The following is a 285,345-nucleotide window of genomic DNA, read 5'->3' as shown; positions in this document are numbered from 1 at the left end:
CTACGATATTCCACTTAATCCTCACACCAACCCTGTGAGGTGGGTATTATCCTCATTTTTGTCAGATGAGGAATACGAGGCTCAGAAAGGTTAGGTAGTTTGTCCAAGGTCATACAACTAGTAACTGATGGAGCTGGACTCAAAAATTCTCTGCTCTCTCTCCGACACTGCATCTCAGGAGGAAGACGGGAGCAAAAGCAGCAGCGACAGTCCACACACCTCCTATCCTGAGAACCAAAACAGTCACCAAGAAAAGGAGGCTGTACTTTTCCACAGACCCTCCTCTCTCTACTTGGGGAGGAGGCAGTCAGTTGAAGAGAGAAGACGTAAATATAAAAATAAATAGAAGGGACAAGTCCCCCAGCAGCCAGGGATGTGCAGTATCCATGCTGTGAGAAGGTCACTGTGCCATTCACCGCTGTTGTGGGAGGGAGCCTCGTGGGCCCGGTGGGGAAAACTGGGACAACGGCTGCCAAAGGCTCGAGTGGGTGGGCTAAACGGGCCCCTTCTGGGTCGCGCAGATTTGAGAACACAACGTCTGGAGAAGGCAGCGGCCGTGGGCACAGTCACCATCATCCTCCATCTGCTCATTTTACCGGTGTTTGTGATCCAAGAGGGATTCAAAATCGGGGGAACACACAAGTTTGTGATTTATATGTCCCAGGACTGTCATTTCACCTGTCCTACTGTCTCCAAGGCCCACAGACACCAGCTCCTGCAGGAAAGAGCAGGCGGTCCCCACGGTCACATCCAGAGTCACCTTGCCCAGGAGGAGCTGCACCTTCCCCGACCTGCGGATGAGCAACTTGCCAACCTGGCCCTCTGACAGGTCAGCCAGGGTACAAGCATTCTCCGCCAGCCTGGCTTCCCGGTCTTTCTCCTGCTTTATAACCACCGTCTGTCCATCCTCACTCTGCACCTCTGTCTTGATAGGCTTGATGTCCTGAGTAGGTGGCTGGCCAGGGAGCGTGTCCGGCAGCTGGAGGAACAGCAGCTCTTCCTCCTGGGCAAGGCTCAGCTCCCTGAGCAGCTCTGCCACAGAGACGTCCTTCGGGAGGCCCGGGGTCTTTCCGGCTGCTCTGGGAGGAGCCTTCACCTTGGCCTCCTCCTCCTCGGCTCATGGCTCCTCTTTCACCTTCAAAACAGGCACATCCACCTCCACGTCCTCTTTCTTGGGGCCAGCCAACAAAGGTTTAACATCCGGTTCTTCATTCTCTTTATTAAAAAGCCATCCTGAGTGAGCCAGCGGCAGCTGCACAGGCATGTTTCGAGTGTCATTCCTCAGCCCAGGGTCATCGATGAAATCATCCTTCTCCAGCATGCGCAAGATCTGTTTTGTTTCTTCATCTGTCTCCCTCTTCTCTTTTTTGCTGTTGATGATGTGAGAGGGCCCAATGTCCGAGACATCCACTGTCTTATCTCGGTTCCCCTTTTTCTTCATCATTTCAGCGGGGCCCTGCTCAAAGACGGAGTGGGACTGGATCACTTCTGGGCGACCCCAGCCCCGCCCATGCCCCTCTCGCTGTCGGTCTCTATCCCTTTCAGGCTTCTCCTTCTTGATGGTTACTTCTTCCTCGGGCTCTTCCTTGATCTTCCGACTGATGATGTTTGGGGTGAAGGTTTTCTTCTTGACTCCCCCGAGGGTGAGGTCCCTGGAGCGAATGGAGGGAAGGTGGCCCGGCATGAGGGGAGGCGCCGGCCGCCTCCGATGAGCCCCCGGGGCCCCGAGAGGAGAGGTCGGGGCCCTCCCGGAGTGCTGGGCTCGCCCGTGGAGTGAGGATGGACAGATGGTGGTTATGTCCTTCTGACATGTTGTCCAGCGCACCTGGGCTGCGGCCCGCACCACGCGTGCCCAGACTTCACCTCTCACGCGGCCCACAGCCTGCCCTCGGCCCTGGCGCCAGGCGAAAGTCTGCGTGGCAGGGCCCGGGCACCGCCACCTTGCCGCGGGGCGGAACTGTCAGTTTATTCTTAATCCCTTAATCCTAAATCCAATTGATGAGGACTAGACTGTGGAAGCGTTTTAAAGGAGTTTATATTTGTACAATTTGAAACAGACTTAAATGCCTGTTACGTAGACATCGGGGGTGTTGTGTTGTACACTCGCTTCTCAGTGGCCATGAGAACTATTTTTACAGAATTAAATGGCTCTAGTGGCTTGCATGAGGATGATGATGGCGATGATGGTAGCTGTTGGGATCTGCAGATGCCCCATTATAACTCCATTTATCCCTCCCACTCACAATCTGAATAAATTAATGAAACAAAGAAAAAGTAGCCGATAGAGCAACGTCTGAACCCTCTTGCTCATGGAGGTCAGATGGATGATGCAGCTCCAGCACTGTTGACCTCCCAAGCTGACAGTGTTGGCTAGATGTGCCCGCCCAGCTCAGGACTCCTCTTGCTGGACCCTAGGGGAGCAGAGGAGAACATGCGCTCTTCCAGGAGCATTCTAGGTTTCTTCTCCCCAAATTTACCAGTCAGGCAGGTCACTCATCTCCTTGCGGCAGAGGGGGCAGGGGTGGGGATGGAGATCCCTGTGTGTGGGAGGAAGCATCCTGGCAGAGGAGAGTTCATGGAGGCCAGTTATGAACCAAGGGCTGTGTTACAACTGTGTTCTGTCAAATCTTCGTAACAACCTAAGATTGGCATTATTAGTCCCACCTTAGAGATGGAGAGATTGATGTGGTCAGAGAGTTTGATGACTTTTTCCCAAGTCACACAGCTAGTTAGTTATAGGGCATAGACTTAAACTCAGGGTTTTAGAGCCTTGAGCCTTTTCAAAGCTTCAGTGTTTATACTGGAAAACAGTGCGGAGCCACGATCTCCAAAAATGGTCCAAGGTCTCCTGGGAACTCCCCAGACCTTGTGGAGTCCAAACTATTTTCACCAGGATACTATGATGCTCTTTTCCCTCTTCACTCTCATCTTCTCACAGGTGTACAGCGGAGTTTTCCAGAAGTTACACGATATGGTATCAGAATTCATTGAACAGAGAAGCAGATCTGAGAGCTCAGCTGTCTTCTATGAAGCCGCAGACTAAATAGATTTACAGAAGTTGTGAAATAACACTGCTTTTCTCTCTATTTTTTTGTTTTATAAAGTATATTTCTTTTTATAAAAATATTTACATTAATATGTAGTAGGCTTATTATTTTTATGAAATAATAAATATTTTAATTTTTTCTGTTGTAATTTCTAATAAGATAAACCTGAATAAATATAAATAAAAGCTCTTTTTGTCGATGTTGTTAGTGCTGTGGATTCTGACTCCTAGAGGCCCTGCGGACAGCAGAGCGGAGCCCTACCCGGTCTCTCTGCGCCATCCTCTCACTTTCCAGGGCTGTATCAGACACTGCTCTGCTGCTATTCACAGGGTTTTCATGATCAGTTTCTTCAGAAGTGGGTGGCCAGGTTCTTCTTCCTGGTCTGTCCTAGTCTGGAAGTTCCACTGAAACCCGTTCACCCAGGGCGACCCTGCTGGTATTGGAAATCCCGATGGCAGAGCTTTCAGCATCACAGCAACACGCAGCCACCACAGTGTGACAAGTGACAGATGGGTGGTGTGGTTCCCCAATGGGGAGACGGGCCCAGGCCATGGCAGTGAGAGTGTGAACCCTAACCACTGGAACCCCAGGGCTGGCAAAAACTCTTGGGGAGTCCTCAATATTTTTTAAGAACTTAAAGGGTTCCAGAGACCAAGAACTTTGAGAACCACTAGTGGAGGCGCTCATGCAACCAGACAATGTGTGTCCCATTTGGGCTGTCATTTCTGTTAAGAAATCCAAAGGGCTATTTAGGTACCAGCCAACCGAAAGCAAACTTTGACGCCTGGGGCCAGGGGAAAGAGAAGAGGGAAGTGTGGCGTTTCATTCAGCTTGTGTATGTATCTCCTGAGACCTCAGGAAAATCATAACAAATATCGACCTCTTCTTTTTTTCTCTTAAAAATTATCTGGAGCTCTTGTGAAGACATACCTAAGACCAGAAAATCCCACAGCAGAGTGGAAGCACGTGCTGGGAGATCTCACTCTGCTTTCTCTGCCTTTGGTCTTCTAAGTAGTTGGGGCTCCATATTTTCTCTGTTTATTTTGACCTGAAAGAATCAAGTTGTCAATTTGTGAGCTTCTGGCGAAAACCAGCACCTTTAGGGGCAAAGGCCACGTGTCCTGCAGAACTAAGGAGGAGCCTGGGTCATGACTAGACCTTGGCAAAGACCCAGCTAGGTGGCCCCTCTTTAAATTGCCAGCCACTCCGTTGCTTCTAAGGGGGTCTGTGAGGAGTAATGTAATTGTATTGGTGATGACATTTTAAGCGGTTCAGAAAAAACAAAATAAGACTCTGATCTGTGGCCAAGCCAATTGCCCTTTGAAGCATCTTAACACCACCAGCAGGTTAGAGCTCGCAGGGCCCTTGGATATCAGCATGTCCAAGCCCCTCATTTTACTGGGGAATAAACAGGGCCCACAGGAGCAGAGCCCCAACCCCAAGGTCACCACCCATTGCTGCTGAGGGTGGGTGCCTAGGAATACCAGGTCAGTGGTGGGTTCTCAGAGAGCCTTGAGGTTCCAAGCCTGCATGAGCAAGTGTCCTGTGACTGGGCCAGTGGAATCACCTGGATGAAGGGTCCCAGCAAAGCCCATTCTCTGCATTCATGCATCGTGTCCTCTGTCTGGTCAACTTTCCATCCCAGCATGTTAATCCTGCTTAAATCTAGCTTGCTTAATCACGAGTTCTCTTATTGGCCTGGGAGTTCTTAAAGTGTGTCTCTAACAATCTTTATTTTCCAACATCTGGCATGGATTTCTTAGCACACAGCTGATCCTTAATACACGTTTATTGAATACATGGATGGATGAACAGACAGGTAGCTTGATGATGGGTTAGGAGTTGTTCTTCATTTAGATGGGAGAGGACAGTGTGATGGAAATATTTGGCCTTTTTAATGAATACCAAAACAACTTCTGAGCCTCTCCGAGAGATATTTCCCCTTCCTTGTAGGGAGCATACTGCACAGTTTCATCAAATCTCGTCAAAACTCACAGAGCAGGGTAGATTGTTCTCAGGGGGTTAGATGTTTGCTGATCAAAGGTATGGGGAATTGGATCAACTAAAAGTTCTTTCAGGTTGTAAGTTCCAGGTTTTGTGTCCTGAATCCATTTCATTCAAAAATATTTATTGGCATCAACAGTTGGCCAGACACTCTGCCGATATGGGAATATAGCAATAAACCAGGTAAGGTCCCCGAGCTCAGAGCTCAGGGTCTTGTTGGGACAAAAGGACAGGCAATGGCAATTTAATGGGGTGAGTGCCATGAGGGGTTGATGGAAGCACGAAGGGGGAGCTGCTAACTCAGCCTTGGAGAGACGGTCTCCAGGCGGGGGCATCCAGCAGAGGCCTGGAGCGGGGGTCCAATTTAGCTAGAAGGAGACCGGGGAGGGAGGGAGGGGGATGGTGTTCTGGGGGGTGGGAACTGCCGAGAGGCTAAGCGGTAAGCGACGTCATGTTCAAGGACGCAGTTCGGCTGGAGGGTCGGGCTCTCCATCCAATTTGGCAGACGGCCACTTCAGCAGCCCTGCTGGCTGGCGTTTGTCTGATCTCTGAAACACTGCCACGTGATGGGGACTGGTGGGAAGGGACGAATTAGAATCCTTCCACCTCCACGAATGTTTCGACCGACCTCCTCCAGCCAGTCTCCTCCTGACTTCCCAAAATTAGGGAGAAGAACTGAGCAAGACATACCACAGTCACAGCCATGGCCAGGGTGGAGATTTGACCTTGTGGCTGTGACTTTAAGGAAGGGCGCTTTCCAGTCTGGCAAGTTGGCCCTCCCATTCCTTGCTGCACCAGCAGTTGGCCGGAAAGTTGCAGTTTCATGCGAGAGCCCCATATATCAAGGACAGGACAGTTCCGATGCTTATGAGAATATATGAAAGTGCTGTTTGGCTGATATTAAATGGAGCAAAGTAGGTCAATATTGTCTGGAATAATGAACTTGAGTTTAATCAACATATCGTAAGCAAAATTGTGTGGGAAAGCATAGCAAGTTATTGTTGCTGTATCTGTTATTTGAATATTTAATCTTCTAATATATGCACATAATAATAAAATAATTTTCCATGAGGATAGAACTAATTTCTCTAAAATCATGCCAGTGTATTTAACAAAATGCTAACGATGCATCATGCTCTGTCTGTGGGAAATGTTTCTAATGCCGTACTAGGGTCACATTGGGTCGCCCTCTGTCCTCACCCTACACGCAGCATGGTGGTCTTGACACATGGCAGGCATGTGCCTGTTTCCCAGATCGTCCACTGTGCCTGGACCAAGGAAGGGCTTTTTGTTGGTGTTGTGTGGTTTTTCCACGATACATAACCACTATCAAAAATTCAAAGACAGTTCTGCCAACCTTGGGAAAACAAAATGTGAATTTCGTGTTTTGAAGAGGATACTTTTTACCAAGCTGTTTCTTCATCTAGGTCCCTTGTAACTCTTGCAAACCTCGGAGGAAGAATCCGAGCAAGGCATGGGGGAACACAGAGAAAGACTTAGGGGCCTCCAGTGATTGAGTGTAATGAGTAGACTGGTGCCTGAATCCCAGAGCCATCCCTCCTGGCTGCATGACTTCAGGCAGGTCACTTACCCTGGGTAAGCTTTAGCACTTACCACTTCGGAAAGTGTGAGGGCCGAAACGAGTAATTCCTGTTGAGTAAGTACCTGGTACAAGTAAGTGCCTTCAACAAACATTGCTCCTCTTGATAATTATTGAGGTCATTGTCATCATTGCTATCATTGTCATTGTCATCATAATTGTCATTATCATCACCATCATCACTGTCATCATCATTGTTGTCGTCATTGCCATTGTCATCATCGTCGTCATCATCATCATCATTGTCATCAGCATCATCATTGTCATCATCGTCATCATCATCATTGTCATCAGCATCATCATCATTGTCATCATCATTGCCATCATTAAAGTCAGAGAGGAGGCGTCCCCACATGTAAGGTGCATTTGACTCGCTGAACTTGATGCATTTTCTTCGGCCAAAACAAAACAAATTGGCCCACCGATGTCTTAGGTAGACTCCAAGCTGCTGTTCCCTACCCACTGACATTTCAGATGCCCTTGGGTTTGTGACTTCTGAGAGCAGAGAAGGTAACAAGCTGACCCCTTTGGAGAAGTCGGGGTATTTGTTATCGCCCTGGGGATGGGCAGTTCAGGCAAAACCCTCTGCCTCTACTGATGCCCCGACCCCTGACTGTGGCCAGGATCTCCTGCCAGTGCCAGGGCAGAAGGAGGAAGGGGCTGAACCCAGTGGTTGCCCAGCCTTGTTCTCTGCTCTCCTTGTGAAAGCGACCTTCACAGTTTAATCAGTTGGTAGCAGAGAGCCAGATTGCCTCTTAGTAAAGCATAGTTTAAGATCAGTTTCAGGAAGTTTCTGGGTGCTTTTTATCTTTGCAGTGAAGCCATAACGGCCCTCGCGGCAGCTGGGCAGGCTGCAGAGTTGGTGCTTCTGAGTCGCTCATTAGGGTGTAATAGCATTACCGAGAGGAGACGCTCACGTGAGCGGCAGGCAGAAGCCTCACGCAGCGGCAGCTTGATGCGCAGTCCTCCTCCCCGGGGTTCTGGCTGACGCACGGGCAGCAGGGACGAACTCTACCCGCAGCTCCAGATTCTGAGAGGGTGCGGAGAGCGCTGTTTTCCAGGGTAGGGGATGGGGACAATTTTCCCACATTTGTGTAGGTGCAAATGGAGAAGCGGAAGGGGCTTGTGGGCACATTGGAGCTAGACGATGGTGATGGCGGGACGGGTTAAGGGGTGATCTAAGGCCCTTTCCCCAGTTTAGATTGAGCAGTAAATTCAGACGTTGATGTGGCTATCGTATTTGACAGGATTAGGGTTTGGGAGGAAGAGTGGTCTTTGAAGTCAGGCAAATTCCCGCTTCAATCTCCACCTAACCTTTTGATAATCTTGTGGCCTCAGATAAATTACTTAATCTCTTTGAGTCTCACTTTCTTTATTTGTACAACCAGTACAGCTGAGTATTCTCGTATCCTTTGCTTCATAGCAAACCAACCTAAAACTCAGCGATTTAACAACAATTTAATAATCCTTCTTGTGCTTTTCTGGGTTGACCGGGTTCAGCATGGTGGCTTTTATTTAGCATCTCCCATGGTTATATTCAGACTGTGGCTGCGTCTAGAGTCATCCAAAGGCTTGGCCAGGCTGGAAGGTCCAACTGGCCTTTTCACTTATGTTTGGGGCACCTAAGCGGGGATGGCTGGCAGGACCAGGGGCTGGCGGGGCAACTCTCTCTCCATGTGGCCTTTCCACATGGTTGCCTTAGGCATCCTCACAGCATGGCTCCCTCAGGATAGTTGACTTCATACTTGGCAAGTGGCTTTCCAAAGAGTGAGCATTGGAAGGTGGAGGAATTGGAAGCTGCCAGTCTCCGAAGGTCCTGGCTGAGACGCAGGCGCAGAACCAGGTCCTTGGTAGTGCACTAGGCAGGCACTCACTGAGCCCACTCAGATTTGCGTGGAGGGTGGAGGGCTCCATCTCTGCATGGGAGGAGTGGCAGTGAACCTTTGTGGCCATCTTGAATCCTCCTCCCCAGTGAGAAAATGTTATCTCCAAGTGTCACTGAAAGAAATAAATGAAGGAAAATTTGTAAAGCATCTTGCTGAGAGCCTGACACATACAGACATTCAACAAATACCTGTCTCCTTCTCTTTTGCTCTTTATCCTTCCTTAGACCTCTCGAAGGCCAGCCCTGGGGTCTAGTGGTCAAGATCCAGCCTTCTCACCAACACCGTCCAGATTCATTTCCTGCTCAGGGAACCACACGAATGTCGGTTGTCATGCTGTGGGGGCTGTGTGGTGCTGTGATGCTGAAAGCTCTGCCATCGGGATTTCCAATACCAGCAGGGTCACCCATGGTGGACAGTCTTCAGTGGAGCTTCCAGACTAAGACTGACTAAGAAAAAGGACCAGGCCACCCGCTTCTGAAAAATGTTGGCTAGAAAACTCTATGAATAGCCACAGAGCATTGTCTGTTAGTGTGCCAGAAAGTGAGAGGATGGCACAGAAAGACCGCAGGGTTCTGCTCTGCTGTCCACAGGGTCGCTAGGAGCTGGAATCCGCTCCAAGGCACTAACAACAAAGACCTTTTGAAACTGAGGTATTTCACCACCAGCTGGGCCAGGAGACCAGGGTGTCCTTTCCAGATGGCCAAGCTATGGGAACTCTGACGATCTCGGTTTTAGAATAAGGCAGGTGTTCGCAGCGCTGGATGCACGTTAGAAACACGTGGGAAAACTTTAAGAACACTAATTCTTGTCCTAACCCTGGAGTTTCCAACCTGGTTACTTGATATGGGACCCCTATGTTTCTAAGCCCCATCCCCAAGTCATTTTAACGTCTGCAATGAGAGGTTCTCTCACTGAGAGGGGAGGCTCTGAGGTTCCAGGGTCCCCACGTGCCCATGCTAACACGTTCCCAGGAGAGGTGACAGGGTGACCTATCCTGAAACCTTCCTGACTGGATGTGCAGGTCGGCCCCAGACAGCCACACAGGGCTCTGAGAGGTTAGGACTCTGCAAAATGCCTTTGATGGGCACTTGACACCCATTCCCACAAGGACCTGGACAGGGAACAGGAAACGGAGGAGGCAGACAGCAGAACCTCGTGGGGACAGTGACGGGGACCCCAAAGAGAATGTGAATTATGCACAAGCCAAATCCCAGCTGGGGCCCCTGTTTGTGATCCCTGGGTGACCTCCCTGCCACCCGGGCTCTCTGGTGCTCAAGAACATCGGGAGGATGTTGACAAAGTCATGCCAAGGTGGCCACCTCCCCATCACCCTGTCTCCTTCAGTGAGCACTGGATGAACTTTTCTTCTCTCGAGATTTAACAGCCATATTCATAAAAAGAAAGTGGTTACGCGAGACCCCTGCTGAAGAGAACCAACCACATTTGGTTCCCATCAAGCCAGGATGGCGGTGACGGATATGAATAGCTGGCTTTTACAAGGAAACTGCTGAGCAGGTACAAATATTACTCACACCTTGAAGGTATCTGCTGAGTCTTATTATTCTTGGGTAATTGGGGTTATGGGCAGTTGCTCTCTCTTATGGGTCAAAGTTTCGGTTCTGAAGGACCTGCCTCCAGGGTGAATTAGCACCCCCTTCGTAAGCAGCCATGAGCCAATTAACCCTTTCTCTCCCCAGGCAAGGAGAGTTTCTCCTAAGCTGCTCAGCTTTCCCTTCCCCACAATAACGGCCCTTCCCTGCCCTCTGCAGCCATCTAAGAGGGTAAAGACACTGGGCAGGACCTCAGGGCAAAGACGGATTAATTAGGTTGCAAGAAGCAGTGTAATTTTTAGGAGCAGGACAGCAAAAGAGATGGAACGCTGTCATGGGTTCCTGATGAGAAGCGGCGTGACTGGCCTGAAAGTTCTGACTCACCCACTTGCTTTGCAGGTGGGGGCAGGGTTTTGGAGAGCCAGCTCACCTAAACAAAATTGCTCACTCGTCTGCCCACGCCTCCATCATCGCATATGACTGAGCAGCTGATGTCTTAGGAAGACCCGGAAGCAGAGTCAGGGGGACTCTCCCCCACCTACAGCTCTCCTCTTCTGTGAGTTTCTCCTCTGCTTTCACCCTCTCTGTAATTAAAACAGTTCTATGAGACTCCATTCTGGTGGCCTCCAGGGTGGTGGGTGGAACCAGCTGTGGATGGGGGGATAACGAGGACCCCGGGGAAGAATTTAAGAAGGGGCCTTAAAAACACATAGCAAAGCACAGAGAGGAGAAACTTCTAACGTTTTTTGAAAGTTGATGGCAGTCTCTATGAAGGACTCTGATTTATACAAAATTTCATAAGGTATTTTTCTCCTTTTTAAATAACTCATTTTTGAAAATATGCTGTTTTATTAATTTTGACTGTCCATGCTGTGAGCAGCTAATTCGTAACCAGCTGTGCGACCTTCCATTGGCCTTGGCGGTGGACTGTGGACGGACCCGTAAACCATCTGCGTCAGTGTCCTGGGGCCGCCGTAACAAAGCACCACAGCCTGAGTGGCTTAAACAGCAGGCTTGCTTTCTCACAGTCCTGCAGGCTGGAAGTCCGGGATCAGGGTGTCCTGTGCGCGGGGCTGGTTTCTCCTGAGCCCTATCTCCTTGACATGCAGACGGCTGTCTTCTCTGTGCAGTCCCACGGTGGTCCTTCTGTGTCTGTGTCCTCATCTCCTCTTCTTAGAAGGACAATGGACATTTGGGACGAGGGCCCACCCGTAGGACCTCACTGTAACTTGATTATCTCTGTAAAGACCCATCTCCAAATACGGTCACACCGTGAGGTACCAGGGGTTAGGACTTCAACATATAAATTTGGAGGGACACAGGTCAGCCCATGACACCACCGAGGCCAGTCCAGCATCCTGCCTTGTGCCGCCACTTGGCACAGCCGCAGTGCGGGGAGAGAGGGGCTGGCCTGCAGAAAGGCCCTCCTCGCTGGCGCCGGCTGCTGTTTCTGTCCTGCCGCAGCTCTGTCCACTGCTGCTGCCCAGGTCGGGAGGGTCACCCACCTCACGATAGCGACCTTGGCCTCCTCACCGCCCGGTTATTTAATAATGGCAGCTTTCCCTTCCACCTCCCACGGCCATAAACGAAGACAGATTGCTCCTCTCACGTTTAAAGGCGTTCGAATACAGAACAGAATCGATTTTATATACGGGCAAGGTGGCATTCCGTGCATGCACCAGCGTGAGCCTGTGTTTGATGACAAAGCCCCTTGCTCAGCAGATCCCTCCTCCTGGGGAGATCACACATGAAGCTGCTTCCATATGGAGGTGAGAGGACAGCAGACGTTAACGCTTAACTATCACCCGATGGGTCTGAGTTAACATTTTGTGTCCCCAGGTCACTTACCAAGGATCTGCCGCCTCTCAAGGAAACACAGTTTTGCAAATCATATAAATCGGGTCTATCAGCAGTTTCAAAACTCATTTTCTTCATGGCTCTTCCGAGGTCATGAGTCCCGGTCTTGCTTGCCAAGCAACCTCCCTGTTCTAGAACCTTCAGTGGTTCCCCATTGCCTCTCTGGTCAGGTCCAAACTCCTGCCCCTCCCCAAGGACCCAGATTCTGTCTCCTACTTGCAAAATCGGACCTGTCTTCTTTGCACAGACAGCTACTCGCAGCCCACACTGTTCTCTCCACTAAGTGCCTCCCGCTACCCACCTCCCCCGACTCCTATTGCTCACCCAGCCTGACCAGGGAATTCAGAGCACAGGAAACACTGTCTCCAGGGTATTTGTTTCAAATATATGAACCTCGTTTCTCTGAAGTTGCAGAAAGTGGAGGAGAGTGAAGAAACCGCTCTAACGTTTCTGAGCAACTGCTTGGGGTTGGGCTTCGGAAGCTAGGGCGTTTTTTTCAGGCCAGGCCATTGTTTTCTACTTTAGCAATCATGGTGTTGAAATAAAGGCATTATTTATTTATTCGAATGCCCCAAATACCTTAATCTGCCGGCTTTCGCCTCCGTGTGACTCAGCTCAGTGCCCTGCAACAAAAGTGCACAGAGGCAATTATTGTCCTTTCTCTTCTGTCACCCTCAGGGCAGGGGTGGCTCGCACCTGCTGCAGAAAGGAGAGAGCCCCATCACCTGACTTGCTGAGTGACACCTCTGTCATTTCTAATTGAACTGTGCGATTTGTGGAAAGCTCACCTTTCTTTACAGATTTCTCTGCTTCTGTTTCTCTTGTATATTTCTCGGTCTTGTTTTTGCGAGCAACAGAAAAATGTAGGAATCAAGAGCATGGACTCTGGAGCCAGACAGCCAGGGCCCAAATCCTGGCTCTGCCCCTTGCTAGCTGTCTGGCTTTGGGCAATTCCTTAATGTCTCTGTGCTTTACTTTCTTCACTGGTAGAATGAGGGGAAATATTAGTACCAGTAATAGCATCTACCATAAAAGTTTGTTGAAATGCTTGAGACTTGCAGCTCCATAGCTGAATTATCAGCACCCCAACTAAAGCACCTGGCCGGCACAACCTTACTATTTGTCCCGGGAAATTCCGGCCCAGAAAGATAAGGCTGTAAATGAGTAAATTGCTGAATCGCTAGCTTCAGCAACAACCTGAAAATCTATTTAGCTGAACAGTGGTTTGCTCATTTGGGGCGAAAAACCCCATTCTCAGGACAATAGATTGCTCAAGTGGGCAAACCCACTTATTCATCAAACAACTGTTTATTCATCAAAATTTGGCCTGGCAGTGTCCGCCAGTTCTAAACTGTTATATTATGAACATCCCAGTGAGATCCACGCATTGAAAAACCCACGTGACATCACTCAAAGCCAGACCCCAAACCTTATAAGCGTTCAGCTTTCGCCCCCCTCTGCGGTCCGCCTTGGTGCCCTCTCCCTTCCTGCACGAAGCACCAAGCGGGGCTCTGCCTGACCAGCAGCCCAGCCTCCTGCTGTTCGGGGGGAAATGGCAGTTGATGGGACTCACCCAGCTGTCATTCACTCCTAATATCCAGGAAGCACTTAGAACAGCGCTCAGTGCTATATGGGCAACGGAGGTGTTAGTTACTCTTATTATGTCCCATTTTGAAGATGACTTTGGTGCATAAAGACATTTATTTTGCACTCTTTATGTCCAACTAATGCTCAGAAAGGACTCTAAGTGGACAAGTGAAGGAACGAAGGAAATGACGGCAGTGGAGGAGAAAATAACAGTGCTCGTCAGAATGGCAGGGCGACTGGGAGGGCACCAGGGGGACCTCGCCCAGGGATGGAAGAATCTGACAGCTGTTCTCGTCCCCATTTCTGCCCCCCAGCCATGAGCAGGATTCCCTCGGAGGAGTAACGACTGTTCTGAATTCTGCAGGGACTCTTCTGGCGCGACACAGGAGGCAGACTCTGCGAGAGGACACCTTGGGATTCGGGGTAGGAAGACCTTCACAGTGAACGTCCCCTGGCCACCTCTGGGAGGCTTTGGTACATGCTGCCCCACCCTGCTTGATAACCTTACACTGGAAAAGTCAATGGGAATGATGGCTTTTCCCTTTTCCCCCTCATTCCCTATTCTCTATGGGGTCTAGATCTTGCGAACTTCAGTTTTCCGACCCAGTGTACTTTTCTGGAGTGTGAACTCCATGCTAGCCAGAGGTGACAATAATCCGTGACACTGTCCACAGGACTAGATCACAGCATGGATCCACTTGAAAAGGCAGGCATGCAATACTTCCAGAATGTTCTCTTCTCCCACTTTCTCACCTTTTCCATTGGATGCCAATTCCTTTGGGTGAAGGGCATCACAAGGACATTTCATGGGAAATGGCAAGGTACAAAAAGAAAACATTGTGTATGTATGCACACCAAGCCTTCTGATACATGGACACTTTCCACATTTTGACCAACAACATCGATTTTTGTCTGTGCTGCTATGTGATGCTTTTAGATCTGAGCTGGCGCTGGAGAAAGTTCAAATGGGGAGCAGGATTGTGACAGAAGGGAAGTCATCTAGGGGAGCGGCTGATGACAGAGATGCCTCAGAGACTCACTCTGGCGAGGGCTAGTGTCTATGAACCACAATCATGTGGAGGGGGTCGCGCCAGACACCTCTTCCCAATGGGTGACCCCATTTCCATCTGGAGATGGTATATGGAACTGTGTTTCACATTTGTTGGGCTTAGTTTTCTTTCTTTTTTTTTTTTTAAGTGCACACAACTAAATTACTTCTTTTCCTCTGAAAGATATTTCACTGGAGAAATACAACTACTCCCTTTCTTTTACATGCTCTTCCCTAATATACAAGTCGTTGAACTTCTTTTGAAATTGTTTTCAAAAGTAGGACATACTGCCTTGTTCATAAACCACAGGGAGGGCAGAAATGTTGACGTTGGCTCCAGATGCCAAGCCCGTCAACCGTTTTAATTTAAAACTTTAGACCCTGAAGAACTGCTTCCACTCCTCCGCCCCCAGTCTGCCAGGAGAGGGCCCTTAGGAGCCCGAGGTGGGTGTGAAATGAGCCCACAGCTGCTCAGAAGCCATTCCCAGCTTGTTTTCCCAGAAAATTGGAAGCGAGGGAAAGATCTATTCAGATGTACACCACTAATCTGAAATGTATGATAATTCAGATAGAGAGGGGCTATGCTGAATGGGAGGTTTGGCCAAACAAATTTATAACGCAAACAAGATTGCAGATGGGAAGTTTAACTCCATCTAGTTGGCGGCCTGTTCGCACGGCCTCGAGGGGCGCTATGTTCATTTCATTGTAGGGGAGGAGGACATTTCCTCTCCTCAAATAGGGGTTCGTCTGGCCGGAGAACGAATTAAAGTCACATGAGACAGAATAGCAAGAGAAAATTAAACAAAGCTTTATGAGGAACCATGGCCCAGGGCCTTTGTTCCCGAAGGAAGAAAGGGCACCGAAGAAGTGGGGTGCACATAGTGGTTATATACCCCCAAACAGGGTGTTTCACATGTGATTGAAATGTCCCTCCCACAATAGTCACAAGATTGCCCTGTCAGCACAGTGCTTGATGGACACAGCAGGTAGTGATCTGCTATCTCAGTGGGCGTAGCAGGAGGCTAGTCGATTGTCTGGAGCTGTGTGGTCACAGGTGAGCGCAGCAATCAGTTCCTAGCCTAAGGAAAGATGCTTAATCTTTAAAGAAATGCCAACGTTGGGAGAGGGAGGGAAGTCAGTTACAGGAGGTTACCAGAGAAGCACAATAAAATGCAGATTTTAAGTCCTTGCTTTGATATTGATTAAGAGTTTTAGAGAGAAGGTCATCTCCTTTCTTCTTCCTGGTACAGAGAGGGAGGCACCTTTTACAGATAGAGATTTACCTTACAAATGTAAAGGTGTCCTAGCAAAGGGCAAGTTCCATTCCTCCTTCCCTGTCCCAGTTTATCAAAAGCAATCAGCCTCAAATAATCCTGATGCCAAAGAGACATATCTTGGGGTGGCCAATTTCAGGACCCCACATGATCTATAATTGATTTCCCTATTACCCACCTATCTTATCTGGGTTTTGACTGGACTGTGAGGCAGGGACCTGGTGCACGCTGGGGCTGACATGATGCTCAGTACTCAGCTATTTGCTGATTGAAGAAATGAATATTTTTTTTTTCAAAATAAGCACCCAAGGAAAAACACTTAGTTTTGGTGATTCGATACCTTGTTTGATTAATTCATCTCCATTTCTTTTAAATTCTCTATTCTAGAATCTTCACTAATCTAGATCAGTGGTTCTCAGCTGGGAGCAATTTTGCCCACTACAAGACATTTGGCAATATCCGGAGATGGCTCTGGTTGTTATAAATTGGGAGAGGGGTAAGCGTTACCGGCATCTAGCAGACAGAGGCCACCCCACACAGCAAAGTGTTGTCTGGCCCCCAGTGTCAAAAATGCTCAAGATGAGAAACTCTGACCTGGAGGGCTTTCTCCTCGTTCGTCTGGGCAAGCGAGGCTCTGAGGTAGGATTTCTGTGGTTTCCACCGCGGCACTTGAAGGATTTTGGCGTTTCTGCTTCCTGACCATCATCTCAGACTCAAAGAGACTCATAGATGGTGAACTCATCACTGTTATTTTATAGATGAATAGGCTTGAAAATGGGAGGGAAGGGACAACCCTCACCCTCAGTGAATTCGTGTGTCCAGTGAGAAACCTCATTTGTGCCACCAGGGGGTTTCCCTGGGGAAACGGGACCTGAGAACGATGGGCTTTGCTCAGAGCCATTGTCTCACTTCTGAACAATCCCTGGGGTGCAGCAGACTCTGAGCGAGAGTGATGTGGTGTAAGGATTAAAGCCCAAGTGAGGGAGAAGGTTCTGGAATGCCCCTTAATTAGTGGCATGAAGCAGACTCCTGTGGCTAATTGGCTGGTTTAATAAATTATCCCCTTGTGTAAGCTGGGGATTTCTGAAGTCTTGCCATCTTTTCCTGTCTGTTTGGCCAAGATTTTCATAAAATGCAATTTTGTGGCTGGGAAATATGTCCCATGGCCATGACTTGGAGTGCAGCACAAGGATGCAGAAGACAAAATGGAGCAGGGGTTTCACCTTCTCCAGGAAGCCCCAGTTTCCACTCCTGGGCAGGTAGAGCCTGATGCGGGAAGTCAGGTTCTGCATCGGGTTGGGGTTTTCCATTGGGTTCATCCAACCGCGGGGTCAAGAGCAGGGTCTAGAGTGAGGCAGAAGTGGAGTTCGACCCCAGCTCCATCACATGTTACGTCACACGGGGAGCCACTTCAACTTGGCACACCTCAGTCTCCTCATATTTAAACCTGGGATGGTGATGCCCAGCCTCTTGGGTTGTCATGGAGACGGAGATGATGCATGCATCTTGCGCAGCCCAGTGTTTGCCATGAGGATGCTCTCAGCAACGAAAGCTGCAAACCCTTGGAGGTAACATTTCCTAAAATGGGCGTTAATGAGAATAATGCAAAAATGGTGTCTTGTGTTCATAAAAGGCTGGGAAGTAGTAAGTGAAGGTGAAATAGGTTTCTTTTTCTGCTGTAGGACTTCTCAGAAACATTACTATGCTAATGTAGATTAGGGCTCTCCAAGAGAGATAAATAGTGGGCAGCGTTTTCCAAACTTATTTTATTCATTTCACACCTAATCACTATGTTCATTTGGATGGAAAACACCGTTTGAGCTGTTCAAGATCATGCAAGAATAAGACATAATGTGCTGTCCTGTAGGTTTCAGCCCAGTGAGCAGCGCTGGAGGAAGGAGAGGAGAGCAAGCGGGAGGAAGGGGGGAGAAATATCAGTGAGTGAGAAGTTCAGAGCAGAAAATGAAAATGACTGAGAGTGGCGGGTGGGCCACTTCGGAAGGGGAGACCAAGGCAGGACTCCAAAGAGATTTAAGTTGAGGGCTCAGTGATAAAGACACGACCAAGAAACAGTCATGGTAAAGAACATTCCAGCAAAGGAAGCAGCTGGTGCAAATGCCCTGCAGAAAGAAAGAGCATGATGTATGCAAGGAACAGAAAGAAACTCTGAACAGCGGCAATGGAGTCAGGGAAGGACAGAGCTGTGTGAAATGAGGTCAGAAAGGCAGGAGGGACCCAGTCGTGTAGCATTCGACTGAGGTTTTCAGAGGATCCATCTGGCTGCTCTGTTGTGAATAACACAGCAGGAGGTAAGGTGAGAAGCAGAGAATGTTAGGGGTCTATTACAGAAATCTATGTGGGGGATGACAGGGGCTTGGGACAGAAAGACAACTGAGGGGCTGATGAGGACGGGCGTATTCTAGATCCACGTTATTGTTCCCGTGAATAAACATTCTATACTTAAATGTTTATTCGTATAGAACAGTGCACAAACCGTAAGTACACAGCTTGATGAATTACCACAAAGCGAGCATGTCTGTGCATTAACCAGCTGATTCTGGAAGGTCTCCCCAGTGTATCCTCCCATCACCAACCCCGCCAGCCACTTCCCAAGGGTAACCAATATCCTGAGTTCTAAGGCCATGGAGTAGGGTTGTCTGTTTCTGAATTTATGCGATGGAATCACACACCCTGTATTCTCCTGCCTGCAGCTTCTTTTGGTCAACATCCTCAAAGATTCATCCTGTTGTTGATGACAGCAAGAATTCACTCAATTTGTTGCTGTGGAGAATTGTTCAAAGATCCCACAACACATTTATGCATTCTGAAGTTGATGGTCATTTGAGTTAATTCCTGTTTTGACCATTGTGAGTAATGTGTTAAAGCATTCGATCTATGCAATTCTGTTGTGTGTATACATAGGAGTGACATTTCCGGGTCGTAGGTTTTGCATCTACTCAACTTCAGTAGATACTATCTACCACTTTTCCAAAGTGACTGTACTCTTTTATTCCCCCACTACCGGGGTAAGAGGGTTTCACTTTCCCCCCACTTGGTATTTTGAGGCTTTTAAATTTCAGCTGTTGTGGTCTGTTTATAGTGATATCATCTTGTGACCTTAATTTTCATTCCCTTGATGATTAATGAGGTTGAGCATCTTCTCGTGTTTAATGGGCTGATTTGGATACCCTCTTTCGTAAAGTGCCTGTTTAAACCTTTGTCCGCTTTCCATCGCATTTGTCTGTTTAAGCATTTAATTTGTGGGTGTTTACTTTTATGTTCTAGAACTGCTTTTTGATTTATTTTTATAGTTTCCAGTTCAGTGCCAAAATTCTCTATCTTGTTCTTAAATTTCCTGAACATATTAATCATAGTTCCTTTAAGGTCAGCATCTGAAATTGCAACATCTATGAATCACAGTGAATTGGTTTCCATTGTCTGTTTTTCTCTCGGTTGTCACTGAATTCTTGCATTGTTTTAAGCAATAGGACATGGGAACCCAGATGTCTTTAGCAGGGCCTCTCATGGTTGGAGGATCCGAAGCTTTAGTTTCATCCCCTTATCACTGTGAAACTAGCAAAGATGATCCTTAGCGTCTCAGCTTCTTTCCCGCCACTTCCTTCCTGGCTTTTCAGCCTTGAGACCTCTGCTAATTGTCAGCAAACTCCTTCACCGGAAAAGCTGCACCGAACTGGGTCCTCTTCTCCCTGGAGTGTGGGAGGCCATCTAACCCAGTTTACAGGGAAGCTGTCGGAAGCTGTTTCGTGGTTTGTTGCTATGTCGTGTCTCCCTCCGTCTTTAATTTCTTTAGGCAGGGATGGGCTAGTCTATTTCTGGTCTGCTCTCATTCCCAGGTTACAGCCCTTCACGGGTCCTCCCTGGGTCCTCCCCTGATGCGTTTCCTGAAGCACGTTCTCCCTGACAGCGTGAGTGCTCTTCACAGGTCCAACTCTGTGAGTCTGGAAAAACCTCTGCTCGGCTTCTCATCTCCTCGGCCTCCTTTCACCAAACCAGCAGATGCTTCAAGTAGAATAGTCATGCCAAACTCTGCTGTCCTCCCTGAGCAGCCTTCTCTCTGGGATTGTGGCCCCACATTTCCCCGGTGCGTTGTGTGCACTCGGATGCCTTCAAACAGATGTTTTATTTAAAGATATTTTTCCTGAATTTTCTACATAACAGAAATTTTCTATACAAAAATTTTTAAGTTGTTCTATACAAAAGAGATCAACCCAAGCAAGCTTGTCTACCATATCCAGATATGGAATATCTGAATATATTTTGAAGGGAGAGCCGACAAGATAACCTGAGAGATTGTATGGGTGTGAGAGAAAGAGAGTCTTCTCCAAGGGTGTCTCCAAAGACTGCGGCTGGAGAAACTGGAAGGCAGGAGTTGACATCCTTTGGGGGAAGCTGGAGAGAGATTATGAGTTAAGTTTTGACATGCTGAATTTGAGATATTAGATATCCATGTAGAAATGTTGATTGAGCATTTGGATACATAAATCTGGAATTTTGGAGAAAGATTCTGGCTGAATGCGTAAATGACAGTCACTGAGCGGGCAGACTAACATAAGAATTTGGACTTTTGGAGGGGTTTTTTTCCTGAAGATGTATATATGGAGTCACTGGCATATAGATGTTATTTTAAACCATAAAGCTGATTACCTAGGGAGTGAATATACATGAGAAGACAAGAAGGTCTGAGCTCTTTGGCACTCCAACTTTAAGAAACTGTGGAGAAGAGGAGAAACCTCACAGGACATGAGAAGGAACAACCACTGGTCTAGGAGAAAAACCAAGAGCTGGAAGCCAGGGGAAGAAAACCACCACTGCGGAAAGTGATGGTCAATCTTTACAGAGGATGGCGTCAAATAGAAAGAATGTGCAGCTAATTTCTGGGACTTGCCAACACTTTTGGGTCAATCAAAGAGTGAGGAGCTGACAGAGACTGAGTAAGAACTTCCTGTGAAACCGGAGAACACCTAGAAGAGTGTAGGGTCACAAAAGTCAAGGGGAGATGGGTTTCCAGAAGGAGGCAGTGGGTGCCAGCCTGGTGGCTAAGTGGTTAAGTTCGTGCACTCCGCTTCAGTGGTCTGGGGTTCGCCAGTTTGGATGCTGGGTGCGGATCTACGCACCGCTCATCAAGCCATGCTGAGGCGGCATCCCACGTAAAGGAACCAGAAGGACCTACAACTAAGACATACAACTATGTACTGGGGCTTTGGGAAGAGAAAAGAAAGGGGGAAGATTGGCAACAGATGTCAGCTCAGGGCCAATCTCCCCAAAAAACAAATAAACAAAAAAGGAGACAGTGTCAAATGAATCAAATGCTGCTGAAAGTTCAAATGAGATAAAAGCATAGAACCCACCATTGTTTTTGGCAATATGGAGGGCGTTGGTGAAGTTAACAAGAGCAGACTCAGTTTAATGGTAAGGACGGATGCCCAAGGCTGAGGGTTAAAGAAGTGTTGGGAATTGTATCACTCAGGGTCCTTCACAGACACAGAACCAATAGGGTGTGTGTGTGTGTGTGTGTGTGTGTGTGTATGAGTGTGCGTAGAGAGAGAGAGGGAATGGAGAGAGAGAGAGAGATTTATTTTAAGGGATTGGCTCACATGATTGTGGGGCTGGCAAGTCCAAAATTTACAGGGCAGACCAGCAGCCTGGAGACCCAAGGAAGTAGCTCGAGTCCAAAACCGACTGGAGGCAGAATTCCCTCTCCCTTAGGGTGTTATGGAAAGTTTGGTCTCTGAACCTGAAGCCAACCCAAATGATGAGAGCAGAGTCTTGAGTGGAAAGAAAAGGCTTTACTGTCTTTGCCAGGCAGAGGGTGCAAAGCAACAGCCAGTGCCTCAAAAATTGCTAGCTCCCTGTTGGGAAGCAGGTAGGGGTTTTCAAAGGTTGGGAATGTGGCTGTTTGCGGGGCTGGGGCTGGCTGTGGCCTTGCCCATCAGTGTTTTCCCACAGGCCTGTGTCTGGGCCTGCTTCCCATGGAGGAGATAAAAGGATCTCACAGACGAGTGTCCTTGGCTGTTTATCCCCATGGTGGATGGGAGATTCTGGCGTCAGGAAGCCAAGTAGCTGGGCCTGGGAAGCTTCAGTATCTTGATATTCTCTGGACGTTAGGTTCCCGGTGATAGACGCCAAGGTCCTGGGATCAGCCACAGCTTTAAGGAGCCCAGCTTGAGGCCGTCTGGACTTTAACAATTTGTAACTTCTATCTGGTTGTGAACCTCAGGGGGCCAGAGGGTAAAGAAACAAACATTTACATAGGAGTGGAACCACAGAAGCAGGGAACTGGGATGTCTGCTTTTGGTTTTAACCCCATATATGCTGGGTTCAATGTAGGGGAACCCATATCAGGGCTGGTGTTAATTAAAAGCCCGTAACAAGGGGAACCTGAGTCTTTTTCCCAAAGCCTTCACCTGATTGGATGAGGCCCACGCACATTATAGAGGCCATCTGCTCTGCTCAACGTCTACTGTTGTAAATGTTAGCCCTCCAAAAAGTGCCTTCACAGAAACATCCAGAACAGCATTTGACCAGATATCTGGCAACCATGGCCTAGCAAGTTGACACGTATCGACACAAAATAACCAACAACCCTTCCATAGATAACAGAGATAAGGTGACCTTTACTTGAGCCAAGGTGAGAGCTATAACCCGCGAAGGCAGTTTCCACAAAGGAAGAAAGCATCCTGGAGAAGCATGGTTTTCAGTACAAATTTATTTCTTTTTAGAACAAAGAACATACGTTAAACGCATCCAGGATACATATTCATCTGAGTGTCAAACAGGTGTAAAGTTGCAAATTAGAAGGTCAACAGGGCCTGACGGCCGGGAAGGGGAACTTACCTTGAGGAGTACCAATACCGGCGTTTCCCATAGGGCGTCACTGACGCTGTGGGCATCGCAGGAGGGGAGTAGCATTCTCACCTTAAAAGAGTGTGTTCTTTCACTTTGAGATAATGTTTAATGCACTCTTTAATGGTTAAAGTGTGTTTAAAGATGTACAGTGTGTGTTTGATAGACCGTAAATCAGGCTACTTTAGTTCAAGCCAAATTAATGTTGAACCAGAATAGCTACTCCGTATACCCCAATATGTGAAAGTCTCTTGTCTCGCATATAATTAAGCATCACAGAGGTGAAAAGAGAAACGGGATCTGGATAATTCTTTAAGATGCTGCCCTGCTAGTGGGCTAGAGCTAGAGGGACAGGTGGAATCTGAGCATTGTTTTGTTTTCACAGAGGAGATATTTGATCACAGAGCCTTTATTTTTGGAATAATTATTAATATTTCCCTGATGTGTTCCATGCAAACCAGTTTCGGAAATTCTGGCTTAAATATTCAAAACTCAGTTTGTAGCTTTCTTTCTAATAATCAGCAAATCAATCAAACAAACAAACAGACCCCACACTGCTTTCCAGCGTTCTCCATGCTCCATCTGCGGGTACCATCTGATGAGTTTACCAACGTCTTCCTGCCAAGGAGTCGCTGCTAATCTCTTTAGTTCCCTACTCACATTTTGACAAGATTTCCTGGGAGGGAGCAACGCCTTTCTGTACTATATGTAGGGACCTAAAGGTCAAATGGTGTGTGCCCAGACAGTTGATGGGTTTGGTTCTTTGGGGAGATCAGCCACGTCACCGGTGTAAGAGACCACGTCAAGAGACCTCCACCACCTGGACGGAGGCAGCCTGGGTGGCTTCCCAGACACACGTAGAGCTTTAAGGTTTTCATTCACTTTCACTACCTACTTCAATAATATTGGCAGGTACTTACTGCCCAGAAAGAGTTTGAGAAAAAAATAAGGACAATTTGAGCATCAACCTCAAATCTGGATTCCTGGAAAGAAATACTAACTTTCGACCAGAAAAAAATGTACGGTGATTAGCTGATGTCTGACCCCGAGGTCCTCATTGCCGATTTCCTCATTAGTGACACAGATGCTCTTACTCTGCAGTTGTCACTAAGGAACCTAAGTTTCCGTTTGCATAATGGGATTCACCTGCTTCTCACCTCTGTGTTAGCCAGAGTTCTTAGTCCCAAGCAATAGAAACCAAGGTTGTGGCTGTTTGAGCAGAAAAGGAGTCTGCTTGAGAGCCTGGGCAGCTCTCCGAGTCTTTGAGAAGTGGGGACTCGGGCTCCATGCTTGAGAGCCAAGGACGGCACTCACATTCATGCTGCGGAACAGCCCTGAGTGGGCCCCCCGGCGCTGGCCCGTAGCTGTTGACTTGTGCTGCCAGCATCCGCTGGTGTGAGATACGGGACTCTAGAGCCACAGGACCTGCAGCCTCGGTGCCCCAGAAGGGGTCTGGCAAACCCCTCCTCCCACAGACAGTCCCCGGCCTGTACCCCTTCCCTGTGTCACCAACTCCTGACTCCAAGACTGAACAACTGCGTCTGGTTGGTAGACCCTTGGTTCTTTAATTGTGCCACAAGGACGGCCAGAAACGCTGCACAGCTGCCTTTTTCTGCTTCTGTATGAAAGACTGAAAATAAGGGAAAATTCCCACACGTAAGGAAGTTAGAAAGCTTAGTGGTAGGAAAAAAAGACAACATCTACTACAGCCCACCATTTGGCGCCTCAACATCAACACACACCCCTCATTCCATCCTTACTTCTAGAATAATAGACCCCTACAATAATAGGCCCCCATCTAACATGTTTCTCTGATTTAACTGGAAACTCATCCCCTTTAATAAACAAAAAAAAGATGACTCCAAGTCTTATTAATCGCCGCATCCACCTCCACGTTCAACCATGATTCAGTCTTGATATTCTGAAACTTGTGATCTAAACCACGAAAGCGACCACCATCGACATACTTGATAGATAATAGTGGCATCAATGGAAAGAAAAGAAGAGGAAAAAATGTAAAAAAACAAAAAAGCCAAAATATATATACGACTCAGGAAGCAAGAAGAGATGGGCAAATGCGAGCGTCCTCGTGTCCACAACTGGCACAGAGATTGCAGCTTCTATTGATGACTGCCCTCTTCCACTCGCCATTCCCTCAGCCTTCAGCCAGCATCTTGGCTGCCCAGGTTCTTTGCTGGTGGCATGTTTCAGTCCTTCATTACTGAGGGATCTGAGCCTTTGGTGGAGCGGCATGTAAACAGTATCCCTAATGTTTCATTAACCTTTGGGCTTGGCAGCCCTAGGAGAAGCTCAGGAGCTCCTCTGAACTCCATCCCTCCACTGTTTGTCAAGAACCTATTTCTCCTTTGTGATCAAGATCCATCACTTGAGCCAACGTCTTATCCTTTTTTTCTTAGGTTTTTCCCCTAGTGACTTGAGGATCACAAAACATCTTCATAGTTGCTTTGCTTCCACTTGACCCTTCCTACCGTAATAGCTCTTACTTCATGGATCAATAAGACTGTGAGGATTTTACCTCTTACTGATAGATTTCTTCCAATTAGACACTCAGAGACTGGATTGGTTCAAGGTTCCCCTGGGCGTATCACACTGGGGACCAGGTAACTCTCCATGTGTAACCTGATCCACATAATACTCTCCCCACACTTAGTGTGAGCTGGGCCCATTTCCAACAGTCCCTGAAGGTGGAGCATTTCCCTTTTCCCAATGCATAGTTGAGCTGTCAAAAGGCTGCTGGTCTTTCTTGGAAAGAATTAGGAGGAAAATTCATAGTTTTTATTTACAATTACTCCCAGATCCGTCCTCAAGCACGTGTAGCCAAATCTTCTCTCAGGAGCTCCTGGGTTTGTGGACTGACTCAGGTCGGAGGATTTGACGAGGTCTGAGGCTACATCAGCATGGCTCAGTTTAGGCTCTGTTCATCAGGCCTACACACATCAAATATGATCGTAGGCGCCGTCTGTCTATTTTGTTCCTAGGAAACACATCAATGAGCTACCTCCAATGATTTATGGACAGCAGACCATTCCAAAGACTATTTTTGGTGCCTAGGATGTAACCACATCCATTTTGCCTGGATGGTAAAGTCTTGCCATGTCCTCTGACACCCGGGATCCTGGAATTCCTATTTAAATCAGGGAGTTCACTTCAACAGAAGCATTTCCATATCTCCAGCCTAAAGACAACTGCCACTACAGTTCTCTTTAAAGTCTCAGGCCCTTCTGTCAACAAAGTATTTCTTAATCCTTTAGTAGAGGGAGTGCTCTGAGCTTTCTTGTAGAACATAATTAAGGAGTGGGAGCGGGTGATAAATCCACTCCAGCATTTTAACCTTCCTCATCTTGGATTCTTTCCTCAACGGTCATCAAAAGAAGGCTGGCATTCCCAACTCGATGAGCGCAAGCCTCTGGTGGAAAGTTGAGTCCTGGTTTCATTCAACCAACTCAACAAATAATCAGAAAAGTTTCCAGAGGTTTGACCTAGCATATTACAGTCAAAATCTCTGATACATGCCCCCATATTTGAGAAAAAAGTCAAGCTGTTTAATGCTGTGTTCTTTCTGCTTGGACTAGCCCCTTGAGATTTAGCGCCCCCTTCATCACCCTCAGACGTAATTCCTAGCCTTAATTTTGTGGTTATCAATTGCTTACTATTCTTTAGATGTTCGTCATGTTTTAAAATCTTCAAACAGTATATTGAATCTTGTATGCCTTGGCCCTGATACTTAATGGGGTCTATGTTTAATGTTTTTGTCTGGGCCTTGATTTTATTGGTCAAGATTAGAGTTGAAACATTTTTTTGATATAAATAAACAAAGTTTTGAAATTCTTTTGGTATTTTGGTTTACAATTGGTCCTGCCGTGGATGTGCTGGGTTGAAAGGTTTGAAGAAAAGGAGGATTCATGTAGGCACAGCTTCTACTCACAGAGGTCCTCGGGCAAGGTCATTAGGGCATCTTCAAGCAAGGGTGGGAACCACTCCATCAAAGGGTGAAGCGGAGCTGCTTCAGCTGGCAAGGAGCTTCAGCGGCCGGGGTCCTGTGGTTCATCAGACTCCTCCCACATGCCTCCACTCCAGTTCCTGGCTCCAGTGAGGATGCTGCTCCTGAAAACTAGATGCTGTAATTTTTACCATCAGTTATTGGTACTGGGTGTCACCAAGGGCTCTAGGAACTCAAGTTGACTATAGTCCCCACTGCCACAGAGAGTCCTCGCATCCTTCCCATGCCTCACTCGCTCCCGGTTCCAGGTCAGGCAAGAACACTGGATCGGTGGAGCCTGGTAATATGAATATCTGGCATTTTCAGCTTTTCTAATGCGAAATAATTCTGCTTCCCATCAAGACCCACAAAGGGAGAGAATTCCCCACACATAGGAAAGGGTTTCAGTTGCAAGGCAGCCAAAAAAGAATGACAAATGTTGATCACTTTCTAGCAAAATTAAGAATTGGATTCCCTTCTCTTGCTAGTGAAAATCAGATCTCAAATGTTATAAAAAACAAAGTAAAAATTAAATTTTAGTGGGAAGATCCTGATTTATTCGATCATGCTCATAACGAGGCCCTGAGAGAGGTAAAGTTTCGCGATCTTTCATCCATTCAAACCCTTCTTTATGGAGCACTAACCACAGGCAGGCATCCTGCCGTGCTGGGAGCACAGTAATAATTAACCCAGAAACAGTGCTAGTCTTCAGGGAGATTACTCTCTACCTGGGAAGACATGTAACAAATAAACAACACAAAGAACAAAGTAATTGATAATATCATAAGAACAATGAAGAAAAAGTGCACGGTGTTAAAAGACTCCCTAACAAGGATATCAACCTGTCTCGGGTTCATCACCTCCCTCTTCCCCACTCTTCGAGGCAATAATCATTGGTCTCCTGGAGGGGCTTGTGAGGGAAAGCTGGCGAGAGAAGGTAATGGTCCACGCAGAAGACAAAATGTGTCTCGATCCCTGTGGTAAAAAGGAGTTTGGCGAGCTCATGGGAATATTGGACTTGAGCATTTAACACAGAGTGAGCAGGGTGGAGACAGACACTTCACAGAGCTTGAGTGTTGGGGTCCTAGATCTCAGAGACAAAACAGAGGAAGCAAGAAGGAGCACGTGGGCTTTGCCTGGCTTCTTGGCAGCTTTGGAGTAAACCTGAAGTGAATCCAAGTTGCCGTCTCCTCATCCTCCAGCCAGGCCCGGATCTGTCGTAGCTCGGGCATGATTAGATTCACATTTCAGGAAAAAATTCTCCCAGCTGCGCATGGGGACAGAATTGTGCGGCGGCGAGTGAGAAGACCTCCCAGAACACAATGGCAGCAGCTATGGCAAGAGACGGGGGATGCAGCTTATACCAGGGTGGCAGAGTGGAGACAGTGGCAGGGCAACCTGAAGGTAGAATTGAGTGGATGATGCGCAATCATGACGTATTCTCAAATATCAGAGGAGCAGGAAAATGCTGAGACTGAACGACAAAAATAAATCATCTTTCAAACCAAAGGATTATTTTCTGGAACATACGAAGTACTCTAGTTTTGTTTTTTTGACCATCTCCCCCACCCCACTGTTTCCAGAGTCACTTCTTGGGACTTGTTTTAGTCAGGGCTCGCCAGACGAACAGAACCAACAGGATGTGTATATATAGAGAAAAAGACTTAAAGGGCTTGGCTCACGTAATTGTGGTGACTGGCAAGTCCGGAATCCTCGGGGGAGGCTGACAGCCTGGAGACTGGGGAGAGAGCTGCAGTTTGAGCCCAAAGGCGGTCGGCTGTGACCCAGGCAGAGCTCTGCTTACCAGGTCCTATGGCAGCCTGCGGGCAGGTTCCCTCTTGCTAGAAGGAAATCAGCCTTTGCTCCATGCAGGCCTTCAGCTGACTGGATGAGGTCCACACTGGAGAGGGAAACATGCTCAACTCAAGTCCACTGATCTAAATGTTACTTATCCCAAAACACTCTCACAGAAACATCCGGAATAATGTTTGACCACAGATCTGGGCTCCATGGCCCAAGCAAGTGGACCCATAGAGTTAACCTTCACAGGGCTGCATCTGAAACCCTAGCTGGGATCATCTCTGAGAGGCACCTCTGGGTCCTCGGCTCACTCCTAGGGTCCCCCGAGCTGATGCTTTTCTGTGACTCAGGAGCCATTTCCAGGAATTGAGCAGGAACTCTCTCTCTCCACCCAAATGATGTTCTCTGAATGCTATTACTCCCCACGAGCAGGAGCTCAACGCAAACAAATGTTTCTATAAACGGCAGCCAGCAATAGGTGGCCTGGAAAGATGTGACATCTGTCCCCAGGGACCTTCGACAAGAGAATGCAAACCATCCGTCCTACCGGGTTCAGCCTGGGCGCCCACAGGCTTGTGCAGGGGACGGGGCCAGATGTCCTCCTGACCTCTCATCTTACCAAAGACCTCGCAACACAGAGCCCTTCATTTCTTCTGAATCAACAGCTGCTGATTTCATTCAAATAATCCGATTTGAAATTCTGTTTCTGGAACACAGACAGCTTCTTCTGCCCAGGAAGGACAAAGAGAGTGGAACGGGGGCCTTAATGGGAGATATTTTGGGTGTTTTCAGACACAGAAGTCAACATGCTGTTCACTCGGGGGGCTCTGACCTCTTGCTTTGAAGGAAAACAGGAAAAAGGAGCTGGGTACAAAGAACACAAATATTTTACTTTCACCAATTCTCCAGTCTGGGCTCAAACAAATGTCTCTGCTGGACCCTCCCTCCCTCCCCCTCCCTGAACACATCTTTGAAAATCAACGTGAAGATCAGATGAGAGAAACAGATTTGAAAGGTAATTTGCCAGTTTTGAAGAAATACAGGTCGTACATGCATCTATGTGTTTCAAGGAGAAAGAGAGAGTTTTCTCAGAGGCGTATAGGAGCCCTTGGAGGAACAGACGATGTCCTTCCCACGCGGTGCTGGGCTTGACCAGGAGGGGAGGGCAGACAGGCCGGGTCCACTCCGTGTTAGGATCTGCAGTGTAAATGCATCGAGGGTAATAGGAGCTGAAGACTCCTGCACAGGGGACACGCCTAGCTGCAAACTGTGTCCGCGTCTGAGCCTGGATCCCTGCCGGGTCTCCTGCCCGTGGCGGCACATCTCGGAACTGCCCCTGCGTCTCAACCCCTGCGGTCCAGCCCAGCAAAGCGCTTTACCACAAAGGCCAGAGCCCTCATCGCCTTCCCCCTCTGCAGTCTGGGATCCCTCAGAGCAATTTCCAAAGGAAGACCCTGGCCAGATGAGGGGCAGCAATAGGGACAAGACGGAGGCTGGTCCTGGTTGAACCCCTGGATCAAGGCAAGGACGGGCTGTGTGAGCGGTTTACAGAAAGAGTGAAGTAACAGCACCTTTGCAAAAGGGTGCTGCAGCTGGCTTCACAGAGGAGTGAAATTAGGACTGGGGGTCCAGGAGTGGGAGGTGTCCGGGGTGGGGGCGGGCGTCCGGAAGACCTGCTGGGGAAGGTTCAGAGGGACAACGAGAGGATGCTATTGATGGAGGAGAGTGAGAGGCACCAGCCAGAGGTGAAGGGTGAAGAATAATTTGGAGGCAGAAGGTGAAAACCCTTGAGTGCTACCCTAAGATGTGAGACACCATCAGTGGCCCCCCGCAGCAAAGGAGCCTCGGAAGGGGGCGTACAACTTCGCTTATTCACTCACCCATTCATTAGCTCGTCATCAATGTGGTGGAGCCCATCAGACCTACGTTTATTGACCTTAGAGGGATTCGGCTAGATGTGCTCAGTGAAGGGTGGGAGAGAGACTGAGAGCAGAGAGACCCAGAGGGGTGCCTGTTGCCCCAGAAAGAAATGTGATTTAACCCACCAAAGGGCAAGGTCCAGTGGCGGGGGGCTCGGACCTGCTGCCCCCCAGCCACACCACCCACACCAGCGTCCACATCTCGCTGGGTTGGGAGAGACTCTCTTGTTCAAAGGTCCATATTTTTCTTGTGTCACAGTCCCTAAGTGCACGCCCACTACTCTGTGCAGATGCAAAACCACCTCTTTTCCAGGATGGTCTTGATAGTCCGGTAAGAAGTGGCCACGCCGTCTGTAGTGTGTGGCTGCCACAGTGTCAGACACAAACAGCCCAGTGAGGGCTCTGGCCACACCCACCGGACAATGCCATCCAAGAGGGCGGCTCTTGATCCTGCAGCTTAGAAGGAGGTAAGTACCGCCTGTGATGACCTAGGCTTTCCTTCCTGTTCCTCCCCTTGTCCTCTCTCATGTGTGGCTCCGGAGTGAGTTCTGACTCTTTGTTGAAGGTGCCAATCACCAGGGACTTAGGGTGACCCATGCCCAGATGGCGGGGGCTCAGCTCTATCCACTCCCCTCAGCACCTTAGCTTAGCTCAGAAGACAGCCTTTGTCAAGCCCCAGGCCGACGCTTGTGCCAGAATGGAGTGGCGGCACCAAGAAGTGCTTTAACGTCGGGAACAGACCCACGTCCCTTTCTGCTCTGAACCTCTGCCAGAGTGTCGCTCCAGCAGAGACGTCCTGGCCCCTCTGCTGTGGATGCATCTAGGACAGACCAAGCACGAGGGAGGTGCTCATTCCCAAACAGTATCTCCTGCATTTCTCAAGGTGGCGTCTCGGAGGATCTCGTGGCCCCTGAACCCAAGGGGCCTCCCTCCCCAGTGCCAGGCCTGCCGCTCTCGTTTCTCTGGACGAGTGGTCCCGGAGACGCATCTGTGGAAACCCTCACTCTGTCTTGGTTGGACAAGGTCGGTGGTTCCGCCATCCACAGGTGTCAAGCCGGCCTTGAGTAAATCCTCTTTAAAAAGAGAGTTGGGGTGGTGGGCGGGGGCAGTTCCACAAATGCCCTGAAATTGACTCACACCCTTAGAAAGCTTTAAGTCGGGGACCGTGTTTCTGCCACTCACCCCGTGCACTGGAAGGCCGCCGGGTCCTAGGCAGACGGTCAGGTCCTGAGTGTTGTACCGTCCCTGCTGAGGGGCTGCTCTGGAAGAGCTACCCTGACCCTCCTCCCCGTCTGTTGGGCTGTGAAAGCTGAGCTGGTCAGTTGCCTGGTCTGAAGGAAAGCCCGTGTCTTCACTCTCCCGCCAGGGCAGCTCCAGAGCTCCAAGCCCTGCGTGACCGAGAAATCCTCTTCTCTTCACTTTTCTCCTGGTGTTCCTGGAGCACTGGCTCTTCTCCCACCTCAGGGCCTTTGCACTGCTGTCCCCTCTACCCCCAGCATCTCTGTGGCTCATGTCCTCAGCTGCTCCCTGGGCCCTTTACTCAGAGGAGGCCTCCCCACCCCCCCCCCCCCCCGCATCACTGTGGGACTCTCCGGGCTCTGCCCCTCCATCCACACCCCTTACGCGTATTTTCTCTGGTTTCTTTGTCCACCCAGCACTTGGGACTCCCGGCTGACCTGCTCTACACTCACGTGGGGGTTTGCTTGTTTCTCGTCTGGCTCCCCCTCACTGGAATGTGAGCTCCAGGAGGACACAGTTTGGACATCCTCTTCCCACTGCTTCTCCAGGCACAGAGCACTGCCTGCAAGCGGCCGTCTCTCAAGAAACATCTGTTGGTGGAATGAACCTATTTCTGGTTTCTCCACCCATCACTCCTCTGCCGGGTCTCCCAGCCTCCAGCCACCCTTGCCCCCAAGCCCAGAGTCTACGTGCACAGGTAGGGAGGGGCGGTCAGCTTGGAGCCAACACATCCGCCCACCCCTTGGGCCTACCGTCCAAGAAGCTGACCTGAGAACTCCGCGTGGGAGAGCCTGGCCATTCCTTCATGGCTCAGCCGTCCTGGAAGAGCCACCTGTTGGCAGGTGTGGGTGTTTCCTCTAACTTAACTGAGGGTGACTGCTGCTTTTGAGGCCAGGGGTGACCCTGCGGTGGTAAGAGCTCTCTCCCGTCCTGGAGCCTGCCAGGAAGGCGGTGATACATTCCTCCAAGAACAGCTGATTCTCCTGTTGTCGCATCCCCCCAGGAGAGCCATGGGGCCACCCAATGACAGGGAGAGAAGATCCAATTTCTCTGTCAGACGCCAACACTCAGGCCTCCAGGAAAGAGGGACAAAGAGAAGGTGGGCTGCTGGCTGAGAGCGAAGGCCCCTCCCGCACCCTGCGGGTTTGCGCTGCGTTTCTCACTGCACTTTGCGCCCCGTGAGGCAACCAAGTTTAGAGCAGAGTCTGCAGGTTTTGTAGGGCAAAGGGTGTTTTGCCGTTCCAGCACGCGAGTGCAGCTACCCAGCCCAGGCCTCTGCCAGGAGCTCAGGACTGTCAGAGAGGCGGACAGGGACGCAGCAAGGGGGGAGTGCCGGGCACAGACTCAGAGCCAGGTGGGCAGCGGGGTGGCATGGGGGGCTTCCTGGAGGAGGCGAACCTCAGCTAAGCTAGAAAGAAGGAGGGAGGTGGCCCCATGTCAGGTTCCTAGGCTGCTGTAACCAACCACCAAAATCATGACAGCTTAAAACTCCGTGGCTATTCCCTCGTGGTCTGGAGGGCAGGCGTCTGCCATCAGGGCCACGCTCCCTCCGAGCTCTAGGGGAGAATCTGTTCCCCGGCTCTTCCTCCTTCCTGAGCTGCACCCCTCTCATCCCCCTGCTCGTGGCCCCTTCCTCCATCTTCACACGAGCCGCACAGCGTCTTCTTCCTCTCAGTCTGTGTCAAACCTCCCTCTGCTTCTCCTTTATAAGGACACTTGTGATGGCATTTAGGGCCCACGCAGGGAGGACGGGACCATCTCCCGTCTCAGGTTCCCTAACTTCACCACATCTGGGGCCACCGGTTCTCCATACGAAGCTTCCGGGCCTAGGACGTGCAGACCTTGGGGACATTATTCAGCCTTCGGAGGAATCCACTCCTGATCCCTCCATCCCGATAGGAGCTCCTATTGTTTACCAAACCGGGGACAGAGTCTGCTCTGATCCTCCCCTGGAGGAGCTCTGAGAGTTTTAGGAGATGGTGTTTGGGGGCCCCTGGTGTCCACGTGTCGTGGGGGTGGGGGGCCCGGTCTGGGGCTGAATGTGCAGCCGCTCCCCAGCTCCAGGCACCAGAATCTGCCCGTCCTCTCTGTTGCTGCTCCCGCGCCCCCTCCCGCTCCCTCCCAGCCCCAGCCAGACAAAAGCAGGCAGAGAGTTCCAGAAACAGCTCTGGGGGTTACTAGCAACCTCACATGTTTGAAGAAGGGAAAAGAAAAAGGATGAGGAAGTATTAAAGGAAGCCCTGAGGCGATGCGTTTGGAGGCTCCACTGAGCAGGGAAGCCGGGCGGGGCAGGGGGCGGGGTAGGGGGCTCCGAGGTGCCCCCACTCCTTTGGAAACAGGCTTGGGGCTCCCCTTGCTCAGTCCCAGTGGGGAGTGCAGCCGCGGAGGGCCAGGCCACATCATCGTCCTCCTGCTGGAGCTGGGGTGCACCTGCACACGGGCCTGCGCCTGAGCCCCCTAGTGGAAGTGCGGACGGCAGAGCCCGTAGCACTGGCCACACGCCTGCTCCCACGGGCTGCCCCTGAGCCTTGTCGGCCGACCCGGCCAGGTAGGGAGGGGAGGAGCCCACCCCCAGCGGCAGACAGAGCTCGGGCATCTCTGGGGTAAACCCAGCCCCCAAATCCCAGAACCCACATCTGGGCACCGACGCCCGAGTGTATCCCAGCCCAAGCGGCCACATTTCCTTGCGCCCGCAGCTCTCCTCTGGCCCTGACCCAGCCACAGCGGCTGAGGACACCTGAGGACACAGTCTCACTGGGTGGTGAGATGTTCATTGAGAATAAAACAAAGCAAAACAAAATAGAGAAATTCAACGAGCTGAGGCATAAGTGGTCATATATTTTGGAATTTGGAGAATAACAGGCAAAGGTCTTCACAATCAAATTTCAAGAAACATTTCTCACTTTATCCCAAAAGTAATCACCGACCTTCAGTGAAAGGCGTGGCAGTCGTACTGGAACGTGAGCCCCAGGAGGGGCTCAGCGTCTGTACACGTCGCCCACTGCTCTGTCCCAGCCCCCAGAAGAAGGTCTGGCTCATAGTAGGCCCTCAATACAAATGGTTTTAGAAAGAATGTTTCATGTGCTCCTGAGAAGCCCGCCGCCCTGCTGGAGCCTGTGTGGAAGGACATCCTGGAATCTGACCCTGGGAATCCCTGTGTGACCTCTTTCAAACCAATAGCTTCTCTGGCCTCGGCTTTCCTTTCTGCAAAATGGAGCTCACACTGGTGAATAGCCAAACGTTTGAGAAATTACCAGCGCTAAGTAAGAATTTCAGCTTAGGGCACAAAGTGAGCAGCAGCGACAGCCCTGCTCTCTCGGCACACGTTCTCCCAGCGTCTACAGCGCTGGCTACACAGAGACCAGCAAGGTGGGGCCTCTGTGCATGAGAACCTCACCAGCCCGGATGAGCTGGTGGAGGAGCCAGCCAGGCCCTTCTCTGCCGGGACTGAGTATGCTCCGTAAGGAACGTGGAGGCGGCTGTAGCCCATCCTTCGCTCCGTGTGACTTGCAAGGACACCAAATCCCAGGAGGGTTGGGGGCTGTGTTATAATCAGGGCCTGGGCCGCCATCACTGGTCTTGGGGACCCTCGTGGGTAGGATGGATTCTTCATCCATTTCTAAGGCACCCACCACCTGGGGCAGGGGTCCGGGGCTTCCTCCCGCCTCAATGCATGTGATGAATGATAGGTGTGGCCAGCCTGTCACCCCCACAACTGGACCTCTCAACTGTCCACTACAGGCTGAGCCAGGCCCGGCGGGCCATGGGGCGTGTGTCCTGGCCGGCGTCCCAGGCACAGAGGCTGTGGGTGAGGAGGCGTCCGTGAGACATGGTCATAGGAAAACCTTGAATCAGCCCAGATTTATATTAAAAAGATCACCTGGAGGTGTTAACTGACCTTGTTCTGGTAGTGGCTGCTCCCAGATCCATTCATCACAATGCCTCCCACGTCATCGCCGGCTCGGTTTCCTGACCTTCGGAATCCGCCCCTGGCCCAGAAGCCCCTCCGCCAGTCCTGCGTTTCCCTTCCCAGGACGTGAGGCTAAGTCCCAGGATAGGGAGTCAGTGGGTACCCGAGGGGCTCCCCTCTTCTCTTGGGGTATCAGAGCCCCACTCACCCCAATCCAGACAAGCCAGGTGGCCACATAGCTGGCTCGGGAGCATTGGAAGATGGAAGAGCCCTCAGCAGGAGGAACCACAACATGCCAATGTCGCTTGGCATCTCCCCAGCGGTTCACATGCGGCGTTCTCATTGGTTGCTCCTGGAGGAGAACTCCAGACGGGTGCTGAAATTGTGGATGTGAGTGAGTGTGAGTGAGCGTGTGTATGTGTGTGCACCTGCCTGAACATGGAGAGGCGGCCGATCCCGGGCGTCCCTTTTCCTTTGAGTCAGGTGGGCGTGACTCTCATGCGAGAAGCTGGCCACGCTCCAGATCAGTTTGGACCCGGGAGGATGAGCGGCAACACACACGGGAGAACCTCGCTTTAGCTAATGTAGTTCTGGGCTGCTTAATATAATCACAATGTTTGTAAATAAAACACATTTTAGTCGCCCCGGGAGACGTCCTATTTAGAGAAACTTCGCAGGATGTCTTTACCGATTCAGTAAGGACTTAAGTGTCTCCAGCTCTGTGTCAGGACACGGACGCAGAGATCAACAAAAGCCCCGTGCAAAGAGTTCACAAACCCGCAGACGGAGGGCATGAGTCCTCACAGCCGACCCCCAAGGGACTGATGTTTGGGTGGCGTGTGTCTTCCCATCGATTCCGCACCCACCAGCAGTCAGCTTTCATTCCAGAGTCATTTTTCACCAAGGAGTAAAGTTTTGATCATGTCGTCAGATTTTCTAGGTAATACTAGTAAATTACTAAGTATTTACTTACTTATTAACTACCTGCTATTTAGATACTAGGTATACCTATTTAAATACCTAGTATTTAAATCGTGCCCACCAGGTGTTTACCTACCTATTACCTAGTAAATTGCACCTTACCTGGCAAGTTACATGCTACCAGGTAAGATGCAAACAGCAACAAACATGTGGGTGCTTGGCAGTCTGCTAGGCTCACTTCTTAGCTAAGTGATTCACTTTCCCACGCTCCCCTCTTAACTTAAATCCATGACAAATCCAAATCCTAACAAAATTCCTGGGGTTGCTGTAAACCTTCAGTCGCCTGTGTTTTTGCCTGTATCTGCCATGGGTTGCTGTGCCAAGCCCTGAGGTGGCAGATCACTTAGCTGGGGAGGGGGGCTGTCAGGGACAGCTTTGGGACTAGAGACGTGCTCGGGCATTGCCGGATGGGCAGGGGTTCCGAGGGAGGGTGGAGAGTGTCCTGGCGGAGGGGGCATGCGGCCCGGCTGCAGGGGAGGAGAAAGTGGGGAGGTGTAGGCAGAGCTGGGGGCTAGGAGGAGGGCCTTGGAAACCAAGGGAAAGGGCTGGTCCTTCCCCGGAGGCCCCTTCAGAAAGGCCCACACGGGAGAAGCAGCAGGTCCAAGCTCTGGCAATGCGGCAGGCACCTGGCTGGAGTGTGGCTGGGCTGGGGAAGCAGGGACACTTGGCCTGGACAGACACGGGTTCCGCCCTGGACGTCATTTATAGCCCTATGTGTGCCCTGGACTATGGCTTAACCTCCATAAGCCTCCCCTTTTCCTTCTGTAAAAGGGGAACTGTAAAGGGGCAGAGCAGGCTTCCAGCCAGTGCCACTATCCCCTGTTATTAAGACACTTTCGCCACCGTCTAGGAAGGGCTCTAGTGCGATGGGGGCGCCAGGGCGGAGAGAGGACTCTGTGGTAACTCACATGTGTGGGGCACTCCAAAGTGTGCGGAGCTCCCTGCCACCTCATCTGGTTCTCCCAAGTGCCCTGGAAGGTCGCCGGCAGGTGCACCGTTCCTCTGGCACAGATGCACGAGTTGGGTGTGCAGAGCAATCTGACTTTTTCACACACGAAGTGTCACAAAGGGGAACGTGCTCATGAAGCGTCTGACCCAGAGCCCGCTCGTGCTCTTCCCTCTTCCTCTGCCCTCCCAGGCGAATGCCTGTGATCGCCTCCCTTCCTCCCTCTCTAGGAGCCTTTGGGGTTTCCAGCCTGACATGGGGCAGCTGAGTGCTCGTTGTCCGGGGTCAGGAGTCCGTGGCCCCTCGGAGGCTGGGATCTGTGACAGCCTTTCTCAGGACAGATGCATGAGGCGGGGGCCACAGCTTTGTTGACCAAATCCCACCCAGGATGGGCAAAGAAAAAAACCCTCCACTTTCACTGTTGCCCAGATCATCACTTTCATACACCAGCAAGAGAGCTGTGAGGCTCCCAAGTCACTTTGAAACTATGAAAAGAGGGGATGGTGAGAGACAAGGAGGAAACAGGCGTGAGCGGGGCACCCCGCAGATCCAGCGCCCCCCAACTCAACCCGGCATCTCCATCCCTGCGGCCTCCCTGCTGTTCTGGAGCTCAGGCCGTCTCTCCGGAGGCGGCTGTCCTGGAACCAGCACCCCTTTCCCTGCCTCTTCCTGTTTGTTCTGGAAGGGACAAAACCACACTCCGGTGCTTTCTGACCCCTGGTCCCCCAGTGCTCATGGGGCGATCTCCAGTGTGCTCCAGGTCACCCTGTCAGTCTCAGGGGAGGCGGCTGCTGATGGAAACATTGCCGTGGGGTGGATTCACCATCAACACCTAGAAAGACAAAGGAAATCAGGTGTCAGCCAGCTCTGGTTTGTGACCAGGAGCAAGAGAGGGGGTGGCAGCTGTTTGCAGGACAGGCTCACACACCTCTCCTCAATTCATCCTGGCGATTCCCGTGCGTGCAGGCTATGGGGCCCTCCCTGGGTCCTCTGCTGTCAGGACACTGCCCCCATTGGGGCTGCACCCCTGCCTGAATGAGGGAGGGGGCCACTCAGTCACAGCCTGACCTGGTCCTACCTTGAGACAAGAGCATTCTCAGCTCCCGGGACTCTGATGGGCACACACTATTCTTTCCCGGAGAGTTCTAGAATTCCCAGAATTGTCTCACCCACACTCTGAAAACAAGGGTTCCCAGATAGAAACAATAATAGCCCCAACAACAGGCATGCATTTCCATCTTAATCTTAATTCCCCCAAATAGTGGAATTTCTATGGGACAAAGAGGCTACGAAGATTGGCTACAAAAGGGCTGCCTTACAGCCAGCTCACGCGCCTCCCCCCACTCCCATCTTTCACAGCAAAAGCAAACCTAGTAGCAGGCAGCTCCCCGCCCCCCACAGCCTTTCAGCCTAACTAGGTCTCGTCCTGGATACGCCCCAGGCTGCTCAAAGAGCCCCCTGGGAGTGGCTGTCCTGCCCCAGGCAGACACATGAGCGGAGGCCCCAGGAGGGCCAGAGCCCAGCGCACAAAGGGGGGCCAGGTGTGCCGACTTCTCTCCGGCGCCACCCCAGCCTCACCTGGCTTGGGGACACTTTATCCTTCTGCCTGTGCGGTCTCTGCTTTATTTGTTTTCACACTTGTCAGCCTGGTAGGTTTCCAATTGTTCTCAGCAATCTTCTGTTTGAAAGGAAAGGGACGGCACCCAAAGGTGTCATAAAAACCAGCAGATCAGCTGGCAAAACACAATTCCTTTTAAAGCCTGAGAATTAAGATTTTCTGGATGGCTCACAGCAGAACCTTCACAGATACAAGCATGCAGACACAGCCAGCGAGAGAGAGAGACAGAGAGAGAGAGAGAGACTGGTATGATGAAAAGACTCCAAATGCGACGCGGGAAAGGAAGGGTGGTCGGAGCCGACCTTGTGGCGGCCTTTGCAGAGAAACTAAGACGAAAACTCGGGTGAAGGCACGCCTTCCTGTCAAAACTTTGGGGAAGAGCATCTCATGTTTGTTGGCACCTATGTTCTGACCAATGACTGAGTACTGAGCAGGCCAGATCGGTTCCATTGGCAAATTTTATTTTAAATAATTAGGCCATCTACGGGTGGTGGCCAAGGGCCTCTTGCTTGTCCTGACACAGCACTAGGAGCCCAAGGTGAAGGGGGGAGCCCCGTCCTTGCAGAGCACAGCTGGGGTGGAGCCACAAGCACCCTGGGAGAAGCCCCATCATCCTTCCACCAGAAAAAGGGAAAAAATAGTCAAGACCGCCTCTTGCATCAGACTCAGACTTGTCTCCAGAGAAAGGTGTTGGCAGGAAATCTCAGATTCCCACTTCTCGCCTTATTCTTCATGCCCGCGGTGCTCTGGGGGCTGGGTCCCTGCAGAGGCAGAGGATAGGAAGTGCCACGCTGTCCCAAGGCAAGACCACCGCCCAGAGCGTTTCATGTCAGGGGTCCCACCCCTGATTTCAGATTTATCTGTTCTCTGCTCCAGCGAAGGCAGGGGGACACCAGCTGGTTCAAGGCCTAACTGGCAGTATGATAGGAATCTCTCTTCGGAATGGAGCTCAGAGTGTGGGCCTAAGTCCAACAGGGGCAAGGAAGGGCTGCTGCTGGGGAAGGATCCCAGCCTTGCTCAGTGTCAGACGCGCCCACAAGACCCGGGGGCGTCCCCGGGTGAACAAAATTTGGCTGCAGGAAGAAGACACTCAGGCTTCACCAGGGGCAGCGCCCCATATTCCAAGTACCCACCAGGGGCCACGTTGGCACCGCCCTCTGGAGGGGTTTGTTTTCATGTTTTTGAAAGTTCCGTCATCTGCCGTAGACAGGAAAATGCCAGAATTTACTGTTCAATTCTAGCAGCATTTTGGGAAGATGTTCAGGTTTAGAAGAGTCACTTAACAGAAGATGAGGCAGCTTCGGGTTTGAATTTAGTTACTACATGTGAACAGAATTAGGAATCTGCAAATTAATATGTGTGTAATTAATTAACATAATGCATGTAGGTATCCTATCTGATAATTGTAATAAAGCGGGGGCTGAGAATGGATTCAGGCAGGTGCTCCACTGTCTAACCCTAATTTAACTACCCAGGAATGTCTTGTGAAAGAACTTAGGAAGCCAGGTTCCCACTCCCGGGCCGCAGTTTGCATACCTGATCTCCAGTGTCTAATGCAGCTAACGGGGGTGCGGGGGCAGCTCCAGCCATCCTGACATGTTTAGGGCATCTTTTTTATATACAGACTTTATTTTTTGGAGCAGTTTTCAGTTCACAGAAAAATTGAGCAGAAGGTACAGAGATTTCCCATACAACCCCTGCCCCTACGCATGCACAGCTGCCCCCACCATCAGCATCCCCGCCAGAGTGCTACATTTGTTACAAGTGACGAACCTACACTGACACGTCATCATCACCCAGAGCCCAGAGTTGACACTAGGGTTCACTCTCGGTGTTGGACAGTCTGTGGGTTTGGACAAATGTGTAATGACGTGTAGCCATCATTCTGGTATCATGCCAAGTATGTGCACTGCCCTGGATATCCTCTGTGCTCTGCCTGTTCATGTCTCTCCCCACCCGCCTCAGCCCCTGGAAACCACTGATCTTTTTGCTGTCTCCATAGTTTTGTCTTTTCCAAAATGTCATGTAGTTGGAATCATACAGCATGAGGCTTCTTTCACTCAGTAAAATGCATTTAAGGATCTTCCATGTCTTTTCATGGTTTGGTAGCTCATTTCTTTTTGGCACTGAATAGTACTCCATTATCTGGATGGACCACTGTTTATTTATCCATTCTCCTACTGAAGGGCATCTGGGATGCTTCCAAGTTTTGGCAATGATGAATAAAGTTGCTACAAACATCTGTGTGCAGAGTTTCGTGTGGACGAAAGTTTTCAACTAACTCGTTGTAAATACCAAGGAGCACCACTACCAGATAGTGTGGTAATAAGATGTTTAGTTTTCTAAGAAGCTGCCCAGCTGCCTTCCAAAGTGGCTGAGCCATCCTGCGTTCCCACCAGTTGTGGGTGAGTGCCTGCTGCTCCCCATCCTCGCCAGCATTTGGTGGTGTCAGTGTTCTGGATTTGGGCCATTCCAATAGGTGTGCAGTGCTGTCGTCGTTATTTTAATTTGCATTTCCCTGATGACCTTTGGTGTGGAGCATCTTTTCATATGCTTATTTCCCATCTGTATATCTTCTTTGATGAGATGTCTGTCCAGGTCCTTTGCCCATTTTTTAATTGGGTGGTTTGTTTTCTTATGGTTGAGTTTTAACAGTTTTTCACATATTTTGGAACACAGTCCTTTATCAGATGTGTCGTTTAGGGTTTCTTTACGACATGATGAAACCCCATGATTGAAAAACAATGACCTTGGTCATCAAAGCTCTTAAAAAGCCTTGCCCTGGGCCCAGGAGCTGAGCAGGCCTCTGGAAAGGAGGAAATACAGCGTTAATTATGTAGCTCGCTATGACCCAGTGAATTCACAGAGCGAGTCCCCAACAACTGCTGGGTAAAGTTGAGGACGTGCGCACTGGGGGAACAGGGCCTTGCACACACGCCATCGCTTCCATAGACTCCACGGCCAGCAGAACTCCCACGTGGCTTCGTAGTCTCTCACTCGGGGAGGTGGCCGATGTGACTGATGCTTTGCCAAGCGTTGGGTTAAGTGGCTTCCAGGAACTGTTTCTGCTTCTCGTCAGCAGCAACCTGTCTGGCACAGGGTCAAGTCCAGCCTCACCACTGAAAACTGACCCTCTCAAGGTTGCCTAGGACTCCCTTGTCGCTGCAGAGGACTCGTCTGCCTTCCAACAGCACCTAGCTCTCTGGACCCTTCCGCCCTCCCCCGGGCTGCTTCCTGCCCCACCATCCGCTCCCTCCCCATCTTCTCTGCTGTCCTGCTCCGGGTCCAGTCGCCAAAGGTCTCCGTCTTACCTCTCCTGGTCTCTGTCTCCACCCATCATTCATCACCCAGCCCCGCGGCTTTAAACGACCCTTCAGAGCTGATGACTCACAGGAGTCTCTGTCCCTTGGGTGCTCCAGGCCACACGTCCAGCTGCTTGCTTGACTTCTCCACTTGAAAATACACCAAGCCTCTCAGGCTCAGCATGCCCGCACGGGGCCCTGTGTCCTGCCTTGCCCCTAGCGTTGTCCTTCTGCTGGTCTTCCACGGGCCCTGGGTCTGTTCTCTGTAAGCCACCTCCATGGTGGGCTTTAACTTGCTTGTTTCTAATGTAAATCAGATCCCTCACTCTCCTCCTTAATCTTATCTTTTTCTTTTTTCTTTTTGAGGAAGATTAGCCCTGAGCTAACCTCCACTGCCAGTCCTCCTCTTTTTGCTGAGGAAGATTGGCCCGGAGCTAACATCCATGCCCATCTTCCTCTGCTTTATTTGTGGGACGCCTGCCACAGCATGGCTTGATGAGCAGTGTATAGGTCCGCACCCGGGATCCAAACCCTTGAACCCCAGGTTGCCAGAGCAGAATGTGTGAACTTAACTGCTACGCCACTGGGCCTGCCCCCCTCACTCTCCTCCTTAAAACACTCCACTAACGTCCTGAGTACTTAGAAGACAAGCTGAACTCCTTGGGCAGCCAATGTGACCGCTGTGGACTGGTCTCTGCTCCTTGCCCAGGGCACGATCCCTGGCCTCGGGCGTCTTAGGCTGGGTGTGGGCTTCATCTTTGCCTCTTCCTCTCCCTGGGAGGTTCTGCCTCGCCCTTTGCAGAGCTGCCTCCCTCCAACTCTAGGGAAACCCTCTCGAAGGCGGTGTTTGTGCTTCTGCCTGTGTGAGTCAGCTCGGGCACCACAGCAAGCACCCAGACCGGGGGCTTAAACAACAGGAACGCATTCTCTCCCCGTCTGAAGGCTGGAAGCCCACACTCTAGGTGCTGGAGGGCCCTGCTCCCTCTGAAGGCTCGGGGGGGATCGTTCCTGCCTCCTCCAGCTTTGGGGGGCTCCAGGCACTTCTTGTCTTGTTGTCACATCCCTCCCGTCTCTGCCTCAGTCTTCATGCAGCTTCCTCTCTACGTGCCTGGCTGAAAACTCCCTTGGCCTCTCTCTCAGGAAGAGACACACGATTGTGTTTATGGCCCACCTGGATAATTCAGGACAAGCTCCTCCTGGCAGGACCCTCTGCCATCGCAGGTCACATTGATACGTTCTGGGATTAGACGCAGTCGTATCTTTGGGGCACCGTTTGGCCTGCTACACTCAGATTTGTGAGTTTCTTAGATAAATAGGAGCCATGCCTGTGGGATAAAGGGAAGGGCCCCTGCGTGTCTTGCAGGCTGGTCCACCCCCCATCTTTGCGGCATGACATTTGAAGTTGCTTTTCTGCCATTGCAGGAATATTCTCAATATGAAAAGATAAGACCTTGGTGTTTGTCTAGAGAATAGCACTCCTGTCTTTCAGGGCAGGAGGCGGCCGCATACTCAGGAGGAGGGGAGGTGGCAGGTGCCTGGTGCATGCCTGGCTGCTGGACGGGTGGTCTTTCCCAGGACTGGGTGAGCTGGAAAGCTGCCAAGGACAGATTTGAAGAAGACAACCCTGGGGGCCAGCAAGCAGCAGCTGGATGGAAACCATACAGCGTTTTCCTGGGGAGGAAAGGCTGCCGGGTTCTTCATCTGCCTTCATCTGGAGCAGGGTGTACTCCACCCCTCCAAGAGGGTGCACTTCACCCCTCCAACAACAAATACCTGGGAAATGGCTGGGAATGAGGCAGGGGTGGTTGCCCTTGTCCGCTGTCCTGCCGGGTTGGCTCCCTGGCCATCCCCATGGCTCTCTTCCTGGCATGTATGTCAGCATGCGGCTCAGGTTTCCACTCTCTTGGGACTCAAAGGACCTTTTTTTCCCTCCTTACTGCCCCTTTTAGGTACAGCTGTGATGTGCATGGCTGGTCCAAAGGGAAAAGCCCAGATTATGGACTTTAAAAATAGAAGTCAGTTTGTCCTGCCTAGGAGTAAGAACCAGACCCCCAGCAATTCAAACAGACTTACATAGCGCTCCTGCTTGAAGCTCTGCTCCTCCGGAGGAGGCAGAAAAGGAACACTAGCTTCCTTTTTCTTGCTAGAAAAGCAAAATGCAAATAAGTCTTCTGAAAATTGCTTCCACATATTAAGAATTTTGTGTAACGTTTTAGAACAGACAGGGCAGACAGAGGGACAGACACATAGATGGGGAGCTGGGAGTTAACCAGGCGTGTCCTCGATTCTGTCTTCAGCTCTGCCCTGGACCTTCTGTGAGAACTTAGATTGGGCTGTAACCACACTGGGCCTCTTTTCCTTTAAAACCCATAGAGATGAAGCGTGATCTGGTTTAAAAAAAAAAAGAAAACATGAGTTTTAGAACCAGACAAAACTTCATTCAAACACTACCCAGCAGTGTGATCTTGGGAAAGTGATTTCACTATTCTAACTCTATTTCCTGAGCTGATATAAACAGGTCATATGTTCCTCATCAGGTTTTTATGTAAATTGAATCAGAAAATACACCTGAAAATGCACAGTCCAAACTCTTGCACATAAGCACTCAAAAACAGCGGTCTTTCCTCCTTTCCTGAGTGAAACCGAGAATTAAACCACAGAAGTGAGCAGTCGAGTCTGGCCCCATCCCACAGCTAAGAGCTGTGCTCATAGCTGCAGCAAGCTAAATAGTTTCTTCCCCACCAAGAGGAACTTGATTTTTATGAATTTGCTCAGAAATAATATCTTTTTCCCCAAACGGTTAATTCGAGGCGTTGAAATGTCTGATTTTAAATGTTACCCTCTGAATACTGCCTTCAATGATCAAATCAGCAAGAAAGGGTGAATTTCTGTAGTGAACTGTGTTTTAGTCATGTAGCTCGTGTCTTTCTCTTTCTCCTGCAGCATCGAGCTCTTTGGTCATCATTTGGGGACACCAGGGCCCCTGGGAAGGTGCCTGGGTCACGCTCGCTGTGTGGTTGGAGCACATGTCTTTCTGGGAAAACATGCTCGGGCCTCGCTCCCGCCCAGCCATACATGCCCCTTCCCTTACTTTGGAGACCGTGTCGGTCAGGAATTCTCTGCTCACAGATCTGCAGAGCCCACTGCAGACTGGCTGAAGCAAGGCAGGGCATTCACGAGCTCTCCTGACCTCGTGGTCCAGAGGTGGAAACACCCTCCACGGCCCCCAGCAGAGCAGCATCACTCTCAGATCAGGTCCCTAGGGCTGCTGTAACAGAGCGCTCAAGCTGGGGGCCTCAAAACAACCGAGAGTCCTTGTCTCACAGCGCTGGCAGCCAGCCGTCTGAGATCAAGGTGTCAGCAGGTGTGTGCTCTCTCTGGAAGCCCCAGGGGGGATCCTTCTGTGCCTCTCTCAGGCTCTGGGGGCTCTCGCAGTCCTTGGTGTTCCTCGGCTTACAGACACATTGCTCCCATCTCTGCCGCCTTCTTCCCTCGGTGTGTGTCTCTGTGTCTCCCCTCCTCTTCTCGTAAGGACTCCTGTCCTATTGGATTTAGGGCCCACTCTATTCTGGTATGACCTCGCTTAACTAAGCACATCTGCAAAGATCTCTCATTCTGAGGTTCCAGCTGGGCGTGAATTTGGGGGACAGGATTCAGCCCACCACGCCCTCCCATGCCTGATTTCTCCTGGTCTCTCCACACTGCTTTCAGGAGGTTCCTAAGGCTGATTCTCCCCTTGTCTTTGCAGAATGACTGCCAGGCCACCAGCCACTGGGACGGTAGCCTTCCTGTGCCCAACCTGTGGGAGAAAGTGGAGTTCCGTCTCCTCCTCACCCTTCCCAGAAGATGGCAGGAAGGTCGTCAGTCGGGGCTTCAGTCTTGTGCTGCTGACAATGACCCTTGATCCTGTGGTCAAGGTGATGGAAATCACTGACTGGCTGGAGCCAGGCAAGGCCCCACAGGAGCCCCTGAGAGAGCATGGCAGGACTTCCAAAGAAGTGTGGGTGCCCTTTCCTTAAAGAGGGAAGTGGATGGTGGGTGGCAGAAAACAGGCGCCCACTCGAGAGGGAGGGAGAGACACCATTAGAAACAGCAAGAATAGGGGCCAGCTTGTGGCCAAGCGGTTGAGTTCCTGCTCTCCACTTCTCTGGCCCAGGGTTTCTCTGGTTCGGATCCTGGTGCGGACATGGCACCGCTCATCAGGCCATGCGGAGGCGGCGTCCCACACAGCGCAACCAGAGGGACCTACACTAGGATATACGACTACGTAGTGGGGGGCTTTGGGGAGAAGGAGAAGAAGAAGAAGAAGAAAAAGAAGATTGGCAACAGATGTTAGCTCAGGGCCAATCTTCAAGAAGAAAAAAAGAAAAGAAATAGCAAAATAGCAAGAAGAGCAGTGAAAGGATGCGCTCCATCCAGCTGCCGCTGAGAGGAGGCCCCTTGGCTGAATTGCTCGGCCTGACAATACCCAAATCAAAAGGTGCTTAAACAAGCTCAATGATTTAAATGGCAATTCCTCTGGAGCCCTGCCAGTGGAGACGACAAAAGGACACTCCAGACCCACCAGCCACTCTCCTGCCACACCCCCAGGGGCTAATCAGGGCCCCAGCTTTGTCTTTCGATGGGTCTGAGGGGCTCTGGTATTATCAGCTCAGCTTTGTTCCCCATCAGGATCTGAAGTGGTTTCCTTCGTTTTCAAATAAATAAAACACAGCAGCGATGAACTGTCATTTCAGCGGCATTCACTTAGAAGAGAAAGCCGTGCTGGGGAGAGGAAGTTGGATAATTGTCGGCACAGAACTGGCAGAGGGCAGATTCCACATCAACACGTCCCTGCTCCCTGTGACCAGGATGGGTGGGTTAGAAACTGAAGGGGTCCCCAAGGCTGGCAGGCATAGCCCGCTAGAGTCAATAATGAGACATGAGACGTGGCGTCCAGGGGGTCTGCGGGCGGCCTGGCTTTGAAGTTCTTCTGGCCCCATAAACTGGCAGGCTGCTGGCCCCTCTGCTTCCCCTCCCCTCCTCCTGACCCACCTGCCCCCCATCTCTGCCCTAGATTCCCGCTCCCCTTGCTGTTAGTCTGTCTGTAGGATGAGCACACAGTCATAGCCGTTTCGACAACCAAGGCCAAAATCTTCCTGGGGCTCTGCACAGCCAGATCCAGGGCACTCCGGCCAGGGGACGGCTGTGTTTTGCCGAGGGACAGCCGGGGGGGGCGATCAGATTCCTGTCCAGAGCCCAGTTGCTCACAGTTGAAGGACACCCCCAAGAACGCTGCAGGGGGGCTCCTGAGCAGAGCAGATAACAAGGCTGTACCGAGGTCTCTCCCATTTCTGGATGGGGCGCCCACCCCCAGAAGCGACTTCACCATCGGGGGGGCCTACACGGTCCAGAGGATGGGGCCAGCAGGGAGCGATGCTAGGGTCATTCCTGAGAGGGCCTTTCCCGCTGGCCTCCTGCTCCGACCTGCCCCCTCCCCATCCCAGGGCGCTGTGGGTCTGCAGTACCCACATGGGTTCCCCTGGTCACCTGCAGGACGATAGAACATGGACCATTTCACATGTTAGTGACCTTCATTCTCGCTCCATGACGACTTCACCTCCAGAAGGTTCTCCTAGAAGTGAACAGAAAGATAGTGTTGAGTCTGGGCATGGGGAGGGTGGGAACGAAAATGGAAACACAAATTGTCAGGTGCCCAAGTGGGGGCAGTAAATTAACAGTTGCGCCGTAAATCAGGCTTACGCTTTGCACTTTTCATGTAATTGTTAGATTGCTCTAAAAATAAGTCACGGATAAAATGAATAATGATCTAGTTTGCCTCATCCCTGACTCGGTTTGAACCAAGAGCTGACACGGATGTGGTTGCTTTCATACTCGTCATTTGGCAGTGGCAGAGGAAAGGCTTTTATTCCCCTGGGTTTGGGATCCACTTCAATGAAGGAGAGCTGGGTTCAAAGCCAGCCGAGTTTCGGCGTGCAGGCCCGGCCCCTTGGCAAGGAGCGATGCCCTCCCTCCCCTGTGTCCTGAGTCTGCAGCCTGAGCACCTCTCTGCACGCCGAGGCTGCATTCTCAGGCCCGCTCTCCCTACTCCGGCCCCTAATTAACTATCCTTTGTACTGAACTTTCCCCGTTCACCGACCTCGTGGATTCTTGATCGGACCCTGATGGTTACACCAAATTATCTGGACCCAGAAGAAAAGCCGCAGGCGTGAAATCTCATTGACGAGCCTGAGAACATGCAGTCACCCCGGCCTCCCAGAGGGCTCAGCCTTCCGGCCCGCGTTGACCTCAGTCCCCTTCCTTGGCAATTCTATGCCTGGGCTTCTCATGGGGGCTTTTAGGGTGCTGCAGAGACAGCAGGGGGTCCCAGGGCCCCAAGAGACCTGGTCATATATGTGCCTGACACCACACACATCACGGCCCCCAGCTGTAGAAGCAGAGGACCCACAGCCACCCGCAGAGCCGTCCCTGGTGGGGATGAGGTCAGGCAAAGTGTGCCCAAGGCTGAGTAAGTTGAATCCATTTCACTGAGTTTGAATGAGACCTGACTCTTCGGACCAGCACGTGGCAGGATGACCTCGTACGTCCCGGGGGAGCTCAGAGGCTGCCTGTGGGGGGCATGCACCTATAAACATGACCTGCAGGTAGGCCTTGTGCCACGAGGTCAAAGGTGAAGAACGAGGTCACCAGCCTCACTTTGTGAGCATGTGAGCAACAACCCCGGGAGAGAAGAGCCCCCGCGGGGCACAAGGACAGAGACACGCACGTGTGTGTTCAACGCCCACACACCAGGGCGGAGTTTGCACCAGCCGTTGGACCGCTCAGGCGGAGTGCAGGGGGCAGGAGTGGGAAGGGCACCCTGCAGAAATCAGCCCCGGAGCGGGGTTTTCAAGAGTGACTAGACTGCAGGCAGGGAGGGGAGCACTGGAGGGCGGGCACAGAGACGGGGCAGCATGAGTGAAGGGATGCATGGTGACATGGCAGGAATTCACGTAGTAGAGCGTCAGGTTGGAAGCTGGGAGGCGGAGCACTGAGCTGGAGAGGCAGGGGTGGACACGACCCTGGAGGTCTCTGCGTGCTACAGAGGAGCGTAGCCTCCACCGTCCGGGTACTGGGGAGCCATAGCAGAGCTAGAGAGAGCAGCAGCACATTCAGACTGGACCCTGAGGAGGGGAACTTTGAATGATGGAAGGGACAGGAGGAGCCAACCTTTCGAGTGGTGAGAAGTGGTCTGGCATTGAGTTCGACTGTACTGCGTGGGAGGAGACCGAGCACCCTGGGGGGGATTCTCCTAGCAGCCTGGCCTCAGGTCCCTGGGGGCTCCCATGGCTAGGGTAGACATGGACTTGGGTCATCCCCTAGGTGTGGTGCAAACTGCCTGCGGCCCCTCTGGGTCAGCCTGCTATGCCCGGCTCTCCAGCGTCATGCCCAGGGGACATGGCTGCTGATGGAGAGGTCGTCTGCTTCAAGAAACAGAGCAGTCCCAAACCCCCTTCCCCCCGAGATCCTGCCTCAGGAATCAGGCGGAGAGCGGCCCATGGGGCCGTTCCCCCGAAGGAACCCCTCCTGCCAACCTGGCAGTGCAGAAAGCTGGCAGGAGCTGTTTTGATTGGCTCATTTCAGCGGGGCTCATTATTTTTACAGGGAACAATTTCTAACAATTTTCCTTGTCACTCAGGGCGCTTGCTGCTGGCTGAGCTGCTCAGGCCGTTATAAATACTTATCAGACACCTTCAACAAGCGCTCGCAGGTAAAAATAATCCCTTCTGCGTTTGCTCTGTGGGCGCAGCTGGGACTGAGTTCTGGTGAGGGAGACACCCTCGCTGCTCCGCATTGTGTCTCCCGCAGGGCGGGGGTTGGGGGATCGGAGCTGCACAGCCCCTAGGGCCCGGGTCCAGGGGGTGGGGGCTCAGAATGCCCAGAGGTGTGATGCCCCCTTCCCTAACCCTTCCTGGTGATGGGGGTTCCTGCAGCAGCTGAGGGTTAGCGATGCAAAGCCACTGAGATGCAGCTCAGAACGTGGAAGGGACCTGCAGGCTGGTGGGCCCTGCGCCCTTTGCACTAGCATCACCTGGGATCTTCGTAACAGGCAAACCCTAAGGCAGACCTGCTGGATCGGAGCCTCTGGGAACGGGGCCAGGAACACTCTGGGAGCACACCTAGGAGGTTTCGAAGTGAAGGCTGAGGCCCAGGCAGGACACGCACACCCATATTGCCAGCGGGCCTGGCAGGATGGAGCCAGGAGGCAGAGCCAGAAGAGCCAGCCTCGAAGTCCGCTTCCAGCACGTTCTAGCTGGGTGGTGTGGGGACCTGACTTCTCCGAGCCTCAGTTTTGTCTTCCGTAAAGTAGGCACAATACAGCTTACCATGTAGGAGTGTTTCACATTCAACTGTAACAGCCCTTCACAGGCGCTCACAATCACAGTAGTGTCATGAAGAGATCACGGTGAAGGAGAGACTGCCGGCTTCCAGCTGTGTGACCGAGAGCAACAAGCTCATCTCTCAGGCTCCCTCCTCTCACAGCTTTGGTCGTGTCCAGTGCTAGGCAGAGTGCCTGGAACACCGAGGACAGCACAAGCTGGGGGCATCGGGCTCGTCTTCACCGGGTAACTAGAGCCACATGTGCTACGGGCCCTGGGCAGTGGGTGGGCGTGAGGGACATGACTATGGGACACGGGGACATGGATCCCTCTTGGAGTCTGAAGGGAGAAGAGTTTTCAAGGAGACAGAACTCCGGGCAGTGGAGATGGTCATGAGTCTGTCTGAAGAAGGAAGGTTACAGGGAGCTTGGGCAGACAGACAGGACAGCTGGGACATAGGTAGGACACCTGGTACGTAGGTAGGACACCTGGCAGGCAAGTAAGACACCTGGTACATAGGTAGGACATCAGGTACACAAGTATGACAGCTGGCAGACAGGTAAGGCAGAACAGGACACCTTGATAGAATTGGCGGTGGAATTGGGGGTGACGGGACCCCATGGCTGGCGGGAGCCTGCTGTCCCCATCCTCAGTCTTGCCTGGCTGTGCTCACCTTTGCTGAGTGCCAACCTGAAGCCCAACTCTGAGCCAACACCTCAGCTACTCAAGGTGTCTCTGGCAGCCCCGGGGGCTCTGGGCTGTGGCTGCAGGGAGAGGGAACTGCTGTTGCCTCTCACAGCTGCTCCGCGCCTGAGCCAGCACTCAGACCCAGATCCTTCTGAGTTCAGATCAGAGAAGAATGGCTACCTAGGGAGATAGGGAATTAACTGCAAAGGGCACAAAAGAACTTTCTAGAGTGATGGAGATGTTCTTTGTCTTGGTTGGGTGTTGGTCACAGGGGTGTCCACATATGTCAAAGCTTATTCACTTGTATGTGTAAGGGTTTTGCATCTCACTGTGTTGCAAATTGTACCTCGATTACAAAAGCAACAACATAGGTCTTGGACTCCCTGTGTCGGGATGAAATAAGCCGCCAGGAGATCCTGAAGTTTGAAAACCTCCGCGTTCCGCGAACTTGGATGGCGTGTAGGCGGTCACTCAATCTGTCATTCAGACTGGGCCATGTTAAGAGTGAATGAGGGCACTAAAAATAATTATAGCTATATGCTTTGGAAGTATTTTTGACTGATAAGTGGGTTTTAATAGATTGGTAGACCCATTGGAATTTTTCTGAAGAATAAGTATTCTTCAATAGAATCTTAATGTTTTAAATTTTCCATGAAACTGCTCGTACCCTTCCTCAAAGATGCAGTTTTTTGTTAATACATTTGAAATTGTTGACACCTTAAACTGACTCCTCTCTGTTAGACCATAACATTTTTAATCCAGACCATTTTCTCTCTGCAGGTGCAGGGTCACCTGAGCAGCTCAGAGCAGATCCGCTCCACACAGAAGAGGTTCATGGTCATTTTCTTCCACGTTGAAATGTGGAATCTTTCACCCAAATGCGTTTTCAGAGGCTGGCTTCTTGCTTCCATTCTGAGAACCTTTCCTTGACAAACACTTTCACAAGATAAAGCTCATCAAATAAGTTGTCTATTTTGAAGTTGTTTTTGTATACGATTCTCTTGAACGTGCCTCCAAACTTAGATGCAGCAAACTTGTAGATCTTTTCACTTTGTTCCATCCTCGTTCTGGATATAAATTTGTTTCATTAAAAATAGGGCTTCATTAAATGATGCTTTCTCCTCATTGAGACACTCCAAAGCACAATTATATAATTTCTAAATTAAATCTTATATGCTGTCGGGACTTGCATTGTTCTGTTTGTTCCCTCCCTTCCTTGCTTGTATAGGGATAAATTTAACGTCTTCCTGTTTGCAAGCTTTGTTTCCAATAATTATAATTTTCTAAAAGCCTCAAAAGCTGGAGTGTTTTTGTTGTTGCAGCTCTAGTCATTGAGTTATTCGATGCAACCAAAATTCAGAGGATTTGTTCACAAAAGGTTCAAAGCCGTTACAGGACACAGGGATGGACTTACAAAGAGCCTCTTCAGAGCTCAAACGTTTCTGGAATCTTATTCATGGTGAGCAGCAGAGAGAAAGCACATATTGCCACATTGAAGAGTTTTCTAAAATCCAATGTTCGTTTGTCACAAAATGTTGCAATTCAGTTTCTCTAACTGTATACATATAAATATTTGTCAATATTTGGCACCGACAACTGCATGATTTGATTGTTAGATTGTCTCAACTTGTGGGACACAATTTTGAATTATGCGTGCCCCACAACCGACGACTCCTTCTTATCTGCTCCATACATTTCTTGCTATAAGAAGAACATCGCTTTTATCCTGAAACTTTTATCAAATATATATGCATATTATCATCACAATAGTACAAATAATTTTATCTTCAATGTAGAACTTTTCAAATGAATTTGCAAAAGCACTCACAATAGCCTGGTACATTTTGCCTCCAACAGAGTGACATTCTAAAAGCTGCATTTTTAGTTCATAAATTAGATTGAAAAATATTAACCATTCTTGGAATTCGTTGATTTCCTATCTGAGGTATCTTTGACCAGTGTGCAAAGTCTTTCTTCACTCGTGGCACTGACACATTAATAAGCTCACTGCGTTACCTTTCACAGGTGCACAAGAAAACTTAGAAATGCGCCACCTGCGTTTGGAGGAACAGCATTGGATCTAAAGGAAAAATCACGCCTTACAGGGTGACGTGCAAGAGACCTTCTCCAGCCACACGTAGCAAATGCCCGTCTTCAGTAAACATCTTCTTAAAATGACCACTAAGGTTGGAAGTAAACGCCTTGCATGGTCAGTGTCCTCGCTACGGCCCGGGGGGAGATGGACAGCTCAAGAGAGAGTTTTGTGCACGCTACAGCTTCAGGACAATTTCAACGACCAATGGGAGTTCAGCATTTGCTTTTTTATTGAACGTATATTTTCATTATTTTAGCTCGTTGCTGCCAAAAGGGTTTATTAGAAAATTTAAAAAGCATTAGCAAACAGTAAAATAAATACTCAGTTGTGTATTGAGCCCTACAGTAAAGAAAGGGTCATTGTCAGGACCACTCACCTCTCTGTTTTCCTTGGGCTGTTCATAGGTTTGGCTTACGATGTCCCACTGACCCCACCGACTGCCAGCTGGGCCTTTGATGTCTTGCAGGTGGTGCCAGGGACCACAGTGCAGCTGGATGTCCACAAGGATTGGCCTGGGTGGGACAGTAACATGGGACACTTCTCCCTTTGCCTGAGGCCAGAAGAGTTAATTCTTGCTGCCACTCACGTCCTAATCGTGCCCGTGGGTCATCTTCATGGAGGCAGGAGAGACAGACTTGGGGTCTGCAAAGAGTCAAGAATGAGGCTATCTGGTCCCCACTGGTGGTCTTTCAGCCTGAAGCACGTGTTAAATTAAAACTGCTCATGCGCGTGCCTCACACACCAGTGGACAAGACCATCGTGGAAGGCAGGGGTCAAAAGGCGGCGTCTGCCAGACCACACCTGCTTATCTTAATGCCAGTGTTCATGACAGCACTTGGGTAGAAAATGAAAAATCTGGCACAAATGCCAAACTGATGAGGTGCTGGGGCAACAGGTGTAGAGTGGGGTGAAGGTTATGGACTGAATGTTTGTGTCCCCCCAAAGCCGTGTGTTGAAATCCTATGTGATGGTGTTAGGAGGTGGGGCCTCTGGGAGGTGATCAGGTCATGAGGCTGCGGCCCTCATGAATGGGATTAGCGCCCCTATGAAAGGGACCCCACGGAGCTTCTTCACTCCTTCCGCCGTGTGAGGACACAGGAGAAGACACTATCCGTGAACGAGGAAGCAGGCCCTCACCAGACACAAAATCTTCCTGTGCCTTGATCTTGGACTTCCAGCCTCCAGAACTGTGAGAAGTAAACACCTGTTGTTTATAAGCCCCCAGGCTGTGGGGTTCTATTATGGCAGCCTGATGGACAGTCACCCTCCTGGGGACAACCAACTGCCACTGCCCAGGGGTGTCCATCTTCCACGAGCCCAGGAGCCAAGAGCTGATTTTCTTGTACCATCTCCTCATCTAGCCCCTCCAGATGGGGCAGCTATGCCTGTGCCTGCTGTCACCAGCCCCTGCTGCTGTGACGAGCAGAACGTCTGGTCTTCTCTCCATGCTCAGCCCACATGCACAGGGGAGCTCCAGCCGACTGACTTCATGACAAGTCTAGAGGCAGGGACCTGGGTCTGCATTTCAGCAGGAACCCCAGTGGTTCCAATCCAGGTGAGCACTTCCCCTCCAGGTGGTTCCCATGCAGGTGACGACTTTCCCTCCAGGTGGTTCCCGTGCAGGTGAGGACTTTCCCTCCAGGTGGTTCCCATGCAGGTGAGCACTTCCCCTCCAGGTGGTTCCCGTGCAGGTGAGCACTTTCCCTCCAGGTAGCCCTGTTGGGATGCGGGCAGGTGAGCCCAGTCCATTGCTTCCTCCCCACCTCTACTCCAGCCCACTTAGTTTAGGGGAGAGCATGGCTGCACACAGCTCCCTGGGACGCTGTGAGTGGACTCCTGGCCCACGTAACGTTTCAGAGAGCCTCTCGGCCCAGCCCTGGCAGAGAGACCCCTCCTGGGGCAACTTTGCCCGGAAGTCGGGCTGGACGCTCTGAGGGAGCACCTTCTGCCCCTCCATGTGCAGGACACTTGCTTTCTCGACCTGGAACCAGGCCCCAGAGGGAAGGAAGCTGCTCCTTCCAGGCCAGAGGGAAAAACATGAGGAGGGGGTGGACTTCCGTGAGAACCAATGACTCACAGTGCCGTGTGCTGTACATTCACCCTCAGATGAGTTCCCGTCACATCTCTGGGAGAAAACCAGCTCAAAGTCCTGGGAGCAACGGAGGGAACCCCCGTCCCCATGCCTGGGTGGGCTGGGGTGCAGCCAGCCCCTGATAGGCTGGTCCCTGAGCTCAAAGCTTCGTCCGGGGCTCCTCCGCTCCCTCTGTGTCTCTTCATGGAGCTTTGTCCTCGTGGCTCTTAGCAAAAGAGACCCAGGCTTGTTGGCAATGCTGACTTCCCCTCTATTTGACCCCAAATCTTCATGCAAACTGAAATCCAGAGGCTTTCCAGGCTCTGCCAGGGCCACATAGCTGCTTGGTTTTAGGGCTGACGTCTGAACCCAGGTGTGGCTGACGCCAGACCCCGAGCCCAGGTGGCCTGCTTTCCCTCGCTTGGCTCACCCAGAGGTCACCCCAGGCCCGGAACAGCTTCAGCTGCCTGAACCAGCCCTTGGTCCTCCCCGGTGCCTGGCATCTCTGTTCTCTGTTTCTTTGTCTCATTCCCCTGGGACCAGCTCCCCTTGCTCCTGAGGCCCCACCAGGGAACATGAGGAAAGTTCAGGTGCAGGTCCCTCTGGGCGCCACTGGCACAGTGAGGTAGGAGATGGCTGGCAGAGTGCTGGGGTCCCTTCTGGAGATGGGCCATCTTAGGACATCTGCTGCCCGGGGCAGGCTGCGTCCTCGCATCTCCAGGGAGCTGGTCTCACTTACAGCAGAAGGCAGATCAATGCCTCCCTGAGGCGCCTTGCATGCAGACGCACTGAGACAGGATACACGGCAATTTGTCCAAATTATAAACAGGAAGACTTTCAAACATCCACCCCGATGAATGGCAATGCTTTAATCCCACGTGCTTTTGTGACAGGAAGAATGGTAAATGCGAGCCAGCCTCAGCTCCCTTCCTGCGTGGTTGTCAGGTCTGTAAATGAACTAATAAACTGGGCTGTCTTATGGGAGCCGCCCTCCATCCATCCATGGATGATGCTCTTATTGAGCACCTATTATGTGCCTGGCAGAGCTAAACACGCAGTCAGTGTTTTCTGGGTCTGCCCAAGCGGTCCTGGGAAGGGAATGGAAGGACCAGAGCTGACATCAGTCGGGAGGTGACCAAGCCGCTTTGGGGTTTTCCTCCATGGAGCTCCTGCTGCATCCAAGCTTGTGTTTGTGGCCTGGGCCAGTGGCCATCCCCTCATTCAGCAGAGACTCACTATGCGCTTAAGCTCCCAGACCCCATGTTGCCTGGTGTCACAGAGACATGAGGAAGACCTAAGCCGAGACCCCCACGCAGAGGGAACAGGGCGGATAAGTATAAAATGACGTGCAGAGAACGTGCTGGGATCTACGCAGCGTTGGGAGGTCCTTAATCTGGCCAAGAGGTGGCTTCCTAAAGAAAGAGACCGACACGCCTGTGCTGCGCTGGCTGGAGCAGGACGGGACGGGAGCCCGGTTGGGCGAGGGGCCCACACTGGAAGGTGTGGAAGTGACAAACAGGAGGCTCTACGTGGCTGGGGCACAAAGGCCAAGGGGGAGTGGGTGAGGCGAGGGGAGGGAGTCTGGGGACAGCAGGCCTGGCATGTATCACCAACGTGGCCTGGCTTTGCTGCATGTCATGAGCCTGCAGAAGAGGTCGCCTGCCCTCCGGAGGCAGAGAGAATGAGCGTCAGCACAGTGGCCCCGCTCCTACACATGGGACTCGCTGTCGGAGCAGAGTGGTCGGGAGCGGCCGGCAGGGGCAGGCCCGTGAGAGCCAGCTGTCGGATACTCAGGTTACTGAGCAGGTTGTTCTGGGGCTGGTGGTGTGAATCGGGCCACTGGGAGCATTGACACCATGGGAATTGGCAAAGACCATAAAGTAAGACTTCTTTTTCTTTTTATCCCTGTGAGCTGGTTTGCCGGCTAGCCAGTGCGAGGAGGGGTAGGATGCGTGTGGAGAGCAGCAGCCAGAGGTGGCTCTGTCAGTGAGCCTGGCGGGGGATGGAAAGGAGAGGCCGACCTGGACACCAGGGGAGGAGCAGCAGCTCAGTGTCACCTTTCTCAGCAGCCGCGGGGCGGGGCCGGCGAGGGCGAGGGCAGCAGGTTTACAGGGCCTGCTGGTTCTGCCAGGACGCAGCTGGGAGCAGCTCCACCTGTGGCTTCCTGAGTGGGAATAGGAAGTGAGCAAGACAAGTCAGCGTCTTCACGGCCGTGCTGGGGGACAGCTCGGCTCAGAAGGCTGGACCTTCCCACCACCCACGAGGACACTGAAAACACTAAAAAAAAGCAGTTAGAGAAGATTTGAGATGTCCAGTGTGAGAAGTTGCAGGGGTGTGGGGTGGAGGGAGACTGGCCGACGGTCGCAGGTCGCGGCTCTCGGCAGGTCCTGCAGAAGCAGGTTCAGGTCAGCCCGAAGGGGCCTGCGCCCCAGACCGAGGCGGGGGCCTCCACCTGCTGAGCAGCCAGCTCCCGGGGCTGCCTCCCTGCAGGGCCTCCTCCCTGAGTTTGAAAGCACAGGGAAGGGTTTTCATGGTGCCACTTTGAATTAAAATCTCTCCATTTTGTGGAATTGTCAGCTGCTGGAGGAAATAAAACGTTTGGCGGCTTAGTCATTTAAATACGACATTTCAAGATGGGCGATGACATGCAGAGGAGTAGAAGTCGCCCCACTTTCAGCGCAGACAGATCACAGAAATGATTACTCCCCATAACTTTCCATTGGAGGGTTTAGTGTTACAGGCCTGCTCTGCGTCGATAAATAGCTCGGGCAGAGAACAAGGCCCGGGGCGCGGAGGCGAGGCTCCGGGAGGGGAGAGGGGCCTCTGCCGTGGGAGCCGGGCAGGGAGGCCGTGGGTCTCCCCAGCTCGGGCGCCGTGACAAAGGTGGAGGACTGGGGGCTCAAACAACAGACATTGTTGCTCACAGCTCTGGAGGTTGGAGGTCCGGGATCAAGGCACCAGCAGACTGGGGTCTGGAGAGGACCCGCCTCCTGGCTCACAGACGGCCGGGCCGCTGTCTCACTGTGTCCTGCCCAGCAGAGAGAGATCGTCTCTCGAGTCTCTTCTTCTAAGGGCACCGTTCACGAGGCCTCCACCCTCAGGACCTCCCAGAGGCCCCACCTCCTAATGCCTCACGTTTGGGGTAGGACTTCAAAACAGGCATTCGGGGGAGACGGCCCCTGGCAGGCAGTCACTGGGCCAACGTAGCAGGAATACTAAGTGGTTCTCTAACTCCCGACGGCCAGAGCCTGCTGTCTCACCAGACTCAGGCCTCCAGGCCTCCCGGGGCTGCCGCTCCAGGCCCACCTGCAGGCCGAGAGCAGGGCGACAGTTGCCGGCATGTCCATGTCCTCAAGCAGATTGCAAAGTAGAGGGGCAGAGCCTGGGCTCTGGAGTCAGATCTGGACTCCCAATTCCCGCTTGCTTGTCTGGTCCCCGCTGTGTGATACGGGACCCGCTGGGAATTGTGAAGTGGGATAAACCACAAATACATTTTGGTAGAAGTACAGCTCATGCAGAATTTGGGACATACTTATGAAACATGATTTACTGTTCATCTGAACTTCAGATTTAACTGGGTGTCCTGTATTTTATCTCGAAGTCCCAGGCCCAGGCTAGCCTTGGCTCCTCCGAGCCTCAGCTCCTCGTCCCAAGACGATGTCCACCCGATGTGACAGACTGATTCCAGGTAACACAGGCGCGGCCTTCTCTGTCTGGTGATGGGTAGGTCTTGGTGGTCCTCCTAGTGACCCAGGTGCACAGGAACACCCAGAAGTCCCTGCAAGGTGATGGTGCAGAGACAGGCTCAGGACCGGGGTGGAAGCGTCCATTCACTACTGACACAGGGCCAGGCTCAGGGCATGGCTTCAGGAAGAAGCGGGGCAGGGAGGGGGTGCTGGATATGAGCAACGCTGCGAAGACACAGCCTGTGCCCTGCCATGCCGGCACGCAGTCGGAACCCGTGACAGGCTTCCAGACCGTTGACTCTAGGTATGTCATTAAGGTACCCAGTCAGTTGATTCTGAGCTCATCCAAAGGGAGTTTATTCTAGATGGGCCTGATCTAATCAGGTAAAGGTCCTTACACAGGGGACTGGGGCCCTCCCCATGTCCAGGACTCTCTCTCCTGCTGGCCTTGAGGAAGTAAGCCACTACGATTCCCACAGCTGCAAGGAACTAAATTCTGCCAACAAACCAAGGAGTTTGGAAGAGGACCCCGAGCTCAGGAGAGACCCCAGCCCACACCAGTATCTTGACTGCAGCCTTGTGAGATCCACGTGGAGGACCCAGCCTGGACCCCTGACCCACGGCAATGGTGACATGAAGGACAGGTGTGTGTAAGCTGCTGAATGTGTGGGGACAGGCTTCGCACCGTGGACAGCTGTGCAGGCCCTGAGTGCCCTGTGCCTCTGTGTCATGGAGAGACTTCCTGTCGGGTGAAAGAGGGCACCAGACCATGCGCCCTCGGGACCTAGGCCCATTGTTCCAAGTCCCTGCAAAGACTAGAAGGTGGACATCATTCGTTCATTCATTCATTCACTTCAACACATTTTGTGCAAAGTGTGTATTCGAGCAAAACCCCAGGTGGCGCCTGCCCATGGGGCTCACACACGTGGAGACCAGATGTTGGCACAGAGACACGTGGCAGCTGGCTCATGGCACACAGCGAGGCCTGTGGGGCAGGGAGGGCACTGGGAAGGGGTTGACCAAGCCGGGGCTGGGGGCCTCCCGGAGGAAGGGACGGCTGGGGAAAATCAGGGACCTGGGTTTGCTGTGTTGACACAGAGAGGGTAGATCTTCCCTCAGGGCAACCGAAGGGGTGGGCCAGGTGGGCCTTGGGGACTCTGGCCTCCCTCACCTGGGCCAGGGCTCCTGCCATGTGGCACCCAGGCTTTCACTCAAGTCTCCTCTCTCACTTCGCTTCCATGTGGGGGTTGCAGGCCCTCCAACCACCAGGTCCTCACTTTGGGCTCAGAGGAGGAGGAGAATGAGGAGGAAAAGGGGAGCATGGAAGACACAAGAAGGTAAGGGAAGCAGATGAGGGTGTGGGCTCTGATTTAAAGGGGCTCTAGGCAGCTCTGGCTCCCGGTCTGTTGGGCCAGCCCGTTTTTGTAATATCGCAGACAAGCTGGTGCAGCGGGCCTCAGCGCACGTCGCTCAGCTCTGCTGTGGGCACCCCTTCTTCTGGCCCAATGAAGAAGCGAGTTTCCATTTGGGATCTGGAAAGGTCCTCCTGCAGCCAGAGCCTTCTTTCCAAACAAGGCGCTGTTCTTCACTGCTCTCTGCACAGCAGGAAATTTGCATTTTTAATGCTCAGTGCCGCCTGTGTTGATGGAAATTACACTGATTTGCATTTTCGAGGTGGTCAGCCACTGGAGCTGTTTTTCTAATTCACATTTCTTAGAGAAAAAACTCAGAGCCATAAGCCCTCATAATGAGCCGCAGAGGACCTGGAATGTGGAAGCAGCTGTTGGAGCCCCCCTTGGACGGGGAGTGCAGGGGGCTCCCAGGACAAGGGCCAGGAAAGGAGGCCGGCGCTTGGGGCCTGGTGTGAATGCTGGACAACCCTCCTGGGGCGTGGCTTTCCGCATTGGTGGGATTGGGGGCTGTACCCGGAGTTGGCCGGACTCCAAGGTCGGAGGACCCAGTCTCCATACAAGACCACTCTCACTTCTGACACCAACATCCTTGGGAGGGGTTCCCAAACCACCCTCAGGTTTGAAAATTTGCTGGAAAGACTCAGAGGACCCACTAAACCTGTTCACTCTCAGTTACTGTTTCTTACGGGCTGGGACACGGGTCAGAACCAGCCGAGGGCAGAGGCCAGTGGGGCAGAGTCTGGACAGGCTCCCAACAGGAAGCTTTCACTGTCCCCCTCGGGGTCAGGACGCACCCCTCCAGCATCAAGGAGTGACAACACATGCCGAGTGTCACCAACCAGACCAGCTCACCCGAGCCTGGCCCCCACAGCTTTATCGGGGCTCCAGTAGGTAGACACGATTGATTGATGATTGACTAATCGGTGATTGATTGATTGGCTGATTGATTGCCCATGAGGTTGACCTCAGTCACCAGGTTGGCTGAGACAGTCACATGATTGGTCTTTCTGCCTGGCCAGTGTCACCCCAGACAAAGGTCCTCCTGTCCAGATGACCTAGGCCACCTCCCAGAAGCCAAGGGCAAAGACCAAACTGCTTTTTGGGGAAGGCCAAATTCTTTACTACACAGGGGACTCCACCGGATCCCCCAAGGCCAGACCACGCCCGCAGCTCTCCCTGAAGGAGCCCCAGGCTCTGAGGGGCTCGGGACAGTCAGGGGCAGAGCCCGTGCGTTGATCCGGTGGCCTGGCTCGGGGCAGGGGTCATGGTGTGTCTGGAGCTGGACGGCAGGATGGAAGCCCCTGAGCCAGGCAGGGGGGTGGACACAGGCGCTCCAGCCATGACCTCCGGCCGTGTCACCATCCGCCGGCCGCACCGGCTCGGCTCTTGCTGTCTGCACAGGTGGTGCTCTGCTCTGTGACCGCGCCAGCGCTGGGCCGGCCCCTCCTCACCCATCTGGTCTCCCGTCCCAGGTCACCTCCTCAGGGGGGCTCTCCGGCTGCCCAGTTAAAGCAGCTGCGAGCCCACAGTCCTCCTCCAGCAGGTGATTTCGAGCCCGTGACTCTGGTTTATTTCATTCATAGACTGTTTTCAATTTCCTGTTGCTGCTCGAGCAAAATTCCGTTAAGCCTGGGGACTTGCAACATCACGAGTTTATTCTCCTACAGTTCTAGAGATGAGGAGTCCGGACATTGCGTGCTCGGCAGGGCTGCGTTCTTTGTGGAGGCTCTGAGGAGAACCCTGTCCTGCCTCTTCTGGCTTCTACAGGCCCCTGGCATTCCTTGGCTGGTGGTCCCGTCCTTCCTCCTGAAAGCCAGCAGGGCAGCATCTTCCAATCTCTGTCTCTGACTGTGACCTCCTGCCTCCCTCTTATAAGGAGCCTGTGACGACATTAGGCCACCAGACAATCCAGGACCACCTCCCATCTCAGGAGCCTGAATTTAATCCCATGTGCAAAGCGCCTTGGCCACGTCAGGTCGCACGGTCAGAGGCTCTGGGCGTGAGGATGGGGCATCTTTGGGGGCCGTATTCTGCCCTCCATGGGAGGGATTATCTATGTCTATGCAGCGTCTTCCCTCAATATCTGCCCCCACACACCAGGCTAGACGTCTCCTGGGGGCAGGACTTGTTCATTGCTGCACCCCCAGGGCCTACTAAGTGCCCAGCACACAGTCGGGGGTCCCTGTAGATGCGTGACGTGAAGGAACTCGTGAATTCAGTGGCCAGAGTTAATGGGCCCCTTCTCGAGAAGGTTCGGAGAGGACCCGGGCGAGGGCCGAGACCTTGCTGGCTGCAGTCGGGGGCTGCAGAGCGTCCTCCTGGGACACATGCCATGAGAGCTGGCGGCTCACAGCCCAGAGGCTGGACGTGCAGCCCTGCTTCTGAGAAATGTGGGCAAGTGGCCCCAGGGAGAGAAGAGCTGCAGGAGGTCACCCAGCCACCATGCAGGCTGGTTCTCCCTCCCTTGTCCCCACGATGGGGAGCACAGAGCTATGCCCTCTCTCTGGCTGCCCTCCTGCCCATGATGCTGTTCTAGCGGGGAATCTGTGGGCCACAAATAACAGCACTAAGGGCAGGTACCTGGAACCCTAGGAGGGCCTCAGGCTCTGGGGTGCCATGCCCTCCAGTCCCATCAGACTCCTCTCGGGTTCCAGAAGTTACCACCTCATTGCTCCTCCGTCGTCCACGTGGCCCTGAGCTGGGAGGGAAGTGTGGACAGCGGTGGTTGCAATCGTGTTAGTTCAAGATAACCAGCTGTCTCCGCCTGAGCCCCCACGACCCGTCCTCCCACTGGGATCCCCGTCGTCTCTCTGCAACCTTGGTCTCCCCTCTCCGGGAAGGGGGCCTACTTTGTTTCTGAGTGAGTCAGACATCCTGAGCTATTGTGCTTTGCTTTTCATTTGTTTTTTAAAAGTCTTCAGAGCCCAAAATAGCATAATCTTCCCTGGGCACGTAAAGGCAATTGATGAGGTTGTGCCCGTCTCTCCAGTACTGATGGCAGCAGGCAGAGCCGCGTGGAGAGCCTGTCTGCAAGCAGCCATATCCCGCTGCTCCTCCTGGTGAAACCGACGCCTCGTTCTCAGCCAGTTAATCCCAAAGTGCAGTCAAGAGCCTGGCGTTTAGCGAAATTCTTGGGTACAATGGGCTTCCAGAATGAATTGTCACTTAGGATATTTAACAACAATGGGAGGAGATGTCTGCTCTTTAAGGGCCTCTTAGAACGAACTTCCATCAGTTTGTCAGAGGGTTTTATGATGACACAAGGGGCCGAGTCTGCCAGGCGACTCAGGGAGCCCCCCCTGCAGGACAAAGAGGGTACAAGGAGCCTGCAATGACCCTCGTGGCCCACTGCACACCCATCCACTCATCTGCCCTCTCAACACGCAGCCACTTGGCACCCTCGGCCAGTCAGGCAGTGCGTGGCCCCTCTGTCATCTCTCTGTGACCCCTGAAAAGCCTGATGAGAGGGGAGGAGCTTGCCCAAGAGGCGTGGGCGTTGCCTCTGTTCACAAACACTGGACTCCACGTTGAGGTTCGTGCACTCCTGGCGGAGCTGGGAAGGGCGTCCCAGGGTGGTATCTGGCATTTGCCACGACGAGGCACTAAGGCAGCCAGTTCAAGTTCTGCCCCAGAGGAAATGGTGGTCCAGAAGATGAGGATGAAAGAAAGAGCAGATAGAAGAGGAGGACGGCGGGGAGGAGACCGGCCATGGGTTGTGGCGACAGAGAACACACGTGGGGTGCTGTGGACACACAGAAGAGAGACATCTAATCCAACAGGGAGAGTGGGAAAGCTTTCCAGAGGAGGTGACACTGAGCTGAGTCCTAAAGAGCTGGGGCGAGCTGGCCAGGAACACAAGAGCAATGAGGAGGAGTTTTCTAAGAGAGACCACTGGCCAGTACAGAGGCCTGAGGGCGAGTAAGGTGGTGCAGGGAGCCATGGTTGAAATTTAAGCCAGAGAGTGACATCACCACAGCCACCACCCACTTCACCATGATTTACTGAGTACTTGCCGTGCACCAAACACCATTCCAAGGCCTGGATCTCTGATGACTCACGTAATACTTAGAACCCCCAAGAGGTAGAAACTACTATTAACCTCATTTTACAGAAGCACAGAAGGGTTAAGCAACTTGCCCAAGGACACACAGCTGAAATATGTGATGCGAAGCCAAGCCATCTGGCCAGAGGCTGCACCTTACCTGTGCTCTTCTGTTGCAGCACAGATCCGATTTGCCTCCACCTTTGATTGAAGCCACCGCTCCTGGGAAGAGGGCGGCGTGAGGGTGACCCGGCTGGCTGTGGAGAATTTCAGTATCTTAGACACCCAAGGCCCCACTTCCTTCAGTTTTAGGGGACTTTTTGCCTCTGACATCAGTGCCTGGACCCCACTTAACAGACACATCCAGTCTCAGGACTTCCTTGTCCTATTAATCATACTGGGTAGAAATCAGAGATTTTTCCATCAAGAGTCTGAAAGCTTCATTTTCAAAGGGTGCCTCTCATTGTACGCACAGATAGCCGTCTCCTTATAAAGCATTCTGCTTTGAAACCCCAGGATGAAAGGGCTGGAGTCCCAGCGATCGGAGAGATGGGAGGAATGGTAACAGTAATCCTTGTCGTCATCCTGCACAGTGGTTGTATTTTTGAAGTTAGGGGAGGGCTCCTTAGTGCTCACGCCTTCACGCTCGGAGCCTGAGCCACGCCCTTCCTGAGAGCAGGAATGATGTCCGGCGAGGAAAGTGGCTCCAGCAGAGACAGGGCCTTGCCGAGGTACTGCTCCCAGCATGGGGGTTCTCCTCCCCACCCCGGGCCTTTTGAAGATCTGACAAAAATGCTTTAGTGCCACGCAGGAGCCCCCAGGGCCACCAGGACTTAAACGTGTAAGAGCCCAGGACGCATTTCACGGCAGCTCCCGGCCACGTGTCCATTCTGCGGTGCTGGCGTCAGGAGGTGGTGATTCTGCTCTGCCCCAAATACAAGGAAATCCCTCTCCTTGGACCAGGGCAGGAAGAGCCTCAGGCAGTGGCGTGTGCATAAAAAGACCCTGAAGATACTAACAGTCAGGAAGAGGGAACGGGGGCAGCGGGCCGCCACCCCCAGAGGAACTGTCAGGCTGGTCACACACACGATGCCCTTCTCGTCCACACCACCCTCCAGAAGGTCTTCCTCCGCTGCTCGCTGGAGCACAGGAGGCTGCCGGGCGGGCTGCGCCGGTGAGGGTGAGAGAAATCACAAGATGCTCACAGCCGCCAACCGTCCTTGTCGGGCTGCGGAAAAGCAAGGGCGATCTGGGCTGAGAGCAGGAACGGAGCCTGCAGAACTGGGATGTGATCTCCAGCCAGGAAACTCACTTAGGGATGCTCCCCACAGGGAAACACCTGGAGAGGACAGGCGTTTTAACCTTAAGTCCCCCGAGGGTCACCCCTCCCCATGCTGCACAAGATAAGGTGGGGAACGTCCCCCCAAACAATCTTTGGGGTTGCCCCAGATGCTCATGGGTCAGAGGTGCTGAGATGAGGCAAAAAAAGACGGAGTTCTCCAAGACGGTCAGGCAGATGCTGTACCAGGGTGCTGTCCAGGTCAAACTAGGGGAGTGTGTCCACTGGCTTTCTAGACCCTGGTGGGAGCAAAAACAGCAGGCAGAGTCTGCCTTGCTCTCCCAGCACTGGGGCGAGCACCCAGTGGTCACTCTGGCTGAGCAGGTGACCAGAGGCTGCAGGAGGGCGCGGCTTTGAGAATCTTCCAGTTAACAGAGGATGAGGTAAAAATCCCATCTTGATTCCTGACCTTGCAGAAAATCCTTCGGAAACACCTCGTCTGGCCCCCATTGCAAATCTCAATGTGGACGAGGGAACGGGCCCCTTATCTGTGGGCAGGGGCTCCTGTGGTCAGCGTTGCTCCTGTTGGGGCGGGAGCAGATGGAGAAGAACGGGGAACCGGAATGACCCCTGGGGGCTTGCTTTCTGGTTTCTCATTTATCTCCTTTTTGGAGCTCAGGTGCACAGAATCTGATTAACCCTGCGTCTCCCTTCAAGACCCACCACCGTGCGTGGCCCTCTTTTGTTGTTACTGTTGTCGTTTTTGGCTGTTTTTATTATTTCTTTATTTTTAATAATATAAGGAACTCCTGCGAATCCACCACAGGATTTTGTGTTCATCGTTCCTTCTTTAAAAATAGTTGTGTCCTAGCTATATGTACGCCTAACAAGATATTATTCATACTGTTTAATTCTGCTGCTTTGATTTTTATAAAGAATATCATGCTGTGTGTGGTCTTCTCATACTTGCTTTTCTCCGTAAAACCTAATTACCAATGAGGTTGGGTACTTCTTCAAATATTTATTGGCATGCCTATTTTCTCTTCTGTGAAGTTTCTTTTCCTCTATTTTCATCCATTTTCCCAATGCAAGTTTATCCTTGCGTTACTAGTGTGTAGTTTTACAAATTCATGTGTTATTGATATTAACGGTTTTTCAATTTTCTGTGTTGGAAACGTCTTCTCCCAGTTTGTAGCCTGCCTTTACTGTCTGTGAGGAAACTTGATAAACAGAAGTTCTAATTTTAATGAAGACGCATGTTTTAATCTTTTACGTAAGAGATTTTTTTTTTTTAAAGAAATTTGGCCATCCCCCAAGATAAAACTACAGTTTCTTTAAGTGTTGCAAAGTTTGCTTTTGGTTTGTAAGACTGTAGCAGCTGGAGGGGAGCTTCCGTATGGTTGTATGGTGTGAGGTAGGGGTCCAACTTCAAGCTTTCCTCCTGGGTCATGACTTTTCCAGCTTCAGTGGGTGAGGAGACCCCTTTCTTCAGCGCCCTGACAGACTGGGCCTGGATCTTTCATGTCTGTCTTCAGCCCCTGACTGGAAGTTGGTAGGTGTAAAACAGTTAATTCCCAATTCCTTGTAGAGGCCCCAGTTGATGGGGATCCAGGGTCCCTGAGTCACAGCAGCCTGGAGCAGTGACTTTGGACCCTTCGGGCTGCTGTCCCTGTGGCTGTATAGGGTTCCTACATGACCTGCCAGAGTCAACACATAATATGGGGTTTCATCTGAGTTGTGCATTCCCACCTGCTGTCTCATTTTAACTTCCCACTCAGTGAAACAGGAAAGCCCTAGGACACTGAGGTACGAGGGGGTGTGTGGAATCCTGGACACACACTCAGCCAGGAGTGGGTGGGGTTGGGACCTGACTGCTTCCTCTTGGTCAAGTCCACACTGACCACCTCCTCTTGACACTGTGGGAGGGAAATAGTATGGGGACAAGTGGCATCTGGATGAAGCTCCTTGCTAAATGAACTTGTAACCAGGAGTCACTCCCACGTGATTCATTCAGTCCAGAAGGAAACACAGGAAGGAAGCCTACCCTGCAGAATTGGGAGCTGTGGCCGCTCAGACGCTGGACGTGGTCTTGCCCTCTCCTTCCTTCCCCTTAGCCTGCTGTCCTGATGCCCGAGACTAGATCATCATAACTGGAGGCCGCCTTCCAGGGCTCTGTGCCTGAGCTGGAGGGGCCGGGAAGAACTGCGACCAAGACACTCTGGGGCTCTCCTCCCCATCAGCATAGCTTCTCACTCTGGTTCACGGCAGTGCTGGATGCATATCGCGGAATGAACAAACGAATGAATGAATGAATGACCAGCACTACAGAGATTCTGATCCAGACAGTGAAATCCAGCTGTGTTACTGTCCAGACTTGGTCCCACGTCTCACTCCCACTGGTCATGTCCCTCCACTGTGGGGGACTTTGTCCCCTCTCTCTCATCCTGGAAATATTGCCCTCATGCCCACCCTCTTTGACCTGCTTAACCCCCACTCATAGTTGAACAGGAATAGAAACTGTGGTCCTGTGGCAGCTGGAGGAACTCCTGGACACCCTTACTGTCTGCTGGGCTCTGTGTCAATGAGAGACAGTGGAAGGGGCAGTGAGCGCTTGTGGACGGTTGGCAGGTATGTGCCATGCGGTCCTGTTTCGGCCAACTCTGGCTGCCATAGCAAATATCACACCAGGCAGTTCAAGCAACAGATGTTTATCTCTCACAGTTCTGGAGGCTGGAAGTCCATGGCCTGTCCTGGGGAGGGCCCTCCGCCTGGCTTGCAGACAGCTGCCTTCTCACTGTGCCCTCACTTGGCAGAGAGAGGACTGTAGCCTCTTCGTCTTCTTAAAAGGGCACCAATCCCATCGTGGGAGCCCCACCTTCACGACCTCATCTAACCCTAATCACCTCCCAAAGGGCCCCTCCGAACCCATCACACTGGGGTCAGGGCTTCAACACGTGGACTTGACGGGACACAGACATTCAGTCCACAACACCTCCCAGCAGCCATAAGAGAGGCAGGACGATTATCCCAAGTTTACAGGTGAGGTGGAGAGAGGTGACGTCACTGGCCTGAGGCCACGCTTCTCCTAAGTCCAAGATCTAGACCTGATGATCCGGCTTGAAGGACTGTATTCCTAACCATTGAGATACCCTACCCTGCAGGCTGACCAGGAAGCCAGCAGGTGGGAACCCAATGCCGTCAGGATGTGGCTGAGGTAGATCCCAGCCTCATCCCCCAGAACTAAATCTGGAAGGATGGGGGAGAGGCTAATGTCACCCATGATGATCACAGCGAACATCCCCTGAGCGCCTTCCCCGTGTCCACTGAGGATGCTACAGCCACCGACACACGTGCCCACCGCGCCGAGCCCGCGGGGAGGATCTGCGCATCGGTGTTAACCACGGAAGGCCTGTGCCTCTTGTCCAGGTCCCCCAGCCGGCAAAAGGCCAGACAAGCCATGATGGGGCTCTGCTCCAGAACACGCACTGCCCGCCTGTCCCCAGGCTGCCTCCCAAGCAGCCGCCTGGGAAATGATGCTCCTTCACAGGGCTGCTGTGGGGGTTAAACGGCCCAGACTTCTAAAGCACTTGACGCATAGTAGGTCGTTTAGAACATTAGCTAGAGTTAATGTAATTATCATCATTCTCACCCAGGCACTGAGTGGGCGTTCAACGACTTTTTGAATGAATGAATGAATGAATGAACAGCTATGTAAGTTCAGTAACAATACTATGTCTATTTTATAGCCGAGGCCAGTAGCCGGCCACTGAGTCTTCAAACCCTCCCTCCTTTTAAAGAAATGATTGTCGTTAATGTAAAAAACATTTTTATTAAAATTAACATTTTCAAATAAAAAGAAACTGTATAAGACGTGGGTTCTCGTATCCGCGTCTTTATTCAGCGTGTTGCAATATGTCATTTTGGTTGAAGTATATGAAGAAAACGCCGGCTCAGACATACACATAGTCTGGAAAGAGATGAGGACTGAACAGCCCTTCCAGCTGACTGGGGGATCGTGTTTGAGCCCACGCTGGAATGGGACAAGTGGTAGTTTCTTAGAGCCTCGTGGCAGTGTGGAACCCATACCTGCGCCTCTTCTATTGTGTTACATTAAAACCCACTGGTTTATCTTACTTTGAATGGATCTTTTACCCATGCGTGGTTTTTTAATAGCTTTATTGAGATATAATTCACATTTTATACAATTCAGCCAGTTGAAGTGTACAATTCAATGGTCTTGGTATAGCCACACCTATGTGCAGCCATCACCGAAGTCAATTTTAGAACACTTCCATCACCTCCAAAAGAAGTTGCACCCTTTAGCTCTCTCTCTCCTATCTTCCTCCTCCCTCCACCCCCACCCCAGCCCTGAGCATCCTGTAATCTACTCCCAGTCTCCACAGATGTCCCGATTCTGCACATTTCACGTCAATCAGCAGCATGTGGCCTTTTGTCTGCCTCTCTCCCTCAGCACCACTACTGCAAGCTTCATCCATGCAGCAGCCTGTGTCAGTGCTCCACTCCTTTTCACGACTGAGTAATATTCCATTGTGTGGACGGACCTCTTTTGTTTATCTATTCTTCTGTCGATGGACATCTGCATTGTGTCCACCTTTTGGTGATTATGAACAGCCACGTGCAAGGTTCTGTGAGGACTTTCACTCGTTCGTGACGCTCTGGTGGCTTATATCCCCCAGGGGGGCTCTCTCGCACGCCTGATAGCTTTTGACGTGGGAGTACTTGACTGATCAGGTCAACATAAAGTTTATAGTCCAGACCAGGACCTTTTGAGAGCGAGATGAGGCGCTGTGAACAACGACTCCAGGAGGACGGTCCCAGGCAGACTGGAACCTATGGGCCCCTGCTTGCCTCCCTCTGGGACACCCACCTCCCCTAGAGTGGCAATCTCCGTCTTCAACACCATCCGGATGAGGCTGCCCGCCCCTCTCCCCATCGTCAAGCAAGTTTTAACAAGCCTGGTGCTCCAGTCACGGACAGTCACTAACTTTCCCAGCTGGGAGTGTGGGGCTTGGGGTCTGACCAGAGGAGTCTGGGCACGGAGACGCCCAATGTCACCAGCCCCTAACGCCAAGTCCAACTTCCAAAGGGATGTTTGTCAAGTCTGCATTTTCTGGAAGTCACTGGAATGAAACACCCTGAGAGGAAAGACCTCATTTGTCCGATTCGACAGTCACAGAATACATTCTGGCGAAATGAATGAGGGAATTGAAGAGTGACCCTGAACTGCTGGCCGCTCCGCCCGAAGAGAAGTTAGCCCGAACGTGCGGGCGTCAGGGTTCCCCGAGGGTTGCCCGAGCTCCTCAGAGGCAGGCAGCTTTCTCTCCCTCCAGCACTCAGCAGGTGCTCGCCTGCCGTAGGGACGCTCAGTTCCTGTTGAGTAAGTGATGGCTCAGCAACATGCGTGGACGGAGCACGGCTTTCCTACAGGGTCATCTGCGACCTCCCTTCTGAGACCCGGACACCGTCCTTCCACGGCAACTCACAGCGTCATTTGCTGCTGCGGGAAGGAAGGCTGGGGGCGGAGTTTGCAGGCTTCTGGCCCCTGAGAGCAGGAGAGAACTTAGGAGGGAGGTGGTGGTGCTGACTGTCACAGACAATAGCCGGCCAGTGACCTTCAGAAGGTTGGAGATGGATGGTTATGCATTTATAGCTTGTGCGTCTGTTTAGTATCTGAATTCTATGCTGAACCGTAAGTCCTGTGAGGGAGGGACCAGTGTGTTTAACTTACCACAGTATACCTGGTACGGAGGACCTGGCACAATAAATACTGGTGGCCCGAGGAGTAAGTTAGTAGACAGCTGGCACCTGTCCTCAGACGTCCCTCAGTCCTACTGATGGCAGCCTCTTCCTGAACGCGGCGGCTCTGGGAGCGCCCAGCGTGGCGGAGCACGGCACAGCCCGTCTAATGCAGTCCTCCTGAGGCTTGCTCCTTCCTCCCCCATTTTCAAGACGTGAGAACCGTGGTCAAGGAGATGTCGGAACTGGTCTGAGATCATCCAGCTGGTAAGAAGTGGAGGCAGGACTTGAAATTATTTGTTTGATTCGTAAAAAAAGAAAAAAAAACAAACAAATGCAAACCGTGTTTTTCCGACCACCACAAGCGTCCTTTTTTGGATGCGATTATCTGTACTGATTTTTCGCATCTCTGTCCTGGGTCGTGGGAGTCGGGGAGGGAGAGGTCTAGTGGTGTTGCTCCTCAGAAATATCCTGGATTGCTGTCGTCACTTTTTATAGCCTGGAGAACAGAAACTCCTTAAGCTCATTTGGGAAGCCGTGGGCCTGATTCAGCTTTTCGACACCTGCTCCAGACACTGCGGATGTGCGCTGCCTCCTCCTGAGCCTTTGTTGGCTTCTGCAACAAAGGAGAACTCCGGAGCACCAGCCATCACACCCAGAGCCGGGAGTCACTGTCTCCTGGGACACTTGGCATTTACCTTCTCGCTCAGTGAAATTTCTGGAGACACTGGAACAAAAGGGATAATGCATTCCTTAGCTTCACTGTCCCAAAGCCAGTGCAGAACTCAGCCAAAGGCGCGACATTGGGCCTTGATGAAAGAGGCATAAAGCAAGATGTGTAGTGGATAATGTGAAGGCTTGCCTTAAAACTCACGTGCTACGTTTCTATTTAGCCTTTGATTCCAGATTTATCTCAGTCGCCCTCTTCGATTACAACATTTAGCAGAGGTAAGTAAAATTCCTCCCCAGAAAATTGAAAACCTTGCAGAAATGAAGGCCTATGCCTGAGTTTTACCAGCCTTGCAGGTAAGCACTGACCTGCTCTGTCAAGTTAGGATTACATTTGTCCAAAAGTTATAGAAAGCTGGAGTAAGCTGTAGCTTGAACTAAAGAGAGATTCATTTTTCTTGTCTAACAGGAAGTCTGTAGGTAGCTTCAACTGGGGTTCACATGGATGTCCACAATGCCCTAACTACTTCTATCCATTTGCTCTGGCATTCTCCAGATGTAGCTTCTACCCTCACACCTGTCACCTCATGGTTACAACAGGGCTGCATGATCTCCTGCATCCCATTGCATTCCAGGTGGGAATAGTAATGAGAAAGAAAGCAAAAGGTGTGTTCTAAAGGGTCAGCCCCCTCCTGCAGAACTTTGCCAGAAGTTCCATCAAGCAATTTCTGTTCATATCTGGTTGGCCAGAACTGTGTCACAGGCCACTTTAGGTACAAGATAGGCTGAAATATGTAAACTTTGGGCCAGGCACATTTATCCTCTCACTACCACCACCAATTCTGTTAGTAAGGAAGAAGGGGAGAATGGACGTTGGGTGGTCAGCTGGCAGCCAGTGATTTCAGCCACGCTCCCTAGGAGACTAAACAAAAGAGAGCATTTTGGAGAAGCACAATGTCAACGGGGAAATGCAGGGCTAGCAGGGGTTGTGCGGCAACCAGCCACACGGTGTGGGAGGTAAGAAGAACCCAGGGCAGCAACAGGTAGAGTCTGGATGTCGCTGTCGTGAACACATGTTGCTCCCCAGGGTTCTGCTTTTTAACGTGCTCAGGAAGCGGGCAGTGAAGTGGCTTTCTTTGCAGCATCCTCCAGGTGCTGCCCTACAGAGAGCCTGCGTGTCGCATGGGCCCGGCTGGAGCACCAGCCAAGCGGTCCCTTCCCTGCTGAGTGATGTTGGCCAATGGCTTTGAACTCCTTATACGTATGCGTGTGATGAGGCCTGACATCCAGCCTGCGGGCCTGGAGCAGCCACACCAGATAGCACTATATTCAAATGCCTTCACACCAGTTGGAAACAGCCCCTGAACTTCCCCAGCACAACCCCGGATTGCCTCAGGTCCTCGCCCAGAGCTGCCCCCTGGCTTTGTGGCCATGGCCAGCCTCTATTCCAGGGCCCATGTTGCACAGCATTAAATATTTTAAATATTAGGCCCAGGTCTGATAATATTACCAATCTCTCCAGGTTGTTGCAGAAGTTAAGCTCAGAAATGTAAAATTCATCACAGCGGCTGAGGCTTACAGACTCGAGTGCATCTCAGGCCACACTGGGCAAACCATCTGCGTCTCTGCCCGACATCTGCGCTCTCAATAAGTGACATGTCTTCCTCTCTTCTTAACGTGTTCCGGAAGCCTCTTCAAGTTCGAGGATAACAGCTCGGACAAGGCATTGTTAGAGGCAAGTGGCTTTTTCGCTCAATTACTCTCCAGATTGGCTGGGAGCAGCCCAGATGCCACCTTGGGGAAGATGGGGTCTGACAATTACTGGATGAGGAAGGGGACCATAGATGAGTCTGCTGCTTTTTGGTGTATTGAGAATGAGTCTCTGAGTAGAGCCTGAGCTCCAACAAAATTTTTAAAAATGACGATAATTGTGACGATGATAGTGATAATGAAAATGGTGATGGTGATGATATTGGTGATGACAGTGATGACGGTGATGGTGATAATGATGGTGGTGATCATGATCATGGTGGTGATAACGGCAATGATTATGAGGATGGTGACGATTATGAGGAAGATGGCAATGATCTTTCTTGATGAATAACAGCGCTTCCCTCTAGACAGAAGCACAGCCCCCAAAGATGCATTATCTGACCCATGTTACAGTTAGAGGTGAACCAATCATTGTTGACAAGTGTCTGCCTCTCAGTTTCCAGCATTAGTCAGATGCCTGCCTCTTGGGCAGGTGATGAAGTCTAGTCTCGAATCTTCCCTGCCTTGAGATTCAACGATCTGTTCAGAGTGTGGAGGTAGAAAAAGGTATGCAAACTCAGCATGCTTGCCAGAAAACATGCTTTCTTCCTCTGAATAAATTCTGGCATCGTCAAGTTTAGGGGCTCAGTGAAAACAAGATATAAATTATCTCCTTTCATTGTTGATACCTGCTGCTAGGTGTAGAAGATTCTATGATTGTGTAAAGTGTTGCCTGCCCTCCCTGTGTGATGTCTATGCTTCCTCAGCCCACTGGCGTCAGTGTGGCCATGTCCCTTGCTTTGGCCAGTGAAATGTGCATAGAAGTGACATGCACCCCTTCCCAGTAGAACCGTTAAGGGCCGTGGCGAGGTTTTGCCACGAGCCCTGGCCCTGTGCTGTGACAGGGGATGTCCAGGTAAGAGCAGCTCCTTCTGGCTGGGTCCCAGAGTGAAGACAACATGCAGTGGGCTGATGGTAACTACTGGTGCTTGTGAGCGTGAGTAAGAAACCCCCCTTTGTTGGGCTTGGCCACCCAGCTCGGGGTTGTCTGTTGACACAATGTAATCTAGCCTGAGCTGACCCACGTGGTTTATGAATCCATTTAGAAGAGACATCAATAGCCCAGACTCATTGGTGTCCCGCTTTGCCTTTTCTGCCTGGAGCCAAGGAGCAGTGACCACCCCGGGGCAGACCTCCTTCCTGAGCACTTGCCCCGGATGAGGAGTTTCTCTTGCTGCCAGCGGTGCTCGTGCCCAGACAGTCACTGGAACTTTCTGCGCACCCTCAGGGCTCAGTCCGCAAGATGAGCACATCCCCTCACCTCTCCTACTAGCAGGAGTTGGAACTTCAGGGGCCAGGGAGAGACTCAGCGCCCAGCCCCTTCTCTTACTCCTAAGTGTAAACAAGTGACCCACTCCTTCATGTCCCCGATCTTCACCCCTTTACCCTAATATCTAAATAAACCTGTCCCAAGCACTGTGTGAAGTCCAGCATCTCTTCCTCCCCCACTCCCACCCAGGCCCAGAGCATTCTAGAATATAAGAGAGGAAGGGAATTTTGCTCACATTTCTTCCCAAGATAGTTACTGTGTCCCACTTCTTCCTCCTGGCTACGCCCTGGACCTGGTCATTGTTGTCTCCCCTGCCCCTGCCTGCCCCCAGTAGAGACCACCCCTTTCCTCACTCCTGACACATCCCTAACAGGAGCCCCACTGCCCTGGAGCGGAAACACAGCACAAAACACACGTCAGCCTGGGGTCTCAGCCACAGTTGTGAGAAAACACAAGGACTCAAGTGGGCACTGCGGCCCCTCCCCCTGGGGCCCCCGGCCTCTGACTGGCTTCCCCGTACGCGACTGCCCACTCGGAAGACCCTCTCCTCTTCTCTCCAGCTTCCCCTCCAAACCTCGTGGACCCACAATGCCAGGACTGCCTTTTGCAATGCGAATCAGTCCTTTTTCTAGTCCTCCTTGACCCTCAAATAGAAGAGGCCAAGCTGACATCACAGAGAATCCCCAAAAGGTTGGGAATGACGGTTTTCCTCCATCCCGGGCCAGACCTAATGTTTAGGCAGCCCTCCTTCCACCCGCGGAGAGAGTCCGTCGCTGGCTCAGAGTAAGCCCCAGGGTCGCCTTTTCCTCTTTCTGATACACACGTACATTTGAGCTGGGGTGGAGGCCTGCGCTCTCTCGCCAGCCCTGGGCTGAGGGATGTCGGCCTGTGAGTCAGCGTGTCTGGTGGTCTCAGCCTCCCTCTCCCTCCAGAATCTCACCCGGCGGCCTGGCCCCTTCACTCAGCTGGAGTTTGCAGCTGTGTGTGCAGCCTCACTGGGGAACAGCTCTGACGCCCCAGGAGGAACCCCAGGGTCTGGGCACTTAACCTCCCCGAGAAGTAGAAGTGACGTGGAGCACCCCCCCCACCATGTGCTCCCCCCACCACATTCAAGCTTTATTGGGTGGGGGGAGCTAGCGAGGCAGGAGGGTGGAGAAGATAATGCTGTGACTGCTTTAAAGAAACTTCTAATAATTTTAATCAGCATTTTCCCTTCCCTTTAAAATCACAAACTTAGCTACTTAATCAAATGTCATGCTTAAGACACATTTGCCTCCTTGGGAGAAAAATGAACAATGGCAGCTCTATTTGGCTTTGGATGGGTTTTAAAAATAGTCGAGTCTGTGAAGGCCATTAGGTAAATGGCCTAAGAGAGCTTCAAAGAGGGCCTCCTGCGGGCTCGGCCAGCTCCTTTGTTTGGAAAATAGGGCGAGGCAGGGCAGGGAGCTGAGAGCCCCAGGTGGTTCTGGGTTCCGGGGTGCAGACTTCTCCCGGGGAGGGGGAGCACGAGACTTTCCACAGCGGGCACATCTGAAAACTTCTCTTTTGCACTTGTTGAAGATGGTAGGCGTGTGTGTGTGTGTGACAGTGTGTGTGATAGTGTGTGTTGGGTGCGGGATGACATAACGCCTACCCTCTCAATTCCCAAGAAAGGAGAAAAATGAAATGGTCAGAACTGTGAGGTGCTGTCAACCTGCAGGAGACCAGTTGCATTGGTGGTGAAATATAAGTCCTGCTTTTATTGTTTTATGGCATGTAAAAGTGACAGTGTTTCCATCAGGAGAAAAAACGAAAGCAAAATAAAGGCACTGCTTTCTTTGGAGGGGGCTAGACTGGTGTCACCGGTGCCGCCGAGGGAAGAGAGAAGCTCCAGCGCTTGCTCCTAGACCCTGCTTTCCAGCCTGGGCAGGTGGGGCATCCTGCCTCCCCAAAGTCAAGAGGCCACACCCACCTGGCTTCTTTAGCCTCTGACCTGCCCTCGTGACTTCTGTTGCAGCTTATTCCCACCGCTGGGTCAGAAAACACTCCTTTTGAATTTCTTCTTAGCCTGGGGTTCAAACCTGGGGTCTGGGGACCCCTAGGGTATGTGGGTAGAATTCAAGGGGTGTTTACACTTGGATGGGGCAAAAATTACATCTTTACTTTTGCGAACTGCAGCTGAAATGCAGCATTTCCTTCCACTCTAGGTGTGGGCAGCAGATCGCAGCGCATGATGGGACCTCAGTGCCTCTGACCATCAGACAGAAACTGCGGGCGTTTCCAATCCCCTTCCTGTGATTACAGATTTCTCAAAAACTACTGCTGCGTATCTCAACACCCAAATTGTGGTATTTTTTTGGATCGGCCAAGTAATTACCTAATGTAGTAATAAAAAAGAGCATACATGGCTATATAAAAAATTTATTTTGTTAAAATTTTGACACTGTATTTCAGTATAATTGGTTTCCTAATAATCCTGTGCATTTTAGTGTATGCGCCTAAAAATACTCTGAGACAAGTTCCCGAGGGCTGCGTTCCCGGAGCAGAGCCGGTCGGGAGCCTCTGGAGAGCAGGCCCGGCTTCCTCCAGGGTCATTCTGGCTCCTGGAAGGGCCTCCCAGTGTAGCACCCCCACTTTGGGCCGCTAGGTGGCAGCAGTGCCAGCACCCCCTTCTCTCCTGGCCGTCCTGGGCCCAGCCTGTTGTTCTGGGACCTCCAGTCTCCTAATGGGATCTCTCCCCCAAACCCTTCAAGGAGAGGGCTCTAGGGGGAAGCCGGTGCATGAGCGGCCAGGCAGGGAACATGCTGGCTCAGCCTGGTGTGTCTCTGGACCACAACAGTTACACTGGGTATGAGGCCATCTCCTTTAACCACCACAAACATCTCTGTGTGGAAAGGAACATGAAACCCACTTTACAGATGAGGAAACTGAGGGTCAGCGAGGTTAGATAATGCACCCAGGACCCCACGATTAGTAAACAGCAGCGCCTGGTCTGCCCATGTCAAGACTTGGGTTCCTGCTGCCACCTTCCTAGCCCCAGTCTGTCTCCTCCGGGATCTTATGGAAGGCAGGTCACCCTACCCTCCTAAACCCTTTGGCTCTCAAAGACCTGGAGGCCCAAGGGGGAAGGGCCTGCCTGGAGGCCACAGTCCCAGCCATGCTAAGCCTGGCTCTGTCCCCCTCCCCAGCTGCCTCAGTGGCTCACTGGGGCCTGCGTGCTGGTTGCACGGGGCTAGGGTGACCCCAGAGCTTAGCTGGCAGAGGCACCTGCCTGGAGCAGGCACCATCAGTTAACTGGACTCCCGCCTCCACATCTGCAGCCTCAGAGCAGCACTGGCTTGATTTCTAGGCCGGGTTTGCACCTCCCCGGAGAGCCTTGAGAGATGAAAGCAGGGCTGTGTTGTGGTTTCCCAAGGAGTCAGCAGGTGTGGCTTTCAGTGGAGTGTCTTGTGTGTCACCTTTCCAGGGCAAGGGTCCCCATCAGTGCTTTTACTCCTCTAGTCACTGTCTTGCAAATAAAGCCTACCCAGGTAAGTGTGGGGGGTGGGGTGGGGGTGGGGTGGGGGTGGGGTGGGGAGTCCTAGGATGGGGAAGGGGCCAGAACGGAGGATCCAGGAGGCCGAGTCCTCCGGAGCCAGGAGCGGCCTGGCCCAGTAGCAGCTGCGGTGGGGCGAGCAGGGGCTGCCAGACGCTCCGCCCAGGACTGCTGGAGCGTCGGGATTCGGGACCGGGCTGGGATGGGGCAGAAGGTGCTGAAGCTCCGACCAGGCACAGAGACTTCTTCCCCAGGGGCCGGGCGGGGGCCGGGCAGCGGGAAGAGAGGAATCCCTGGGAGGGGCCCCTCTGTCTCCCACAGACTCCGCGCCCCTCTCCTGCAGCTCCGCCTGGAGGAAACTTTCCGCGCAGCCCCCCCCGCTCCGTGAGCCCCCGAGCGCTCCCTCAGGAACGCCCCCTCCCCAAATCAGCTCTCCGGGTCCGCCCTGCGCACCCGTAACCGGGTCGGAACCTCAAACTGCTTCGCAGGCCATCTGGTTACCGTGGCAACACCATCCGGCGGCGCCCGGCTGTCCAATCCGAGCCCGCGGCCTTTCTCTAGCCTTTCCCAAGGTGGGGACCGGACGAGGCCGGGATGGGGGAAGGGGCGGCCCGGGGCCCCGCCTGGGGTGTCGCCTGGGTCTGGCACAGCCCCCCGCGGCGAGGCGGACCACTGCGAGGCGGGGCGGCGAGCAGCAGCCGGGCAGGACAGGGGGCTAGGGCTCCAGTTTGAGGGGCGGGGAAGCGGGTGACGTGAGCCGGGCCGGGCGGGCGGAGTTGGGACCCGCTCGGGGAGGCGGGGGCGAGCTCGCAGAGAGGCAGACGCGCGGAGGGAGGAGGCTGAGCGGCGCGGGCGGCTCTGCGGCGGGCGCGGTGGGCGCGGGCGGCGGGGCCCCGGGATCCCCGCGCGCCTCCTCGGCGCGGCGCCGCCGCCGCGCGTCCCCACGCCCCGCGCTCCACGGCGCCCTCGCCCCGCGCGCCTCCCGTGCCCGCCTCCTGCCAGCCTCCGGTGCCGCGGCCGTCTGCAGGGCGAGCGCTCAGACGGAGCCCCCGGCCAACTTGAGCTGCGCCGACCGGTGGCCGAGCCCTGGGCACAGCCCCCTCACCTGGCGGCGCGCCGAGGGGACTCGCGTCCACCTGCATCGCCGCCGCCTGCGCCCCCAGACCGCGCCGCCCCCTAGGCGCGGGGGTCGGACTAGAGGCAAGAGCCACGCCGCGAGACACGCACCGTGCGCGGCGTCGCCCCCTGGCTTCCTTCCTCGCTGCCCCGGGAGGGCGAAGCCGCGGCTCCTCTGACCCTCGCCGCGCTGCCATAGCGCCGGAGCGCGCCCCTCCCAGGCCGGCCGCGGGCGCCCGCGCCTCGCCGCTGCCTTCCCTGGGTCGCCCCCGGAGGGGCCGCGAGCCCCGCGCCCCGGCCAGAAGATGTGCGCCCCCGCGGGCCGCCCCGCCTGAGCCATGCGCCCCAGCGGCGGTGGCGCGCCGGCCGGCATGGAGCCCCGCGCGGCCGCGCTCTGACTCGTTCTGCGCCCCGCGGCCGGCGGGTGGCGGGCGGCGGGCGGCGGGCGGCGGCGGACCGAGAGCCAGAGACCGGCGCCGCGGGACGGAAGCGAGCGGGCGCGGGCGCCGCGCAGATGGCCGGGGCGAGCAAGGTCTGAGGCTCCGCTCCCCGAAACGTGACCATGTGGATTCAACAGCTTTTAGGACTCAGGTGAGCGACCCGGCTGGCGCCCGGGGTGCGAGTGGGTGCGTGGGTGCGTGGGTGCCCGGCTGGGCTGAAGCAGTGCTTTGCTTAGTGTTGCAAATAAAGGCACCCCCTGACTGCTCCCCGCGGGCAGCCAACGGCGTGCGCTGGGAGCCGGGTCGGAGCGCCAGTCCGGAGCTCGGAGCCCCGCGGCCCCGCAGGGAGCGGCCGGCTCTCCCGGGCTCCGCGCCTCCGGGTCCGGGCAGGGGCGCCCTCCTCAGCTCCCCGGGCAAGCTACCGGCGCCAGCAGCGCAGTGTCCTGGCCGGCCGCCCCGGCGCGCCTCCTCCCCAGGGCCCGGGGCGAGGAGCGGGCCGCTGGGTGCGGCGGCCCGTGGACCCAGGGCGGGGGCCGAGGCTGCCGTGTAAAGCCAGGGCCCCCGGCTCCCGGCGGGAGCTTGGCAGGCGGAGTTGGAGGAAACCAAAACCCAACTGCCACTCTGCCCTCCCTTCCCTTTCCTCGGGGCTCCGGGGCCAGGCAGGGGCCTCCCGAGCTCCCAGCTGCCGATCCAGCTGTTTGCCGGTGACCTCCTGGCCCGACGGGCGCGCACAGCTGGCGGGCAGCTGGGGCGGGAGACACTGGGGCTCTGGGGGAGCGTGAGCGGGCACCCTCCCCTCCCCCAACACCCGCGGGAGCGTCCCAGCGTTTGTCTGTGTCCCGGACTCCGGGGCCAACTGGAACCGGGGCTTCGAGCCCGGAGCCCGCAGTAGGGGTACCTAGGAAGACCCTTTTCGGCAAACTTTGCCCGCGTGCCTGGCGCTCGGCCTCCAGACCCTGCCGTGGGCGGCCTAGGGCCCAGCAGGGCACCGTTGACCCCTTGGCGGGGCAGGCTGCTTCCGAGCCGTCTGTCGCCTCCTGGGGGGTTCCGCGGAGCTGGTGCGTTTGGGTCCCGGATTGCAACCGAGAGCCGGGAGGACACAGGCGGAGGCGGAGAAAGCCAGCGTGCGGTTCTCGAGTTTGTCCACTGGGATGCACTGCGCTCCCGCGTTGGGGAGGAAAGGGGCCGGGAGCTGCTGGAGAAGGCTGCCCGAGCCGCCCCCACCGCCGCCGATGAAAAGCTGGGGGGAGCGAGCCGAGGGGAGGATCAAGTGCGCGTCCTGGTTTTGAGAAATCGGAGGAGGATGGAGCACGCCAAGCGTTTCCTAGCTACCCTTGGTTTGTGAGACGATTCCCCACTCTGGGGATAAAGACTTTAAAACATCTAGTGAAAACTGTCAAATATATTCATGGCCTTTTTCTGGAAAGCCGCGTTGCTTCTCCTGGTGGCCACAGCCCCTTGCCGCGTGGGCTTTAAAACGTTAAGTATGAAGCGGATCACGTTGGGTATGGGCTCGGCCTGAGTTGATACCTTGTGCTTCGACTAGATAAGGTCTGGGCCTTTCTGGGACACAGACAAAATGGAGCGAGTGCAGCTTTGAGGGGTGACCCCATCCTGGTGCCCTGCTGTCTGCCTCTCAGTCTCAGCCAGACCCCGAGGGCCTTGGGAACATCAAAGGGGTCCCTGCCTGGCCATGGTGCACCTTCAGCTCTAGATGCTTCCTGAGCTGCTGTCTGGCGCTTGATGATGGCCTGACTGCCGGCAAGTTATTTGAATGGACATCTTTTTTTTTTATTACTAAGTTGTTAGATTGAAAGATTAGTACATTTGGATAAGGGGAGAGGAGAGTAAATAGCACAGAAAGAAACCTCTGTGTTGGTTCAAAATTCACTGAAATGGTTCCTCTCCAGCCTCTCCACATGAGAGCTGCCTGGGATTTTGCTTTAGGAAATAGTTCTCTTGGTGATTTTGAAGTTTGACCTTTTGTTTTTTTTTCCCTTCAGCGTTAGCACAAGAGATTTTCTGTAAGTGTGCCTCTAAGGACGAGCTGTCACCTGCTGGGGAGGCTGACAGGAGAGGGCTCTGTCACGTCTGTTAGAGCTGTCCCCTGGCCAGGAGAAGGGGCCCAAGCCGGGAGGGGCCGGCACTTCGCATCCCACCAGGCACACCATAGTGGTAACCGAAAGCCGGGCATTGCTTGCTTGAGACCTGGAAATGTGCTTTTTCCTTGAAGACAGCCCATCACCTTGGCTTACCAGCCCCTGCATGGCTCCCAGGTGAGCACTGGGCATCCTGCTGCCACGGTTCGAGCCTGGTGATGTCAGGCAGACACTGAGCCTGGAGCCTAGGTGACGGGGGCAGCTTGGGCATTGCCAGAGTGAGGGGCTGTCAGCTCTGGGCTTGGACTTTTGCTCCTGTGTTTGGAAGGAGCTGTGCCTGTAGCCTTTTCTTCTTGGGGGAGCACAGATTGAGTCTTAGTGAGCTGTTTATGCCTTTTTGGTGGTAGTTGTAGCGACGCTCCAAAGTGCCTTCCAGCAGCACAGCACGGAAAACGGTGTCTCTTAAAGGCGGCCCGCAGTGAGGCCAGCTGGGGGGACACTCACTCACAGCCAGGCTCGAGGGCCGCTTGCTGGGTGCGCTTACTCAGCAAGCGGTGGCCGGAGAGCTCCGAGTCCGGATGCCTGGTCCTGAGTGGCCTCTCAGGCCACAGCCCTCTGTGGATGCTGCAGCTCAGGGCTCGGAGCATACGAGGGATCTGCTTGGCATCCTCAAGAGCACAGTGGCTAGCCCACGGCACACCTTCTCCCCAGGCCGCGTCCCTTGGGGTCACTGTCTGTTCCTCCACCCTAGGTTTGGGAGGCCCTGGGAGACTGTGTGTGTGCAGTGGGGGTGGGCTGTGTGACAACATAATGTGACTCTCTTCTTCCGTGGGGCTCTTCACAGCTCCCAAGCCCTCGCCGTGCACGCTGTGGTACTTTCGGGCTCGCGCATGGACCCAGTGGGGGGGCTGTCACCGTCCCTGCCTGTGAAGTCCTCCATAGGCTGGGGCTGTGCAGCCTGGCTTTAGAGGACGGAAGCACACACTCTGTCCACAGACATCGACCTCCTGGTGAATCCTGGCTCATGCCCATTTCCAGCTGCTGCTACCGAATTGATTGCAACTGGGATCGTCGAGTGCCAGTGGCTGCGATACTCCTCGGGGACAATAATGCTGGCAGAAATGGCCATTTTAGGAGGCAGCTCAAATCTTTCCACCACGTGGGTGCCTCCCCCTTCCCTCACCACCCCCCCACCTCAGGGGATCCACTGTCTAAGCGGAGGCCTGGTGGCCTCCTCCCAGTCGGTCCTTTCTGTTGACTTATTTTAATCACCTGCTTCCTTTTCTTCTGCGCATCCAAAGGGACGATGAGCAGGGGGCAGGGCAGGAGAGCCCCGTGCCTTCCTGAGACGTGTGGCTCTGGTTCCCTGCAGAGGGAGCGGCTTGCTTCCCTACTGCATCCTGCATCCTCCTGACCTGGGGCACCGGCTGGGGTGGGAAGGGCCATGTCGCATCCCGGCCTTGGCCTCCAGCCCACTGACCTGGGCACCCTCGAGGTGTTTGGCAGAAGTGGGCTGTGTGTGCTTCCTGAGTCCTTCCTTTCTCCAGGCTTTTTGGGGGACAACCAGAGGGTGCCGGAGCAAGTGGATGGAAGCCCCCCCGGCTCATGATGGAGTGGCCAAACACAAAACCCCCGACCCCAGTGACCACCCCCGAGCCTCCCAGAGCCCAGGGGCTCTGGTCTGGGGTTACGTAAGAGTCATCTGCTTTCCATGCGTGGTTGCCAAATTTTCTTCAAAGGGTTACAAGTCAGTAGAGACCAAATTGATGTAAAGATTAGCTTGGAAAGCCAAATATATGCTTGATCTAGATTCTCATGTTTGAAGTCTGGCTCGAGAGGGTTTCTCCTGCCTGATGCCAATCAGGCACGAGGGGGAGGCAGGAGCAGGGGCTTGCTGGAGCCGGAGTGACAAACCGTGCGCACACTCGACTCTCTCCCTCTGAGACCCCCTTCCAGGAATGCAAAGGCGTCGGGAGCCATGAGGCTGCCAAGTGGGGAGTGGCGGTTACATAACTCAGATTAACTCTCAGTTAATAGAAAGTCAGAGGCTGCAGCAAGCCCCTGTCAGAGCTCCGGGGGCCCTGGCTTCCCCTACGTCCATGCACGTTGGGGCTGCATCAGGTCTGGGTGCCTGGTGGAGGCCTGTCTGCTCTGGCCCCCACCCCCAGGGGCAGCAGTCTGTACCCAGCATCAAGCAGGAAGAGTTAGGCTGCTTCTTGGGCACCAGGTCCCGGAAGGCCCTTCGGGAAGATGTGCAGGACTCATTCCCTGACTGCTCCCGGGGGCGGGTGAGCTGCCTGATGTCTCCCAGCAGCCTCTGGGCTTACCGTGGAGTTAATCGGGATGCCCCAGCGGGCACAGGGAAGTGGCTGTGCTGGGCTCCGGCTTCTCTCTTTACAAAGGGCCCAGGGATGGTGAGAGGTCAGACCCCCACCATTTGTCGGTGGGGATCTTCACGTGACCCAAAGAGAGCCCAGAGTGGAGGGTGGCATCAGAGCCGTGTGTCAGCTGGGGCCCGGTCCTGCTTCTGGACCAAGGGTGGATGCGGGTGGGGCGGTGACGTGGGCTTGTATTTGCGTTTCCATCTGATGAGGGCACTCTGCAATAGGGTGTTGCTTTATTTCTTGATCCTCTCCCACCCAAGAAAAGATTGGGGTGGCCATGCTGGGTCCATCTGTGCTTCCGCCTCCCCAGCCCGCCATTCACTGTGCTGCTTCTGTCCCCTCAGTGGGACTCGTGCCATTTATTGCACTTTCCTTCGGGTGGCTGGCCAAGGAGGGCTGGCTGGCAGGGCCTGCCGCCTCTCTGCCCTTCCCTGGTTTCCAGCCCCGTGTGGGCAGTGTCCTGGCCATGTGGCTGCTCAGGCCTTGCCACCTGCCCTCCTGGGGGAGTCGGTGTGTGGGCCTGCGTGTGACCTCGGAGGCTTCTGGAAAGGGCGGCACCAACAGCAGTGCCAGGACTGTGTAGCTGGCAGTGGAGACTAAGGGGCGTGTCCACCAGGGGACCTCGGGCACTGTGTGCAGGCTTCCTGTTTGGCACTGGAGAGGAGCCTTGCTCTCTGGACCGTGGGCCCGTGAGGGCAAGGGCTGTGACTCATTCTTTATCACCTCTTGAGCAGAGTGTCTGGCACGTAGTAGATGCTCAGGAGATGTCTGCGGATGAGTGACTGTATGCCTGGTACAGTGCCCTTGCTTTGTCAAGTCTTGCCCTTGTGGTTACTTGTCCATACCTCCACACTGAGACTCAGGAAAGGAGCGCCCAGCCAGGGCCAGCCTTAGATTTAGGCCCTGTCCTGCTGAAAATTGATACACCTCTTCTTCAACACGACTTACTGGCCCTCACAAATCCACCATTAGAGATTCATTCCTATGGCTTGAGGATGTAGTCACAATTGGAATGCAAGCGTGTTCAGGAAACACTATGCCTTTGAGCTCTTTCAGTCATTATTGGTTCAATAGGAGTGAAAGCATCCAGTTTCTAACTGTCTGGGAGGAAGGGTGGGTGTAGATGGGAAGAGAACATGAAGGCAGGTGGCACAGGTCTGGCAGTGGGATGAGGGGACAAAGGTAACACCCAGGGAGGACAGGAGACGGGGAGGGGCTTGTGGCAAAAGGGAAACTTACTGCCTTTACGATTGGGCTGAGGTCTCCCTTTCTCCTCGGCTTTTGAGGACTGGGGAGTTCATACACTTGCTAGGGACCCAGAAGGGTTAACTGGCGACAGAGCCAGTCCATTCGAAAGAGGAAGCTCTGGTCAGCGTATGAGCCCATGAACAGACGTGTGTACACCTAACACCTCTGCTTCTGTCCCAGATGTGAGCTACAGAATTTGCCCTGTGCTTGATAAAACATGTCTGCTTTTTTTGAGATACAATTGACATACAATATCTTACTAGTTTCAGGCGTACAACATGACAATGTGATATTTGTATACATTGTGAAATGATCACCACAATAAGTCAGTTAACATCCATCACCTTACACAATTACCCAATTTTTTTTTCTCGTGGTAAGAACTTTTTATGGTCCACTCTCTTAGCACCTTCCGAACATGTGGTACAGAGAGCAGGTTGGTGGTTGCCAGAGGCTGGGCGTGGGGGTGGGGTGGGTGGGCGGGCAACATGGGTGAGGGGGTCAAAAGGTGCAAACCCTTCAGTTGTAAAATGAAGAAATCATAGGGGCGTCATGCACGGCCTGGCGACTACAGTTAATAGAGCGTGTCCACGTTCGGTGTCTGTGAATGAGCAGCCAAAGCCCTCGTCTCTGTTTGCGTTCGTTTCGTTTACCTTTAATTCTTCCCCTGGCTCTTGAGCCCTGGGGGGTGGCCGGCCACAGCCAGACGCCACCCAGACCCTGAAATGAGTGGATTCCTGCCCTCAAGGACTCCGCAGTCCAATCATCAAGGGGAATATGTGTGAATAAAAATACTCTTATCAGAGTAGAGACCAGCACTGTCCGATAGAAATATGATACAGGCCACATTTGTATTTTGAAAATTTCCAGTAGCCATAATAAAAGAAAAAAGCAACAACAGGTAAAAATCAATTTATAATGAAATATTTAACTCAATATATGTAAAATATTATCATTTCAATGTGCAATCAATAAAAATAGTGTTAATTTGACATTCTTACCCTGTTCTAAGTCTTTGAAATCAGCAGCATCATTCGTTCTTACGACACATCGCGCTGTGGGCCGGCCACCCTTGGGCGCTCAGTGGCCTTGTGGGCTGATGGCCGCCGTATTGGACCCTTTCCTCTGGAAACTCAGAAGTGAGAAAAGTAAATGTTTAGAGCCTGCCACCTCCTCCGCCAGTGTCTGACTTTGGCACCGTTGCTCCCTTAGTTTGAGCTCTGGAGGACCAGCCTGGCCCGCAGCCCTCCTAACACAACAGTGGCCGTTTGCTGCGTGCCAGCTCTGTGCCCGGTCAGTGCCAATGATGGAGGCAGAACGATGGGCAGGTGGGGGCCGGCAGGCACTGCCTTGGGGGGCCGCGCTCTTGAGAGGGAGGCAGCCGGCCATGCGAGCAGGTCGTTCATACCTGCTGGGGCACTTCCCCCACCAGCTTGTCACAAAGAGCCTTTGGGGACCTGAGGAGGGAGTGACAGAGCCTGCTCACTTGTGACGGGGGTGTCAGAGGCCGGGTGGTCAGTTGGTGGAGAGGTAAGGCTAACAAGTGAAGGAGCAGAAGCAGGGTCACCTGCCAGAGGGAGAGCTGACCTCCTGGAGGGTCGTTTTCAGGGTTCTCCCCTGACGCACCCCAGAGCCAGTGGGAACCAAGTGGTCCAGACTGAAGATGCCCTGCAGTGGGTGGCATCCCACTGGCTCCTCCTGAGCTCCAGCAAAGCACAGTCACCAGACCTGACCTGCAGGCAGGCCTTCTCCCCTCACTGCAGCCCAGAGCCTATCCCGATGCCAGGAGTCCCTGCCACCTCGGGCCCTCTGGGACCGGGAGGGATGGCGAATTCAACGCCTGGCTTCACTGCAAACCTTCAGGAATGTTGTTCCAGAAGTAGCAGTAGGTGTGTGTATTTGCATGCTGTGTGGGGGGCAGTGGGTGCATCTGTTGGGCAGTATATGTGGGTCTGCATGTGTATGTGGGTGTGTGCGATGTGGGTGTGAGTGATTGTGTGTGTGTGCTATGTGTGGGTGTGTGTGGTGTGTGTTGGGGAGTTTGGGGGCCAGCAGGTATCAAAGCACTTATTATCAAGAGCTCCAACCCCAAGGGAAGAGACCAGTTTTTAAAACAAAACTCCTGAAGCAGGAAACTTGCTGTGTTCACGGGATGGAGAGTCTGAATGAGAAAGTGTGGAACCCCCTACATTAGAACCTGGCTGCTGACAAGTGTGCAGAGAGGCACCTGGTTCCAGCGCTGCACAGGCGCGAGGGGGGCACTGAGGGGGTTTTGAGGGTGTGCCCTCATGGACGAGCCCACCCGGAGACTTCACAGAACCCTGGTGGGGCGCCTACTAAGTGTGAGGCCCAGCACAGGCAGGGCTTCCGGGCAGCGGAGTGAGACCTGTGACAGGCGTGCCCTTTGCTGAGATGCCTGCATGATCATCTGTGGCCACTCTTCCTTGAGTATTAAAATAAAGAATTTGTCTTGCTGGACAGTTCCACAATTTGGGAGCTCTGTTTAAATTAAACGGTAACCTCTGAGCTGAGGCAGCTCCCACTGTGATTTCATGTGAGTTATTTTGAATGCACTAAATTGAAGGCACAGATTCATTCTAAGACCCCTACCTTCAAACTTGTGGAACTTTGGGGTGACTGAATAGCAGATCGAGTGCTTTCTTTTGGCGAAATCCAATGGTGCAAGCTCCTTAAATTGACGTGAGTGTTCTATTAGCTGTTGTGAAGATTCCAGCAAATGAAGGGTGGGGGGCAAATAAACAGCAGTGGCTCCAGGGGGGTGATCTCAGGAGTTCAGTGCTGACTGATGGGCCACAGGGCACCATGGCCCTGCAGGGCATTTTCATGCTGTTTCATGGAATCCCTGGCCCTGAAGAAAGAATGTTTAGGTTGGGAGAAGGGGAGACCTCAGTGGGGAAGGTCTGGCATCAGGAAAGTGCTGTTAAAGAACCTAACCTTCTCAATTCATTCTATGAACCCGATAACACAGCCAAACAAAGACAGGACAAAAGAAGAAAACTACAGCCCAATATCGCTTGTGAAAATAGAGCCCCCCCCCAAAAAAAAATCCTTAACAAAATATTAGCAAATAAGATTCAGCAATATATAAAAAGAAACATCTACTATGACCAAGTGGGGTTTATTCCAGGGGTGCAAGGATGGTTCAATATTTGAAAATCCATCAGTGCAATCCATCATGTGAAAAGGCTAACAAAGAAAAATCATATGATCATAGGCATTTGATAAATTCAACACCTATCGTGATAAGAACCCTCAGAAAACAGGAATCGAGGGCAACTCGGTAAAGAACATCTGCAAAGCCTCCCGCTACCTTCATACTTAATGGTGAGAAACCGGAAGCTTTTCCCCAGAGATCAGGAGCAAGTCAAGGATGTCCACTCTCACTACTCTTATTCCACATGGTGCTGGAGGTTCTAGCCAGCGTGATACAGGAAGAAAAGGAAATAAAAGACATACAGAAAGGAAGAAATGAAACTATCTGTACTTGCAGATGATATGATTGTCTACATGGAAGATCTCATGTAATCTATAAAAACTCCTAAAACTAGTAAGTGAGCTTAGGAAGGTTGCAGGATACAAGATAAATGTACAAAAGTGAGTTGTATTTCTATCTATTAGCAATAAACACATAGACACTGGAATTAAAAATGTGATATGATTTAGAATCGCTTAAAAATGAAATATTTCAGTGTAAATATGAAAAAAAATTATGCTGACAACTTATATGCTGAGAACTACACAATGCGGATGGAAGAAATCCAAGAAGTTCTAAGTAAACGGAGAGACGTACCATGTTCATGGAGGGGAAGACTCAACATGGTAAGGATATCACTTCTCCTCAAGTTGATATCGAGGTTTAATAAAATTCTTATAGAAATCCCAGCAAAATGTTTGCACATAAAGATTACTCTTAAGCCCATATGTGAAGGTAAAGGAACTAAAATAGTTTTGAAAAAGAATAATAAAATGAGAAGCATCGGTCTATCTGATGACAAGACTTCTTATACAGCTACCGCATTCAAGACTGTGTAGTATCAATGGGGGGGGGCAGAGACATAGATCAATGAAACGGAACAGAGACTCCAGAGATGGACTCCCACAAATATGCCCAGCTGGTTTCTGACAAAGGTGTAAGTTCGGTGGAGGAAAGTAGGCTTTCCAACAAATGGTACCAGAACAACAGGACATTCGTAGCCAAACCCCCCCCCCCCCAAAAAAAAAAACCTCGACATGAGTCTCACTCCTTGTACAAGATTAACTCAAGATGGGTCACAGAACTAAATGTAGCATGTAAAACTTTTAGGAAAAAAATAAGGAGAAAATCTTCAGGCTGTGGGGCTAGGCAAAGAGTTCTTAGACTTGACAACAAAAGCTCGATTCATAAAAGGAAAAACTGATAAAGAAGACCTCATCACAATTTTAAAATTTTCTTTGTGAAAGACTCTTTTAAGAGGATGAAAGATAAGCTATGGAGTGGGAGAGAATATTTGCAAACCACATATCTGACAAAGGATGAGTATCCAAGATACATAATGACCTCTCAAAACTCAACCATGAAAAAACTCAAACAATGAAATTAGAAACAGGTAAAAGGCCTGCAGGGCCATTTCATCAAAAAGGATATTTAGATGGTAAAAAAGCACATGGAAAGATGTTCAGCGTCATCAGCCACTACAGAAACGCAAATTAAAACCACAGTGAGACGTCACCATCCATCTATCAGAATGGCTAAAATAAAAAATATTGACAACAACAAATGCTGGCAAGGATGTGGCGAAACTGGATCCCTCCTCCACTGCAGGTGGGAAGGTAAAATGGCCCAGCTCCTCTGGAAAGCAGTCCGGCAGTTTCTCCTGAAATGGAACACACCATGCCCGTACAATGGGGCTTTTCACTCTTGGGCATTTATGCTGGGGAAATGAAGACTTATGTTCACACAAAAACCTGTACACGAATGTTTATAGCAGCTTGATTTATAATAGTCTCAAATTGGAAGCCACCCAGATGCCCTTCAGTGGGTGAATGGCGAAACAAACTGTGGTTCATTCACACCGTGGCATCGCGCCCAGCAGTAAAAGTGAAAGGACTATTGGTGCTCCCAGCAACCTGCCTGAGTCTCCAGGGAGTTATGCTGAGTGGACAAAGCCGGTCAAGGAGGTTGCGTACTGTGTGATGATTCCGCAATGTTCCTGAAATGACAACATCATGGAGGGATGTGCAGAACAGAGTGGTCATCACCAGGGGTTAGAGAGAGGGTGGGAGGTGGGAGGAAAGAGGGGGTGGCTGTCACAGGGCAACCTGACGGGTCCTAGTGGTGGTGCAGATGCTTGCTATCCTGATTGCGTCGAGTGTGTCAGTGTCAACATCCTGTTTCCATCAACATGCTGTCGAGTTGCTGCTGGGGGAATGGGGTGAGGGGTAGAGCGGGTCTCTCTGTTGCTTGTTACCGCACTCGTGAATCTACAGTTAACCTAAAATAAAAAGTTTAATTAAAAAGCTATTAGTCTCTACCTATCTGTCAAAGATTAGCACCTCATCGTTTGGGGAGTCCGTGTGTGACCTCTTTAGGGACCACGTATTTGGACTCAGTGACAGTCACGGGTGATGTGGAAATGAGGAAAGGGGTGAAAATTTTACTTTACGAAATTTGCTATGTTGTGATTCTGTCACATTTTTTAGAATGCAAAATACAGCAGCAAATGAATGTGCGGTGATGCTAATGTTATGAGATTCATCATCAGTGACAGTAATAAATGACCTGGTGCATAATTATTGGATAAGAAGAGCTGTCCAGATCCTACATAAATCAGGTCAGCTCCGAAAATAGAGCAGCGTTTTTGGGGACAGCCCCACTTCCCTGCCTGGCACATGGGGTGGCTTCAAGACCACGCTCCGAGGATTTTAAGTCAAATGGGAAAACAGTTGGTTTCTTGTTTCTCGATCAGTAAGACGTGAGCCTCAGGTTTGTGAAAGCAGAATGTTAGTTTGTGGCTTTGCTGTTTTCACTTCATTTTGGTCTTTATGATAAAAGAACTGGAGTGTGTGTCTGTGTGTGTGTGCATGTGCGTGCTTGCTCTACAAATGCTTGTTAAATGAAGTCGGTGGTGCATTGGGGAGCTCTGTGTTAGACTTGGCCATGAGCTTCTGAGATCTGAACTCAGCCCATTACTTCTCTGTTCCGTCCTTTTCCATCCAGCCAGGAGGCATGGTAACACACTAGTTCTATACCTTTCAATAACCCAGGCTTTGCACTAAGTGACTCAAGCAAAATACATCATCTCAGTCCATGCTCAAGATCCTCATGACCACCCTGCAATGCTGGTATGTTGCTCTCATTTTACAAGGAGGAAACTGAAGCTCAGAGAGGTGAAGTAATTTGCCCAAGATCACACCGCTAGCTAGTGGGAGAGCTGAGAGTTGAACCCAGGTTTCATGGACTTCAAGGTTCGTTCATGCTCTTCCCACTGTCTGCTATGGCCCCCACGTTTTGTTTTGTTTTTTTCTTAAAGATTTTATTTTTTCCCTTTTTCTCCCCAAAGTCCCCCAGTACATAGTTGTATATTCTTCGTTGTGGGTCCTTCTAGTTGTGGCATGTGGGATGCTGCCTCAGCGTGGTTTGATGAGCAGTGCCATGTCCGCACCCAGGATTCGAACCAACGAAACACTGGGCCGCCTGCAGCGGAGTGTGCAAACTTAACCACTGGGCCATGGGGCCGGCCCCTGGCCCCCATGTTTTATATAAAATCTACTTCTCTTTTGATTAAGTTACATGTTGCCCTTTTGAGAAAAACAAAACAAAATTAAAAAAAAAAAAGAACAAAACTAGAAGGACCCAGCTGCCGCGATGTCAGGTCAGCGCTTTGCGATGCAGCCCTCGAATCCAGCTGAGTCTGGAGTCCCAGGTGCTTCCGGCACCCACGATGCAGGGACAAGCTTTATGGTCCAGATGAGGGATTACTTTGTAGCTAAGGATTAATGAAATGTCCTAAAGGGAGGACAACGTGTCTGTGACACAGATCCTGTTAGTCGGTCTATTTAGTGATTTAAAATAAATATGGCCCTTAATCCGAGGAGGACCGTCTTGAGAGCTCTGGTGAAATTAAACTGTGGAAATGAGTGAATGGCCACGTGGAGAAAGTTGAGTTTAGCATAACTTAGGAGCCTGGGTGAAGAGGATTGCCCAGTGTGTGTGTGCACATGTGTGTGTGTGTTTACTGAGGTATGATTTATGTTCCATAACATTCACCCATGTTAGTGTACAAGTCGATGATTTTTAGTGAGTTCCCCGTGTGCAGCCCTCCCACAGCCGTTCTGGAACATTTCCTTCAGCCCCGCTAAAATGCCTCGAGTCTATAGTTTCTCTCCGTTCCTACGCGCAGCCTCAAGTGACCGCTAATCTGATTTTCATCTCCAGAGAGTTGCCTATTCTGGACATTTCCTGTAAATGGAATCATACGATATGTGTTTCTTTTGTCTGGTTTTCCTCAGTAGCACAATGTCCTTGAGGCCTGTCTACGTTGCAGCCTGTTCCTTCGCTCCTTTATTATTTCTGAGTCGATCCCAGGTTTGGACGTACCACAGTCAGTATCTCCGCTCACCTGCGGTGGCCATTTGGCTGGTTTCTACTTTGTGGCAAATCACGCTGCTGTGAACATTGTATCCACTTCTCTTGCCACCTCGTATACTTTGTAACCACGGCAGTGAAAGCTTGGGGTTGGGCTTGCAGAGAAGACCCCGTGCGTTGTCGGGTTGGTGGAAATGCTCCGGGCCAGGTGTCCAGGATTCCAGCTCCGGCTTCAGATTTGCTCCTTCCCTTCCCTCAAAGGAGAAGAGCTGACTGCAAACAAGCCATTGTCTATTTGTTCATTTTTCATTTGATAAACATCTATTGAGTGTCAGCTGTGTGTCGCCGTGGCGCTGTGTCTTGGCGAGATGGAGACGGGGACAGAGGTTTCCGCTGGCTTCGGCGTGGATCCTCTGAGAAGGAACATTTCCATTCATGGGAGGAGGGGCTCGCCACTGGCCTGGGCGCGGGTCCCGTGGCTGGAGGAAGGCAGTGCCTGGCTGGGGATGGGGGGGGTGGGGTGGAGGGGTTGGCAGGTGGTCCTGCGAGGAGCCCCCCCATGGAGCCTCCTCCCGCTGCGCCGGGGTGCTGTGTCCCTCGGCCCCAGGGAGCCTGAGGGAGGCGCCCTGCTGTCTCAGTGGATGGCGTGCTTCCTTCCAGAGGACAGTGTCGCTAGAAGTCCAGCCTCCTGGCAAAGGGCTGTGGGTATCCTTTTAGATGAAAGAGACAGTGCTGGGTCCTGTCCTCAGTCACACTGTGTGCGGTCCGAGAAGGAGATAGATCAGAGGAGCTGGGACCTTTGAAGAACGTGATCTTGTAGAAGGAAAACAGTGAAGCGAGTATTTACTGTCACGCAAATAGACAGCAGACCCACCTGTTATCCTGCCTTTCAGGCTGGGGGCGGGGTCCTGGCGTCCTTCCCAGGCTCAGCCGTGTGTGTGCACTGGACTCATGGCCCAGCGGGCCCTAGAGGGGTGCTGCTCTCAAATGCCAGCGCATTGGCCGATGTCAAGAGCAGGGACTCCAGACCCGGGCGTGGAGGAGAGAGCTCACCTCTGGTGACCAGTGCTGGTTGGTCGTAGTTGCTTCCTTGAGCTCTCTGTTGAGGATTCTGAGTTCCTGAGGCTCACAGATGGAAAGGTGCCCCCAGGCGCACTGACTGCAGCGCTCGCTAGTAGTCATGGGCTGAACACCTTTGTGGAGGCCCGTATGTGTCAGTGAACATGTGTGCTTACTGCGTCCCAGGCTGTGCTCTAAGCGCTTGACTTATCTTAACTCATCCTCGCAACAGGCTGTGATGTAGGTATTTAATTATCTCCTTTTTCCAGGGGAGGCACAGAGAGGTTGAGTGGCTTGCCCAAGATCACACAGCCAGTAAATGGCAGAGCTAAGACTCAAACTGAGGCGATTGGGCTCCAGCATCTGTCCTCTGAACCATACCGTGCGGCTCTTCCTAGCCTAGAAGACAACATATAAAATTTGGATGTATTGAAGGACTATGACATCGCCAGGCCTGGGCAGGCAGCATGGTGTGGGGTTGGAGCCCACGTCCAGGGTCTGCTTCCTTCCTGCCCACTCTCTGTGGGACACATGTGGACGCCCAGGATGTGGAGGTGAGAAGGACATGGCCCCACCTTCAGGTCCTCCGAGGCTGGTAGGAAAGATGATGGCCATGGAGTGCCCGTGTGGCGACAGAAGCCTGTCGCTGTGGTTGGGGCCAGGGCCCCAGGAGTTGGGCCGGCCTGGCGACCAGCTGGGGAGCCTCGAAGGCTGCTGCCCCTGGTAGGCTCTTCCCCACGACTGGCTGCAGAACCTCTGGACAGCACCCTGCTGCCGGGGTGGGTGGGGAACGCTGTCCCCACGCAGGTCGAGGACGGCCCTGGGAGGAGGTCGTGATTGAGAGACAGGGCAGGTCAAGTCCACAGCTGCTGCGTTTTCCTTCCGAGAAGCCTTGGGTGCGGCTACACTTGGCTCCGATGTGCTTTGGCTGGAGTGTCTGAACAGTGCGCCTCACCTTGGGCAGGAGCCCCGTAAGCACCCACCTGGACCCACAGCACTGTGATCAAAAGTCAGTGTTCCAGGGCCAGCCATGGGGGCCTAGTGGTTAAGTTCAGCGTTCTCTGCTTTGGCAGCCCGGGTTCAGTTCTGGGTGTGGACCCACACTGCTCTGTTAGTGGCCATGCTGTGCTGGTGGCCCACATACTAAAAAACAGAAGAAGATTGGTGTGGATGTTAGCTCAGGGCAAATCGTCCTCAGGAAAAAAAAAAAAAAAGGAAAAAAGTAAATGTTCCCTTGTATATTCAATCTCCCAAATTGTTGCAAAAATCCAGCTTGAGCGATGGTGCAGAATTGCCCAGGGACGGCTGATAGACTTCATTGGCATGCAACTACTATTTTTTAAAATTGACTTTTCTAAAAAAGAGTCTGTTACCAGGCAGGGGCATTATATCTCGCATACCGCGATGAAGCTCCCGAAACCACGAGGCCAGGCTTCTGACAAAAGCCTCAGCCTCCAGACCTGCTGACGACCGTGCTCCAGCCCTCAGCCAGGAGAAGGTTATAATGAGGAGGGAAAGAGCCCACCCAGGGGCCTGTTTTCCCTCGCCCTCCACCCCGTCTTCTTTGTAAGGAGAAAATTGAGGACCGTACCCAGATGCTGAGAAAGCTGTGCTCCCTGCTGAGGGACACAGTGGCTTTCAGAACGCGAGGGTTCTTTAGGGAGCCAATTATGCAAGACGAGCGTAAGCATGTTTATTTTTATGGCACCACATTTCAAACTCCCAGCGAATGTGGATGGAATGGCCCCATTAGGCGCGCGGGTCCCCCAATGCTGTGGGGTTACACTCGCGGGTTTGCAGGGGGCGTTCGCGGGCTCGCGATTCCGGCCGGCACTGGGCTGATTTACTGCCCTTACCACCCAGAGCTCTGTTTCAGCAATCCCAGCTCCAGCTTCCTTCCTCCCTCAGCATTTCTCAGGCTAATTCTGTTCCCTTTGCAGGAGCTGATGCTCCGGGACACCTGAGGTGCGGGCTCCCAGCTGCGTCTGTTTCTCACGTTCTCACGCCTAGGTCACGTGGGAGGTCAGGCTGTGGCTTTGTAGCATCGGCTGCCCAGGTGGTCCCTCCAGGGTCTGCTGCCCCAGGACCACCGCCCAGGCTGGCTCTGGGCCTAGTGGGGCCGAGAAGAGCCCCTCCTGATGCTTTCATCAGCAGATGAAGGTGGAGTGCCCACTGCGTGCAGGTGCAGTGCTGGGCAGGGCGTGGGGGACCCTCTCTGGCCCTGCAGGGACTTCCAAGCAGAGGTACAAATCCACCAGGAGCCAAGAGGGGGAAGCAGGGAGCTCTCCCTGGAGCCCTTGGGAAGGCTTCTTGGAGGAAGTGGCACTTGACCCCCATCTGGGAGGATGCTTGGAAGGAGCTAGGTGGGCCCAAGAAGGAAGGTGCATCCAGGCCGAGGGAGCGGGTGGCTGCCGGTTGCGGAGCACTTCGCGGTGCGCATGCTTCACTGGCAGGGACACAGAGGCACCTGGCAATTAAGGGACCTGCTGGGGTCCCCTCCCCAGGAGGAGCGCAGGTGGAGGAGGGGCGGAGCAGGTCCATTTGCTCGGTCTCCAGGTGCTGTGTTGCCTGGGAGGAAGATGCATGTGGGGCAGCATGGGGAGGAGCCTGGGTGGGCCAGCTGGGACCTAGTGTGGGGCCTTGAACGCCAGGCCTAGGACTCCGGTTTCTGTCCTGTAGGCTGGGGAGCCATGGAAAGTCCTGGGAGAGGTTCTCTTTCTGTGCCTGTGTGTGTTCAGGTGGAAGGGGAAAGAGACCCTGGGGGGTGAGCGGGAGGAGGGGGGCCCCTGAGAGTCTGGGGAGTGAGCAGACCTGGAGGAGCCCTGAGCGTGGTTGGGTGCTGGGTGCGTGGTTGGGTGCTGGGCCCAGAGGATGATCAGAATGGAGGCTGAGCGCCCTGGGGCAGAGGCCCCGAGGAGGCCCCGGTGGTGGGGAGGGGCTCGGGCGAGGGAAGACAGCCGGCCAGTCCTCAGGGTGTGCTTGCAGCCAGCTGCCCTGCGACTCTGGTCCGCGTTCACTCGGAGCTCATCCGAGGGAGAAGGCTGGCTGGAGACCAGGTGGGACAGCGTGCACCGTGCTGCGACCACCCCCCAGGGCTCTGAGTGGCCCTGTCCCCGCCACGCCCCTCAGAGAAACCATCCCCTCCCGGGCACGCTCGACTCGTCCTGCCACACTGCACGGGGGATTTGGGGCAGCGCCCCGGGAGGCGAGGTGACGACGCGGCAGCGGGTCGGTGTGGGATCCCGAGGAGGAAGGCGAAGACTGTAGGGAATTCTCCCCCCTAAATAGTCTCGTCAGGGGGCTGCTTCCTTTGTCCCCGTGGGTCCACACCCGTGTGGCAGTGCCCTCTTCTTAAAGTAGCTTAGGGAGAAAACTGGGGGGGGGGGGGTGTGTGTCTTTGTGGGGTGTGTGTATGCATGTGTGGGGTGCGTGTATACAGGTGTTATGTACGTGTCTGTATGTGTGTGAAGGTGTGTATGTGTGTTTGTGTGTGGGATGTGTGTAAATGTGTGTGCATGTAAGTGTTGTGTAGGTGTGTTTGTGTGTGCATATAGGTGGGTGTGTGGAGTATGTGCATATAGGTGCATACATGGAGGGTGTGTGTATATTGTGAGGGGTGTGTGTGTGTGTAGGAGTGTGTGTAGGTGTGTGCATGGAGTGTGTGTCTGTGTGCTGTGTGGGGGTGAGTAGAAGGCATCGGTGGACTTGAAAATCACCAATTAGTCAGTCTCTGCCCTTTGCACCCATCAGCGGCCAAGCAGCTCAAACACGTTAATTAACGGCATCTCTCAGCAGCCCTCCAAGGTCAGGAAATACCACCAGCCTTATTTCACAGATGGGTAAACTGAGGCAGAGCGGGGTGGAGCAGTTTTTCTAAGGCTATGCAAAGTCTTCAGGGTGGTGCCCGAGGGCTCCAAGAGGAACTTGCCCACACTCCGGCAGCCCCCGCCCGGCCCAGTCCCCGAGGGGATGCTGGGGAGAGGGCCATGTGTTCTTGTCTTGTTCGCTGTTGTGTGTGTCCAGGAGCCGGGAGCCCCTGTCTGGGAGGCAGAGCGCGTCCGGGGCTGATGGCCGTGGTGTGGAGCCCTCCCGGGCCGGCCTGCTTGCTGGGCCCACCTGCCTCTGATTCTCTGTTCGTTTTCGTGAGAGCCTGTGGGCTGTAGCAGCTCTTAGGGGATGGGAAGGGTGGGCTTACATGCCCCCACGTGATCTCCCTCAGCCCCTCGCATCGTGCTAAAACCCCCTTCCCTGCAGGAATTCCAGAGTCCTACCGAGTCACAAGCAGGCAGAATTATGTCCTTGGCCACAGGGCATATTTGGACTTCACAGGAGGGGCTCAGACTCAGCCAACACTTCTTTTTCTGTTACTTTTTTTTATTGAGGTGAAATTCACATGACATAACCATTCTAACCATTTTAAAGTGTACGCTTCAGTGGCATTTAATACATATGCAATATTCTGTGACCATCACTGCTACCTAGTTCCAAAATATTTTCATTTTCTAAAAGGAAACTTGGTTCCCATTAACTACCACTTACTTGCCTTTGGCCCTCCCCAGCCCCTGACAACCACCAGTCTGCTCTCTGTCTCTCGGATTTGCCTGCCTGTTCTGGACAGTTCATGGAAAGGGGACCCGACGATATGGGACCTTTTGTGTCTTTGTGGTTCATCCACGTTGTAGCCTGTGTCAGTGCCTCACTCCTTTGTATGGCTGAGTAATATTCTGCTGTGTGGGTGGAGCACATTTTGTTATCCGGTCATCCATTGACGCCATCTGGGTTGTTTTACCTTTTGGCTATTGTGAATGGTGCTGCTGTGAACATGGATGTACGAGTGTCTGTTTCGGTCCCTGTTTTTGATTCTATGGGGTGCTTGCCTGGGTGCCAACATTTCTTGAATGTGGGTTTTACCCATAGGAGCCTGGGTTGGAAACAGCTGCACCGCGTGTGTGATCTCGAGCAGTGCCCATGGTCCCTCCGAGCCTGGGTTTGCTCACCTGAAGGATGGGCACGTCACCCTGCGTGGGGCAGGGAGGATGGTGACTGTGCGTGAAAAGCACAGCCCAGCGCCTGGCGAGCACCGGTGGCTGCTCGGTGGCGGAGCCAGCCCAGGCCCCCCTGCCCCGTCTCAGAGCAGACGGTCCCCCGCTTTGCCTGTGGGCCGAACGTGGAGCCCTGGGCGTGGAGCAGCTGTTCCGTCTTTACTCCCAACACATCCCCAGGGAGGAGGCTCGGGCGAGAAGCAGCACTTTTTCTAAGCTCTCCACTAAAGAGGGATTAGGAGCCATTCTGGGAGTGGATTAAAGCAGTCGCCCTGGGATGAATCTTATTCTTGGTGACTTTTGCTTTCCCCTCTTCTGGACCTCAGCGCTGAGCCAAGTGGTCTATTGAAAAATACCTGAGCCAACATTTATCCTTTTAGTGAGATTCCAGCCCGGACCTCGCAGGAACGTGGGACCTCCGTGACCCAGCCATGTGCCGTGAACTTGCAGCTTCCCCGGTGATGACCCAGCTTGTTGAGACTGTCGCTTTGCATTGAGAGCTGCATCTTGCTGGCACCGAAACAGGATGCCCGTTCTGCCTCTGGCTCCCAGGAACCTGCCGCCCCTCCGCTCCAGCGCCCCGGTCGCTGAGCAGCAACGAGGCGGAGGTGTCACCGTCCGGCCTCACCCATCTGCGGTTTCCTATCCCAAGAATCCACTGGGCAACGTGTCCAGCAAAAACCCAAGTAACTGGAGCACGGTTTTCCAGAATGTTCTTTTGCCCTCTCCCTTTTGGAGGAGAGGAAAGAGCAAATGACAACAAGCTAAGTTGATGCTGGGGATTTTATTTTGGAAAACATCTTTTCAGGGATGTCCTGGCAGGCGCGTCGTCTGAGAAAATATCCTGAACCTTATCCATCATTACTCTCTGCAGAGATGATGGTGATAGTAACACTTGCTGGTATTTTGGTTTGCATCACACTTCCCCTGCATTGTTTCCGTTGTTCTTCACAGCAACGAGCAGAGTTGGGTGCTTGTGTTCATTTTATAGTAGAAGAAACTGAGGTCCAAAGCGTAATAATGCCGACATTGTGATGACAGTCTTTATAAAACTAACAACGGCGGCTGACTGTTAGGAGGAACTTAAAATGTGTCATGTAGCGTGCTTCCGTCGTCTGCCTTAATCCTCATGCTCCCGCCCCTCTGCTTTGGAACCCAGGCCATCCCGTCTAACAGGCGTGGGGTCCTGGGCTCAGGATGGCTCCGACTTTCCAGGGTGCCCCCCAGGATCCCTCCCAGGTCCTGCATCCTTCTCCAAACGCCCCTCCCAGTTCTCTGCCCTCGTCATATGCCCATTCATCAAAGGATTTTGGCATGGCGACATGGAAACCTCGTTAGCTGTGCTTCTAATCTAAAAGATATTGGCCCATTATTTTTCCTGTTTTCGTAAATCCAGAGACTGAACAAAATTGAAATCCCTGGGTAACCAGAAAATGTAGTTAATGGGAACATGAAGTTTCACAGGGAAGCTGGTTCGAGCCTGCTTTCATTGTACTGGTCTGACCGGGGACCCACGGCGCAGACCTCCCACCGGGCGCCTGGTGAGAGCAGAGACCGTGGAGAACGAGTGCTCTCGCGGGTGCTGGTCTTCCTGTTCGCCGGTGTCCTCGCGGGACCCCTCACCTGCCGCCCTTGGGATCCTGTTGGCTTGGGCCCAGCTGGTCTGAGGCTCTCCGAGCCGCTTGCGGATCACGTTGTGACGTGTACATGTAAGCCAAGCAGCCGGGCGTCTCCACGGGGTGTGGACGGTTCTGGGGGTTGTCATGGAGCGTGTGTGCAGCCGAGCCGAGTGGAAGGAGCAGTCAGGGGTCTCTTGGGCCTGCCACGGTTGGACCTCTGGCTGCCAAATGTCACCGAAGTTGCTGAACCTCAAATCGCTGAGACATGAACGAGCTCCAGGCATATCAGACAAAAATGAAACAGCCGAGCCACCAGGAGCCTTGCAGGGCCACACACAGGCGGGTGTTTTCATGTCGGGCGCACTGCGGTGGAAGACTCTGCTCCCGCATGAGCTCTGCCCACCTGACACTGGGATATAGTGTGCTTCTGCTCGGGACCCCGCATTGCGCTTCCAAACGATGATGAACCTCGAACCCTAAGGGTCGTTCTGGGAGCAGAATGTCTGACACAAACTCCTCATTAAGCCCCAAAGCAGCGGTTTGCTGGGCACCAGACCCAGGATGGAGGTGCTCCCACTGCAAATAACAGCTCTCTCCAATGTCATTTCCAGGGGTGGGGCCGTGTCTGTCCGGTGCACCAGTTTGTCCACAGTGGTGTGTGTCCCTGTCTCGTGGGTGATATATGGGGACCTGTGAACCTCAGGCAAGTCCTAACCCTAGTTCCCGGGCTATGACTGTGATGTGACCTCACGTCCTGAATGTCACCTGACATGCATCAGGGGCTTTGCAGAGGTAATTAAGGTCACTAATCAGTTGATCCTAAGATAGGGAGATTACCCCAGATTATCCAGGTGGGTCCAATACTTGCCCTTAAACACAGAGAAAAGAAGAAAGATGGAGAGATGCAGTAGGGGAGGGGTCAGAGAAAGATGCAACGTGGCTCGAAGATGGAGAGAGCCACGTGTGGAGGAGAGCGGGACCTCAGTCCTGCAACCATGGGGGACTGCATTCTGTCAACCACCTGAGGGAGCTTGGAAGCGGATCTTTCCTTGGGTCTCCAGAAAGGGACACAGCCTGGCAGTGCCTTGCTGTGAGCTTGTGTGACCCTGAGCAGAGAACCAGCTGCGCCACTCTGGCCTCTGACCCAGAGAACTAAGTGCTAATGAACGGGTGGTGTTTTGAGCTGCTGTCTTTGTGGTCATTTGTTAGGCAGCAATGGATAAGTGACACAAATAAATTAGCTGTGAGGTGCCCTTGATGGTCCAGTTTTCTAGTTTTCTCCCTCTCTCTTTCTTTTCCTCCTTCATTCCCCAGCCCCCCCTCCCCCTCACTCTTCTGTGCAGCTTGTACTCTGGATGTGGGGCAGGGTGGGGGGGTCCGTGAGTCCTCTTTTGCACCGAGGGCTGTGGACACATGGACGTAGCTGGCAGCCGTCGCCACAGCTGGGTTTGTGCAGTGACTTCCAGTCTCCGTGTGGACAGACTTGGGTGTGAGTCTTGGCTCTGCGTCACGTCTGGTCAGTGACTGAGTCAGTTCGCCATCGGCATTTTAGACGCACGCGTTTTCTTGCCTGCTCTAATCAAGGCTTTATCGGAATCACTGGTTCCTGGGAGGCGCTGGTCCTGAGCCAGGAGCCAAGAATTTGGGATCTCTGTGGAATGTGTTGAACCGCACCTCCCCGCCCCAGACAGGGGTGCTAGAGGAGACACAGGATGGCTGACTATGTGTCAATTTCAGACCAACAGCAAGTGCTTTTTTGGTCTAAGTATGTCCCGAGTTTTGTGTGGGATATCCTTATACTAAAAAAAAGCTGTGTATCTCTGAAATGCAAATGTAACTGGGCATCCTGTATTTTTTTTTGCTAAATCTGGCTGCCCTGGTCCCAGAGATTGCACACAGGCGGCGAGACTGAATTAGAGCCCAGGGCGTGGGTGGACAGAGGGCTTGGAGAGAAGATTTGGTGAAGCTTCAGGCGTTAGTAAGGATCCTGTAGGTCAGGGGTCAGCAAACTGCAGACCGAGGGCCAAATCCCTCAGCTGCATGATTTTAAATAAAGTTTTATTGGCACATGGCCACACCCACGAGTTTGCAGATTGTCGGTGGCTCCTTTTGTGCTACAAAGGACAGAACTGAGTGATTGTGATCGAGACCCCTGCCCAGCCCACAAAGCCTAAAACACTTGCTCCCTGGGCCTTTCTAGAAACAGTTTACTGATCCCTGCCGTGGGTTCAGAGGTCAACAGGAGATCAGAAGCGCTGGGAGTGGGGTGAAGGACTGAACTCAGACACAAGGGAGACTTTCTGATGAGAGGGCTGCTGGCCAGGCCTCTGGGTGCGGTGGGCAGCAGCTATAGCTGCTGGTCCTGGGACCCCCGCTCCTGGGGCCCTGGTTCCGGGAGAAGCTTTGAGCGCTCTAGTTCTTGTCCCATGGGGTACAGGGCGGGTGAGCAGGCTGCATCCTGCTCTGCCTCCCCGGCTCCATATTTCGAGGTCTCTGGCAGAAAGTTCTGTGCAAACAAAAGCCTCGTTTCCTCTGCATCTGCCTATTTCTGTCTCATTGCCTACTTCTGCTCTTCTTGACATTCAGCATTTTCAAACACAGTTTCTGCACAGAGCATGAATCATGTTGCCATGTGGCAATGGAGAAGATGTCTTGGGCGCTGGCTCTCCATATTCCTGCAGGCTGGAGACTGCTGTCCCTTCGCCTTGAGGCCCAGGCGTCAGAGCGTCAGGACTGGAAGGAGGGGGCAGGACCCGGAGCACACCCCGTGCCCTTCTCTCCTGGCCCCCTTCCCCTTTCAAACCCCTCAAGGGCCAGCCGTGGACGCATGCTTAAGCAAAATGGGAGGGAGCTGTCCCCAGGACCACTCTCACTTCTAATGTTGCCTCCAGCATTTGGGCGTCCCAGGGCCACCCTTATATCTAACAACAACTGTAGTGTTTGGGGGTCCCCAGGTCCACTCCCACTTCTGACACCAACTGTAGCGTTTGGGATCCCCAGGACCACGTCCACTTCTGACATCAGCTGCAGCATTTGGGGGTCCTCATTACTACCCTCAGCTTCAGTAATTCACTAGAAGGACTCCCAGAACTCAGAAAAGCCCTATATTCACAGTTGAGGTTTCCCTCAGGGACGGGATATGGATTGAAATCAGCCAAGGGAAGAGATGCATGGGGCAGAGTCCAGGAAGGAGCCAAACACAGACTGCCCACTGTCCTCTCTCCATGGAGTCAGGACACCTTACTTTTCGGGTGACAGTGGGTGACAGTTCACATGCAGTGTTGCCCGCCAGGGAAGCTCACCTGTGTCTTGGTGTCCAGAGTTTTTACCGGGGCTCAGTCACATGACCTGGTTGACAGCCCACCTGGCTGATGTCAGTCTTCAGCCCCTTGAGAGGGCAAGCAGATCCCCAAAGCCCCCAGCCTAAATCATACTGTTAGACTGTTTCGTGGCCAAGATGCCCAGGAAAACACAGACACTCTCATTAGGCAGGACATTCCCAGGGCCTGGAGACACCTCCCAGTAGCTAAGGGCAAAGGCTGGACTTCTAATTGGGCAAGATTAAATTCTTTACTACACGATGTGCCTTACACCAGGGTCTGGTAGTCTCACATAATCCCACCATTGGTGACCGTGTAGCCAAAGCCAGTTAAACACTGCCCTGAAGGAAAGCCTTCTGGGCAGAAAAGCCAAGGAGCGGATGGAGAGTGGTTTCTCCATTAACCAGCAAGACATCCTGGCATGTACAGTAAAGTTGCTGCAAGAAGCATCTTTGGAGCCATCACATTTCCCGCGAGGACGCAGACGCCCACGCAGGAGAGGAAGGCTGCCCCGTGGGCTCCCAGCTCGGTGTCCTTGCACGGGGACAGCCAGCCCTGCCGGTGGCTCGCTGTGCCTCCTCCGAAGTGGCTTTTGGACACTCGGTGTATTTCAGGAGAGGAGCCTTTGCTCGTTGCTGCAGAGATCAGTGGGCACCGAGGGTTTGCCTCCTCGTTTCATTTTTGTGCCTGTGTATTAGTCACGCTCCTCTGATTTCCTCATCGCCCATGCACTTGCTCGTGTGCTTTTTTTTTTTAACCAGTTCCAAAAAAAGATGATTTGTGTGAAGGAAGTGAAAATTGAGTTTATTTACGACAAATCTAAACTTTGGTGAAGAAATCCAGGAGAGGCCACTGGCTTCTGAAATGTGTCTGGTTGCATCATCATGTGAAGTTTTCAGTCCAGCTGGCCGGGTTAGACTCTGACCCTCGCTCCTGTCCTCCTGGGGTCCCCAGTATCTACTTCTACACCAGCCCTTCTCAGAAACGGTAAGACCAGCGCTGTCTGAGGGACTCTGGGAAGTCAGCTTTCAAATAACGCACACTATGGAAGAGAGAAGAAAGGCTGTTCTTTGGGAACTCCAGCCCACAAAACACCTGGACGTCGATCTGGGGGCGAGAGCAGACGGGACTGAGCAAGGGAGCCCTAGGAGCGTTGGGTCCCCCACTCGTCTGCCATTTGGGGACGACACAGCTCTCAAACAGGTCGTCTCTCCCAGGGTCTGCCCCAAGGAGCCAGGCGACAAACATGGTCACTGGAGGGTTTCAGCCTCTCGATGCCAAGAGGTGTATTATTGTGTTACTGAATTTGCTAAAAGTGGGGAAAATAAATGCAATGGTGCTGGCTCCCACAGTTAAAAAAATTACAAAAATATCACTGATGCACTGCTGTCAGCTGGATTTGAGTAGAAGGTTCGGGAAGGGGTGGAAGGATGTGAGGTGGAGTAAAGGTCTCCAGCCACCCGCAGAACAAGCTCACATTTGTCTTCTTCAGTCATCCCGGCCTCTTCGGGCTGACCCTGTGCTCTCTCTTCCCTCCTGGTCCTTCCTGGAGAAGATGGCTCTGCCTCCACCCAGTGAAGAGGCAGCCATGGGGGCTGTCTTGCCCACACCCAGGAAATGATGAGCCTGAGGAAGACCAAGCAGCAGGTCCAAAGATGACTGTGGAGATCCTGACCCTCGCCCACCATACGCCTTCCTGTTTCCCAGAGATAAGCAGGCCAAGCCAGTCCCACCAGGAGCCATGGGGAGAACATACTGGAAGCAGGAATGACTGCCTGGAGTGCCGCAGTGCCCAGCATTTTCCTTGGCTTGTTTGTTCTCACCCCCACAGGTCTCTGTGTCAGTGTATGTCCCTGGCCGTCCTTCTCAAAGGGCCTCCCAAGACTTCATCACACCCCTCTTTGTGTGTATGGCATCTGAGACTGTCTAGAATGGCCTTGTTGAAACGGTTGCTTCCACTGGGACAGATGCTCCAGGAGAGTGAGAGTTCTGTCCATCTTGCTCCTCCTGGGTCCCAGCGTGGAGCGCAGGCCTGGTGCGTCCCCAGTGGGTGCCTTGACAGTGTTTGTTGACCCCATGGATGGATGGGGGGGTGATAGATGGACTGAATGTATGGACACCTTGGGGCTGTTTGTTCATCTGGGGGGAGAGAAGGCTTGGGAGAGATGGGAAAGGATCAAGGCCGTGAGAGCTGAGCTCACAAGCCAGGAGGGAAGTCTGGTGGCGTGTGTGGGCCCTGTGATAGAAGGGGAAGCCATGGGCAGGAGTTGCAGGGTGGCTGGGATTAGTTCAAGGTAAACAGTGATGTCGTCATTGCAGATATCCAGTGATAAAATGAGCCACCCATGGTGAGAGTGAGTTCCCCACCGGGAGAAGTGTGTAAGCCTGGGTTGAGTGACAGGTGGCAGGGATGTTGGGGGGGACACCATGGCAGACATTCAGAGTGGGCCGTAATTTCAGGCACGTTCCAGCTTGTAGGGCTCCCGAAGGTTGAGTGCTCTGACCTCAGACGCCCCTGCTTCCACCGGTGGAGAGGCGGCACGTGTGTGCAGCCGCCCCGCAGAGCATGCTGTGAGGATTAATTGCTTTTATTTGTGGTAAATGAACTGTTCAAATAGAGGAGGGCCTCGACGGGAACTGGCCAGCAGCTTTTCTCTACTTTTCCCAGAGGGTAGCCCACCCTCTCTGCTGTGCCACGCAGAGGACAGAGAAGGGATTAAGGAGGGAGCGGGGGGATTAAGAAGAAAACTAACATCTGAAACCAAAGCTGCCAAAGAGTGGGCGTGAAGCTGTGGTTTGCAGGAGGAACTCTTTTAAAGTCAGTCACGGATATTCACATGGGGTGGAAGAGATTTGCCTCATAAGAAGGAACCAGCTAATGCTCTGAATGAAAATGACTTGAAATTCCAAAAGAAAAAAGAAAGTGCATATGTGAGTGTGAGTTCAGGTCAATAAGAGCCAATAGCTAAATATATCCTACAAATGATAAAAATGAAACTTCTTTTCTCCATCCATAATGGTCCTGGAGCTAACCATTGGTTCAAATCAGAATGCCACTTTATTAATTTTAAGAAGAAACATAAATAACACATGGAGCGGGATACTTGTTTGCACAAATAGTGCATTTTCTCCCTGCAGGTGCTTTGCTGAGCCCGGATGAGCCTGAGTCGGGGGTAGGTGGTGGGTACAGCAGCCCCCATGGGGCAGACTGAGACGTCTCCCACTCACGTAGGGATGGCCGTGCCAGCAAACCTAACAGGGATGGCCCTTTCTCAAGCGCGAGGGGCCATGTGGAGTTACCAGCTCCCTTATGAGTCTTCCTTGTGACCTGAAATTCCTAGGATTCTTCCAGGTCCGGTTGAGGAAGAGCGTGCATTTGTGAGTCACTTGGAGCAGCATCTGGTACAGAAAGTGTGTGTATCACAGACGTCAGTGAATCTGGCCCAGAATCTGTACTGCAGGGCCAGGCCTGTTTCTAAAGATGAGCAGTGTTTGTGTTAGTTATCACTTGCTGTGTAACAAATTAACACAAGCTCACTGGCTCAAAACAATACCCACTTATCATCTCACACTTTCTGTGGGGCAGGAGCCTGGAGCAGGCTTAGCTGGGCGCTGTGCACGTCAGGATGTCAGCTGGGCTGCAGGGGAAGGGTCCACTGCCAGGCTCGTGGTGGGTGCAGCAGGCAGTCCTTGAAGGCTGCCTGACCAGGGGCCTCCATTTCTCGCTGCCTGTCAGCTCCTCACGCTGGGGCCCTCGCCCAGTGGTAGCTCACAACCTAGCAACCTTGCTTCTTCAAAGCCAGCCAAGGAGCGAGTACCCTAGCAAGATGGAAGTTAGGATCTTATATAGTGCTATCCCGGAAGTGACATCGCCACCTTTGCTGTTTTCTGTCAGTTGGAAAAGAGTCACAGGTCCTGCCCACACTCAGGAGTGGGTTATGTAAGGCCTGAACCCCAGGAGGTGGGGACTGCACCCCACTGGAGTCTGTCTACCATCGTGGTAAATTGCTCTGTCTGGGGACCCCAAATAATTGCTAGCATTTATGAACTCAACAGAACCAGGACCAGGGGCACCTACCTTGAATCATCTCATCTCATCCTCATAACAATCCAGTGAGCTCGACCATGACATTATCCCCATCTGACAGCTGAGAAAATTGATTCACAGAGAGGTTCAGTAACTTGCCCAAGGCCACACAGCAGGTGTTGAACTACACAGTCAGGTGTGCATGCCCTTACCTGTTTCACCCCTGAAGGTCAAAGACAAATTGCTGACTAGGACCTGGGCTCTGAGGGACAGCTCTATGCCACGCACCCTCTGCTTCCCCCAGTCTTAAAGGTACCATCTTATTTCTAACAGCACCCCCTCCTTAACGCTCTGTATCCCACTTCCTGATGTGCCCATTTCACTCGCTCCTCACTGTCTGGTCCACTGTACATTTGCCTGAGCTGTGTCTGGCCTGTCTCCCCTCCTAGAACGTCAGGTCCATGAGGGCAGCGAGCTGCAGGCTGTGTCCCCACAACCTAGAACAGAGACCCTCAGAGAGTAGACACTCAGTGCACTCAGTAAGTATTTGGTGGATCAATGAATGAGCAAACGGATGAGTGAGGCTCACATGCTGGACTCTTCGGTAGGGGCCTCGGCTCATAAGTGCCCCCACTGGGTTAGTGTCCCAGGGCTGTCACAACAAAGGACCACACGCTGAGGGGCTTAAAACAGCAGGAATTGATTCTCTCACGGTTCTGGAGGCCAGAGGTCAAAGGTCAAGGTGTGGGCAGGGCCGTGCTCCCTCTGAAGGCTCTTGGGGAGTGTGTCCTTGCCTCTTCCAGCTTCTGGTGGCTGCAGGCCATCCGTGGCTTGTGGCTGTGTCACCCCAACCTCTGCCTCTGTCTCAGTGTGGGCTTCTTCCCCCCGTGTGTCTGTGTGCCCTCTCTGCTTATAAAGACACCAGTTGTATTAGTCAGGGTTCTCCAGAGAAGCAGAAAAGCAGAACCAATGGAAATCATGTCTGTGTATATATATCTAAACACACAGGTATATATGCACACACACGTATATATAAACACACACGCGTGTATTCACACAAATACGCACACATATATGCACACACATGTATACACACACAAACACACGTGTGAACACGTGTACGCATGCACACACGTATAAACAGTCACACGTCAGTTAATGACAGGGATAGGTTCTGAGAAATGGGTTGTTGGCAATTCTGTTGTTACGTGAGCAGCAGCATAGAGTGTGCTTACTCAAGCCCAGATGGTATAGCCTGCCACACACCTGGGCTGTACGGTACTAAGCTTATGGACCATCATTGTAGAAACGGTTCATCATTGACTGACACGTTGTCATGCAGCACATGACTGCATGTGTGTGTGTGTGTAACCAGCCCTGGGGGTCTAGTGGTTCAGATTCGGCGCTCTCACCACGGCAGCCCGGGTTCGTTTCCTGGTCAGGGAACCACACCACCGTCTGTTGTTTGTCACACTGTGGCGGCTGCGTGTTGCTGTGATGCTGAGAGCTCTGCCACCAGGATTTCCAATACCAGCAGGGTCACCCATGGTGGACAGGCTTCACTGGAGCTTCCAGACTAGACAGACGAGGAAGAAGGACCTGGCCACCCACTTCCGAAAACACTGGCCACGAAAACCCTGTGAATAGAAGTGGAGTGTTGTCTGATACAGTACTGGAAGGTGAGAGGGTGGCGCAGAAAGACCGGGCAGGGCTCCGCTCTGCTGTGCACAGGGTCGCTAGGACTCAGAATCCACTCAACAGCACTAACAACAAAAAATATGTGTGTATATGTGTGTGTGTGTGTATAAATGTATATACGTAGTATTGGGTATATATTTGTATATGCAGAAATAAGAAGAGACTAATTATAAGGAATTGGATCTTGTGATTATGGAGGCTGACAAGTTCCAAGCCTGTGGTTTACAGGCTAGAGACCCAGGCGAGCCGACGGTGGTAAGTTCCAGTCAAAGATCAGTAGACTTGAGACCCAAAGAAGGGCCAAGACTTCAGCGTGAGTCTGAAGGTGGGAGAAGATCGCTGTCGTAGCTCAAAGCAGGCATAGAACGAGCCGCCTCTCGCTCAGCCATTTTGGTTCTATTCAGATCTCTAACTGATGCGGTGAGGCCCACCACAGCGGGGAGGGCCATCTGCTTTCCTCAGTCTGCTCATTCCAATGTGGCTCTCGTCCAGAAACACCCTCCCAGACACACCCAGGACAACCTTTGACCAAAGTCTGGGCACCCCTTCTCGCACCCCTTGGCCGATCAAGTTGACGCATAAAACTACCCCTCACGCTAGATGTTAGACTTAGGGTCCACCATAATCCAAGATGACGTCATCTTAACTTAATTACATCTTCAAAAACCCTCTGTCCAAATAAGGGTTCCAGGCAGACATGAATTTTGGGGGGACTCTGTTCACCCCACTCTACCCTCCTACGGGAGGCAGAAGCCGGGAAGGAGCTGGCTTGTGGGTCAGCAGGCTCTGCCTCCCTCCATCCCACAGACACTTGCGAACGAATGACCATCATGGGGCTGCTCACAGTGCCTCCTGCTGGCCCCGCCTCTGGCCACCATCCAGGCCGCGGCTGTCCATTTCACTCCCTTGCAAAGCTGCTCTCGAGTCTGGCACAAATGTCAGGCAACGATGTCTCTCGGGAAGGAGGATTACAGTGTGTTTTCAGGTGCCCTGGAGTTGTTCTCTATAGTCATTTAAAATGTGCTTCCACCCGGTAAGAATGGTGACGTTCAGCGTGGCATTGCCGCTCAGGAGCTTTGAGTCCGGCACGAGCATCCTTCTGGAGCTGTTTTTATATGGGCTTTTGGCTGAAGGGGAGTATAAATGGACCATTTCTCTGCAGGATTAGTTTAGTGTCTTATAACCTATACGATATATGAGCTAAATAATAGGACTTTGGCATTGGAATTCAGGTGGATTTGGAAATATTGCAAAGATAAACTTCTGAGCAAGTTCTGTTTGAAATGGAGTGTTTTCCAGCACCCGTTATTGGCTTAAAATCCTGAGGGGAAGAGTTAAATAAATCAAAGAGACAGGTGCAGTTTTTAGATTAAACAGCCAAACTCATACAAAATCCCTTTGTCTAGACTGGACAAACATCAAGTGTTATTTGAGACAGTTTGATGAAATGCCCCACTGTTAGCCGCAGCCCGCTAAATGCCCGCAGTGTTTGGTAAAGCCCTTCGGAAGCCCGTGTTTTCAGCAGCACGGACAGTGTGCAAAATTGCCACAGACTGGAACGGAGAGGGGTGTCAACCAGGTCATGCTGTGGCCAGCCACAGGCGGAGGAAAGGAGGCCAAGCGCCCGCCAGAGCAGGGCTGGAGCACCGGCCACACCCTGCTCAGGGACGGGCTCTGGGGGATGGCCTCTGTCTGGTCCAGGAGTCCGGCCTGAGGCAGGGCCGCGTTCTGTCTGTTCCAGGCACGGCTGCTCACCTCACCAGACAAGGCTGGAAGGGTGGACAAGGGGCAGAGGGGACACGTGTAGACAGAGGCCACTCCTGGGGCAGAGGAGTTCCCCTTTTCGCCTGACCAAGCCCTGCCCTCCATTGTGGTGTAGAAGTGAGGCCTCTCTAGAAATGGCGCATCCTGCAGGTGCAGCTCCCGCGGGGTCTCCCGGAGGAGGGGCGGGCCAGGTGCGGGAAGCCCACACACTTGGGGTCTGACAGACTCAAGTGGGGAACCTCAGTCAGCCCTGTGACCTTGGGCAGGTTAGTCAGGTTTTCTGCCTCAGTCTCCACATCTGCGAAATGAAGCTGATGACAAAAGCTGCGGCCACAGCTTCTCTTGAGCCTGCCGGTTCCAGGTACTGCTCTGAGCACTGGCCACAGTGCCGTGGTCCATCCTCAGCATCCCTGCCATGTCCCCATTTGACAGATGAGGAAACTGAGGCACAGAGAGGAGAAGTAAGTTCATAAGGCCATGCAGCTAGGAGGTACCAGGGCGGGAATCAGTCTAGGGAGTCTGGCTCGGAGTCCACTGATAACACGGTAGTCAGTGCTACCTACGATGCCGTGGACTGGCAACGCATCCGCATCGCCCAACTTTGGAGATGCTGAATGGGCAGGCAGCATGTGACTCAGAATCCACAGGATACAGAGGTGCTGGCGTTGCAGGGCTTGGTGCTTGTTGATGAGGTTCTCCGTGAACAGTGAACGGTTGTCACCATGTGGTTGTCATCACTGAAGTAGCCTCTCCCTGCTCAGGGGTGCTTCCTCTCCTCCCCAGTCCAGTCCGGCCACCCCTCTGGCTTCTGCCTTCCTCCGTGTGGCTGTCTCCCTCCAGCCCCACCCAGGCCTGCCCCCACCTGTGCCTCCACCTGCACCGCCTTTTCTCTGATCTCCAGCCATGAGACCACATCAGCCCTTCGAGGCCAGCTCGCATCTCCACTGCCCATGGGTTCTGGGGCCCCTTCCCTGAGCTCTGTCTCCCACGTGGCTCCATGGCGCCTGCATGGAGTCGGCTTGGTTTCATGTGGTCTCAGACCCAAGGCTGCCTTGTGTGCTTCCTGTCTCCCCACCCCCACAGCACCAGAGCCATGCTGAGCCTTCATGGGTTTTGGACCTGGGTGTGGTGATGATGATGACAGTCTGTGAGGAGTAAGGCAGCCTCGTTGTGAAGCCCCCTATGTCGGCTCAGACCCCCAGTGCTGTCTCTGTCCCTCAGTATGCAGGCTCCAGCTGTACCACCTGCCAGAGTCCCAGCTCTGAAACAAGCTAGGCCTCGAATCTGGACTCTTATCTGCTGTGTGGCCTTGGGTGCATTATTCACCCTCTCTGTGCCTCCTTCCCATTATCTGTAGAGTGAGCTTAATCACAGTGTCTGTCCTCAGGGGTGCAGGAGGATTAAGTTGGTGGAGACCGTGTAGAGCCTTGCACAGAGCCCGCCGGGAGCATGTGCTCAGGGAAGGTCGGTGGAGAGTCCCACTCACCTGCAGAGCGTGGAGACACTGCCGGCCGTGTGAGAAGGCAGATTCTCTGACTTGGTGGGTCTGGGTGGGGCCTAAGAGTTTGCATGTCTCACCAGCTCCCAGGCGATTCTGGTGCCACTGGCCCCGAGACCCTCTCAGAACCTCTAAGCCAGTCCCTTCCGTTTCAGTGGATCTTCTGCGACCTTGATGTGGGCGAAAGGCGAAGGGGACCCACACACTCAGGACAGCAGAGAGCAGGAAACGCCGACGTGGTGCGTTTTAGGGTTGCCGCTTCCTGTGCTGGGTGCCCGCCTTCCTGGCTCCCCGTGGGGACTCTGGCACATGTTCTGGCCTCAGAGCTTAGAAAACCTCCAGGAGACTCACAGGCCGAGAAGAAGTTGTCCCAAGCCCTTTCTGTCATTCAGTCCGCAGCCATTGGAGGGCACTGCTTGTGTTCCAGCTCCGAGCGGGTTCCAGGGGCTGCGGAGGCGGGAAGGATAGGCCGTCACTGCCTCAGAAAGCCGGGGCTGGACCCCGACAGGTGCAGACAGGTGCAGCGTGAGAAGTGACAGGAGAGCTTGATGCAAGGGGCTAGGGGCACGAGGAAGGGGGGCAGGCAGGGCCAGGAGGAGGAGGAAGAAGGTGGAGCGAGGAGGGGGTAGGGCGGAAGGCCTAGGGGAGCAGCCCGGAAAGGCCAGGAAGGGCAGGGCCCTTGGGTGTGCAAGGGCTCCTTCCACTGCATTTAGTTTCCTGCATCTGTAAAGCTCCAGAGATCACAAAATGTTGCTGCTCTCTGCATGTGCAGGGTAGAATGCATCCCCACCTGCTTGGGGGGCAGCTGTTAAGGAGCTGATAATTTTCCTCTGTGGACACCGTGCTCCATTCCGTTTGCTCTGGGCTCAGCACATCTTGCAGGTTTAAGAGTTCACAGGGCAGGCAGGAAGGAGGAGGCCATGAGACTCCCCAACGGCCGGGCTGAGGGAGCTACATGGCCACGTTTATGAGGCCACATTTATGAGCGGCAGCTTTCGCAGCCATCAGCTTAATGAACTGCAGGAGGGAGAGTTCAGGGAACGAGACCCAGGGCGGCTCAGAGGCCTGCCTGGCTGCCTGGTGGAGGCAACAGGGTGGGGACGGAGCGGGTAAGCAGCTGGGGAGGGGAGAGGAGAAGAGGTGGGGGCAGCAACATGAGCAAATTACCCACACGTCCTGGTCCCAAGGAGCTCTTTCTCTCCTGCTTCTTAGCCATTCCAAATCCGCTGCCTTTCTTGGGTAGACTCTGGGATGGGGAGATTTTTCAGGCACCTCTGGCTCATCGCTTGCTACCAAATACAGCTGCGTATTAACCATCGGAGACAGATGGGCATCTCTCCACTTCACAGATGGGAATGCTGAGGCACAGGGATGTGACTTGTCCGAGGGCATCTGATAAGCGCAGAGCAGGCACAGCGATTGAGCAGAGGCAGGGTCAGACGCTCTAGTGTGCTTACCTCCCCAGGCTCCTGGCTTCCCGGGGAGACCCCCGAGTTCTCACTGTGGACAGCAGGCCTCAGAGAATGGAGTCAGACCTGGTCCCAAGCAATTGTCTTCTGCCTTTTGTTATCATAAGTCATCATGGCAGGAGGAAAAAGGACAAGATGACAAAGGCAACCTCCTGTGGCTGGAGTTTCCCTCTCAGCAGGGTTTCTCTGGGGCTTGTGATAATGGCCTGGATCCCATCCGGCAGCCATCCCGCGGCAGTGTGACAGCCAGCCAGCCTTCCTGGGCACCAAAGGCACGCGTTAGCATGATCGTGTCCAGAACCAGGAGCTGTGAAATGCTCCAGGCCCGTAAATCATGGAAAACAAGGACATAACCTTGGTTCTTTCTGCACCATCAATACATTACCTAATTCAATCATAAAATGGAAGAGCAGTTCCATTTGTATAATTCCGTATGAAAAATCAGCAGATCTCTGCATTTTAAATGCTGCCTGCATAGCCTCTCCACGGGGACGAGTGAGCCTCCCTTTGATGGAACAAGTGTCAAGCAGAAAGGATATAAACAAGCCTCGTGTCACCACCTTCTGCGAGGACACTGATTTAGGGGATCTTTGAATGCCTTGCTGTGATGGTTTATTTGCAAATGGTCTGCAAGCTGCTAACCGTTTGTATTTCACAATTTGTGGGAGCCCAGTGGCAGCCACTGTCCTTACTAATAACACTGACGGGCCACCAAACCTGGCATCTTTGCCTCCAGGCTGCTGCTGGCAGGATCTCCTTCCAGGGACCAGGGCCCTGACCCCACTCCAGGGCTGCCTGCCCCACCCACCCAAGCAACGGACACACAGGCTCCATGAAGACCACTCCTTGTGCCATCTTAACGTGCGCAATGGGGACCTCTGCTCTGCCTCCACGGTGCACACCTGACTGGGGGCAGGTGCAGCTGGTGGCCTGTGGTCAGCCATCTGGTCAACCTGAGGCCATGAGGTTGAAGGTCTGCTTGCTTGGTCATCACAGCCTCTGCCAGTTTGGGGATGGCTGGAAGCATCAAGTAACAGAGGGACGCAGGTGGCCACTGAGGCCCGCACCAAATTTGGCAGGACCCCTTCCTTCAGGAGTTGCCCTCCGTTTTCCCCGGGTAAGCCAAGACGGGAGCCAGGATGGCAGGGCCTTTTCTTCTCCTGTGGGGTCTTCCACAGAAAGCACATGCAGGCACAGGCGGCTGGTGGTTGATAGTTGCCGAACTGAGGGTTTAGCCTCATTTTTGCTCCTTCCTTATAGCCAGTACGATCCCCTTTACTCAGCGACCCTTTATCAAATGGACACAACTGTGTTAGTGTCCTGGGGTTGCTGTAAGAAAGTACCACCGACTGAGGGCTCGAAACCACAGGAATATATCCTCCCACAGCTCTGGAGGCCAGAACTCCGAGATCAAGGTGTTGGCTGGGCCCTGCTTCCTCCAGAGGCCCTAGGGGAGAGTCCTTCCTGTCCTTCCAGCTCCTGGGGCTCCAGGGGCTCCTTGGCTTGTGGCCGCATCGCTCCCGTCTCTGCCTCCATCTTCACGTGGCTGTCTTCTCTGTCTCTCAAATCTCCCTTTGTCTTTCTCTTAGAAGGGCACTTGTCCTCCTGTTTTGGGCCCACCCGGATAATCCAGGATGACCTCATCGCCAGAACTTTAACTTAATCATGTCTGCAAAGACCCTTTTTCCAGATAAGGCCACATTCTGAAGTTCAGGGCGTTGGGACATGGACATATCTTTTTGGGGGCTGCCATTCAACCCATACAACCACATTGTCACATTGAGTGTCTACTGTGTGCCAGGGACCTTGTGTCCATCGTCCCTGTTCTTTCTAAAAACCCCACCAGGAGCTTCTGTCATTCATAATTTACAGAGGAAGAAACCGAGGCTCCCAAGGAGGCAGTCACACCGACGGAAGGCTGCATGGAGCAGCCAGGGAGCGAGCGGCTGAGCCCGATCTCACCCCGGGACTGCTGGGCTTCAAGGTTCAGATTCCTACCTTGATGACCCCGTCTCCTTCCTCCGATGGGAACTTCAAGGGGCGCTGGGTTCAAGCCCTTTCTTCGTTGAGAGTGGTGTGTAAGTCCCTAATTCGTTTGTGCCCCCAGAATAACCCCATCTCCAAAAGAGCACCCCACACACATGTTGGCTTTGGTAAGTCGATGGAACGGTAAACCCCAGTCGTTCTGGATACCTCCCCAGCTCTGAGGGGCAGGTAAGCCCGTGGCAGGCCCCCACTGAGCCTTCTTGTCGTGTGGCACCAGTAGGAATTTATTTCCTCATTGCCATCTACCAGTCTCAATGCCTACAGATAAAAAAGGAGATTAGCTTGGACGCCGGTGTGGAAAGACCATTGTTCCAGAATGTTTCACTGCTCTGCTGGCTGTGGTCAGGATGCCAGCCTGGGGCACGATGAGCCCTTGGTCTTTGTCCCCTTCAGCCTTCCAGAAGTCACCAGTTCCTCCGTTCCCTCAGTGAGACTCACTGGCTTGTATCAACCCTGCTTTTGGGATTCCAACTCCAGGTGCAGGGCAGTCTCCACTTCTGCAGAGGGATCAGAGCAGGCAGAGTCTGACCAGCACCATTGCTTCCTGCTGCCTGGCCCTGAGCTGACCGGCCCGCCACCTGTCAGCTGTCAGCCACGTCCCCCACGAGGGAGCCCTCCCATAAGTTCCAGGACTGAGAAAATGGATGGTGACAGCAGCCAGGAGCCCTGGTCCCTCCCTCAGACCCTTTAATTGGTATCTTCCTCCTAAAAGATGGCTGAGTGTCTGTCTGTCTGTCTCCCTTCTCTCTCTATGGAATCAATTCAATGAACATAGAAAAGTATTTAATTAGTTTTGCGAGGAAGATTGGCCCTGAGCTCACATCTGTGTCAGTCTTCGTCTATTTTATGTGGGATGCCACCACAGCATGGCTTGATGAGCGGTGTCTAAGTCTGCGCCCGGGATCTGAACCTGTGAAGCCCCGGCTGCCGAAGCGGAGTGTGTGAGCTTAACCACTACGCCACCTGGCCAGCCCTGAAGAGTATTTAACTTTTAAAACCCTAATCATAGTGAGAGTGTAGGATTGAGGGCTTGAAAAGCTCATGAAATCCACCATGGGCCCTCACCATGTAGCGGAATCCTGGGGAATTTATTTAGGGAAGCCAGGGATCATTGTTGCATTCTCCCACAATTATCTGTTGTCTCAGCTGAAATTCGGAGCTAGGTTCCCCTTAAGCCCAGCAAGGAAAAGGACAGAAATGCCACAGACCTTCTGTGGCCTCCACGTACCAATGGATGCAGCTGTACCACACCATGACCTGCGTGAGGTCAAGCCCGGGTAGGGCAGCCTGGTGGGCAGCCTCGGGGCTGGGGCTGGAACCCCTGGGGTTTGTGTGCTGGACCAGCTTCCCTGAGGTCTGAGTTTCCTGTTTGAATGGAAATAAAAGACCTAATACCTTTTCTGCGCTCCTCACGGTGGGGGACAGGGGTTCAGTGGTGCCAGGCGAGGTGAGCGTGTCTTACCTGAGGGCCTGGAGGGATCCGACACGGAGCAGGCCCAACGAAGGTGTGTTAGCCAGGGGGTGGACTGACTGATCCACAAAGAAAGGAGGGAAAACGGAGAGAAGAGAGGGAGGGACACAGAGAGAGACAGAGACAGAGACAGAGACAGGGAGAGAGAGATGGAAGCCCTGAGATGAAATGCAACATGGGAGAAATTTAAATACACTGATCGACATTCAAACATTGACTTGTTTAGTGAAAACACTCAAGGTGTAGCTTCTCACTTAAAAACAAACAAGTGATTAACTTGAAAATAGAATTCTGAAAAAAAAAAGGCCCTGATTCCATGTTTTTTCTCGTCATTTTCCTTGGCTGTGGAGATTCTCCACGTACTCGAATTGTATCAACTCACGAATTCAGGGGACGTTCCTAAGAACATCACTGCCCTTCCAAAGATGGGGAAACTGAGGCAAGGAGGCATGGGCCGGCCGCCCAGTCCTGTGGGTGCCTGGGCTCCCCTCGCAGGCCCCCGTCAGCCCACACCCATCGCAAGAGAGGCTCGTCTGGATGGGAGACTCTCCTGAGGCCGAGAGGCTCTCCTGGCACCTGGGGGAGGAAGGCAAGCATCCCCTGCCCCCATCACTCCCTTTAGGGGCGGCGAGGGCTCCTGGCCAATGCCGACATAGCAGCTCTGGTCTGGAACACTCTCTATTCTCTGTGGAATGTTCCCGATCATGTAGAGGGAGCAGAGCATCCAGAACAGCTCCTGGCAGAGTAAAGAGAGAGAGAGACACCGACATCCTTCTGCCCCAAAAGAGGTTTCAAAGACGATTACCGATAAATCAGAACATCGTGCCCAGTATGAATTCAACTGATTAAGGTGGTTAAATTGTTTTCCCTTGCCTAAGGGTTGCCCGATTAACAACCGAACAAGCAATTTGTTATACCTAAAATACCTATTTTCTGATCTAATGGCAAGATGAGTGGAGTCTGGCAGAGCCCACCCAGGGGCGGGCGGCGGCTGGGCCACCGAGGCCCAGGCCTGCTCTCCATGCGGAAGGTAGAAGGCATTCCTGGTGGAGTTTTGCACACAGCAGGATGACTACCAGACCCTCCACTACCCAGGCCCCTGGGGCGGCCCAGAGGATGGCACCCAGCTCTCTGTCCTGTGGATTCTGCCGGACGTGGTCGCCGTGCGAAGCTGGAACAAGATGCAGGATGAGGACGGGGGCCCGGGAGACCCGGGGCTTGGTTTCAGCTCCTTTGTGGGGGTGCACCTGGGTGGCTCCCTGGACTTCGAGCACTGGTGTCCTTAGCCGTGGACCACGATTGGGCCGTGAGCATCCAGCGCGAGCATGAAGGAGATGGTGCTTTCCACGCTGTCAGGTGCTCGCCACGCGTGAAGGACGGCTGTGAGGACCGTGGAGAGGCAGGGAAGCAGGACCGGTGGGAAGCACAGCTGCCGGGCGGGGGCAAGTCAGGAAAGGGGTTTGTTCTTTCTTGCTCTGGAAAGAGAAAAGGGGTTCCCGCCCCCGTCTGAGCTGCCGGGGCAGGACAGCGTCCGGATTTCATGGCTGCCCCCCATTGTAACATAGAACCTCTCCAGCTCCGGGCATGTGGGCCACCTGGTCACCCCGGGAGAATTGATGGATGTGTTTCCTGTTCTCCGACAAAGACAACCAGACTCGGCCCTTCCCTGCAGGAGCACAGAGTCAAGGGTGGGGCTCACCCCTGCCCATGGCTGGACCATGTTCCCGACTTCCTCCAGGAGGCCTGTAGGGGCTGCACCCAGCCAGACCAGCAGGAGGATTTCTGGGCTCTGAAATCGGCCCCTTCGTTGTCCCAAAGGCCAGTCCCCCAGGCAGGGATGGTCTCTACCCTGCCACCACCTCAGGGTCTGGGATGCTGAGCTGGGGCTGCAAAGCGAACCCTAATGTTCCCACCTTTACGACTTGCATGACCTCTGGTTTTAAGGACGGGAGCCCAGAGGAGCAGCAATTGGCAGCCCCCATGCCCACTGCCTCTCATCGCTGTGGATCCGCAACCAGGGCCCCATGTGCTGGAGCAGGCCCCTGGGAGAGGGGACGCTGTTCCTTCTGTGTGCGTCTCTGGGCCTGGTGGGCACTGGATGCAGTGCTGGTCTCAGAGAAACATGCTCGTCCCTTGTTAGTTGAGCATCTGCCAGGGGCCGGGTCCTGGACTGACCTCACTCTGTTTAATCCTCACCACAACTCCAGAGACAGGCATTTCAGTCCATTCTACAGATGGGGGCGCCGAGAGCTTAAGCAGCTGCCCAAGGCTGCACGGTCCACAAGGAGGAATGGAACTTTCCCGAGTTCTCCCGACACTCTAGGTCCTCGAACCATTTCTGGTAAAAGAGAAGTCTCCACTCTGCATGACTCAATTCCTCCTCAGGGGGCACGCCTGGGGCTGGGGACTCCCCGCCACTCTGGGCAGCCCTCCCTGCCTCCCTGCAGCTTTCTCAAACAAGGCTGGGGCTGGGTGGTGGGCTCAGGCAGGGCCCAATGACCGCCTCCCTGGGTCCACCTGTGGGCAGTAGGGCTTGGCCTCCAGAGGCTGTGGACAGAGTGCCCTGGGCTGCCAGTCCGTTAGCAGGGGCCAGCTGCCTGCTTGCTCTGAGAGTGCCGGGCACAAAGCAGATCTCAGGGGAGTGTACACGTGTCTTACTGGACACATGTCCTGGGCTGGCCACGGTGGGATCCAGAGAGGACAGTCGGGCGCCGGCTCTTGCACCCCATCTTGACCGCGAGCCCAAGAGGTATTGCAGGAGAATCCAAGAGTTAGCTGGCCTTCCGAGACGCCCTGGCTGATGGGAGCACCTGCTGGGTGCTAAAAGCAGGTGACCAGCTAACTGTGGTCTGGGGTCATGAGGGGACAAGGAAGGAGGGGAGAGGCCAGGGGGATGCGGAGGAGACGGGCAGGCGATCCCAACTGGGAGAAAGCCACAGGCAAGGGTTTCGAGGCCGGAGTGTGAAAATGCATTTGGGGAGAGTCTCGTAGAGGGGCCCCCTGTGGCCCCCAGATCCAAGCCTGCCCCTGCTTCCTCCTCTCAGGAGCCTGTGGAAAAGCCCAGCCCAGCCCTGTCCTGAGTCAGGCTTGGGGGGCATTGCGCGTGGGCCTGGTCCTGGCTGGCCTGAGCTTGGCAGGGTGGCCGGTGGGCAGAGGGAGTGAGAACAGCCTTGCCCCATGGGCTGTCTCCCTCTGCCTCCCTGCTGAGGCCGGACACAGCCCAGGGCTTCCTTCCAAGGAGGCCTTGCCCCTCCTTGTCAAGGACAACAGGAGGCCTGTGGGCAACAGCGGCGGTCCTCGGAGCTGGGCTCCAGCCCTGCACTCCTGTTACCTTCTCCTCCCGCTGCCTTCCTGGGGCTCGAGTGTGCTCCTGGTTTACGGGTGAGGAAACTGAGGCTCCGAGAGGGCCCTCCCCCTGCCCCGGTGCCTCTGCAGGGTCTGGCAGAAAAAGGGTCTTCTCTCCTGTGTGCCTGCTGCCCTCTCCTATCCTCCGCCTCCCTTGCTCAGCTCTTACCTTCCCACCGGCCCCAAACCTCCACCTCCACCTGGGAGGCACAGGGGCAGGTTCCCCAGGGGGAACTGGCGTCAGTGACTCAAGATTAGGGGGACTTTTAACGGCTTTGCTGGCCGGTGCCGAGGAAGCGCCTGCCTGTCTTGAAGGAAAACAGAGCACGAGAGGGGCTTTCTGGTCCAGAGAAAAGCCGTGGGCACTGAGGACCCCCAGGGGACCCGGGGCCGCCACTGCGTGTGGTCACCAGGATTGCACCCTTCGACATCTCTCCCCCAAATCTTCCTCTGGGAATCGTCCGCCAAGTGCATCTCTTCACCCTCTGCTCCACAAGGCAAAACAGCAGAGCCGTGGTGCCCAGGCCTTCGGGCCCAGAGCTGGGCCTGAACCCCGGGTGTGCAGATCACCTCTCCCTGTCTTATTGATGAGGAAACTGAGGCACAGGGAGGCGGGTGTCCTCCATCATCGTGTCATCATGGGACTCGCTGGGCTCAGGACAGTGAGAGCCCAGCCCTGCTCCTGCCCAGGCAGAGTGCTCAGTGACTGTTGGGGGGGTTCCTAATGTCCCAGCAAAAAGGGTGCCAAGAGTTCCCCTGCCCACCTTCCTCGCAGCCCTCCTGACCGCTGTTGGGTCTCCCCGAGTGGACTCCACAAACCAAACCACGGCATTCCTTCTGCTCGCCCCACCTCCTCTCCCCCGTAAACTTTGATGGGCATTCCAGACCCATCACCTCCTCCGAGCAGGCCCCCAGGCTCACCCAGACAGAGCTGAATCCACCCCAGCATGCTGACTGCCCTGCCTCTGGCTCATTTGTCGACTAAAATGCCTGTTTCCCCGAGTGGGCTGCGAGCTCCTGACTCGTCCGTTCGTTCACTCATTCACTCCGTAGATGATCGTCGAGTGCACGTTTGTGAGGAAGCCCGTGAGGCGTGCGCTGAATCCAGGAAGGCGGGGACGTTCTCTCCTCATTTCCACATCCCCTGCGCCCATCCTAGTAGTTGCTTAATCAATGGTTGTAGAATAATTGGATAAAAATAAAAATCAGGAAGCATAGTTAGCTTTAGTATTAAAGCGTAATTAATATTAAATAACAATCAAGCTTAATAAACGCCCACCTCAGCCTGCAATTTAGTTCTCCTTGCGCCGTCCCTCCTCCTCCACTGCCTTCGGAGGTCGGCCGGGCCAGGCTCCTCTCCCATTTTATGGGGAGAAACCTTCTGCGGAAACCCCAGCGAAGCCCCCGGGATGCTGCCAGGATGCAAAGACCCGCCGAATGGAAGCGAACGGGGGTGCCCCAGTGGTCACGGGGTACACAGGCAGGCGCTGGTGGAGGTGGACTCGGCTTCAGGGGAAGTCCTGTGGGGACCAGAAGAGAGGAAGGTAGAGGGAGGGGGTAGTCATGGAGGGCTTCTTGGAGGTGGTGTGAGGAGGGGCTAGGGATTAGAGGATGCCCAAGGATGGGCAAGGAGGGCTTCTTGTGGGTGGAGGGAAGGGAACGGGGCTAGAGGACGCCCTCCTTGGAAGGTCCAGACCCCCAACTCCTACTGGCTGCAAAGTGGCCCTTCCTCCCCCAAGTAAGGCTGGGCGCACGTGCATTGGGCACCAAGGGACTGAGAGAGGGAGAGAGAGTTGCCAGGTCGTGTCAGGAATGGTTAGTGCCAGAGGAAAATGAGCCCCCTGCCCTGAATCGGGGACAAGTGGAGGAGAGCGGACAGTCTCGGGGAGGAGATCCCCCGTGGGGCCCACAGGGTGCCCCTCCCTGGAGCTGCTCCTTTTGTCTCCAATGACTCTTTGGCCCCTGCAGCTGGGAGGAGCGGGCTGAGGTCCGTGTGCTGCATCTCCTTATGGTCCTCCCAGACCCAGTGGGCACCAGCCCCATCCTCACAGAGTGCACGCCCTTGCACAGTGTCCTCCGCTCATGGTGGGGAGGCTCCGAACCCATCCGGGAACCTTCATGGTCAGGGCCCCCTCCAGGGATGGTGGTCATGTGACCGTCCCAGAGCTGGCACCATTTCCTCTCTCCGGCAGGTGCAGGAAACTGAGGCTTAGAGAGGTCAAGTGACTTAAGTACTCATTCGTTCCTTCACTCACCATCCGTCCATTCCCTACACGAATCTCTGTGGGGTGCCTGCTCTGCCCGGGGGTCTGCGTGCTCATTGGAGAGACCCCGGTGAGGAAGGTGGCGCAGTGCCTGTTCTCCTGGCGGGTCAACTCCAGAGAAAATGAATAAGCAAACTAAGGAGGAGATGAGCTCGTGGGTTGCACAAGGGGGTTTCCTTTGGATTTGTGGAAACTCGGGTCATCTCCCTGGAAGGATGCTGAGAGGGAGGAGTGGTGCACCGTTCATGTAGGTTTTAGCGTTGTTTTGGTAGCTGGATGGAAAATGGATGGTGGGGAGCCAGCGTGAAGTGGGAGACGGCATGGAGTCAGGCAAGATGGCGACCTGGAGGAAGTGAGGGTGGAGACAGGGCTGGATTCAAGGCATGTGTTACAGCAGTGATTCTCAACTGGGGCAGCTGCGCCCCCCAGGGCCTGTGTGGCAATCTCTGGAGACCTTTTTAGTTGTCACAACTTGGGGGTTGCTATTGGCATCTTCTGGGGGGAGGCCAGGGGTGCTGCTGACCATCCCACAATGCACAGGACAGCCCCCCAACAAAGAATGATCCAGTCACATGTCCATGCGCAGAAGCTGAGAAGCCCTGCATGGCAGGGAGGAATGGACAGGTTCCACTGAGCACGTGTTGGGGGAGCCGGGAAGGAAAGGGTGGGATTTGATGGCCTTTAGATTTTCGACTGTGGTACCTGGTAAATTGTAGTGCCATCTGGGCATGCAAATGGGTGTGCCATTTTGAAGCAGGCAGGGCTTTTGCAGGGGCTGTGTTGAGTTCTGCTGTGAGCTGGCCATGAGGCTTGTTAAGCCTGGTCCAGATCTGTGAGGCAGGGTCATGTTTGGGAGTGACCCTTGCATGTACAGCATCTGGAGCCTTGGTCCTTGATCCCCTAGGGACAGAGTGAAGATGGAGATGAGCCCAAGGAACTGAGCCCTGGACACCTCCAGGTGGGAGCTGAGACAAGAGTAGCAGAAGGGGGAGGGGCCTCAGTCAGCTTGGCAGCCATCACAAAGCACCTCAGACGGGACCCACTCAGGGTTAGGGACGGGCTGGAGGTCCAAGACCAAGGCGTCTGCAGGGCTGGTTTCTCCTGAGGCCTCTCTCCTTGACTTGCACATGGCTGTCTTCTCCCTGTGTCCTCACGTGGTCCTCCCTCTGTGCATGTCTGTGTCCAAACCTCCTCTTCTTGTAGGAATGCCAGTCATGTTGGATTAGGGCCACCATATGACCTCATTTTACCACAGTCACACTGAGGTCCCGGGGGTCAGGACTTTAGCATATGAATTTGGGGAGGACTCAGTTCAGTCCATGACAGAGCCTCCGGGAGGTGGGAGGTCGACCCTGAGGGAAGACCCCACTTGGTGAGAACAGAGGGCAGCTGTTCTTGGTGCTGCCGACAGGTCCTGCCTGGTGACAGCCACGGCCTGCCTGCTGGTTTGCATCTGATGGTTGGAGGCGATCCTGACGGGTCTGTGGAACAGGGAGCTGGAAGCCAGGCCAGAGCATGCTGCGGTGGCGAGAGGGCGCCAGGGCAGCCCCTTTGCGGAAGAAACTGCCCTAAGGCCCACAAGCACAGGGTATTCTCGGCCCCGGGGGGCTTTCTTCACACCAGGGCAATGTTCCCACGAGGGGCAGCTCAGTGCCCAGACTCATGCCTAGAAGGATCGCAGCTTCTGTGGACAGCCCTTTCTCTCCATGCTCTTCCTGCCTTGAAACTCAGCCTGGCCAGTGGTCCCTAGGAGGCCATGACCTCTGCCCCCGCTCCAGCCTAAGGGCCAGCTTTGGAGCAGTGAGCTTTTGCCATGTGACTGTCTCATAGTTCTTAGTTAATGATGTTTAATGACACAACAAAAGGCCGTTGATTTCTGCAGAGAGGAGCCGTCCCAGCCCCTGGTAAGGGTGATGACCTGTGATGATAGAAGGTGGTGTGGTGACAGGTGGAGGTTGGACACATTTAGCTCTTGGCTCTGTCCCCAATCACCCCCCCACTTAACCGCTTGCCACCTTGGGCCTCAGTGTCCCCATGTTCACAGTGGGAATGGCCGTTCCTGCCCTGCCCGTATCTGACATCGTCTTTGGAGCATGGAGCTCAGATGCAAGATGGAGCTGAGATGTAAAGTCAGACCCGCTTGTCACAGACGCTGCAAGATAGAGCTGCCAATTCCAGGGAGCTTGTCAATACCCCATTGCCATGCGTCCTGGGGGACGAGAGGTGGAGAACTTTCCAGAGAATCATATGAAACCCACTCTTGAGTAGGGAATGCAGATCTACAACCCAGCCTCTCTTGGAAGTACCCAGAAGCTGGTCAGAGACTTCCACACAAAGCCAACCAGAGCTTGAAGCCAGGCGTCCTGGGATGGGGTGAGGGGTGGCCTCCTCCGCCCCTGGTCCCTCAGAGCCCGGCATTTGGGGACTTGGCTTGCCCAGGAAACAGAGGCCTTCTTCTCCCTTCAAGGCACAGCTGCTGCCCAGAAGCTCTGGGCTTCCTGGAAGTGCTATTACGCACCCTAGACGTTCCAGGAAGAACCCCCAGGACACCCACTCCCCAGGACGTCATCAGGATGGGTGATCTTGTCAGGAGTGCGAGTCCTGGCCCCTGGGAACCCCTTCCTGGTCCGCACGCAGGCCTGCCTCCCCTGGGTTCTTCTGGGAAGAATTTTCCCAGTTTTCTGTCCCCATACCAGTGGCAGCCGTTGTGTAAGGTTGATGCCATGCGTGTTTGTGGCCAAGCTCTGGACACTGCACTCGGAGACTCAGGCGAGATGGTGTGTGCCCGGCGGGGGCAGCAAGGACACTGGGTCTCCCAGCCGTCCCGCAAGACGAGGTGATGGGGGACCGGACAGGGGGCAGGGGGGACTAGTGTCTGTGTGCATGTGTGTTGCTGTGTGTGCACATGTGTGTGTGCCTCTGTGTGTCCATGTGTGTCTGTGTGGAGGCATGTGTATGAATGTGTGCATGTGTCTGTGTGTGCGAAGTGTCTGTGTATGTATATACCTGTGTGTCTGTGATTGTGTGTGTCTGTATGTCCCTATGTGTGTCTGTGTGTATATCCATGTGTGTCTCTGTGTCTGGGTGTGTGCAGCCATGTGTGTCTGTGTCCATGTGTGTATGTGTGTACCTGTGTGTGCATCTCCATGTGTGACTGTGTGTATCTCTGTGTGTGTCCATGTGCATCCACAGTGTGTCCATGTGTGTCTGTGTGGGTGTCTATGTGTGTCTGAGTATCTCTATGTGTGTTCGTGTGTGCCTGTATCTGTGTCTGTGTGGGTCTATGTTGCGTCCCTGTGTCCATGTGTGTCTGTGTGTGTCCATGTGTGTCTCTCTGTGTGTGTCCGTGCCTCTCTGTGTATCCATGTGTGTCCGTGTGTCCATGTGTGTCCATCGGTGTGTGTCTTTGTCCATGTGTGCCTGTGTGTGTGTATATCTGTATGTGTCTATGTCTATGTTGTGTCCCTGGGTCCGTGTGTGTCTGTGTGTGTGTCCATGTGTGTCTCTATGTGTCTCTATGTGTGTCCATGTGTGTCTCTTCGTGTGTGTCTGTGCCTCTCTGTGTATCCATGTGTGTCTGTGTGTGTCTGTGTCCATGTGTGTCCATCCGTGTGTGTCTTTGTCCATGTGTGCCTGTGTGTGTATCTCTGTATGTGTCTGTGTGTGTCTATGTCTATGTTGTGACCCTGGGTCCATGTGTGTCTGTGTGTGTGTCCATGTGTGTCTCTCTGTGTATCCACGAGTGTCCATGTGTGTCCATCCATGTGTGTCTTTGTCCATGTGTCCCTGTGTGTGTATATCTGTATGTGTCTGTGTGTGTGTCCATGCGTGTCTGTGTGTGTGTGCATCAGGGCACATGGAAGCTGCGTGTGGGAGTGCAGCTCAGAGATTAGATGGGAGCTGAGTCCCCTGCAGGACAGAGCTGGGAGGGGAGGTAGAAAGCCCATGGAAACCATCCGTGGTTCACACAGGAAGGCTTTTCTAGCTGAGATGCTGCCCCACATTTTCTCAGTGTACTTTTGAGGTAGTGAGTTCCCCATCACTGTTTGTGTTCAAACAGAGGCTGGGAAACCACTGACGGAGGTGGTTAGAGTGGAGATGTCTGCATCAGGCCAACCTTACCCCGGCTCCCTCTGACTCTGCACAGTGGACTGGAAACTTGCCGCCGAGTCGCTCTGCACCCAAGCCCCTGGGGGGAGGCAGGGCCGGGTAGCTACAAGGTGCATTCTGAGTACTGCAGGCCAGGGCTGGGTCCCTGAGGCACCACCGACTACCTGGTGACCTTGGGCAGGTGCGCTGACACCTCTGAAATGTCCATGCCCTCGTTGGTGACAGGGGGAGTGAGGTTGCCTCTCTCAGAGGGTGTGGACGGGGCAGATGGGACCAAACGAGGACCTAGGAGGGAGCTGGCTGGGGCGAGCACGCAGCACAAGGCCGTCGTAGCAGCCACTGCTGCTGCCCGGTGAGCCCGTCACACCCAGGGCGCTTCCCCAGGGCAGCGTGTCCACGGCCTCACCCACAGCCCTTTGGGACCTGCGTCCGGTGCTCTCCTGTCGGCTGGGGTTGGGCTCAGGTGGGGCGTCCAGGTAGGGGAGGAGCAGAGCCTCTCTTCTCCTGATGGGGACTTGGGAACTTCTGTAGCTGGAGACCAGACAGCCGTGCCCTACATTGTGGGATTTGCATAGATGACTTCGTGTCCTCTTGGCAATTCTAGTTTGTTTCCAGGTTACCATTTTCTTTCTTCCTTCCATGGATGAGGGGGTGTTAGCTAGATCATGGAGGAGCCCCTGACTGCCCCTGGATCCCCAGTCCCTCCACTCAGGTCCCCTGTGCCCCGTACAGGCCGCCAAGAGTCCCTTGATCCCCTGCAAAGGCCCCATTTCATCTCAGCCTCATTTACACTCAGGTCTAAAGGACTGAGGGGAGTGAATCATTTGCAGCAGGGTGTGGAGAAGGCTGGCTGAGGGCTTCTGGGCTCCCCAAGCCCCCTTAGGTAGATGGGTCTATTTTTGACTGTGTAGGGCTGGACCCGCCTTCTCCCTCCTTGTGCTACCCAGAATCGGCCAGTCACAGACTCAGAAGGACCTTCAAGGTCATCTCGCCTCTCTTCACCCCCAGCAAGCTTCCGAGTCTTTCCAGGTTCTTCGGCGGTTTCAGCTCCTTCACAGCGCCCACTCTGAGCTCTTAAACTGCCGATTTCATCTTCTTCCCGGTTTATCTTCTGGTGTGGGAGGGCCACGGTGCTCTAACTACACTGAGCCCCCCTGAGCAATCACCCTCAGGAAGGTGGGCCTGGAGACCAGTGGAGAGAACTGAGAGGTCCCAGCCTTAGCTGGTCCTGGGGGCTCCTTTGGCTGTCCCCGCTCTCTGTCACTGGACACACAGCTGCTGTGTCTTAACCTCCTGTGGCCAGAGTCCAGACTTCCTTTTCATTGCTAACAAGCATAGCCGGCCCTTTGCTAAGAGCTCTGCCAGCATCTTGTCATTGTTGCTCCCCTCGCACAAGGTGGGCGCATGACACCTCAGGAGACGGTGCCCAGGGGAGGTGAAGGGAGCTGCCCCAGGCCATGCGATTGGTGAGCTGGTTAGTGATGGAGCTGGACCTCGGGCGCGCATCCACCTGACCACAAAGCTTTCCCTAGGCCAGGTTGCTCGTCCTTCCTGGTGCCTCGGCCTCCCCACCTCCATCAAGGTCATTCTTTCCCCGTCTTTACAAACCCCAGGAGCCCGTGGAGCCCACCGCTGCCCTGCTCTTTTCACTCCGAGAGGAGGCAGCTCCTTGGCCGTTCTCCTCCATCTTCCTGGTTGGCTTAAAGAGTCCCTGGTGTGCGTACTGAGCTTCGTAAATACCGACATAAGAGTGGAAACAAAACCAAAATAGATCTTCCCCGTGAGGAAAGAGGGATGTCACTGGGCGTTTTGGAAGCCGGCGACATTTATTCTTCCGAGTCCACTTTTCAGGGACAAGACTATCAGTAATGAGCTGTGTGTCTCCAGGAGAGCGTCTCAGATGCTCGGAATGCATATTTCTCAACCTAAGAGGGACGGTGGGACAGTTTTCAAAACCGGGAACCTTGGAAAAACACAACCTTCCTAGAACCAGCTTCTCCCAGCGGCTGGGTATCTACCTCCTTCAGCATCCCCTGCTTCCGGTTGCATTTTTAAGAGACTTCCTCCCAGAGAACACAGCCGCTATCTTGGTAGTTTCCTCTCTTCTGCAAGATGAGAGTAACAGCAGCTCTTCTCTGAGGGTTGCCGTGTGAACGGCATGAGACGATGCCTGAGAAACACTTCGCCCAGCACCTGGCGCGGCTGTCGCGCAGTCCACGTGGCTTCCCGCTTTCATGTTCCACTCCATCCTTTCTCTCCTTGCTCAGTAGTCCTCCATTTAGTTTTCATAAATACGCTCTTGTGCAAAACTCCTGTCTTTTCACATGAGTGGGTCAGAACTTTCTCATGAGCATCTTCCGGCCTGACAATGCTGGCTGAGGCAGCTGGGCTCCGGAAGGAGAAGCGACGTGTGTGTTTATGCCCTGCCCGGACCCCTGTTCTGAAGGGTCACTGGGCATCAGGCTGCCTGCAGCCTCCCTGCTCTCTCCACCACCCCCATCCTCTATCTTGAGTTAAAAAATGGACATAAGGCAGGATTAAATCTGGTCCCAGTGAGGAACGGGTGATGTTCAGCTCTCAAGCTTGAATGCCCCAGGGAGCTCCCGAAAACTACTGTTGCTGGGTCTGGTCCCTTGAGATGCTGACCGGTGGGTCTGTGGAGGGGCCCGGCTCTCAGTGTTTTGAAATCTTGCTCTCCCAAAACCAGGTGGTTCTCACGTGAGGCCCAGACTCAGAATGTCTGCTGAGGGTTTGCAGAATCGTCTGTGCCTCTCCAGGGCCTTCTGAGATTCTTTGTTCTGAGTCGACTTTAGTTGGGGGGGGGTGGGTACTAGACAGTAGGATTCTAGTCCAGCTGCTATTAATGCCCAGCTTTGCCAAGTCTGTTCCTGTGCCCAGGGGAAGATGGAGAGGACACAGGCTTTACTGTAAGATGGGCTCGCTCGTGCTGGGGTCTCACATCCTCGTCCCCACCTGCAGAGGAAGCATGTGAGGGGGAGACCTGGGTACCTGGCGGACCTGGGCAGGCCAGCCAGCCACTGGGGTAGCTGCTGGTCACATCGTGGGTGCTGCCCAGAGAGGGCACAGACGCCATGTAGGAGGGACAGCTGAGCTGGGGGGACATGCTAGGCTGGAGACACTTCATGGGGCAGCTGGTCCTGGATGGCCTGCCCGCTGTCCCACTGCAGAATGGCTGCAGGAGGGCATCAGGGACCAGGCTGAAGCAGCAGGGGCTGTAGTGTCAGACACGCAGAAGCCCTGCTCCCCACTCCCGGGAGAGAACATTCCCACCCACAGTGTTACCCACCCACTGCTTGTCACCACTTCACTCCTCCGGAACGCTCGCGGGCACGTTGCCCAGGCAACCAGAACGCCAGCGTTGCTATCCTTCAGTCTCCTCAAGCACCTGCGAAGGCTGTCGAGTGACATCCCCCGTGCCTCTGAGTTCTGCAGACACCCTGCTCCAGAGCTCTCAGGGAGAGGAGGCGGGCCCCTCGGCACCGTCCATGGCCACGAGCGAGTGCAGAGATCACAGCTAACATTTGTGAGCACTTACAAGGAGCAGAGCCTAAAGTGTTCACCATAGAGTCCCTGTGATGCCCTGGTGTGGGTACCCATGCTCACCTTGTTGTACAGGTAGGGAAACTGAGGCACAGAGAGGTTATTTGGATTGCCCAAGCTCATGCAGCTAGCAGGTTGCAGTCCAAGACTGGAAGTCAGGCAGCCAACCGTGAGCCCCTCGTGTCACCACCACACCAGGCCCCTCTGGGGCACATGTGAGTCAGTCATCACTGAGTCTCTTTGCTCTTGGGGATACAGATGGTCATTCCCACCTTGCCAGGCCCTGGGAGGAGCAACCACACGTGTGCAAGAGGGTTTCTCGGCCTCAGCCCTGTGGACCCTCGGGGCCGGGTGAGTCTGGCGGCGGCGTCCTGTGCACCATAGGATGTTTTGAAGCATCCTTGGCCTCCCCCACTAGATGCCAGCAGCAATGCCCTTCAGCAGCCCGAAACCAGAAATGTCTCCAGACATTGCTGAACGTCCCCTGGAGGCACAGTCACCCCAGATGAGGAGCATCAATGTATATAAACACGCCGTGTAAACCCTCAGGACCACGGAGATGGTACGGCTTATTATCTTCTGCAGAAGCGTGCAAAGCAATTCCCTGGGCCCCACAGGGCCCTGATGCTGTGTAAGGTTGGGAGGGGGCCGTGCAGTAACACCTGCCGAGGTCCAGTGCCCACCCCACATCTCCCTGGGCAGAGCCACCGTCCAGGCTGTGGAGTCACCACCATTATGAGTACAGAGGTTCTGGTTTGGCTCTATTTTCTGTGTCCAGTATGTTCCTGGTCCCACAGGCCTAGGATTGTTGGGACCTAGTTCCTGAGCACAGAGGTTTTAAGTCCCTGAGTTCTGGGCTCTGGGTCCAGGTCCGGTGCTGGCTTGCTGTGACTCCAGCCCAGCCCCTTCAGTGGTGGGTCTCACATTGGCGCCCTTAGGGTGTGAGGGTTTGGGTTGGCAACACCCACCTCAGATGCTCCACGAGAGAAGGGTCAGTCAAGGGGCCACTCTCCCTTTGCCTCGCCCACTGCTTCTCACACAGCTTGACCGTGGAGCCTGAGCTGCTCGCCCCGCTCGGGTCCCAAGCACCAGCGGGTGGAGGACCTGGCTTCGGGGTGGGCTGCACCAAAGACTGTGGCTCTTCCTTCCAGCCAGGACATCCTGCGATTCCCGGGGAGGCCAGTGGATGCCAGCAGGGCAGTTAGGTGGGTGCACGTTTGGTGTGGGCTGTGATGTGATGACACACTCCTTGGGCTGACCCTCGCCCTGGGGGCCATGTTACAGCCTCTCTGCAAGGTGCTGGCCCTCGGCCGCCCTGGAGTGGGCGGGAGGCATCACCCCTGGTTCACTCAGGCTTGAGCGCCTCCTGGGCTGGGACCCTGGAGTGAGGCTTGCTCTCGTGAGGGAGGGTGCTAAGAGGACCCTGGAAGCCCGTGGCTGAACCCCATGCTCCAGGAAAGAGAGTAGCCAGAGACTTCTTGTCCTTCTGGAGATTTCTGTCAGGCACTGCTCCTTCTCTGTGGGTCAGATATCACCTGTGCACCTGACATCCACCGGGGCTGTGGAAGATGGAGCCTTCTAGATCACCGAAGTGCCTTCCCTGAGAGGGAGGAGCTGTTAGTCACGTAAGTCACGAGGGGGAGCGTGGAGCGGCTCTGACGGGACACTCGGCGACATCAGGCTGCGAGCACCGTTCAGGAGAGTCCCGGCCCCATGGTTTTTCATTAGGAAAATGGCACCTGTGACTGCTTTCCAGAAGAGAGTGTGTGTTCCATACCAGTGCTGGGGACAGAGACGGCGAGACTGTGGGACTCTGAGTAGGGAGGGTAGGTCTCTGCTACCTCTTGGGGGACACGCTTGAAAGGAGGCACCTGAGTGTGTGTGGGCGCCAGGGATCCCCGTGTGGAGGGCAGAGACAGACGTCTGCAGCCTTGGGAGATGGTATCGCTCTCTCCTGGGCAGGGGTGCCAGAGAGCTCGGAGTGGCATGGGGTCAGGGGGACAATCTGGGGGTGACAGGCCTTTTCTGCACCAGGCACTAAGATCTCCTTTCCCCCAGAAAAGCAAAACCCTCTTGCTGATGGAATGTTCATTTCAGAGGAGGACAAGGGATGAGAGGAAGGCCCCCACCTGGAGCTTTACTCTGCCCAAAGGTGAGGGGCTGAGCGTGGCCTCCACTGGCCCCTCTGTCACAGCCTCGGGTCTGGGATTCGTTCTCAGCAGGCTCACTGCCAGCTCCATCAGTCCAGGACACAGAGCCTGCCACCCCTTGGTCGCATCTTTGCAAGGAACAGAGTATCACGTCGTGTTCTAGGAGAAGGTGGCTCTGAACGTGCCCGAGAGCCAATCTCTGTGATGACTCCCTCCCAAGTGCCCCTCCAGCGCCCCGGGGAGAGAGTTCCAGGGCCGGACACGCCGCTCCCCACTGTCAACCGGCACCCTGGGAACAGAGCCCCAGGGCCAGACACGCCGCTCCCCACTGCCGGCCAGCGCCCCGGGGAGAGAACCCCACGGCTGGACACGCTGCTCCCCACTGCCAGCTGGCACCCCGGGAAGAGAGCCCCAGGGCCAGACACGCCGCTCCCCACTGCTGCCCAGCCCCCTGGGGAGAGAGCCCCAGGGCTGGACACGCTGCTCCCCACTGCCAGCCAGTGCCCCAGAAGCACTCGGAGCTCAGGTTTCAAGGAAAGAGAAAGTGGTGCCTGTCATCTACCCTCTGCTCCATGTGGGACCGTTACTTCCTCAGATCCGTCCCCTTCCATTTCCTCCGGCCTGTTCTGGCTGTCAAACAGGTGAGTTAAGAAGAGTTAAGAAAGAGTGGGTGCCCCCCACCCCACAAGAGTGTGCCCTGTACTTAGTGATCTGCATCCCAAGGTTAGCGTGTGGGAAGGGACACCTGGCGAACAGGACCTCAGCCAGGTGGCCACGGTCAACATCAACAGTGGCAAGTCGTGTTGATAGCAGGGACCCATGAAATGATGGGATGAGAAAAACCCGTTACCCCGTCTCACCACGAGAAAAGCAGCAGACGGATCACAATAGAGGGACAGTCAACAAAATCGTGGACCAGCGCTCCTCAACTGTCAAGGTCCCGCAAAACAAGGACAGTCGGAGCAGCTGTCACAGCCCAGAGGAGCCTAATGAGACATGACGACTGGATGTCACGTGGTGTCCTGGGTGGGCTCCTGGAAGAGGAGAGGGTATTAGGGAAAAAGTAGTAAAATCCGAATAAAGCACAGAATTTCATTAATGGTAGCAGACCTGTGTTTTCCCTTAGCTGCGACAAATACACCAAGTGGCGTAGGGTGTTATCTGCAGGGGGACCCGTGACAAGAGGACACAGGAACTCTCTGTGCTCTTTGCAGTTTTCTGGAAATCTAGAACTGTCCTGAGATGACAAGGTTATTTGAGCAAACAAACCAATGGAAGAGGAGTGGGATGGGGAAGTGTCTGGCCGTTTAGTCATGCCAAGGAGGGGCAGGGGGACTCCGCAGGATCCCTGGGCCCCAGGTGAGGGGGCGTCCATGTCTGCAGGCGCAGAGTGTCCACAAAGGATCACGGACTCACATGAGCAAACCGAGTGTGAGAAGCTCTCCGTGTCTCTTCTGCTTGCATCCGTGGTGTCATTTCCATCTGTCCCCTGTCGATTATTGATCACAGACACACACATGTTCGACGGCAAGAAGACCTCAGAGCTCACCTGCTCCAACTGTCTCATGTGAAGGATGGAAAAGCCGGGGCTTGCAGAGTGGAAGCAACAGGCCCACGCTCAGGCCGACTTTTCCATCAAACAGAATTGTTCTCCCGGTGGCTTGTTCCCCGAGCCAGCTGATGGCAAGCCCAAGAGCAGGCCCTCTGGGGGCGGGGGGTCTTCCTCAGCCATCTAGTGCTGGGGTTGCACGTGGGGTGCCCGTCACTGCCCGTGGCAGGGCTGGGACGGACTGGCTGTCTGTCGGACATCTCTGAGGTCCTGCCCCGTCCGGGCGATTCCGAATGGCCTCTGGGCCGTGCAGTCCCCAGGCTCCTGCGTGAGCTCCCGGCCTGGCCAGCCCAGGGCCTCATCGCCCCGGTGCTCTGGCAGCTGCTTGCAGGAAGCAGCCCTGCAAACCTCGCCCTTCAGGGAAAAGTGCAACCTTAAGTGGAAGCGATGTCTTTGTCTCCTTAAATTGACAGAGATTTTCTTCTGTGAAGGAAATATACAGAAGGTAGCGAGTTGAATCTCAATTCACTGAATCTTATTAAACTGTTCTTGGGAAAAAAAAAAGATTTCAATAAAAATTTAAAAGGAAGAGAAGCAAGAATGCTACAAACTAGGAAATAAAGTGAGATGGAGCGGTAGTTCTCAGTTTGGAAGCAATCCTGTGGGGAGGCGGGCGAGTCTGTTCTTCATTTGAAAGTCTGGGCCAGGATGCTGCCGAGTGGGAACCAGCCCCGCCCAGCCTGCTCAGGGTGTGGACATGGGCCCTTGGGCGCTCCAGCGAGGGGCGAGCCCCAGTGAGGATCATGTGGACGGATCCAGACGTCTCCGTGGCGCCATCATTGCAATGTGCCCGCAGCTCAGAGGCCCCTGTGGCCTTGGCATCCTTTCCTCCCTTCCCCCTGCAGGGCCAGGGCCCAGGTTAGGACTCTGTGCAACGCACCCCAAACTGGTCTCTCCACTACCCTCCACACATCCACTTCTTGAGATAGAACCTACCAACCCTAACATTCACCTTCAGTTCAGCAGTTTGCATGTATTCACAAGGATGTCCAGCCGTCATCAGTACTCATTCCAGAACACTTTCATCGCCCCCTGAAAGAAACCCTATCACCATGAGCAGTCACTCCCTGTTCCCCCCAGCCCCAGATCCTGGCACATACTGATCTATATTCTGTCTCTACGGATATCTCTGCTGCCTCTGGGCATTTCATGTAAATGGGTCATACGACAGGAAGCCTTATGTGTGTGGCCCCTTTGACTTCACACCACGTTTTCAAGGTTCACACACGTTTTAGCACCTGTCAGTTCTCTTCTTTTCATGGCTGTGGGGGTGGACCACATTTTCTTTATCCGTCCATCAGTACTGGACGCTGGGTTGTTTCCACTTTCTGCTATTATGACTGATGCTGCTGTGAACACTCATGTACCCAGTTTTGTGTGGACGTATATTTGTACCCAAGAGTGGGATTTCTGGGTCGGCGGTAACTCTAAATCTTTGAGAAACTATCAGGCTTTTCCACAGGGGCTGCACCATTTCGCGTTCCCACCAACAATGTCTGAGCGTTGTCGTCTGCCCACATCCTCACCAACACTCGGAATTGTCTTTTTGCTTGTAGCCGTCCTGGTGGGTGTGACGTGGGGACATGTGCTTAAGGGGTCTGTGGATGCCCCAGAGTTTTCGGGGAGCTGACACCGCCTCTGCCTGCACCGTGGCCTGGCCTCCTTGGTGTGTCACACGCCAGCTCTGATGGTTAGTGGTGTTGTCGACAGCCAAGGGGCCTCCCTCCTGTGGGTGTGTGGGGTCCTCTGCCATCTTAGGACATGGCTGATGGCACCACGATGCCTTCCTGGGGTGAGAGGACCTGGGAGTGGTCCTCCGAGAACCTCTTAATCAAGAAATGAGGGTAGAATTAGGGGCCTCCCAGGGCTGTGCTGAGCGGGGTCAGATGGAAGAGCGTTCCTGGGGTCCTGTGTGGTTTCCGGGTCAGCTGGAGGGATGAGGACAGAAGCCAGTTGTTGTCCCTCATGCGGTCCTTCCAGATGTGGCTGAATCTCCTTGTGCCAAGATGCAGCCTCACCAAGGAAGTCCCCACCTGAGGCTCAGGACGGGGAAGGTCCAGATCGCACATTTGGCCGATGGGCCTGGTGACAGAGCAGAGGGTGTGGGGCCTTTGACCCCTGTAAAGAGATCAATGGTGGGTCCCCTGCAGGCCGTGGAATTGGCCCCTGACCTCCCTGTGGGAGGGGCTCTCTCAGCCCACCCTCCACCCCTGGCAGGGCCTTTCCTGCCTGCTGCGGCTGGGGTGGAGCCTCTGTCCTGACTTGGCCACCTGCCCTCCTTATTTTCCCTCTCCGAACAAATCCATCACTTTAGAAAGGAAGAACCTGGACTTGAAGAGGAGACGCAAACCCAGCTCTCGCTGCCGTTGCCATCAGTGGGGTTTCTGCGTAACAGCTGAGTGGCGTGGAAATGAGGGGGTTTCTATGGTAACCAATTACAGCTCATGATTGGTGACAAATGACAGAAATATCCTGTGTGTGAAGTTATGCTGGGGCAGGCAGGACAGGCTCAGGTGCTGCGGTTTTAATTTCCTGGGGCGATGTTTCTCCAAGTTCTGACAGCAGGCGGGTTTGCACGCGGCTGTTCTTTATTCAGCCTGCCTGGGGGGGCCTGCTAGTACCCTGCGGGCCTGGGGGGATCTGAGGGGGTCTGGTGAGGCCTGGTGGTACCTGGTGTGGCCTAGTGAGGACTGGTGAGGCCAGATGGGGCCTGCTGAATCCTGGTGTTGCCCAGTGGTGGCCACTGGTCCCCTCTGGTCTTGGGCTCCACGGCCACTTGAGCAGCGTCTCGTTTCTCCGAGGCAGCGCTCTGTCCGGTGTGCAGAGCCGTGGGAGAAGCAGAGGCCTAAAGCATCCACCCTCGGTCTCTGCGGCCTCAGAGTTGCTGCCCTTAGCTGTGCAGGGCAATTTCACCCTGACCTAAATTTCTGTGTGCAGTGATGGGGCGGCCCCAGTCCCTGCCCCGAGCCTGCCTGGCTGTGCGGGGAAATTGCACCGCGACAGAAGCCTGCGGGGGCATTAGCATAATGAGCAATTCCTAATTTTTGCAGTAAAGCACTTTCATTCTGATTAAAACGCTGGGGCCTTGTTATTTGGGGATTAGTCCTTTTTGGTAATTAGCGCTCATTAATGCAAGTTTCTTCCTTTCCACATCCTGGTGGCCGGCGGGAGCGGCACAGACCTCAGTGTCAGCACGAGAGGGTCAGCCCCACAGGGCCTCAGTGCAGACTGCGGAGGGGAGCACACACACGGACACACCCACGCCAACACTCACACACATGCCAACACACTCACCTCACAGTCACACACTGACACACACTCAAGCGCCAACACACTCACTCACACGCTGATGCACTCACACCCACTGTACGCTCAGTCTGTCACACTGACACACGCTCATGCACTGACACACTCACACATGTACTGATGCACATGGACATACCCACACAGACTCACACTGACACACAGACACACACACCAATGTGCATTTCTGAGACACACCCCATGCGCACACTCACACAGTGACGCACACACACTCACTGATTTAGTCCCTTTTCAAGTCACATGACGCCTTATACGGAAAACCTGCCAAACTTCTTCTCGCGGGCCTGGGGGGAGGAGGAGCTCTTCTGCTGCGGTTCTGTGCACCAAACCCCTCGCCCACCCCACCCACAGCAGTCACCAAGGTTCTGGGCTTGTGTCAATTTTCAGACATGATGTTGGTGACAAGCACTGACTTTGAACGCGCCTGTAACCAGGCCTCGATCCTCTGAGCTGCTGGGAGGGGAGCATGGGCCGGCTGCTAGCCTTCCACAGGTCCGCCCCCCACACCCTGCATTCTCAGGTCGCTCCGAGATCCCAGGAGGCTGCACCCTCCCCTGCAGCCCGGCCCTCACCCTCACCAGGCTCTGCAGGGTCTGCCCTGTCTCCAGCCTTCCAGGGGCTGCGGAGGTACATGAGTGGGGTTCCAAGGGCGCCTGCACTGAAGATGAATGGGGTGCGGGACCTCAGTGGGACAGGGGTGGGACGTCAGCGGGACAGGGATGGGACATCAGCAGGACAGCCCTGGGCAGAGCGGGAGCATCCAGAGACTTTCAGCTTATCCACAGCAGGTCTCAGGTTCCTGAGCAAATCCAGAGGAGGCCGAAAATAAGAAGCTTGCCCCATGTACAGCGTTTGAAAACAAGCCTGCTTCAAAATATGCATATTCGACTGAGATGCCGGGGGAGGGGAGAGGGGGGCGCACAGAGCACAGAGCACATGCGTGGCAGGGGCTCCGGAGAAGCCTGGCCTGGGCGCCCACGGGATGTCTGGCACGGTGACCCTCTGCCTCTCCAAACATCAGGAGAGGTGGCGCCCTGCTCAGAGTCACCCGCCTGGGGCTGGGGAACTTCTGTGACCTAGAGGACAGCGCCGGCTTCTGGCCCGAGGTGTAGACTGCTTTCGGGCTCTGCTGTCCCCTCGCCTTGTGTCCTCTTGGTGCCTCGGTTTTATTCTGGGTGTAAGCAAAGCAGAGAACGGAAGCCCTTTGAAGCCATCCTGTCATCAGTGGGGGGTTTTGAGGCTCGGTGTCCCTCCCGTGCAGTAGACTGTGTGTTAGTGACCAGCCGTGGGGGCTGCAAGCTCCTGGGAGGAGCCTGAGCTGCAGGCCGGGCACTGGCTCTTGCGAACACACAGTCGGGACTGTTCTTTCAAGATGCTGGTTAATAGATCGCACTTAAGGAGCCTTTGAAATGAACTAATGAAGGGTTCAGTTCCCCTCTGAAGTCAGAGTTCAAGCTCCTTACAACAAGAGAGTTTCTTTGTCTCGGTGGGGGGTGGACAGACGCCCAGGCAGAGCCCGCCCTGCGCCCCACGCTGACTGACGCTGTCTCTCTCTTCCACGCAGTTCCATGTGCATCCGCTGGCCGGGCTGCTCCCTCGGAAGCCATGCTTGGATACTGATAGCCATGTTTCAGCTCGCCATGGATCTGCCCACGTGTGAGTCCCTGGGCCCCGGCCCCGAGTTCCGGCTCCTGCCGCGGCCGCCGCACCGGCCCCCCCGCCTGTGGAGTTTTAAAAGTGGACAGCCAGCCCGGGTCCCCGCGGCGGCGTGGAGCCCCCGGCCGCCCCGCGTGGAGCGCGGTCACGGGCAGCTGCAGAGCCCCCGCACCAAGCGGGCGCACAGACCCAGGGAACAGGTGGCCACCCTGGTGCCCAAAGGGGGGCTCACCAAGCCCCCAGCTGCTGCAAAATCCAGCCCTGCCCTCAGCTCCTCCTCCTCGTCGGCAGCGTCCCCGGCAGGCAGCGGGGCCACCACGGACCAGCAGGCCCTCCTGCGGAGGGGGAAGAGGCACCTGCAGGGGCCTGGGGTCAACAGCTTCGACTTCCGAGGCAGCAGGCCCACCACAGAGACGGAGTTCATTGCCTGGGGGCCCACGGGGGAGGAGGAGGCCCTAGAATCCAACACATTTCCGGGGTTTTACGGCCCCACCACCGTCTCCACCTTCCAAACACGGAAGACAACTGTGGCCACCACGACCACCACCACCACGGCCACCACGGCCACTTCCATGACACTGCAGACTAAGGGGGTCACCGAGCCCCTGGACCCCAGGAATAGGATCCCAGTTGGGTTTAGCACAACGGAGCCTTCCACCAGTCCCAGCAAAGACAAGCCCCCGCGGATTCTGGGGGAGACCTCAGGTACGGCCCTCTCTCTTTCGGTTGGGTTCACTTGTGGAGGGGAGGGATGCTGAGCTGTACCTGCATGATGCTACCTGGTGGGAATCTGCCTTTCCCATTGGCAGAAACTAAGACAACAACGAAGGGTGAGAGCTGGGTGTGGGACCTGGGGAAGCATGGGGCGTTGTGTGTCTGTGAACTTGCACATGGGTGCATACTGGCAAATATGGTTGTGCTCTAGGAGGAGGAAGCCAGGCTGCTCTGGCTGCTGGGAGAAAAAGGGAGAGCCTCTGTCCTTAGTCGGGGGCTGGAAGTGGATGTAGTGCCCGCCATGCCCATGTTGGGGGCATCTGAGCCCCACCAGACACACGGCCGCATCTTCCCAAATGGGGGAGCTTTGTCGTCTGGGCCGGCCTTGGGAATAAGATGTGGGCACATCTGCTGAGGGAGTTAGGGGCCATGTGGGGTCTTCAAAACCTTCAAGGGTGTGGCCCTAAGGAGGAGCAACTGCCAGATTGGTCCAGAACTAGGAATCAACTTGAGCAGCAGGAGAGAGTGAGGTCAGGGATGCGGAGGGACTTCCTGTGCTGTTAGCTGAGGCTTCGTGGACTGACTCAGGCTGGGGAGTGAGTGTCTTTCCCCAGAGGCCCGTTGGGAGGTGTTTGGAGGACGCAGATCAGAGGGAGTGGCTGTGGCTCTTCTGCCTCCGTTATTCCAGGTGCATGTGGATGACTTCTTGGCTTTGACATATCTACTGCCATGTAGATACTCATTTTCCTTTCTCCTCCTTTACCTTCTCCTCCAAGTGCTTCAGAAATGCTCCTTGAAATCTCCCAGGCCGAAACTTGTCCCTTCACCAGTAGCCACTGGCATGTACTGGCTTCGTGGCCGGCTGAGGGAGAGCGCGGAGTCCGGGACTCCTGTGTTCCACCCCGCCTCCATCCCCCTTGCCTCTGTGACCCGGCCGTGGCCCCACGCCCTGCCGTGACTCCAAAGTTCACAGATCGGATCCATGCAGGAACGTCCAGGACACACAGCGGTATTTGCTGACTGCGTAAAATGAGAGGCAAATTCTGGTCATCAGCACAAAGGGGTGGGGGCTTCTTCACACCCTCCGGGGTTTGGGCTGCTGGCCCCCTACACACGGGTCCTCTTCAGAGCCAGGGGCGGAAGAGAGTTGCTCCTCAAAGATGCCACCGTTCCCCTGCGCTCAGTGTCTGCACTAGAGTCTGCATCCTGGCCGGCAGGCAGGCACGGCCGGTAGTTGGACAGGTTTTCGTGGAGGGGGTGGCCTTTGTTCCATGACCTACTTCCTTCCTTCACCGGACGAGAGAACCACAGTTTTCATTCTGAGCTCTCTTCCCTAGAGAGCAACATATCTGTGAAAGCAAACCCAGCTCCATCTCCTTGCCGGCGGTCAGGGGCTGGGCCCCTGGGTGGACGCGGTGAGCGGGAGAGGACCAGGGGAAAGGCTCTGCGGGCTGCGCGTAGGCCACCTCCCTCCGAGCCTCCTTCCAGAATCTACAGACACACAAGTCCTGCGGTTCATCCGCTCTGTGCCAAGCTCCCTCGAGCAGTTCACAAAGCATTTGTTTTTACCTCAATAAACTCACAAGCCATCATCATAATAGAATTTAGTGCTGCATTCGCTTACTGTCCTCTCCTCTGCATACGTCACTTACTCTGTAGACACGGATGAGAAAACAGGTTCCCATTTATTCCAAATTACATTTGTTATGACTAAGTTAGACGCCCGGGACAGCATTATAAGGCTTAGCAAATTAATTCACAGTACATTGGATGTCGCTAATCCGACTCGACAGATGCTTATCTTGGAAAAGATTTATGGTTCTTCATAATATAATCTGGTGCTACATTAATTTGTTTAGCAAAACAAATTTAAAAGGGGGAAAATATGTGCATTTGCTTCTAATGCAGAGAAATGTTAATTCTGGGAAGTGATGCTGGATGCTGAGAAGGGACAGCCAGCAGTCCTTTGGCTTCCAGGCCAGGCAAAGGGGAGAGAGAAGACGTGGAGATGATTCTCCTAACCGGGTTCATCAGAGCACAGCTGGTCCTACATAAGGGCCCCGAGCCCGGTGCACAGAGAGCCCAAGCAGGATCCCCCCGAGTCCGCGTCGCCCCTGCAGCATCCGATGTAGACCTGGGCCCCTGAGTCTCTGTGAGCATGACCACTACCCACACTTCTCAGAGCAAATTTCAGGCAGTGAGCGTGGTCTTGGGGATCCCAGTGCTGCAGTCCGGGAGGCTGTGCATGCTGCAGTTAGCAGTGTGTGCTTCCAGCCTGCAGATCTGCATGTGAATCTGGGCTCTGCTGCATGTTGCCGTGTGACCCTGGGCAAGGTCTCTTCTCTATTGGCTTCATTTTCTTCATCAGCAAAGTAAAGCTTAGAAATGTCTCTCCTCTACGGTTGCTGTGAAGACTCAGTGAGTCAACACAGCGTACAAGCCATGGGGCCTGGCACCCAAGACTCCACCATACACGCCAGTTTTTATACCCAGCAAGAGTGACTCCAAGGAGAGGGTTGCAGGTGTCAAGGGCAAGTGTGCCCCCAGGGAATCTTGTCATCTTAGACACACCCAGCTTTGCCCACTCATTGCTGGGCCACATAAAGTCTGGAATTAGGGTTTTAGAAAGTGCTATGGAGAATTCATTGTCAGTTCTGCTGTCCAAGGAGGGATGTCTGGAATCAAAGCTTGGAAGTTGCGAGTTTTATTTTTGCTTCTGTAGAGAAATGTTTAGAAGGGGTGTGTTATGTCTTCTTGTCTGTCTGTAGCAAAGGCATTGCTGGGCATGGGAGGGCAGGTGGCTGGTGATTTGGGGCATTCTGAAATCCCTCAGGGGTCAACATTACGTGGAATACCTGCTGGAATTGTTAAAGGGCCCCTCTTGCAGGAATCACCCTGCAAGGGAAGTGACTGGGAAGTCCCTCTTGGTTTTAATGTAGTGCTTGAGAGTGCCCCTGCCTCCCTTCAGATTCCTGGCCTCACTTGTATTAGCCGGACTTAGGTCACTTGCTTGTCCTCTCTGTGCCTCAAAGGGAATTACAGAATTAACCGTCTCACAATGTTGTAAAGATTAAGTGAGATAGTGCATGCCAGGTGCTCAGTGCCTGACACATAAAAGCTGCTCAATACGTGTTTGCTGCTGTTAATATAATAATGATGATGATGGTGGTGATGATGAAAGTGATGAGGATGGCAGTGGTGATGTTGATGGTGATGATTTTGGCAATGAAGGTGATGATAATGATGGAGCAGACGATGATGGAGATAATGGTGATGATGGTGATGATAATGATGACAGTAATTATGATGATGGAGATGATGGTGGTGGTGATGGTGATGATGATGGTGGTGTACATGATGATGTTGATGGTGATGATGTTGGTGATTAAGGTGATGATGATGGAGCAGATGATGATGGAGATAATGGTGGTGGTGGTGATGATGGTGATGATGATGATGATGGTGATGGTGATAATGATGATTGTTGTCTTTGTAATGATCTGCTCCACCAGCTTGCAGCTCCATTTGCTGCTCCACTGTGTGGTCCTTTGATGAGGTCCCACGTCCTCATCCCTGACCTTGGTGCTCCATGCAGAGGTGTAGGTGGTGCTAGCCAGGAACCACTCAGAATGGAAAATCACCTGGCTCAGGTTGCCCGAGGCACTGAGCTCCAGCCTCGCCCAGTGCTGGCAGAGGGTGAGTGTCAGATGGGTCAGAAGTTCACTTAAGGTCGAGAGACGAGGGCTCCCCACAGCGAAGTGCCATCCTTCTGTGACAGCTCTCTTGCGGCTTGTGTTCTGAGTCTGGAATGACAAAGTCTCCTGGGAGAAAAACAGAAAGTCATTTCCTGGGCTTTAATCTTAAAACCCACAAAGGGAGCTGTGGGGAACGCAAGCCGGCTGGCTGGGTGGCTGCCTTTGCCTGCTGTGGGACCTGCTGGGCCGCGGGCACTCGCACACTGCCAGTGCTCTGTAAGCGTCTCCTGCACCTGACCTTCTTAGACCCTGCCCGCTGGCACCTCGGCCCCGACACTCTCCGGCCTGTAGACGCATCTGGCACTTTCTTCAACAGTTCATGTCCCTGACTCGGAAGGTGCCCCCCTCAGAAGGGGCCAAGAGGCCCTTTAGATCCCATTGTCATTCAGGATTGGTTCCCACTTGGATCAATCACGTATTAGTGACACCCAGCTGCTCAAGGATGCGAAGGCTCAGATGTCATCCCAGTCCTGGTAATTTTCACATTGAAATTCATTCATGCGTTTCCAAGGATGATTTCCAAGTTGCTTTGTCCTTGTCACCAGGAGGCCCTCAGTGTCCTTTAGGTGTGTCCCTCTGTAGGCACGAGGGATGGGCGGGGGTCGTCTCCTTGTGCTCTGTCGCTCGGCTGACCTGCGTAGCGCTGCAGCCTTGGGCGCAGGGCTCAGGGGATGCGCTGTTTTCTCTGTGCAGGATCAGATCTGAGTGGAGGGCGTGAGATGCCACCCGGTTGCGGGAAGGGGACATGCTCCTCCCCTCTGCTGGCAGCTGCGATGGTGGTTTCGATGCTGAGACCTTTTTAATTAACTGGCTGGCTGTTTGCTACCAGGGAAGTGAATCTGTCCTTAATTTAAAGATATTTGAAGCAAATGACTCATGAACTTCAAAAGTTTTGAGTGGCTTAATTGGGATAAAAGCGTCAAGGAACAAATGAGCGTTCGGAGCTCCGCTAAACGTTCGATGCTCTGTAGTGGGCAAGGCTGGCCCGTAGGGTCTTAAGTGGGGCCTTCTGAATGGATGTGGTCTCCATGTCCCGCCGGCTGTGGCCCATCCTGCCGGCTGCGGTTTCGGATGACGACCTGTCTGGGGATCGCGTGTGTCTGCCGACAGCTCTCTGGCCCCGTCCGGCCTCCCAGGGCGCTCCTCTGCCTTTGCTGAGCAAAGCTGTGTTCACACCCAGCGGGTAAATGAGCTCCGACTCATTAAGGCCAGCCTGGAGTTCTGGGGAGGGCGCATCGCGGCTGTCTCTGGTTCCCTTTCTCATGCTCCTCGCTCACACTTACCGCAGTCAGTGCTTCTTCAGCGCCTTTGTTTCCCCCAGGCCTCATTCTCCTTCTGAGAGCACGTCAGGGATCAGAAGGTTCTTGAATTCCTGCAGAACCTCGGCATCTCTCCCAGCGCACTTTCTACCTGGGAGCCTCGAGCTCGACTCACCTGCCTGGGCCCCGCAGAGCTGCAGGGAGGTCCGAGCTGGAAGTCAGTCTCCTCCGGGGGTGACGACTGGGGCCACGGCTATTCAGGTCTCAGGTGTCCGGGAGCTGCTGGGGCCACACACACCCCTGGAGAATGTGTCTTCCTTACGTCCGGCGCTTCAGTAAACGCTGGACTGATAACAGATCCGTTTGATAAACGGTGGATTGAATTTATGATTTTCATCCCCTCACAGGGAAATGCTTCTAAGTGTTGAGATTAAATATTAGACAGAACATCATTTTTAGAATTTTTATTTGGCTATGTTAAGAGGGCCGACTGTACAATTCCTGGCTGCTGATCAGTTGCACAGGGAACATCAACTCCGTACTTAGTTGAATTAAACACTGCATCTTGGTTGGAGGAGGGGGCGGGGGATGGAAAGCCCAGCCCCTTGCCCTCTTTTCAAGGAGTTTAAAATCTAGTGGGAAAGCCAGACAGGTAAGGACAGATGCTCGCACAGGAGAGAATTGACAGTTAAGGACAGAAGAGGAAATGTCACAGAGCCACAACTTAGGCAATGGCATAATTGTTATTCTGGAAACGTGGATCAGAGCAGGAGGGGCTGTTCCAGGTGGGAAGGGAAGGCTCAGCCAGGCTCGGTGAGCAAATGAGTCCCGAGGGTGAGGATGAGGTGCAGGGGAACAGAGGATCGGGGGGAGATACTGGGTGGGTGACAGGGCTGAGCGCCAAGCAGGAGGCCAGAGCTCCCACCCAGAGGCCTGGGCGGCAGAGGGAGCAAGCAGGCAGCCCCCCGAGACTCAGTCTCCTTGCCTCTAGAACAGACGCTGGATGAGAAAACCCTTGAGGGCCCTCCTCTAGTTCTGCACTGCCGTGGCCCTGCGTTCCTTCTGCCCGTAGCTAGAAAAATGGCTTTGGCGTGACTTCCCTCTTGGTTTTGTCATTAGTGACATTAGCTGGGAGCTTTGCCCCCACTCCCTTCCAGCATCAACAGTCTGAAGTCCTGGCTGGGGTGGGGGCAGGAGCCCAACGGGTCCTGTGCCCTGGCCAGCTCTGGGGGCAGCAGGGCAGACAGCTGCGGACTGGACGTCAGAGCTGCCTTTTTGGGGGAGGAGTCGCCCTTTCCCTGAGCTGGGTGAGCCCCTCCCTCGGCCCCTGCCCGCGAGCGGCCCCGCATCACAGGTGTCTAACTCGAAAGGGCCCCACTGAAGCTACCTGTAGGAGAAGCGGCGGCAGCACCCTTGCGGCAGGTGGGTTCCCCTGAAGCTCCAGCGCTCCCCGGCGGCAGCCGCCAGCTCCGGAGACTCAGCCAAGATCACGGGCAGATGCGTGATGGGCGTGCCATATGGTCAGACGGGAAGACGAGGCCTCGGGTCTTTGCTCTCGATGTGGTTCAGTGAATCTCCGCCTTGAAGTCTGTCGCTGGGAGGTAATGACCAAGCAATAATAGAGGAGTAAGTTTCCCTTTCTAGAAGTTTCTTCCGGCAGTGGAGATGCCGAGCATGTCACAGGAGTGGAGGCTCAGACTCTCCCCACATAGGTGACCGACATATGGGACCTGTGGGGGACGAAGCTGCCCCTGCCTTGACCCGGACCTGGCCCAGGCCCTGGTTGCCCACTGACGCTGGACAGGGAGGGTGCTTGGCTGTGCCATGTGACTTTAGGGAGTCCTGGCTTCTTTGCCTGAAGAACTGGGAAATAATTTCTACCTCGCGGGGTCGTTTGAGAATTGGCCATGTTAAGCCAGGGGGAAGCTGAGCAGACAGAGGGTGTCGGTCAGAAGGCCCAGTCCACGCACAGTCCACCTTGCTTTGCGGCTGCGTTGGGGGGATGGAATAGCACTTGTGCTGTCTCCCGCAGCACCCTCCTGAAAGGTATTAGGGTCAGGACATGCAGTTGCCCGGCCAGAGCTGTTCTAGTTGTTTTGTGGCTTTTCTCTGCCCTGGAAAGCTTCAGACAGTCACACCTACCCCAGGAAGCCATCAGCTGACACCGCCCCCCCCCCCCCCACCGTAATGTGCCAGATCAGCAGCAACCCCCCGCATGTGGTTTGTGAGAGCCCCGTCACAGGGGTCCATACCTGGGAGGGGATGGGGGGAGGCCTGGAGTGGTCAGTCTGCACGTCCTTTGCAAGGGGACAGCTTCCTCTCTCTAGGCCCTCCCCTGCACACACGCCCCTCCCTTTAAGTAGCCTGAACATCACTTTCCAAGTTGCCAAGCACAGGCTCCACTTGTCATCTTCTCAAAAGCTCCCATGGAAGGGACAGTGCTGACACTGGGGGAGGCTCATCACTGGTGAGTTGGGGGCAGGCGGGCCTGGACGCAGCTCTCCTCACCCCCGACCGGGGCCCTTTTCACGCAGGGCTGCCGGAAGCTTCAGGACATCTTGGGTGGGGGCCTAAATCCAAGAGGAGGCTGATTTCCTTATTCACTTGCAAGTTCTTGGTGTAAGTCCAGTATATGACACTTCTCTATCTTCTTGGGCCTTCTAGAAGCTCCAGGGGGCCTGTCTGTCAGCAGAGCCCATGCCAAGGTGGGTGGGAGAGTCAGATGCCCCACCGTGCGATTTCACATGCTATCCAGAAAGGCCGGCAGCTTGGGCCCCAGCCAGGACTCCATGGATGTGTCCTGGGACCCAAGGCAGAGCTGCTGAGAGATGCACATCTGGTCCCCATCACTATTCCCACCTCCGCAAGGAGAACTCCGTGTCATCGGGCGGGGTGGGTGGGGGCAGGAAGAAAGGCCACGAGGATAGAGGCCACTGGAGAATGCTGAGTTGGATGAAGACTGCCAGGGAGCAGGAGGAAGACAGGCCAGCCCAGCACCTGGAGCGGGCTTCCTGGCCATCCAGAGCCAGGGCCTGCGTGTTATTTATAATACATATTTGTGAGGCCCCTCTACTCACTCCCGAGGCACCTTTTCATAGAACATATAAGCTGCCTCAACCACTGGTTCTGGAAACTCATATCGTGCCCCAACTGTAATCCAGAGGACACAGGAAGGAGAGTAGCTTATGGCGAAGGCTGACCTGCGCTCGTCTTCCACAGACGGTGTGATGAGACAGTCACAGGCTCACCCCGCCGTGTGGCATGAGCAGGAGCTTGATGGCAACACCAGCTGAGATGGTGTATCATCTGGGCAACGAGGGCAGGTGACCTTCCAAAATGGTGAACAGCTCTTGGTGTTGTTTGGGACAAAAATAATAGCGCCTTCTTTTGATGTACATAGTGGTTGTGTTCTTGGAAACTTCGGTGCCTATTAAAACCTTGCAAATTGCCACAACTAGAAGGACCCACAACTACAATATACAACTATGTACTGGGGGAATTTGGGGAGAAAAAGCAGAAAGAAAGAAAAGGAACCTTGCAAAAAACACTCCGGGTTCATACGTGGAACGGGAGGAGGCTGTCCGGGCTCAGGGTGGTTGTGGCAGGAACGCGGGACACCACGCTCAGAAGTGGCACGGGACAGAGGGCCATCTGTGGGTGAGCACGTCCCTTCTCTGCTCTGCAGAGCAGGTCGCATCCTGGCCCTACTCAACGAATGTCAGTCACTGTGACAACCAAATATGTCCCCCACATTCCTAGATGTCCCTTGCCCCCGAGAATCCCTGCTCTAGTCCTGGACGTTCCAGGGGCAACCCTCCACCCAGGGTTAGTCCTGCCCCTTTCCTTTACCTGAATACTGTGCATGTAAGGCCAGCCTCCATCTGTGTATGAGTTTCCTGGGGCCAAGGTAACGAATCGCCACGAGCTGGGGGTCTTGAAACAACAGACGTTCATTCTCTCACAGTTCTGGAGACCAAAAGTCCAAAATCAAGATGTCGGCAGGGCTGCACTCTCTCCAAGAGCTCTAGGGAAAGATCTTTCCTGCCTTTTCCAGCTTCTGGTGGCTGCAGACATCTCTTGGCTTGTGGCCACATCACCCCAACCTCTGCCTCCATCTTCACATGGCATTTTCCCTCTGTGTCTGTGTCTCTCCTCTTCTTACAAGGACACCAGCCATTGGATTTAGGGCCCACCCAGATACTCCAGGAAGGTCTCATCTCAAGATCCTTATCTTAATTACATCTGCACAGATCCTTTTTCTAAGTAAGGTCACATTCACAGGTTCCAGGGGTAGGACATGGGCATATCTTTTGGGGGGGCTGCCATTCAACGCACTACAGTGGGAGGAGCTTTTGTCAGCCGTGGCTGGGGGTCTGGAGTGCCTGGGGTTTTCTCCGGCAGAGGCTGGGGGAATTGCAGGTCCTCATCCTACCCCCAGGGCCGCTAGTGCTGGAGAAAAAGCAGACCTGAGGACCGTCTGAGACTGACCCTCACTGTTGCTGGCCTCCCCACCGCCCACAAGTCCAGAGCTGCCCAGAGGCCTTGGGAGCCACTGGGGTTTGGAGAAAATGAAACCTTCCTTTGTATAAATTGAGCTTCACGAATAGGTCAGAGATCAAAATGCTTGGCCTCTCACTGGCCTCGCCCTCTATAGATCTATCAGTCATTCACTTGAAAGTGTTTATTGAGCGCCTATGATGTCCCAGGTGCTGTGGTTACATCAGAAGGTAATACACACCCAGTCCCTCTTCCCTCTGGGGGCAGCAGACAGACCCTCCCACCCCCGCATACAGATGTAAATAAGCCAACTCCAGGTACGGAGGTGTGGGAGGAGAAGGTACCCAGGCTGGGGCGGGTAAGTATGGCCGCGGGAGCCAGGGCCCCCGAGGAGCTGGCATTTGAGACCTGAATGATAAAGAAGAGGGAGGCAGGGAGCTGAGGTGGAAAGAACATGGCGGGATAAGGGACAGAAGGACCCTGGTGTGGCCTATCACTTGAATCGGAGTGGGCAAGGTCAGAGCGCTGGGCTGCGGCTAGGCCCCAAGGGTGGTCTGAGGGAGTCGTGAGGGCTCTGGGTTTATTCTGAGTGTGTTGGGATAAACAGAGTGATGTGGTCCCGTCGATGCTCCTGAGGGCTCTGGAGGACAGTCCATGGGAGGAGGACAAGAGGCAGTGGGCTGGGAGCAGGGGTGATGGTGGGAATCCAAGGGAGAGGTGGAAGTGAAGGAAAGAGAACAATCTAGAAGGCCTCCCAAGTCTTTGGTCTGAGCAACCTGTGTCTTCAACTGCAAGTGGTGCCTTTGACCGAGATGGGGAAGCTGGGGTGGGCGCAGATCAGAGAGCAGTCAGCAGCCCCTTTGGGCCACGTTGAGTTTAAGCTGCCGTGTTAGCTGCTCCAGAGGGGATGTCTGTGGAACTCCTGGGTTTGTGAGTCTGCAGCCGGGGAAGGGCCTGGCCTAGGGTGGAGATTCAAGAGCCATCCGGTGTCTAAGTGGTGTGGAAGGTCAAGTGGACCTGGAGGGGGTGTGGACGGCATGAGAGAGGGATGGAGGACAGGCCCTGGAGAGTTAGCTAAGCATGAGACAGGGTGCCCAGGGAGGGGAAGCAGAGGGCGGCCCCGTGGGAGCCTGGAGAAGGAAGGGTCTCTCCAAGGGGGAGGAGGAGGGAGGGGAGAAGCGGGGGTGGGGGGGGGAAAGGAGCAGGGGGAGGGGAGGAGGAAGGGATGAAGTGGGGGGCCGAGTGGTCCATGTCAGAGCTCCTGGGAGGCAAGAGGGATGAGCACGAGGTACCCATCACCTTCGTCCTTGTCAAGGTTAGGCAGTCGGACGCTGGATAAGAGAAAGCCCCCTGGAGGGGAGTGGAGGAAGAGGTGGGGCGAGCGAGTGGAGGCCGTGGGGGAGCCTGAGATTTTGAGGAGTTTGGTCTGAAGGAGATTGGGGATGCACAGGGTAGAGGACTACAGAGGGGAGAGAGTTTTTCCTGGGGTTTTCTTTTTTTTGAGGAAGATCAGCCCTAAACTAACATCAGTGCTCATCTTCCTCTACTTTATATGTGGGACCCCTGCTATAGCACAGCTTGACCAGTGGTGCGTAGGTCCGAACCCAGGATCCAAACCGGTGAACCCTGGGCCACCAAAGTGGAATCTGTGAAGTTAACCCCTGCACCACTGGGCCGGCCCCATTTGCTGTTTTGTTTTGTTTTGTTTTGCTTTGCTGGTTTTTAATGAGGGCGTGTTGAGGTGTGTTGGCCTGCCAATGAGAATGGTCCAGTAGAGAATGAAAATTGTTGATGGAGGGGAGAAGAGATATTGTGGAAGCAGAGTCCTTAAGGAGACAAAGAATTGGCCCTAAGTCTGTTGAAAGGCCGACATCATGCACAGTCAAGCTACGCAGGACAAGTGGGGCTTGTGGTCGAGAGAGCGAGAGGCATCCGTGAGGATGTGCGTCTGGAGCCCTGCCTGATCCCACGGCAGATGTTTCTCCTTCTCGCTGGTGAGGATCTAGCTCGAGCGGTCAGTGCCCATGAGGGACACGGAGGAGGTGCTGCCCTCGCAGGTGGGGACTGACAACAAGCAGGTAGATGGAGGGCGTTCCCGATGGCCATGGCACCTGCAGAGAGTCAGACCAAGTGATGGGGTTGGTGGGGTTGACTTCGGCGGGGTCGAGGAGGGCCCCTTGGAGGTAGGTGTGCAAGTGAGGCCTGACCGGAGGGAAGGAGGTTGCTGGGGAGGATGCGGGCCTGGGGCCTTCCTGGCAGGAGGGAGGCCAGATTCTGGAAGAGAAGGAAGGAGGTGGTAGGGCTGGAGCTCATGTCGGAGGGGGGTGCACGCGGTGGTCCTGGTCAGGAGCAGGAATTTGGTGTCTCCCTGAGTTCAAACAGGAGCTGTGGGAGGGCAGTCCGAAAACATGCAAGCTGCTTCTGCCCCACTGGCCTTGGCAATGCCCTGGGCCTCACCTGTGACCCCTCACCTGGTGAGGTGAGCTCGGTGTCCCCACCTGGTCACCTAACGGGTCAGTGGAATCTCAAGAATGCGTCCTAGACTGCACCCTGCACCAGTGCCTGCACCCCTCCTCCAGGCCTTGCAACCCCACCTGCCCGAGTCGGAACTGGTTCTTGGGCAAACCCCACCAGGTGCACTGAGCGTCCCAGGCGTTTTCCCCACCTTCTGTCAGCCCCTTCCCAGGTGTGGGGAGCGACCGTGGGAGCACACCCTTTAACAGCCTTCTCCAGCCACACCAGGACTGGCCTTGCTCCTGGCGGAGGTGCTGAGTCCCTCATTCTTCCCTCTGAGGCCCAGGCTTTATTGGCAGTGAACGTTCCGTGGGCCTCCATGGGGACGTGGGCCGACATTCAGGGTGTGCGGACCCCAGACCCAGGGCTGGCCCTGCATCCAGAACCCCCATCCGTGGTCTCTGCTTGTCCTCAGAAGACTGGGAGCCCCATCGGCTAGGTGGAGGGCCGCCCCACCATGGAGATTAGGCGGAGTGCCTGTTCCCAAAGGCTCGGGAGACACGTGTAGCAAGGCCACAACGTTCTGGCTGCCTTTGATGGCTCAGTGGGTGCTGGGGACCTGCTAGTGCCTCCCGGCCGTTATTAGGAAAATTGAAGCATCTGGGCTGGTCATGGGGGCTGCCACTTAATGGAGAACAGACACTCTCATCTTGCTTGGCGGTACCCAGCCTTCCATGAGGTGGGTGCCATGTAGGGCAGAGTGGAGACTGCGGCGAGGAGAGGGAGGCAGGAAGTTTTCACATTTCCTAAGCTACCCTGAAAACCCATGCCTGCCATCCTTCTGGCCCCTTCCCAGCTTTCCCTTCCCATCAGCAGTTTACCCTTGGGGCAGCCGGGCTGTTGGTCACTGTTGGGACACTTAAAATCCCCATCCACGCCCCACCGTGGCGAGGTGCCCCTCTGGCTCCTGTGTTAAGAATTTGGCAGCCTAGAAGGAGAGGAGGCCTCCTGGGATCCCTCAGCTGGAGCGGCCGCCTCCCCTCCCCGCCCCTCTTCCCATGGACTCCCATACCTCTAGACCCCTGGATTCTTTGTCCCCATCTCCTGGCCTCACCGTGACTCCCCTTGTTTTATAGTCACTTTTCTCAGATGTCTGGCCTCCCTGCCCCCAACCAGTGCCAATAACAGCGAATCTCAGCTTTGAGCCCAGCACTTTCTGTGGGTGACCACCCAGCCTCGGAGCTCCCTCAGGGACAGGAACAAACCTCTCACCCCAAGTCCCGCAACCCCTGTGCCCCCAGCATAGCGCCTGGCCCACAGCTCGCCCCACATCAGCTTTGTGAACAGTGTGAAAAAGGCAGCTTCTGGGCTTAGAGACAGCTGTGGGGCGGGGTCATCAGGCTGAAATGCCATGCAGGTCTTTAGGAGAGACAAAGGAAAAGAAAAGGAGAGACAGGGTAACGATGTTCCTGCTTTTCAAAGTCGCCAAAGCCCAGCCTGAGCAAGGGGGCTTCTGCTCCTGCTCGGACCCTCCACGCCCTGGTCTCCCCGCACACCAGGGCTGCATGTGCACGGCCAGCCCGTGCCGCACCTGCCATTGTCCACCACCACCCCACGTGGGCGACTGTGGGCAATTCCAGCTCGTGTCCAGAGTGAGCAAAGCAGTCGCGTCTTGGAGAAAAGAATGTAGCCACTGGCCTGCTGCCCTGCAGGCTCCAGGTAGCTGGGAAGCTTAGAGACACTCAGCTCAGCTGAGACTAACTGGTCCTGCAGGCGGGGTGCAGGCAGTGGCCTGCAGGAGGGGAGTCCCATCCAGGTGTGGAGAAGTCTCCTTTGGTAGGGCCCTGGGAACCCCGCGCGGCAGGGTCATCCACTGCCCAGCAGGCAGGGAGGAGGAAAGTCGCTGCTATGGCAAAGCTGATGGAAGAGCAGCAGGATGGGCGGTCCCCGATATAGGTGGGGGTGGGCAGCCCCTCACTCAGATGCTGTGCGGAACATCTCACGCCCCTTCCCTGCCCGTGCGCTGAGCATCCCTGTTCCTCTGGTCCTCTGGGACATGCCAGCCTAGGAGTTGAGTAAGCTCCCTGGGATGGGGCTGCATCCATCCTGTCCTTGAGTCCCCTGGTGCCTGGCCTACGGCCATGAGCATGACCAACGCTCAAGGATGGCCTGTGTCATGAACAAGGAAGCCTTCTGTTGGATACCTGCCTCCTCCCACCATGGGAATGAGGCTCGAAAAGAGCCTGTGCTGCCCGGGGCCCCACTGCCTGTTAGTAGCCAACCCAGGATTCACATCCAGGTCACCTGACCCATCTGTGGCCTGAGAGGTCACATTAGGGCAGCATTCCCCACTGAGCCGGCCCCAGGACATTCCTTCCAATGGGGGCTTTACTTTAAAACTTTTATGTTAGAACTGAAGTGTCTGGGGAGGACTCAGGCTGACAAAGGTAGGCGGGTTTTCCTAATACAGGACTCCTGGAGCAGCTGTGGTGGGAATGTACCTGTAGTAGGCTAGGGTGTCATTAGTAAAGTCAGCGGAAAAAGGAAACTGGCCAGTTGTTTTGCCTGCAGAATGAATTTATTCAGGAACAACCAAAAGAATTGCAATTTGGGACATGCAGGCTCTGGCAGACCACAGGCAAATCCAGAGAACAAAGCAGGGAAGCTGCTTTTATAGAGAAAGGGGGAGGTGGGAGGGGCCATAATAAACAAAGAGTGCATTGGAGGAAACTGGGAGTCTGAAGTGTAGAGGCTTCTCATTGGCTGGGCTGTGGCGTTTCTCATTGGCTGAGCTGTGGCATTTCTCATTGGCTGGGCTGCAGCATTTCTCATTGGCTGAGCTGCAGTTTCCTCATTGGCTGAGCTGCGCTTTTCTCATTGGCTGGGCTGTTGCTGGGTGGAGAGAGAAGGCTTCCCTCCTCCTGCTGGGTAGTGACGTAGAAAACACCTACCTTGGGAACATGCAAGCGTGTGCTTCCTGGTTAGTGTAATTGATGATGTGTGATAGGGCCTGAGAGCACCCCTACAGCCCTTCCAACTCCAATCGAGTTGAATTTTTTAACCATTTTCACAGAATGCCGATGTATATCACGCACGGCCTTGAGGGGGTGGGAGATGACAGTGTTTCTCAAACTTGTTTGACCACAGAACCCTGAGTGTGAGAATCTACCAGGGTGGTGTCACATGGGTCACTCCTTGGGAAGCACCTCTCCAGTGGCTCTGTGGTCCACAGATGCAGCCTTTGCTGTTGACCACACCATCAGTGAGTTAGTCAGCACAGATAGGTCATCAGGGGTCAAGACCAGCACTTCACAGGACTCAGTTAGAACAGGGTTGGCAAACTGGTCCATGGGCTGAACTTGGCCCTCCTCCTGCTTTTGTAAATAAAGTTTTATTGGAACACAACCACGCTCATTCATTTAGATGGTGTCTCTGGCAGATTTCTCACTTCAATGGCAAAGTTGAATAGTTGCAACACAGATCGTACAACCCACAACACTAAAATATGTCCTCCATGGCCCTTTATGGAAAACTCTTGCCATCCCCTGGAGTAGAGTCCCGCACCAAAGTGAACCCCCAATGAGAAAGGCGGAAGTGCTGGGCTTGCGTGCAGATGCTACTACACTACTTGCTTTCGTTTGGGGAGCTGTGATGGGGTGGGGATGGGTGAGGAAGAGAAGGAGTAAGAACATGATAGAAGGACGTGGGTGCATGCCAGGACACAACAGGACTGTAGGGGGTGCTGATCATGTATGGACCATTGACTGGGCTCTTTGAGGGGCGTGGAGGTCACAGCTGGAAGGTGCCAGGTGGTCTTTGTCTGAGAGATGGAAATGATTATTCCCACAGTGCAGCATGGTATGGGCGTCAGAACAGAGGCTGTAACTGGCCCCGTCCCACGCTGCTCAGACAGCCGAGCAAGGCTTCCCCTCTTCTCCCTCTCCCTCCCCCGAGGAATTACCCTGAAATTGAGGTTGGAGTAATTTGGGAGCATAATGAAGAACTCCCCTGCCTTCGTGAAGCTTCTGTCTAGGGCAGAGACAGGTCTCCAAAGTGTGCTCAAGCCAGTGTGACGTGGAAGCTTTCCGGGTTGTAGTGGAGACACACCTGGTTCTGAGAGCCCGGGATGGGGTGGGTGTGGGCTGAACTGCTCGGGGGGCTTGGCTGAGGAAGAGAATAGAATGATGAAAATGGGGGGAGTGTCCAGGATGGACCAAGAAGCCAGACTGTTCTGCTGCTGCCAGTGCATCCCAGGGGGAAAACTGGACCTGAGATGCCCATGGTCACTGCGGTGGAGGTGCTGACCCTGGAGCCCCAGTGAGTGCCTTGGGCTATGGGGATTCCTGTACTAGTCTGCTCGGGCTACTACAGCAAAGTGCCAAAGAGAGGGCGGCTTACACAACAGGATTTATGTCCTCACAGTCGTGGAGGCTCGAAGTCCAAGATTGAGGGGCGGCAGGGTTGGTTCTCCCGAGGCCTCTTCTGGGCTCCTGGACCACCACCTCCTCCCTGGGTCCTCATGTGGTCATCCCTCTGTGCAGGGGAGAGGGGGCTCTGGTGTCTCTTCCTTATAAGGACACAAGTCCTGTTGAAATAGGGCTCTGGCATCCGACCTCATTTAACCTTAATTACCTCCTTAAAGTCCCCATCTCCAGATACAGTCACATTTTGGGGTACTGGGGGACATAATTCAGGCCACAGTGCTGAGTAGGAAAGGAAATGGTGCTCCATTCCCCATGGGATGAAGAGACATGGATGTGGAGGGCATCCCATAGAACCCTTTGCAGAGGCTGTGTGTGTGTTTAGGGGGGCCTACTCTGGGGGGGCTGTATTGAAACTCACAGTGGCCAGGGGGTTGTGTGCACTCTGAGCGGACCTGTTCCATGTTCCACCCTCTTTCCGTATGTGGTGGGGGAGCCTCAGGAGTTGCCTGGCTTGGGAAGACTTTACCCAGGAGCCGGAGGGTCTGCTTCCTGCAGTGAGTGGGCTTCTCGGCGGGAGGCAGATGCTGGCTGGGGTGGCGAGCTGGGAGCCTGGGGGAGCTTTCTGGGGGAGGTCTGGGCAGGAGGACGTGGCCAGGTTTGGTGTATCCAGAGGCAGGTTTCGAAGTCTCCAGACACGCTGTTTGACCTCAGGGAGGGAGAATTGGCGTCTCGGGAAACAGGAAGGAAACAGAAGAGCCCGGGAGACAGAGGCATGCCATGCCACTGCACGGGCTGGCCTTCCTGCTCTCCTTTTCTTCACCAAGGCTTCTCCCGGTGGAGAGCCCCTACCGCACCGCCCGCCTGAGCCCAGCCCCTGGGGGCTGCCGCCGAAGTCGGCCCCTCTGCACAGCACCACCTGCGGGCTATCCCCATTGCCTCCATCTGGGTTGCATCTACTCTATCCCGAGTCCTCGCTCAGAGCTTGGGCCACATGGCCTGTGCACACCGGGGCCCTCCGGCAGCCGGTGTGTGGATGCCATGTGACGTCTCGCTCAGCACCCTTGCCGGTCGTTGGGCTGCGCATCGCATGGTCGCAGCTGGCAAGGCTTGGGCGGGAGCCTCAGGAACCTGGGAGGGAACCTGAGCCTGGGAACCTCAGAATGGGAGGGCCCTTGGTTCCCCTTTGTCACTCTGAGCCCAGAGCCAGGCTGTCCAGAGAGTTGATTGGCTCCAGGTCCCACGCCCTGTGTGTTCAGGGCTCCTGAGTCCGCCAGCCTGGCTACAATCCCTCTCCTTTGCTGAGGAAACTCACGGCTCCCCTAAACAGTATTTATTGCATGGCCCCATGGAGCAGACACTCTCCCGCCACTCCCTGCCCTGGCCTCGTCTGCCCCATGAGTGCCACCTCCTGGCAGTGGTGTCCCTTTGGGATCCCCTCCCTGGGAGCACGGTTTGGGCCTGCAACTTGCTCCTACCCACTGGAATGTGGTGGAGGTGACAGTGCCCTCGGCCTGGGATTACCTTACATTCACGCAGATCAGGCGCCTTGCCAGCGGACTCACCAGGGAGAGTCCCCAGGGCCAGCCTTGAAGAAGCAGTTGCCATGTGGTTGGACGGCCTTTGAGGGGCCATGGCGTAGTGACCACAGGCAGCCTCTAGGAGCTGAAGATGCCCCCCAACAGCCAGCAAGAAGCCGGGATGCTCAGTCCCATGACCATGAGGAAATGAATCCTGCTGACACCTGGAATGAGCTCGAAAGCTGGCCCGTCCCTAGTCAGGCCTCCAGATGAGAACGCAGCCCAGCCATGGGAGGTCCCAGGAGCCTAGAACAGTGGAGGTCTCTGGTCCCTGCTGGACACTTCTAGAGCCCAGAGAGAGGGTCCAGTGAAGCCACAGTGGGGCTCCCGACCCACGAAAGCTGACATAACAAATAGGTGGTGTTAAGCCACTTGTGGCCATTTGTTACACAGTGTAGATGACTAATACAGTCTGGAGTGCCAGTAAGTGGGTTTGAATGAGTGAATGCCTGAATAAATGGCGGTCATGGGTGATGGGTCCAGGTGGGCTGTCAGGCACTGTGGCCATCCTTCATTGGCTAATGTGACCACTGCCTCAGCTGCTCAGAGAGGAGCATCAAGGCTGCACCTGGTCTCCTTCTTGAGTTTTCCTCTCCACCTTGGGTCCAGGACCTGCTCATCCTCTGGCCCACCCTCCTGGTGGGCTCTCCATCACCAGCTCCCCACTGGAACCACCCTCACTGGGCCTGCCGCCCCAGACATGTGCAGCCCTTGGCCCTGGCTGCAGATACCCCATCGGTCTCCCCATTAGCTCCCGAGGTTCCTGGGGCCTGTGGACCCCAACGGTCCTTCCCCACCACCCCCCACCCCCAGCCCGCTCCTTCCAGCCCTGGTTGGCACAGAGTCCATTGTTCTGCTGTGTCCTGGGAAGAATCATTGAAATGAATTATACATCAACACTGAGAGATGGATCATTAATTAATAAACTCGGCATCTCAACTTCCTACCTGTAAACAGCACTACAGGGAATGAGTAAGCAGCCCGGCTTCTGGGACCGGATATCGACGACTTGCTCCCTTTTCTTGCGGTGGGGGAGCAGGTCAGAGCAGGAGAAACACTCGATGGGCCTGCGTCCCCATGGGTGTTGCCACACTAACTCAGTTGCTCTGGTGGTCCAGTTGGAGGGTGCAGAGCTGGGCGGCCGGGGTGGGAGAGCCGCTGCCCGCTCACCCGTGCTCAGGCTCCTTCTGGAGAGCTGCGTTTTTCCCTTCCTGGGCTCCATCGGGATGACCTGTCCACCCTGTCCACACGCCTGTTTGCCAGGTTCTGACTTGGTGCCAGTGCATCACTGCGACACGTCAGCTGGAGCCAAATCAAAGCTCCACACACAAGGCGGGGGTGGTCTCTCTGCCTCGGGCACCTCTGTGAGTTTGCCCGGCTGCCGCGGACCCGTGGGCTTAAACCACAGACATATATTGTCTCAGTTCTGGAGGCTGAAGTCCAAGATCAAGGTGTGGGCTGGGCCAGTCCTTCTGAGGCCGGAAGGGAGACCATTCCAGGCCTCTCCCCCTGCTTCCGGTGCTCTCAGGTGCTCCTTGGCGGGTGGAGGGTGTTGTCTCCCGTCTTCACATCGTCTTCCCTGAGTGCATGTCTGTCTCTGTGTCCAAATTTCCCCCTTTTATAAGGACATGGCTCGTACTGGATGGGGGCCCACCCCCCTGATCTCCCTGGAACTTCGTTCCCTCTGTAAAGACCCTGCTTCCCAATGAGGTCCCCTTCACAGGTCCTGGGGGTTAGGACTTCAGCATCTTTTGAGGGGACAAAGTTCAACCCTAAAAGTACGCTTCTTTCCCCACCCCGTTGCCAACCAAATAGCCCTCTCTCTCTTGTCTTCTGGTGTCAGCAGATGGCCCCTGTGTGGCCCCAGAAGAGGAGGGAAGCGGCTCTTGGCCCACATTACAGGTTTCTGGAAGTTTTCGCTGACCACACGTGGATTGTTTACCACTTGGGAGGAAGGTTAACACGCCTGCTGCTGCGTTCGTGGCAGTGTTCTTGTAAAGTTTGAAGTTATTGAGAGCTTCACTTCAGGGGAAAAGGAGCTCATGAGGCCTGAGAGCTCTCAGGGCAGAGCCCTGGGCACCGCTGTTCCGGAAGCAGGATCCCTCTCTGGCTCGCCCCGCCTGGCGCCTGAGGAGAAGCGGCAACGGGAAAGCACCACCTCCTCTTGGTCTTGTCTCGTCACGAATTTCAAAGAAAAGCAGAAACAGGAGCCGCTCCTTCTGCCGGATTGTCATTCGTGTGCATGATTCCTGGAAGGCAGGCAGTGTCTCCCACTAACCCAGATATCGGCTACATAGGGGGGCCTCTTGCTCTGCAGCGGGATGTGGCTCAGTGGACCCTGGGACCCACCTTTCAGGTCAGAGCCCGAGGGAAGGCTGTGTCTCCCTCAGGAGGAGAATACCAGCCGTTTCTGTCCTTCGGTACTGAGGCCACATCTGCTGGACCGTGGCAGCCCTGCTCCCCTTTGGAGATGAGCATTTCTTGAGCATCTGTTCAGGTGCAGTGTGGAGCTGGGCACCCAAAGGTGCACAAGAAAGGACAGACACTCTGAGCCCCCTCCTATGCTCGGTGCTTGAGCAGGTCTCATCCCCTGCCTGGCTGGATCAAACTTTACCCGCAATCCTCCTTTGCCCCCTGAGCAGAAAGTATGTCGCTTTCCTTAGGTATCTCCTCTTAATCTCACTCATGGATTGAGCTCCAAAAATTGAGAAAATTACAACGCTTTTACCATGAGGACATTTCGTTGTTGTTGTTGTTTTTTAAGTAACTGAAGAGCCGACATTTGCTCAGACTCTTGCAAGATGCTGTCCTCGCCCCCAAAGAATTAGGAAAAGAATGAACTCTCAAAGCATCTTGTTGTCCACTTTAGACATATTCAGTTTTATTTGTCGATTATGCCTCAATAAAGCTGGGGGAAAGAAAGCAAAAGAGAAATAGCAGATGAGGTAGGCAGACAGAGGGGCCGTGGGGCACTGTCAGTCGGCAAGGAAGACCCATCCCGTCATCATCTCGGGTCAGAGCTGCACGGACAGCTTGAGGAGGAGGAAGAGGCAGGTGGTTTAAGCAGCCGTGGCCCAAAAGCTTGGCAGGTGACACATGGAGGCCCCACAGGGCAAACTTCTTCCAACACGGGGTGCTGTTTGCATGGAGCCCCAGAAGGGCTGGTGCCGACGGGCTCCCGGCTGCCCGGGACAAGACACAGAGCGGCCTCTGCCAGGAAGTTTTAGAGAAATGCTGGAGCCGCACCCAGCTCCTGGGAGAATGCCTTCCTTCCCCATGACCTTGGTCCTGATCCATCCTCGGAGGCTGTGCTCCCCCCACCACCCATCCAGAGGGGCCGGGGGGGCCGGTACCAGCTGCGCTCCTCTCTGTGCTTCCTGTCCCCCAGGGCGCCTCCCTGGAGGTCAGGTGCCCCCTCCTCATCTTGGCTGTGACAGTGACAGAGAGGGAAGGGGTGCCTGTCACCCCCAGGAGGGGGCAGCTGTAAGCATGCCTCCCCCTCGGGGCCCATGGCTGTGTCCCCATCTGGTCCCCAGAGAGCCTGAGAAGGGAGCTGGGGGTGGCAGGAGAGCCTCAAGTTCTGAGCGTACTGAGGGGGCCCTGCAGGTCCAGGGGACCCAAATGCCATCTCTTTTAGGACCTTTCCTTGTTGGGTGTCACACAGGCCAACCCCAGCAAGGTCTGGCCTGCGGGAGCGGGGCAGGAAGAAATGGCCCATGGATGCTGGAGAGAAGCCTGCCCACTGCACTTCTCCCGGGTCCCGGGGCCAGGTCACTGTGCCAAGGCGAGGGCTCCAGGGGGCCCTCAGAATCGGGCCTGCAGACAGCTCTCAGGGCCAGCGCATACCAGAGACAAGAGCGTCACCCCATCCTGGGTGCCCCCAGTGCCAGCTGGTGCAGAGCAGCCTAGCAGAAGGAGCACAGGAGTGGGGTGGCACCCACCCTCTTTGAGACCTGAGGTGGGTACCTCTGTAAGTGGGGTGCCCCATGTGCCAGGCCCCCCTTGGCACTCGAGTGAGGAACGCTAGAGCTCCTGGCCAGTGCCAGCATGCCGTTGTCCCCTCTCCCCCGCCATCCTCAGGAGAGCCTGGGAGAGCTTCCTCCCCAAACAGCCATCCGCACCTGTGGCCTCTCCCGGTCCAGATTCCCCAAGGGTGAACTCAAATAGGATGCTGGCCTCCTCTCTGCCCCGCGGGGCATCTGGAGCCTGTTAGCTTGGGGAACAATTAAAAAGCTGCTAAAACACTCTTTTCACCTCGGGAACCTTCCCGGGATTTCCTGGCCCCTGGGCTGTGGTCCCCACCTGCCCCAGTCTTCTCCCTTTTGCTCTTGCAGAGTCGAGGGAGGGAGGCGGCAGGGCCCCTCCCAGTGGGCTTGGGTTAGGGTTTTCACTTGATTTGTTTTCTGTGGAAGGGCAATGCTCCTTCCCAACTGCTCATGTCCGGGAGCTCAGCTCTCTCGGGGGAAATGTGTGTCTGCACTTGCCCAGGGGCCCCAGGTACACCGAGAATCGTCACCTCCCAATCCTGGGTTGAGAAGCAGGCTGCGCAGTAGGGAGAAGCTGCTCAAGAGAATTCCATTTGCTCCTCCATTCCTTCAATCATTCATTCATTCAACCAGCCAAAATATGCCCAGTGCCCGGCTCTGTGCTGGGAGCTGGGGCCTTAGCAGTCAGCAGGATAGTCTGGCCCCAGTCCTCATGAAGCCGCAGGCCGGGGGACACCAAATACAACTGAGTGGCTGCCTTCCTTGTGCCGAGAGGCCCGTTATCATCCTTCTGGAAGAACGGATCCTGCTCCCAAGCATGGCACATCCCAACCGGCACGACTTGAGGGCAAGGTCCGGGCTGTCCTGACCCACTCGGGGTGGTCTGGGATGAGCCCGTCCCCCTCGGGTGGCCGGGGCAGGAGAAGGTCACTGTGACTTGTGCTATTTCCTAGAGACCAGAGAAAATTCTGGCGTTAGGATCTGCCCACACGCTGTCGTCTGTGTCAGAGCCAGAAATAGAACGCGGAAGATTGTTGCTCTGATTTCTGCGCTCATAATTCTAGGGCAAGATGCCCTTACGAAATGTGGATCAAAGGAGATGGAGGGGCAGAGAGCAGAACGGAGCAGTTCACGCGAGGTCTGTGCGGTGCCAGCAGGGCCTCGCCGAAGCTCCAATAAGCTGCCTGTGTGAGCTATCACATCCCAACTATTGACTCGGCTCAGCCCAGGAGAAAATGAGAGCGATTTGCAAAAGGCCCCTTCAATCATGACAATTAAGATCCAACTACAGACCCACCAATCTCCTGAACCCCAAGCGCTTGCTCTGGGTGGAGGAAGAAAGGCGCCAGCTCGGACGCTGCACCCTCTTAGAAGAAAGCATCACGTCAGGGGAGCCCGGAAAATGAAGGGGGGTCCAATTCGTATCGCCTGCCTTAATGTTAACAATTAGATCTACTGCTTACTCACGGCGAGCAGGTTCTACTGCTTGAACTAAATCTTGTATGCACGCGGCAGTCCTGAGAGGCGGACACTCCTCTGATCCTTATTCAGCAGAGGCAGAAATGGAAGTGCAGAGAGGTTACATGAAGTGCCCAAGGTCACACAGCATATAAGGGGTGGAGTCAGGATTTGAACCCAGTGGGATGTTATTGTAATGCACTGCACTACCCTTGGCCTTATCTTGTTTAATCCTCTCTACAACTCTTTGGGATATATAGTATTTTTTTTTTTAAGTTATTGTACAGATTAGGAAATGGAGACTAAAAGAGATTAGGGAGTCCGTGCACCATCTGGGGCACAGCAGAATCAGAGGCTGAGCCACTGCTGCCTGGCCCAAAGGCCCGCTGTTTCCAGCACCCTAGCTTCTGAGCACGCACACGTCTCCCTCCTTCCCTGGGGCCTGGCCCGCCTGCTCCTGCCCAGACCCATTCTAGGAAAGCCTCTGTTCTTAGTCGCTCATGCTGCAGCCTGCACGCAGCTCCTGCTACTTCTCCAGGAGGTGCCAGTCCTGAGGGCGCCTGGTGAGGGCGCGCAGAGCAGAGCATCTGATGACCGGGGACAGGGGCCGTGTAGGAGGGGCAGGAAGGCCCCTGCATCCTGACGTTGCAGCACCACCCATCAGCTTTGGGAAACACCGTCCCTTTCCCCAGCAGCCTGGGGCCCCTGCTCTTGTCACACGTGAAGGAAAGACGACCTTGTCCCCTCGTGATCTCAGACCCATCTGAGCGGGTGGGGTAGCCCCACGGGCAATGCCAGAGGCAGTGTGTGATCTGTCTTTGTGAGCATTCTAGAAGGGAGGGGAAGCAGCCCCAGAGAGGAGCCCGTGACGGCGGCGGGGGCCGACTTTCTCGCCTCTGTCTGCTTCCAAGGCCCTCACCTGGGTTCGAGGCTGCGGTAAAAAGCCTTCGCTCGTGGGCTTCCCGGTCCCTCCTTGCTGGCTGCTCTGCCATCAGCCGTCCTCCTTCCCTGGCCTGGCCTCTGTGGCGTCCCCTCCCTGTCTCCCCACCCTGCCCCGAGGCCCGACCACAAACACTCACTCACAGGAATATCTCGAATGCCCTGTGGTGGGAGGCATCCATTCCTTCCCTCTGCTCAGGATGCCTTCCTGGTCCTGCTTATCCACGCAGGCGACTCAGTAAGCTGCGGCGAGGCCCTTCCTCCGGATTAACCCCCAGCCCTTCAGAGCAGAGCCTCTCTCCTTGTCTTTATCCCCTGGGGAGCAGACTGCAGACTAATGTGTACACACTGGTGCTCAGTAAGGATCTACTGAACAAGTAAATGAAAAGACGACTTAGCAATGGAGACCAGGCCACTGAGGCTCAGGTCCCAGTCGGCTGGGCGCACGCAAGGAGCAGACAGGGGGCCCTCCCATCTTGGGAGGCAGCTCACGGGGCTCCACCTGAGCCTCCATGTGGACACGGCTGTCCTCGGCCAGCTCCTGGGGGAACGAGGCCTGGAAGGTCCAGCGGGTGAGGGCTCGTTTGCACGCCCTGGTCTAGCAAGGGCCCTCGCATCCAAGGTGCATTGGGGAGAGGGGGATTATTACCCATTTTTGCATCATCACAAGCAAAGTGGGGATGTTCTGAGTTGCTTCCTGAGAGGAGCTTGTCTCTTGCCCACCTGGAGTTGCCACTGGGGTGGTGGAGGGAGCGCCTATGGGCCTCGGGGTCTCTCATCAGGGCCCAGGCCTAGAGTGGGGGTGGGGGGCTTGAAGGCAGAGCTACCTGGCGATGGGGGCAGTTTACCTCTCCGAGCACCCCAGCCGCGGCCGTCTCACCACCCGTTCAGCCCCTCACTCCTGCACATCTTGCATACACTGATTACCTGGGAGGTGGGGGGCATGTTGCTTTCTCTTTCCCTGGCTGTCCTGGGACCCGCCCCACAATGGGTGTCGGTTTGGGTGTGTCGTGTTGCACAGAGTCAGGCTGGGGGGCTGTGTCCCGGCCGTCTGAGGCACACTTTCATGGGCTTGGACATAACTAGAGAAATGCCAGCTGCCTAATTGTGCCGAGGGCTCAAAAGAGGGAGTGGTGGACTCAAGGAGGCGTGCCCTGTGGGTTTGGGGGTACCCTAGAGCCCAGTGTCTCCCTTGCTGGTTGGGCTCCGCCTGGTGCAGGGTGCCCGCCTGGGGCTCTCAGGCCTTCCTGGCATCGATTTTACCTGGCGCTGAGGACGGATCCTACTCACTCATCTTACCAGCTGTATTTCTTTCCTCCTAATCTATCAGAAGAGCAATGAGACCCAAAACCCGGGTCCGGGAGCCATGGGCAGCCTCATAATTAGGACGGCACGACCCAGTGCTCAGCAGACTGCCCCAGAGTAAGGGGGTCGGGCCTAGAGAGGTGGCAGTTCATTTGGCTGGGGGACTCATGGTCGGCCGTGGAGGGGGCCCTGCAGGCAGCACAGAAGGGCCCGGGCAGCAAGCGCAGGTGAGGGGCAGCCAGGAGGCCGGGGTGCTGGGGCTGAGGGTGCATGGAGCGGAGGGGATGGTATGGCCAGCACTGGGCATTCAGACCACAGGTGCACTTCCCGGGAATCCAAAGCCTAGGAAGAGCCGCAGAATGTGGAGCTGGGGAGCAACGGGACCCGATCTCTGTGCTCACTGTGTTCACAAGAGATGGCAGAGCAGGGAGGCCTGCGGGATCCTGGTGCGGGGCAGACGTGCAGCGGGACAGGACCAGCATGCAAGTGCTGCGACTTGACTTGGGTCAGTGACAACGGGAGGCCCCGTAGGAGAAGGATGGGGACAGCGGATGACACCAAGGTCCTGTTGGAGCAGCAGGAGCGTGAAGGCTGGGGGCAAGGGGCGTGGGGCACGCCTCGGCGTTTGGGCACCTGCAGGTGGCGAGTTGGGACGTGGGGAGGGCAGAGCTCTTGTCCCCTCTCCCAGGAGACTGGACTTCCCATCAGCACTGGGGTGAGACCCCCGGTACTGACCAGGACCTGAATGACACGGGCAACTGAGGTCCTGGTTGACCACGGGCTCTGGGTCTGCCAGCTTGTGTCCACTCAGCACAGACAGCTCCCCTCTGTCCACACCCGTGGCCAGGTGACAGCCCGGGAAGCTAAAGGCTGGAGATGCACCTGTGGCTCGATTCCTCCCCAGGCGCCTGTTTCCCTGGAGGGAGCGTTAACCCGGGGTCTCCTTGCTGCCTCCTGAGCTTTCTGGGGAAATAAGTCAAAAAGTTAATTTGATTTTGAGCAGATTCTTAAATCAGTTCCCAAGAAGCAGACATCAATTTGCATCTCATCTTCTCTTGCTTCGTCATCCTGCTGGTATTTCACGTGAGTTGTTGGTATTTTCATGTTCTCTCGCTGCACAGAATGACCCTTAGAGCATATTTTTAAAAAGAAAACCATCCGAAGAAGGGGAGGAGGCAGCAGGTTCTGGGGTTGTTTTTCCTCCATTTCCCCGTGTACTTGTGATTTCTGTGCCTCGCAGCATGGCGTGGTCGTTGCAACCCTCACCTGTGACTTTGAATTGTGTGTTTGGTCAAATGTCCGGGGGCTTTCTCCGTGTCCTTGGTATCTGAGTGTCTATTTGGGGGCAGGGATCCCCTACACACACTCCTCCCCAAGGTCCTCACCACTGTCTCCCGCGAGGGCGCCCGGGACAGCTCCCTCCCCTGCTGGGCATCCCCGTGCAGCCCGTGGAGGAGTTCCTCATCTTGGAAGGTGGAAGGGATCTGACAGGGCATCTTCCCAAAAGAGTGAGAGCAGAGATTTGAAGAGATACTTACACATGTGTCTTCACAGTAGCATCATTCACAATTGCCAAAATGTGGAAGAAACCCAAGTGTCCAACGATGGATGAATCGATAAACAAAATGTGGTCCATCCACACAATGGAGTATTACTCAGCCTTAGAAAAAAGATGGAAATTTTGACACATGCTACTACACGGGGGAAGCTTGAGAACATCATTCTCAGTGAAATAAGCCAGTCACAAAAAGCCAAATCCTGTCTGATTCCACTCATACCAGGTTCCTAGAGTCATCAAACTCAGAGAGATGGAAGGTAGGATGGAGGGTGCCGGGGGCTGGGGGAGGGGGACAGGGAGTGAGTTTATGGGGACAGAGTTTCCGTTCTGCAGGATGAAACAGTTCTGGAGATCAGTTGCACAACAATGTGAATACATAAAGCTCCTAAACTGTACACTTAAAAAGGGTTAAGGTAAATTTTATGTCTATTTTTTATCACAATTTTTTAAAACTTTTTAAAAAAAGGATTGACAGGGCTATGTGCAGTGTGAGGACCTGGTGTCTTGCTTCTGGTGCCGCCTTCATCCTCAGGAAGCATCTGGAGCTGAGACGTTCTGGAGGGCCTGATGGCGCAGGAGCTGCGGGGACTCTGCACATGCGGAGGAAGCCTGTCTCTCGGCTGGAAGCCCAGTGCCGGTGGCCGTGCCGGGGGACATGAGAGCAGGCCGGTGGCCGTGCCGGGGGACATGAGAGCAGGCCGGTGGCCGTGCCGGGGGACATGAGAGCAGGCCGGTGGCCGTGCCGGGGGACATGAGAGCAGGCCGGTGGCCGGCGGGGCTGGGATCAGCCTCCAGCAGGCACAGAGCAGATAAGGAAACCCGTCCTGGGAGCCAGGCTTCCCGCTGGGGCGGGGGAGGCACGATTTGGAAAGGGCGGCTGGAGTGATCGATGGGAGTGGGTTGGACTGGAGGCTGGATTGGAGGTTACATTGGCTTCTGCAACAAACTGGGGCTTGGCCACAAACTGGGGTTTTAAAACAATAGAGATTGATTCTCTCTCGGTTCTGGAGGCCAGACGTCCAAAATCCAGGTGTCGGCAGGGCCGAGCTCCCTCTGGGGCTCTTGGGCAAAATCCTTCTTTGCCTCTTCCAGCTCCTGGTGGCTCCAGGCGTTCCTTGCCTTGTGACCGCGTCCCTCCACCTCTGCCTCTGTCTTCACCTGGCGTTATCCCCAGTGTGTATGTCTTTGTGTCCTCTCCTTTTCTTAGGAGGACACCAGCCATTGGATTTAGGGCCCCCCTAATCCAGGATGGCCTCATCTTACCTCATCACCTGTTGAAGACCCTGTTCCAAATAAGGTCACTTGCAGAGGTTACAGGTAGACTTGAATTTGGGGGGACAGTATTCAACCCACTACAGAGGTATTGGTGAGTGGCCATAAATAGATTTCCTAGCTCTCCGACTAAGAGGCCCTGGGGGCAGAAACACCCCCATGGCGATGAGCACGCCCAGCACGCGGGCCTTGGTTTCCAGCATTCTCCATCAGAGGACCAGGGCTCTGCAGAAGTGGCTGCTTCTAAGGCTGGGACAGAGAAAGAACAAATGAGGCCTGGAACATCTTGTTGGACCAGAAGGTAAGGGAGTGCTCAGAGAACAATGGGGACGTGTCAGGAAGACTGAGAAGCGGGTTGAAGGGGCTCCCACTGCCCAGATCTGAGACAGCTGCAGGGACAAAATAAGAAATGATGGTATGACCCATTGAGTAAAGTGGGGATCCCTGAGTGAATAAAGAAATGAAAAGAGAAAGTTCCTCTTCTTGACGGCAGGATGCCAGCCAATAAATGCAGACGGAATGAGGGAATTAGAACAGTTGCCACCATCGTAGTAATCATTAATTCAGGCAAGAAACATCAACAGATGATAAAAGAGTGGGCAAAGTTGGGCAAGGCATGGGACTTGACATCTCAGATTATCTCCCAGAAAATACTTGTTTCTATGAAGTGGGGAAGTAACTTGGCAGTGAAGACACTTGACAGACACCACGTGGGCCCAGTGGTCCAAGTCACCCCCACCAAGAGGGGAACGAGTCGCCCTCATGCTCCAGCTGATAGGAGGCACTGAGAACCCAGCATCCTTCATGATTTTCCTCCCTGACACCCGTAACTCACCAGGAAACACCAGACAAATCAAAATTGAGGGACCTTCTGCAAAATGACTGGTTGTTCTGTAACCTTCAAAGATGCTGAGGTCGTGAAAGTCAAGGGAAGCCTGGGAAATTGTTCCAGATCAAAGGAGATTAGTGACAAGCCAAAACTAAAGGCGGCATGCAGTCCGGGAGGGGAGATGTCAGGACCATTGGCAAAACTGGGCGGGGTCTCTGGGGAAAGGGTACGCACTGTTTTTATGCTGTCCTCACCCCTTTTCTTGATGTTTGAGATTGTCTCAAAATCCAAAGTGAGTTAAATTAAATAAATAAGTCTAAAAGTCTATCACCTTTTCAGTTCCTCCCTAAGCCCCTCCCCCTGCACATGCACACACACAAGAAAAAGCATCCCTGTCTTCAGGAATCAACACGAGGCACAACGAGGTCGTAGCTACCCCACTCCCAGCTAAGAAATAGTTCAGAGACAATGCTTTTATTTTTCTCCAAAAGCCCTGGTATTCAGAGGCCATTGCCACCATGAATGGGCTTTATGTTGTTTTCTTTGGGTAAATGCATCCTGTAGGGAAAAAAATGTGGCAATGATGGCAAAGATGATGGACCCAGTAGACCTCATTCCAGTTCCCAGTTATCTGGAAAAGTAGATCCAGGTGTGCTGGCAGGTGCTGGAGACGCTCCCCTGTGCCGGCAGACCCTGTGCCAGTTCCATGGCTGCCTCCAGAGTGTGACCTGGGGCACTGAGCTCGGCCTGTGCCCAAGCACTTGCCCCATTGGGCTGCAGTGCCCTCCACACCCACCGAAGGCCACCCTTGGGCGTGTGTGAGGGCTCTTGTGAAATGGAAATGTTCTCTGCTGGGCAGTCCACGGGGTCCCTTTGGCTCCTTATTGTCAGGTTATCAGGACTTCGTCAGAGTCCTGGGGCAACAGGACACAGGACAGAGCTTGAAAAGCAGGGATCTGAACTCCCAGCCTGGCTGAGACGGGAACTGGTGCACGGTGGGGCGGGGGCAGGGCGGTGGAAGGTGTGCGGTTAAGGGTCCGGAGATGGGCATAAGGGTGTAGAGAACTACAGGGGAGAGGACTCAGCTTGGGCGGAGAAACACCAAAAACAATCTTCGTGGAAACCAGATACCATCCCTACCTGCTCTCCCCGCACGCCCGTGCATTCACTCATTCACTCATTCACTCATTCCACAGTAGGCCATCAGATAAGTGCTGAGACTCTACAGGAGCTTGCAGTTAGATGGGCCTGAATGGTTGTCCAGTTTCTCCCCCTCCTCACCCCCTGCAAGTCCATCTTTCACATTTTGACCTGACCCCTTAAGCGCTCTGCGCACCCGGGCAGATTTGCAAGGTGAAGGTCAGGTTGGCTCAACGTCAGCTGTCGGAGGTCTCGCCAGGAACAATTCCTGACTTACCTACTCAGAATTGATTGGGGAATAATCAGCCTCCCAACTTCAGGAGGCTCCTGGGCTGCTTCTGTCTTGATGATATAGTGACGGGAGAAGGCGGGGCCTCCGTAGGCCCCGGACTATCACAGTGAGAGCTCTCGAGGCTGGGTCTGCCGTTCGGGATGGGAGATGAAGCGATTAGGTCTTCTACTTGGGAGAAGATGGGATCTGTATGGGCAGGCTGGGGGGCTGTTAAAAGGGGTTATAAGAGGGGAGTGGGAGAGAGGTGCACAGAGACACATGGGCTTCCAGTCAATGACACCGTGACCTCAAGGGACATCTGAACATGTAGACCAGATTGGCCCTTTGAGGGCCTGAATTGTTTGTCGAGGCCAGAGAAGCCAGGCCAGAGCTCTGCAGCACACGGTGTAGCCTCTTGCGTATAGGTTTAGACCCAAAAGGAGCCCTGGCTCACAAGCTGGATGTGGCCATGCCTCCTCTTCCCAGCCTTAAACATAATCCTCACATTTGCACAATGCTTCATGATTTTTAAAGGACTCTCATGTATTTTTTCCTCTGGCAGATGAGTAGGCTGAGAATTAAAGTGATTTGTCCAAGGTCAATGAATCAATCAACAGAGCAATGATTGAACTCTATCAGAGAGCCAGGTGCTGAGTGCCCAGGAGAGGCCCCGGGGAGAAAGACACAGGCCTGGCTGAGCCGGGCCGGAGAGAGGGTGGAGGTGAATGCAGATGCAGGCACGTGCGTGCACACCAGCGTGCTCAGCCTTCTGCACACAGCACACACAGGCACATACACTCACGTGCATGCACACACACCTGCACGCCCAGTCTTAGGCACGCAGAGCACACAAGCACATATGCGCAGGCACACACACGTGCAGCACACAGACACATACACACCCAAAGACAAATTCCAGTTTCAGGTCAAGCCTGATGGTTTGCCCCAGGGTGGTGGCACCACCGTAAAGGGTGACCGGAAAGCAGAGGAAGTAGAAACACGTGGTTCTGGGGGCTTCAGGGGAGAGGCAGACCTCAGTGGGGCCCGAATGTTGGGCTAGGCAGCACTTAAGTGGCGTAGGGGTCCGGACCCCACCCACACCTCCCCCGTCTCGGGCCGACGCCACCGCACCCAGGAAAGAGCCCTTAGACCAAGTCTCCTTGGAAGGCGGGAAGGAGGCAACACCAGCGACACTTCCAGCTGCATTTCCCCCCCACAGCTAGAATTGAAATAATCAAAATAAGGGTATGCAATCACTCCAAAGAACAATGTGTAACAATAACAAATGGCCGTCAGGGGCTCCCTCGAAGGCCTGGAGCTTGTTGGAGAGCCTAGGATGACAATTTCCTAAATGAATTGTTCTGCAGAGACGCGTGGTCGCGGGTGCTGAAGTGCGCTCAGCTAGGACTCCGCTCCCTTCTCCCCAGGAGGAACAGGTGTTCGGGCTTCTCTCTTTTCTTTCCCCATTAAGAGCCTTTGGCTTCTCTCCACACCTTTGAGGGTAATGCCGCCCCACCTCCCACCTTGACGGCAGCTACAGATCTGGGTGCTTTGATGAGAAAGTAATAAAGCTCAGTACAGCACTGAGCAGGGTCCGAGGGGGCCCTCCTCTGGGGTTCTTCTCCTCCTTCTGCCAGGACCACACCTCCCTCCTGCTGCCAGGCAGCAGTGTGCTTCTCAGACTGATTTCTGCTCAGGGGTGAATTATGTATGTCTTGCAGTTCCCCGAGCGCCCTGGCTGGAGCGTGGCCGGTGGAGATGGAAGGCCGCCTCCGAAAGGGGGGAAGCCTCCCTTTGTGTTTGGCTTTGAGTCCAGAGTAGCAGGATCATTTGGGGGTCTCAGGTGGAGTCTGGCCAGCAGAGGCTGCGGGGTCCTGAGAAACACATTCTCTTGGAGAATGTCCTTGTCCCATGCCCCTCCATTGCTGGGGCGAGTGGCCTGCTTGGGTGTTTGGCTGGGACCTGAGGACACATGGAAAGAGTGCGGGCTTTGGAATCAGGCTGAGCTGAGTCCGCACATGGGCTCTGCCACTCGTCAGACTGCAAGTAACCTGAACAAGCCTCGCCTTACTCCTTATAAAGTGAAGACAGCAAAGTCTACTGCATGAGTTTCCAGAATAAGTCACCACAAACTGGGGGGCTTGCAACAAGAGAAATTGATCATCTCACAGGTCTGGAGGCCACAAGTCCCAAATCCAGGTGTGAGCAGGGCCCTGCTCCCTCCAAAAGCTTGAGGGGCGTCCTTCCTGTCTCTTCCAGCTTCTGGGGTCTCCAGGTGTTCTTGGCTTGTGGCTGCATCCCTCCATCACTGCCTCCTCCTCACATGGCCCTTTCCCCTGTGTCTCTCTCTGTGTGTCCCGAATCTCCCTCTCTTTTCTCTTATAAGGATACCTATCTTTGGATTTAAGGCCCACCCTAAGTCCAGGATAATTGAGATCCTTAACTAATTACATCTGCCAAGACTCTGTTTCCAAATGAGGTCACACTCAGAGGGGAGGGAGTTAGGAATTGGGTATATCTTTGGGGGGCCAGCATTAAACCCCCTACACCCGCTCTGTGAGATTGCTGTATGCATCGGGCCTGGCACAGTGCCTGGCTTGTAGCAAGGACCCAGCCAACGGTAGCTCATTGTCATCCTCCGTGAAAAGACCCAGACTCTCCCACACTGACCACTCCAGGTCCTCTCTGAAGCTAGTTTCACACCATGACAGAAAATATGCTTCATGGCTTAGGGTGAAAGTAGTCATATTTAGTAGAAACTATTTCCGTTGAATTCCATCCTTCTGCTACTCAGCAGGCGCCCGCTTGGGTGGTGGTGTCGCACGGAATGAACAGCAGGCTTCCTATTTGGCCTGTTCATTTGCTTGCTCACGGCTTGGCCTCTGGAAATGCTCCCCAGCCTGTGGAATTGCCCCCTCAAATCAGGAGTTTATCTGATAAGTCAGCTGGTGACCTTTGGTGTCCTGGATGAGACAATGGTGCCCCACTGGTCACCGCACGCCGTCTTGGGAAGGTGCTGTGCCCTGTGGTCCCTGCACTGCCGGGATGGAGGGTCTGGGTGTGGAGCCATGGGTGGGATCCCCGGGTTAGGCTGCAATGAAGAGGCTGGCCCTGCAGTGTGGGCGGGACGAGGCTGCGTTCTCTGGGGTCCACCCCACCCTCTCCAACAGAAGACCTTCCCTGAAGGCTTGGCTGCCCGACCCCGAAGAATTCAGTCTTTACCGTTTATGTTAGTTTCTTGTGGCTGCTGTGACAAAGCACCAAAAACCGGCGGGCTTAAAACATCAGAAATTTACTCTCTCACAGTCTGGAGGCCAGAAGTCTGAAATCAAGGTGTGGACACACGTTCCAGGGGAGGGTCCTCCCTCTTCCACTTCCTGTGTCATTGGCTGGAGGCCGGACCTCTGATCTCTGCCTCTGTGGCCATGTGGCCTTCTTCCCTCCATGTGCATCTCTGTGTCCTCTTCTCTTCTGATAAGGACACCAGCCACAGCAGATTAGAGGCCACTCTGCTCCAGGATGTTCTCATACCTAATTACATTTTCCATGACCCTATTTCCAAATAAGGGCACATTCTAAGTACTGGGGTTAGGGCTTCACCCTGTCTTTTGGGGGGCACACAAGTCAACCAACAACACCATTTCTGTTCTGCCATCGCATTCCAGGTGTCCCCCTAGCTGGCGGTTCAGCCTTAAGGGCTCGCATTGTTTCAATCCCATTAAGTTTGTATTCCCTGCTTGAGCGGCAAGTACCCTCGGGAGTTTAAACAGCTGATGGGACCCTCCCTGAGGTCCCAGGGGGCCCTGGAGCAGCTCTCAGGACACACCCCTGCAGGGCCTCTTGCCTGGAGTGGGCCCCCTCTAAGCGGTGCTCTGCTTTGTCCTGCCGAGTCTCCTTGGAGAAGTCACCTTGTCCCTGGATCCTCGGTCTTCTCTGCAAAATTGAGAGCAGCACCGCCTGTGGGTCTCTGCAGAGAGCGGAGGCAGGAGACACTGTGATCCCAGATGTGTGAGGCCGTACAGGGACCGCAGGTGCTTCGGTGCATGTGCCCTTCTCAAGCGCAAGCTCCCGGAGGACAGGCTGACGGGCCTTCCTGAGACCCGGAGGGAGGGAGGCATGCCGTGTGGGGGCTGTGAGCCGATAAGAGGCGGACCAGGGAAAACAAAGTGTTTGGTGCATTTGCTTCATCACCAGGAGCACGTGCACTGAGCGAAGAGACAATGGGCAGTGCAAGGCCCCACATGTGAGGGACTCTGAGGCAGAGAGGGTGTTTCAGGAAGGATGTGTGCGTGTGTTTGTCCATGTTGTGTTTGTGTGCTTGTGCCGGTGTGTGTACACATGCACTGGAGGCAAACGATGGAAGAGTGGACACACTTCACACTGTCAAGGTGGGAGGAGCCTGGTGCCTCACTGCCCTCCAGACTTTTGTGCTAACGAGGGACACAGGAGGTGACCAATGGGACCTGACAGCCGACCTCATCATCCTGGTAACTGTCTCTTTAAAGTAGTTTTCATGGAAGCCTGGAGGGAATGGAGCACCTGGCAGCCACTGACGGAACCATCCTCGCCCCAGGCCAGGACGAGTGGTTTCCCCAGGTGTGGGGCTGAGGTGGGGCCCCAGCCTGGCGGGGAGACGTAATGAACCTCAAAAACCTCCTGCGAAACCCCTTCATCCTCCATCACCGTGTCCTCCATTCCAACCCCTCCTGCTGTCACCACGGGTGGATGTGGTCCAGATTCGGTCTGATTGGACTACAGAGGATGGGAGCCGACCTTCCCAGAGAGAGACAGAGAGAGAGAGAATGAGAGAGAGAGCGCGAGGGAGGGAGGAGTGATGTGGTCATCCTGGTCAGCGGGCGATGTATTGGATGGACCTGCCGGGAGCCAGGGTCGAGAGGGCCCTACCCCCTGACCTGGGCTGGGACGGCCAGTGGGGAAGTGGTCGGCTTTTTTGATCCCATTGTAGAATCGAGACTCCGAGCAGTCGGCCGATCTCCTTGCTCAGGGTCACCCAGCTGGTCATAACCAGGCCGCTTCTGGAACCTGCCTGGGTGGCCCCAAGGTCAGTGCTCCTCATTGCCCTCCACTGCTTCCCGTGCCGGTGGTCACTTATAGAACCTGCCTGGGCAGGTCCTGCTCCTCTGGACTACCCATGTCTCCCCCGTCATGATCATTTCTTCCTCACCCTCACCTGCAGACCCTGTCACGGTCACTGGCTATGGCAGTGTTCTGGGCCTAGGAAGGATTCTGAAATCTTCATCCCACACAGTGTTGGGCACACGGGGTGACCGTGACTGAGCATCTGATTCCGGTTAGTTCCAGAAAGTGGCTGACGTGATGAGCCTGTGAGGCGGTGCTCCCTGCCTCAGTGGGATGCAGGAGATAAAGGAGAGGGGCCCAGCCCGCAGCCAGGGGCACCACAGTCGGCGCACGGCTCACCCTCGTGGCTGTGCATGTTCTGTCTGGGGTGTCTGTTCCCCAGTTTTATCCAGGGATCAGCCATTTCACCTAAAGAACAGAGAGGTGAGCAGACCAGATGATGGTGTTCTGTCCAAGAAGACAGAAGGGCTGTTGAAACAAAAGCCAAGGGGAAACATCCTGCTCTCTGCGAAGTGTTTCCACTTTGCTGGTCACTGGGACTGGATAGGCCCGCCAACCGGGCCTGGGCAGAAGCTGAGTACACAGGTGATTCCAGATACAGTGGCTGAGGGCTGGGCGGGGTCCTGGCTGCTGGACTCAGCCCCCACATTGCATCCTAATGCAACCAGACCTCCTCCTGTGACATGAGGCTGCCATCTCACCGGATGCTGATGTCAGGGCCACAGTGGGACAGGGTGAGTTAGCCAGGAAAGCCACCATGCAAAGTCCAGGGCTCAGTGGATGGAAGAAACTCCATGAGACACATGAGGAAGGCAAAGCCACAGCGTGTCATGAAAGGAGGGGCAGAAAAGAGAGGCGAGGGAGGGAGAGAAGGGAGAGGAGAGGGGAGACACTGGTGGCATCCACTGAGATCGAAAGGCAAGGAAGGAACAGGTTTGTTTTGGGCTGGCGGGGTGCAGAATTACCCCAGGGAGAGGCCCAGCAGATGGAAGAATGTAGAGGGTGAGGAATCCTGGAGAGAGGGTGCTGTGGGTGTGGTCAGTGTGGAGGCGGGAATCACAGTGCTGAGAGCTGACCTGGTTGCCCAGGGAGGGCGCCTGTGCAGTCTCTGCGAGCCCGTATTCATCATCCTGCGGAGCTGGGAAGGCTGAGCGGTCCAGCGGCACGTCGTAGTAAGATTGTTATGTTGGAGCCTGTTCGATGAGCAGGAGGAGCCTAGTGCAGTTTCTGGCACAGGGTTCTCACCCAGGGTTGGCCTCCACCCTTCCTTCGCTTCTCGACGTCTCCTCTGCACCAGGACTCACTCAGGATCTTCTTGTTTCTCTGAATCCCTCTTGCCACGAAGAAGTGATCCTGACTCCCCACGCCCCCACCCACTTACACCCTCACCTGAATGATTTATTCTGCCATGGAGAGTTTGCTCCTAAAAGACATACAAAATCAGGACCCAAGTGGTGGAATTCAAGGCGCTAGACAAAGGCTGGGTGCTGTAGGGAGAGGGGCCTCGTGGAGCCCATAAAGACGCATCCTGATGCACAGGGGGGAGTGTGTCCCCGTTCTGCTCTGGCCTCCTTGTGCTCTGTGCACAGACTCCTGCCATCCATGACCTGGGGGCTCCTTGGCCACATGGCCTTTGTTCTGGCCGCCCCTACAGGCCCCTTCCCTGGGCCTCTCCTGATCACCCCATCCCTGCTTCTGAGGATGCTAGCCGGAGCCTGTCAGGAAGCTCCTCCCTTTTTAGAATCCACATCGTTGCTGCCAGAAGGGCCCTCGTGCACTAACCAACCTAAAGGTTTTCAGTTTCAGAGTTCTTTTAGTGACATGTTTCATCCCCAGGATGGAGAACAGGTTGAAGGGGGACATACGGTGTGGAGAGAGAGTGGGGACCCCAGAGCCTCCTTCTGGATTCTTCTCCAGCTCCTTGAAGACACAATGTCAAGACTCAGAGGAACAGTTGGAGGACCACTGAGATAGACGCAGTTCCCCACTACACAGATGGGGAAACCAGGACCCAGAAAAGAAGCAAGACTTGCCCAGGGCCAATCACACAGGAATTAGCAGGAATAGATTGTTTTCTTCAAAAGTATTCATACGTGTTATTCATATGTAAACATAGAAATTATTCATATGAATTATTTACATATAAGATATTAGCATTTATGTAAGTCTCAGTTCTCTCTTGAAATTCTCCATCTTGTAATCTATTTTCTCTAATATGTTAAATGTGGTGGCTGCTAACTCCAGGACCTAGATATTCTACAAGATGATTGCTTTTGTCTGTTACTTTTCTCCTCTCTTGGTTTTTGGAGGTTTGGTCTGCCCTCTGGTGTGCCTGGTAATCTTGCATTCAGTGCTGGACACTGTGTACAAAAAGCTGGAGAGAGAACCTGAGGGTGTAGATGAGAGTCTGGCAAACCATGGCCCCTGGGCCAAATCCTGCCTGTTTCCTGTTTTTGTGCATTTCGGGAGCTAAGAGTGGTTTTTTACACATTTAAATGGTTGAAAAAAATCAAAAGGATAATATTTCATGACCTGTGAAAATTATTTGAGATTTGAACATCAGTATCCACAGGCAAAACCTTATCGGAACACGGCTGAGCCGGTTGCTTTGCGTTTGTCTGTGGCAGTTTCTGAGCTACACTGGCAGAGTCGAGTGGTCACAACGGGGACTGGAGTGGCCATAAGGTCTAGAGTTTTAACTGTTTGGCCCTATACAGGTAACGGCTACTGACTGCCGCTCTGGCGGCTGCTTCTCAGCCCGTGGTTGGGATCATGTGGCCTGGAAGCTGGGTTTCCGTCTTTCTGGAGGGCCCATCCTCCTGGGAAGGCTTCAGCCTCTGTTTTCGTCTCTGCGGCCCGCGGACGCCTCCTTGACTCCAAATGGCTGTCATTTTGGGAGTAGGAGAAGAGTGCCTTTCTGTGTTCCAGACTCACAGGGAATTCCTGGCTTCTGATTTCCCAGACTGAACCTGAACATTTTTCTGCGTGTTTGTTTCTGCTTGTTCTCTGTGACGGGGTCTCAGCCTCGTGCTTTGAAAGGCTGTCTCGCACACTTGGGTTAGGATGTCACAAGGATCCCACAGCAAAGCAAAGGGCAGCTGTTTTCCCGATCGCTTCCTTCTTCCACCAGGAGCTCCCCTCCCCTGTGCCTGCCACCCGTCAGGCCCTCCTCCCTGCTCTCCTGGCACCATGGGGCCAAGAGCCCAAAGCTGGCACTGCAGCAGCCCTGGGAGCAAGATGTGGGAGAGGCCCCGCCCCACCTGGCCCGACAGGTGGCTCTGCCATGGAGCTGGAGGTGGACAGCCGTGATTCTCATCCAGCACCCCATCTTAGTGGGAGAAAGGGGTGCAGACCACTGCCTGAGGGCAACAGACCGCCAAGCAGAGCCGCTGGGTGGGGGAAGGGGGTATTGGGGCCTTTTAAATGCATCTATTTGCCTGTTTATTGTTTTTAATAAAGTGGCAGTTAGTGGCATAAAGACAGCGACTGCTGTTGGATTTAGCGACATTCCCCACCACGAAGGCTTTACCACGTGTTCAGAGAGCCCCTGTAGAGCTGGTCCTGGGAGCTCCTGCATTGGCCTCCTCTCGCACCTTCCCTTCCCCCATTAAAATTACATTGAATTTCCCCAAACTTTGTGACTGCATAGTTTTAATGGCATGTAGGGGTGGCCGTCTCCCTCCTGCTGGCTCCACTCACACTCTCAGTGGATTTTGAAGGCAGAGCTGAGCCAGCCGGACGGCCAGGTGCTCGGAGGAGATGAGGCCGGACCTCCCCCCTGCCTCTCAGACTCTGTTGAACCCTGAGGGTTGACTCAGAGCTCGCTGGGAGGCGGCTGCCAAGGGAGTTCTGCAGCTGTATCAACGACCAGATGGAGGGGCGGCCACCACGGGACCCCAAGTGAGAAGCAGCCAGCCCAGGGGAGAGACTCGGTCCGGCAGGAAGCAGCTCTGTGAGGCCTGAGAGATGACTGTCACCACACGGCGGGGTACCCTGGCTCGGAGCCCAGGACCCGTGCTCCAAAGTTCTGGGCAACGTTTGTAGTAGACATGCATCCTGGTTGGCTCTTCTTTTAATTTCTGAAGCAGGAGCTGATCCCAGCCATGACTGGGCACCAGGGAGTGTCCCCCTGGACTGGCGATTCCCAAGCTGAGTCTCTTCCTTCCTTCCCATAGATACTCACAAGGGCTGAGGATAGGGTGCTGGATTTGGAGAAGCTGCAGTGAGCAGGCCCATGAGACAGGGGCTCGCTCCTCTCCTGAGCCTACGTTCTGCCGAGTTCCATGGAGACTCGTTGCCCCCGGGGGTTCAGACGCGGCTGTTCTGTGGGAGGAGCGTGCAGGTGTCACGTTGTCTGGGGAACGCTGGGTTCAACCAACTTTCTGAAGTAGGTTTCGTTTCTGGAGGATTCTCAAAGTTGTGCCTCGTGCGTCTCCAGGAGGGAGCTAAGCTTCATGCACAGGGTCCCTGTTCTGATCGGAGCACAGAACTCTTGCTTTTCTGGAGCGCTGAGCGGGGTCTTTGGGGAAGGCAGGGCTGCGTCCACCATAGTCCCTGCAGGCAGGGTGCCTTCGGGCTGCCACAGCCACCTCCCTAAATCCCTCTCTCTCTGCAGAGCAAAGCCCATCTGTGCCACATCCCTTCCCTTCGTCCCAGGTGGCAGAGCCCGGGGTTCCTGAAAGGAGAGTCTGAGACGAGGCTCCTGTGTGAGCAGCTCTTTGGGGAAGTGACAGCAGTGTGAGTGAGGCTGGGAAGACCAGGTGGAGCACCTGGTGACGTCTGATGATGCTCTGAGCTCTCTGGATGGGAAGCTGCCCTTCCCCCTCGGGAGCCGTGATCCCCTGTATTGTTGTCAGTGAGGGCTTCCCGCCGTGAGCCTCCAGCCCACCCCACCCCACCCTTCCTGCATGCGGTTCCTGCTCTTTGCGTGGAAGACCATCCCCTCCCCTCTTTGCCCAGAGTGTCGGCTAGCTATGGCCCCAGAAATGCCGTGTAACAAACAGCACCAAATCTCGGGGCACACAACTTAAGAGTGTATGTCTCGGCTCCTCTTACGTGCCTGGGGGTTGCCGTCTGTCTGCTGATCTGGGCTGGCTTCAGTTCCCGTGACTGAGGCTGTCAGCTCTGCTCCACGTGTCTCTCATCTGCCAGTGGCTGGCCTGGGCATGTTCTCCTGGCGATGGCAGAGTGCATGAGAGCCAGCCTCACACACGTGCCTGTGTCCAGCCTTTGCTCTCATTGCTGGCGCAGCCCAGAAGTGACACGGGGAGTGCTGCAAAGTGACACAGCAAAGAGCATGTCTGGGGGTGGACAACTTGGGGCCACAGTGGTGACATATCACTCCCAGGGGATGGTCTTAGTCTCCTTGGGGACCCTCTCTCCAACTTCCTGATTGGTTCTGATACTTCTTATCATTGAAGCTTTGTCGCAGATACAGCGCACTTTCATTTCTGAGTGTGCTTGCTTGGCCTGCCTCCTCAGCTCCTGACTGCGCATGCTCAGGCTGGGGACTGGCCTGCTCTTGTCCCCAACTGCAGCTTAGTGTCCAGACTGGTGCCTGCACATAGTAGGGCCTCAATAGACAGCTACTGAATGGACACATAGCACTTTTCTATCTAAGAGGGACCCTCAAGAGACACAATGTTTCACTCTTCAATCATGTCTCTTTGGGGGTCTGTCAGGCCCTGCACGAGGATGAGGGAGAGAAATGATGGCGTGGCCGTCTGTGGCCCTACAGGCCCAGCACAGAGACATGGCCCTACCCTGTCTCCCTCTGGTGAAGGGCGTGCAGCACCGTCGTCAAGCAGCATAGCTCCTTCCGGGCAGCCTGACGCAGAAGGCGTTCTTGCAAGGGACCCTTGTGGGTCCAGGGGTCCGGGTGCAGCTTCCATCGGAGATCAGGTTCTCAGGGCCGAGTCCCAGACACTGCTCTTTCCTCTACCCAAGACCCCAGGACAGGAGCAGCGATGGTGGGCCGCTCTGTGCTGGGCTAGAGGCTGCCTGTGCTGCGCCTGCGACCTTCTGAGCGATTCTGAAGGGAGGCAGCTCCAAGTTACAGAGCGGAGGTCAGAATGCAAGTAGAACCGGCTTCAAGTGTGATCGAGTCCGTTGTTACGTTTGTTTCTGCCGCACGATCTTGTCTTTGTCTGTGACACACCAACAGCAAGGGGTCTTCTTGCTCGACTTGATCTGAGTGCCCCTCTCGTGCTTGCCCAGCATCCAAGATCTGCTTGCTCCATCCTTCGCCTGGTCTCTGCCTGTAGATGGTGGAGGTCGTGCCCAAATGCCCTGCTCTTGGATGGAGCCTCTAGGTGGGCGTATCCATCTGGGGCCACGGTCAATACGCTGAAACATCACTGAAAATAAGTAGGTGACAAGGACGCAGACCACAGGGAGGTAAATGTCTTATGGTTTAGTCTCTCGTCTGTCTACTTCAGGTAGGTGATGGGGCACAGGGAATATCTTTTTAGAGAGCCTCAAATGAAAATTAGTGAGACTAAGACCCCTGGGACTGACACTGCGTGGGAGTGGGCCGTGGTGCTCTGAGCATCCTGGGGCTTTCTGAGACAGACGAGACATTGGTCCCCCCGTCTGTTTAGAACATGTTTACCAAGAGTCTGCTGCGGGCCGTGCCCTTACTGTCTCGCTCCGGGAAGGTGGCTGAGCGTCTGCCCAGACTTGGCTGTAATGATACGCAGGGTGAAAGCCTCCAGCCCCCGCACACCTACTGTGTGCCAGCGTTGGACCTGGAGTACCATGGCAGCGCCAGGAGCATCATCTGCAGAACAGGACTGTCGAGGTCACGTGGCAAGGATGGCTCCGAGGGAGAGCAGCCAGGCTTTGTGGGGGAGAGCCTCGCCACTTGCTTGGAGGTTTGATCCATTCACCATTTGATGGGCTAAATATAGACTCCGTCGAGATGGTGGGTGCTGGGGCTGCTGGTGAGTAATCCGGTCACAGGCTCTGCAGCTGACACATGGGACCCAGAGCCCCGGCTGCCAGGCCCAGCTCCGTGGACCGAGCTGCTTTGATAGCAGAAGGAACCTCTGCCCTCTGAAGCGCTGCTCATAGGTGCCACGTGGGTGTCCCTTCCCAGCCCCCCTGACCTCTCTTGTTAGCAAGGAGCGATGCTGGCTTCCCCCAGCACATTCCTTCTCAGCCTGTCATCCTTTGTTGAAATATTCAAATGCTATTGGGAGTTAAGAGAAAGAAATGGGTCATTTCCATGTTGGCTCCTGAGCTCGGAGCTGAATATCAGCTGCTTCTGTTCTTCAGTGATGAGCAGTAAGTTCAGTATGCCTGCGTGTGTGCCTGCGTGTGTGCATGCGTGTGCGTGTGCCCGAGAGTCCTGGGAGGAAATGGGGAAAACAGGGGGAGGAGGAGGCAGGGGCAGGCTTAAGAAGCCCCGATGCTCATGCTCTGAAGTGTAGAGTCCTGTCCTGTCTCTGGGGGGGGCTTTGCATGTCCCACGGGACTGGCCTCCTGCTCGGAAACGATGCTGCCTGTAAATGAGCAGGTCTGATCTCCACGCCTGGGGCGGCCAGGTCCAAGGCTCGGAGGCACATTTCCTGGGACCTGATTCAGCATCCCCGTCTCTGCTGCCCACCGACTGTGAGTCTGAGGGACCCGATGGATGGATGGGTCCTGGCTTCCGTGTGTAACCCACTCTCAGAGCCGTGAAATGCAGTTCAGAAATGTGTATAAAGCCTCCGCTGCTTTCCACAAGGGTGACTTTGCAGGCTTCACTTTCCGGATCCATATGACCACACGGTGGGAGAGGTCCATGAGAAGAGTGGGTGGGCAGGGTCATGGAGGGTCAGCCCTCGCTCCTCCCAGCTGCCCACTCGTGCCCCAGCCAGTGCCACACAACAGTGCCCACCCTGGGATGCTCGGGCATCCTCTAGGGCAAGACCCCAAACTTTTCCTTAAAGGACCAGACAGCAAACATTTTAGGCTTTCAGGTCTCAACCCTGCGGTTGTAGCATAAAGGCAGGCTTGGCTGATGTGTAAGTGAATAGACGTGGCCATGTGCCAATAACTTATTTACAAAATCTGGCTGCATGTGGCCCGAGGGCCCTAGGTTTCTGACCTCAACCCAAAGAGCGGAGAGACACAGAATCTCGGCCCCTCGGAGGGAAGGCTGCCGACTCAGGATCTGCATTTACCAGCATCTCTGGAGGATTTGCTGGCGTGGGCAGAGAGGAGCGGGGCTGCACAGGCCCAGCCCGAGTGCCACACAGGAGAAGAAACTGCACTCACGGGGGCTTCCTGTGCCCCGGGCGTGCGGCCATCCATGCGGCTGCATCCTCTGCAGAAATCCTCCCTCCATCTTTTTGCAAATGAGGAAACTGAGGCAAAGTGGGTGTATTAATTTCCTGGGGCTGCCGTGACAAATTACCACAAACCAAGTGGCTTAAAACAACTGAAATGTGTTCTCTCCCAGTTCAGGAGGCCAGAAGCCAAAATCAAGCTGTCGGCAGCCTCACCTCCCTCCAGAGGCCCAGGGGAGGATCCTTCCAGCCTTTCCTGGCTTCTGGGGGCCACCGGCAATCTTTGGCTTGTGGCCGCGTGGCTCCATCTGTGCCTCCACCTTCATGTGGATTTCTTCCCTGTGTCTGTGTCCGCTCCTCTTCTGTCTCTTACAAGGACACCAGCTGTTGGATCGAGGGCCCACCTTGAATCTAGGATGATTTCTTCTCAAGGTCCTTAGGTAATTGATTAAATTTGTGAAGACTCTATTTGCCAATAAGATTCCAGGTGGACATGAATTCTGGGGGGCACCGGCCAATCCGCTACAGAGAAACCAAGTCACTTGTCCGGGGGCTGGACGCCCAGGTCCTGGTGTCATCTGTCGCAGGGCCCACAGAGTGTGCAGTTGAGATGGTGGCTCTGGAGTCAGCTGTGAAGCGGATCATGATGTTGTGAATACACAGCAAGGGCATGGGCCCCTTTGCCTCTCACTGATACCCCCAGGCACCCGAGCCTTCAGAAGGCATTCCAGCTCCGAGGGAGAGTTGGCTTCCACGGCTGCCATGACCGCGTACCACAGTGTAAACAGCGCAATTTACTGGCTCACAGTCTGGAGGCCGGAAGCCGAAGATCGAGGTGTCCGCAAGCTCTGCAGAGGATGCTCCAGGCCACTCTGCTGGCTTTTGGTGGTTCCTTGGCTGGTGGCAGCCTCACACCAGTCTTCTTCCTGTGTGCCTATCTGTCCCCAAATGTCTCCTTTTTGGAAGGACACCAGTCATTTTGGATTTGAGGCCCGCCCTGCTCCCAGTACAACCTTATCTTAACTCAACCCATTACATCTGCAACTACCCTCTTTCCAAATCAAGTCACATTCTGAGGTACTGGGGGGCTAGGACTTCAACACATGAATTTGTAGGGGGTCACAATTCGACCCAGGGCGTGGAGTTTCCCAAGCTCTCTGCCCACCACGTCCCACCCAGGTCTGAAAGGGCAGTGCTTGCCGCTGAGCAAGCTGAGCTGTGGTCGAGAGATGATGCTGAGAAGTGGAGGTAGATGGATGCTTTGGTTGGAGTCTGGATCTGGCTGCTGTGTGACCGTGTGACTGTTTCAGCCCCTAGGCTCCCTCTGCCTCCCCGCCCGTGGCTCCGTGCTCTCAAATTCAGAGGAGTCTCCAAGTGCAAAGAAAGTTTCCTTGTCCAAGGGATTTGCTCTGCAATGTGGTCAACCCAGGGATGGGACAGCTTTAGCTGAGCCTAACGTCAGGGGATATGAGTCCAAGGGCAAGTCCCTTTGGAAGGCCCAGCCAGCAGGGTTTGTATCACGATCCCCAGGTGCTCCCTGGACTGTGGCGCCACGGCCACTGACCATCCACCTATGGAGAAGGGGCCACTGTGCTCCAACAGGTTGTTCAGGGGAGACACTAAAGGCACGGGCCCCAGAGCAAGGCTTCTTGGATCTGAGTCCCCTGTTTGCTGGGTCTTAGCTGTATGTGCAGTAAATAGTCAACCTTGCTCAAAGAAATGTCCTTGACTTCAGCTCCTGGAGGTCACCTCTAAGCCCTGGAAAGATCCTGCCTGATAAGAATGTCTTTGTTTACCTGGGGGCCTTGGACTATAGGATGTCAGCTCTACCTCTAAAGGGGTGGGAGACTAAGACCAGCCACGCAGGAGGTCGACTATGTCCACCTGATGGAGCCCCACCAAAGACTGGACACCCAGGCTCAGGGAGCTCCTGGCTGGTGACACTTGGGCGTGTGGTCACTGTCATAACTGGGAGGAGCTGGTGCTGTGACATTCCTCCCTGGGAGAGGATGGCTACAAGCCCACGCTTGGTTTCTCCTGGACTCTGCCCCACGTGCCTCTTCCCGTTGCTGACTTGAGTCTGTATCCTTTCCCTGTAATAAGCCGTGACTGCAGTGTAACAGCTTTCTTCAATTCTGTGGGTCCTTCCAGGGAATTATTCAACCTGAGGGTGGTCTTGCACCGTGTAACCTCGAGAAACCCCCTTAACCTCCCTGTGGCAACGGGGGCATCTTTGTGCCCATGTCGTGGGGTTGTGGTGAGCTGTGCGTGAACTAGTTCACTTGGAAGGACATGTGGCGCCCGCTCCCAGTAGGATGAACATCAGTTCATGATGTGGACTGACTCTCCAACAGCCGGAATCAGGCCTGCAGGCCCCTCCCAGCCCGCCTGTGCTATCCCTGAGGAAGGGCTGGAGGGAGAGGAGGGCACATGGGGGGAAAAGACCACATTTCTCACTGTGTGGCCACATGGGGTGTGATCAAGGGACATTTCTGACTCGCTAACCACAGGCTTCCACACTGATGGTGTCCCAGTGAATCAATTCAGATGGTGTGACGTGGGCTTGAGACTCAGATGCCCAATTCTTGATGTTCATGCATTTCTCCCATTAGCCTCCCATGACAACCTCAGGACCACTGACATTTTGGGCTGGATCATTCTTTCTTATGGGGTCATCCTGTGCATTGCAGGATCCTGCCAGCATCATTGGCCCCCACCCTCAGATGCCAATAGAATCACCCCACCTTCTGTGTGACAGTCAGAAATGTCTCCACACATGGCTGGATGTCCAGGGTGAGGACCACTGCTGCCACCTGACTCTGAGGTCCTTTTGGGGTGATTCCTTGAGGACTCACTTTCACCGTGTAGTGGGGACAAAGCCGAGTCCTGTGAGACATCAGCACAGCCGTTTCCCCGGTGGTGTTCTGTGCTCTCTGTGGATGATCCTGCCCTGAGCTGGAGGGATTTCCAGTGAGAGGAGCCTTGTCTCAATGGGCCTCGCTCAAGCTCCTCCATGAGTCACCCCATGGAACGCTCTGTAGGGTCACTCAGGAAATGGTATGGCTTTGTGCCCCTGCCACCAAAGCTGGTGGCCTTATTTGTCTGTGAACATCCCAGTTTTAGAAGGTGAATTTTCCTCAGCATCCTGCCCCCACCCCCAAGGTGGCCTACTGCCTCAGAACAAGCCTAAACCTCGGCATAAACCCTGCAGGATAAACCTGCTCAGGAACGTCGACTGGCCTCTTGCCTGTCCCAGGGGACAGTGTGAGCGTCACCACGTTCCAGAGGCTGTTTGTCAAGGGCGAACTGAGGAGTCATCGTTCTGCAGCCTTTGTGGAAAAGGAACGGTTTCTTTGCAACAGAGTTGCCACTTTGAACACCCATTGTCACCTCTCACCTGTCAACCCCCTGAAGACGCACATCCTTGGATCCACTGGCCGCTGAGTCTTTGTTCCTACAGCGCAGGCACATGGGATCCCTGCATTGTGAGATGAGCTGCTGTAAACACAAAAACGTCGTGCCTTTGCTTCGGTGAATTCCAGGGCCATTGTTCCTGCCTTCACCCAAGCGTCCCAGCCAGGTGTGCCACTCACTCCTCTCAAGGGCTAGAAAAGAAGGCCCTCGATGGGGTTGTTTTTGCAATGGACAACGGCCCACGTTTCGTTTAATAGGAAATTCGTCCAGACCCGGAGATGGATTACCAACTTCCACATCAATCTTCGGGGCCTGATCTTATTACAAACCACCACAAATATAACCATAAAAGCACTATTGATTGATGCAGAGCTTGGTAATCCATCTGTCCCCATCCATTATTCCGGGTATAATTTTTCATTATCTGGATGGCAGCTGATTCCTAGCGCATTAGTATACAGTGGCAATTACCAGGAGCAGAAAGAACCCCTAAATTAGCAGGAACAATAACACCTGTCAGGAAAGGGAGGCAAGAGTCCCCGCACAGCATGCTCCGCACTCTGGGGCCTTGTCTGAATTGCAAAGAGTTTGAAGATGGATTTGATATTGACCTTGGAAGTGGAGGGGAGAAAGTTTTGTTTGTTGTTTTCCCCTTTCTTGGGGGTATGAAGTGTATGTTCCCTTAAGGTGACATCATGATCAACCCAATCACGGTCCACCTGGCAGCTAGCAGAGACCCTGTTGGAGGATGGCCTTGCCCAGGGTCAGTGGGGTTTATGGGACAGATGGTCCTGCCTGCATTACTTAGTGACCACCAGAGGTTGACCCGAGGGAACGTGATTTAAGGTGTGATTGCTAAGAGAAATTAGTAAGGATGGAGAGCAGCTGGGGAGATGTCCTCCTAAGAACGGGGTCCTTTGCATGGGGCAGGCAGCGCTGTCCATGGACCGTCACCACAGTGATTGCAGGATCTCCACGGCCTTGTCTTTTGCAAGATGCGGTTTCTTGTCAACCTTCATGGAGAAAATTGAGAGATACATGGCTGAAAGATTTCTGAGCGTCACTGGAAGGAGCAAATGGGTAAAATTCTCCCTGAGATTCAGTTTCCAAAAAGCAAGAATCCTTTCTAATTGAGCTCTTAAGGGGTACCGTCACACAAAGTGATCTGTCCTCGTGTCGACTTCACGTGAACAAACCCAGTGGGGCGAAGCTGCCCGCTGCTGGGTTTTATGGCCCAACTTGATAAGATAGTAGCTGTGTCTGTCTTTGAAATCACCTTGTCAGCGGCCAGTGAAAATCTCGAAAGACGGTAAACCTTTGAAGATGGAGTGTGAAGGTTCTAGCGTTCAGAACCAAAGGATTGTGGTCTGAGTCCCAGCTTTAACTAGCCATTCGAAATGATGCATCCTTTTATTTAATTTGTAAGCCCAGCCACCTTCAATTATTCACCCAAATCAGGTGTCCTCAAACTGTAGCCCATGAGCCAAATCTGACCTCTGTCTGTTTATATAAATAAAGATTTATTAGAACACAGCCATTTGTTTGCATACTGTCCGTGGCTGCTCTTGCGCTATCACGGCAGCGTTGAGAAACGGTGACAGAGACCGTGCTCCCCCCAAAACCTAAAATATTTACTATATGGACCTTTAGGGCAAGCTTTGCCTGCCCAGGATCCATGCGAAGACTTAAGGGTCTTACACAGGTGGGGAAATGACTCCTGGCATTTGGGGAGGACTAGATGCCAGGACAGAAATGCTGCGCAACTTCTTGCGTCTTGTTCTGCTCTCTTCTTAGTAGCTGACCCCTTGAGGACAGGAAATGGTGAAGCATCCTTATGGATTTTCCATCTTCCAACCTGCTTCCTACAAACATCGTTCTTACCACCTGTCAGAAGCGTGGGGCCTGTGGGGTCCACTGGTAGCCATTGATTCCTTACACTGGAGCCCAGCGGCCCATCAAGAGCCACAGGCCAGGCGGCGAAGCACAAGGCCAGTTGCTTTGCAAGCCAAGTATGTGAGGAGTAGTGAGCTGTTACCTCTAACCAATTTTATTGCCAGGAAGTGGCCACAGATGTGTTCGATTTGGACTTAGATATTTGGTTTTCACCAGGACTCCAGAGCAGAGAATTGCCCTTGACCCTGGCTCTGCCGAATGACTATGGGAAAGTCATTTTACTCCTTTGAGTATCAGGCAGGTGCGAAACTGCAGATGGGCGATGTGTTAAATTGATCACGTGTGTGAAGACTTAGCAAGGTGCCTGGGGTAGAGAAGTCTTTCCAGAAAGCGTAGTCGTTATACTATTGTATTTCTGCCCAGATGATCTTAGTTGGTTATGAACCCACATACCGTTTCCTCCAATTGTTGATTTGGCAAGTCCTACAGAGAAACTCACGCAGAAGGCAGGAGAAGGGCCTCCAACACAGGGCAAACATTGGGGTTATGCTGTTCCCTTTCTGACTCTTCCCTGGTTTTTATTCTCTGCTTTTCAGATGTAGACTCAGTGAGTCCCACAGCTGCTGTTGTAAGGCGCTGTGTCAGGCCGTGCATGGCAGGGAGGGGTGGCTGTAAGGATGATGGAGGTTTGCCTTTTCTTAAGGGGCTCAGAGACTCCTGAGGACCTCGGGCAAAGGTGTGGGCTTCTATTCTTGAGTCGTCGGTGAGGGCTCCCTTGAGCTGCTGTTTTCCCCTCAGGGCCTCAGTTTCTTTGATCCATCAGAAGAGAGTCAGTGCTTTCCTGTCCTCACCCGCAGGGGGAATGGGAGGGAATGAGCCATCTGAGCCACAGCTGGTCACGGACTCTTCCCTTCCAAGGGGTTTGGCCGCTGCATATGTTCACCCCACAGAAGAATCCCCTTAGTAAGAAGAGGAAAGGTCAAACCTTGGGCCTCCTCTGGCCCTGCCGAGGCCAGGGAATGGACGAGAGTGCTCTGCTGTTGCAGGGGGCCGCTCAGTGCCTGTAGCAGGGCATAGCCCCGTAGGTGAACAGGTCCCCACACTCCTGTTGGCTCCCTCCCACTCACTGTGCTCTTTGACATTACCCACCCCTCAGCTGTTGAATTCTCCTGACCCAGAAGATGGCAGATTTAGCGCAAGAAACCAAGGTTTAGTTCTTGCCATGGAGATTGGGGTGTGACCTGCCTAGAGAGGGCTGAGGGGCTTTGGGCATGGGCCCGCGGTGCTCCCCGAGGGCTCTGTCCCTGAGGAGGTGGTGGGGCTCAGGCACCTGCCTCCATGATTTAGAAGCTTGTTCTCCCCCAGGAACATAGAGGGGAGAGGGGCCAGCCTCTGCCTCAGAAGCAGTGAGGCAGGTAGGTCAAAGCCAAAACTTAGACGAATAAAGTTCGAGCTTGGAATCGTACAACACTACTGCTCTTAGGGTGGCCTTGGAGCCCACAGGTCTTGCTGACCCAAGGAGTTTACATAAACCTGCCCAGAGTTCTCACTTCCGTTAATGATGACAAAAGACAGTATCTGCCTTTGAGAGTTGTTGGCAGGCGTAAATGGGATAATACACACCTGACGATTGCTACCACTTGTTGAGCATGCTATGATTATCTTCATCACTATCATCGTCATCACCATCCTCATCACCATCAGCATCATCGTCACCATTATCACCATCATCACCATCATCATCATCACCACCATCGTCACCAGCATCCTTCTCATCAAAGGAAGCACAGACACAGGATGGAGGGTGAGGGGAGACTGAGCAGCCATCCTCCCTGGTTGTTCATTAAACTAGACATCCTTTTCAACCTCCCTCTGCCAACAAAGTCTGAGTTGGGTCTCTGGGAAGCTGGTGAATAAACAGGGATTACTGAGGCTGGTGGGCCCTCCATTGTTGGTGAGATTGAGGGTGGCCCCTGTGGCACAGCTAGCTTTCAACTCCATTGGCAAGCCGATTTGGCAGTCCTAAAGGAGAAGGAAATCTGGCCTAGAAGTTTCTAGCAGATGCCGCCAATTGGGCGCAACTGAATAGCAAACCGTTGGCCAGAACCAGCAGTGAGTGCTGCCCCTTTAAAAAATGGCACCAGAGCAGCTGTTTGCTGAGGGTGGCACCACAGCTGAATTGGTCAAAACTGTCACTGCCTGGCACTCAGCAGGTGCTCAATAAATGGTTCTGGAATCAAAGGATGGAAGAACGAATGAAGGGAGGCCCACGACGTCCGTGTATGCGCCCCAGTTCTCCTGGTGGTGCTCATCCTGTGGGCTCAGGATGAGATTCCCTCGTGAGAACGAGAAACAGCTCGGAAGAGAGGCGAACAGGAAGGGAAAGCTTGCTTTCTGGCCTCACCAACTTTGCATCGTTTGTTAGAATTCCCCCCACGAGGCTCCTCGTCAGTAGAGAGGTAACATCTGTTTGCGAGACTGTGTCCTTGGGAGGCCGCCAGAAAACTCTTTCCGTCTGAAGCCCTCCACAGGGGAACACGTGCGGCGTGCTCTCGCCCCAGGACCCCTCAGGTGTGATGGGTGGGTCTCTGCAAATGGGCATCTGGATGGGGAGCCAGGCGTGGAGGGGGACCGGTGCTCCAGCGGGGATCGGCACTTCTGTGGGGTGAGGCGCAGCCCCTCACAGCCTCCATCGCCCGGCCCCTTGGGTGTGGCTCTCGCTGACAGCAGGAAGGCTGGGCCAGATCTCTGGACCTTCCCAATGGTCCTAACTGACCAGTGGAGTCCGCCGGCAGGGGCCCTTAGAGTCCGTGTCCCAGGAAAGATGTGACAGATGTCTCGTCAGGAGGAACATGGGGGGCTGGAGGTGGGAGCTGCTGCCAGCCTGCCTTTCCTCCCCCCCCCCGTGTCTGTGGCTGCTGGGAGGTGGTGCAGGGGGCGGGGGGCAGAGGGAGAGTACGGGAGAGAGTTCCTGTCCCCGGCTGCCCATGTGTGGGGTTCACAGACAGCTCAGCTGGGGCTCTGGCTGCCCTGTTTCTGGAGTGGCTGGTCCTTCTGTCCCTGTCCTATTGTTTCTGCTGCCTCTGTACCACCATCACGCATACGCACACAGAGCAAGGACCGGGCGGCGAGGCCAGACCGCCGATGCTCCTCTGGGCCTTCAGGAAGCATCAGCCACTGGACCTGGAACTTTTATTCCCTGGAACCTCATCAGGCAGTGAACTTCTTACAGAAAACTCTGGAAAGAGAGGCTGTTTCCCAGTGATCCAAGTGCCTGCGTCTGCAAGGCTGTCAGCACATGTGTCCCGCTCCCTCATCTTTCCAAGAAGTCCGGGGCCATCCTGGCTCCTCCTGGGTCCGGCCAAACCTGGCTCCCACTCGCAAACCAGCTGCGCTGGTGCTTAGAATGGAGGAGCAGGCTTACCCAGGGTGCGAGGAGAGAAAGATGGGGTGACCGGCACTGGGGATGCCTCAGCCAGAGCTTACCTGTGCCAGGTGAGGGGCTCGTGCAGAAAGGACAGCCTCCCACGGGGTCATGGCTCGCGGAGTGAGAGAGGCTGGGCTGGGGCCTCCCTTCTGAGACTGCGGGTGAGAGCAGCCCCGGTGCCCACAGCCCCTGCCAGGATGTGATGTGGGGCAGGAGAGACCCGAGAGCCTGTCCTGGTCCCAGGCAGCCACCCCACACGGCCCCTTGCGGGGGCGGCTGCAGACTGCAAGTGACGGGACCTGGCGCGTGCACGTCCAGGTTGACAGGAACACGTGTCTCGTCCCCTCTGTCCATCTTCCCGTGTGGTCCGTGCCCCCGCCTGCCCATCCCGTGCCTGGGCTCCTTCATCTCGCGGCCCTGGTTTCACAGCTCCCCTCTCCCTTTCTCTGTTCCCAGGTTTGGCTGTCCATCAGATTATCACCATCACCGTCTCCCTCATCATGGTCATAGCTGCCCTGATTACAACTCTTGTCTTAAAAAACTGGTAAGGATCCTCGGCTCCTCTGGCCTGGAAATGGGGGGCTGTGGGCATCCGTGGGGAAGCGTGCACAGAAGGATCAAACCCAACCTGGCCGCTCACAGCCCAGGGAAGGGTTTTTCCATTTGGGCCAGGGACTCCAGCGGCCCCTTCTGCCGCGGCACAGCCCACCCACCTAGGCCCTGGGGAAGCTTGGCCACCACGGGCGCCAGGCTCCCTGACAACTGCCCTGGGGTGTAGCCCCCACTGGGGCTTTCCCTGCAGAACTCGAGCGAGCCCGGGCTTCCTGACAGTTCCTCAGGCAGCAGGTTCCTGTCTCCAAAGCCTGTCTCTGGATCCAGGTGCGACCTTTGGGCATCACCCATCCGGTGCACGACTCTTTTTCTGTGTTTCATACCAGCCGCCTGGACTGGTCCATGCCCGCCCCTTGCTGTCCCAGGCTGTCCCCGCGGCCGGTGCTCGGCCAGCCTCCTTGTATCCATCGTCCCTCTCGCGGCCGCTCTGTGTTTGCCGAACTAGGTTACTGCTTTGCTCCAGGCGGCCTGTCTTTGCCTATTTCCTCCTGAAAATTGGCCTACTTTGAGGTTGGGCTTGCTGGGTGTACACACCTGCTCACCCCTGGGAAGCTCGGGGAGCTGCGGGGTGACCTGCTGCTCACACGCCACAGAGGGCCCCGTCTGCGGGCAGCCACTCCTCCAGCAGATGTGGCTCCTTTCATCAGAGCTTGAGCTCCCTCGTGGAGCAATAGACCCAAAGGATGCCCTGCTGCCTGCAGGTGTGACAGAAATCAGACAGGGCCGATGGGTGTCGGGGGTGGCAAAACCCCAAAGAGACCTCCCACCGAACTGGCAAGGACTGGAGCTGCCACCTGATGGCCAGCAAGCCTGAGACCCAGGGCATTTTCTGGGACAGATGACGAGGACGAGACTCAGTTCACAGGGGGCCACTTAGGCAGGAGCTGGCCAGCTGGAGGAGCACTCCAGAGCTCTGGACCGTGTGGACGCATGGCAGGACAATCCCATCGAGCATCTTCTTCTTCGTCTTCTTCTTCTTTTGGTGAGGAAGATTGGCCCTGAGCTAACATGTGTGCCAATCTTCCTCTACTTTGTATAGCATGGCTTGATGAGTGGTGTGTAGGTCTGTGCCTGGGATCCAAACCCGAGAACCCCAGGCCGCCGAAACAGAGCACAGACCTAACCACTACACCGCCGGGCTGACCCCTCGTCGAGCATCTTGATGAAGGAAAAGCCCCCTCTCCCAAGGAGACAGCGGACTTTGTGACCCACCATGGAAAGCGGGCCAGCTTCCCCTTGGTTTTCCCACACATTTGGGTTTACAGCCCCTCGAGGGAGACAGTGCAGAGGGTGGATGAGTGGGTTCCATGACCTTGGGGATCCCCTGACTTTTTCATTCATTCACCCTCATTTATGGGGTGGGGCTTCCACACCAGCAGTCGGGATTCCTCTCATTGGGAAGACAAGGCAGGGGCATGTCCACGACTTCTGGGGACACAGGCTCAGGCCCCTCCACCCCTTGCAGCACCCTCATTCTGCATCGGCTCTGAGCACAGAGTTGGGGAGAGGAGAAGGGGACCAGGTGCCCAGTGCCCTGATAAGGTTCCCTGGGCTCCCCAAATTTCCTCCCAGCTGTCACCCTCCGTGGGGATGGGTCTCCCGCCTGTCCCTGTGAACTTGCCAGAAGTGACATCCGGGGTGGGGAGGGCTCATTGATTGTCTGCTCCATCAAATCCCTTGGCTGAGAAGGGTGGGATTCCAATGTGTGTCCTTGGGGACGTCTGGAAGCCTTCGTGGTCCAGAGGAATGGGACATGGAAGCAGATGTCCATGGGACACTCTGGATGGTTCTCTCCATAGACCAGATTGGAGGGGAAGGACAGACAATCCCACGTCGTTTCCAACTTGTGGGCAGGGGAGGGGCTGAGCACACGGGCTCTCAACTTCCCAACTCTCCCCAAAGATAGTGAAGTAGTCTGCTCCAAAATGAACAGTCGGGCCACCCCAGCTTGTACTCAAGGGCTTCCCCATGAGCACCAGCAGCGTTGATCCCATCAAGGTGTTCCTGGGGAAACCGAGTCAGCATCACTGTCCAGCTGACCTTCTTTGGCCAGACAAGGCCTCAGCTCTGGGGTAACACAGCTCAACTGCTCACTTCATAATCCTCCTTGCAATAATGACAACATTTAAAATTTAAATCTTATTTAAAAAAAAGAGCTGATTGCTTGATTGGGGTTGATCTTTCTGAAGAGGCTGGGAATTACCATTTAATATTAAATGATGTATAATTAACGCCTGGAGACGAAGGTTCCACCGTTTAGCGCTGGAGTCATGTTCCCGGGCGGGCTTCAGCATCTGCCCGCCCCCACCCCCCACCCCACCCCGACTTGTGTGTCTTCCAGCTGTGCCCAAAGCGGGAACACTCGTAGGAACAGCCACCAGCGGAAAATCAACCAGCAGGAGGAAAGCTGCCAGAACCTGACGGACTTCACCCCCGCCCGGGTGCCCAGCAGCCTGGACATCTTCACGGCCTATAACGAGACCCTGCAGTGCTCGCACGAGTGTGTCCGGGCATCCGTGCCCGTGTACACCGACGAGACGCTGCACCCAACGGGGGAGTACAAATCCACGTTTAATGGGAACCGGTAAGCTCATGCTTGGGCCAGCCCCGGCCGCTGCAAACCGCTGGTGGCACCGCATTGTCACGGGGGCTGTTGATCCATGTGAGGCATCCTTCCCATCTCTTTAAGGGCCTGAGCAAGTGCAGGAAGGCAATTTGGCGAAACAAGAGGGGCAGGGTAGACATGCACAGGTGTTTCTCCCCCCAGAGAGAGAAGGCGGCGGCAGCCAGCGTTCGCTTGGATAGTGGACACAACGCGTTCCCCAGCACTCAGTGCCACCTGGCGAGACCGGCGTCATGGTGCAGCCAGCTCTGCTGTACCGGGCCTCCTAAATATCAACAAACCCTGATGGATGGCTCCCCGGTCAGCATCTCTGAACCCCATCAATAAAATGTCAGCAGCAAATCTAGCAAAACTATCAAATATCAACCAGACTCCTGGTTATTAAATGCTCTTTTTTATTAATCATGTGTAATCTCTCAGAGAAGCCATGGCCCTAAGACCATCCCTGGGAATATTGAAGAAACCCTTGAGTCAGCTTCTGAAGGTTTATCCGGAATTAGATTAAAACATCAATAAGCTATTTTTTTAAGTGAGCATGCATTCATGCATCATTTTGTAAAGTAAAAAAAAAAAATTCTCCAACAACTTAAAAAGCTTAGGAAGAAATGAGTAGGAACCAGGCTGCCTTGAAGGGCCGTCTGTCAGCAGCAGGACCCGCAGCCGGGGACACTGCCTGGGGTGCCCAGAAGGGTCCCCGGAACCATGGTCGAGGGGACGCAGGGTCACCGGCTCGCTGGCCCCTGGTTTACTTGCTCATCAGGGGAGGCAGAGCCCTGGTAGTGAGGGCCGCCTGTAGCCACAGTGCCCGCGCTTAATGTGTCCGTCCTGCCCACGAGAAGAGCGAATGCTCCTTCAATTACTTCTAGCCACTCCTATTCTCCCATCTCCACGCTGGACGCTGCCGTCTTCTCTGTCTGAGAGGCTCCCTTCCCGGAGGAGGAGAATGGACAGCAGAAACCTCAGAACCATCCTTCTAAACAAACTACTTTCCTTTCACTCAGCAGCATTTGGGGAGCACATTGGTTGCATCCCAGCCTTCCAGAAGGCCGAGTTCACAGAGAATTGGCAAAAGGATTTTCAAACCATTCCACTGAATGTGTGTGTCGGTTTGGGTGTGAATCCTGGCGAACCAGGGCTTCAGCCTTGGGAGCTGTGGAGGGGTCATTGTTCCTCTCTGTCCCACTCTCCGCCCCTATGTCCTGGGTGGCATGAGAGCCCTGTCCACGTGCAGGACGGGCATGGCTGGCGCTCCTCCGCCCTGGCTCGGTACATTGGGCGGAACCGGTTCTTGCTTGTTGGCGGAAGGTACTGCCCTGTTGGCTCCCCCTGGCCTTGGGAAATGGAAGCTTAGTCTCAAAGGTGACAAAATACAGGGCAGCTGTTTCAGGGCTCAGGCCCTGCCTCTAAGTGAGAACGTGGGTGGAACTCCTGCTCTCTCAGGCAGAGACACGGGGCTTTGTGCTTCTCCCACGAATTCAAAAACTAAAATCTGGAGATGCCACCATGTACTGGAGCACCAGCCTTCCTGCCTTGGCGCCAGACTCCTCCTGTGCACGGATCCCTCAGGCTGCGTCCTCCAAGGCCTCTGGGAGGCGGGGAAGTGAGCATGGCCGGCCACAGGGAGGCAGAGGGGCCCTTCCTGCCACAGGCCAGTGGGTCCAAGCCGGGCATGGACTTCCTGGGTTCTTTTCTGCTCAAAAGCCAGTTTTCTGCTGCAGCCTGACTCGGCCTGCCCGGCCGTGTTACGCCAGCACGTGCGAGCCTGTTTTTCTTCTTGCTGCAGACCCTCTTCTTCTGATCGGCATCTTATTCCTGTGGCCTTTGTGTCTGAGAAATGGTTTGAGATCTCCTGCTGACTGGCCGAAGTCTTTTTTACCTCCTGGGGCAGGGCAGACGCCATGTGTCTATTTTATGGTACGTATCTCTCTTTTTGGACATGGTTGGTCTTTCCCTCTGCCTCACCTTCCCCACCCGTCTCCACTGTGGGGTAACCAGGAGCCCTTCTCACTGTGGCGGGTGGCATTCCACCGGCGTTTCCCCACTTGGAGGGCTGGGCTTGTGGTCTCTCTGCTGCACCTGTTAGACATGCCCCAGGTCCCGGGAGGGGAGTAACAGACGCCCACAAGCCCGACTCGGCACCAGGGCTGATGCTGTCAGCGCTGGCCCATCCTCGAGGAAGGGCGGGCGTGGCCTGTGGGGTAGGGAGGATCAGTTCCTGAATGAGCTGCTATCACAGCTCTCATTTCCCTCAACGCGAAGAGATGCCTCAGCGGCCAAGTGGGCCAGCGTCACACTGCCGCCACGTGCCTGCACATCGAAGGAAGGGCGCCAGGCAGAATTAAAACACAATTTTGAAACATAAAAATAGGAGATAAGAAGGAAAATGATAAAGAAAGGAAGTGAAGACTTGAGACATCTACTAATTTGAAGCCAGGGACCGGTACGAAGGCAGGATGAATTTTCCACGCTCTGCTGGATAGGAACATTTGGTTTGCTTTCAATGATATTAACTTTAATGCTGACATTAAATTGCTTTCTTCTCCAAACGCCCGGCTGCTGGGGGGAGCATTTCGCCCCCGTGGCTGCACGTTCTGTGTGCACAGTCAGTAGATGCCACCCAGGGTTCTGTCTTTGTTTTACTTTTCAGTGCTAGGTTTTCTGAGGGTCCGCATTTTGCTCATCCACAGAGAGCGTCTTTTTCCCCCCAGATATTCCTTTTCAACGTGACGTCAGATCTCTTCCATGAGATGGGAACCCAACTTCTAGGTTGGGATATTGATATTTGAAAGTATTTTTCCTTAGTTTGCTCACCTTCTGAAATGGGGAACTGAATGGACAAGGCCGCCTTCAGAGTGGAGTGGGGGCCCGGGCAGGCGGGCAGCACACGGGACCTCTGAGGACTCAGCCCGCGCCGTTGAGCTGGGGGCCAACTGCCCTCAGAAGTAGGAATGAAGCGGTCAGTTCCTAATTCCATCCATTACTGCCCACCCTGAAGCCAAAATGATCTGCTTAGCATGATGTTCAGCCAAAGAACAAAGAGACGTAATTAGATTAGAATGGAAAGCAAGCCCCCCAAAAGGTCTTTGCTGAGACTGTGCAGGCGAGGCGGGCGAGAGGCAGTCTGTCCTCAACCATTCAAGGCCAGATGCGCTGGGCATGGCCCATCCTTCAAAAGCTTCTGCCTTTGTCTGCCTCGATGTGACTCACCTCATTAAGGCCACGGGTGGAGCTCGCTTCTGAGTTCCAACCAACCAGGCTAGCAACGGGGAGCTTGCTTATTAGCAGTGGAGTTCCTGCCTGCCTGGTGAAGCCTCTGCAGGGCTGGGCCAGGTGGTTGCCAGCATCTTCGTTAGGATTTCAAAAATGCATAAAAGCGTAAAACATTGACCTGGGAGATGCTGGCCCTGCGTATCAAAGTGCTCCACCCCTTCCTCCAGGAGCTGGGGGCCCACAGGCCTGGAGGCAGCCACACTTCCTGCTCCAGGCAGACCCGCCGGGGGGACAGTCCCCTAATGTGGGCATTCAGACGGCAGCTCATTGGAGCACTGTGTACATCTACGAGCTCCTGCAGTTCTCCCACAAATCCCGTCTTACGTAGGGGGAAACAGAGGCACAGGGTGGTTAAGTGGCTTGCCTGAGGTCAGTCAGGTTGTAAGCGGCGGGGCCGGATCCCCCAAGCCTCCTGGCTCTGCCCACCCATCAGAGAGCAAGCACCCCTTGCGGACCCTCTGCAGTGCCTCTGTGTCCCGTTCACCGCCAGCCCGGCCCTGCGTGGGAAGAGAGTTGGGTGGTGGGAGGTGAAGTCGGTCTTTCCAACTAAATTGACATCCCCGGGACAGTCAGCCTGATTCTGCGGGGCAAGGAGCCGTGCAGCTGAGTGGTCAGCTCCTGAGCTCCCAAAAGCCTGGCCCAAGAGCCTCCTCATCCACATGGGAGCGGGGATCTCCAGCCCTGACTTTAAAAAAGTCAAAGTGGGAAAACAGTGCTGTTTTTACTCCTCTGCTCCAGAAAACCTGCTCATCTCATTAGTCGAGTTCTCTCCTTCTGGCAACACGGGGCACCAAAGGCGTCCCAGAAAGAGCGTTGACGGGCTCTCCCCGTGTGCCACCCCCAGGGAAGGATGCACCATGTGGGCACCCCTGGATGGGCCTTGGGAGGGACACGTTCTTCTCAAGCTGCCCGGCCCCCACTTCCTAACGCCGCCTGAGGAGCTTTCTCAGGACTACTGCCATTCACAGAAGGAGACGCCTCTGTGTCCAAGGAGCCTGATCCCCTCGCTGTGGGTCGCACGGAGGCCGTTTCAGAGGTGAGAAGAGCCGAGGGGACTGACTCCGGCCGCACTCAGCCGCCACGCCTGCAGCCACAGAGCGAGGACCCCCTCCAGCCGTCTATTGTTCCTACAGACGGGGACCAGGAGGGCCGTGCAAGCAGCCCTGAGCGTCCTTGAAAAGTGCTTAAAGATTCCTCGCTGCGTGTCTGAAAGACTGTTTCTCACTCGCTGGGAGGAAAGCATTTGGATTCTAAGAATCCCTGATTTTTGCAATTAATGTCTGGACATGAGCATTGAGCGGAGAATGGCCCGGAAGATCACGCAGATTGACTAGGTACTTATTGTCCCTTAAATAAATAGCAATTAATACTAAATCATTTAATTAAGAGTTAAGAGCCGGTGGAGATATTTATCTCGTGCGGAGCTGGTAAGCCTCTCTGCTGCATTTTTAATGATGACAGAGCAGTTTGAGACCACGCCGTCTTGTCTGCCCATGCCATCCCACATGCACGTCTGGGGCCCGACCGGGGCCAAGTTGGCTCCCTGGCAGGCCGGTTGTCAGCAACGCCCGGACGTGTGGATGCCGGCGCCCGGGCCTGGGCGGACGGTCACTGTCTCCCTAGATTCAGTCTCTGCGACAGATTCCAGCCCCCTCCTGCCTCCTTCAGACCTCGAAGGAGGGGCTCGCTTGCTCTGGATGAGACAGAAGCAGCTGCCCTTCCCCCGGCGTGGCAGGGAAAGAACCTTGGACACAGGATGTGCCTGCCATTGGCTCTGGGCTAATTTCCTGTCATTTTTCATGTAACAAGTAAACTTCAGAAAACCTCATTAGTGTTCAGATCTTCCCATTTGCCAAGGCCACTTCATTCCGAAGGGAGCCTGAAAAGTAATAAAAGCTCTTGCATCTGAAGCAAGAGAGAAATAAATCATGTGTTATTATTATTTGCAAAAACACACTGAAGACGTAAGTAATAAAAAACAAGAACCACACCTGAGCCTTCCCGCTTTGTTCTAAAAAATACATTAACAGAAGATCCAGCTTTTGAAATGCAAAGGAACACTTTTTTCCAAAGCAACATCCAGACCCTTCTGGAAACCATTCTCTCTAAGCCGAGAACCAGCACCAAGGAAAACTTTGGGGGGAAGCGGCCCTTTTGGGATGTGGGGGAATTGACTAGCAGGCACAGCGCTCCAGGCAGCTCTTGCTGTAGTCTGTCTGTTCTCTTTGTTTTGCAAAAGCAGACGCTGATCATTAAGCCCAAGGCCCGCTGTGTGTCTGGAGCCGGGAGGGGGCCGGGCGAGCTGAGAAGCCCCTTCTGGGCAGCAGAGGGCGCTAGTTTCCCCAAAGTCAGGGTTTATCCCAGATCCCGATGTCTCAGATCCCTCGCTGGCACAAGGCTTCCCCTGTTCGTCGGGGACGTCCTTGCTCGTGTCCTTCTCCAGCCAAGACGTGGAGGACTCACCTTGTCAGTCTTTCCCAAGTGGCCTGGGACGCGCGTCCCTCTCCGGCCCCTCGCCGGGTCAGTGCCCAGCCGAGAGGCTCACGTGCTGAGCCTCTGAAACAGAAAAGCACCAGCTCCCTGCACCTTGGGCTGAGTGCAAGCAGCAGAGTTTTGGCAGGAACGGGGGGCAGGCCTGGAAGGTGCCCTTGGGGGCCTCAGACCCTCCTCCTGGCCTGACGGGCTGACACTGCCCTTGCAGGAGCCCCTTGCAGGGGACCCATCCACCTCTGCAGGAAGCCAGCCCTGTTCTTAGCTTGGCAATTCAAGGTGCAGGGTTGGAGCCATCTCCCTGGCTGTCTGTGTCATCCCGAGACACTGGGTAGAGACAGATGCCCATCGGTTTGAAAGAGGCTCCACCCCGAGGTGGCCTGACAGTCAATTCTCCATGCGGCTCTCCCTTGAGTGTCCACCTGCAGGCAGCCGTGCAGGCCGTCCCAGGTGTCACTGTCAGGGGCTGAGGACAAGGCTACTTCCACGCGGACGCCTCTTCTCTCAGCTTCATCCAGCGGTGATTTCCCTCTTGGGGCCAAGTCGGAGCTGGAACCCGGGCGAACCAAAGGTGGACCTGGCAGGCACCCCTTGACCCCTGGGGTGGCACGTGACACACACACGCCCAGATAAACACCAGCACAGCTCATCCTCTGCCCGAGAAGCCACAGAACCGGATGTTGCAATAGACAGAAACGGAATAGAGAACACGTTAGGAAGAGAGGGGCGTCCACAAAGGCCTCCCCAGGGAGGTGACCGTCAGCAGCACCTTGAAGGAGCTGAGGTCTGAGACTTGCCATTGGAGGCTGGGGTGCCGCCTGGAAAGTGGAGAAGAAGAGGAAGAGAGAGGGATGAGGGGAACGGTAGGTGGGACCGGGTCGGGAAGGGTCCGAGGAGCCGAGTCAGAAGCACTGAAGACGTTGAAGTAGGAACGTGGTGGGACAAGGTCTATTTGGGAAAACCCCCAGGAGAGGCCTGCCCGAGGGAAGGAGCAGAAGCCAGCCTCCCACCTTGATCGGTCTAGTTAAGGTCAGAATAAGGGACCAGAAAGTAGCCGCTGGCAAGGAAACCTTCTGCAGGAAACCTTCCTTGTCAGGGCGGGCAGCCAACAACCAGTGGTCCAACCCTGGACCCATCTGAGAGTGAGAGGACGACTGATGGCAGCTTAAACCAGAGGCTGTCCCAGGCTGCCAGAACTGGGTGGATAGTCACTGGGCCAAGCTTTTAGTGTCCCCATACCTTTTTAATATATTTTTTTAATTTTTAAAATTGTGGTGAAAGAGACATAACATAAAGTTTACTCTTTTACCCGTTTTTAAGTGTACAGGTCAGTGGCATCGAGTACATTCACCTTGTTGTGCAATCATCACCCCTATGCATCTCCAGAACTGCTGCCTCTTCCCAAACTGAAACTCTGTCGCCCTTAAACTCTCACTCCCCGCCCCGGCCCCAGCCCCTGGACCCTCATTCTACTCTCAGTCTCTGAATTTGACTCCTCCAGAGACCTCATAGAAGTGGGATCATACGGTATTTGTCTCTGCATTTTTTAACTTTCAAAACATCAGAATGAAGGTAGACGTGCAAGACGGACACTTCTCTCGTTTTAATTCCTTCACTTTGTCAGCCCCCCGCCCCCAATTCTAGAAAGCGCAGGAGGTAGGCGGAGACGGGATGCAGCTGGAGGAAAGCTACCCTGAGTAGTCCAGCACCCATCTGATGAGGTGACACCCTTGCTCACAGCAGAGTGGGCGACCCCACGGGAGATGAGTAGATGCTCTATTTAGGCCTCCTGGAGTTGCCCAAACAGGTGGCATTTGAAGGTAGAAGGCAAGTGGGTAAGGTGATGAGCGGGGCCCTGCCTCTGTTGTCCAGACCAGGAGGGGTCCTAGAGAGGGAGCAGGCACACCCCCTCCACTCCAGGGGGAATAGACCTGCATGTGCTAAGGCTCTTGGAGAGGACAACAGAGACGGTGCTGAGCCGGTGCCATCCTGAAGCCCGCAGAAGGGCGCCCCACCTGTGTGCCCCTCAGTCCTGGTGGGGATCACCCAGCTGGCTTATTTCACTCAGCCGAAAGAACCCCATACCCTGGTCTGTTGATAAGAACAGCGTAATGGGCCCGAGGCTGGCATGTCATCAGTCACCTGGAGAGCTTGTAGAAGCCCATATTCACCCGCCCAGAGGACGTGATTCTGGGTCTCCAGAGTGGGGCCCAGGAATCTGTATTTCTGAACTGCTCCAAAGATGACTGGGATGGGGCCAGTCAGGCTGCCGTGTCTGGGAACTGCCGTGAACAGGTCAGAGCTCCAGCTGAGTGCTTCCCATCTTCACTGCGGCATCATTGGGTCCCTGACCCACTTTCTAATTTGTATTGGCTGCATAGATGAGGGTGCAGTGGCAATCCCCTTTATGCTGTTTGAGGGTCCTACTTTCCTGTAGTTGCAGGGTGCTGGTGGGAGCTCTGAGCAACAGCAGAGAGAAACAATGCCCCCTCCTTGTAACAGGGATGCAGCTTCAAGCGAAAGTGCCCCCGGGCTTGCCTATGATGCGTTCCAACTCACCTGGCCGTGCCCAGGCCGGCTGTGGCTCTCTGACTCTCTGGGGGATGCTGACTTCTGGGGTCTATCGCTGAGGCAGGAAGACTTTGGGGCTCCCACTTTCTGAGGCAGGCACCCAGGCTGGGTGAGAGCCACCCCCTTCTTTGCAGCCAGCAGACCTGGCCTGCATGCACGTGTGATTCATGGTCTTTCTCTCTTCAGCAAGATCACCTCTTAGGGAGATGCGGGAGGTGGTTTTCTGATGAAATCCATTCGTCTTTCTGGAGTCCCGGCCTCAGTGATATGACAAGGGGTTGACATGGACCCCACTGCTGCCTGCAGTCGAGGAACGCAGCCACGGCGTTGCCGCCCTCGGTGGGGGGAGCTGAGAGGGGAGCGAGCATGCGCTGGATGCATTCAGTCATTGGCAGGCTGGGGGTACAGTGGCCCCTCGTGAGTTAACGGCAGGGTGGTCCCATCCCCTCTCGGGAAGCCCCCACCCACTTCTGGTGCAGGCAGCAGAAACAACTCCTCCACTGATGGCGGTGGTAAGCACGAGGGCTGGGCCGCTTCACGCCCCCGGGATTCCTCACGTGTGTACCGGGTCCTGGTGGCTGGGTCTAGTCGGCATCCTTCGTGTTCTGAGGACACTTCGGTGTCCGCTGGCCGGGAAGCAGAGCGAGTGGCTCAGAGAGGCTGCATAGACTCACCCCACCCTGGGTCCACTGCCACTTAATCTCTTCTTGTTTTCTTTCCACACAGGATTCCGTTGGTGAACCTGTAAAAAAATAAAATAAAAAAATAAAAACACAAAACCTAAAACTAAACTATCTAAGGGGAGGGTCCCCGCACCTACCACTTCTGTTTGCCGGTGGGGAACTGACAGAGCAGGACGCTATAGGCCAAATATATTTTTATAAAAATGCTCATGCCTATGGGGCACTGCCTTCTCCCGAGTTTTCTTTGGAGAACAGAACCAAGAAATGCAAGAACGGACCTGGAGACGGAGAGGAGAGAAGACCAAGCGAAAGGACGGAAGGAAGCACCTGCAGCCTGGGGTTTGTCCTCCGACTCTGAACCTGTGCCAATAATACCATTATGTGCCATGTACTGACCGAAAGACTTGGTGACAGCAGAAGCCAAGCGAACCACGCGTAGAAACTTACAGAAAACAGGGGTGGGAATCTCTTCCGATAGAGTCTCTATTTCTGGTTAATATATATATATAAATATATAAATACACACAGACACACACACACACTTTTTTTGTACTGTAGCAATTTTTGAAGATCTTCAATGTTCCTTTTTAAAAAAATCTGTTGTCGGTTACAAAATCTGATTTATTTAACATGCTTAGTACGAACAGAATAAACTGGTGTTTTCTACTTTGGCAGTTCACACACCACACACGCACACAAACCCACACACACAGACACATACACGCATAGATATGCATATATTGGAAATGCAGTTCCACGAGTGAGCATATTCTTTCCGGTAACCTGGTATCCCATTGCCATCCATCCTGGGGAACAGCCTCAACCCATGCAAAGAGACCCTTAAATGACATGTCCTGTGTCTGCTAGGTACTTGGTGAGTGGCGACAGATGGGCGCTTTATTACTTGGTCCAGAATTAAGAAAGCCATGGTTTTGTATACATACCTATATATATATATATATACACACACACATAAATATGATCTTTTTCACTTAATTGTTTGAAGAAGCTGTCTAACAGCCATGCGCACATTTACGTAGCTGGCTGCTTACATAGGGGCCTGAGCCTCAGATTGGGTGGGTGGTGGATTCTTGGCCATCTTTGTGTTATACAAGCATAGACCGAATTAAAGAAATTTTCCAGCTTCAAAAATTAAAGAAATATATCCTTATAATGTGTGTGTGTATGTCAGAGCAGAACTCAGAAATTTACGAGGGCCTGAGTTTATTTGAAAATGAGACAAAATTCCATGTGCAAAGGACCCACCTGCTCCCACGTGAGCCATGCCTTAGCATGATCTGCGTTTCTCTCCCACACCGTGGTGGACAGAGGTTGCCCACTCCTTCTTGAGCCGGAGAGTGACTTTGAATCTTGGGGGAGACTGTAGCAAAGATGCTGTCTCTTGTCGGCTCCCATTGGGCGACGTTTGTGTTTTGACATCATGAATCCTACTTAGGAACTTTCCATTGGAAATTTGGGCTCCAGACCAGAGCCTCCTTACAGAGAATCCCAACCACACACACTTCCTTAAAAGCACTGCCATGTTCAGGCGAGGTGACTGCCTCACAAGGCGCCCTGGTGCCCCATCAAGCTGTCAGTAGAGGGTGCTGTAAGGGATGAGAGGGTCCACCCACCGGAGGCTCTCAGGCTTCCCCATTAGAGAGCAGGGTGTGTCCTCCTCATGTGGACCCCAGATCAGGTTCGCATGGCCTGTCTCTTATCAATGGCCCACCTGCGACTTTGGTTTCATCAGTAGGGTATGTGAGCCGGTCTGGTGGAATGCCTGCAGACCAGGTTCAAAGGTTAAAGATCAGGCGAACAGCTAACCTTGCGCCCACTTAACCTTGTTTCCACTTGTTGGCCGGGCTGGTGACATCCTGATTTTTCCACTGGGCTCAGTCTCCCTCTGCAACACCTTAAAATGTGCTTGAAAAGTTCACTTTGCTCCTCTTGAAAGATGGGAGAGGGAAGCGATGTCAGTGAAGGGAAAACAAGTGTTTTTGTAACACCGTAGTGTTCAGGTCTGTTTTCATGGCATTGCTCGTGAAGTAGGAAAGTCGTGTTTTTTGGTTTTGGTTTTGTCGTTTTCCCCCAAAGCTTCAGCACATACGGAGACACCACAAACATCTGCCACCGGCGCATGATCATCTCCAGGTTCCTGGGATCATCTGTGTGCCGCTTGATCTTGCACCTCTTTGTCCGTCATTCAGCTCTTCCATCTCATTACCTTCAAGTCACGCTCCGGCTGGAGGCTGGCGCTGGCGCCTTCCTGACTCAGGTGAGCACAGCTCCATGTCACTGTCACCAAGGCGAGGCTGTCAGCATCCGTCAGGGCCGTGGAAGCTGCTCTGCTCTCTGACACGCTGAGCTCCAGCGAGCCCAGCCAGGAAGGAGGTGATGACAGGGGGCCTGTTCATTCTCCAACGGTGGGAACCCAGGATTCCCCATGGGGCCACAGTTTGGTGTCCACCACGTCACCTCTGACTGCAGCTCAGCCGCTTCCCAGGACCTCGGGCTGTTCTCTGGATGCCCGAACTCATTCCAGAGTGCCATGTGACTCCGAGCTTTGGAAGGAAGCTTGCAATAACAAAGCCCCCCGCCCCCAGACACAGGCACACACAGCCCCTTGGGCACATGCTCAGGGCAGGGCCAGGATACGCACGAGTACAACCTCCAGACAAGCCAGCACCTGCACGTCCCCACCAGGAAGTCTAGTTCTGTACTGACGTTTGTGAAAACAAACCCACTTGGGGAAGGCTGCCATTTTATGATGATGGAGCGAGTGTGTGTAGAGATGGTTTATTTGATTTTTTAAATGGTTACCTGGAAACATCATCTCTGTACAAAGAGATAATAAATGAAAGTGAGCAGGCTTACAAAATCCAGCTCCACCCACAGTAGAGTCTACAAAACAACACAGCATAGTTTTTTCTGAATCAGGCCCTATGTACACATGTCCAAACATTTTGTGAGTCGGTGTCTGATGAGTGTGGCCCGGCCATCCTTTTGCAGCCTTGGGGCAATGTTCTGGGTTGGTCGCTGTTCTCTCTTCTCGTCTTTCTAGATTTCAGGTCCATCAGCAACCCCGCAGTGCTCCATCCATCACAAAGGCTATATCTTCTTAGCCCCCAGGGCTCGGTCCTTACTTTTGCTTTTTTCCCAAAGAAAGGTACTCAGAGGAAGGGCGATGGGCTTTGATAAGGTCCCCAAATTATTGTCCACCTCCATCTCATCCCTTCAGTGACTCCCTGAGATCTCACAGTCACGGGCCCCCGGGCAGCGCATGAACCACTATCCGTTGCCTACCATTAGACTCTTAAAGCTTCCAAAAGAGCTGGGCTTGGCTTTTGGGGACAAGTCAACTTCTAGGCTTAATCACTTCTAATCTTCATGTGTTTGATGTCATTTTTATCAGGTTGAAGTAATGGGTATGATGAGTTTTGTTTATAAGTTCTGAGTACTAAGGGAAAGATGCTGCAGGCGTGGCCAGGAAAGCTTCCTGGCCATTTCCCTCCGGGCTCAGATTCCAGCATGGTCCAAGGCAAAGCCAGGCTGTGTGGCACCGAGTCTTCCTTCTCAGCTCCAGTCTGCTCATGCACAGTGTGGAAGTTGAGGGACCCCAGGGCGTGTCAGAAGGTTGTTAGTGTTCAGAGGTAGTGTCCCTCTTGCACAGAAAGGAGAGACGACTCAGGAGGCCATCATTTCTGCCAAGTGTGTCTGGTCCCTCCCAATCTTGAGTTTGGGTCGACTTCTCATGCTGCATTCAACTCCCAGAAATTCATCTCAGTCCTTCATGGAGCATTTTAAATTTAGAAACCTGGACTCATCTGCAAATCCTACCAGCTCTCTGAATTGGACGTCCAAGAATTCAGTGATTACTTCAGTCATCTTGCAGTCGCAAGCACTCTCTCTTCTCACAAATGCATTGCTCTTTCTCAGCCACATTTCAACATCAGGCAGAAGCTTCCTTACAGGTTTTGGTCTTCAGGAATTTGGTGCGTGGATATCTGCTCCCATCTGTCACAGAATGAAGTGAACACATCAGAGAATTGACCCCTTCGCCTTGTACAGTGTCTGTTTGACTCTATTGCCCATGGAGATGTTCCATCTCTTTTGCTTTTTCTCCCAGATGATCCAGTATCTGAATCCCAGGTTCTTGGAGACCAGATGAGGAACCAGGGCTGAGGTTCAGAGCGGGGCCCAGCAGCCCTTTCACGGTCAGGCTGGAGCCTCCCATGGCTGTCATTTCAAAATGGTGTCAGTACACACCGTTTCTTTGTCTGTATATGGCACTGCCACCCTCTTTCAGCAGGGAGATCTCAGCAAACATGTGTCGATACTCTGCTGGGCTGTCTTTGCCCCTCTCTTCCATGGAGTCATCCCGAAAGTCACCATGCAAAAAGATACTGAGATTCCTGAGTTCCGTCAAGATTCCAGGGCCATTTTGTTTCGGCATGTGAGTTCTTTAAGAAGACACTACTCACATATGCAATTAGAAGAGAAACAGCTCTTCCTGGATCCCCATAACTAGCTGAGCATTTATCCATCTGCTTAGTCAACAAAGACTTGTTGAACTTCTCCATGTTAGTGATACAGTGAGGAACAAGACAGACACAGTCCTGCCTTCATGTGTTTTACTCTACTCTGAGAGGAGGCAGATAATTAATTAACCTAAAAGCAAACGAAATGATTTCCAGAGACAGTGATAAGAGATAGGAAGGGAACAGAGCAGAGTGACAGGAGAGAGAGAGAAGAGGGAGTTGTCTGTGTCTCTTTGTCCTGCCATGACCTCCTCCTGGGAGATCATCACTCACTTACCGAGGGCTGGTTTGGGGTTGTAGGGAGCAAGAAAGCCTTACTCCTACCTCCTGGATGAAGATGCAGTGCAGTGCTGTGGATAAGATGTCTCAGTCATTACAGACTCTTCCGTGTGGTTTTCCACCAAACCTCTCCATCATTCAGCAAGGAGTGGTACTGCAGGGGAAGCAGAGAGGTGGGGCCAAGATGAGGGACCTTACCGTGATGATGAACTTCTGTCTTCCTTGAGTGCTGTCTCTGCCACTGGGCTCCTCCCCTTGCACGCAGCTCTGTTGTCAAGTCACCATTAGGTTAACCAGGTCTCAAGGAGGACAAAGGAATTCAGGGACAGAGATGCAGCCTACGGGGCACTGGGGGCCCCGGGGAGAGTCATCCCTCCGCCTAAGAGAAGGCAGCTGCCTTTTCAAAAGTTCACCCTCAACACTGATCACACTTAGCAACGTACTTAAACAACATCTGCTTTTAAACAAGCAGCTATTCCCAAACATGCCATGATTCATGTAATTTTGGAGTGGTTACTTCGGTGCAGTTTGTCAATTTGCTATGCCATACTGTTTTCTGATCATTTGTTTGTTTTCCAATGTAAATAGCACAGCCCACATAAATGAGCCAAACTCGCACCATCTGAGCGTCTTTGATCATTCATCCTTATTTTACATCGATGTGCTTCCTGTGTGAAGATGAACTTGTTCTTTTTCCCCCACTCTGAGCCAAGATTTGTGTGTTACTTATACTCAGTGTTATCCGTGGGGTTTCCAGCAAAGTCTTACATGGTTGGTTGACATTCTGAAATATGCTACCAGCCCTTCCTTCCAAAAAGTGCAGAGCATGGTGGTACAGAGTTTCGCGTTTCTGGGTTTAGAGTTTGCACTTGAATGTAAGGAGTGGGTAAATAGAGGCAGAGAATCATCATCTTTTTGATCACTCCAACTTTCAAACAAAGAGAAAGATTGAGCTTCTTTTGACCTCAAATGATTCTAGAAAGATCTTAGCCAGCAAGTACTCTCTAGCCAATCTCTGGACTTCAAATCAGTCACCACGCGAGCAGGCAATCCCTGGGCAGGAAACTGACCTCTGTGCACAGTCTCCCTTTGTGCCAAAGAGCCAGCAGTAGCATCTGCACTGAATCGGAGGAGCAGCCCCTGCAGAACCGGGACAGCCAGGCTCCAGTGTGCTCCACATTCCCCTGCCATTCTGTTCCACTTTGCTCTGGGGGAGGTTAAACACAAGTTCAGCTGACGAGAAAGCTGCGCACACAATGGCACCAAGAACATAGAATGATACAGGAGTGAGAGGCGAGATGCTGGCCATGGGCTCTTTAAGGCACTAGTGCAGGTCTGCAGAGGGCTTCTTGCCTGATTCCCAGACAGCACGCCGGCCACAGATCCACACTCCATGCTTGGAAAAGCACAGCCCACGCCCAGCTGTAAAGGCAACTGATGAGAATGGTTAACTCGGTTATAATATGTGTCTGTGTTGGAGCCGAAATGCTAAAATAAATCCTTCCCGGAGCTCCATTGCATTTCCCACTTGATAGATTCCCTGCTAAATGTTCTGAGAGTTACTGTGAATAGAATCAAGAGAGTAGTTTTGAATGAAACCATAAATCGAAGTCATAGATGGAAGAGTCTTGGCTTAAGAGGCATGTTAGAAACAGGGCCGACCTTGCCCGTGTGGGACAGGTAGGTTTAGAAGCACTTAGAGTGGGAGTGGTTGAAGCAGCTAGTGAGTAGTGAGCGGGGGGAGGGCGGGTCAGTGAATGTACAGGCGGCTGTGTTCTCTCTCTCTGTGTAGGTTGGAATCAGAACACACATGCACCATAGATAGTGTAAGTCAAATGGGCTAATGTAACAAACCAAGAGAGTTGATAGGACATCCCCTGCAGCTGAAATGACTCTTAGCAATGTCTTGAATGTCACAGTAAAAGATCTGCTGAGTGACGCATGGCAGGGATGGATGCAGAGAGCGTGGGCTCGTAGGAGATGCTCCTCTATGGAAGTTGATTCGTTCTGTCCCAGGTAGTCTCTTGAAATAGAATCCCCTGGAGACCTGGATTTTCGTGCATAAATCAATGCCCAAATATTTGCAAAACCAGATAACAACTTTCTAGAAGCTTCATTCTTATGTGGACATAAAGTCCTCTGATCACACTAGTTAACTTTTGTTGAATTTCTGAAATTCTGCAATAAAATTCTTTAGTGTTGATGTTTATAGCTTTTGGGTTGGCAAACTGTCAGTTCATGCTAGTCTGACTGCATTTGGCAAGTTATTGCTTCCCGACAGTCCGGGAGAGCTTTGGCCCTGGGAGAGGCAAGAATACTATGCAGTCCTAAGTTTGACTTTTTGGCACCATCACATAGATTCCTAACCACTAAAAGTCTAGGATGGGGGAGCCTTTGAGGACCCCCATATAATTGTTTCAAATCATTATGCAGGAAACTGCAAGGACAAACACCATTGTACCAACCTCCTGGCCACTGTCCTATTTCCCAAGAGAACCATCCCATCCTTTTCCACTCTGCCGTCATCCCAAGCCAAAAGGGACAATTTCAAAGCCATTGTGATACCTCAAACCCAACTTCCAACCTTTGGGAGACGAATTGGAGTAAGAGAGAGGGGTTTTGCTGAAGTCCTAGACTGCTGAAGTCTGTGTAAGGGTGTAGCAGCAAGCCCATAGCATTGTTCGGGACAAGGTTTGTGTAGCAGCCGCTGCCAGCAGGAGGAACTCTCTCCCTCTGCTCTAAAGTCTGTTTCAGGATGGGAACACCACTCTGTATTGCTTCCCTCTTATGCATGTGGATTTCTAATGTTAGGTTATGTGACTGCCTATAACTTAACGTCTACAAAGCATAATGAGTGGGTTTTTTCTCGATGAGTTTACCGCAAGGAAACATGAACTCACATGAAAGTTCTGGAGAGGAGGGATCCCTTAGGTGCTCTTAGCTCTTGTGCCATTTCCCACACAAGCATAACTGCTCTCCCAGGGAAGGCCTTAAAGACGTGGATGGTTTTGAAAAGTCAGCGGGCATTACAGATCCCACGTTTGGCCACACGCTCCTTGAATTGAACTGCCATGACTTTCAGACACATTTTGTTTCATTTTTTGCTGTTGTTTGCTTTTCGCTTGCATTTGGGTTGCTTCCTCTGAAGCCAGAAGGGTGAAATGACCTTAGCAAAACTGGTTCTCACTCAACTGGCCATAACGTTGTTCCTTAAAGATGAATTCTCAACCCAAGATGACGTGGAACGGCTGGAGGTTCAGTGGACATTTCAAGATCTTCGCGTGTTGCACGCGGCGGGAATACAGGAGAGAGCTGCCCACGGCATTAGCCGCTCCCAGAAACTTCCGCCAGTCGTGGTGAGAGGGAGATGTGGGAACTTGTGAAGTTTTGGAGTGAAACTTTGCGATTTTAGGAAAACGTGACCAGTTTTGAGCTCCAGGTAATTGTTCACTTAAAAACTAGAGAGCTGGGTTTTTAAAATTTCTTCTTCTTCTGGTGGCCCTATTTGGATCATTTCTTCCTCTTACCATCCCTGGAGAAACAAGATGGCAGGTACCAGAACCCAGAACATGTTGGTTACCCTTCAGTTAAAGTTATTTAAATGAAAGGCAGATCAACAGCAACAAAGCATCACCCGAACTTGACCTTGTTGATCAAGTCTGCATAACTAGTGATTGATGTATGGATCGACCAGAGATTCATGGGACTGAAAAGCAATTTTCAGTCTCTCTACACGTGCGATTGTGTGGGAGTCTCCTCAAACATGAGTTGGCCCCAGAAAGTGGACCTTGGAGGAAGTAGGAGGCCATGCTTTGATTGTATTTTTAAAGACTTTTACATTTTTTTTTCAAAAGGAATAGATGTTTACTGCAAAACATTCAGAAAATACCAATAACCAAACAGAACGGAAACATCCGAAACCCTTCAATTATTGTTTAATTCAGTGGAAACTGGTCATTAAATCCTGAACTAGCAAGGACAAGTTGCAGGGGTCTCTCCATGGTTAGCACAGTTGACAATTCTGGCTCCAGTGAATGTTGTAGAAAAAGGACGTCCAATTAGCTTTTGACTGTGTCTTTGCCAGTTTCACTTGTCACTGACTCAACTCATTATTGATCATTAGAGTGTCTCTGTCATTAAGTGGAAAAGGCAGTCGACCATTTGGATGTTCTGCTTTCACATCATCCAGCATGGGCCATTGGGCACACCTGGGTGTTAGGGTGGGCTAAATAGCACACCCAGAGAAACATCCAAATGACGGGCTGGATTTTTCACGTGGGGCATCTATCCGAGAGACGTAGGTCTGAGACACAAGAAGGGTTCATTTCCATTTCGACACTCCCAGTGTGTTTGAATAACACTGAATCCACCAGGTCGCATTCCATAAATTTAAAGGTGAGGCTGATTCCTCCTCCTCTTCCCCAGCTCACCCATGGAACCAGAAAATTCCCAAACCAGGAACCTGAACCACAGGACAAGGATTAGTGACCATGGCCACAATAGCCTATTCTCACAGGTTTTAAGTTGAATGTTTTAGAACTTTATTTTTTCCCCCTTACTCATGTATAGTAAAACTGGTTTATTTTGATTTTCCTAAATTATTTTCTGATACAATAAACTGTTAACTGTTTATTTATACTTTTCCACGGAGCACTTGTTATTTTTCAATAGAAAAAGCTCTCTGTTTCAGTGTTATACATAGATCTATACCACGGCTGTCCTTATACATATTTATATATCATCTTCTTGAAGGAGTTAAATTATCGCGGTTTATTGTTGTTTTTCTTTAACTGCATATCATAATCATGTTAATAAACAGAAACGACACAATATATTTGGGTAGGGGTGGGGGGCTAGGTGTGATTTCCATACAGGTGAACTTTTATTCCAGATTTTTTTAAGTTGTTTCTGTATTTGAAAGCTATGTATTTGGAAAACATTGTAAATGCAACACCTATATCAACTTTCCTGTGTATATTTAGTACTCTGATGTTGCTATTAAAAAAAAACATAATATGAAAAAAATGAGAAAAGAATCGCCGTGAGTTCAGGCCATGATCTCAAAGGGACTTTTTTTCTAATGTCATTTGTTTACTTTTTGGACAATCTCATCTAAGACCTACTCTGAGAATACGCACACTCAGGTTTCCATGCTGTGGCTCACTGATGCTAAGATTTCTGCCCCGGGTCTTCGTTATTTCCAAACCACTGCTTTCCCACTTTAACAACTAAGAGAACGTTTCCAGATCTCCGTGTGCAGGTTCTGGGGTTGGTGCAGCTGAGGCTGGGCCGCCCGGGACGGCCCCACGGGCTGTACTTGAGGCCGCCAGTGCCCACAGCAGTGGCAGGGGGTTCCTGTTGCCCTTTGAAGGACGGTCCGAGCCCAGCCCTAACTGCAGAGATTCCTGCAGAGGAAACTGGCCCGGGAAGCTGCCTCTGAAGTGTATGACGGTGCATCTGTGCCCACTGGAGCCGGGGGACACGTGGAAGGCACAGAGTTTACAGAGGGCAAAAGGCACTCACGGGTGGGCGAGGGCTCTACCGCCAGCCCCGAGGCTCTTAACCAGGGGAGGTTTGGCCCCAGGGAAACATCTGGCAATGTCTGGAGACATTTCTGGTTGTCACAGCTGGGGAGGGGGTGCTACCGGCATCGGTTGGGTAGAAGCTGGAGAGGCTGCTAAAGATCTTACAGTGCCCAGGACAGCTCCCCAACAGAGAATTCTCCTGCCCCAAACGTCAACAGTGCTGAGGCTGAGCCTGCCCTCTGAGGTCAGGGTTGCCGGACTGAACTCTGCCTCTGGTGGGAGCAGGGGCCCTGACCTAGATGTAAAGAGGAAGCCCTGGCGTCAGCGGCTGAGGTTTCCCACCCCTGGGCCGGGGACTCTAAGACAGTCTAAGAAAGCCAGGGCGATAAGGCAGCCATGGAACAGATGGGACAGACCAGGGCACCACGAGAGAATGTGGCTTGTGAAGGGGCCCTGGCCTGGGATGGGTGGGACAAAGCTGGACCCAGCACCGTAGCCAGTCCACCCCAGCTCCAACCACAGCCTCGTGTGCCTCCAGAAACCTCACGTCTTCCTGGCACGATCAACCTGCTGCTAAGTTTTCTGGCCCCTCTTACTTAAAGCTGTTGCTGAGGCCAAGGACCAGCATCAGCAAGACAGGACGGAAGGAGGCAGGGAGCCACACTCCTAGGGATCAGCCAACCCAGAAGAGCTGACCTGTATGTAAGGACCCAACTGAGGGTCCACAGAGCTGGAGAAGTGAGGTCTCCGCCATCTTTTCTTAAGAGCAAAACACATTCAAGGATGCAGACATTCCAAGGACTGAAGGCAGTGGTAGAACATCCCTTACAGATTGAAGGAGCATCATTTCCCTCTAATTAGCTTGGGAGAGCAGGTGGCACTCTGCCCCGCCCCCACCCCATGTCCACTGTGGAATCGATAGCCAATTTCCGCATTGCCTCCTCCAGCACATGGGGCCTTCAGTGACACACGAGCTTCGTTCTGTCTTAGTTTGGAGTGCTGCCTTTGTCTCTGAAGCCCATACACCCCGCAGCCTCCATTTGTTTCTGAGGCTGTGAGCTGGCAGATGGCTGAAGTGACCGCTGGCTCTCCGGGGAAAAGCTCCCCTGAATGAGTGAGGGGCTAATGCCCGGAGACACACTGATGAATGGGATACATAACTGTCTTTAACAAGCAGGAAAAACAATACCACTTTGGTCATTTAACTGAGTTAAACAAATCAACAGCCTGGATACCATTAAAATAAACTTAATTTGCTCACCAGTGAGAGGGAGAAATTGGGATTCTAGTATCCATTTGCTAGTGCATCGAGCTCTTGCCTTTGAACTAAAGCCAAGAAAATAAATATGGGGTCCCAATATGGCTGAATCAATTTGGCAGAGCTCACCGCTCCGGGTTTCCAAATACGCAAGCACAGCAGAAACCTTTTGGCGTGGACGATGCCTGGAGAGGCCCCCTCCCAGCGCAGGGGAGTTGGGCTGAGCATCAGAGGACATGGCTTGTTACACAGGATCTCATTAGCTAGTGTCCCCTCCAACTGTAGGGAGAAGAAAGAGGGCAGAGACCGCAGCATCACTCCGGTCTCCCCGCGGCCTTCCCCCTGCGTTTTCGGGGAGCTGGGGGCCCCACATCGCTTCCTGTGCGAGAAAGGCGATTCGGTAGTCTAGAAGGCCAAGGTGCACATTGGGACTGTCACCAACAACCCGGGCTGGGAAAGACCACAGGATGCTAGACCCTTCCAGGCCACTGGTCTACAGAGGCCCTCTATATTGCAACCATTCATTTTCCTCCTAATAAGAGCCTTTTAAGCAGATGCATGCCCTGTGCTTTACTGCTGGGCGTCACCTTCAGAAGCAAGAACGTGGGGTTTAAGGACACGTGATTGGCTCCTTTAGGAGAGTAGCTCTTATCCAGGGGGCATTTGGCCACCCCGCCCCATCCCCTAAGATACTTTTGGCACTGCCTGGAGACATTTTTGCTTGTCACAGCTGGGGAGGGGGGTGTTGCTGGCATCTGGGGTGTGGAGGCCAGGGCTGCTGCCACACCTCCGACACACAGGATGGTCCCCACAGCAGACGGCGATCCTGCCCCAAGTGCCGCCGGTGCTGACACTGGGAAAGCCTGCCCGAGGGGCGTGGACGTGGACCTTCTCTCTGCAGGCGGTGTTGCGAGTACACGGGATATTACCATCCAGGACGTGCTGTATGCCCCCGGCTGGCTCCCAGGACTGACCAGAGTCTTCCCCAAGCAGCGACTCCACCGGGAAGCAGTAGAGGTGTCCCAGGACGTGAAGTGTGGCCTCCCTTTTCCCTGGGTTTAGTTGGTTTTGCTTTTTACCCTGGGGTCTTAGTTTGCTCTGGCTGCTGGAACAGAGCACCATGAGCCGAGTGGTTTAGAACAATAGAAATGTGTCGTCTCACAGTTCTGGAGGCCAGCAGTCCAAAAGCGAAGAGCCAGCACAGCCGTGCTCCCTCACAGGATGTCCCAGGCTTCTCCTGGCTTCTGGTAGTTCCTTGTGTTGTGGCAGCATCACTCCGGTCTCCCCGCGGCCTTCCCCCTGCGTGTGCTGTGTCCAAATTCCCCTTTCCATAAGGACACCATCCTATTGGATTAGGGCCTCATGGCCGCATCTTCACTCCTTACAGCTGCGCTGCCCTAATTCTATATAAGGTCTCACCTGAGGTACAGGGGTTAGGACCCCGCATGTGAAGTTGGGGGTGGCACAAATCAGCCCAGAACAGCGGCAGTCAGAGTGAGGTGCATGACTAGCTTGGAAACCTGCCCACTTCTCCTTGTTCTGTGTCTATGCCGAGAAAAGTAGGGGGCTGGGGGCGGGGTGGGACCCCGAAAAGAGGTTCAAGTTCCTCCTCCCCCACGCCCTGCTGAGGCTGGGGGCCGGTCTGGGCAAAGGCGGGACAGTGGCCGCAGCACCTTTTAGTCTCGAGGCAGCTGGGTTTCCAGTTGGAGGCCCAGCTGGGCTTTGTAAGGAGAAGCAGCTTCCTTTTCAAGTGACTGCCCCCAGAATGGCGATTTTGTTTTGGTTTCAGGTTGCCAGACAGGTGAAGCGGCCGCCACAGGGATCGGCTGTAATAAAACTTAGGAAAAGGGAGCCCGAATACGCACCTCCTCGCACGACAGCAGCTGCAAAGGCAGAGATCTGCCTCTTTCTTTCTTGTTTTGCATCCCTGGCTCCTTATTTCTGTTTCTCTTCCTCCTTCAAGTCCCGAGCTTGCTGTCTTGCTCCTGGCACTTCCTCCTGCAGCATCATGGTGTCCCCACCAGGATCTGGGGCATCGAGAAGGGAAGGAGGCCGTTGTTGCTGGTGAGAGATGCTTTCGGCAACTTGGCCTCATGATGCACTGGGCTCTTCCCAGCACTTCTCCCCCCCAGCACACTCACCTTTGGCAAGAGGGTCTGGACTTAGAAAGGACCCCTCTGCCCTCTGACCTGTGCAGGCCCAGCGCTGTACGCTCCCTCTTCTCTACAGCACGCTCTGCGTTTCCTAACTATTCAGCTTTGAACTTGGCAGAAATGATGCAGCGAAATCTCCAGCCTTTGCAGCTGTGGCTCTCCAGGCCTGCAGAGTTTCTGGGCTCGAGGTCGAAGGCCTTGAAGGGGAGTGGGGGCGGGAGGGAGGCCGTGCCTCAGCTGCGATGCAGAGCGGGTCTGCGGTTGTCCTCTCCGGCGCTTGTAGCCCTGCTCAAAGATGGTCCCAGAAGGTCCCAGAGCTCCCGTTGGTGCTGGCGATGCTGAAGTCAGTTCACTTGTTCTCTGTGGCTTGATAACGCATCTTGAGAACCGGCACGCAGATACCCTGCTGAGAGTTTTAGAGGCAGTCACCCAGAGTGTGGCTGCTGAGAATGTTTCTACACAAACAAGAGCTTCTGAAAAACTACAAGATAATGAGTTTGTGATAATGATACTGAATGAGCTGTGGACACAGGCTAGACCTTTCTCGGACCACAAACCACCTCTGACTGGCCTCATTAAAACCAGCAGGCTTTGTGGGGCTGTCATCACCAAAACAGCTGAGTCAGAAGAGCACCCCCGGGTTCTGACGGCTTCACGTATGTTCTGTTAGAGTCGTGCTTCAATGCGGTTCAGTCTGTGACCCGGCTTATCTTATATCCTCCCCACGTCCGCGAGGGACCCCCCATTATGCTAGGTCACTTTGGGTCACAGAGAAAAAATAATAGTGAAGTGTTATCATGGGCATCTGCCTGAGCTTCGTTCTTCCTGTGAGAGCAGAAATCATCCCACAGTCACTCTGAGAACGAGGCAGACATCTGATTTGCTGGACCAGACCCTCGCTGGGCTTCAAGCCGGCGCCCTGCGGGTGAGTAATGGTTGGGTGTGAGCGTCCCTCAGCCCAGGTCCTTATGTATGATAACTTTATGCAGGAAAATAATGAGAACCATTGAAAGATGCTCTTCGCTCTGGGATTGAATTACCGCTTAAATCAAACCGACAGTGGGCAGGGGGCTTGCGGAATGAAATTAGGGAGGAAGCTGTATTTCAATTGGGAAGCTGGGTGCTTTCCAGGAGAGTGGGGCTCCTCCAAATGAAATACAACTCTGAGCTCCCATTCCATCCTCGGTGATTTATCTGAGCTGAAGAGGCCTGTTTGAATGGTTCCGAATGTTATTTTCAAAGAGCAAATGAACATCTCATTCTGGAATCGGTGACATGGGAAATGGGCTTGGAAGAACATGGCGCTGGAGGAGAGCACAGGAGGCAACGGACAGCTCTGCCGTCTTCCCTGTTGAATCCCCAGCTCAAAGCAGGATGGAGGGGCATGTGGGGGGGTACCCTTGGGGGGGATGGGAAGGGTGCCGTCTGGGGCCTTTCCTCTGAGTGTTGTCAAGGGGAATTGGGCTTGTTTCCCATGGTCAGTGCGTGTGGGGGGATGCATACAGCCAGGGGCTGAGGGGCGAAGGTGCGCCAGCCAGGGAAATAGACAGAGCCCAGCCTTCAGACCCAAATCTTCCCAGTTGGGTCCCACTGGCCCCCAGTGCTGGACACGTCCCCCCCTCCTCTTCCTGCATGTCCAATCCCAGGTGGTCAATGCTTCACTCTACAAATCAGAACCTCCACTTGTTCTCCTGCAACAGAGGTCAAAGATGACCTTGTTTCAGTCCTCTCATCGGGGGGTCTTTTTGATGGTGCAGCCAATCTTCTGTCAACCTGCCCACGGGTGTGGCTCTCAAAGCAAGCAGCATCTTTTGATGGCTCACATTTACCTTCTGCACAACATTATCACATACAAGGACGTGGGCTGAGGGACGCTCACCCCCAGGCAAGGCTCACCCACCTCGCGTGGTCTCTGAACCTGTCCTGGTCGCCTCAGCACAGGACTCTTGGGAGAGGCGGCTGAGAGAGGTTTGCTCTAAGTCAGTTTTCATGATTATTTTTAACTTTCCTGGACAGAAATATGGATTCGCAACGTAACTTGGGTGAAGCACGCATGAGGGAGAATAATGGTTCGGCTCCAGTTCTGCAGAAAGGGCAGATCGGAGGGCCCTGGGGTGCTGCAGCCTCGTCACTGCTGTTTAGACGCACATGAGTGAAGACAGGGCTGTTCTGATCCATGGACCATTTGCCTCCAAACGCAGGGGCTGCAGCTCCCCCAGGCCCTACTTCCCACTCAAGCTTCCTCCGTTCTCCTTCCTCCGTTTCCCCACCTCCCCAACCCCCCCTTACATTCTTCTCTGGAATGTAAGGAGCCATCTTCTTGAACTTAAGGAGGAGGAGCCTTAATCCCTCCTTGGGTTCACTCTTCCTCCTGCTGCTGAGCTTTGCCAGGAAAGCACAGTGTACCAGGCAGGGCAACTTGCTGGAGGGCAGCAGGGAGAGGAGGCGCCTTGGAGCCAGAGGGCGGGCGTCCCTCCAGGGAGACTGTGGCTTCTTCCTCTTCCTCTGTCACGGCGCCATCACCAGAGAGCGCGAGACCTTCCTGGCCACAGATCCAGCGCCAAGCACACTGGTCACCTTGCCTCATTTACTCCTCACAACCACACTAGGAAGGAGGCATTCGTGCCATCCCAGCTTTACAGATGAGGAAACTGAGGCAGAGAGATATTGAGTAACTTTCCCAAGGTCACATAGCCTGAGTTGGACCAGGTGGTCCTACTCCAGCACAGACACACTTCACCACTCCGCTAAGCCGCCTGCCAGGAAGGCCAGTCTAGAATGCCACATACTGGTGGTGGCTTAGTGGGTTTTGGCAAAGTCCTCTGGAGGAGAGGCCTTCAGCCTAGATTCCTGGAGGATTTGTGGGTCCTGGGAAGAAGACTCACCTTCAGGTGGGGGAGGGAAACTGAGTCAGCTACATAACAATGCGAAGTCCAAGACAGTGTGTGCTTCAAGCACGTGAAAGTTACAGCTGAGTGGGCCTGGGTGTGCGGAGGAGGACCCCATGGGAGTGAAGATGCCGCACTCTGTCTAGTTGCCTCTCTCCATCAGTTGACCAAGGTTTGCTGGTGGTGCAGTTTGTGGCCCTCCGGGAAGATCACTGGGCACCAGACTCATTCTTTCCTAGGGAAGAGGCTGGGCTCTCTGGTGGCGACCTTCTCCATGAGCCCCATCATGGCCTCCACGGTGGAGGCCACTGAACTTGTGCCCACTTGAGCAGTGGGGACAGGGCAGCAGCTATGCCTACTCCCTGAGTCCAGACAAGGCTTCATTTCACACCTCCCACCTCCCCTTCCACCCGGCTGGTCCCCGTGGCCAAGTGAGGTGTTACAAGTCCTGCTTAGCACTTACACATGTGGCCACTCTCTGAGCTGGGCCTGCAGAGAGCTGTGGGCTGTGTCCACTTGCCAGCTCCCCCAGCACACCATGCCTGGGTGATCCCTTGATGTTGCCAGGCCAGGCCAGTTCAGGTCGTTTAAACCTGGACATGCACAGGGGTTAACAACCTGTGGGGCAAACTTTGAGAGAAGGAGGGAAAGAAGGAGATGGGAGACAAATTCTTCTCCTTTCCTCCCCAATGGACCACTCCAAACAGAGTGTGTCCACGTGGCCTTTCTGGAGAAGTCCTGCCTGACCAAGCAAGCCCACTGTGTGTCCTGGGGAGGCCACGGTCAAGGCGGCAACTCACCTCACCTTGCATTTGTTTCCCTTCCGCACTCGCCTCCCCCCCACTAATGGTTGCGTTCCTAGAATTTTGCCCCTCCACTGAAGCATCAGCACGAAGTCCTCTCTCAGTTTCCAGGGAACTCCAAGGGAGGCGGAGTTGGGGGGAAGGTGTCCACGGGAGTCGTGGCTTGGCGGCAACATCAGGGAACCTGAAGGAGAGCAGTGTGCTCCAGAGTTTTCATCCCGGGAGCAATTTCAATGAGGCTACAGAGTATGACCAGGCCCTGATGGACGGGTTCAGACATTCCGACCTCATTCTGTGGAACAGAGGGGAACACATTCAGTTGTCACACACTGGGTCACCTGGACAAGGAGCTCTTTTCAGACTAAATGTGTCTGGTTTTAAAAGACGTCTCAGGTGGACCAGATGTAACCCACCAGGGCAGAATCACTTCTTCAGGCCATTGGTGTTTTTGAGCGGAGGGGGTGGGGTGAAATGAACAGAGCAGAGTTTGAGGAAAAAGCCTTGGGCAACAGATTGGAGGAAATGAGACCACAGCCAAGAGTCAGAGAGGAGATGTGAGAGCAGTCACCCGGGCAAGAGGTCACCCAAGGCAGATCCATGGCCCGGGGAGAATGCACAGGGGAACGGAACAGAGAGCTGTCTCCATGGCCATCTGGGGTGCTCACCAGGAAGCCAGATGTCTGTGCTGGAAGATGTCCACACACAAGGCTGCTGCAGGCACAAGTCCCGAAGGTGGTGGAGCTGGACGAGGTGGAAGGTCTTATGGTGTGAGCTGGGAGAAAACAGAGGCAAGGAACCCAGCCAGGACCAGAAAACCCCATTCTCCCAGACACACGCCCGTCAGCCCCGCCACTTGCTCACCACCCATAGGGACTACTGTCTTCACCTTGCAGGAGTGTGGCCAGAGAGGAGGAAGGGACATGAGCCAGTCAGTGAAGAAGGATCTTAGGCTGGGTTCTCGTGAATAAAGACAGAGGAGCATAACAGAGATTGGGGGCTGCCCAGGGCTGAGGATGGCAGGGGGGCCACCTAGGAACCAAGACCCCATCACTGGGGAAGCCACTTCTCCCCTCAGGTCATTCTGAAATGCCTCTACCCTCTCCCTCTCTCCGTCCCTCTCACGTTGTTCTGATCAAGCTTTGTGGTCCTTCATTGGCATCATTTGCATCATTTTCTAATTGGTCTGCCCACCCTCTCACCTAAACTTCTCACTGCCTGTCACAAATCTGACCTTAAATATTTTCTGCACAAAAATCTCCAGTGGCTCCTCATTGGCCCAAATGCCTTCACGGAGCTTCCAAACCTATTCAACCTCTCTCTGTGTGACAGCCTTGGGGAAGGCCTGAGTTTTCATTTCATCTGTCCACCCAGGAAATGGACATCCTTGAATTCACTTTTTGCCTAGAAAAGAGCAGTCCTTTGGAAATTGACAGCCAGGGGAAGGTTTATTTTATTCAATGAAAGACAAAGCCTAATTCTTTTAGGGGTGTTTCCTACGGTCCCCTTGATGATGGAGTCTCACTTCCCAGTTGCATCCAGATTTTCTGGGTCGATTTTAATTATGGTTAGACCAGTTGTTTTCTCTAAAAGCTATCCCCTGGGTGTCTTCTGTCATCTGTGCCCTGTTTGAGAGCTCACCAAGGTGAACTGCACCACCGAAAGAAGATTTCTTCCTTTTCCTTTTATTAAGATTTGGGCTCTGGCGCGTGACAGGTCTGGGAATAACAAACATCACAGAAAGCATACAAAACAAACCACTGAGCTGTTGGAAGCCCTTTGCAGGGCACCTGGGAGAGGCAGGTGCCTCCACCCCACCCTTTCCTGGCTGTGTTCTAGAGTACTGGCATGCATCCCACAGCACCCTGCCTGCAGTCGGGGATGCTGGGCTGAGCACGGAAGGAGCATCTGCCCAGCATGACCTTACAACATCAACTTCTGGAAATATGGTGGGACAATGGCCAAACCAGGCTCATATCTTTTGCTGCTGTAGCCCTGCTGTTAGCATCTCCTAAATCCCCCATCACCCTTGAGATAAGGCATTCCTCTTGTATCTGATACTTGGATAAGATAAAGCACCCAGGAGAATCAAATGAGGGAGTCTCCAAAGCTGGATATTTTCTGTCAATGGGAAGCCACCCTTGGCCTTTAAGAGGCACTAGATTGAACAGGTTCTTCCCCACCTTCACAGCCTTTTTGGTCCCCTTGCCACTCCTCTGCTTCAACCTCATGGACCAAAGCATTTGTCCCCCACTAAAAATTATTCTTTGGGACCCACGCTTAAACTGTTTGCCAAGACTAAATTGTTCCTCTCCCAAGAAAAGTATTTCAAACTTCTTGCCATTCTAACACACACCCTCACCAACAGGATGCGTCTGCCCCTGCCCTAAGCTCCCACGGCGCTGGGTCACGACTGTAGTACACGCCCATCACTGTACAAGCAGTGCTGCAGGTAATGGTAGTGACAACAGGTGGCATCTCCTGGGCGTTTACCTTGTGCACAGCTACACCAGTCTTCCCTGACAGTGGCCTGAATGGCCAGTGTGAGATGAGGTCAGTTGTCTAGTTGTCTGTTGCTATAGAACAAATTGGGTGACTTACAGTAAAAATGATCATTTTATTTTTTATCTCTTACTCTCTTGGGAGGTGACTGGGCGCAGTTGGGTGGTCCTCTCTCGAGGTCCCTCACCTGGTTGTAGTCAGATGGTGGCTGGAGCTGAAATCCTCTGAAGGCTCCATCACTCATGTGTCTGGAGCCTGAGCTGGGCAGACAAGAACAATTGGGCCTCCTTGGGCATCTCTCTCTATGTGTCCCCCGTGAGCTTCAGTTTCCTCATTTCTAAATCAGAGCTGATAATATGAACTATCTGTTGGGATGGTTGTCAAATTCAAATGAGTAGGTAAACACTTGACAAATATCAGCTGATATAGTGACAGCTGTTGTCATTACCAAGAAGACTTGGGAGTGATGAGAAGTCTTTGGATACTTAACAGTGACCATTGGAATATAGGACAACAGTTGTCTACACACATTCAGAAGGAAGACTGAGGCCAATGGATTGAAGTTATGTGGAAGAAGCTTCTGGTGTAACTTCTAACGATAAAATAAAATAGTTCAGAATTAGAAAAAGCTGCCATGACGAAGAGTAAGGTCCCAATTATTGAGTGGTTTCAACACAGCCTAGCTGACCATTTACTAGGGAGTGGCAGGGGGATCCTGCATTGAATGGAGGATTAGACTAAGTTGCTTCTAGGCTTTTCTAACTCTGACTTCCTACAAGTCTCTGATTCCCTTTTGTTGCCGTTGATGGGATCAAGAACATACAAGTAAACATCACCCTTATTTCTTCATCCAGGCCTTCATTTATTCAACAAATACTTATTGAGTATCCTGCCAGAGCCTGGTCCTGTGCTAGGCACTGATGATAGAGTGGTGATTGTAGCAGCACCACAAATACACAGGGTACATGGGCCTCATCCTAGAATCTAGTGGAGGATACAGTTACAAAATTGTGCAATAGGAGACATGCTCTATTGGGAAAGAAAACCAGACAGAGGCCACCAAACCTCATCTGTGGAAGAGGACAGAAGGGAAGCTTTTCGGAAGAAGGAATATTTCATTTGAGAACTGAAAGATGATTAGAAGTTTGGAGACCATGTATGGTTAGGGAGGAGATGTGAGAAAGAAGATTGGGTCAAGAGGAGGGAATAGTATGCAGAAAAATTCAGAGATGAGAGACAGCATGGTAGAGGGGCTTAATATAGCCATTTAAGTGCCCAGGGCACAGGATATGGAGTGGACTGACATGTGTGAAGAGCCTTGTTGATCACTGAGAGGCATTCTTGTGTCTCTGGTATATATGCTGTCACACAGCCTCCTCCCACAGTCGCTCATTTAGAAAGCTATTATTGAATTGATGAGGGCCTGTCTTAGTAAGGTTGCAGTAGAAAGAGAAAGAAGACAGTAGATTTAAAAGATCTTCAAAGAAGAATTGGCACGCTTTGAAACTTAAATTGATTTTAAAAAGGAGATGGACAATTAAGTTAGTGTTTAAAGATGACCAAGATTCTGAGCTCAACAGAACAGGAAAACAAGAAAGAAGAGCTGATGAGAAGGAAAGATAAGGAATTCACTTTGGCACATGGTGACTCAGAGATGATGGCAGGGCAGGAAATGTCCTCTAAGTAATTAGAGATGAGAGCCAGACACTGAGTGAAAGGCTGGGCTGGACTTACTGACTCAAGAAGCAGCAGGAAGATGCATCTTTGCTTCCACTAATCCAGAGTAAATGATGCCAGACTTGTATTCCTATGATAACCAACTAGAAAACTGGAGAAAACACATGAAACATTTGAGAACTGGCAGACTAGGACTGTGGTCCATGAGAGAAGGAGCAAATAAGGTGATTGCTTTCTCCATGTAGGTACTTTCCGTACTGTGGCACAGAGAGGGGAACCCAAGCAGACAACAGACAACAGAGGTGAGGAGACAGAGATTGGGGTTTGGGGAGACTGAGGTTGGAATTGGTGGGAGTGCAATACTAGAAAGGAGAGAGTCATGTTGAAAAAAGAGCTTCAGAAAGTTCATGAAACCTCTCCTGAGGATCTTCAGAGTTGTTAAAGTGTTCTTAGGGTTGTTAAACACCAAGCAGCATAGGGTTTTATGCTTTACTCCATAAAATTTGGTAAAGAACGACCAAGAAGCTGTAAGGTGAGCAATTCCTGAAGTCCACCCAGGGTTCTGGAACCTGGGTTCTCTTCAGCCACCATGGAGAGACTTTGCCTAACATCTGTGACATTCAAGAGAGACCCAAAGATGTTCACCTTATTATTCAGGTCAAACTGCCATAGGTTAAAGGCTACTCTGGACTTGTCCTAAAAGAAACTAACAATGAGTCTCAAAAGAATCAAACTGATCCACAAATAACTTAACCACAGCCAGAACAAAATTCAATATATTCCAAAGGAAATCAAAATGCAGACACTCAACAATGTCATAGTCAAAATGTCTAGAATCCAATAAAAAATTACCAGACATGTAAAGAAGCAGGATACAGTGACCAATTATAAGGAGAAAACTTATTTAAGAGAAACAGACCCAGAAATCACAGAGATGATGGCATTAACAGTCAAGTTCTTTAAAACTAATTATGAATATGCTCAAGGGCTTATGGAGAAAAAGAAAATAAAGAGAAAAACAGAATATATAAAAAAGTACCAGATGGAACTTCTAAAGGTGACAAATAGAATATCTGAAATAAAAAACTTCCTGGATCAGCTTAACAGCAGATTAAATGCTTAAGGAAAAAAGATCAGTGAACTTGAAGATATAAAAGGAAAAATCATCCAGTTGAAACACAGAAAGAGAAAAAGATGAAAGAAATAAAGCTTTTAAGAAAAAAAGCTGAAAGAAATAAATCTTTATTGATGTGTAGGACAAAAATCAGCCAGAGTAACACATGTATAATTGGAGTCTCAGAATGAGGATGGAAAGGGGTCAGAAAAATGTTTGAAGAAAAAATGGCTGAAATTTTCCCAATTTGATAAGAGTATCACCCACAGATCCAAGAAACGTGACAGACTTTAACAAGGTAAGCATAAAGAAAACCACACAAAGTTAAATTGACACCAAATTCCTGAAAACCAGTGACAGAGAAAATCTTAAAAATATTTGGAGTAAGAAAAGACACCTTCCATAAAGGGGAATAAAGATAAGACTTATCATAGGTGTCTCATCAAAAACAGTGCAAGACAGAAGCCAGTGAAAGGATATCTTTAAAAGGAGAAATAAAGACTTTTAAAGAGAACACAAGCATCAGTGAGAGAACTCATGGCTAGTAAACTTGTACTAAGAAATGCTCAAGTTTTCTGGGCTGAAAGAAAATGATAACGAAGGAAACCCAGATCCACACAAAGCAATGAAGAATATCAGAAATGATAAATAAGAGGGTAAATTAAAATAAGCTCTTTTCATCTTTAAAAAAATAATTTACTCTTTCGAGCAAAATACACAGTGTTCTGTGGAATTTAAATAAATATGTAAATAAAATGTATAACAATATTAACACAAAGGGTGGGAAGGAGAAAGGAAGTTTATTTATTGCAAAGTTGGTACATTATACATGAAATGGCATAATATTGGGTGAAGCCAGACTGTGATTAGTGAAAATGCATATGATAAGTCCTATATAAATAACTAAAAACTTTTAAGAAAAACTAAAGCCAGAGATGAAGATGAAATGAAACACTAAAAAATAATCAATCCAAAGTAAGGCAGGAGAAAAAGAGAAAGAAGAGCAAAGAGAATACGACACAAATAGAAAGCGGATGGACTCAAACCTAATCTTACTGATAATTACATGGTGTAAATCGTCAACATATTCAAATTAAAGGCAGCTGTCATCAGGCTGAAGAAAGCAAAGCCAGGGGTCTGCTGGTAAATGTTTTATCAGCAGCTTCCCAGAGGAACAAAAGCCCTAATTTGTATCAACTGCTGATTTGTGTGGTGTAAATACTCCCACTAAGGCCAATTTCAAGCTACGACATCACATCCCCCAGCCTGCAAAATTCCTGAAAAGTTGGCAATCAACTCTTCTGAGCTGGTCTGATTTGGCTCCAGCACATCACTGATCAAAAACCTCATGTATGTATGTAGTGTCTTCAAGAAACGCACTATAAATATAAGGCATCAATAGGTTAAAAGCAAAAGGAAAAAAAAAGGGAAAAGATATACTATGCTAAAAATACTCATGAGAAAGCTTGAGTGGCTACGTTAATTTCTGACAGACTACGAGAAATATTACCAGGAAAAAAGAAGGAATATTTTATAATGATAAAGGAGTCTATTCATCTAGCAGACATAACAATTCTAAATACGTATGCAACTAATAACAGGACTTCAAAACACACTAAGGAAAAACTGGCAGAACTGAAATAAAGATATATTTGCAATTATAGTTTCAATAGTCGTCTGTTAGTATTGTTGGGACAATTGCACTGAAAATCAGGGCAGTATGGAAGACCTGAACAACACTGTCAATCACTTCGACCTACTTGACATTTATAGAAAATTATCCCAAACAAGAGAAGACTACATTTTCTTTTCAAGTGCATGTGTAAAATTCACCAATTTAAGCTGATGCCATAAAACAAGTATCAATAAATTTAAAATATTGAAACCTCACACAGTATGTGCCCTGATCACAATAAAATTTTGTTAGAAATAAAAACTAAAAACATATCTGGATTACATCCAAATCTTTAGAAATTAAATAACACTCTTCTTAAAAAAAAAGTTATGAGAGACATTAGAAAATCTTTTTAATATAATGAATATATTGAATATAATGAATATAGTGAAAACATAAAGAGGAAATCACAAGGGAAGTTACAACACATTTGGACCCAATGGTAATGAAAACACGACATACGAAACTTTGTGAGATCCAGCTAGGACAGTGCTCAGAGGGGAATTTGCAGCTTTGAATGTTAATACATGAAAAGAATCAGGTTGTAAGACCAAGGATCTAATTTTCCCAAAAGCAAAAATGAAAACAAAAGTGGACATCAATGAATTAGAGTATTAACAAACAAAAGAAAAAAATCAATGAAATGAAAAATTGATTCTTTTAAAATATCCATTAAATCATAAACTCCAGCTGGGTTAATTTTAAAAACCCAGATAAGCCACGACATTAGAATCAAAGTGGGACATCGGCCCTCCAGATAATAAAAGAGCAGTCAGGGGATATTAGGAACATCTTTATGGGAATAAGTTTAACAATTTAGATGAAATGAACAAATTCTTTGAAAGATACAAATTACTAAAACCGATACAAGAAGAAGAAAAAGTTCTGGCTGGCTCTGTACCCATTAAAGTAATTGAATTCACAACTGAAAACATCCCACAAGGAAAGCTCCGGGTCCGGATGACTTCCCACTGGTGAACCATAGCACCCGCCCCCGAGAAGCAACACCATTCCTGAGCGACCTTCCACCAAAAGGAAGAACGAGCACTTCCCAGCTCATCTGTGAGTCGAGAACCAAAAAGAGACATGACAAAAAAAAACAGAACCCACAAACAAAAATACTACCGACCAGCATCCCTCACTGACACAGATGAAAAAAATCCTTAATACAATGTCCCAAATCAAACGCAGGTTTATATGAGAAAGGATAATATCACAGGCACCAACTTTAGGAATATGAAATAGGTTTAATATTCAAAAATTCAATTAGATGTTTCTTTATATTAACAGGAAAAAAACCATATGATCATTTCAATGGAATAGGGAAAAGAGTTTGACAAAATTCAGCACTCATAATGTTAACAACTCTTAGCAAAGTAGAAAGAGAAGGAAACATCATGACTGATAAAAGGCATCCAAAAAAAAAATCCACAATACAACAAAAATAAAATTTATTACTAAAATCACACTGAATGGTGAAAGCGTAAACATTTACAGGAACGTGTCAAGGATGTCCATTCTCATTATTTCTATTCTCTGTTCACTGGAGGTCCCAGCCAGTACAATAATACAACGAAAAGAAATAATACAAATTGGACAGGAAGCAGTAAGTCTGTCTTTATTCACAGACGACCTGATCACGTATGTAGAAAATCCTACAGAATCTCCAGAAGCGTTACTAAAGCAAATGGCTAAATGTAGCAAGCTCTCTGAAAACAAAGTCAGTCTACAAACATCAGTTTTATCTCTATATTATAGCAACAAAACATGGAAAATGTTATAAAAATAACATCACTTGCAACATCATCAAAAAAGTGAAATTTTAAGGATATATATTTATTGAGTATAGTTAGATACACCTAATATATTAGATGTACTGTAGAAAATATGTAAATATTTGGAGATACACATATGTGTATGTAAATATACATACAAGAACTGCCTACTGAAAAACTACCAAACGTTGCCGAAAGAAATTAAAAACCTACATAAATGGAGAGAAATATCTTGTTCAAAGACTGAAAGACTCAATATTAAGATGTTAATTCTTCCCAAGTTGATCTATAGATTCAACGCAATCCCGATCCAAATCCACTCAGAATTTTTTTTTTTGGAAATTGACAACTGATTCTAAACTTTACCTAGAAATGCAAAAAACCTAGAACAGACAAACTTTTTGAAGAAAAGTTTTGAAGAAAGAATAGTGTCAGTCCCTTCTGGCTGCTATGACAAAACACCATAAACTGGGTATCATAGACAGTTTGGGGGACTGGAAAGTCTGAGATCATAGGGTGGCAGGTGGGGGGTGGAGAAGTGAGAGAGAGAGAGAGAGGGAGGGAGAAGGCAAGCTCTCTGGTGAAGGGTACTAACATTATCCTGGGGGCCCCACCCTCACCACCCCATCTAAACCTAATTACCTCCCAAAGGCCACAACCCCTAATGCCATCCTCAAATTGGGGGTTAGGGTTCTAACATAGGAATTGGTGGGGGGGCACAAATGAAATCTGTAACAAATAGCAAAGTGGGGAACTTACCATTTCTTGATTTCAGTACTTACAAATCCACAGTACTCAGGGCAGTGTGGTTCAGCCATAGGACAGAATTATAAGTCAGTGGAACAGAATAGAGACTCAAGAAATCTTAAGTTTTCATTTATATAGCCAATGAACTTTCAATAGATGTCAAGGTAATTTAACAGGGAAATGACAGTCTTTTCAAAAGTTCTGGGGCAGCTGAACACCCATATACAAAAAACTTAGTTTTGATTCTTGCCTTGCATCATATTAAAAAGCTCATTTGAAATGAACCATAGACTAAAATATAAAAGCTGGAAGTATAAACTTTTGGAATAAAATGTAGGAGAAATCTTTATGATCTTGAGGTGAGCAAAGATTTCATAGGGCACAGAGAGGACAAAGCACAAAAGAAAAATGATAATTTGGAATTCATTTAGCAATAAAAACTTCTGCTTTTCAAAAAACATCATTAAGAAAATTAAGTCACTACGTCCTGGTGGCATGGTGGTTAAGTTTGCGTGCCTCTGCTTCAGTGGCCCAGGGTTCATCGGTTCAGATCTCAGGTGGGGACCTACATACCACTCATCAAGCCGTGCTGTGGCAGTGTCCCACATACCCACATACAAAAAAATAGAGGAAGATTGGCCCAGATGTTAGTTCAGGGCCAATCTTTCTCATCAAAAAAAAAAAAAAAAAAAAAGAAAAGAAAAGAAAAGAAAGTCATAGACTTGGAGAAAGTATTTACAATATATATTCCTGACAAGAGCTTGTATCCAGACTACATAAGGAACAGAACATGAAATGAACCCAATAAAAGAAGACAAAAAACTTTACTTAAAAAATGGGTGAAATACATAACACTTCACAAAAGAAGATATTCGAGTGACCAATAAGCACGTGAAAAGGCACTCGGCATCCTTAGCCATCAAAAAATACAAAGTAAAATTTGTCAAAAGAGATACTACTTTATACCTCGAGAATGGCTAAAGTCAACGGAAAAACACCAGCGTTGCAAGTACGTGGAGCCCCTGGAAGGCTCATACGTTGCTGGTCACAACCATGTGCTTTGGGAAACAGTTTGGCAGTTTCTAGTGAAGTTAGAAATGTGCTTCCCATAAACCCGGCAATCCACGCCTAGGCATTTATCCAAGAGAGATGAAAACGCGTCTACACAGAGTTACTCCCAGACGGTCAGAGCAGCTTCATTCGTAACACCCCAAACTGGAAAGACCCAGAATGCCACCGCCAGGTGACAGGCTATGAAACTGTGGTATCACCCTGTTAAGGAGGACACAGCACTGCGAAAGATCCAGTACTGACGGACACAGTAACACGGGCGAGTGAAACAAGGCGAACAGGATGAAGAGCACAGACTGTATGATTCCCTGTGGGCGAAAGTCGAGAACAGGCACAAGCAGATCAGAGTGCCGGGCGCGGGGCTGGGGCGGGCCGTTCACGGCACGTGAAAGGAGGCCACCTTCTGCACCACGGACATATTCCATATTGCGTGGTGGTGGGTACATGTGTCTACACATCTGTCAAACCTATCAAAGTCTACACACAAAATAGGTGCTTTCTATTGTTTGTAACTTACACCTCAATAAAGTTGATTTTTAAAAGTGTGAAGGACATTCCAGGGACAAGTAGCTGGGCATCAAAAACTAGAGAAGCCACATGGAATCCCGCGGGGCACCTGTCACATGTAGCATTGGGGATTGTGACATGGACAGAAGCTGAGGGGGTGAGCCGGGACCCTTAGGCCCCCAGGAACAGGATCGCATCCTGGCTGACGGAGGTCCTCCTCAGGAACTAATGTGTGGAGATTTGGTTTTCACTCTCGCTTCTGCCACTTGTGTAGATATAAATTCTAAGACGCCATGCAGGCAACTTACGGATGAAGTTGGGTATGCAGAAAGCATGAAAAGTGAGAATAACCGAGAAAAAGCATTTGAGGCAAAACTGAGAGGCTTTGGAAATTGATTTGCTGAGGGGATGAGGGAGAGGCAAGACTTTTAAAAAATCAACAAGCAAAGTTTTTGTTTTTGTCTTTTTTGATGATGAAGATTGGCCCTGAGCTAACGTCTGTGCCAATCCTCCTCTACTTTGTATGTGAGACACTGCCACAGCTTGGCTTGATGAGTGGTGTGTAGGTCCACGAACATCCAGGATCCAAACCCGAGAACCCCAGGCTGCCGAAGTGAAGGGAGCAAACTTAACCACTATGGTACAGGGACAGCCCCAAGTACAATTTGTTAAAAAGATGGATTGCCCTGTATGAAAAAGCAAACATCGTGAACAGACACCTCACAAAGGAGGACCTACGAACAGCCAATAAACACACGAAAAAGTGCTCAATGTAATTAATCACCAGAGGAATGCAAATGGAACCCACAAGAATACACCCCATTGCAACAATGTGATTGGCAACAGTTCAACAGTCTGACACTCTCGGCTGTTTCTCAAGGACGTGAAACAACAGAAACACATATTAATTGTTGCAACCAGTTTGTAACACGGTTGAGCATCATCTGCTAAAATTTGACACACACGTTCCCTATGCCCTACTGATTTCACTCCCAGGTCTATACCCGGGTGCACCAGCGCACCTGGACCCGTGTCCAGAGGCTCCCTAGAGACAACAGCCCAAACTGGAAACAAGCCAGACTGCCATCGAGGGCAGAACAGATCCATGAACTGCAGGACATTCTTACAACGAAATACTTAAGCGGCAGTAAGGATGAATGAACTGCATCAACAGGCACAGGCGGATCTCACCAACGTAATGTTGAGCGAAAGAAGGTGGACGCAGGATACACACAGCATGATTCAGTTTATGCACCGCGTGCAGAACACGTGTAACATGATCCAGTTCACAGTGTTGCGTACAGAGCACACACAGCATGAGTCAGTTTATGGTGTCACAGGTAGCGCACACGCAGCACGATTCAGCCCACAGCACCGCATTCCACGACAGACAGAGCTAAGGTATGGCCTTTAGGGATGCACGCTTGGGTGACATCGCTATAGCAACATCGACAACCAAAGCAAGGAAGGAGTCACTGTGAAAGGCAAGATAGGGCCACCTCTGTGGAAGGGACACTAAAGGTCCTCCTGGTGTGCTGGCAATAGTCCATGTCTTGCCTGAGGTGACAGTTGCAGTGATGTCTGCTATAGAACTATTCATTATTTTGAGCAGTTATGTTTCATCCACTTTTCTTTGTGTATATTATATTCACAACTTAAAAAACTCAAAAAGGTCACAGAATATGGGCTGATCTTTGAAAGTGTCAGAAGCACAGGGCCACTGTGCATTGGTGCACAGGTTGTGCACTGCACACCACCAGTGGGAGCCACTCACATAGACACCAACGAATCCCAAACGCGAGTGAAGAGAGGAGAACCCAGCACCTGGTCTGAGGCCTTGATAGATAGGTGAAACGAATGAACAGTGAGCCATTGAAGATTAGGTAGCTAGGAACTGAAGAGATTTCCTTTCTGCAATTATTGATCATAGCTTTTAGCCACTCCCCCACCCATCGTTAACTGCGCTGCTTGGGCAATATGCTCTCTGACTCCCACTAGGCTCCTATAGATAACATTTCCCTGGAGCCTGGGTTACCATGGTAATGGGTGTGTGAGCTGTTCTTCAGGAACTAGCACGCCTTGGTCCACTCCAGGCCAGTTGAGACAACCAACCCATCAACTGGGCCCTCACAGATGTCTGATAGGCAGCATTTTGACGTCAAGAGGCTAAAAATTCCAGCCTCAGGTCATACTCATGCCGCCATTTTGTGAGCACGCGTCCTATGAAGAGGCATGGAGTCTTGTGCACATCTGCAGTTACCTCACCTTCAATCACCCCCAATCACCTCTCTCCACACTTCAGACCACCCTGCCCCCTACCCCATAAATATCCCCCAGTCCTCATTTTCAGGGAAGCAGATTTGAAACTCGCTCTCCCATTTCCTCCCTTGAGGGAGGGAGGGAGATGGAGGGAGACAGATGGAGAGGGAGAGAGAGAAGAAGGAAGGGAGGGAGGAAAGACAGAGGCAGAAAGAGGGGGAGGAGTACTTCCCTGTCATTTATTAATAATAATACCAAGGGACAGCCCACATCCACTGAGTGCCCACTGTGGGCCAGGTGCTGTTCCATGCACATACCAGGGAACAGCTCACTTACAATTAGGGGTTCACATCCGAAACCTCCAAGGGCTCCCTGTGGCCATTCGGGACCCTGGGACCCCAGAGCATGGGATGCTGAGTCCTTGGGTCAGGACGGGGCCTCAGCCACAGCACTTCTCATCTACATAGGCGAGGGCCCCTGGCTTATTACAAAAGCCAAGCAAAGAGCAAAACAACTCAAACAACAACAAAACCCCCATCATTAGCCGTTGTCCAGCCTCACAACTGTAATTAAGGCAGAGAGGCATGTCTGGGGCATTTTAAGCCGCAGTCGAGATTCATTTTTAAAAGTGGAAAACAGAATTCTGAGACAACAGGTCACGGCCTTTTGTAAATAGCCATTCGAACCCCTGATTCTCGGTGCCCCCACTCCCCCATTCCTTCTTTTCAGACCCAGGTCCAGCTGCAAGTCCTTTCCGGGTGGCAGGCGCAGTGGTGAACCAGGGTGCGGAGTGTCCCTCTGTAGCCGGGGGCCTCCAGGACCAGTTCAACTGACCCGTCTCTTATCAAGAGAGGGATTAAGAAGTGCCTTTCAGAAAATCTGCAGAGTCACGAAGCCAGAGCATGTGCAAAAGAAATCGTGACCTGAAACGACCTGGGAACCACAGGTCCTCCGCCCCACGGAACCAGAGGACCGGACACGACGGGAGCTGGAAAGTCGACTCTCATCAGAAGCGAGGGGTCCCGCATTCAGGAAGATCTGGTGTTATAATTTCTTCCCCACCTCATCATAAATGTTTGAGGCCCTGTTACAAATGTTTAAAACCTTACCATAAAGGCTTGAAGCCCACCAAGCTAAACGTGTCCCACCAGCATTTCCGCGTGCCAGCCCGTTCTCCCTAACGTCCTAAATTCTGCCCCACATCCCGAAACCGGGAGACAGACCGGAGGGCACTCGCCCCGTCTCCCTGCAGATCCATCTTGCAGAATAAGGCTGCTTTCTCCCCCAAAGGTTGATGCATAATTAATTGACTTGTTTATGCCTCACCCTAGCCACGCTCCTCACGGGGACACCCTCATCCCCACACCTGCTCGTCATGAGCATTGCACACAGACAGGCCACCGAAAGGTGGTTCATGAACCCCCAACCTCCCCCAGTGCTGGCCCCCTGCCACCTGCCCACAGGTGTGCTCACGCCTTCACTCCTGAGCCCAGAGGAGGCCAGATGCCGCAGGCTCCCCCCAACCTGGAGCCAAGAGCCCAGGGGCCTCTGCCTTCTTTTTGCTTCTTTTTCTCGTGTTAACACATCTTTCTCTCTCCTCTGGGGACTCAGGGGAGAGGCTGCTGCCAGTCAGGAGCAGATAACATCTGACTGACACCTTCTGGGCAATAAATGTCGGTGCAGCAACAATTGATGGGTGGGACCGTTTCCTGTTGCTTCCAGAGGATAAAGTTGTTGTTTGAAGTGTATTCGCAGCAGGGGGTGGGGCGTAAGAGGGCGGTGAGAAAGGGGGTTTGCAAGGAGTGTCTGTGGGGTGTGAGGGGGTGGGGGTGCATGCGCGCACAGGCGGGTTTGAAGTCCACGTGCATCTGCCACTGTGGGAGGGTGGGTGTGTGGGAGGTGTGCCTGCGTGTTTGTGTGGGGGGGTGGCAGTGATGTCTGTCGGTGATGATGTGTCTATGAGCATGTGGCTGGGGCCATCGAGAGTCTGCGTCTGTCACTAGCGGAGCAGACTCGTGGACTGGGGGAGCGGCACCAGAGGGTCTGTGTGTACCCACGGGTGCGGGTGTGCATTCACGTCTGACGTGTGGGAGGTTGTTACTGTTCGGGTTGGAGGGTTGGAGACGTCTTTACATTTCCATGGGGAGGTTTTTTCTCAGACGTGAGCTCTCTCCTCTTCCACTCCTCCAGCCAGAAGAGGGGCGTGGGACTTCACTTAAGGGATGAGAAGCGTGGTTTCTAGGGCGTTTCCATGTTCTTACCTAAAGAGGGAGCCACGTGCCTCACCTAAACACACACACGTGTGCACATGCACACACACACACAAACACGCACACGCATCCCTTCCACAATCTCAGACTTACAGAAAACCAAACACTACCACCCACCGAGGGGTAGTCCACGGAAGGCGGGACGCTGAGAGAAAACCTCACCATCCATCTCCCCATCTCTTAACACTAAGCGGTCACTCTCTGGAACCTGGACAGCGTCCCGGCTTCTGTGACGGTGAGCGGTCCCTTTGCCTTGCTGTAGTTCTGGTTTTTAGGTACAAAAAGGCTTAATTAGATCTGCCGCAAACCGGTGGTACTGAAACATGATGACGTGGGGACGACAGCTGTGATCTGCTCTGTGAGTAGTTGTTACGTGGCAGGTGCTCTCTGAGCCTTGTGTGCATTATCTCATTTAACCTTCACAACAACGCCAGAGGGTCTGTATTTCTCCTTACTGGGACTGAGGGGAGAGAACCCGCCAGGTCACTGGTGGAAGACTGCTGCCACCCGTCCCCCTCTTTGGGTCCTCGCATCTTCCTCCAGAAAGGACTTTAGCTGGGTGGATGGCTGCCTCTAAAGTCTGCATATTCTGCCCATCCTTGCATATGATGAGGTCATAGATCAGGCTAGTGGGGAGTGAGTGACAGTGACACATGCTGCCTCGCAGGGGTCTTTCCCTAAAATGGATCAGCTGTGCCTTTGCCTGGTCCTTCCTCTTCCAATGGGCTGGGGGTTGGCAAGAGCTGGTGCATCCCCATGACCCACGAGAGGATGCTGCAAGTTAAAGATGCAGAGCTGTCCTGCTGGTCGCGGAGTGCTTACTTCTAGCTAGAGCATGAGAGAGAAAGTTTTGACAGTGATTAATCTGGTCCCCTGGCTAGAGCATCGCAGATTGCTCTCTAATTAATACAGAAATGGGTACCAGAAATGGGAAGTGCCGTACTTACACCAAAAAGATGTGGGATTGACCTAGCGAGGGCCCTGATCACTGGCTGGAAGCACCCTTCAGTGCAGTCTCATAACACCAAGAAGACCAGTGAGAGGCGGCCACGTGCTCAAGAAGAACTGGTTGAGAAGAGCGAAAAGATGAGAACAAGTCAGCATCTTCTCTTTGATTTTAGTAAAGCCCAACAAGAGAGGAGTCCAGACAAGCACCAGCTTTGCGGGCGGGCAGCGGGGAGAAGGGTGACCACTCTGCTCAGGACGCCTTTCTGCCGGTGCCCACGTGCCAAGTGGACAGAGTGTTCAAAGGTCGGGGACCTTGTGGCTTGACAAAGTCAACTGCTTTTGAACCACAAACAGTGGGATGCAAGAGCGGGGGCCTCTGCCTTTCCTGAGAGTCTCTCATTAACACTGCTGGTGAGAGAGTAGAGCCAGTCCAGCGGCAGAGCCAGATTTAGGCAGATTGAGGGTGGGTCCCCACCCAAGCCTATCGTTTCTGATGGTCTCAAAGGAGCCATCATTGAGAAGAAGGGAAACGGGACGAGCCATGAGCAGAGGCCCGCATATGAACAAGGAGACGCAGGCTCAAGCCTCGAGGTAAAGGATGACTTCACCTCTGATTACTGGGACCCCGAACAGCCTGGAAGCCTGTAAGACGTGGAGAGAACCGGTTTGCCAAGAACAATGCAAAATTTGCCTGCAAATGCTGTGATTATTAAAACCTGGAAGCAAGTCCCAGCTCCCAAAATGGTGGCCCTTAAGCAGGGCGTCCTGCAATGCCTCCCTCGAGTGCCCAAGGCGGGTCCGGAGGGGAAGGCCAGAGGCTGCCGACAGTGGACTGCGAACTTCCCGGAGAACAGAGTCAGAATGTGACGGAGGAACACATGCACCTCAGGGACAGGAGCCTCGAGAAGCCTTACCCAACAGGAGCAAATCCAACTCTCAAGGGCAAGAAGCCGATACAATTTTAGGGCCTTCTCATATTTAAAATACAAATGCATGTGCAAACTTAGATTCTGGAGTGAAAATTTATTTAAAATGAGAAAAAAATCATAATGTGTTTGGAATCTTAAAAAGCTGACAAGCACATTTTCCTTTGGTTTACGTTTTTGACTTCCATTAGGATGCTCCTTTCCCTCACATTTGAATTTTGAGTGTGATCCATAATTCTGAAAGAATTAAAAAAATTAATCAGAAATCAATGCATTTTCCTGCCGCTGCTATGTTGCATTGAGCTACATCACTGTGCGATCAAATTATTCCATCCTCAGTCGGTTAACTCACTGATGAATTTGTATAGTTTTGTCTCTGAAACCTTTATTTCATCAGCTGTTTCACTGGCTTGGTGGTATTGTACGCTATTTTGGCTGAAAATTCTAGCCTTGCTCAGGACACAGACAGTGAGTGTATCAGGACTTGATCCCACACCCCGGCAGGTATAGCCCTGGGGCTGTCGCACACAGCTATTGCCGATGGCAGCTCGGCTAAAGGTTTGTGTCTTACAAACACAATTCTAGTAAAGTCTATTTTGCAATTTTCACCATAAAGGAAAAAATACATATATTTTGCAATTTTCACCATAAAGGAAAAAATACATAACATGTTTGTAATTGTGTACACAGCACCACGGAGCGTGTTCCTGTGAGCATCTGTTTTCACGAGGGGACAAGGAGACCCAGCCGCCCCTCACTGTGTTCATGCCCTGTGGTGGGAAGAACTGACCACACACTAGCTTTGGCTGTGTGCTCCACACCAGGATGCCCCTCCCCTGCACACATCATCCCAGTGCTGGGCAGGAAGAAACATTTCGTATCAGGACGTAACCTCTGCCCCTGATTCTCAGGTCACAACTCTTGGTGAGTGGGCACACGGGCAGCAGGAGAATTTCCAGAAGCCATCCCTGCAGCAGACAGCTAGCAAAGCCCTATATACGGAGACACACCCCAGCATCCCCAGCTCAAGCCCCCTTAGCCACACCCCCATGGCCACTCCAACATCCTGGACGGGAAAGGAAACGGGATGAGGGACATTGGAGAGGAAAGAAACAGTGGCTTAACCATTGCAGTTCCAATGTCTCCCGTGAATTTTATAAAACCACAGCGCAGTGCAACCCTAATGAAACCCATAAATTATTTAAGTAAGGAAAAATTAGAAGAGTTAGGAAATATGGGAGGATCGGTCGAGGTGGTTTGGGGCTTGATCTCCTGGTGAGCCCTCAGAGGTGACGTAGGAGGTGGAACGAGGATGTGATTTTGCATCAGGAGAGGGAGGCTGGAGCCCCACCCCGCCACTGACTCCCCAGGAGACCCGGGCAAGTCAGCTCCCTCTCTGTGTCTCCATTTCCTGGGGACTAAAACAGGCAGTGAGAATGTCAGCTCCATATGCCTCCTCTGTTGTCGTGAGGATCAGGCCACTGAGCACTGCAGGACGTGCTTTGTCCACCAGGCCACATGGGAGCTGAGTCATTACCCACGCCGGCACGTTTGGGGGAAGGTGGAAATCAGCCTCCGTGGAGGCCACTCCATCTCTACAGAGCAGCCAGTGGGACAAGCTCCATACGGGGAGACCGCGTCTCTGGGCATTTCCATTCGCAAACTCCATCTTCATTTTTTCATTGTTCACCGACTCAGAAACGTCTGGAGCACCCACTCCATGCCAGATGCTGGCCTTACAGAGACAAAGAGGCTGGTAAAGTTCCTGCTTTCATGGCACTTGTGCTTTAGCTGTGGAAGTAAACCTGGACATAGATGGGACCAGACTGAACCAGCCCTTCTTCCTGCTTGATAGTCCCGGGCTGGAGTCCATGCTGCCAGGAGCCGGAGTCAAGGACAGAGCAAACCATGACTGCTGCTGTATCTGGGCAGATCCGTACTGATTTTCAAGCCAGGCTTCTTGTTGTGGTGGTGGTTGATGATGTGGCGATGGTGGCAGTGGTGGTGGCGGTGGTGGTTATGGTGGTGTGGCAGTTGTTATGGTGGTTGTGGTTGTTGATGTTACTGTTGTTGGGGGAGTGGTGGTGATTGTTATTGTGGTGGTGGTTGTTGCTGTTGGTGGTATTGGTAGTTGATGTTGTTGCAGTGTTGCAATGGTGGTGGAGGTTGTGGTGGTGCTTGTTGATGTCACTTGTTGAAGCGGTGCTGGTGGTTGATGTTGATGTGGCTATTCTTATGGTGGTGGTGTTGGCAGTTGATGGGCTTGTTGCAACGTTGGTGGTGGTTGTGGTTGATGATGTTGTGGTGGCGGTTGGTTGGTTGTTGATGTTGTGATGTTGGTGTTGGTGGTGTTGGTAGTGCTGCAATGACGGTGGTGGTGGTTGTGGTTGATGATGTTGTGGTGGCGGTTGGTTGTTGATGTTGCGATGTTGGTGTTGGTGGTGTTGGTGTTGGTGGTGTTGCAGTGCTGCAGTGACGGCGGTGGTCGTTGTGGTTGATGATGTTGTGGTGGGGTGGTGGTTGTTGATGTTGTGATGTTGGTGTTGGTGGTGTTGGTAGTTGGTGGTGGTGTAGTCGTGCAATGATGGTGGTGGTGGTGGTGAAGCCACTGCGTCTGGGTGGTGCTGGTGGCGGTAGTTTGGACTACATCTGTTTCCAAGTGCATCCGCTGTGGCCCCTTTTCCCAGAGAGCCACATTTACTTCTCTGAATTATGATAGAGAAGTTAGTTAAAACACAGAGCTTCTGCCGCCACAGAGCACCAGTCTTCAGATGCTCTCCCTTTGCCGTTTATCGTGGCCCTCTATTCACAGGGGGTGATCCAGGCTTCCGTCTAGGTGACAATGTTCCAATCCCAGCCAATTTAAATAATTCTGCCCGTAAAAATTCCACAAGATGCTATGGAACATTTTATGAGTCTAAATATATAGCACCAAGTGTGTCTAATCATCTTTTTTCTAAATCCTATTGGGAGGAGACAAGCAATAAAGAACGTCGACATAATGCACTTTTATGAGTCCCTCTTATTATTGTTTGGGATTCCTGAATCTTCCATTTTGTCTCCTAATTTTTCGATTATTCTATTTACTTGAAAATACCCTGCTGGGTGACATCTGACAGCTGTTTCGTTCTACGCATGCAGGTAAGTCTCCACACGAGGCTTTCTTTGCTGGCTAGCGGTGGGCTTGGGACAACTGGCGCCCCAGCCGTGAGAGCGCAGAAGGGCTGCGACAGCCCGGGGACCTGTGCTCCCATCCAGCCGCCAGCGGCTTGACTTTGTGCTGCAGATTAATTGCTGAGTCTGTTTCTTCATCTGTAACTTCGGGGTCACAATGCCAATCCGCAGGGCTGTCCTGAGGAAGAAATGAGGTCAGGACAAAAAGCTCCCCAAGCTGAGGCCTGCACCGCTGAGCAGCCGCTCGACAAGGAGGCGCAAGGTCTCTTATAGCAAAAGGACTGAGCGATCGCTGCTCCCCTGCACCTGCCGACCGCCTCCCTCACCCCTCATCAGCACATCTCCTAGGGACCACTGGCCAGGAGGGGGCATCCTCTGGGTGCACGGGCATCTCCTCCCTTGCTCAGTATTGAGTTCCTATCTTCTCTCCTCAGGGCCCTCCTCGCCGGCCGTGATGCAAACTGGAAAACAACAAGAACAAGGCAGTCACTTCTTGCCTGGAGAAGCCCATTTTCTGCTGGAGAAGCCAGACAGGCTGCATAATTTGCCGGGCCCAGTGCAAAAGGGAAACGTGAGGCCCAGTGCTCATGAATTACTAAAACCTTCAAAACAGCGGGGGATTACACCAAACACAGGGCCCTTCTAAAGGCAGGTCCTTGTGCGACTGCGCAGGTCACAGGCCCCTGAAGCCATTCCTGGGGAGAAGGGAATGCCTGTCACCTTCCTGCTCGTGACAGGCCCTGCCAGGCTCTCTTTGTGTTTCATTGAAGAAGCCCAAAGGGTAGCTATCTCTTCTGTCCCTCATTCTAGATAAGGGAAACCCATGGCTTGAAGAGTAGAGAGATTTCCCAAGTACAGATGTCTTCAAAGTCCACGCTCTACTGATGATGCTGGAAATTGGATTCTCCGTGGTCCCCGCGGGGCCGCCCCAGGCTGCAGTGTTGGGGAGGAGACAGGCCCCTTCATACAGCCTGGCTCCAGGCCTGGGTCTGGATCTGCCTTGACTGTTAAGAGGAGAGTCTCTAGGTCCAGCTTCAAACCCTGTCTTTACCTCCTACGAGCTAGGTAGTAATTGGACCAGTTATTAAAATCCTCTGGGCCGCAATATCCCCATCTGTAAAAGAGGGAAAATGACACCTCGTATTGTTGCTGAGAGGATCGGACGAGTGAAGATAAGAGAAGCATTTAGAATTGTGCCTGACATATTAGCAATTCTTATATTAGTGTTGCTAGATTGTATAATAATAATAACAGTTCGTGTGGATCCAGAGTAAACAGTAGGCTTCATTTCAGCAACTGAAGGGTCCTTCTGGGGAAAGAACTGTGAGGTTGGGAGAGGGCGCCACGATCTTTTATTAATGTCTGCAGGGGGCGCAGGCGGAAGGCGGGGCAAGCCGTGCTTTGCTGGCCTTCTGGACAAGGTGAGTAGGGAACTCAGGAATGAGGAATGTGGATTGATCCTCTCTCATCACTGGAACCCACTGGACCACGGATGCAGGCCCGGCACTGTGCAAAGCCCTGTCCAGCGCGACCTCACTTAATCCTCACGTGACTCAGTGTTGAATCTCTGCTTCAGCCAGGGGCCATTTCCACCAAATGCTCGAGCATCTGAGGGAAGATAGGAAAAGAGCTACCCCAAGACCACTTTCCGTTTGACACCAGCTCCCAACTGAGCGACTGAAATGGGGCTAGCCTGACCGGAGATGAGCCTGATTTTGAAGATTCAGTATGCAAAAATCATGTCAAATATCTCAACAATCTTCTATGATTACATGCTCAAGGGAAAATATTTGATGTCTGTTGGATTAAATAATGTTATAAATAATTTCACTTTTTTTTTTTTTTTTTACTTTTTCCAATGTGGTTTCTAGAAATGTAAAATTACATGCAAGGCTCACGTTGTAATTCTGTGGGGCCGTGCTGCCACGGAACAAACATTAGTCTTCCTCACCTTCCAAGTGTTCACCTCTGTTCCAGGCAGCCTGTGGGAAGCGCCCGGAGGCCTCGGAGCCCTGGCCCCTGCGCCGAACTCTTAGGGAGGTGGCCTGGTAAGTGCTGACTTGTGCTGCGGGAGCCCAAACCAAGCCTGCAGCTCTGGTCATAGTTGCCCAGACCAGAGGGCACCTTTCCAGAATAAAGGCTGACCACAGATGGGGTGGACGTGAGCAGAGACAACAGGGGCGCCCCTTTGAGAGGGTTAAATGTGCGTCTCTGCCCTGGGGGCCTCTGTGTTGCAGGTGGGCAGACTGACCCATCCAGACCCTCTCTCTGGGGTGGGCTCAAACCCCACATATGGCCAAGGCTCCCTCCCTTTCTGGTCTTTACTCAGAGGCCCCTAGGCCGGGAGGCCTCCCTGGGGCGCCCTGCAGTGGCCAGCTGCCCCCATCCGGCACCTCGCACCCTCCTCTGCCCTGATTTCTCCACGGCACCTTTCACTGTGGAGAAACCCCCGTGGTGTTTAGTTTCACGTGTCAGCTTCCCTGGCGTAAGGGAGGCCCAGGCAGCTGCTGAAGCACGATTTCAGGGTGTTTCTGGAAGAGATTAGCACTCAATTCAGTGACTGAGTGAAGGGACCCGCCCTCACCAGTGTGCGGCTTCAGCCAATCTGCTGGGGCCCGAATGGAACAAGAAAGGGAAGGAAGGGCAAACTCTCTCTCCCTCTTCTCGAGTTGGGACTTCCATCTTACCTGCCCTCGGACACGGGCGCTCCTGGTTCTCGGGACTTCAGACTCTGGGACTCTCGCCAGTGGCCCCCAGTTCTCAGACCTTCAGAGTCAGACTGGATTATACCTCTGGCTCTCCTGGGTCTCCAGACAGCAGAGGGCAGAGTGTGGGACTTCTCGGCCTCCATAACCTGGCGAGCCAATTCCTTTAACAATTCTCCTCTTCTATTGTCTATCTATCTCTATCCATCTATCTATCTATCTATCTATCTATCTATCTATCTATCTACCTATCTGTGTGTCTATCTATCTGTCTGTCATGTATCTATCATCTATCTATCTGTCTATTTATTATCTATCATCTGTCTATCAATCCATCATCTATCATCTATCTATCATCTGTCTATCTATCGTGTATCTATCTATCTGTCTATTATCTGTCATCTATCAATCTATCATGCATCTATCATGTATCTATCATATATTTATCAATCTATCATCTATCAGCTATTTATCCATCATCTATCATCTATCTATTTATCTATCATCTATCTGTCTATCTAGTATCTATCATTTATCATCTATCTATCTATCACGTATCTACCTATCTATCATGTATCTATCATCTATCTACCTATCTATCCATCTATCTATCAATCTATCATCTATCCATCTTATTGGTTCTACTCTCTGGAGAACCCTGACAGCCACAGGCCCCACTTCACTCATTGTTGGGCTCAGGAGAGCAGGAGCTGTGTCTGTTGTGTTCATTGTTAGCTCTCCAGCACCTGGAACATCGCGTGGTCAGCACTCAGGAAATATTTATGGGGTATTGGGGAGATGCGTAGGTGGCAGAGACAGCAGGTTGGTCTCTGAACCCCTGGAGTCACGCTGAGAGCTCCTTTGCTTCCCACAGACCTGCGCTGCGTCCTGCCTACAGAACACTCAACCCCAGGGACAATGCAGCTAGAGGGACTGCGCCCTTTGCCCGACATGTACTCATGTCCAGTAAGATGCCCCCCGACACACTGCATGCCTGCTGGGTATGTTTCTTCCTGGGAATCTTAAAGAACAAGGGGAATGTCCACGATATTTCCCTGCTCCCAATGCCATGAGGCCCAGGCCTCTGGTGAGCGCGTGCCGAGGACACGGGCAAGGTCTCCGACCCAGAGGGTGCACCCTTAGCACCGAATCTGCCCTCCACCCCTGGGGATCACAGAGCAAAGTCCCGGATTAGGTCACAGACTAGAGATGAAGATTTGGTTATATTCTTACCGTGTGTCATCATACCCACATGGCTCATAGACTCAGTTCTCTGGGGCAGAAATGACTGTCTTTTGATCTCTGTATTCCCAACACGCAGCCCAGGGTGTGGCTCACACCGATGCAGGTCTAAGAATTTGGGAGGTGTGGTGGGTTGAATCGTGTCTCCCCAAAAGATTGAGGTCCTAACCCACAGACCTGCAAATGTGACCTCAGTTAGAAATAGTGTCTAAGCTGAGATGAAGTCATTAGGGTGGGCCCTGATCGAATATAATTGGTGTCCTCAAAAAAAGGGGGAATTTGGACAGAGACACGGACACAGGGAGAAGGCCACGTGAAGTCAAAAGCAGAGATCAAAATGCTGCATCTACGAGCCAAGGAAGGCCAAAGATGGCAGGTAATCACCGGGAGCCGGAGAGAGGCTGGAACAGACTTTCCCTCACAGCCTCAGGAGGAACCAGCCCTGCTGACACGCTGATCTCGGACTTGCAGCCTCCATAACCGAGAGACAATAAATGTTTGTTGTTTCAGCCTCCCAGTCTGTGGTGCTTTGTGACAGCAGCCCCAACAGAGTAATATAAGAGGTGGCACCGTTCTTTGTGCTGTTCACCGAATATTTCTGGTTCTTCTTCTGGGCATATGTGTGGACCACTATTCCCTGGTCCGTTCCAGTTCAGGGGGGGCATAGGACCTGCTGTGGTCAGTGCAACGTGGGCAAAGAAGTGTGTGTCAACTCTGGGTAGATGCTCCCAAACCAGCAGGTGATTCGCCACACTCCCTTTTGTCTGTTTCCGTGATCCTGGGAGCTGTACTGGGACAAAGCCTTGTCAACTTCCATCCTCCGGGGGTGGCAGTTATCTCAGCTCCCCTGCCCACCTGCAATGGGCCTTCATGAATGAGGCATAACTTCTGTTATACTGAGCCACTAAAGTTTGGGGGCTACTTGTTACACAGCATAAGCTAGTGTATCCTGGCTGATATAGGTAGCATGGAAAGACAGAAGAGAAGGAAGAACAAAAGAAGGGAGGAAGGGTGGTTGCTGGATGAGAATCAGTTTATCTCCTAGAAAAGCTGAACTCCGGGGCTTCCATGTGGCAGCAAGATGGGCCCATTAATTTCAGTCACTGATCCTGGTGGTTTAGACGTACAGTGTGCACATGGAGGTGACACGTGCGTGCCTGTGTATGCGTGTCCCACACAGGAGCATGCATCCCTGTGTGCATGCACATACACATGTCAATGTTCAACTGGTTCCCTCTGGAGTCCCCTTTGAAACATGACAACCACTTATGCTCAGGGGAGAGAGTGTGCCTTAGTTGAACCAGATCTGAACCCACTGAGTTGGGGACGCCGTGAGCGTCTGAAACGGGGGCTCCTCCTCCTCCTGCCCTGATCCAGAGCCTCTTACCTGTGGCTGGAGCGGGTTCCCAGTGAAGAGCTAACGTTAGAAAAGCGCTGATGTCAAGGTAATTTGTCATAATAAGCCTTTTCCACCTGCAATCTCCCTCAGCAGAGGTTTGAAATATGGCAGAAACTCATTGAAGGCAGAAGAATGATAACAGACCCAGAGCTCAAGAAAACCAGCTACTTTTGAGCAAAATCAGTCTTCATCAGAACCAACCTATTAAAAAAAAAAAAAAACCACAGTGTGCCTCATTCTATGCAGGGCGTTAGCATATTTTTCAAGTTCTTAACAGAGAAGAATCTCAAGGTGTCAGGATCGGAACCTCGAGACAGCGCCCATTCCCTGCCAAATGAACGAGTGGTGTCATTTTTAATGAAGGAAGAAAAAAGAGGCCTTTAATCCCCTGGCTGCTCTCTGTCTACCCCCACAGACTGGGAGCCCTCGCGCTGTAGGCTGCAGCAGAGAAGGGAACACGGAAATTACCCAGGTTGGGTTGAGTGCGGCTTGTCAGCCTTTTCAAACTCAACAGCCGGTTGCCTCCTGCAGGCAGGCTTGCGGGGGCTGGCAGCAAGGGGACATCAATTCCACGAGCGCTGGCTCCGACCTCAGCAAGGTTTCCAGGGGCACTGAGGCCGCACTGAGACAGCCCAGCACCAGGCTCTGCCCTTTTAAATCAGCAGCTAAACTGCAGGGCAAGCCGTGCCTCCTGCAACGTGGAGCGGGAGGGGGCAGAGAGGCCCTGGGGCTCCCCAGGCGGAGCTTTGCGCCAATCCTGCAGAAGGTGCAAAGCTTGGGAGCAGAGAGTCTGCACAGAGCCGACCTCCCACATCTGTCCAAACAGGACCCTGCTGAGCTGTCCTTGGCTGGGGTCAGCAGGCAGCGGCCACCGTGGTGCCCCACACCCTCCTGCCATCATCGAATGTCTGCTCCTTCCTTACTACCCGCCAACGTGGCCTCCAGAGGGTTGCCCCTTTAAAAGGAAATACTCAGTGAATTTCAAGGCTCACTCTAGAAGCTTTCCAGCACTGGAGGAGCGGGACTTTGTGGCACGTAGAATTTGAAGATGACGCTCGGAATCCCCAGCCCCTGGTTTGCACACCCTGTCTAATCTCCTCTCCTTCAGCGTGGGTGGGCCTGACCTAATCAGGTGAGCCCTTTGACAAGAGAGTCTAGGGATCAGAGAAGAAAGAAGTCAGAATGATTCAAAGCTACGAGATCCTCTCCTGTTGGCCTCAAGAGAGGAAACTGCCTTGTTTTGAGGTCCACTTGGCAAGGAATCCTAGATGGAAGTGAGGAGCTGAGAGTGGCCCCTGGCCATGAGCCAGCGACAAAGCAAGGACCTCAGTCCTATAAGAGGAGGAAACCGAATTCTGTCAACTCGCCCTGAGGTTAGAAGGGGTCACTGACTCCACAAAGGGATGCAGCCTGGCCGACCACGTGACCGCAGCCTCGTGAGATGCTGAGGGGAGAGTGCATTACGCCTGTGCAGATCCTGACCTTGGAAACCCCGAGATCGTCCACGGAGGGTCTTTCGGCCACCTTGTTAAGCGCCTTAGATAAGTGATACCGACTTCTCACCGGAAGTGGGGACTGAGCGCCGGGGCCACGTGCAGGCGCAGGGCTGGCACAGACCCGCACCCGCCTCCTCCTTCCTCCACTGGCCCCCAACCCGCCCCCTCGCGTTAACCAGCGGGTCGCAGTGCAAGGAAGGGCTTGTGCGGGGGCCTCCTCCGTGCAGCCTGCTTTCCTGGGGGAACCGCCGCCGGTCGTCTCCCCGGGAGGGGTGAGCTCCCGGAGGGCGGGGGGCGGTGTCGTTTCTACCCCCGGCTGCTGCCCGCGCGGAGCAGCTGAGTAGCTGCGGACAGACGTGGCGAGCCTGCCAGTTGGGCAGCATCTTTGCGTCGCTCTGGGGACACGGCCGTTACCTCCCCGCGGCCACTGCAGCCCCCCATTTTGCAGCAGCACAGGTTGCGTGGGGTTGATTCATCCCACCCCCGGCTCAGGGCCCAGGAACGGGCCCTGCTTGGTCTGCATCGGGCTGGGTGAGCCTCCCCACCGTCCCCTAGAGATGCGCTCATGGGCGGAAGCCCAGACAGAGGAGAATGGGGCGTGGCCCCACAGTCTGCTTAGCCGAGTGATGGGGCATTCTGCTGCTTGGTGGTTGGAGGAAGAGAATCTCCTTGCAATGTGGGCTGTCAGATGTGCACGCAGACTTCCCACAGCCGTTTGCACACCATGAGGGAAGCCGCCTTTGCATGGAGAAGGGGAGAGTCGAGACCATCACAGGGAAGTGGAGCTCTAGCCTTGATGAAGCCGTGCCTGAAAACCACCTGCTTCTGGGTTTTCCTTATTGTTATTCAGTCTGAGGTGGATTTTTTTTTTCCTTTGTGCAACCAAAAGTGACCCCAATAAACCAGGTAGGAAGGGTAGATATTTATTCCCTTTTCGTAGATGAGCATGGAGGCCTCAAATTTTTAACCAAATGGTACTGGAAAACATCACAACTAGAACTCATCCAAGGAGAAAAAATGAACTTGAATTTTTTCTAGTAGATGGTAGGCAGAATTCTAAGATGGTTCCCACAATTCCTGCCCCCAGTATAGACAATCTGTGTATCCCTTCCCTTTGAATATTGGCAATAGGTTTGAATGAATATGATGGGACATTGTTCCCACGGGTGATCAGGTTATATCATACAGCAAAGGTGAAAAGATTTTGAAGATATAATTAAACTGCAAACCAGTTGACCTTGAGTTAATCTAAAGGGAGATTGTCCTTAGTGGGTCTGACCTAATCAGATGACACCCTGAAAGAGACTAGAAGCAGCAGACACTCCGCTGCTGGTCTAGAAGGAGGCAAGCTGCCATGCTCTGGAGGGGCCATGTGGCAGAGCCCACTGGGCAGCCTCTAGGATCTGAGGGCCTCAGAGATACAACCACAAGAAACAGAATTCCACCAACCAGTGAGCTTGGAAGAAAACCCTGAGCTCCAGCTGAGACTTTAGCCCTGGCCGATGTCTTGATTTCAGCCTGGTGAGACCCTGAGCAGAGGGCCTAGCTAACCCGTACCCAGACTCCCAGCACGCAAAGACCACAAGATCATAGGTTTGTGCTGTTGAAGCTGCTAAGTTTGTGTTAACTTATTACAGGGCAATAGAAAACTGATGCACACTGTATCTCACTACTCGATGGACTGATTGAGAATAAAGGATTGAACTATCTGTGGCTGCACAATCAATCAGTCTATATCTAGCTAGCCATCCATCCTTCTTCCTATCTTCTGTCTACATATCTATTACCTATCTATCAATCTATCTATCTATCTACCCATTATCTTTCTATGTATCTATAACCCTGGTCCACCCAGCATAATCTCCCTTTGATTAACTCAAAGCCAACTGATTAGAGACCTTAGCTTTATCTGTAGAGTGCCTTCAGCTTTGTCATCTAACGCGTCCTTGTCACTGCAGCCATCTTTATCACACTCTTGTATATGTTCACATACCTTGAGCGCTTTCTCCATGCCAGACCCTTCCAAATACACAAGCTCCCCGGTGTTCCCAATAGCCCCATGACCCAGACACTGCTGTCCTGGATACAGTTGACACTCAGGGTCAAGTGACTTGCCGAGTGGGGCCAGAACCATCTGTGGTTGGCCTTTAACTCCAACTCTTGTCCTGTTGGAGAGAAGCCAGTTGCATGGATGTGAGAAAGCAGATGCAGGTCTGAATCCTGGCTTTGTCACTCACTGGTTGTGGGGTTGGGTTGAGTGGCAGCATCTCCCTGTGTTTCTGCTTCCTTCACAAAAAGGAGCATAGATTTATGGTAAGGATCAAATGCGGTGTTTTGTGTAAAGTGCCTGGCACAGGGAGTAAGCATGTGGAACGGGCTGTGGTGGCTGTTACTTTCAATTAGCACTATTTTTATTGTTACCGCTGCTGAGACTACCCCATAGGAAGAATATAGCAACTTCATTGACAGCAGCAGACGAGGAGAGAAGGTGACACCATCATAAACTGATGAACCTGGATGGGAAGTGGACCCTCCTTGCAGACCCTACAACCCCACCCCTTCTCCTTCCTGTCCCTCAAAACTCTTCCAAAATCATAAACGTTATCACAGGACTCCAGCAACTAGAGTTCAGTAAGTTCGAACCACTAAAGTTGTGTCCAATTAGCTAGTCTTACTTGACATCAAAATAAGTAACTTTTCAAATTATATTTTTTCCTATGAAATTGGGATTGTCAGAGGGTAACCATCTCTAATTTAAATCAATGAATCAAAACAAATGTGATTCAGTGGATACTGAAAGGAGAGGGGGATTTTAATGTGCTAATCAGCTCATTCGTGTTGATGGGGGAAGTTCTAAGACACGTTGATCAGCTGTGGATAAAACAGTGGGGAGATAGTATCATGGTGTCAGGAGCACACATTAGCAATAATGATTAAAGACAAGTGGCACTGGACATTGCATCCCCCCACAGGTAAGGCTCACCTGCCGCCAGCTCCTCATTTTCTCTTACAGTTGAAAATGCTGGTCTTCAAGCCCTATGCCCACTGTCTACAAAAAGAACAGCTTGACATTTATTTTTGCTGTCTGTTTCTCGCTCATCCCACCTCCTTTCTTGTTCTAAGCTCCTGCTGACATCCAGGTCTGAGGCTTTTAAATGTATCAAACTAAGCTTTCTCTGAAATCTGGTGGTACAGTGATGAAGGAAGTAGTGGATGTCAAGATGGGGAGAGAGCATGTGGCGTGGCGGCTGTTTCCTGCATGTGTTGAGAGTTGAGGGAGCCCAAAGCTGTCGCCAGAGGCAGAGGCATAGCACAAGCCCAAGGTTGCGGCAGGGGCAGCACAGTCTGTGGTTTTGGAGGTGGCCCCAGGATGCCAAACATCTTGTTCAGCTTTTCTTTGTTTTCAGCTTCCATGTTGATTAAAAAAGAAAAAAGCCAACTTTATCTTTACATTTCATATTCTATTTAAGTTGTGAAAAATGAGAGAATATTGAATCAGTTGAGATTCCTTCTATTGAAAGTGATAAAACTTGATATAAACTGTCTTAAGCAAAAACGGGAATTTATTGGCTCATGCAACTGAAAATCTTGGAGTGTATTCAGCTTAAGGCAGAATTATAACCAAGACACAAACAAAACTCTGGGAATTTTCATCTCTTAGCTCTGCTTTCCCTCTGCCAGCTTCAGCCAGGGAGCTCCAGCTCTCCTGTCCTGGGGGCGGGATGGAGAAGCCAGCTCCAGCCTCAGCCTCCCACATAGAGATGAACAGGGAGAATGAGAGTCTTTTCTGCGGGTAGACCCTGAAATCTTGTGATTCACTACTTAATGGCCTGGGGAAAACGCGCTAGAGTGTGGTGGTTTAGCACTCAAGCTCTAAGTGACTTCTTGGGTTCACATCCCTTCTTTGTGTCCTTGGGCAAGTTGCTAAACCTCTCTGAGCTTCATCTATAAAAAGGGATGGTACCTACTGCATAAGGTAGATATGAGGCTTAGACAGTTTGCGCAGACTGAGTGCTCAGGGCAGTGCATGGTACACGGGAAGAGACCAGAGAATGTCAGCTACCGCTGTCATCTCCCCCCCGAATCTGTCACAGGACGAGGAGAGGAATGATCTAGACCGATTGCTTAGGCTGTGGTGCACCCCGGCAGACCACCTAGACGGAACAAGGAGAAAAGGCAGGCCCCCACACTAAATGTACATCCTCCTCAGGGGAGATGAGCCCATGTTGTGGCGTGGGTGGGGACACACTGTGACCCAGGGAAGAAGGACTGCATCTCCTTTGTGCTTCTTGGATGCTCCGAATTGGTGCATGCTCTGGGGGGGGGCCAGCTCGACTCACTGTCGCTCTGCTGACTCCGGAGCTTGTATTGCAGGACAGATCCTCTCGTTTTCTTGCTGGATGAAGAAGGAGATGAGGGAGCACTCATCCACGTGTAAGAACTGCCCAGAGGATGCTCGGCAGGTCAAATTCACCGCCATGTTACCCGGTTACCAACACGGCTTTATGCTCAAAACCCTCCCAGGTCGAGAGCATCCGCTGAGCTCGGCTTCTATGGAGACGGCTCCCCTGGTGGGGAATCTGCTCCGAGTGAGGGCTTCTGAATCACGGAGCTCGGGATGTGAAACAGTCTCCTCCAACAGGAAGCTGACAGTCAGCTCCCTCATTTGACTGAGGTGGCTCCCTCGGTCTGCCCTAACGTGCGTGCAGGGGTGACTCATGGGGCACGACCTCCATAACAACACGGGAAGTCAGGAAGGGGGAGTAGAAGCAGAGCAGGGGGCAGCGGCATGGGCTCTGATCCTGGTAACCAGCAACTCTTAGAGGAAAGTTACATAATGTCTCTGAGCCTCAGTTTCCTCATCTGTAAAAGGGGAAAGTGATCCTACCTTGCGGAGTTGATGTAAGAACTGAACGAGGTGATGTGTCAAGGGGCTCGGTGCGCAGCAGGCCCCGGGACATTTGCACTGTGCAGGATTTCAGCCCATCCCTAAGGTGCCTGAGTTAGAAATAACCTTGACCTGTCCACACATCCATTTAACAAAAACGACCCTGCACCTGTGTCTTCCTAGGCCTCGAGCCTTCCCGATGCCCCTTACCCCGTTCAAGTCCTCCACCCACAGTAAGCTAGTGCATTATCCTCTGTTCTGAACCCTGTTTTCAAACTAACTTTAAAATCTATCCTCGCTGAGGGCTTTCAGTGTGAGAAAGGAGTGTTCATACAACCCTCTAGAATAGACCAGATGGCGGAAGAAGCCATCCGAATCATCCTTTTCCGGGCCCACCAAATGATGCTGTGACATCACACCCCAGGTGTGCTCAGCAGCCGCCAGCTTGACCAATGGGTCATGGTCCCCAGGCCCTCTAGACACACCTGCTCGTTGCTCTTCAGCAAGCTCCCCTGGAGTCCTCAGCCCCATTCTTCCACCACCCCCGCAGGGCAACCCCCTCGCAAGCCCACGCTCTGCCAGCAGGAAGGGTCTCCCTCTTTGCTGCTTTCACGCCTCATCTTAAATGTCCATGGGCTCTTGGACAGGATGGTGAAGCTCCCTGGGCCTCAGTTTCCTCAGCTGCAAGACAGGGAGGAAGTCAAGGGCACCTCTAAGAGCTGTTAGTGCTACTGAGGCGGGCAAACGAGCCACCTCAGGTGAAGGGCCAAGTGCTACTGAGCTGGTGGCCGCCTCAAGCTTCCTCGTCATCCTCCTCTTCCTAGCCCATGGGAAGGATTTGAGGGTAAATTAGATAAAGCAAGTGAAAGATCTCTATAAACAAAAGAGTTCTGTGATGCCCCATCCCCGTCATCAGTATTACATGCAAGCCCTACTTGACGGTCAGTGAGCAACAACTCTCTCCCCAAGACAATCAAGCACGGGAGAGAGCGGGCAGGCTGCCATCTTGGGCCTCCCAAGTCAGCTTTCCGTGATAGATGTGCTGTTTTCCAATCTTTATTTTTCCATCAAAAAAAAAAAAAGTCCCACCCCAGAGCCTCTGCATGGCAGCGCCATGCCTTAGAAGTGGGGTCTCTGTGCTTGTTTATTTCCTAAAGAAACGGCTTTGGTGGACCAACCGGTGGAGTCCTGCGATGGCAGCATAAGTTGGCAGCTCACTAAACCAGCCACATAAGACACTGTGTGGATCCAGCATCTCCCTGATCCCTGAGGAGTCTGGTGGGGAAGAGTGGGAAGCTGCAGCCCGCACCAGGCCAGCCCATGATGGTGAGACCACAGCATGCCGCACAGAAGGGGCTGATTAAGAGCTACGGTGTGGTGCCGCCTTGGAGTAAATTCTGTAATTGTTAATCAGGCAGCATTATCGTCCCTGATGATGACCCATTCACCGCCTAAGGAGCGGAGATGCCCACCTGTGTTCTCCTGGCACGTATTTTGCAGCACAATACACCATGAGATGTGAGATGATAATTCACGGTAACGACCGTGCGTTTTATTCCTTTGTGCCGATACACGTGGCCGAGAAACTCTGGGCCTTAACGAGCCTTTTCAGATGTAAAGTAGTGGAGAAGAAAAGTGGGCTCATTGCAGGGTTTCAGAGATGATGGTGATTAGGAAGCCCTATGCCCCCGATTGACGCGTGTTTATAAACACGCTTGAAGTGCCCGCCTTCCGAGGCACACATGGGAAGCAGTGACTCGATTCCGATGACACCACCTTGACACGGAGGCTTGCTCCCGGTTTCCAAGCTCGTCACTTGTCTCGGCTCAGGGGTCTGCTGTAGGAACCGCCAGGTCAGCACCGGGCAAGCCAAGACAAACGGGCCTCGGCGCTGAGTGTTGTGTGGGCATGCAGTGGCCCCCTGCTCCCTCAGACAGGCTGAGAGTTCATCCGAGACACGATTTCACCTTCAGAAGAAGTAAGGCATGTTCAGGGCACGATGGTGAAGAGCGAGGAGGACCCGAAGGGAGAGCCTCCTAGATGCCTGAGCTGGGAGCAGCTTCTTGATGACGTGTGCTCACTTAGGAAATGCGTGAGTCAGGGTTCCTCCAGAGGAGTGGACCAGTAGGAGATCTCATCTACACCTGTACCGGCATCTACACCTGTGTCTGTCTACGTCTATGGATATTTATATCTGCATATCTATGTCCATACCTGTACGGATACCTACATCTGTGCAGAGGGATCGAGGTGCGTGAAGATACAGCTACGGCCGCAGATAGAGCTGTGAGGTCCATCTCTGTCTCTGGATCACGTGACATAGAGATATGTGGACACGGAGACAATCTCTCTCCCTCCCTCTGTTTGCCTGTTGGTCTGTTCGGGCAGCTGTAACAGAATCCCACAGACTGGGGGCCTCGTATAGAACAGACGTTAGTTTCTCACATCTCGGGAGCCTGGAAGTCCGAGCTCAGGGTGCCAGCACAGTCGGTGCTGGTGACAGCCTCTTCTGGGTGCAGATGGCTGTCTTCCTGCCGTGTGCTCACATGGCTGAGGGGGCAAGAGCGCTCCCTGGCTGAGGACACTGACCCCATTCATGAGGGCTCCACCCTCAGGACTTAATCACCTCCTAAAGCGCCCCTCACGAATTCCATTACATGGAGGTGAGGATTTCAATACATGAACTTGACAGAGCACAAACATTCAGTTCATTACAATATGTATATCATATGATACAGATACAGAGAAGGAGCTACAGATATGGATACAGACATAGGTATCGAGATGTGTATTTCTATAGATAGATCGATCTATATATCTGTATCACAAGATCGATCTTGTCCGTCTGTATCTTATGATACAGATATAGAGATCTACATAGAATGTAGATATGGATCTAGAGATGGAATACTCTATGCCTCTGTCTCTAGATCCATATCTATATCTATTTTCTTTCTCCATCTATATCATATCCATATCTACATATCATATAGCTACATCTTATCCATAGCTATACAGATCTCTCTCTCTCTGTATGTATACCTATATATCTACATATCTATGTACGATCTCTATATCTATAGCATACGTGATATCATATACGCGTTTCTTGACATCTCCATCTTTATATGTGTATATAGAGACTTCCATTTATTTTTAGATGCAAAGACAGAGAAAGACTGACACAGACAGAGGGGTATACGTATGTGTCTACACATACATTCAGAGGTTTATTTCAAAGACTTGACTTGCGCGATGGTGGGGCTGGCAAGTTCCAATCCGTAGGGCAGGCGGTCAGCAAGGGTGGGCTGGAGGCTCGCAGGCAGGAGCTGGAGCTGCTGTCCACAGGCCGTGCTGCTTCTTCCTCAGGGTAAGCTCAGTTCTGTTCTTAGGGTCTTTCAACTGCTTGGACCAGGCCCACCCAGATTATCAGGGTCAGCTCATTTACTGAGCGTGACTTTGGTGTACATGTCAACCACGTGCACAAAACGCCTTCACAGCAGCATTGGGTGTTAGTGGTGGGTTGACCGGGTACTGCAGCCTAGCCACATTAGTGCATCAAACCGGCTATTATAGGAATGAATATAAGTTCTCTTGTTAGGGTTGAGAGGTGGGGTGTTGGGAAGTTAAATATGAGAAAATAATTTAGGGAAGGAATTTTTGTCAGTTCTTCAGATTGTTGGGTGTGTCATAGAGGTCTCACTGAATCAACTCCAGTCAGCCACGAATACGCACCCAGCACTAGGCCATGAACCCACGCACTAATCCATAAACCCACAAACTAACCCATAAACCCACCTGTGAACCCATAAACCCACGCGCTAACCCATAAACCCGTAAACCCACGTGCTAACCCATAAACCCATAAACGCATGTGTGAACCCATAAACCCATAAACCCACGCGTTACCCATAAATCCATAAACCCACGTGCTAACCCATAAACCCATGCACTAATCCACAAACCCATAAACCCACGTGCTAACCCATACACCCACACGCTAGCCCATAAACCCATGCACTAGCTCTGTCCTCCAACTTGCACCCCTGGGTCTTCTGAACCACCCACGATTATAGGAGAGAGACCCCAGTTTCCTCCCCACTTTCCTGATGCAGCCATGCAGATGAAGTGGCATCTCTGGGGTCAGTGCAGCGAGCTCGTGGCAGAGCCAGGATTTGAGCCCAGGAGCACTGGCCCTTGAGTTTTTAATCATTCTTTACAAGACTTCCCAATGATCTTTGCATTTTGAGGCAATCCTGAATTATTCCTGAGAGACAGACAAGAGTCAGCACCGAGGGCACCAATCGGCAAAGTCATTTTGCCTCTCTGAGCCTCAGTTTCAGTGTGTGGAAAATGCGGGATGCCGTCCCCATTTCAGGCAGCCCCTGGTCTGCTGGCTTGCCCGAAGCTTCAGGAGCATGAAGTGAGTGGCTGTGTTTCTGTAAACCGTAGGCAAATGGGGGGGATTCTTTTCCCTTAATTTCTCCTATGTGTAATTTAACTGGCTGCCACCTCTGTGTTGGGCTCTGCTTGATGAATTGCCCCGTGTAACAGGCAGGAATAGATCCATGGCACCTGAGGTGCAATAAACAAACCCCATCTCTAAAATGGTATTTCCAGCTCCTTTAGAAGCAAGATGGGAGAGAAGTCCACCACCATTCACTTGTTTCCATTGGCTCTTTCCTCCTCTCCCATGTATCCTAGAACAGCGGGCTCTGGGAGACCCCTGGGCAGAGCCTGATGGCCTTTGTCAATCCTTGTCCTGGTTCAGACCCCTATTCCTAGGAATCTCCTCTGCCCAAGCTCAGCCACCAGACATCTTGCAGAGGCTCCTGAGGGCCCATGTTTGGAGCCTGACCCTCCACAGACACCTAGCGTGAGGGTCCTGTCCCCTCCAGGCCTCAGGGAGCCTGCCACACTTGGGTTTCCTTCTCCTGGTCTTGGTGCACCCCACGCCCAAAGTTTGGGCCGTTTCCTCATTCCTCTAAGCAGCCTCCAGAGCCTTCCCTTCCAGGATAACACAACCCTCGTGGGCCTCCCTTCAGAACAGCTCGCTCCAGCTTCACCCATCTCCCCCTTCACAGCAGTGCTCCCCTGGGAGTCGAGGAGCCAGGCTCTCTCGAAAGCAGAGATGATCTCTCCTCGCTGAGAAGGTGGAAAAACATGCTTCTTCCTCCTGCCCGCCTCCTCCTTCTCCTCTCCTTCCTTTTTCTCTTTTCTTGCTTAATCAAAACTGTAACTGCAAAACACCCATTCTCTTTCTAACGGGCAGCTCCCCCGTCACACCCACTGGCACAGACAAACCTGGGGCAGCTCCCCCGTCACACCCACTGGCACAGACAAACCTGGAGAGCGGCAGTGGCCGCCGGTGCAGGAAGTGCTAGTCCCTCAGGCATCGCTCACCCCCAGCGTTTTGGGTGGAAGCTGAAAGGGAGGAGGAAGCCCATTCGAGGAGTTCTCCCAGGAAGCCTGTTGCCATGGGAACTCCAGCTTGGCACCGTATGCAAATACCTATCTCCCTTGAAATCGGCCTGACAGTGATGCTGAGCAGAAAAATATAGAACACGCTAAAATGGGTTTTAACTTTTATGTAGGGACCGTGAGAGCGGCGCCTGCTGATTAATTGTGTGTGAGCACACGAGAGGCACCTGGTAGACCTGTCGACAGGTAATGGCCTTTTGACAAATTCCTTTCAACTCTTAATTTTTTAAAGGGAATCTTTTCTTTCAGTAAATAGGATAAGAAAAGGAGAGTCAGTTCATTTAGAGCCGGCTGGTCCAGACGCCCATTAGTGGAACCCTCGCTGCACAGGTCCTCTCTGCTCCTCATTAGTGTGACAAGAACACGGCCGCCGAGGGGCCGCCCGCCCTGCCTTGTGCGCTCAGGCCAACTCCGTGGGGACGCTTCTAATGAGCGAAAGCACCGCAGAGCTCCTGCGATCCGAGCAGGGACCGCTTTCTCAGTGCCTGCCCGCCGAGGCCACCAGGGGCTTCCCAACACCAGGCACCCTCAGGGAGCGGCTCTCACGTCCAGTCTCCGGAAGGAGACTTCTGAGGAGCTCAGAAAGACGGGGACATGGAGTTTGGGTCCTGAGCTCTCCGAGGCTTCCAAGGACACAGAGAAGCTGTGTCCAGGCCCGGTGCAGCTCTCGGCTCAAGGTCACCGACGTTTATCTTCACTGTCAGAGCTGCCCAGTGAAGGGGGAAATTGAAATGTTAGGGGATGAGATGAGAATTAAGCAGAGATAATGGCATAAATGGGAGAAGCATTGAGAGTCTGTCTGTGGATGGCAGTGGCCTCTGTCATCAGGACCCGGGGCGGGCCCTGGTGAGGAACGTTCCAGAAGCAGGCCTGGAAGCACTGGACCCCTCGAGCCCACACTCTAGGATCTGGGTCCTTCTCGGTGGGGTGAGCAGAATGTGACGGCACAGCCCACAGGGACGCAGAGGCTGAGGCGGAGCGGAAGTCAGACCCTCAGTCAGTGGGGGTGGGGGCTGGTCCCTGTACACTCGCTCCAGGTTGCCCGGCTCTCCTGGGTTGACTCCTTTGATCCTCACTTCAGTGTGGCAAAGAAAACAAACCAAGTGTTGGTATGAAGACCGTGAGGCCCTCCTTCCCTTGGCTGGTGGGCGGTGAAGGCCGCCTCTTAGGATCCTCCCCCCAGTGCCTCACACCTTGGGCTCCACTGGCCCCGGGCTGGGTCTCTATTGGAAGGAGATAGCCTTCCAGTTGGTAATATTTCTCCAGGGGAATTTCAGCTGATGAATTGTTTACTAGGTAAAATTCACTTCCTCCATGATTGGAAATGCAAACAGAAGTGATTATAACCTGATTTGTAGCAATTTGGCAAATTTAAGGAGCACACCATTCTGTTGGAACATAGCAGGCACTGTGGGCTCTGCCTGCTCTGCTGGATGCGGGGGCCTCACCAGGGCCCCTCACTAAGAGCGGTGGGTTCCCGGGGGGTGTTCTGCCGGCACAGCGTGGCCCAAGCGTCAGGATTCCACTGTCAAAGGAGATGCTTTTACAACTCAGACCCAGGACTGTGGCTGCCACGGACACACGGAGGGGCTCTCTTCAACCACATCGAAGACCTGGGGTTTGTTTCTCGTATCACTCTGCCCCAACACAGGCATACACACATCACCCAATCGCCACACATGGTCACAGGCACACGCATGTGTGCACACATCCACGCAGCTACAATACACAAGCCCACACACCACCACACAGGCACACGCACACATGCTCACACATATACAGACGTAACACACGCCACCCCACACAACACACATGTGCACACACATTTATGCACAGTCACACATGCACACGCACACATCCCATACGCCTCCTTTGTAACATCTCCTCTCACTCTGTGCTGCACCCCCTATATTCACTCAGTCCTTGGGGTCAGGGTCCTTCCAGGCATGCAGAAATACTGACGGATGCAGAGATCCTGGAGGATGCAGAGATCCTGATGGAAGCAGAGATACTGGCGGATGCAGAGATCCTGGAGGATGCAGAGATCCTGATGGATGCAGAGATCCTGACAGATGCAGAGATACTGACGGATGCAGAGATACTGGCGGATGCAGAGATACTGGCAGATGCAGAGATACTGGTAGAGGCAGAGACACTGGCAGATGCAGAGATCCTGGAGGATGCAGAGACACTGGTGGATGCAGAGATCCTGATGGATGCAGATACTGGTAGATGCAGAGACACTGACAGATGCAGAGATCCTGGAGGATGCAGAGATCCTGATGGAAGCAGAGATACTGGCAGATGCAGAGATCCTGGAGGATGCAGAGATCCTGACGGATGCAGAGATACTGGTGGATGCAGAGATACTGGCAGATGCAGAGATCCTGGAGGATGCAGAGACACTGGTGGAGGCAGAGACACTGATGGTGCCACCTCCATTGCCTGAGTGGTCCTTCTATGTTCCAGGCTTTGCTCACATCAGCTTATTTCAGCCCTTCTTCAGCCAGGCAGAGAAATCTGCGCTTTTGAGGCATGAAATGGCCTGTCCTCATGGTGCAGTGTAAGGTCCTGCATGTCCTTAGCCTCACAGCCAGGACCTGTGTCAGGTCAGCCCGGCTTGAGCACCGTTAACCACTGGCCTTGCTGCACCCCCAAGCCCATCTCCCCATCTCCTCTTTCAGGTTCCACAGAATGTCTGATGGGAGAGCTATTGCTGCCCCACTGTCCCTCGATGGCACGTTTCACGTACCTGCCTTGTCGACTCCAGCAGCCTCTGACAAGGCCATCACTTTCGCGATGTTTACAAGTTTGAAGTAGAGGCCAATGCCTAAATCCAAAGATTGAATCTTTCAGTGTAGAACGTTTAAGTCCTGAGAATCTTTGCCCGGAAGTTTGGATGACGTTTTATTTAATGACTGTGTGCCTCCTTGTCCAGCTCCCAACACCTGCTGACCCCGCAGCTGGCTGTCCCCTCTTGTGACCCAGAATTGATGCCTCCTCTCTCACCCTCCCTGACACCCCCAGGCCTCTGGAGCACCGCGGGGTTCAGTACCATGTTTCCGTCACACACACGAGGTGGGGGGAGCTGGATGCTTCTTAGGGACCATTCCAGCACTGAGATTCCAAAGGGTCCTCACACTGGGCCTGAAAAGGGCCAGGCCTCTGGACAGCGGCCCTGTTCCCACGTGTTCACCCCCCGAGGGGCTCAGCCAGACCTTCCCCGGCAAGGGCATCCTGCGGCCAGAGGCTTCCGTGTGGATCCTGCTCCTTTCTCAACCCGAGGCCGCCACCTGGAACTACCCCCACGGAGATTAGGCCCTGCCTGTAACACGTTAAACAGCAGTGGACTAAGCATGTGTTGACTCAGGGTGCAGAGTGATTACAAAGAGTCAATGGAAGTGAAAATGGTTTTTAAGAGCTCTGGCTTACTAAAGCCTTGGTCGTCTCCTGTCTACACCATTTTGTCTCTAATATATATCATGCAAATCTCTCTCTCTGTGTCTCTCTAATGGAAAAGTCTGGCTGGGTTTCCGTGGATTTTTAAAGTAGAAATTTAAATACAATATCTGAAGCTTTTAGCCTTACTTATGGCAACACAAAAAATCCAATTATCAATTAGAACTGATAAGTTTTATAGACTGTGCTCTTCATTAGAGCCATATTGCAGCTAATTCTCGAGAACGACTTCTCGGAAATGTCCCTGGGTTATGGTTTTGCTGACTCCATTTTGCAGAAGATTTAAGATTCGGGCGAGAGCCAGTCTGAGCATGTGGAAGGTCCCGCCGCATCTGTCCCTCGCGGCTTGGATGGCTCTGGCTCCCGCGGTGCTGGAAATGCGCCGGCAGACTCGCCCTGAGCTCCCTGAGCCTCAGTTAGGTGATTTCCCAGTGCCTCTATGCGTTTGGTTTGGGCCTTTAATCACTGCGAGGCGCACCCCTAAAGTAGCTGCGAGAGTCTGCAGAAACAGGAGGAAGCAGCCTCCTTCATAACTTTCCCACCAGCATCTCTGGCCGCAGACAGCAGGAGCTGACCCTCTGCAGGACTCATCAGTGAAACTCCCACCCCGGCCCTGTGAGCACTCCGCCAGGCCCACGTATGCAGATTAAATCTCACATCATTTGGCGCTGTGTCTGTCTTCCAGCCTCGCACAGCTTGGCTCAGCCTCCCGCCAGCAATTTAATCCAGAGGTGGTAAGCAAGCGGCTGTCTGTGCTGCACAGGCTCATTTTTCCAAGTCGAAGCGGTGGGGGAGAAAGGGCGGTTTCCACCTCAAAATGCAAACTGTGCTGGGCGAGTGGACAGGAGCAGCACGAAAGGAGCTGGGTCTCAGAGCTGATCTTTTCCAGAAGACAACTTTCAGGTTCTTATCTAATTGGACCCCTGGGAACACCAAGGTGAAGGTTATTCCTGCTTTTCCAACAGAGAAAGTGACACCCAGGAAGGTTCAGGAGCTTGTTTGGGTGTCAGAGCATTGAAGAGGTGGAGCCAGGACTCAAATTCACGTTTTCTCTGTATGAGTCGTGGACACTTCCGAGACGACTTGATGCTCGGAGAGTCAGGCAGAAATGCTCTCTTTGAAAGAGAGTGCGCTGGTCGTTACGTATTTCCTCCAGTCCCGGCTTCTCAGATGTGCCGTTGTGCCACTAGGAACCACGACCACACATCTATAACAGTCGGTGCTGACGGCTCTGTTCCCACTCTCATTACATGACTGATTGGTAATTAAGACTGAGCTAAAATTAACTCACTGTTCCCAGTGCCTGACACAGCCTCCCCCGATGGAGGCCTTGCTCATTGGATGGGTGGGTGGGGGGTGGTGGGTGAGTCAGCCATTGAGAGGGGACAGAAAGCATCATTAGTTCATTCATTCATTCAACGCATCATCACTGAATGCTGTGCCGACATAACCTCTGTCATCAGGACTCCCATATGTAGCTGCAGAGTTGTCTCATCCATGGGGTAAAAGAGGGGCTAAGTCTTGATCTGGGGTTCTTCCCCCCACCCCCTGCCCAATCCCACCACATAGCATCTCAATTAGGGATGGCTCTCAACTTGAAAGAAAACCCTATCTTCTTTAGGAGGAAAGGGAAATTGTTAAATCCAGGCAACACAATAGGATTTGCTGGATGTGGCAAAACCAAGACCAAGTGCCCCCACACCCTGAAGCGATGGGCTGAGGAGGAGACCCTTGGACACTGCTTCCCACCAAATACTGTGGTTGCCTGAGTCCAAGGTCGTTGACCTGTGGTGCCCCGCCAGTTGGATTTCTATTGATGAGGCGGAGTAGAGACCCCTGTCCCCTGTTGCTGGATGGTCTGTGGTCCTCTCTCTCCTTACTAGGGTACCTGTGGGAGATACTTAGAGTATTGTTGGCTGCAGTCTTAGATGGCAGAAGTGGGAGGGAGTGTGTTATTCAAAGTGGGAGGGAGTGTGTTATTAGTGAACCTGCAATCCTAGACAAATCACGAGGGATGTGAGAGAAGGATGGAGGAATGGAGAGTTGGGGTGACGAACTGAAGGACGAGAGGTGAATGTCCAGGAGGGCGGCAGCCTCTCCTGTCACAAGCGCGAGTGCTCCAGCTTCCCCCTGATGCTGGCGTGGGCTGGTTTCCCTGGTGACCGGGTCAGTTCACTCAACAAGGCCAAAAGTGGAAAACCTTGGCCACTGTAGAGACAGAACACATACTTCTTGACCAGTACACTGAACAAAATCGCCCTCATGGACTTTCATAGAACCAGAAAAATGGTGAAGCCTTTTGCAAGTGGGATGTGGGTCTCAAACCCTAAGGGGGATTTGTTCTAGAGGACAACATGGGTTGTCCCTCCCAGCCTCTAGAACTCTCCTCAGGAAGCGGGGAGCAGAGAGATGCCCAGTGCAAATCCTGTTGCATATTTCAGCTCCTGGCAAACAAAACTCTCCCTTGTATTTTAACGAATTAGTTAGCGTGGAAGGAGCTTAGAGCACATGAACTTGCCTTCAGTTTCTCAGGAGGTTCACGCATGTTCCTGAAACACGAGGTGAAGCCCTCCCACATGATCCTTCTGAACTTTCCACAGACGCCCCGGGCTATACCCAGTTCCATCTCAACAGATTCTCTGTAGAGATCTTCAGTCCCAAGTGCTCCGAGTTCTTTGAGCTGAGAAGACCGTGGGGGCTTCTAGAAGATGACAAGTCACTGTAGGACTGAAGAATGAGGCCCTGCTCTGTGAGAAGATGGGGCTTCTCCATTTAGCCCAGGGGCCTGGCCTGTTACAGTGTTAACATGTGCAGTCAATGCCTCTCCTCCAAGTAAACACATACCAACCTGATAAAGAAGAATCCGGAATTGTAAGCAAATGGCCTTCAAATAGCACAAAAGATGCAGGTGGCTCCTGGGCACAAGTGAAGGGATCCTCAAGGAGCTTGGAAGGACACAGCTTCCCAAGGCAAGGAGGAGGATGGTGGAAGGGCCCCACATCCAGGACAGGACAGGACCCACACAAGGCTGAGATGCCCAGGTGAGAGGGGTGAAGGTTCCATCTTCAAAACTGATTCATAACTTGGGGCAACTTGACCATCAGCCAGTGAAGGACGGAAACAACAAGAGTGCAGAGATTTTCGGTGGGAACTCAGTGGGGGTTGCATTGCACAACGACTAAGGGCAGAAATTCAAGGAGAACAGAGCGCTCCTATGATAATTATCACCCTGAGGACCCCAAGGCCAAAGTCACCGGATCTGCTCACTTTCATCTAGAGACAGTTTCAGAAGCCAGATCCTAAAATATAAGTTGGAAGGATGTCTTCGAAGGGCTCCCTAATGATGGCTCAAGAAGGTGCTTTTATTTAGAAGTGTGCCTCGTCTGGCCAGACCACGGACGGCCAGAGGGAGGCAGACAGGGCAGCATAGTCTCCCTAATTAGTACATTCGTTCCTTTTAAGCTGCAAGGACCTGGCGCCAGGACCCCAACTGCAAGCAAAGGCTCAGAACCTTCTCCAAAGCAGCTGAGTCAGAAGCGCCACCCAAGACTTGCTCCGTGCAACCGGAAGCTCTAATGAGTTTGTTTTGTTCTGTTTTGCTGTTTTATTCACTGGGAACAGAAGGCATTTCCTTCTCTCCTTCAGGCCTGGGATGATGTAACCCCCTTCATTAGCTCCCTCCCTAAGGAGCTCCAAGATGCTCCATGGGCTGGGCTCCCAACTTGTAGGCAGTCAGGGGTCACTGGCTGTCTTTCTCCACCAGAGGAGTGTTCATTTGTGTTGAGCGCAGCCATGGCGCATGGGACGTCTGACACAGCACGGGCCGTCCCTCTCTGCAGGAGTGTTTGCAAGATGAGTGAACCTGGAGAGGACTACTGGAGACTTCTCAGGGTTAGCATGAGGACAACAAGAAGCACCATGGAGGAGAGAGAAGGACAGCAAAAGCCTTCTCCTAATTTGATTCAAAGGCCTGGAGGAGCATAAGGAAGAGCCAGGGGTACCTGCCGCCAGAGACCCTCCTGCGGGCTGTTCCCAGAGAGCTGCCAGGAAACAGATGAGAGAGAGCCTTCCCCCTCCAACACTGCAGGGCTGAGGGGACCTGAGGAGGAAGCCAGAAATAGGGACCTGGGATTTTGGGGCACTGGGGAGCCTGGGGCTTCTGTGCCCTGTGGAGCTTTCAGGCTGAGAAGCTCCCTCCCCAGGGGGAATGGATTAGCCATGCCTATCTTGCTGTTTTTCTTTTGCTTTTTAAAGTGTGGTCTGCTGGTGCTCAGGACATGCTGCCCCCAAGCTGGCACCTTGGCATAGTGCGTATTTTACCCTGAAGGAATCTGAGAAACAGCAGGTGGAGGAAGGGCCCTCTGACCTTCCCCTGCAGCAGGTCAGGAGGCCCTCCACGAGAGGGGCCCTCTGTATGCTGAGAGGAAGGGAGCACGCTTGTCTCCGAGAAGATGAAGAGACACTGAGAGGAGTCCGAACACACAGGCCTCGCTCTTGCTCAGCTCCCCAAGTTCACTCTCCTTAGCACACACTGTCCTGTCCTGTCACGTTTTCCCTGACTTCCCACCCTTCATCAAATCTGGTATAAAACGCTCAGGCTTAACCACGCATTTGGGTCTTCATCGCCTTATGAAGGCTGTTGTGTCACATGATACTTATGTTAAAAATATTTGTGTGCTTTTCTCTCCATGACCTATCTTTCATTACAGACCCCAGCTGAGAACCTAGAGGATAGAAAGAAAAGAATTCTTTCCTCTCCTACAGACTGTAGGATTGTGTTTCCCCCTCTTTGGTCGTGTCTTCTAATAAGTAGTCTTGTTCGCTGCGTCCATCCTACAGCTTGCATGGGCCCCGACTTTTTCTCAAAAAGAAGGACTAAGCTTCTTGTTTGTTGAGCAGCGATCATAGCACACAGACAGGGCAGCTCAACGCTAAAATGACAGTGTAGACTATCCAGGACCATCGCGATAGGTCTGGGGACTGCTGCGGTGGGGTTTGCAGGGAGAGAGAGGTTGAGCTCACTCTTAAAACAGCCAGGAAAATACGGATTGACAGCCAAGGAGCAGGATGCGGTGGGGGGGGGGGGGGTCAGCAGATGGCAAATTACTAATAGGTGATTCTTCGCTAAACCTACCATACAGCAATCTTGCTGAAGGCAGGCCAGGGCGGTCAGATGTCACCCGGGTGATGGAGAATTTGATCAGATATCGAGAGTGATCAGATATCGAGGGCAGGGGTTCTGGCTAAACTGACTTGATGGGATTCCGGGTAAAATTTGGCGATGAGAAGACAGACACAGAAGTCCAAAAGCTAGGCCTGGTTGTGAAGAGGAAACTGGGGGCCTGATGAAACTCCAGTCAGGGACAAGCTCTGTGTTCAGGCAGGAGGCAGGAAATCGGAAAAGTCACGTTTCAGAGCGCTTACTTCGCGGCAACATCGGCCAGCATCTGACTTATTTTGTAACTAATGATTTTTGCTCACTTACTGCATGCCAAGCGCTCGTCCTGAGCTCATCCCCCTGTGCACACATTAGCTGTTTGCTCCTCCCCAAACCCTGGGAGCTCAGTCTTGCAGGTGACGCCAGGATGAGGTCTGGAAGGGTTAATTAGCGTCAGAAAGAACCCTGGACCAAGATCCTCTTGATCCAAAGTCTTGTCCTGGAAAACCCCACGGCTGAGCAGCTCCTCCTTTTTCTGACCTTGTCAAGAGAGAGGCCAAGTCGTCAGAGGCTCTCCCAGATGCTCTGAGGACCTGCAGTTCCCAGGCTTGCTGGAGGCTCCTGCAGGTAAACAGGTTTCCGAGATCCAATCCTTTTGGCAACGCTGGACTTAGCAAAGCCTTTTGAGCTGCTTCTACTCGTCTTTAAGATGCTGGGAGTGGGGTGTGGGATGCGGGGTTCTCAGGTGGATTTGACTACAGAATATTATTTTTACAGGATTAGCTCCTGACCAGTTTCCAAAGAAGAACCACTGGGAAGCATTGTCCTGGATGCTCTCAAAGGCGCCCTGCAGACATTAAATCTCTTTGACCTGTTAATTACACAGGACTGAGGGGCAACTTGCGTCTAAGAAAATACACTTAAAAACAGAATAAAAGGAGGATCAGCCTTCCTTCCCCATAGATGGCCCACAGAGGGTAAAATTGACGGCCATCTTTCCTAGTCCCTCCTGCGTCTGCATCTGGGCAACCGGATGCTGCAAACCATCACCTTGTGTCAGCTGGACGTGATCTGTCATCGGCCGCGTTTCAACCTTTCTGCTGGGCCTCTGCGTTCGGTTTGAAAAATCGGCCGGCGTTAATTGTAAGGCTGTTTCCCTCCTGTTCCCCGAAGCAAAAGGCGAGGGCTGCTGCCTCCCCTTCGCTGCAACAGTTGTCAAAAAGAAAGACAGCTCTCCCCCAGAATGTCAATTCTGCGTCTCCGGCCCTGTGAGCTTTCCATCCACAAGCACAGCTCAAAGCCATTTGGCAGCTGAGCACCCGGGATCTCAATGAGAAAATCTGCTCAAGATTTGCAGGATGGAAGGAGGTTTATCGTTTTGGCAGGAGCCTGATTATGTAAATCGGGAGATGCTGTGCCCAGTCCCTGGAGGCCTCCCACCTTTCCAGGTGTGCTCACATCGAGAAGCAGCATTCTGCTCCCTACGCTGCCAACGGCCAACAGGACCCCCAAAGTGGGTCTGTAGATCCTGCTGGTGGGTGCAGCTCTTCCCGTCCACACTGATGTCTGGACTGCCCCCTCCTGATGTTTGAATCTCTCAGATGGATAGGGGCTTCCAGGGAGAGCAGGCAGGGCTCACAGCCAGCGAGCTCTTCTTCATTCTATAGTGCTACTTGAGAAATGTCAGCAATGTCTTACCAACCAATGAGTAAGACATAAGACTCTAAAATATATGTGAGCCAAAGACACAAGCAGGCACTTCGCAAACACAAACATACAGCTGAGAAGTAAATGAATGGAAAAATGTCCAACAGCCTGAACACTCAAAAATGCAGATGACAAGAGACATAATATGTGTGTGTTTTCGTACCGAATTAGAGGTGACTACATACATTTCTAGTAACCAGTTAGTGAAATGACTCGTTCATTGACAGTGGCTATATAAACGGATTGATTTTGGGGGCAATATTGATCAAAAATTTAATAAAGCCTTGTAAAAAGAGTAGTTAACACTTACCAGACACCAGGCCCAACTCTAAGTACTGTAGACACCCATGGCAGGTGCACTGTAACCTTCATCCTCATCTTCTGGGTACGCAAACGAAAGGAGAAAGAGTTCAAGGAATTGGGCCAAGGCTTTGCAGCTAGAAAGTGACAGACACAGAATTTGAACTCAAGACAAGCAGCCCCAACCACCTCACTCCACTGCCCTGTGTGACTTACTGATGTGTTCCACATCTGTGAAGGAGCCTAAATCCACACTCACACAACGACTTTGACACTAAGATGTTCATCAGTTTATTTATGATAGTGATAACTGGGAAAGGACTCAGTGGAATAATACACTGCCACTTAAAAATAACATCTGGGATTTCAGGATCTAGATGTCAAAATGAATGCAAACACATTTATCTCCAGTACCTACTAAAAATGAGAATAAGTGGAAATTTTTAATAACATCTAAGATCACAAGGACAATGAGAGCAGAAAAGGGAGCAATAATGTGCTTTTGGATGCTGAGAGGCAGACAGATAAGTGTTTACAGATGCAGTTTCCAGGAAAAGTGAAGCCAGTCGACAGCACATACAATGTGGAAGGAAACTTACACAACACAGAGGGCTGACTGACACTGCAGGACCCCAGGGGGCTCAGGACTTGATGCACCTGGTGCCCTGGAAGCTAACACGGAGGTGTGGCGAGAGCAGGAGGACTGTTGACAGTCCGCGTAGGAAGTGGTGAGACCACGCCCTCTGCAGACTCACCTTCCCCCGCTCAGTGTGCTGGAAGGGTGACCTCCCCAGCCTGGCAGGAGACCAGAGCTTTATTCTTTGCCTAAAACAGAGCATCACTGAAAACGTGAGGATTAAATGAATGACCAGATTGAACATATAATGATTAAATGGAGGTTATCCCCTGGTTGACTCTTGGGATCCTGGCCGTCAGACCTCTCCCTTCCATCAGGAGACTGGAAGATTCTTCTCCCGTAAATCTGACCAGTCCAAGAGAAAAGACCTAAAAAACTAAGAGCAGAGTCTCCCCAACGACCTCCCAGGCAGATCACCCCACTGCAAGACCACAGGTGACGAGTGACACTGTTACGTGGCCTTCCCAATCAGTGTTTTAGGGCCCATCTCTTAAACATGACCAAACTTGCAAAGATCACCAAATATTAGAAGAAAGCTTATAACATAGACAAACACCAAACAAGCAAACGGAGCCCCAGAGAAGAAAGAATCATGGAGAAAGAGGAGAATCAAAGCCAAATAAACAAGAAACATCCAATAATATCCTCTGAGTTGTAAGAGAAGATGTTACATCTATGAAGCAAGAACAGGATGCCATTAAAAAGGAGCATCAGAAAACAAAACAAAACAAGCCAGTCTGGACATTACAAAGATAATGGCAAAAACGAAAAACTCAGAGGAAAGTTTCTAAGATAAAGCTGAAGAAATCTCCCAGAAAGTAGCAAAACGACAGAGATTTTTCAAAAGATCAGAAAATTAGAGGATCAGACAAAGAAGAACGCACAGAAGAAGAGAACAAAAATGAAGAGAAAGATGAAGACGAAGGAGGAGGAGGAAGTGGGAGAGGAGGAAGAGGGGGAGGAGGAGGAAGAGGGGGAGGAGGAGGAGGGGGAGGAGGAAGAGGGGGAGGAGGAGGAGGAGGAGGAGGAGGGGGAGGAGGAAGAGGGGGAGGAGGAGGAGGAAGAGGGGGAGGAGGAAGAGGAGGAGGAGGAAGAGGGGGAGGAGGAGGAGGGGGAGGAGGAAGAGGGGGAGGAGGAGGAGGGGGAGGAGGAAGAGGGGGAGGAGGAGGAGGAAGAGGGGGAGGAGGAGGAGGAAGAGGGGGAGGAGGAGGAGGAAGAGGGGGAGGAGGAAGAGGGGGAGGAGGAGGAGGAAGAGGGGGAGGAGGAGGAGGAAGAGGGGGAGGAGGAGGAGGAAGAGGGGGAGGAGGAAGAGGGGGAGGAGGAGGAGGAAGTGGGGGAGGAGGAGGAGGAAGTGGGGGAGGAGGAGGAGGAAGAGGAGGAGGAGGAAGAGGGGGAGGAGGAAGAGGGGGAGGAGGAGGGGAGAAGTTAGAGAGAACAGGTGTGGTAGAGGGGAACAGATCATCAAGGACTAGCAGAGACAGTTGGCAATGATGTAGTGACTCTATGTGCCTCGAACTATTCCAAGCATTGCCTATTAACTCAAGTATTGCATATTAACTCATATAATCCTAATAAAAACTCTTAAAGTAGACACTATTTTTATCCTATTTTACAAACAAAGACACTAAAAATCAGAGCGGTTAGAAGACTGATTACCCAAGGTCACCCGGCTGGTAAACAGCAGAGCGAGGATTTGAGCCTGGGCAGGCTGACTCTCTTGTCCAAACTCTTCACCACTCCACTTAACTGCCTCTAGGAAAAGAGCTGGTGAAAGTCAAGAACTACTTCAAGATTGTTTTCCAGACCTGATGGACATGAATTTCCAAATTGAAAGGACCCTTTGAGTGTCTGGCACAATGGATAAAAAATTATCCATAATAAGTCATACAATCACAGCATTGTGGAACTTCAGAATGCTGGGGAAAGAGCCAAGATCCTAAAAGCCGAGAGAGAGAACAAATTGCCTATAAAATCAAGAATCAGAATGACATCTGACTTCTTCTTAAGAGCAAATTGGAAACAAGAAGAAAATGGAACAAGGCAATGCCTTCAGTTCTGAGGGAAATGTGGTCAAACTAGCAGGCTATACTCAGCCAAGAGGTCAAGTGTGAGGGTGGAGTAACGACATCTTTAGATACACTGGGTCTCATGCACCTTTCCTCTGAAACCTGCTGGAGGAGGTGCGCCATCGACACGAGGGAGTCAACCAGGGAGAGGAAGGCCTGGCGTCAGGAAGAGAGGATGGACACAAGAGAAGTGGATCCCCAGGGTCAGGGGGAAGGGGGTTCTAGGATGACAGTTGTATGTCGGGACAGTATCCAGGTCAGAGCAGGTTACAAGACTGGGAGGGTTGTCTCCAAGAAGGTGAGATTCACCAGATGTGTCTGAGTGAACCGAGAAGAGACTCCAGGGAGAGACGGTTTCTACGAGAATATGGAAAAACGGCAGACAAACAAAACAAGCCAAGAAACAACACTCAAGACAATGAACTCCACTGAGAATAAGCAGTTGTTCAGGAAAGAAAAGTGATCTCATAGCATCCAGTGAACTGGATTCACATATTACCATTCGCATTTGCATGGATATAAAAACATAAACACGCCATATCGATTGAATCAGAGTGGGGCTGTAACTCTGTTGTTACAGTGGGATGACGGAGGGGTGGGGAGTGGCAGGTGTGGGAGTGAGAAGGATGAAAGAGCACTAGACATTTCTTGTCCTCAGTGATAAGCCGATAAGTAGTGAATGGTGTTGAGAAGTCAACAGGTATAAATATGTTAGTTATTAATATAGGGATAAAGACCAAAAGAAACAGCTCAAAACTGGAAAGTGGTACATTCTAGGGGCTGGGAATGGGCAGGAGTTTGATCAGGCACTATTGATTTTCATAATAAATCTCACAGAAGTAATTGCCTCTATAGTTATGTGCACGGGTAATTGATTACAATGAAAACTCAATAGAGAAACAATGATGAATATGAAGATCGTGTATTAACATGAAAAACGGGAATCATGTGGTGCCGAGCGAACAGTAGGATCCCAAATGTTGTGAGCAGCAGATTGCAACTGTGGGAAAAACATAGAGAAAGACTGGGAGGAAACACACCAAACACTAAAGGTGGTTGGTCAGAGAGTGGGCATTTTAAAGTTTCTTCTTTTACGTGTTTGGCACATTTTCTGTAATGTGATTATTGTCCTTTGATGATGAAAATGGAGGCTGAGAACGAAAGTACCCATAAAGCAGTGGCACTGTTCACTCGCTCCCTGGTGGGCATTGAGTGAACAAGGTCTCCACCTTTTGCTGGGAGCCAGGGAAACCCCCTTGTGAAATCTGATGAAATCCATGGCTATTTGTTGGTCAGGAGCCAGAGCACAGACATCTGGAGGGGCAGTCAGTAGAGAGAACTGAGAAGAGCTGGCAAAGAATCAGAAGGGAGTGTGAGGGGAGGCTGCACAGGCTGATGGCATTTAGCTGGTAGCCGCCTCCTCAACTCCCCCCGCACAGCCATGGACCATCGGAAGCGCTGGGCCATGGACTGTCCTCTTGTGTTGCTTCCAGACACATCTCTACCGCTGTGGGAGGACCATGTGGGTCAGTTCAGAGTGAGTCACCCTCTGCTCTCCCCTTCACACTTCATCCCGCACTCCCTCAACAGACCTGAGAGAGACGCCTCGTTACGAGGGTCCATGGGGCCCCACTCTCACTTCTTCCGTTGTGAAATCCTCTTCCACTGCAATGTAATCATCTCCACCTCCGCCACTACACTGTGGGCTTCCTGGAGGCAGTTGTATGATGTTGCACACAGGGCAGACACCCCATAAAGGAACAGATCCTACAGTAGGGAGAGTTCCCCAAACAGTGCATCTGTTTGATCAGAATGAGAACTCTCCCAGGGGTGGCAGGGACCAGCTCACACGGGCTTGCAAGGACCAATGGCGAGCATCTCTTCCCAACTCTGTGTTTAAGTCATGTCAGTGGCTTGGAATTAGCTGTGATGGGAGTATTTACACCAAGATAATTGGTAAACATTACAAATAAGCTCCCAGCTCCCCGGAGAGCCAGTTGTCAAGCGTTTACCGCCACATGCCTGCAGATCTGCATCCTCTTCTTTGTTGGCCGCGAGTGTTTATCCCTGGAAGCAATCAACAGCCCAGAGATGCTGGTAATGGCCACACCATCAATCTGAAGAGCATGCCAGACCGTGGACTCGGGCATCCACAGGGGCTATGCCAGCAGGGAGCGTTAAGAACCTTTATATTTGAGAGGATTGGAAGGTCAGGGCTCTTGACCCCCCAACAATTCTGCCTCATCTCTGAGGCTTTCAGAGATTTCAGTCACAACCAAGTGCGAGGGGAGGGAGAGTAGTGGTGTTCCCACCCACTGACTGACTCAGTGGCAGGACCAAGCAAACTTTCCACAGCAGACCTTGGAATTTCTAGAGGATATGTTTGAGCATTGTAATTTCTCAGAATTTTTTTTCATGAGTGTGCCTGGAAGGAAGCCACAGATCACAGCCTATGCACCCCAATGCCTGGTTTAAAAATCAAAAACGTGGTAAATGAGTCCTGGATGGATCTGCCAACCCAGTGTAATAAAGATCGATGCTTTGGAGAAGGTTCCATCTCAGAATGCAGATGTTGTCTCTGTGGCTCCCAAGTACAGTCACAGTGGGTGGAAAAATCCCCGATGGGCAGTGCTGGAGCCTCTGGGTGACACCACTGGCTCAGGTCTCTGGGTCAGAAAGCAAGGGGTCTATGGGGGACTGTTGGGGACTCTAAGATCCCCATTAGGGCCAGCTCAAGTGCTTTTTGAACGCCAAAACTGATGGAGTGACTGAGTCTCTCAAAGATTTCTCCTCCCTATTGGCAGGGTTCCACTATAGTTGCGCTGGAGATAAGCTTGAGATAAGCTATCGTTCATTCATTTATTCAACAAGCACTCATTGATCACCTACTTTTTGCCTGGGTTTTGTGCTGGCTGGTTCCACAGCAGCAATCTTATCTAAAACTTCAAGCAGCTCCATGCGGCAAGGACCATTGCACCCGCCTCAAGACGAGGAGACAGAGGAGGAGACTTGGAGGGTCCCTGCTGGAGCTCCTTCCCCCCCCCACGACAATGTGGTCTCACTCACCTTCTCCAGACACTCTTCTCCTTCTCCGCCTCAGATGCGGACTCATTGTTGCCCGGGGGCCTTGGGCCAGTTGCTCTTTCCTCAGGAGGCCACGTCTCTGCCCCAGAATTGCTTATCAGCCGAGCACTTGCTCCCTCCAGGTCACTGTAGCTTCATCTCCTCCACTGTACGGCCTCCCTGAGCCTACCCTCCAGGGTTCAGACCCTCCCCACACACCACGTCTTCCCAGACCTGCTGCCAGGAGGTGCTAAGGAGGCCACAGTGAGTCTGACCGCGACCAGTGTGATCTCACCTCCGTGCACTGTTTTCTTATTACAACATCAGCGCCGTGACACGGGTCTCTAACTGTCAGGGCAACTGGGAGTCTTTAGTCCCCGGCTCTGCTTGGTTAGGTCCACCCTCTGTTTGACCCGCCTCACTTTGTATCTGGGCAATTTCCACTCCCTGTTTGTCCCTCCATAAGATCCTGGGGACCTGAATGTGTTCCTCTAAAAAAGTTAAATGACTCTTCTTGTTCTACTTCTGCCAACAAACCCTGATCGTTCACCCTCCGATCTGATAAAGCGGGTTCCCCTCTGATCTGTGCTGCCAGCTCCACAGTGGGAGGAATCCCTTTGGGCCCCAAGTTCTGTGGGTCTGTGAGTCATCCTGTCCTCCCCTGGGAGACTGGCTGCTCCGGGGAAGTTGATGGAGCCCTCACTTTTGCTTTTCTCAGATGGCGCTTTCAGAATTGATGGGTAAACAGTCAACAATGGGAGTCATCCCACCGTTCAATAACAGAAAGACAAACCACTCCCCTAAAAAAGAAGAAAGGAAAAATATGGGTGCAAAGAAGCTTGAACAGACATTTCACAGAGGATGTGCAGATGTCCAACAGCACCTGCAGAGGAGCAAGATCATCAGTTACGAAAACGATGCATGTTACAACCACAATGCAGTAGTAAAGGCATAAGGAAACATGAAATATTAATTTAAAAAAACCCGGAAATCCCAAATGTTGGCAAGAACATGGAGCAAGCAGAACTGAGTCGCTGGTGGAAGGTAAAATGGCACAAGGGCTCTGGGAAACTGTAGTGTCTTCACGCTAACACACTCACCTTGTCATTCAGTGTGTTTCCTTCCGGATGTTTGTCCAGGAGAAATGAAAACAAGTGTTGAGAAATCCCAACCTGTACACAAATGTGCATGGCAGCCAAATTCATAATCTCTCCAAGCCGGAAATGATCCCAATGCCCACCCACGAGAGGATGGACAATTACAAGTCCATGCAAAAGAATACTTCTCAACAATCAAAGGAATAAACCACCGATACACGGAACAACCTCGATGAACCTCGATGGTGCTACACAGAGAAAAAGAAGGACACCAGAGCACACACTGTAGGATGTGTTGATGTGGAATTCTAGAACAGCAAAACTACTCTATGGGAAAGAAAATCAGAATAGTAGTTGCCTGTGAGGAGTGCGGAGTTGACTGGAAAGTGGCTGGAGAACTTTCTGGGGAGATGGAAATGTTCTCTATCTTAATGGGAGTGGTACGTACACAATACACGTGGGTGTGTACATATCTCAAAAGTCACCCAACTAGACACTTAAAATCTGGGTACTTAGTGCATGTGAATTATATATGGAGAGATAGAGACAGAGATAGAGATAAACAGAGAAAGAGAGAGGCAGGGTTAATCTGGGTCTTAAGGGACCACTTTGCCTTAAGAATAATGTGTAGAACTCAGAAAACCCCACTGATGAGCAGCGAGCAAGTTGAGCAAGTGCATTTGCTGTGAGAGGCATTACTCAGCCCACCCTCCCCCTTGCCCGCATCCAGTCCCAGTGCCTCCTGACTTTGCTGTTCCTCCCAGTAAAAACAGAGGGTGCTCTCCCCTGTCCTGGGGCCCATCCTGTGGCTTTCTTTGGCCAGTGGAGCGTGGGGAGAAGGACAAATGCTCCTTTTGAGCCTGGCTTTGGGACACCTTGCGTGTTTCCACTTGCCCTCTGGCGCCTCTGCAGTTGCTGGGATGAGAGCTCCCACCAGCTCACTGCTGCCCCTTCTGTCTGGGCCCCAGAATGCTCGCAAGTGGAGTGGACCAGATCCAGGACAGCAAGGAGCCAAGGCCGAGGGGAAGACGACAGAGCTCAGCCTAGATGACCTGAAAATGCCTGAGGAAAAAATCGTTGTTGTTGTGTTCTCTGAGCCTCTGCGGTTGCTTGTCACTCAGCAGTAGCTAGCTGGTCAATACAATCTCCTCTCCATTCACACGACCTTTGAGTCTTCCCCAAAAAAGTCATTCCCTAACTGATACTCTCACCTCCACTCTCTCGCAATGACTATTAACATTGCCTCCCCAAAACTGCTCTGATTATGTCATGTGCCACCAGACTACCAGAATAGCTGCCAGACTTTCTATGGGTCACGAGGTAGAACCAACCTAGGTCCTTCAGCCTGATATCCACACTCCACTTCAGCAATGCCCAGCACCCCTTCATGCTCCGTATGCCCCAACATTTTCCCCACAACTCACAGCCAGGCATGGACCGAAACCTGCACAGCTCCAGAGCCCCTGGTTTCCACGTCCACCTCCCTTTAGAAGGCCTGCCTCCTGTGGGGTTAGGTGGATCCATCTCCAGTTCTCCAAGTCCTGTAGAGAATGCCCATGGAGGAAAGGGCAGGAGGAGGGAGGGAGGGACGGTGGGAGGGGGAGAAAGGACTCGCCAAGGCGGGGCACAGAAGTCAGATGCAGAGCATCACTGTGGATGTGGAAGCAGTGAATGGGGTCCACCAAGGGAATCAGATTGCGTCACCTCAAAACATGCTCCTAAGAGTAATCGCCATAAATGCCCTCCTGTTCCAGGAGAAGAGTCAGCACCCCAATCGGGATGGTGCCACAAGACGGTTCTGTCTCCCACCTGTTCTCCTAAGGGCCCATTTGTCTTTCAAAGACAGTAATTGGTGTTTCCATAAGTGCCCTCCCTCCCCTTCTCCCAGAAGTGCCCCCCCCTGCCCCTCCCCACAAGCTCAGATCTCACTTGGGCATTCACTTCTTTCTGTGATGCCCCTGCACACTTAAAATTAAAATTAATAAATATGCATGCTTTTTCTCCTGTTAATCGGTCTGTTGACACTTTTAATTCACAGGTCCCCAAGCCGCTGAACCTAAGAGGGTAGAGGAAAAGATTTTCCTCCCCATGACTGACCACATATGCATTGAGAAGTCAGATATTGGAAGCAAGAAGAGAGGTTAGAAATCATAAGATTAAGAAGCAAGAACCAGAGGATTTTATTTTGCTTTGCTCGGAAATAGTTCTGGATCCAACTGAAACAGCCGGCCTCTCTCTCCCCTCCCAGAGGTGACTAGGAGCCCTCTGCATCCCGGCCCCTCCAGTGGGTCGCAGGAGAAGCCTGTGATTTATAAGGACAGGGTGTTTAATGAGGCTGGAGGAACTGCGCTTCAACTGCTCCCGTAAAGAGCGAGAGCCCAGCAGCAGGCGGTGGAGATGGCAACCGTGGTCTTGGCCATCAATACGAGTTAAATTTAATCGTGGGGTCTTATTGACTATAAGAGTTTTAATTATCAGGAAGAATGACCCTGTCTGTAAACAGCAGAAAAATGATAAAAACTGAAACCAAATAAACTCAAGTTGTTTGCTTGTCCTTTTATAAATGAGATTAATTGGCTAAATGGAGCCTATAGGTTAAAAGGGATAAGTGGCTGTTTTTTTCCCTACAATTGCCTTCTTAACACCCTCAGACTTATGTTCCGGAGGTTTGATGGGGGAACATTCATCAAACAGTGTTATTGTTATTGTGTTTTAATGTGTCTCTTCTCTGAATTTCTCTCACCTCAGTACTTCGTCTGCCAGGAGCTTACCGGGCCTCCTGGCTGTTGGAATCGGATGTTCTGAGGAGGCGAGTGTAATGGAAGTCCCCCTGGGAAGACACCCAGGCTCCCGCGTGTGCACACGAGGATGGCAGGTGCCTGGAAAGATTTAATTCTGGCTAAGCTATCTTTGTGCAAAGGTCCCAGTGGGAGTGGAAGAGAAAGAACTCATGTCACTGGCTGATTTCTTTTGAAAAGAAAGCCTGGGTCCTATGGAGGTATTTTCCTCTGCTAGTGACCTAGGACTTACTTGCCTTTGTTCTTGAATGGGCTTTTTTGGTGGGGGTTTTCCCCTCCCCACTCTACGCCCTTCCGACTCCAAAGCTGTGGCCACCACACAGACTTAAGGATGTGCTGGACCCGTGCGGGGAAGGCCTTCCCGTCCAGGCTCTCATCTCAGGTTAGTCACCCACACCCAGGAGAACAGTAATTCTTCCGCTGCGGCGGGAAGAAGTTCAACATCTAAAACAACGTGGGAAGTCCAAACGAACAGAGACTCAGGCCAGCGGAGGAGTGCGCCGTGTTGTTGATCAGGCATCAACGCTCAGAGTCAGACAGGTGATTCCTCAGACCCAGGACTGGGGTCAGCTGTACCCACACTGCTGGCCAAGGACGGATTCTGGTCCAAGACATTGGGGGCTGTGGGCGGAATTGTGCCCCCCAAATTCACCTGCTAAAGTCTGACCCCCAGGACCTCAGGATGTGACTGCATTTGGAGATAAGGTCTTTACACAGGTGATTAAGGTAAAACGAAGTCATTAGGGTGGGCCCTAAACCCATCTGACTGTGTCCTTGTAAGAAAAGGAGATGAGGACACAGACACGCATAAAGGGACCATGTGAGGATACAGGGAGAAGACGGCCGCGTACACGCCAAGGAGAGGCCTCAGGAGACACCAGCCCTGCTGACACCTTGATCCTGGACTTCCGGCCTCCAGGACAGTGAGAGTAAGTTTCTGTTTGTAAGCACCCCATCTGTGGTGGGTTGTAATGCAGCCCTTCTGACCAACACAGCGAGTGTCTTCTGGTCTCTGCAGGTTTTCAAAGTATAGGTTCTGAGTCTAGGAATGGGGAGGAAGCAGGTGGGTCTTGCCTGGTTCTTTTCTTGCAAGAACTTTCTGCTCTGGTCCTAACTTGTGTGGCATTTTTAAGGCATAGAAAACATCCTTGCCCTTAAATCAAAGCATTATATTTCAAAGGAAATTTAATAAAGCATGCTCTTGCAGCCTCATGGAAATGTGTGCTGTGCAAACAGTGAAGATCCTTGTCTGAAAGTAACTCTCCCCTGGCTCCTTGGGGCACCGAGGGAATGAAATCAAAGGATGGGCAGCAGTTTCAAGCTCATCATTTGTCAAAGCAAGGCGAAGCTCAAGGCCGAAGACTTTTGTGTCCTGGGCTAAATTTAGCTAATCACCCCTCTGAGTTCTGTTCTCTGTCCAGGACCCCTGGCATCCCCAGTGAAAGCATTAGCGGTAGTGACAGCAGTAATGATCATTTGTGCTTTCAGCTCCTCACTTCGGACGGTTTTCAAAGGTCTCTGCCACCCTGCCTTCCCTGTGTGGTGACATCTAGCTGAGACTGCCTGCGGAGGATGCTGAGCCTGTTTTGCAAACCACAGAACAGAGAGGCTGAAAGATGCACATCTGTCTATGCATTAGATGCGCGCAGAGCCTGGCCTGGGCACAGCACTGTCCTCCATCCTCCGGACGTGTTGAGGACACAGGGCGAGCCCCCACCCTCACGAAGCTTCCACCATGGAACATTCCAGAGAAATGGAATGCGTCACCTCCCTCTGTCTAAGGAGTTCCAAAGGTGTCCTGGTGCAGGCGTGACTTGGGGCACTGCTGGTGCAGGCTCCCGACCCATCTCCATGAGCCCTGCTGGAGCGGCACACAGGTGATGCCCAGAGGGCTGCACGTTTGATGAGGACCACAGGCCATCCCATCTCACGGGCATCCTCCAGGAAGTGTGCTTCGCTGTGACAATGGAAGGCAGAGAGAGAAACTTGAACTCCCCTAGGACCCCAAGACCCCATTTCCTGGCTGAGGGAAGTGGTACAACGTGGCCTGCAGTGGCCACGTCAGCTTTGGAGGTTGGGGGTCGGGTTGAGGGGGACAAGAGTCCCTCTCCCGTGCTTTTCCTTCCATGGTGCATGGAGGGGTTGCTGATAGAGAAATGTCTTCTCTCCAACATTTCCTTCCATGGTGACAAGTGGAAGTGACATTCTCCAACGTGGGCTCCACCTGAATCCTAACATCACTTCTTAACTGTTTATTTCATTTCTCAAATGGTTCAGAACAGGGGCAGGGAGAAATGTGATATTTAACGCCACCTCTTCCTGCCCGCCCCGCACTGTGCATCTCTTCTCCTCTGATGTGGAAGTAAATGAGGAATCTGAGTTATGTTTCTAGATATGTTTAATTATCCATGTATTCGCAATGATCCTGGATTTAAAAAAGTGGGTTTGACAACCTTGAAATCGAAACTAAAGCTCAGAACTTTTCCAGGGTCTGGAGGATCTGAGCCGAGGCCTTGTGGGAGACTCAAGTCACCTGGGGGTTCAAAGAAGTCTCTAGCTCTGCAGCCTTCTGAGAGCTCCCTCCTCCCTCCGCCTCTACGTTGTGACCACGTGCACCAGAATACAGGGAAGGTGAATGGAGATGTCCCTCTCGGCTCTCTGGCCCTCGGGGAGAGGGAACGCAGGTTCCGTCCATCAAGGGCTCCTGCTGTCCGGGGACCCTGCCAGCTCCCAGCAATCCAGTGAAGCTGAGGCGCATGCCAGGCTCCGAGCCCCTGCGGTCAGGGTGGCTCCAGTGACCAGTCGGCTCTGCAGGGGCAACCCACTCATCCACCAGCTCACCTCCTCCCTCCGCCTTCCTGGGCTGGTGGGTGGTTGTGGGGATGTCAGGATGAAGGAGTTCTCAACTCCATCCTCAAGAAGCTCACGGACTCATGCAGAGGAGAAAGGATGCGTCATAGCAGTGTGACCTCGACTCTG

At 52.9% G+C, this 285,345-nt stretch overlaps 1 protein-coding gene and 1 pseudogene across 1 annotated transcript; one reads left to right on the top strand and one right to left on the bottom strand.

Annotated features, from left to right (window-relative positions):
* LOC106844267 (DNA-directed RNA polymerase III subunit RPC4 pseudogene) overlaps positions 1–7,006 on the bottom strand; it is a 7,085-nt pseudogene extending 79 nt beyond the window's left edge.
* Positions 7,007–80,625: 73,619 nt separating this feature from the next.
* On the top strand, positions 80,626–207,951 carry AJAP1 (adherens junctions associated protein 1). The gene is made up of 6 exons (XM_044769541.2): positions 80,626–80,793; positions 140,899–141,695; positions 194,989–195,076; positions 197,486–197,728; positions 199,551–199,681; positions 206,825–207,951. Exons 1-5 carry the CDS (start codon positions 80,765–80,767, stop codon positions 199,621–199,623), a joined length of 1,230 nt encoding a protein of 409 aa, XP_044625476.2. The 5' UTR covers positions 80,626–80,764; the 3' UTR covers positions 199,624–199,681; positions 206,825–207,951.
* Positions 207,952–285,345: the final 77,394 nt, after the last annotated feature.

Source organism: Equus asinus, chromosome 5 (genome assembly GCF_041296235.1).
Source record: "Equus asinus isolate D_3611 breed Donkey chromosome 5, EquAss-T2T_v2, whole genome shotgun sequence".
Taxonomy (NCBI): Eukaryota; Metazoa; Chordata; class Mammalia; order Perissodactyla; family Equidae; genus Equus; species Equus asinus.
This window is presented reverse-complemented; position numbering and strand designations above follow the sequence as displayed.

Excerpts from the sequence above, each read along its gene's own strand:
- AJAP1 (XM_044769541.2), top strand. The coding sequence starts at position 80,765 with ATGTGGATTCAACAGCTTTTAGGACTCAG. Across the intron at positions 195,077-197,485 it reads ACTCTTGTCTTAAAAAACTG|CTGTGCCCAAAGCGGGAACA; the intron begins GTAAGGATCCTC and ends TGTGTCTTCCAG. Across the intron at positions 197,729-199,550 it reads TCCACGTTTAATGGGAACCG|ACCCTCTTCTTCTGATCGGC; the intron begins GTAAGCTCATGC and ends TTCTTGCTGCAG.